The sequence below is a fragment of the Thalassophryne amazonica genome, chromosome 5 (genome assembly GCF_902500255.1).
Source record: "Thalassophryne amazonica chromosome 5, fThaAma1.1, whole genome shotgun sequence".
NCBI lineage: Eukaryota > Metazoa > Chordata > Actinopteri > Batrachoidiformes > Batrachoididae > Thalassophryne > Thalassophryne amazonica.
Window position 1 is genome coordinate 62,844,782 of NC_047107.1, and position 288,358 is coordinate 63,133,139.

The window sequence follows — 288,358 nt, forward strand, 5'->3', positions numbered from 1 at the left end:
TGATGATGGGGGAGGACCAGTGCTCATTCAAAGCCTGCGCACAGGCGAATGACGCAACCGACAGGCGTGAAAAAACTCACGCATGTGCACGAAGGTTCAAGCTTGGCTGATGCAAGCACACATGATTCAAATCCATATAGTTTTTGCAAAAAATAAAAAGGACCGTTACTTTTCTAACAGACCTCGTATATGCCACATTATTCTCATACCACTTTCACTTCAATATCTTGCTTGTTATTTAAACACTCAACCTTTCAGATGACCTCTGTAATAAATGTAGCAAATGTACCATTTAATTGAAAATTATACCCATATTTTCTCCACACAGACAAAAAAGGGAGTTTGACTTGAATAAATTTGTTGCTCTTGGTGTGAAGATTTGCCCCAAACGAATGTAATCTGATACCATCATTCCATGCCAGATACCAAATTTTACCTTCTCACAAGACGGCTGAAACTATTTTGTCTCTCATCTGCTTCATACATACACACACTCACTCAAAGGGGGAAAAAAGAAAATGACAGAGGTTGTGTTTACAGCTGCTGTTTGAAACTCAATTACACAGCCAATTGAGAATGTAGCTGTTTCACAGTTTTGTGCGACGTTTTCCCAACCTAAATAATATCGCTCTTCAAGCCACAACCACTGGACAGACTGATGAGATTGGCAGACAAAGAGAACAGCACGCACATCTGGACCTATGCTTCTCTCATTCATACTTTCAGATTGGTTTTCCTCCGTGGTCCTCAGTGTTACTGCGGCCCTAATGCTCACATGAAGTGAAGTAAGATTTGGAGCTACAGTGTTATGCCATCTGGATATAAATTCACACACACACACAGATTTCCTCTTGTCATAATGCACACTGACTAACACCTGGATTTAGTTACTAGACTCAGTGGGGGAGTCAAATACTGCAAGTACATAGGCTGTGTGCGCATTTGTGAGGTGTATGGGGAATATGAGGCCCGAGGGTTACTCAGTGCTGCCGGCTGCTGATTTTCTTTTCTTTTTTCCTTTTACTTAATCCTTGAAGAAGGGGGCTCATTTCAATCCGTCTCAAAAAATTATATAGTACTTTGCCATAGGAAAAGTACACCCATTCTTTCAAATAAATAAAGCCTTGTGGTGACATATATCTTTTTTATATGAACTGACTAAGTAGCCACTTTTGCGGAACTATCATAATGTTCAAATTTGGTGAAAACATACAACAATCCTTTTAAAGCCTTAACAAAATGGATACATGCCAGACCCATTCTTTTGCTGCTATGTGCACTTACTGAAGGTATATATTAGAAACAAATAATAAAAACTAGAAGCACTCAGAGAGTGCAAACCTCCACCAAGGCCATGGGGTCACTGACGCCGTAACATCTACACGCCGTGGAATCATTGAACCTAAAAAAGTCTAACAATGATGTTTGCTCAGTAGTAAAAAAGGTTTCATCTGCTGTGACTGGATAGCATGTATCCTTAGCGCTTGGCATCACAGTTTATTGCAACTTGCACCTTTCCCAGAAGCTACTGTCATCTGAGCACTGATATTGATATTGCATGTGCTTATAGACAAAAACAAATAAGAGACAAAATTCTATTTATTATTCAACTAAACTACAAATATATGAATTTTTGAACATTTATGAAACACTTCTCTAAACAAGGCCATAGGGTCACTGGACCCCAAAGAGATTCCCTCCTTGGCAGAGTGATCTATTTCTTTTTGTCTCTTTCTCTAAAATTGTATAGAATAATCATTAGATTATTAATATATAAACAAAAATAAATTTAAGAAATATTACAATTTGAAAACAAATGCACCCAAATGTGATGACAGCTGCAACTGCTTAATGATAACTTTTAACATTGAAAATGCCATAGACACGCTAACGTGTTAGCATCGGGATCCGGATCACCACTAAAATTTAATCACTTGTTCCTCTTGTCAATTTCCAACCACTCCACAAAATTTCATCAAAATCCATTCAAAGGTTTTTGAGTTATCCTGCTGACAAACAGACAGACAAACAAACAAACACGACCAAAAACATAACCTCCTTGGCGGAGGTAAAAAAAATATGTGCAGAGACTACATAGTGAGTAGAAACAAGACTACATAGTGAGAAGAAACAATCTGATATCTGAAAGAAATAATGCAGAAGGCAACAATATTTTCTTGTACCCATAAAGAGGACTAGACATTGAACACTGTCTGCCACTGGCCCACAGGGCCAGTACCTTTGAGAAGTTACTGGCCCCACCAAAACTACTACTACTACTACTGGCCCAGGCAGACATGCGCAACAGGAACTACAGTCTCCAAAAAGTTTTAATTTTGATGCAATTTCATGCATTCTGGTGTATTCGAAGGCTGAAATTAATGAACACTAAGACTACACAAAGTTGGAATTAGTTTACTATTTTGCATGTCAGTTTTTGTTTGAACGTGTTTATGTTTGAACTTACTTTGTACATAACTTTTTGTGTTACTTACATGTTATTCATTGTTGAGCATGTCAGTAACACTTGTGCTGAATAACATTAAAAGTGTTCAATTGTTACTATTTAATCTGTTAATTTTGTTTCAAATTTTCATGATTTTTTTAAGTTGGAACTGACCTTGCATGCACTTGCTAATTTAGGTTATTTTACATTTTACTTACCATTTAAGTGTTGTGAATGAACTTTCCACACTGAGAATTTAAAGATGTTAACTGCCGAAGATCAGAAACGGAAAAAGTCAAATGCATGCTCCAGTTCTTCTCCTTTCGAGTTTATTGACAGTTTGCAAACCAACGTGGTGCATTACCGCTACTAACTGTTTGGATGTGGAGCATTAATGGATTCTGACATATGCTATATTCATAAAGAATTGTGGAGATGAGGGAGGGGAGAAAAAAAGTGAGGGAAATTACAAAGACTATATTCTCTGGAGTAATCCTGTTCAACACACGCTCCACGCATGGACAACATACATTTCTTTGACCTGAAATCTCGTTTCCTCAGCGGAACGTGCACGAGACTCTGCAGAAGCGTGTTGTGAGACAAAAACAAAATGTGGCAGCCTCGCTGAAGTTTGATAACATGGAGATGTGAAGAAATTCGACTTTGACGCCGGAATAGAAAAAGGTAAAATAGAATTTTGGGAATATTGGTAGTGGCCCAAGCAGGCCATCATTTTATAAATTGTACTGGCCAGTAGTGGCCTGAAAGTGGGCCAAATCACTGGCAAATGGCAATATCGAGCCCTGATAAAGAAAAATTGTTGCATCAAAATGTAAGTGGAGCAATGAACATTGTTCATTAGCCTGCAATCTCAGTTAAATTTAGGACTGCTGCAACTTTTTTTGTATTTCTTATCCATCATAACTCTTGCGAAGCCCAGTTTCACTTTCATGGTCCCACCAGAAGGTTATGGGTTGAAAGCTTGTCCCAACTTGAAAACCCTTACAGGGTCTGGGAGAGTGTCAGTGTTTAATCATATTCAGTCATTACGCTGTGGTCTTGTTTTAACCATAGAAGAATTCTCAAGAATTTACAAAATGAATTTTTTCAGTTATGAACTTTTGATATATTTTGGTAATCCCTTGTATTTTTGTAGAGCCTGTAACACTGTCATGCAACCTATGAAATCACATGAGGTTTTCTAAAGTTATACTAAAGCTGTGGTTTCATTCTGCGATTTTCAAACTGTAAGGCGCCCCCTGCAAGGAATGGGCATCGAGAACCGGTTCTTTTTGAAAATTGTTAAAGGAGACCTGCATTGAAATAAATGCAGTCAGATCTTTGGACCAAAAAATGACTTACATTTACACATAAGATCCTTCTGAATGTAGTAAAGTAAATCTGGAAGCCCAGATCTGTCATTCAACGGAGAAATCTTCATTTAAAAATGACAAATTTAAAGCTAACATTTAGCCCTCCGCAGAACTGTCCCTCTCATCATGGACGCTGCCGAGACTTCACGGAGAAGACCCTCTCTCCCAGCATGCATTGCGCGCCAACTGTAATTTGTGGATTTACGTCAGTTTGCATCTGCACCTGCACCTTTTTCTTGTCTTATACGGAAGGATCTACTTTTTTTAAAACTTCATATTGTCTTGCGGCATGTTTGGTGAGTACACATTTCTTTTATTTGTGCTTGAAAATTATTTTGGGGGACTTTTTCATACGCCCATTTCATTGAGTGGTGTCGCAATGAAAATCTACTGTCTTTCGCCTCCGGTACCATCACGGGATATGGAGGCGAGACCCGCAAAGAATCCCAGTCATTAAAAATATATAAACCTCTCTCAGCGTCCATGGAGCTCTGGGACTCCGATTGCCGAGATGTGCGGTGCTGTGGATTTTGCCACAAGAAGTCTGTCCTTGCAGCAACAGGTGTACTGGCCGCTTCGCATTAAAACAGCGAGCGTAATCTCAGGACTTGTGCAAGTGTGCTGCAGCTCCATTCAGTAGACAGAGAGGTGATGCCGGTGTTGTGCGGTGAATCTAGCACAACACCGGCTGCAAAGCAGACACGGGCCCGCGTCAGGCGGTTAACGAGCTCGTTAACGAGCCCGCAGACTTAATAAGTGCAGCGGAGGCAGAGAGCGGGAGAGGAAGAACGGCACCCGCTGTCGATGTCGTTGCTGATCTGAGCACGCAGATCTGTATCTCACATTCATTGCAGCTTACTTTTGGATGTTGAAACCAGGACATGTATAAGTAACATTACTAACGCTGCGGCTCTCCCTCCCGAGGACCCTGCGCGTGATAGTGACGTTCCACTGGTCGTTCAACGGTCCCTTCCTCCGTCCCCAGAAGCTTACATAAGCCCTCCAGAACCGTACGGAGGCTGTGTGGAGACATGCGCGGATTTTTTGATGCAGTGTTCGCTCGTCTTCGCACAGCGTCCCGTGATGTACGCGACTGACGCTAGCAAAGTAGCTTATGTAATAAACCTGCTTCGCGGGGAGGCACGCGCTTGGGCTACAGCGCTCTGGGAGCAGAACTCACGGCTCCTTCATACATACGATGGGTTTGTGCGGGAGCTCAGAACGGTGAGACCGCTTCAACCGTGCTACTGTCAATGAGACAGGGGCGTCGGAGAGCAGCTGCCTATGCAGTCGCCTTCCGCATCGCGGCGGCGAGATCCGGCTGGAATAGCACTGCCCTCCGCGCCGCCTTTGTAAACGGACTGTCACTGGTCCTAAAAGAGCACCTGGTGGCGAAGGACGAACCACGGGACTTAGATGGGCTCATCGATCTAGTCATACGACTCGACAACCGGCTAGAAGAACGCCATCGGGAACGAGGCGAAGGGCGTGGCCAGGCACGCGTCGTCCCTCTCCCTTCCGGTTCCGACCAAGCTCCGCCCTCCCCACGCTCCTCTGTTCCTGCGCTCCGTGCGCCTACGGCTCCCCCTGCTGACGAAGCTATGGACACGAGCAGGGCAACATTTAGGGCACCTGGAGCACAAAGGAGGCGGGCCTGCGGAGCTTGTTTTGTTTGTGGCTCGAGCGAGCATCTTGCAAGCGACTGCCCCAAGCGGTTAAACTCCAACACCCGCCCCTAGAGACTGGGCCAGGGGTGGGCCGAGACATTCACGTGGGACACACCCACATTGCCACACGACTCCCAGTCACGATCCTGTATGAGGATTCAACCCTGAATGGTGGACACGGGCTCTGAGGGGAATCTGCTAGACAGTAGATGGGCCAGGGAGATAGGGCTCCCTCTGGTGGCTCTTACCTCGCCTGTACAGGTTCGGGCACTAGATGGCTCCCTACTCCCACCGATCACGCATAAGACACCTCCAGTAACTCTGGTGGTGTCAGGTAACCACCGGGAGGTGATCGAGTTCTTTGTGACTCAGGCCACCTCCCGTGTGGTTCTGGGTTTTCCCTGGATGCTAAAGCACAATCCCCGGATCGATTGGCCGTCCGGGGTAGTGGTACAGTGGAGCGAGACCTGCCATCGGGAGTGTCTAGGTTCCTCGGTTCCTCCCGGCTCCCACGCTAAGGAGGAGGTCCGAGTCCCGCCCAATCTGAAGGCGGTGCCGGCGGAGTACCATGACCTTGCGGACGTGTTCAGCAAGGATCTGGCTCTCACGCTTCCTCCCCACCGCCCGTATGATTGTGCCATTGATTTGGTTCCAGGCAGTGAGTTCCCGTCCAGTAGGCTGTACAACCTCTCACGGCCGGAACGCGAATCAATGGAGACCTACATCCGGGACTCATTAGCTGCCGGGTTGATCCGGAATTCCACCTCTCCGATGGGTGCTGGTTTCTTTTTTGTGGGTAAAAAAGATGGCGGGCTTCGTCCATGCATTGATTACAGGGGGTTGAACGAAATCACGGTTCGCAACTGATACCCGTTGCCCTTGTTGGATTCGGTGTTCACCCCCTTGCATGGAGCCAAAATCTTCACCAAGCTTGATCTTAGGAATGCGTATCATTTGGTTCGGATCCGGAAGGGAGACGAATGGAAGACGGCGTTTAACACCCCGTTAGGTCATTTTGAGTACCTGGTCATGCCGTTCGGTCTCACTAATGCTCCCCCGACTTTCCAAGCGTTGGTAAACGATGTCTTGCGGGACTTCCTGCACCGGTTCGTCTTCGTGTATCTAGACGATATACTCATCTTTTCCCCGGATCCTGAGACTCATGTCCGGCATGTCCGTCAGGTCCTACAGCGGTTGTTGGAGAACCGCCTGTTTGTGAAGGGCGAGAAGTGTGAGTTCCACCGCACTTCTTTGTCCTTCTTGGGGTTCATCATCTCCTCTAATTCCGTCGCCCCTGATCCGGCCAAGGTTGCGGCGGTGAGAGATTGGCCCCAACCCACAAGCCGTAGGAAGCTGCAACAGTTCCTCGGCTTTGCTAATTTCTACAGGAGGTTCATTAAGGGCTACAGTCAGGTAGTTAGCCCCCTGACAGCCCTGACCTCACCAAAAGTCCCCTTCACCTGGTCGGATCGGTGCGAAGCCGCGTTCAAGGAGTTGAAACGGCGCTTCTCGTCTGCACCAGTTCTGGTGCAGCCCGATCCCAGCCGCCAGTTAGTGGTTGAAGTGGACGCCTCGGACTCAGGGATAGGAGCGGTGCTCTCCCAGAGCGGGAAGACCGATAAGGTCCTTCACCCGTGTGCCTATTTTTCCCACAGGTTGACCCCCGCCGAACGGAACTATGACGTCGGCAATCGAGAACTCCTTGCGGTGAAAGAGGCCCTCGAAGAGTGGAGACATCCGTTGGAGGGAACAGCCGTGCCATTCACGGTTTTCACTGACCATCGGAACCTGGAGTACATCAGGACCGCCAAGCGGCTGAACCCCAGGCAAGCCCGCTGGTCACTGTTCTTTGGCCGTTTTGACTTCCGGATTACCTACCGTCCCGGGACCAAGAATCAAAGATCGGATGCATTGTCCCGGGTACACGAAGACGAAGTCAAAACGGAACCGTCGGATCCCCCGGATCCCATCATCCCGGAGTCCGCTATCGTGGCCGCCCTCACCTGGGACGTGGAGAAGACCGTCCGGGAGGCCCTGACCTGTGACCCGGACCCCGGAACCGGACCAAAGAACAGACTCTACGTCCCACCGGAAGCCAGAGCTGCAGTACTGGACTTCTGTCACGGTTCTAAGCTCTCCTGTCACCCTGGGGTGCAAAGGACCGTGGCAGTCGTTTGGCAGCGCTTCTGGTGGGCATCCCTGGAGGCCGACGTCCGGGACTACGTCCAGGCCTGTACCACCTGCGCCAGGGGCAAGGCCGACCACCGAAAGACCTCAGGGTTGCTACAGCCGCTGCCCGTCCCACATCGCCCCTGGTCCCACATCGGCCTGGACTTTGTCACGGGTCTCCCGCCGTCCCAGGGAAACACCGTCGTCTTCACGATAGTGGACCGTTTCTCCAAGGCGGCCCACTTCGTGGCCCTCCCGAAGCTACCAACGGCCCAGGAGACCGCGGACCTCTTGGTCCACCACGTCGTCCGTCTGCATGGGATACCATCAGACATCATCTCCGATCGCGGTCCCCAGTTTACCTTGCACGTTTGGAGGAGCTTCTGCCGGGAACTGGGGGCCACGGTCAGCCTCTCGTCCGGGTATCACCCCCAAACCAACGGGCAGGCAGAGCGGGCCAATCAGGAACTGGAGCAGACACTACACTGTGTGACAGCCGCGCACCCGACGGCCTGGAGTACCCACCTGGCCTGGATCGAGTACGCCCACAACAGTCAAGTGTCGTCAGCCACCGGCCTCTCCCCTTTTGAGGTGTGCTTGGGGTATCAGCCCCCCCTGTTTCCGGTGGTTGAGGGAGAGGTCGGTGTGCCCTCGGTCCAGGCCCACCTACGGAAGTGCCGTCGGGTGTGGCGTGCCGCCCGCTCTGCTTTATTGAAGGCCCGGACGAGGGCGAAGAAACATGCAGACCGGCGGCGGGCCCCGGCTCCCAAGTATCGTCCTGGGCAGGAGGTATGGTTGTCCACCAAAGATATTCCTCTACAAGTGGACTCCCCAAAACTCCAGGAACGATACATCGGACCCTTCAGAATCCTTAAAGTCATCAACCCCGCCGCAGTGAGGCTCCAGCTCCCGGCCTCGCTGCGGATCCATCCAGTATTTCACGTGTCAAGGATCAAGCCCCATCACACCTCACCCCTCTGTACCCCGGGTCCGGCACCACCTCCTGCCCGGATCATCGACGGGGAGCCGGCTTGGACTGTGCGCCGGCTCCTCGACGTCCGTCGAATGGGCCGGGGTTTTCAGTACCTGGTGGACTGGGAGGGGTACGGTCCCGAGGAACGCTCCTGGGTGAAGAAGGGCTTCATCCTGAACCCGGCCCTCCTGGCCGACTTCTACCGTCGCCATCCGGACAAGCCCGGTCGTGCGCCAGGAGGCGCCCGTTGAGGGGGGGGTCCTTTTGTGTGGGCCGCTGAAGAGGAGGTACTGCTGGCCCACCACCACAAGAGGGCGCCCTGCCTGGAGTGCGGGCTCCAGGCACCAGAGGGCGCTGCCGCCTTACGGGAGCAGCCAGGGTGACAGCTGTCACCCATCACTGGACACAGCTGTTCCACTCAGCACGGAGGTGTATCAGCAGGACGGCGTCTCCACCTCAGTGCCGAGATATCGCCTTAAGATAGAGGTAACGTTCTCTGCTGTATTCCTTACGTTATTATATTGTCTTTCTTGTTGAGCATTGCAGGACAGCTGTCTACAAAAAGCCGTTGCTTCGGATAAGTACTCACCTTCCTGCAGTATAGTGACGTGAGGTGGAGGCGGCTTCTCCCCTCTCCGTGTTACTGGGTGTAGCCGCATCCACACCTGTGTGTTTGTTGTTCTCTTGCCAGCAGTACCGGATCCGACGAGCGGAGGCAGTGGCCACCTGGGAATTCGGGACTTGGCGGTTCCAGTACTTCCAGGGTTCGGTGGCAGAGGAAATCTGGGTGGTTCCGGTTCGACTTGGACGGACGTCTCCTACCTTCGAGCCTGCCCACACGACACCAGTGGAATTCGGCTTAACCCCAAATTGTCGATTGTTGTATTGGTTGTGCACGTTTCACAACAGTAAAACCTTGTTATTTACCTTCTCCATTGTCCGTTCATTTGCGCCCCCTGTGGTGGGTCCGTGTTCCTACACTTTCACAACAAGCGTGGAGCAGCGTGAAGGAATCTACCATCACCAATGGGTTCCGAAAGGCTGGACTGCTGCGTGAAGACGGCACCACAGCTTCAGAGCCAGCTTCACCCCGGGATGACAGTGACATGGAGAGCAATACTGATATCGACACAGAAAAGGTATGTGACGAAGCTCTTCTGAGGCTGTTCAACTCCGACACTGAAGAAGATGACTTCAGTGGTTTCAGTGTGGAGGAGGACGATGAATAAACCAATCAGTCATTTTTCTGTTCTGTTTGATCAGCACTTTTATGCTAAAATCACCGTTTGGACAGTAATCAGTTCAGTTATGTTCAGTTAATCTACGTAATCAGTTCAGTAGATATCAGCGGCTTTTAGCCCGGTGCGGCTTATATATGTACATTTCCATTTTTTTTTTAAACTTTGTGGGTGCGGCTTATACTGAGGTGCGCTCTATAGTCCGGAAAATACGGTATTACTGTTGTTGTTGTTACTGTAACCCTCAACCTAAACAAAATGCAAACAATTCTGCACATTAAATGCACAATGCCTGTTGCGCATGGAAATTGATAGGAATGTGCACAAAATAGTGTTAACTTTTTATAGCAGATCATACAAAACACATCAAGAGAATATGTTGCATTATCCAGCACATCGACATATACAATTAAATCAAATCTTTTAATTACATGTAACATTTACATACAGTTTGTTTGTTGAAGGTGCAGAATTACATCATTTTGAGTTACAGTTTTGCACTTTGGAAGTTTATCGAATGCAGCGTTATAGTGCGAGCAGGCTGGTTACTTTTGAACACATCCCACGGTGTAAATCTGGCGAGTTATGTCATCAAATCGCACGTTAGATGATATTCGTGGGCCACTGTGATCGTCACGTGTTTATTTATCTTCACGGTTGGACACAATGACCTTCCACCATGAAGCTCGAAGAAAGCCAGAACACTTTGCTTCATTTTTGTTGTTCTGTGTCCGTCTGTCATTACTGTTTCTAAGTAGACATCTTAAAAGTGATTATTGTTAATGGTAACATTCCAAAAGTTATTCAGTTTTACAGTATCTTACAATTTGCCTTTTTCTGAAATCACGTTCAACAGACATTGTTGTAATATATGAAAATAGTTTCGGTACAGTCACTTGCCCACTTCTGGATCTTGCTGGTTCCGGATCACTGCTGTAGTATTTGCCCCGCCGTTTCTCGTAATCACATTCAGTGCAAATAAGCTAATACTTGGTACCAATGGAAAGACTGATGTTTTGTCTACAAATGACCACAAGCTCGACTGGATCCAGCCATCTTTGTGATCAGCAGAGGAATCAAAACATCCGGTGTCTGCGGTGTGCGCACTTTTTCTCACTCACTCATTCCTGCAAGTTTGAAAGTAACGATCTCTAAAACATAGCAAAGGTGAGTTAGCCGTTCTGTGTCAATGGTTCTAGAGTGGGAAAATACTTACTTGGGTAGAAAATGTCAGTGTGTTATGTCTTGCTGTTTCATTGCTGCACGCATTTATCTCAGACGCGAAAATCTGCCAGTCTGACTTCTGTCTTGACTCTTTTAGAGAAGAATAAACTTTATTCTTCTCTACAAGAGCAAGGAATTTTAGCTGAGGAAGCTTCTGTGATTTGAAGCGAAACGTCCTCACATCAAGCAACCCAGTCCAGTCGAAGATTCAAGCTTCTCTACTATGGAAACCACTTGGACAACTGAGAGCCTACACAGAAACAGTTGTGGATCACTGAAGCAGCAGCCTCCCCCTTGTGTCAGTACTTGTGAGTAGGGATGGGTATCGAGAACCGGTTCCTTTCCGGTATCTTTAAGAAATTATTCAATCCACCGACATCAATAAGATTTGTGCTTAACGATTCTGTTATCGGTCCTTCAGAGTGGCCGTTGTTTTGGGGGGTGTTTGTCAGGAAAATTATAATTTCTCTACACTGATTACAGACCCTGCAGCAGGTCTGTAATCAACTTTTTGCAGCGCGGCTTTGCTTTGAACCATGAACCAATCGAAGCAGTGGTTCACAGATTGAAGCAATGCTTCGATCTATTGCTTCGTTTATTCTTTCTTTCTTTCGCTTAATTCCCCCCCGCTAAAACCCTAAAGAGCATACGTCTGTGAGTATTATTTACCTTTTCTATGTTAAACCGACCTGTTATGGTCTTCTGAACCAGTTGATAGATAATGGGAGTGATGCTAACACGTTAGCATGTCTATGGCATTTTCAATGTTAAAAGTTAGCATTAAGCAGTTGCAGCTCATCACATTCGGGTGCATTTGTTTTCAAATTGTAATATTTCTTATTAATTATTGTAAATTTATTTTTGTTTATATATTAATAATCTAATGATTATTATATACAATTTTAGAGAAAGAGACAAAAAGAACCTGAACAGAAACGCAACAGAAAATATAAAAGCAACTACCAATGAACATAAATAAATAAATAAATACATACAGTTCCTGTGAACACCTAGTGACTCTTACACCTCCATTTCATCCCTGTCTTATTTAAGTTTAATGACTGTTTCGGTCAAACCATATTTTCAATGTGTTAATTTCTTCAGTGATTTCCTCCAAAACTATCTGCCAAACTGGAAAACTGCTGCATCCTAGTAAGAGCAGAATACTACTGGAATGAATTTGAATAAGGAAAGTTGTTTTTTTTTTTTTTCTCACCTAAATGGATGCTGCACTCACTCCAGTTTATCATCTGGAATAGCCCCAGATTGCATTTCAGAGCTTCTAGAATTGAAACATTTTCGTGCGGGTGGTGTTGGGGGGTAATTTTGGGTTTCAGCTTTTTTTGTTTTTCACCACTTTCATCCCTGAATATGTCAATCGTGAGTCACGTTTGTGTGGATTAAAGTTACTAACTGGGACTCCTGTCTTGTTGCGAGAAAGAACGAGAATCGTCCTCCGTTCTGTTCACACAGCTCCAAACGTTGCGCCGCTCTCTGCCGAGTCAAGTTAGAATGATAGAATCCAGTCTGAATTAATAACTTCAAAGTGAAACACCATTTTGTTTATTTTTATTTATGTCCAGAGATCAAGGATACAGTGACTAATTTCATATTTATTTACTTTAAGACTCAATGAAATACATAGAAAACCTGTAAAGCCTACTTTTAGTACAAAATTCACAAGGTATCAATAAGGGAATCGATAAGGAATCGGATCGATAAGCAGAATCGATAATGGCATCGATATCGATAAAATCTTCCATCCATCCATCCATCCATTTTCTTCCGCTTTATCCAGAGTCGGGTCACGGGGGCAGCAGCTCAAGCAAAGCCGCCCAGACCTCCCGATCCACACACACCTCCCCCAGCTCCTCCGGGGGAACCCCAAGGCGTTCCCAAGCCAGCCGAGAGATGTAGTCCCTCCAGCATGTCCTGGGTCTTCCCCGGGGCCTCCTCCCAATGGGACATGCCCGGAACACCTCTCCAGCGAGGCGTCCAGGGGGCATCCGGAAAAGAAGCCCGAGCCACCTCAACTGACTCCTTTCGACGTGAAGGAGCAGTGGCTCAACTCCAAGCTCCTCCCGAGTGACCGAGCTCCTCACCCTATCTCTAAGGGAGTGCCCAGCCACCCTGCAGAGGAAATTCATCTCAGCCGCTTGTACTCGCGATCTCGTTCTTTCGGTCATGAGCCAAATCTCATGACTATAGGTGAGGATCGGAACGTAGATCGATCGGTAAATCGAGAGCATTGCCACCCTACTCAGCTCTCTCTTCACCACGACGGTCCGATACAGTGACCGCATCACTGCAGATGCTGCACCGATCCATCTACCGTCGATCTCACGTTCCATCCGTCCCTCACTCGTGAACAAGATACTTAAACTCCTCCACTTGAGGCAAGGACACTACACCGACCTGAAGAGGGCAAAGCACCTTATCAATACCCATCCCTACTTGTGAGCCATGTGTACTTTGGGGGTCATCTCAACATCACAAATGGGCATGAATGTGGAGGCTTTTACTTTTTAATTTGGTAGAAATCTCACCTCCACACATTTAAAAGCCTCCTTTGCTCTCCATCTCTAACAATATAAGGTGCAAAATGATAGCAAGTTGGGGCATCTTGTTTTATCCTGATCCACTTCATTGAGTTAAAAGCTTAGGTGGAGATGTCAAAATCCAAGAATGTTTATTACCACAGATTTTATTTTATCTTCATTTATTAATGCCATAAATGCCACCCACTTTAAGTAAACACTTCATTTTTTGCTCGTAAAAACGTATAACAGTGCCTTTCAAAACTAAGTAAATTCTCATTTAATAAATATAATTTATATCATTTTGTGTTCAAAACACATTCTCGGGCACAGTGTGTATCATTCTGCATTAGAAGGGCTCCAGCCAGATGCCAGGAATGCCCCCAAAGTGACAGAGTGTCGTGATCCAGAACCGGGCAAAGTGATCCATTTCCAGCAAATATTTGCACCACACATAATGTGGCTTCACACTTTGAGTAGAAGGGCTACCCCATCCAGACTTCTTCAGCTAGATAACATCCAAATACCCAATACAACAAACAATACACAATAAGGGACATTCGGTTGCATTATGGCTCCGTAAAGCGGGACTTTAAAAAAGGTGACCCAGAACTGGGCAACTGTCTGTATCATGTTCAACAGACGTTGTAATAAATGAAAATAGTTTCGGTATTTTCCAGGATATTTATTGGTTGTTGGAAAACGGTTTAGTTATCGAAGGATTACTCATATTTTCTCCGTCCTATATAATAGAAATAAAAGGAAACACAATCTTGCCATGAGAATGAAGTCACTTTTCTCTGCCTGTCAACTGTAAACTCGGACAGAAAACATCAGCGACGAGCTGCATTCAACAAAACACACGTGCGGCACTTCGTCAACACAACCAGCGGGAAAAAAGAAGGCAGTGCCGTCATGCAAAACTGAATGCCGAGGAGGACAAAGCTGCGCATTCACGTTTACTCACCGTGAGTTTTGTGAATGTTGTTATTTGGAGACAAGAATGTATCTTCGCTCTCGCGCCTCCCGCGTAGTGCCGCTCGCGCGCTGTTTCCCGCAGCAGCGGAGTCTGGCAGGCGGCTCACGCGCACACACGGTGAGTGTATGAGGGGTGATTCATGCCTCAAAAAAACGCGCACAGGAACAGCAAATTAAGAGGGGCCAGTCAGGGATCGCCACCAGACAAAAAAGAAAAGATGCGAAGGAAAAAAATATACGTTTCACACCAGATGTCTGCCTGCATTTAGTTGATTCTTAGCTGTACCCATGAAATTATAGATTTTTTTTAAACCAGTTCCACTACATTTTTGCAGGTTACTCAATGGGTGCCCAAGACTACACCAGATCATTTACAACGTCTGCCACGTGCTGGTTGTGGTGCCCATCTTCACATCAGCATCCATACTGTCCAGCATGTCGCTCTCGTTGGAGTAACATCTCTGCTATTTTCCAATCCAGTCCACTTTATTTCTACAGCACATTTTACAAACAGAATGTTACCAAAGTGCTGCACAAAATTCGAGTAAAACAGTGGTCCTCCCATAAAAATAGTACGAATACATTAAAACCATAAATAAATAAATGACTATATCATTATAAAAGTACAAAATCAAACCATAAATAGAATCCATAATAAAATATTATAAAAGTACAAGTTGAAACACTAAAAGATAACAAGAGGACCATACAACTCACACAGAGCTAAAAGCCAAAAAATAAAAATGGGCCTTTAGGGGAGACTTAAAACACTCCACTGTGGGAGCAGTTTGGACAGACAGAGCGTTCCAAAGTCTGGGACCTGCCACAGAAAAGGCTCTGTCCCCCTCCCAAAATGAGACATCCTGCATTCTTATTTTGGTATTTTGGGATACCTCGCCCACAGATTGAGCTCACCAAACTACTTTCGCCACCCTGCTCAGCGTGCCGCTCTCGTTGGAGCACAACACACATTTTAGCATTACCTACAACATATTTTGCTGCTGCTATTAAATTTTTATCAGTTCTATTTACCTACTGGCTGTAGTTGAACTGTAATCTGGCTGGTTTGGTTAACAATAATAAAGTGTCACTTCTGCCTTCGGTAGGCTTGCAGTGTATTTAATGTTGTACCTGCATTACTGATATAATAGCCTGATTGTTGTTTTATTCTGTTGTTTGCTACATTGCATGTGCAATATGTTTTGGTTTTTTAAGTGGTTTTACGGGGGTGTATCGCAAATTTCATGTGCACTGTCACTCCTCAGTGTAATACAGTCATATAAACCGGTATACCCATAGATGGCCTTATTTCTTCGGATGTCGTATGACTGAGGTGAGTCTTGTACCCTGAGGCTTGATTGCAAACAAAGTTGTAACTTAAGTAAAGGTGTAAACACATGACCTTCATTTAGCCGAAACTGCAGTATTTATAAATAAACAATATTGTCAACTGAAAGTATTAGATTCACTTTCATATTAATGAATTACTGGGGGTGATACCTGGTCTTGAGATTTAGACTCTCCTGCATGGGTGAAGCTTAAATTTGGAATGAATTTATTTGATTTTGTTGGGAAAAAAAAAATGAAAACCTCAGTAATGTCTCCATTTTATTGTCCCTTGCTGTGAAGGGGGGTAGATAATGCATTTTGTCAGGTAATCTGTCACAGTTTATTGTACCTACAAAATTGATCAGATTTCCAAATTTGAACTGCACTCTAAAAAATGAACCTGTCTCAATGAGAAAAAGTGATGTAACAATTTGCATAGATTTTTTGAAAGTTATTCCATCTTAACTAAAGTTACTTCAACGTAACTAGAGAAGTCTTGTGGCATTAAAGTTGAAGTTGAAATAACTTTAAAAAACTATGAAAATTGTTGGTCGCAATGTTTCTGTGTAGGCTCTCAGTTGTCCAGGTGGTTTCCATAGTAGAGAAGCTTGAATCTTCGACTGGACTGGGTTGCTTGACGTGAGGACGTTTCGCTTCAAATCACAGAAGCTTCCTCAGCTAAAATTCCTTGCTCTGGTAGTCTGACTTCTGTCTTGACTCTTGTAGAGAAGAAAAAGAAAATGAATTTTAGCTGAGGAAGCTTCTGTGATTTGAAGCGAAACGTCCTCACGTCAAGCAACCCAGTCCAGTCGAAGATTCAAGCTTCTCTACTATGAAAATTGTTATATCACTTTTTCTTGTTGATACAGCAGTTCCTTTTTTTTTAAGAGTGTTGGCATACTAAATGAATATATGCCAGATAAAACCAAATATGAGTGTGTTAAGGCTTCAGGACCACCCAGTTTACTGACAGTCTTGAAAGGTTTCATCATCCTCCTCTGAGCACCATCCACTTTGCTGAACTCAGTATTGATTCTTATGCACCCAGTAACCTGAACAAAAGATATTGGATTTTTATTACACAAGTGTGTCTCAGACTAGTTCAAATCTGAGTATGATCGAGTTCCATCAAGACCCTTTGACACCTCTTAACTGAATAGAGTACAGGTACAGTATCAGCACAAAATACATGCTTCAGTAAATATCTTCTGATTTGTCAACCAAAGCGTCCAAGCCAATCAGTAAGACAACTGAATCCCATGCAGGGCTGTATATAGGAATGTGAAAGGGGGGGGTTCAAATCCTTGAGTTGGGGGTCCAGTGGGCTGCAGGGCCCCCGGTGGGGTCGAGGGGCAACGCCCTCGTGGGGGGCTCAGGGGGGGCAAAGCCCCCCTTAAGCAGAAGCTTTTTGAGGATTTCGAGGGCTAAAAAGCTACAAAAATTTCATTTGAAACCCAAAATGTATCATTTTAGGAAATACATTTTTATATACAAATAGTCCTTGCTTGGGATTGGATCAGTTGGCATAAGAACCACCCAGGAAGAACCAAGATAACATTAATGCAAACTTTATATCTGCCTGTCGGTTGCGAATGACACAACCGACAGGCGTGAAAAAACTCACGCATGCGCATGAAGGTTCAAGCTTGGCTGATGCAAGCGCACATGATTCAAATCCATATAGTTTTTGCAAAAAATAAAAAGGTCGGATATTTATTTATTTATTTACGACATATTCTTACTGTTACAGTGTGAAAACCTCACTGAATATTAAAGGATTATTAACTGACTGCGATGTCTGTATGGAGAAATATCAGACCGAGGCGTAAGTACGGAAAAACACCGAGGTCTGATACAGTGAGGAAAATAAGTATTTGAATACCCTGCGATTTTGCACGTTCTCCTACTTAGAAATCATGGAGGGGTCTGAAATTTTCATTTTAGGTGCATGTCCACAGTGAGAGACATAATCTAAAAAAAAAAAAATCTGGAAACCATAATGTATGATTTTTAATAATTTATTTGTATGTTACTGCTGCAAATGAGTATTTGAACACCTGTGAAAAATCAATGTTAATATTTGGTACAGTAGCCTTTGTTTGCAATTACAGAGGTCAAACATTTCCTGTAGTGTTTCACCAGGTTTTCACACACTGCAGCAGGGATTTTGGTCCAATCCTCCATACAGATCTTCTCTAGATCTTTCAGGTTTGGAGTTTCAACTTCCCCCAAAGATTTTCTATTGAATTCAGGTCTGGAGACTGGCCAGGCCACTCCAGGACCCTGACATGCTTCTTACGGAGCCCCTCCTTAGTTGCCCTGGCTGTGTGTTTGGGGTCATTGTCATGTTGGATGACCCAGCCATGACCCATCTTCAATGCTCTTACTGAGTTAAGGAGGTTGTTTGCAAAACTCTCGCAATACATGACCCCATCCATCCTCCCTTCAATATGGTGCAGTCGTCCTGTCCCCTTTGCAGAAGAGCACCCCCACCGTATGATGTTTCCACCCCCATGCTTCACGGTTGGGATGGTTTTCTTGGGGTTGTTCTCATCCTCTAAACATGGTACGTGGAGTTGATTCCAAAAAGCTCTACTCTGGTCTCATCTGACCACATGACCTTCTCCCATGCCTCCTCTGGATCATCCAGATGTTCACTGGTGAACTTCAAACAGGCCTGGACATGTGCTGGCTTGAGCAGGGGGACCTTGCTGCCCTGCAGGATTTTAAACCATGACAGCATCATGTGTTACTAATGTAATCTTTGTGACTGTGGTCCCAGCTCTCTTCAGGTCATTGATCAGGTCCTCCTGTGTAGTTCTGAGCTTTCTCAGAATCACCCTTACCCCACAAAGTGAGATCTTGCATGGAATCCCAGACCGAGGGAGATTGACAGTCATCTTGTGTTCTTCCACTTTCTAATAAATAATCATAACAGTTGTTGTCTTCTACCAAGCTGCTTGCCTGTTGTCCTGTAGTCCATCCCAGCCTTGTGCAGCTCTACAGTTTTGTCCCTGGTGTCCTTAGACAGGTCTTTGGTCTTGGCTATGGTGGACAGGTTGGAGTGTGATTGATTAAGTGTGTGAACAGGTGTCTTTATACAGGTAACAAGTTCAAACAGGTGCAATTAATACAGGTAAAGAGTGCAGAATAAGAGGGCTTCTTAAAGAAAAATTAACAGGTCTGGGAGAGCCAGAATTCTTGCTGGTTGGTAGGGGATCAAATACTTATTTGCAGCAGTAACATACAAATAAATTATTTAAAAAAATCATACATTGTGATTTCCGGATTTTTTTATTTATTTTTTATTTTTTTAGATTATGTCTCTCACAGTGGACATGCACCTAAGATGACAATTTCAGACCCCTCCATGATTTCTAAGAGGGAGAACTTGCAAAATCGCAGGGTGTTCAAATACTTATTTTCCTCACTGTATTCCCATACAGACCGAGCAAGTGGGGTTAATAATTTGTTTATTATATATATATATATACTCAACAAAAATATAAACACAACACTTTTGGTTTTGCTCCCATTTTGTATGAGATGAACTCAAAGATCTAAAACTTTTTCCACATACACAATATCACCATTTCCCTCAAATATTGTTCACAAACCAGTCTAAATCTGTGATAGTGAGCACTTCTCCTTTGCTGAGATAATCCATCCCACCTCACAGGTGTGCCATACCAAGATGCTGATTAGACACCATGATTAGTGCACAGGTGTGCCTTAGACTGCCCACAATAAAAGGCCACTCTGAAAGGTGCAGTTTTGTTTTATTGGGGGGGGATACCAGTCAGTATCTGGTGTGACCACCATTTGCCTCATGCAGTGCAACACATCTCCTTCGCATCATCCGTGAAGAGAACAACTCTCCAACGTGCCAAACACCAGCAAATGTGAGCATTTGCCCACTCAAGTCGGTTACGACGACGAACTGGAGTCAGGTCGAGACCCCAATGAGGACGACGAGCATGCAGATGAGCTTCCCTGAGACGGTTTCTGACAGTTTGTGCAGAAATTCTTTGGTTATGCAAACCGACTGTTCCAGCAGCTGTCCGAGTGGCTGGTCTCAGACGATCTTGGAGGTGAACATGCTGGATGTGGAGGTCCTGGGCTGGTGTGGTTACACATGGTCTGCGGTTGTGAGGCTGGTTGGATGTACTGCCAAATTCTCTGAAACGCCTTTGGAGATGGCTTATGGTAGAGACATGAACATTCAATACACGAGCAACAGCTCTGGTTGACATTCCTGCTGTCAGCATACCAATTGCACGCTCCCTCAAATCTTGCGACATCTGTGGCATTGTGCTGTGTGATAAAACTGCACCTTTCAGAGTGGCCTTTTATTGTGGGAAGTCTAAGGCACACCTGTGCACTAATCATGGTGTCTAATCAGCATCTTGGTATGGCACACCTGTGAGGTGGGATGGATTATCTCAGCAAAGGAGAAGTGCTCACTATCACAGATTTAGACTGGTTTGTGAACAATATTTGAGGGAAATGGTGATATTGTGTATGTGGAAAAAGTTTTAGATCTTTGAGTTCATCTCATACAAAATGGGAGCCAAACCAAAAGTGTTGCGTTTATATTTTTGTTGAGTATATATATAGGATCATAGTCAGAGCGGAAGCAAAGCCATTTGCTTCAACAGTGGAGGTGAAGTTCACCTCCAAAAAGAAAAAAAACAAAAAAAACAACTTCACCTCCTTTGCTCACTTCAGAGCTCTGAAACCGAGCTGAACAGCAGCTCATCTCAGCTCACCTCCAAGCTGACGGCTGGTGTCCCAACAGAACACTGGAGCAGAGCAGGAACTTGCTAACAGATGGTCCGGTTGTAAGCTGGTAAGCTTTCAGTCTGTGTTTTTTCAGATACTGTTTAGATATTTATGAAGTACGGTCATGTCCCTTCATGTGCATTTTTAGCTTTCTGGTTTCTAAAGAAAATACGCGTTCGGACTGATTGTCGTGGAAACCGGTCCGGATATGGGAAAATATCCGACCAGTAATCAGCCAATCAGAACGCGCGTAGCGTTGCAGCCATATAATGAAATATATTATTTGCCTCACTGCAACACCCACTTCAACTCTCTGTCTTGGTCTTTCTCAAGAAATATGAAGTTAAATGTGAATTCTAATCCAATTACATTTTTCCCACAAATCTGATTCGTTAATTGTGTAAGATTTCAGACCATAAAATATCACGGAAACAGTGGCAAAATATTAAAACAGTTTCACATTTAATGTGTTACTCCCTGCCCTGTCCACACACGCTGCTTGGCAGATGTAAATAATGGTGCTGCCAGCTGAGAACGAGGGAAACTGCCGTAGCAACACCGAAATGGATTAATTTAAGGTACCATACAAAAGTAGTGATGTGGATTCTGCTCACAGAATTTCCAGTTTGGCATGAAGACGCTGTTGCCACGGTAAGCTTTGACAAACAGACCACACCCTTTGTCTATGTAACATTTTTACCAAACAATATTATTATGCGGATTAAGATGTAGCCTTCATTGTTGGACACAGATCCGTGGAAATGTTGGAATTGGATTAGAATGGGAATAACCCCCTTGTGGCTGATGATTGCAGACATTAATGCTGGATTACAGTCATAAATGGCTGTTTTACCGGCTTCGCTATATGCGTCGCCGCTAACACTTAATTTGCACCGTAAAATCCAGCAATAACATCTGCAAATCATCAGACACAACAGGGTTATTGCCTAATTTCATGTTGTCTACCTCAGACTCTTGTATGCCTTTATGTGGTTTCTCCAAAAAACTACCTAAAGGTTACTGCAAGAAGACTAATAGCAAAGTAAGAATAAAAGAAACATACTTGTGTTGAGTTTTTAAAGTATACTTGTTTATTAGCCAACTCAAACGAACAGGGCAAAATGCCTGTAATTGTGAGTGAAAATGTGGGGTTTGGCAATACGGCAATGAAGATGCATATTTAAAATAACAGTTGTACTACAAAGAATATCTAAAGCCACATGTCCTTATAACATTTTTTTCTGTCAGAAAAGCTGAAAAGTGCTTCATCCCAGTGCCTCAGCACTTTCCTAAAAAATATAAAGCACTTCATGTGAGATTTGGTTCTATCAGCTTTCAGGCTCCTCTCCTGTGGAACCAGCTCCCAATTCAGATCAGGGAGACAGGCACCCTCTCTACTTTTAAGATTAGGCTTAAAACTTTCCTTTTTGCTAAAGCTTATAGTTAGGGCTGGATCAGGTGACCCTGAACCATCCCTTAGTTATGCTGCTATAGACGTAGACTGCTGGGGGGTTCCCATGATGCACTGTTTCTTTCTCTTTTTGCTCTGTATGCACCACTCTGCATTTAATCATTAGTGATCGATCTCTGCTCCCCTCCACAGCATGTCTTTTTCCTGGTTCTCTCCCTCAGCCCCAACCAGTCCCAGCAGAAGACTGCCCCTCCCTGAGCCTGGTTCTGCTGGAGGTTTCTTCCTGTTAAAAGGGAGTTTTTCCTTCCCACTGTAGCCAAGTGCTTGCTCACAGGGGGTCGTTTTGACCGTTGGGGTTTTACATAATTATTGTATGGCCTTGCCTTACAATATAAAGCGCCTTGGGGCAACTGTTTGTTGTGATTTGGCGCTATATAAAAAAATTGATTGATTGAAAATTGATTGATTGATATCATAACAATAAACAGCTAACAACTACCTCATAACATATGCAGTGAGATAAAAGCACCCACCTTCAGCAGGAACATAGCATTTGCCAAACTTGCTGTCACGGATGAGGGTTTTTTTCCTATTGTAATATATTTTATGTGACAAACCAGCTTACTGTAGAAAGCGATGGGTATAAAGAAAGTTCTCTTTCTGTGTGGGTGACAAGTTTTGCTCCATGTGATCATTTGCCTGAAAAGGTGTTGCAGTGATGCACAATGCATTTCTGGAGAGTTCAGAAATAATCAACTTAAAATTCTCACAGTGGCTGCGCAAAAAAGTTGAGTGCTCTAAAAAAAGAAGCTGGGTGCACCACTGTCTGTCTTGGCAGCCGCATATAGTCTGTTCTCATTCAGAGCACTGGAAAAAAGATGCTGGAGCTCAGGAGAAAAAACAAAACAAAACAAAACTCTACATGGACATGGGCCCTAAGAATTAATATCATCTCATCCATGCCAAACATCATGTTCATCATCATGAATACTGTGATTTTAGAAGTTCTAGTATTTTTAATTGCATGATAAGTGTCGAGGACTCCTCCAGCAAGATAAAGCCAAGAAGAAACCTACTTTTCACCTGGTTGTCTGACTGAGTGGTTGCCATCCAGGAAACAAGACTATTCTGTTGTGTGGTGGATGTGGCAACATGTGGCACCACTGTATGCTCCCAGACCTGACTATGCGAGCATTACTGTCTGATGCTACACCTGTCATATTTTCTGTTTGGAAAAAAGAGCTCCTATTTACAAAGTATTTGTGGCGGCCATGTAGTTTGTGCGCTTTTTTCCCCAGAGCATAATGTTCTTGGTACAAGTCCACTGCTGCCCATTCTCTATGTAATGTGGAGTTGCTTCAGGAAAGGAATCCAGCATAAAAAGAAAAATGAGGCAATTCAACATGTAGACAGATCCATCTCGGATCTGCTGTGGGAACCCCGAGTGGAAAAAAGGGAAAAGCCGAAGGGACTTACTAATACAAGTATGTGGAGGACGAAATTTTAAAAACTTTCACAAAACAGTACAAAATAAATATAACACATAATGTGCCAAATAAATAAAACATGAATATTGTTTGACAACCTATGTGACACCTCGTTATCAGTATATGTGCTTTAGTTCCACATTAAATTTTCGCAAAATTAAAGAATTTCTTCAATGGCCTATTGTGGAACTTGAATAAGAGGTTTTCAGTAATTTTATTGTTACATTTTAAGATTTGCCATAGACACAATTACCACAGAGGGGCCCTATTGTACGACCGGCACAAAGTAGTGTACAACACAGCACAAGTGGTTTTAACTGATATTTCCCATTTTGGTATCTGGGCTTACACCTAAGGACAGGGTGAGGAGCTTGATTATGCTTGAGGGACTGGGAATGAAATAATTCAAACACTTTGTATTTCATTGGAAAACACAAAGGAAAAAAATATTTACTGCAGAGCTCCAGCCAACAAACAACAACAACAACAAAAAAACACCAAAAGCAAACACGGGCATGAGTTCTTGTTCAATTTAAATTCAGATTCTCAAGTTTTTATTTCTTTGTCTGTCTATATGTGTTGGGTGGGTGGATGTTTTTTGTTTGTTTGTTTGTTTCTGTCGATAACACTGTTTACTGTAAAGAGAAAAGTGCAACGTATGTTTGAATTTCTGAAACCTAAAGAAAAGAGACACTTTAAAAAATAGCATAGTAGTAAATGTGTGACAGAACAAAAACAAATTTCCAGCATCCAATGTAAAACTGACCTACGATGAGGAAAAAAAAGCAAAAAAAAATAAAATAAAATAATAAAAGCAACTCGGACCTTGGTGGCCACCAGGACCCCACAATTAACAACAAGACCTCACAAGCAACATGATAGGCCTATTTGTCTTTATGTTATGTTATGGACATTGTGCATGTTACAAGATTCCAACATGGCCCACATAGAAGGTTCGTTGATCGTCACCTATAGCTACAAGAACCCACAATGTCAGAGCTGAATATGCAGTCATTTTTATGGAATTTTTGCTCAATGACTGCTCACTGCACTGACTGTTAATCACAGCAGAAAATGTCACTGTAATCTTAACAATGGTTCTGAGAAACTCAAGATCAAGCTTTTAAAAAAACGCAATAAATATAACAACTACGTATGATGAACAATATATGCTGGGGTCCCATAAAACAAAAATATTATTTCCTTATTATTATTATCATTACTGATTATTTTGTTTTACAAGAAGTAATTTCTGGTCTTTCCTTTACTGTGCATGACTGAGGACAGAAAATGTACTACTCGTTGAAAATAAAATATACATATTGCATGATGAAAACATGAACTTTTCAGGCTTATTTTTAAGCTCTGACTGTATTTTTACTTAATGTACTGCAGAAACACATCAAGTATGGGCCTGTGTATTCTCTGCAGACACAGAGGAACTCCTGGCATTTTTTTTTAAGAGAGAAAAGTAGTGACACCCCCCCCCCGCAGACACACTTCTGCACTGGGGGTGGGAGCAATATATGAATTTAGCTGTATGATTCCTGCTGTCAAAGCTAAGAACATTTTATTGTAATAGCAGAGGACATTTTATTTGAGTCCACAACTCATATCTTCAAAGTGTACGCATGTTTCTTGCAAAGAGGCTTGTCCTTCTTTGAAAAGAAGGCTTGTCCTTCCAGAGAGTTGCAACACACCTGAAAACAGTAAAAAGAACACAAATAAAGGTCAGTGCAGCTCTATTATAATTGTTATGAATATTATTGGGTGTTGTTATTACTAATACAAGCAGTATTAAAGAAAAAAGTAAGAAAGGTGTTTCATTTAATGAACAAAATGTGGTGGTATTTCAAGGTAAACTGCCGTAGAAGTTGTTCTGAAGACGAAATTTGTTACTTTTATGGCATCACTCAGCTGGTAGTTTAATTATTCTGTCACCATATGACATCATAAAGAATCTGTACAGTTTACTGATGGTGATGGATGTATTCCTGCTCCACTTACAGCACAGACAAAGCAGGTATCATGCCAAGTGTATCCAAGGGCCTCCAAAAACTTGTCTCCAGCCTCAATGGGGAACTCGCAGCCATGGCAAGCAGTACCAAATAAACTGTAGAAGTCTTTTTGTAGATAAAGAAAGATGACATATTACATATTACAAATCACATGACTCATTTACACATCTAATAAACTGATTATTGACAGGAGGGGCCCTATCTTCAACTCAGCACAAAGCAACACATAGCACAGTGCAAGTGTCACTGCTCGTTTGGGACCAACCCAGTTGGCATTGTCATGCCCAGTGCCCGTGTTTTTAAAATGCCACATGTATTTGCAGTCTTCTCTGCAGCCATACACATGTTGGTCTTAAAAAGAGGTGTGTTCAGGTGCACTGCTGGTACATTGTTATCAGAATGCAGCAGGAAGCGATTGTGACATAGACCACCAAAAACCTTGTCTAAACACACAGGATGCTTCACCACATGTGTACTCTCAACATGGACACATGTATGCATATGCAATACATCAAAATACAATGAAGGTGAATGGAAAAAAAAATCAAAACTAAAAATGAGCCTAAAGTAAATTTGAATGGAAAAATACAAAAGTTTTGTATCTCTTCTTTGCACCACATTTTTATGCTGCTTTCTTCCTCCTCAGGTTTGCATGTGAGATGCACCGGGTCAGAGCTGGTCCACAGAGCCAAAGTCTGTGGATTTATGGACATAGATATGATCAGGTAGTTGGATGAGGTTGTAGAGGAGGAGGACGTGTTGCAGAAACCACTCAAATACTTCACCTCGGGGAGCTGTGGTAGATAACTGCTGCTCCCGCACGTGAGCTCTGATGCTTTGCACACAAAATCCTTTTCATGCCACAAAACATCTCACATATGACTTCAACATATCAGTTATTTCAATTTCAATTTAATTTCAATTCATTTTCATTTATATAGTGCTAAATCACAACAAAGTTGCCTCAAGATGCTTACACAGTTACTGGTGCACCTGTCTCTTAAAGGGAATGATGGAAAACAAATGACTGAGTGGTTTATTTCATGGTATGCCCAACACTTGACTAAATAAGTGGCTAAATACAACCTATTGGCACCTTGTGCTGTAGTTTGTGCTCAGATTATGCACCATGTAAATAGCACAGTGTAGCTGGACATGCTCCCGAATGCTGTTGTGCTATGCTGCTCTGTAGACCTTGTGCCATTCACTGGCAAGATAGGGCCCCAGTGACAGTGTAAAATCCTATAGACAAAAGATAATAAAGGCTAGTGTTGGCAAGCAATGTGCCGTGGAGAGTCAAGTCTGCAAGACATTTCATTCCATACAAACAGCTCAAAATTAAGCAAAGTTCTGCTGATCAACTGGTCATGCTAGCATATATGTGCATGCTCATATATAAATAAATAAAAACCTCAACACATGATTACTTTTCAGCTGTGAAGAAGCAGCAATGTGTCATCAGCATCACACACCTTGTTCACAGTATGGTTCCCCATCCTCCAGGTGGAAGGTGTTGTTTCTGATTGGCTGCTGACAGTACGCGCACAGAAAGCAGTAGACATGCCACGTCTGTTTCAGGGCATTTATCACCTCCTAGGGGCAAAAGCAAATACTGTGGTTAGCGGAATACTGCTCCTGAGAAACAGAGATTTGTGTGCGATAGCCAAAGAAGCAACACCCTGCAAATACAGGTTGGATAGAATGATTTTCATATAATAACATAAGGAACATGTGTGTGCTCTGGTACTTTGTATCATGCTGTTCAACTGACTTAGTGGTGTCTCGATCACTTCGTTACATAAATGAGGAGACATTCACAGCAGGGCTCTCTATAATGCAATGGAATAATGGTGCTATACCATCATGCTATGATCCTAGTGCCATCATGCCAAATTTCAAATTTAGGGAGTTCCTCCCTCTTTTCTCTGGTAATTTTGGTGAAATTTATTGAAGTTTGTTGGTTTTCAGCCTCACTGTGTCATTTTCTTTTGCACCACTGTTTTTGTCAAAATATGAGGGGCTAGAAATTTGGTGGTAAAGCACTTTGTTTTCTTTGTGAGGCTTTTTATAGACATACACATGGAGTGGAACAGAGGAGGATTGTCTTAAAAGGAAGATAAATGAAATTTCAGATGCGGTTAGCCAGACGGCACATGAGATAATCAAGCCGAAATTTCATTTTATTCATGTCACACTTAATCATTGGTTTCTGGAGCCACGTGAGCCAGCTTAAAGTAGACGTACACTGCTTTTCCCACCCTTAAACTGTGAGAACAAGACAGGATAGGGACAGGGCTGGTGGGCTTCGGTAAAATGAAGGATTAAGCGAGAGGGAGTGAGAAAAACTGCCTGGTAAGAAGCCGTAAGATGGTTGAAGATGTGTGAGAAGTTGAGGATTGAAAGGGATTGGACTTAAAGAAGTTTAAACATGTGAGGGATGAATGTCAGAGCTGTTTTCTGACCCAAATCACACCTCCTTGACACTCAGGGTTCATGCTGCACCTGCAACATTTAGGTTTCTGAGACTAATTACATATGGTGGACTAACCCCACCAATATACAGAATACATTGAGTTTCAATGGATACCATTAAATAAATGTCCAAAGTATGCAGTTTCCCTGAATTACCACATGGTAATGTTTTCAGTGTTAAATTAACACTGTAGCAAGTGCATTTGGTACCATTTACAGTAGTGTTAAATCAGTTATATTTTAGGGTGAAATCAACTCTACTAGAATATTAAATTAAGTTGATCAACACTAATAACAGAGAACATTTACACTGATTTTGAATGGGACTTGCTGCAGTGTTAATTTAACACTGAAGAATTTACTGCATTCATCTTTGAAATTAGAGAAACCAACAAAGTAGGAGTTAGTAGTGACAGTTACATAATTACACACTGTTCAGTCTCAAAATGGTAACAATCAACAGCAGGATTGGTGGCCACCAGACTTCGGTTTGGGAAACAAACCAACAAACAAAAAAAATGCTCATCCCCTGGCTCCTCCCACTTAACCATGCACACCTGTGTCCAATTAATCTCTATTTCAGTCCAGTCCTGGCCCTTCTCCAGTGCCAGATTCATTTGCCATGACATGAGTCAAGTTATCCATCTGGTGTTAGTATCTTCCTATCTGTTGCCAGTCCTCAGCCTGTTTTTGACCAGTGACCTCACCTCAGCCCAAACCACTGTCTGCCTGTCTGCCATTGCCTCTTTTGGACCAATGCTTTTCCCTCAACCCAACAACCTTTGTAGAACGTCCTGTTGCTGACTCTCTGTCCTTTCTCACTGCTCACAAGCAAACAGTACTGTGCCCATGGGTGCCAACGAACAGGACCCAACAGCAACAAGTAAGACTGATTACCTCTTACACCCTGTTGCTCTCACCTTTCAAATTCACTGTTTCTGTCTCAACCTCAATAAATCACAACATCTCTGTCATTAGATCCCAGATATCCCTCAGAATTCCAACAGGGACCCAGTCCTCGCAGTGATTACAACCTGCTGTCTGATCTGGATGTAATACCCATCCGGGAGTCTGAGATCATCACATGGTAGTCTGCCATAACTATTATTATTATTTTTTTTAATCTTTTTGCACAAAACTGCAAATATCCAGCAAATTTACCTTCACTTTATTGTTGTCATTATTATTATTATTATTATTATTATTATTATTATTATTATTATTATTTTAACTTTGATTTTGTAATTTGAATTTTAAATGGGCCACAATGGAAATAAGTGTTTTCACTTTCTTGTGTCATCCATGTATTTTTTTTAAACATATTTACAATTATATTATGTACTTACATTGAATTTGCTGAATAAAATCACTCATGCTTTTAATAAACAGATTATTTACCGCCCCCTGCTGGAATGGTGTGTGACTCCCGCATGTAAATATCAATGTCCATTGTTCAGGGCTGTTACCTAATATATGTAGCTTCTCTAAAAATATTAGTCCCAGTGGAGGTGCCAAGGGGGGCAATAAGCCCCCCCAATAATGAGCCAAGCCCCCCCCCTCAGCCCCCCCTAATAATTCTGCCAATAATGTGAACAGCGACTGACATTTGTGGATCTCAACTGCAGTTTTGTACTGAGAATGTGTCAATATTGCGTAACTGAGCAAAGTGATGAATGTGTGTATTTGGTGATCCACCAATGCTGAATCACCCTTCACAAACAGAATTTTCCGTTTTGCAAATAAACATTTATTTATAAAAACCCACACACAAGTTACAAATCAGAAATTTGTGTTTGTGGTTCACAAAGCACATGATTCTACTGTAAGTGATGTGTATGCATTGATACCACATTTTAGAGGAGTACGGGTGACTAAAACATATACCTTGGTATTTATAAAGCAATTTACTATATATTGTTCATTTCGACGACGTTTTGTGGAGAAATTCCAACTTTTACCTCAGCCCCCCCAACCGAAATTTCCTGGCACCACCACTGATTAGTCCTGTCAACATTTAGTTTTGGCGGCGTTCATACTTGACTCAAAACACACATACCAAACGGCAAATGTCAGCTCTCCATAGTTTGTGCATGATCAAAATTGCACACATATATGCACAGCTTCTTGTCTTTTCTGCATTCTGCTATAAGCAGGTGCTTTTCATTTTGCATAGACGGTGGTGGAAGACATTAATAGAATTACAATTTTCACTTATGGTACCAGGAGCATGACACTTAAGTCATTCATGGTAACAGAAACATAACACTTAACTAAACTGACTAAACCAATTGAACTACAAAACACAATAAATCAATAACACTAACAACACTGTTGTACTAACATGCACCACAATAACAACATTTAAAACCCCCAAACCTCAAACTCCCATGGTGCATTGCAGCACAATGTCCGTTGTTTACTGTTAGCTAAAATTGCTAATTTCTAAAAAAAAAAAATTGTCCTATCAACTTTCTGTTTTCAGTGTTCATCCTTGACCCAAAATACATAAGCATACCAAATGGCAAATGTCAGCTCTCCCTGGTTTTGCCGTGATCAAAGTCACATGCACGCGCACAGAGGCCACCTGGCTATTATAATATAGATACTTACTGACATAAATACAGGCAGTAAGCTTTAAGCTCAAGTAAGGTGGGTTTTATTATACTACTGTTCTTTACAGGTTCATCATGAGGTCACTTTTAGCCCTTCTGCTGCTCCCGTTTTCACTCGGGGTCACTACAGCAGAACCAAGGTGGATCTGCAGGTTCATTAGGTCATGTATACCAATCAATCAAATATTTTACTGATGAATAAGAGCCTTTGATCAAATCTCTAGTAGCATTTTTAGTGGAGATATTATATTAATGTTACTAATATTATATTATTGGGGTTTTTTTTTGGGGGGGGGGGGGGGGTTAGCAGCATGGTGGCTTAGTGGTTAGCACTGTTGCCTCACAGTGAGAAGGTCGTGGGATCATTTCCTACCTGGGGCCTTTCTGTGCATGTTTTCCCGTGTCTGAGTGGGTTCTCTCTGGGGGCTTGGGCTTCATCCCACATCCAAAAACATGCAGGTTACGTGAACTGGAAACTTTAAATTGACCATTGTAGGTCTGTCTGTATATGGTCCTGCAATAGATTGGTGTCCTGTCCAGGGTGGACTCTGGCTCTAAGACTGCTGACATAGGCTCCAGCCTCAGTGATCCTTAATTGGAGTAATCAGGTATAGAAAATAATGGATGATTTTTTTTTTTTGTGGGGGCGGGGGCTATGTTTTGCTTGACCTTTATCTGCAACCAGTGTGTTCCAACATCACATGGAGACACTAACCCAAGTAATATACCCACCAGGATTTGTCAGACTGTTTTATCTCTCTCTCTCTCACACACACACACACACACACACACACACACACACACACACACACACACACACACACACACACACACACACACACACACACACACACACAGAGAGAGAGAGAGAGGAGTTATTCGCAGCTACAGATATCAGTCTGTAGGACAAATGTTGACACATGTTGGTCTATAATGCTGGCGTAGTTCAGCCTGCAACTATATAAAGGGAGCTACAAATATATCAGTCATAACATGCTGCTCATAGGAATTAAGATATTACATGGGTGGTGCAGCATTTGCCACTCTTGCTTCTTGGCAAGATGGTCCACAGTTTAGAGCCCACTGGTACCAAGTTGTTTCAATTTCAATTTATTTTCATTTATATAGCACCAAATCGCAGCAGAGTTGCCTCAAGTCGCTTCACACAAGTAAGGTCTAACCTTACTAACCCCCAGAGCAGCAATGGTAAGGAAACCTCAAACAGGCCAGACTCAAAGGGGTGACCTTCTGACACTCTGCATGGGCCATGCTACAGACATAAATTACAGAACAATTCACAAAACGAATATATAGGAAATGTTGTAAGCATTTTTTAAAGTTTTTTGGAATCAGCACATCAATGTGGTGATTTAAGTTAAGCACCTTAAAGTAATGGTTCATGATGGATTTAATTGTTCACATGGCTTGAAATATATTTTTAGGGTTCCTGTATGCCACAAGCCCTGAGAGTCTTCCTAATCTAGGGTCCTAACATAGAATTATGACAATCCATGTTATCCACCATATATCAGGGCTGGATCCAGAGTGAAAATCTGACAGATGCATTTTTGCCCAATGATAAAATAAAAATCGTACGCGTCTTGTTATTCAATAATCTTCATTCTTTTATTTGTGTGCAACATACACTGTCACGCTTCTTTTAATATATTTATTATACTTCATGGACCATAGTGAACATTTATTTGTATAAATATGATGTCCTAAAAAAACACTATAACAAAAATTGACTGTAAACAGGATCAAATTTACTGTCAAAATCTTTGTTATACCTGAATCTATACATGATTTTTTTTCAGTTGATAAAATCAATAAAATATGACTGCATATATTCTTAATAATATTGAGATACAGATAGTTCACAGAAGACATTTTCCATTGATACCAATCAAAATTAGAAACACTCCATCATGTAACAATATTCATCATGTCCATGACTAAATATACTAAAACAAATACATCACAATTGTACACATATCACAACTGTGATGTGTACAATTGTGATGTATTTGTTTTAGTATATTTAGATTTTGCTGTGATTTGGCACTTTATAAGTGGATTAAATTGAAATTGAATTGAAATTGAACATTTTATTGAGTCTTAAAGTAAATAAATATGAAATTGTTGTTATGTGTCGGACGCAGCCCGGAGAACCGACCAGCGTTTGAAGGACCCAGTATGAAATAAGCAGAGCACGGTACAAAGGATAACAGAGTTTAATAAACATAACAGTGAAGTGATACGAAAACAACAAAAGAGTGCGCGGTCTGGCGTGGTGGATTGCGGTGCGCTCCCAGCAGCGCTAACAGTCCGGAGCCAGAAAACTGTTCGGACCCAAGGATCCCGCCGACACCCCCCAGGTGGCCGCGACAAACCGAGTCTGTGAAAGAAGAAATCATTATGTGAGTCCACACTCAACACACAGAGAGACCACTCAAAGGTGTACAAACAGCAAACACTTCCTGGCTTAATTGCAAATCAGCTTCCCACCCTGCAGGCATAGAACACCCTGTTCACAAAACTCCACTGCAGTGGAAGCTGATTTAAACGACTAACATACAGCTCAATATAATAAGGTGTGAGGGACACCACATTTACTGACTGTATAAATGTTAGTCACAAAACCAAACGTACCTCAGGAAGTGTGCTGACGAGCGTGAGACCTTACCCCCTCCTCTTTCACAGACCATGCATCAAACCTGGACGTTCTCTGCATCCACTGATGGGAGATGGCTCTAGAGACGACGATCTCACCCGTCTGGTCACAAGGTCGAGTCTCTGGCAAACACACACTGTGCACTCCAGACTTAAATGCCACCATGTTCCAATCCGTGTAGATGCACCACAGCTGTGAGTCCTGACGAGCTACACGTGATCAGCCTCAGGTGATCAGGGTGAGGTCCTGATAAACTCAGCTACACAGCCACTCAGTCCCAAATGCGCACCACCTGGGAGGAAAACCAAAAGACAGAAACAGAAGACACACAAAAGCCAGCCAGGCACGCCAGCCACAACAATTGTCACTGGATCCTTAAACTTTGGACATAATAAACTCTACATGGTGGATCCTTGATCTCTGGACATAAATAGGAATAAACAAAATCTGTAGTTTTTGTCAAAAGCATTTCCTTTCAGACATTATTGGCATGAATGTCTTTCCATCTATCTGAGCTGAACTCTTACAGCTGCTGTGCTTCACTTCAGGATGTAATTTGTAAAGAAATACAGCACGTTTCATTTTTGGGAGGAAAAAAACATTTTAGTCGATTGTAGTTTCTTGTCTGTATTACAACGTTTGGAAAGAGGTGTCATTTTATTTAAAGCGGCAATTCATTTTGAAGTTATTCCGACCGGACTGTCTCACCAGAGAGCCGCTCAGCGTTTTGAGGTGTGACAATGGAACGGAGGACAATTCTCGTTTCTTGACAGCAACAAGACAGGAGTCCCAGTTAGTGACTTGAATACACACAAAAGTGACTCATGATATTTTAATGGCTTTGAGAGGGGTTAAGAAGTGGACTTACCGCTTCTGAAGAGCAGTGAATCAAAGAGCCACGAGTCATTGAATCAAAGCATTGCTGCAATGGTTCACGGTTCAAAGTGGAGTCGTTCTGCAGAGACGGTTGATTACAGACCCGCTGCAGACCAAACCCTGAATATCCGACTTTATTTGTAAGTCCGCATGACTCTGAAACTCGGAAAAATCTGTATAATTTATGGACTATAGGTTGACATGAAAACCAAAGCTGTGTTCACCGCCGGGACACGTTCGGCACTATTTGGGATTATTCAAGATTTTTTTTTTTTACCGATGATGAATGATGTGTAAAAAAAAACTGACCGATGCAACTGCATCAGTCCAAACCGGTCTGGATCCGGGCCTGATATATAACATGTTTACCAATCCTCCTTATGTCTGTGCAATACAGAACATCATGTTTTCATGAGTTTTCATGATGTCAGCGACTCTTAGTGCTTACATTATTCAGTAATTCTTTCAGCTAAAAAATGTTCACAAAAACCAAAATCACAGACATTCCATACCCATCATAATATCAGACATTCACCCCTTCATACAAACACACAATCCCCACGATTTCACCTCCCACTTCTACACAGTCTCACCCCCAGGATTTTGGAGCGGCAGCGACCACATGTTGGAGCAAAGAACTCTTCATAGCAGTGTTCACAATAAACGGATCCCTGCTCCTCCACAAACCCGATGTCTGCCAGAGACGTGTGGCAATGGGCACAGTTAAACTCCTCCTTGTGCCATGATTTTCCCATTGCAACCAAAAATGGACCCCTAAAGGGTAGAGAGAGAGAGAGGGGAAGAGAGAGAAAGCGGGAGATGAAAAAAAAGGCAGGCAGAGATGATATAATTCCACATCAAATCATAATGCTGTATCACAGCCTTTTGGCTTTAGTCTGTGCTCACTGTGGGGAAACTGACTTTTTGTGGAAGCATTTGATTTGACTGTTCAATTTCTCTTCTGTAATGACAGCAGTGAATACACAAGAGACAGAGGCACATTTTAAGTGCAACAGGAGACATGTACACACTAACAGCACAGCTCCACACCGTGATCATGTCACCATGGACATTACTAAAACTACGAGTGCAAATATTTCAATGTGGCAAGAAAATGTGTTATCACTGTAAGGCACATAATATATTGATTTACACTGTAAGGTATATGATATATTGACTGACTGGTGTTGGATAGCAATTACTTTAATATGTAACGAAAACTCTAAAGAGCTTTTCTTGTACCAAGAAAGTACTGCTTCTGGTCGATTTTGGATTTTGGATAATTTATTTGTTCACTCTTGTTTGTGCATTGGTTATTAGGGCCCTGTCCCACTGGTGTTTAGGAGGATTTGCGGATGGAATGCGCACAAAAGTGGCCCACATCCGCCAAACAACCGCAATAACCGTGTAACATTCCTGTATGAGTCGGCCGCCATCCGAACACGTCCATGATCATCCGCAGAGGCACGCATGTCCGCAGCCAGGATTTTTGAGCGGCTCAAAAATCCTGCTGCAGATGAGATCCGCATCACTGCTTGAACACATACTGAAGACATACGCAGGACATACACAACCAACGCGCCGCATATCCCCTGTCATCCGCTGATATTCGCAACCGACGGGTTGGCGCGGCTTGGTGGCGGACCGGGACAGAGTGCAAAACAGATATGACGCGTGCCCAGCACGGCCACATCACTGTCGCAAATAGTATGTCGCGCATGCAGACAGAGTGGGCACGGATGAAGCGAGTGCATCACGGCCGCTGTGCCCCTCATGGGGGTGCCTCTGCGGTCGCCTTCGCTTCTGTTCCCTGTTATATCCACTTTTCTTGCTCATGTATTCGCTGATCCACCCCGGGACATTTGTCATTTCCGCCCACCTTTGTTGCGGACACTCAGCTGTTGTCTCCTCATTTCATGCGCAAATCCTCCTACACGCCAGTGGGACAGGGCCCTTAGATTACACATCTGAAAACGTTATACACAGTAGTGTTCAGAATAATGGTAGTGCTATGTGACTAAAAAGATTAATCCAGGTTTTGAGTATATTTCCTATTGTTACATGGGAAACAAGGTACCAGTAGATTCAGTAGATTCTCACAAATCCAACAAGACCAAGCATTCATGATATGCACACTCTTAAGGCTATGAAATTGGGCTATTAGTAAAAAAAGTAGAAAAGGGGGTGTTCACAATAATAGTAGCATCTGCTGTTGATGCTACAAACTCAAAACTATTATGTTCAAACTGCTTTTTTAGCAATCCTGTGAATCACTAAACTAGTATTTAGTTGTATAACCACAGTTTTTCATGATTTCTTCACATCTGCGAGGCATTAATTTTGTTGGTTTGGAACCAAGATTTTGCTTGTTTACTAGTGTGCTTGGGGTCATTGCCTTGTTGAAACACCCATTTCAAGGGCATGTCCTCTTCAGCATAAGGCAACATGACCTCTTCAAGTATTTTGACATATGCAAACTGATCCATGATACCTGGTATGCGATATATAGGCCCAACACCATAGTAGGAGAAACATGCTCATATCATGATGCTTGCACCACGATGCTTCACTGTCTTCACTGTGAACCGTGTCTTGAATTCAGAGTTTGGGGGTCGTCTCACAAACTGTCTGCGGCCCTTGGACCCAAAAAGAACAATTTTACTATCATCAGTCCACAAAATATTCCTCCAGTTCTCTTTAGGCCAGTTGATGTGTTCTTTGGCAAATTGTAACCTCTTCTGCACGTCTTTTATTTAACAGAGGGACTTTGCGGGGGATTCTTGCAAATAAATTAGCTTCGCACAGGCGTCTTCTAACTTTCACAGCACTTACAGGTAACTCCAGACTGTCTTTGATCATCCTGGAGCTGATCAGTGGGTAACTTTTTAATCAAACTATGCTGTTCTTCTGAACAATGTCTTGAACGTCCCATTTTCCTCAGGCTTTCAAAGAGAAAAGCATGTTCAACAGGTGCTGGCTTCATCCTTAAATAGGGGACACCTGATTCACACCTGTTTGTTCCACAAAATTGACGAACTCACTGACTGAATGCTACACTACTACAACCCCTGGCAAAAATTATGGAATCACCGGCCTCTGAGAAAGTTGCCATTTGAAATGACTTTAGTTTTGTGTCATGTCTGTGATCTGCTTTTTTTCTACAAAATTAACAACTGAATGATGGTGATTCCATAATTTTTGCCAGGGGTTGTATTATTGTGAACACCCCCTTTTCTACTTTTTTTTTTTTTTACTAATAGCCCAATTTCATAGCCTTAAGAGTGTGCATATCATGAATGCTTGGTCTTGTTGGATTTATGAGAATCTACTGAATCTACTGGTACCTTGTTTCCCATGTAACAATAAGAAATATACTCAAAACCTGGATTAATCTTTTTAGTCACATAGCACTACTATTATTCTGAACACTACTGTATACAGGAGTAACTTTGTCTGCTTAAGCATGTAAACGGATTATTCCTAATGATTCAGAAACTGGAATATTGACCTTAACCCGAATATTAATGGCATGTAAATGTAGTCAGTGAAATCGCCTGGTGGAGTGGATGGTTGCAAAGAAAACCTGCACCCTCTCTACCCTTTCTGGAATGAGTTTGAGACCTCTGATGTAGAGCTCTAAAAGTGATCACCATTACTTTAAATTTCAATCTGAACTGTACGGGGAACCACTCAATAGATGACAGACTGGCTGTCACATGAGACCTCTTAGAAGGCCTCATAAAAAGCCTCGCAGCTGCATTCTGCAACATTTGTAAACAATCCAGGGAAGACTTACTAAGGCTCAAGAACAGTGAGTTACAATAATTCAAACATGACAAAATAAAAGCATGGGTAATCATTTCCAGCTCAGCTTGAGACACAATGTATCTAAGGCCCGCATTGTTCCGTAAATGGAAGAAACAAGTTTGCGCAAGACGGCCAACATGCATATCAAACTTGAGAACCTGGTCAAATGTAACACCCAGATTTCTGAACTGTTGAGTGAACTGATGATGACAGAGAGCCAAGGTTCTTAATCACTGCAGGAATAGAGTTGTCTGAGGCACAAATAAGAACTTCAATTTTTGCTGTATTAGGCAACAGATAATTAGCAGCCATCCAGTTCTTTATGACTGACACAGTTTTGAAGGACAGACACATCAGCAACATTCTGAGCTGCAAATGAGATATACAGCTGGATATCATCTGCATAACAATGATATGAGATGTGTGGAGGGACCTAGTGTAAGACACATCAGTCATTGCCTTAGGTTTCTATTTAAGGCAACATATTTTGTGTACACACGCTACACTGGCACATACTCAGAGAGTGTGTGCCAATTACAGGGTCATCACACTACTCAGCCTCCCTGGTAAAGTCTACTCCAGGGTACTGGAAAGGAGGCATCGGCCGATAGTCTAACCTCAGATTGAAAAGGAACAATGCAGGTTCCGTCCTGGACGTGGAACAACCGACCAGCTCTTCACTCTCACAAGCATCCTGGAGGGGGCCTGGGAATATGCCCATCCAGTCTACATGCGTTTCATGAACTTGGAGAAGGCGTATGATCGGGTACCCCGGGAGATACTGTGGAAGGTGTTGCGGGAGTATGGAGTGAGAAGGTCCCTTCTCAGGGCCATCCAATCTTTGTACTTATAAAGTGAGAGCTGTGTTCAGGTGCTCAGCAGTAAGCCAGACTCATTTCTGGTGGGGGTTGGCCTCCGCCAGAGCTGCGCCTTGTCACCAATCCTGTTTGTGATATTCATGGACAGGATACTGAGGCGTAGTGGGGGGAGGAGGGTTTCCAATTTGATGGGCTCTGCTTTTTGCAGATGATGTGGTCCTGTTGGCTTCATTGGCCTGTGACCTCCAACACTCACTGGATCTGTTCACAGCCAAGTGTGAAGCAGCTGGGATGAGGATCGGCACCTCTAAATTTGAGGCCATGGTTCTCACCAGGAAACTGATGGATTTCCTATTCCGGGTAGGGAATGTGGTCTTGCTCTAAGTGAAGGACTTCAAGTACCTTGGGGACTTGTTCACGAGTGACGGGACAATAGAGCGCAAGATTGGCTGGAGAATCAGTGCAGCAGGGGCTGTATTGCATTTGTTCTGCCATACTGTTGTGACAAAAATTTCAACTTTGGACTCCGACAAGGGCGGTAGCATCTCCTCCACTCTCCCTTATCTCTGTTCTCTGCCTTTAACCTTCAAGTCCATATTTCACCAGAGTGTGAATTCCTCAAATCATATTGGATTCTGGATCTATAGGACTACTATTGGATTAACCATGGAATTGATCAGATGGTATCTGAACACTATTGATACCATTTTTTCTACAAGAAGGTCAGGACCGGGGGATCCTACCTGCCCAGATGGAACGTATCCTGCGGGTTATGTCCTCGACTCCTGGGGGTCTTGACGTGTTGCATGCTTGGCGCCTTTCTCTGTTTATTCATTTTTGGTCTCATGGTAGCAGGGCTGGTACTTTTCGTCTTATGTGCTGCCCTGATCTACCGGAAAACTGGCAATACGATCAGGAGGACACACTCAGAAGTCACAAAAATGGACATAGAGCGGACTTGTGACCTTGCCAGAAAGACGTGTCAGCATCAATTAATAGTCTCTGGTCCCCTCCCCTCCCGGGGTACTGATGAGGCGTTTAGTAGGCTGACATCGTTAAATAGGTGGCTGGCGCAGTTTTATAGACAGCAAGGCTTTAGCTTTATTGATAACCTTCGTTTATTGATAGCCTTCGTTCTGGGGCCGCTGTGGCCTGCTGATGCTGGACGGCCTCCATCCTACTGGGGAAGGCGCCGCCATCTTGTCTGCGAACATAGATAGAGCTCTACAGGGAGGGTAACATTAGGAATCTACAGCAGGCCACGGAGCAGGTGATTAGAGACCCTGCAAGGCTTATGACAAATGTGGATGTGGAATCCATTAGCTTAGCGGGGAATTTAGTGCAGAAAATCCACTATGGTGATAGTGCAGTTTATTTGCCAGGGAGGGAATTTCAACAAGTTGAGACTGTGGCCTGCTTCCGTAGTCGTGTCCATAAAAAATCATAGAGGGATATGCTTTCCAAACTTAATACCCATTACTATATGGGATGATGTTGAAATTGAGGATGGCCCAGTGGTTGTTCCAGCAATAGCAAAGATTTCATGTCTGCTACCTACAACGCTCGTGGAATGTCTCAAACCTAAACCTACTTCTAGGCATCTTATATATGCTACTCTGGAACCACCCCTAAACCCAAACAGTTCAACTGTCAACTCCACTAAGGTCCTTAGACTGGGTCTCATTAACATAAGATCACTGTCCTCAAAATCATTGTTGATCAATGATCTAATTATTGATCAACACTTAGATATGATTGGGCTATGTCAGAATCAGAATCAGAAGAAGTTTATTACCATTGCCAGTGAACAGGATTCACAGACTAGGAATTTGCTTCGGTACAATGGTGAAACATTAAGAAGAGATAAAATGCAAGGATAAAATATAACATATGTGTCAAAATAAGATAAAATATAAGATAAAAAAAAGAAATATGAAATATGAAAGGCTGTGTGCAACAGAAAAACAAAGAAACAGAAAAAACAGTGCAGTGGGAGGAGTGCAATTAAAAATCAAAGTACATTGTCTAAAGTGACCCGTGATAAAATGATAAAGTGACAGAGTTAAGCTTAAGGTGACTGAGTTATGAGGTGTTCATGAGTCTAACGGCAGAGGGGAAGAAACTGTTCTTATGGCGGGAGGTTCTGGTCCGGATGGACCGTAGCCTCCTGCCCGAGGGAAGTGGTTTGAATAGACCGTGTGCAGGGTGAGAAGGGTCAGCTGTGATCCGACCTACTCGGCCCAGATTCCTGGAGACGTGCAGGTCGTGGAGAGATGGAAGGCTACAGCCGATCACCTTCTCAGCAGAGGCCACAATGCGCTGCAGTCTGTGTCTGTCCCTGGCTGTGGCCCCGGCGTACCACACCGTGATGGAGGAGCAGAGGATGGACTCGATGATGGCCGTGTAGAACTGCACCATCAGCTGGACAGGCAGCTTGGCCTTCTTCAGCTGCCGCAGGAAGTACATCCTCTGCTGGGCCTTCTTGATGAGGGAGCTGATGGTTGACTCCCACTTGAGGTCCTGGGTGATGGTGGTGCCGAGGAAGCGGTGACAGACCACAGTGGTGATGGGGCTGTTGGTGAGGGCGAGGGAGGGCGGGGGGGCTGTGACTTTCCTGAAGTCCATGATCATCTCCACTGTTTTCTGGGCGTTGAGCTCCAAGTTGTTGCTGCAGCACCAGGTCACCAGCCGGTCCACCTCCCTCCTGTAGGCAGACTCTTCCCCATCCGAAATGAGTCCTGGCTTATGAGTCCTGGTGAAACCTGGCTTAAACCTACAGCTGTCCTCCCCTTAAATGAGGCCTGCCCACCAGCATATACATTTAGTCACGTCCCTCGTGATGCGAAGCCAGGCGGGGGTGTTGCTCTTATTTATAAATCTAGGTTTAGCTTATTAGCTGTTGGGGGTTACAAATATCACTCGTTTGAGCATCTGATTCTCTGCTCTGCTCAGGATATTACACATTGCCAAGGTCAGAAGAATAAAAATCAGTCGTATTACTTTGTCACTGTATATAGGCCTCCTGGCCCATATTCTGAATTCTTAGATGAATTTGGTGCATTCATCTCTAACTTGCCAACTAGTGTAGATAACATTCTGATCATTGGTGACTTTAACATTCATATAAATAAGCCTTCTGATCCCCTCTGCAAATCATTTATGGAAATTGTGGATGCATTAGGATTTCGGCAATGCATTCGGGATTCAACGCACATTAGTTGAAATACGCTGGATCTGGTTCTTGCACATGGTATTGCTGTCACGAATATTGACATCATGCCTCTTACATCAGTGGTGTCTGATCACTCACTTATTAAGTTTACAGTTTCGCTGCCGTGTTTAGTGGAACAACAACCTTATATATCATTACGGCGATGCATCAACTCCTCAACTAAGACTGAACTCAAAGCTAGACTGCCTGATGTCTTAGCTTCACATGTGACAAATACCCAATCAGCAGACAGACTTGTGGATAGTTTAAACTCAGTGCTTAAAACTACACTCGACATGATTGCACCACCTGTGTTAAAACCACGCTCCCCCAAATCACAGTCACCTTGGTTCAATGATTATCTGCGTGACCTCAAGCATAAAGCAAGAGGTCTAGAATGGAAATGGCCTTGTTCAAAATTAGAAGTATTCCACCTTGCGTGGTGTGATGCTATCTTAGACTATAAGCATGCATTATTGGCTACAAAGTGGACTTACTACTCTGATTTGATCAACAAAAACAAGCATAACTCAAAGTTCTTGTTTGACACGGTGGCAACACTTATGCATGGACAACCACCTGTAGTTCGCTCTCCTTTTACAGCACAAGATTTCCTGGATTACTTTGGGAATAAAATAGAAGACATCAGGTTAAACATATCCCGGCATGCCTTAACCCAGCCACTACACCCTGCTATTGAGGTGGGTGCCACTACTGAGGTATTACCTAGATTTACAGAATTTGATAGTATCTCACTAGGCATGCTGACAAAACTCGTAATGTCAACAAAAAGCACAACCTGTTTATTTGATCCTATACCAACAAAACTGTTTAAGGACCTGAGGCCCACTCTTGGGCCACCTGTGCTGGAAATGTTCAATCTTTCTTTAACTTCTGGATCTGTTCCTAAATGTTTCAAATCTGCAGTGATTAAACTATTACTTAAGAATCCTAATCTTGACCCTAGTGTATTGAAAAACTATCGGCCAATATCAAATCTATAATTTTTCTCTAAAATTCTGGAAAAAGTGGTGTCACGGCAGCTCATAGACTATCTTACTGAGAATAGTAGAGAAGCTTGAATCTTCGACTGGACTGGGTTGCTTGACGCGAGGACGTTTCACGTCAAATCACAGAAGCTTCCTCAGCTAAAATTCTTGCTCTGGAAGTCTGACTTCTGTCTGACTCTTGTAGAGACGAATGAACAGAAGCCAACAAAAGCTGGAGTTTTAAACCTAACCAGACCCCTCCTACTGAGAGGCAGACTGCAATAGGCTAGTGACTAAACAATAGCTCTAATTAGCAACTACTGTGCTCTAGTTAGCACTCTCCTAATGACAGGGCAGCTGTCCCTCCTAATGATGGGATGGATGCCTTTCTTGATGGCTCCCTTGATGACTCTCCTGATGACATGAATGACTCATTACCATGAACAAAAGACTGAAACTCCTTTGACCTGAGTACCCCATTGTAAACAGGGGACAAAGCGTGTCTCAGACCCCCTCCCCGGTTAAGACTGGGTTTCAAACATTTCACAAAGAATGCCTCCTTGACCCCTCTCTCAAACCATTTCTTCTCTCTGGCTAATATTTTAACTTCTTTGTCCTCAAACGTGTGGTTAGTGTCTTTAAGGTGGAGATGAACTGTGAGATCAGATTTTAAGGTTCTGCTACTAACCTATAAAATTATTCATGGACTGGCACCTCCCTACCCAGCTGACTTAATTAAACCTTACGTACCGGCCCGGGCTTTAAGTTCTCAGGGTGCAGGACTACTTTGTGTCCCTAGGGTGAATAAGAAGTCTGCGGGTCACAGAGCTTTCTCTTATCGTGCCCCTGTTCTGTGGAATGATCTCCCTGCGTCATCTGTGATTGTATGGGGGTGTGTTAGTGCCCATGGCATGGGCAACGTACACATTTGTGATGACACCATCAATGCTGAAAGGTACATCCAGGTTTTGGAGCAACACATGCTGCCATCCAAGCAACGTCTTTTTCAGGGACGTCCCTGCTTATTTCAACAAGACAATGCCAAGCCACATTCTGCACGTGTTACAACAGTGTGGTTTCTTATTAAAAGAGTGTGGGTACTAGACTGACCTGCTTGCAGTCCAGACCTGTCGCCCATTGAAAATGTGTGGCGCATTATGAAGTGCACAATACGACAACGGAGACCACGGATTGTTGAACAACTGAAGTCGTACATCAAGCAAGAATGGGAAAGAATTCCACCTACAAAGCTTCAACAATTAGTGTCCTCAGTTCCCAAACACTTATTGAGTGTTGTTAGAAGGAAAGGTGATGTAACACAGTGGTAAACATACCACTGTCCCTGATTTTTTGAAACATGTTGCAGGCATCCATTTCAAAATGAGCAAATATTTGCACAAAAACAACAGTTTATTAGTTTGAAAATTAAATATCTTGTCTTTGTGGTCTATTTAATTGAATATCGGTTGAAGAGGATTTGCAAATCATTGTATTGTTTTTATTTAAATTTTCCACAATGTCCCAATTTAATTGTACAGTAGTGTTCAGAATAATAGTAGTGCTATGTGACTAAAAAGATTAATCCAGGTTTTGAGTATATTTCTTATTGTTACATGGGAAACAAGGTACCAGTAGATTCAGTAGATTCTCACAAATCCAACAAGACCAAGCATTCATGACATGCACACTCTTAAGGCTATGAAACTGGGCTATTAAATCAAATCAAATCAATTTTATTTATATAGCGCCAAATCACAACAACAGTTGGGCCAAGGCGCTCTATATTGCAAGGCAAAAGCCATACAATAATTACAGAAAAACCCCAACGGTCAAAACGACCCCCTATGAGCAAGCACTTGGCGACAGTGGGAAGGAAAAACTCCCTTTTAACAGGAAGAAACCTGCAGCAGAACCAGGCTCAGGGAGGGGCAAACGTCTGCTGGGACTGGTTGGGGCTGAGGGGAGAGAATCAGAAAAAGACATGCTGTGGAAGACAGCAGAGATCAATCACTAATGATTAAATGCAGAGTGGTGCATACAGAGCAAAAAGAGAAAGAAACACTCAGTGCATCATGGGAACCCCCCAGCAGTCTAAGTCTATAGCAGCATAACTAAGGGATGGCTCGGGGTCACCTGATCCAGCCCTAACTATAAGCTTTAGCAAAAAGGAAAGTTTTAAGCCTAGTCTTAAAAGTAGAGAGGGTGTCTGTCTCCCTGATCCGAATTGGGAGCTGGTTCCACAGGAGAGGAGCCTGAAAGCTGAAGGCTCTGCCTCCCATTCTACTCTTAAAAACTCTAGGAACTACAAGTAAGCCTGCAGTCTGAGAGCGAAGCACTCTATTGGGGTGATATGGTACTAAGAGGTCCCTAAGATAAGATGGGACCTGATTATTCAAAACCTTATAAGTAAGAAGAAGAATTTTAAATTCTATTCTAGAATTAACAGGAAGCCAATGAAGAGAGGCCAATATGGGTGAGATATGCTCTCTCCTTCTAGTCCCCGTCAGTACTCTAGCTGCAGCATTTTGAATTAACTGAAGGCTTTTCAGGGAACTTTTAGGACAACCTGATAATAATGAATTACAATAGTCCAGCCTAGAGGAAATAAATGCATGAATTAGTTTTTCAGCATCACTCTGAGACAAGACCTTTCTAATTTTAGAGATATTGCGCAAATGTAAAAAGCAGTCCTACATATTTGCTTAATATGCGCATTGAAGGACATATCCTGATCAAAAATGACTCCAAGATTTCTCACAGTATTACTAGAGGTCAGGGTAATGCCATCCAGAGTAAGGATCTGGTTAGATACCATGTTTCTAAGATTTGTGGGGCCAAGTACAGTAACTTCAGTTTTATCTGAATTTAAAAGCAGGAAATTAGAGGTTATCCATGTCTTTATGTCTGCAGTTTAACTAATTGGTGTGTGTCCTCTGGCTTCATGGATAGATAAAGCTGGGTATCATCTGCGTAACAATGAAAATTTAAGCAATACGTTCTAATAATACTGCCTAAGGGAAGCATGTATAAAGTGAATAAAATTGGTCCTAGCACAGAACCTTGTGGAACTCCATAATTAACCCCATTTACACCAACAAATTGTAATCTATTAGATAAATATGATTCAAACCACCGCAGCGCAGTGCCTTTAATACCTATGGCATGCTCTAATCTCTGTAATAAAATTTTATGGTCAACAGTATCAAAAGCAGCACTGAGGTCTAACAGGACAAGCACAGAGATGAGTCCACTGTCTGAGGCCATAAGAAGATCATTTGTAACCTTCACTAATGCGGCTTCTGTACTATGATGAATTCTGAAACCTGACTGAAACTCTTCAAATAGACCATTCCTCTGCAGATGATCAGTTAGCTGTTTTACAACTACCCTTTCAAGAATTTTTGAGAGAAAAGGAAGGTTGGAGATTGGCCTATAATTAGTTAAGATAGCTGGGTCAAGTGATGGCTTTTTAAGTAATGGTTTAATTACTGCCACCTTAAAAGCCTGTGGTACATAGCCAACTAATAAAGATAGATCAATCATATTTAAGATCGAAGCATTAATTAACGGTAGGGCTTCCTTGAGCAGCCTGGTAGGAATGGGGTCTAATAGACATGTTGATGGTTTGGAGGAAGTGACTAATGAAAATAACTCAGACAGAACAATCGGAGAGAAAGAGTCTAACCAAATACCAGCATTACTGAAAGCAGCCAAAGATAACAATATGTCTTTGGGATGGTTATGAGTAATTCTTTCTCAAATAGTTAAAATTTTATTAGCAAAGAAAGTCATGAAGTCATTACTAGTTAAAGTTAAAGGAATACTCGGCTCAATAGAGCTCTGACTCTTTGTCAGCCTGGCTACAGTGCTGAAAAGAAACCTGGGGTTGTTCTTATTTTCTTCAATTAGTTACGAGTAGTAAGATGTCCTAGCTTTACGGAGGGCTTTTTTTTTATAGAGCAACAGACTCTTTTTCCAGGCTAAGTGAAGATCTTCTAAATTAGTGAGACACCATTTCCTCTCCAACTTACGGGTTATCTGCTTTAAGCTGCGAGTTTGTGAGTTATACCATGGAGTCAGGCACTTCTGATTTAAGGCTCTCTTTTTCAGAGGAGCTACAACATCCAAAGTTGTGCTCAATGAGGATGTAAAACTATTGACGAGATAATCTATCTCACTCACAGAGTTTAGGTAGCTACTCTGCACTGTGTTGGTATATGGCATTGGAGAACATTACAAAGGAATCATATCCTTAAACCTAGTTACAGCGCTTTCCGAAAGACTTCTACTGTAATGAAATTTATTCCCCACTGCTGGGTAGTCCATTAAAGTAAATGTAAATGTTATTAAGAAATGATCAGACAGAAGGGGGTTTTCAGGGAATACCGTTAAGTCTTCAATTTCCATACCATAAGTCAAAACAAGATCTAAAGTATGATTAAAGTGGTGGGTGGACTCATTTACATTTTGAGCAAAGCCAACTGAGTCTAATAATAGATTAAATGCAGTGTTGAGGCTGTCATTCTCAGCATCTATGTGGATGTTAAAATTGCCCACTATAATTATCTTATCTGAGCTAAACACTAAGTCAGACAAAAGGTCTGAAAATTCACAGAGAAACTCACAGTAACGACCAGGTGGACGATAGATAACAACAAATAAAACTGGTTTTTGGGACTTCCAATTTGGATGGACAAGACTCAGAGTCAAGCTTTCAAATGAATTAAAGCTCTGTCTGGGTTTTTGATTAATTAATAAACTGGAGTGGAAGATTGCTGCTAGTCCTCCACCTCGGCCCATGCTACGAGCATTCTGACAGTTAGTGTGACTCGGGGGTGTTGACTCATTTAAACTAACATATTCATCCTGCTGTAACCAGGTTTCTGTAAGGCAGAATAAATCAATATGTTGATCAATTATTATATCATTTACTAACAGGGACATAGAAGAGAGAGACCTAATGTTTAATAGACCACATTTAACTGTTTTAGTCTGTGGTGCAGTTGAAGGTGCTATATTATTTTTTCTTTTTGAATTTTTATGCTTAAATATATTTTTACTGGTTGTTGGTGGTCTGGGAGCAGGCACCGTCTCTACGGGGATGGGGTATTGGGGGGATGGCAGGGGGAGAGAAGCTGCAGAGAGGTGTGTAAGACTACAACTCTGCTTCCTGGTCCCAACCCTGGGTAGTCACGGTTTGGAGTGTTTAATAAAATTGGCCAGATTTCTAGAAATGAGAGCTGCTCCATCCTAAGTGGGATGGATGCCGTCTCTCCTAACAAGACCAGGTTTTCCCCAGAAGCTTTGCCAATTATCTATAAAGCCCACCTCATTTTTTGGACACCACTCAGACAGGCAGCAATTCAAGGAGAACATGCGGCTAAACTTGTCACTCCCGGTCCGATTGGGGAGGGGCCCAGAGAAAACTACAGAGTCCGACATTGTTTTTGCAAAGTTACACACCGATTCAATGTTAATTTTAGTGACCTCCGATTGGCGTAACCGGGTGTCATTACTGCCGACGTAATTACAATCTTACCGAATTTACGCTTAGCCTTAGCCAGCAGTTTCAAATTTCCTTCAATGTCGCCTGCTCTGGCCCCCGGAAGACAACTGACTATGGTTGCTGGTGTCGCTAACGTCACATTTCTCAAAACAGAGTCGCCAATAACCAGAGTTTGTTCCTCGGCGGGTGTGTCGCCGAGTGGGGAAAAACGGTTAGAAATGTGAACGGGTTGGTGGTGTACAGGGAGCTTGTGTTTAGGACTACGCTTCCTCCTCACAGTCACCCAGCCGGCCTGCTTTCCCGGCTGCTTGGGATCTGCTGGAGAGCAGCTAACGGCGGCTAAGCTACCTTGGTCCGCACCAACTACAGGGGCCTGGCTAGCTGTAGGAGTTTTGAAGGTGCGGAGCCGAGTCTCCGATTCGCCCAGCCTGGCCTCCAAAGCTACGAATAAGCTACACTTATTACAAGTACCATTACTGCTAAAGGAGGCCGAGGAATAACTAAACATTTCACGCCCAGAGCAGAGAAGTGCGGGAGAGACAGAAGAAGCCGCCATGCTAAACCGGCTAAGAGCTAGTAGCTGCGCTATGCTAGCAGATTCCTAAAAACACACAAAGTGAATAATGTGTAAATAATTTAGAGGTGATTCAGCAGAGGGAGTGCTTTAGTAAAGGTATGTGAAGATTACACTGTGAAACAAATCGTTACCTAGATCAATCTAACTACACAGATTAAACAGCTAACAGATAAGCAAAACACTGCTGTGCTCCGGAATAGGAAGTGATACAATACCGCAGTGAGAGCCAACCACCAGTAGAGGTCACCCTTTATTAGTAAAAAAAGTAGAAAACGGGGCGTTCACAATAACAGTACTGTGGCATTCAGTCAGTGAGTTCGTCAATTTTGTGGAACAAACAGGTGTGAATCAGGTGTCCCCTATGTAAGGATGATCCAGCACCTGTTGAACATGCTTTTCTCTTTGAAAGCCTGAGGAAAATGGGATGTTCAAGACATTGTTCAGAAGAACAGCGTAGTTTGATTAAAAAGTTCATTGGAGAGGGGAAAACTTATACGCAGGTGCAAAAAATTATAGGCTGTTCATCTACAATGATCTTCAATGCTTTAAAATGGACAAAAAAACCAGAGATGCGTGGAAGAAAATGGAAAACAACCATCAAAATGGATAGAAGAATAACCAGAATGGCAAAGGCTCACCCATTGATCAGCTCCAGGATGATCAAAGACAGTGTGGAGTTACCTGTAAGTGCTGTGACAGTTAGAAGACGCCTGTGTGAAGCTAATTTATTTGCAAGAAGTTTGGGTTACAGTTTCCCCATGTGTCACAAAATGAAGCAAAGGGGCTACCCTACTTCTTTCATATTAACGTTCGGTAAAAAAATTAAATCTTTTTTTTTCTGTCAAAATGTGATTAGTTGGGGGGTGAGGATGTGTTGCTCCTTTACCTGATGACTTTGTTGCAGTGGGCACACATGGGGGTCCGCTTCCTAGCCGGGAAGTGTTCTGCCATCTGGACCAAGGAGAGCTCATCTTTAGGGTGCGGTTGAGGTACAGGTCGACCAAAAACAGCAGCCATTGGGCTACTGGTAGCGCTGTTCCCCTTAGTACCAAAAGATGGTGTAATCAAACCAGTCTTTGGATCTGCAGCAGGTTGGAGAGACGTAATTGATAATATAAACTAATAATCATAATTTTACATGGAGGTAGCTCTTTCAAAAAAATGCTACAAAGTTCTTCACAAACTCAATACAATAAAAGCCAATTAACAGCTGGAACATACAAGTAGAATAATAAAATAAAAATAGAGAATACTAATTGACAGAGATGGGGAACTTACATCATCAAGATTACATGATAGAGACATAAAAATTAAATCATATTAAGACAAAACGTTTGCTGTTATTACAACCACTGAAGGAGTTACTGGCTTCTGTAGCTGTGATTAGGCAAACTGTGTATAATGCACCTTTTCCCTATTGCATCACTAGTTATACAACTTCATGGTGGAGTGGAACAAGGGATTTTCTTAAAAAACATTTCAGCTTTAGTTTGCCAGAAGGCACATGGGAGACTCAAGCCTAGATTTGATTTGTTTTCTTATTTGAAAATCAATCTCTGTTCCACTCCACCATGAAGCAGTACCTGGCAATGCAAGGCAAAAGTTGCATGTTGCAGTTGCATCCAAGTCTATAACGCCTTCAGAGCTGTCACTGGTGTCTTGGTGGCGTTCCTCACTTATCTCCTTCTTGCATGGTCACTCAGTTTATGAGAACTGCCAGAGCTATTTACCATATTGTTAGTATTTCTTAATGACTCATGTAAATTAAGTCAAAGACTTATTTAGTGTCTTGAAAATGTTCATGTATCCATCCCCTGACTTATGTACAGAAAACTGGCTGTAGAGAAATGCCGTTCATCTTTCAGCTGCCCCTGTCTATTCAGGGTGGCCACAGCGGATCCAGTACATACGCATCAGCATTTGGCAAAGTTTTATGCCGGATGCCCTTTTTGACACAACTCCAGTTTTACTTGGAAGAACAGACACAGCTCCGCGTCTTCCTAAGAAGTCCTCCATCCAAGTACTGAACCAGGACCCAAATCCGCTTAGCTCCTGAGATCTGACTGGATGAGCCATACACAGAGAAGACTGGATGCTGGCTGTAAAAACAATCATTTGTATTACTAATAACATTATATTTAGTTTGTCCAATTACTTATTAGCCCTGAAAACGAAGGGACTGTGTATAGAAATGGCTGTAATTCATAAATGGTTCATTCAGTATTTGTTTGTTATACCCTTTGAATTAGAGCTGGAAGTCTACAAGCACCTCTTGAGCGTCTCATTTTTACAGAATGTGAACTTCTAACCTTTGAAAGATGGCCCCATTAATCACGCTGCCATTCACTTCATTAGGTCCCACTGTACGCTAAAAGCGAAGCCCCTGAAGGAACGAAGGAGCATCGACGTGGTGGACATGGGTGACTGCAAGAGAGTGTGCTTTCAAATTTTTACACAGTGCCTATATTGTTTTACAATGGGCATTTGGAGCAAGAAGCTGCTGACTGCAGACCTGCATGAATCAGAATGGGTCACAGGGTTACTGTGGCACTATGTGGCTAGTAGTATATTTTCATGAGTCCAGGACTGTGGTGAGTTACATTTATGCTTTTTTTTTTTCTTTTTTTTTTTTAAGAACAGCAGTTACTCCAGGGAGAGAACTGGACATGGCCGATTCCGAATGTTTCAGTAGCATGGTAGATAGTCCAGTGGCATTATCCTGTAATTCTGTTACTGGCCTTGAAAACTTGATACAAAACTCCCAATGAGTGATTTTTATATATATTATCTTTTGTACAGAGTAGAACGGCTGCATGTGAGACCTTGCAAGCCGCCACGAGCAGAGTGAGGCTTGTTTAATGGGTTTCCACTGAGAAGAAAGACGAGAAAAAGAAAGTCAATGACCTATTTCACAACATATGTCATTCTTAAATCACGGAAAATAAGCCTCGTTTTCTTTTTTTTTATGCTAACTGCCTGCAACAACATTCAGTCCAGCCGCAGTAAATCAGTTTTATACTGAGCCAGGTTTTGAAACATTCTAAGAAAAAAGTAGAAAAAAAAACATTCTACCTACAGGGGGTGTCTGTCAAATACCACACATGAAAGATTTATTTCTGAATGAAAGCTTATTTTTAGGAAACTATTTAAGGCAGAACATAAATTTGGGGTCTATGTGCACGGTCTGTGACTCGTGCTAAGTAAACAGTTCAGGCAGCTTAGTCTGATTACATTCCACTTGTTCACTGCAAAACTATCACAGCATGCCTACAGCAACAGTCAGTCACACACAGGCATAATTTTATAATGTAAATATTCCTTAGATTTCTGTAGCAAATGGATCAGTGAACTCAGTATAGACAGCACTGCACAAAAGTTTGTTTCATAAGGACTTTGATAAAAATGTTGCATTTGATGTTTTTGTTTATCATCAATGCATCAGAATGATTTTGAAAATGGACAAAATCTGTTGAAATGTTTTTCAATGGATTTTGTGTAATTTGGGGGCACTGAATCTGGTGTTAATTTTTGCCACACATAATGTTTTTGAGAAATGAAAAGAAATATTTTAAGAAAACATTGATATTTTTTGCAGAAAGTTAAAAAGTTACTTTGAGTCAAACATATGTTTAATAACCACAACATTTCTTAACCTTACTACAGCTATTTTTTTTTTTTAACTTTGTGGCTACTTCTCATATCAAGCATTGAAGCAAAAGCTGCAGTCTCGCACACTTCTTTGGTGTCATAAACGAGATTACAGCTCTTGTTCACATTTCGTCAACCTGGTTTAAAAACTATGCTTTTGAAGCTGCTTTTGTGCATGATTTAGTGGCATCAAACTTGTGAGTGAATGAGCATCTTTTGTGCAATCCATCAATATGGAACATGCAGATTGCAAAAAAACGTGATGTGATAGACGAAATCTGAGCTCAGATTTGGGTTCAGCACACCAAAATGACCTTAAATCAGTTCTCAGTCCATGCAAGGAAAAAAAAAATTGTTGACCAGTGCAATTTAAGGAATACTTATGTTTGTTCTACAGCTGCTCTGCTTTGTGAACTCCTGATCCTGTCACATCTCAGAAGGTGAGGGTAGGTCCTAATTAGTACTTGGATAAAAGACCTCTTAAGATGACCAGGAGTTGTGTGTGTTTCTCCAGGTAAACTTGGGAGTTGCGTCAGGAAGCGTAAACCTTGTGCTAAATCCCAGTGCTGATCTGTACTGGCCTCGCTGTGGTGACCCTGAAGTAGATGGGGCAGCCGAAAGATGAACAACAACTTGTTTGTTTCCATACTCCTCCTTTGTCCAATGGCTGATTTCCACCAGATGTGACATGTGAATAAAGCTGACCCTAGAATTGTCCTTAAAGGATTTGTTTGGGCAAAAGTTAAGATCATTGGAGGCCAAGGTCAAAATTTAGATTTTTTTTTTTCTTCACACTGAGTACACCAAACGTGGCGCAGGTATGGAGATGGGTTCTGGAAATGCCCAGGCAATGTCAAATTCAGTCAAGGCCATGTCTGGGTTCATCACTGATTTCTATCAAATTAGGCATATGTCACTGAAGATCAACAGTAACAAACAATTTTTTTTTTATTTTCAACCCAATTTGGCACACTCTTATTTAGAATACATTACTGCACTGATGATAATCATTTGAGTGAAGGTCAAGGTCACTGGTGTCAAATGTAATATTGCCATAGTCCTTACTGTATTGATACTCACAATTACTATTACATAGAAGTAGTAATAGCAGTAGCAGTAATATTACATGATTAACAAAAATAGATTTTCTTAGAAATTGCAGAACACCTAAAAGATATATTTTTTGAGTTGGAAAATGGTGACTTTTGTCCGCATTTGCTACAAAACTTCCAAACATTTGTTAGCTGTTTGTATGGTCATGACCCCAGTCCAGTATCTTTGACATTTTGCGTGCTTGACTAGGCCATCAAAGTAAGTTTGGCTCATCCTGAAATTGTTTTTGTGAATGTTCAATTAACAAAATCTTCTTGCATATTCTATGTTAGTCTGAGAAGAAATTCTGCTGTCTTTCTTTTAGCTTGCGTTGTTTCAAAGCAGGTTTCACGATTAGGCAACATCCTTTGCCAACAGGAAGTGATGCGCTCCCTTCACATTGTACACATTGCCTTCTTACCTTGGATTACTGCACGCCCTTTGATCATGGTCTTGATAACAGCAGACTCGTGGCTGTTGCGTTTTGGCTCCTCTCCCTCATCACTGTGCAGACATATATACATACATTTGTAAAATCATATGTTTTGGGAATAAATAAATATCTTGAACATAAATCTATGCTGTAAATACTTCTTTTCACAAAAACAAAAAGTGCCTTCCTGCTTTCCATTCATCAAAGTGACTGGTCTCGCAATGGGAGGTGCATTCCGATTTAATCACCAATTAAAAGCATGTATTACAATGTTTTGAAAGTCTCAGACAAAACAGACTGAGGCCCAGTGCATATGAAGCCATAGAAAATCCAGAAGAAGAATGAAAAAAAGGCCTGAACACACTAAGTCTTCGGGTTGCTGTCAAATTCAAAGAAGACATGTAACAGACCACCTACCTGCTGACAGAGAAAAGACAAATATAGCACCAACCAAACACACCAAGCAGCTCCAGCCAAACCCATACAGTATTCAGCTTCATGGTGCACTGTACTTGTGAGTACAGACAAAGCTGCCCATGTGCCCCTTTCACAGCAGGACAGAGTCCAGACCACCTGTGTAATGATGGATGGGGGACACGCAGGCTTGCACAACAATAATATTACAACATGCCCATTCAAAAGCCAGAATATCAATTGAAATGACTCAGTAGAGAGTAACTGACTACAGCACCCAAAAAGTGCTCAGTCCAGACATCCTGTAGACAGTGGCCAGACTACCAGGACTAATGACGGAGAGAGACACGCCTCTCATGGTGCAACAAAGCATGTCAGCACATTCACTGAAATATTTCACAAATACTGTAAAAACAGATAAACCTGGTTGTCGCATCTCTAAATATGTCTTTAGTTGTCTCTTTGTAATGCACAGTTAAACATTCAGAAGGAACAAAACCACAATCCCTGTGTTAATATTGGTAATCTACTCCCATGGGCCCCACGGAGTGTGTGTGTGTGTGTGTGTGTGTGTGTGTGTGTGTGTGTGTGTGTGTGTGTGTGTGTGTGTGTGTGTGTGTGTGTGTGTGTGTGTGTGTGTTGTGGGCATCACATATTGGTCAAGAGCCAAGTAACTATAAGAGACTTTGTAGTGAAGTCAAGCAGCAATAACGTCTGTGGGGTATAGAGCCTTTTCCTACCATGGTCCGGCTCTTTGGAATGATCTACCTGCTGTTATTCGGCAGTCTGACACGGTGGAGATTTTTAAATCAAGACTGAAGACCCACTTTTTTAGACTGTCTCATCATTAATTTTTTAATCTGTTTGTGTTTGCTTTGTAATTTCTTTTTATTCTACTGTGTTTTATCTTTTAACTGTGCTTTTCTTGCTTTTAATTTTGAATTTAGATTAATTTGTGTTGTTGTGAATTATGTGAAGCGCCTTGGTGTGACTTTGTCGTGATTTGGCGCTATATAAATTCATAAATTATAATTATAAATTATAATAACATAAGATGAAGCCAGAGCATTAATTCAAACAATGAAGAAGTGAAAATGAGCTAATGGGACCAGAGTTCTTCTCAGATTTCTTGATGAGACAGAAAGGTTTGGTAGTTGATTGGTTTCACAAGCAAACAATCATGATGAATACAGGGAGATGCATGATAAGTTGAAGAGAAGTGGCAAGAGGAAAGGGCACACAATGAACTGTCCATGAAGTTGAACCCGAAAGAAAAAAACTGACTGGCCCTCAGAGGGACTGAGCTGGAAAGGATGTGGAGCAGGTTAGGGTGATAAAAGATGTAGATAGAAATTTGCTGACAAGTGAGGAGAGTATGCTGAGAAAGTGGAGGGAGTACTTTGAGGATCTCATAGAGAGATAGAGAATGCACATGAGAGAGAGAGAGAGAGAGAGAGAGAGAGAGAGAGAGAGAGAGAGAGAGAGAGAGAGAGAGAGAGAGAGAAAAGGCTGAATGTTGTGTAGAGCGTGTCTGCATCCATCAAGGATGCAATCCCCTCTGCCCTTTCTTGTTTGTAATGGTAAACAACAAGTTCAGGAGATGAAGGCAGATGACATTCTGGACTAATACCTGAATAGGTGAAGGGAGAAGACTGAGGCAAGCCTGGAGAAGTGGAGATACACATGAAAGACACGTTGAATGAAGTTCAGTAATTGGAGCAAGACTGACTACATGAGTGTGAATGAGTAAATGATGGAGGTGATGGTCTAGTGGTTAAGCTTTTGGCTTGAGACCAGAGGATCCTCAGTTCAAATCCCAGCCTGACCGGAAACTGACTAAGGGCCCTTGGTCAAGGTCCTTAATACCCAAGTTGCTCACGGTGTGTAGTGAGCACCTTGTGCTATTGTGAATGGGTTCATGTGAGGCATCATTGTAAAGCGCTTTGAGCGTCTGATGCAGATGAAAAAGTGCTATATAAATGCAGTCCATTTACCATTTAAAATGGCACAGCTGCAAGGAGTGGATGTGGTGATGGTAGAGGAGTGTAAATAGTTGACTCAACTGTTCAAAGTAAAGGAGAGTGTGGTAAAATGGTGAAGACCAGACTGAGGATGGAGTGGGTTAGAAAGAGAGGCAGGAGTAATTTGGGATAGCACGGTATCAGAAAGAGTGAAAAGAAAAAGTTAAAAGCGTACCAGAGACCAGTTATGTTGTATGGTTTACATGTGGTGGCACTGATAAAACAAGATGGAGCTGGAGGTGACAATGCTGAAGATGCTGTGATTTTCCTGGAGAGTGATGAGGATGGACAGGAATGAACATTTCAGAGGGACAACACGGGCCGGGTACGCTGGTTTGGAGACAATTGTTCTTCCAACTATATATACATTCATTTTTCATTCATTCATTTTTTGCCTCTTATGTGGGTCCTGGACAGGGTAGACATAGACCAAACATCTCATTCCACGCTTCTTTATCCTCAGCCAAGTCCTCTAACTCCTCCTGAAGTTCCTAAGACAGCTGGGAAATGTAATCCCTCCAACATGTTCTGGGTCTTCCCCGGGGCCTCCTCCAAGTTGGACATGCCTGGAAAACCTCCCCATGGAGATGACCAGGGGACATCCTCACTCCATGTGCAAACCATCTCAACTGGTTCCTTTTGATGCGAAGAAGCAGCAACTCTAATCCAAGTCTCTCCTCAATAGTTGTCCTTCAGTCTGTCCTGGAATGTAAATCCAGATAACCAACGGAGGCATCTCATTTCCACCACTTGTATCCGGTCGGGTACAGCATCCATAAAATGTCAGATGGAGCCCCAATTCATCTATCGATGACATGCTCAAACTTACTCCACTCAAGCACAAGACCCCAAGATACAAACCCAGCCACTTGGGGCAGGAACCCTCCCCTGATCCATAGGGGACAATCCACCCTTTTCCGACAGAGGACTATGATATCAGATTTGGAGTATGAATCCTCATCGCAATCTCACACTGCCTCAAATCTGCCCAGTGTGCATCGGAGATCACTGTCTGATTAAAAGTGGTCTCAGAACAGATTCCGCCATGTTGGATCAGCAGCCAGAGAGAGACCAGCCAGTGACGTCACAGTGCCTCTCTACTCTAACTGGCTGTCAACGTGTCCTTTCCAGAATCCTGACACCCCACCCCACCCCACCCCACCCCCCAACCCCTGCCCTGAAAAAAGGCAGATTTGCATGAATCATGCTGTCAATTATGTCAAATATGCGCATAAAAATAGGAAACAGAGTATGAACTTTTGACCTCTTAAAATAGGTCATGGTTAGCCATCTCTGAACTTCTCCAAGGTCTGTGTCCCAAGAATGTTCCCTGTGAATTTGAAGACTCTGGCAGTAATAGGTTTAGACTGATACTGAGCACAGACAGACAGACGGACGGATGGACAGACAGATACAAGGCCTTCCCATTACCCGATAGCCATATTTTGGCATCGGGTAAAAACAGGTAGGTTAATCCTTGAACACTGTCTGACATGTTAAAGTGTCCTGGAGAAAAACAGTGCAGTACTCCTTTGTGAGGAACACTGCCTGGCTGGAAGGATCATGGGTCAGTCTAATCACTTTAAATTTGATGAGAGACTATTATGAATTATTGCAATATATTTAAGAATTTTAATTTCCACACATCAAAGAATGTGCTTCAACTTTATTGACCTAACAAAGGTGTTCAACAGCATGTCAGGCTCAGTTCTGTGGAAGATTCTGAGTAAAACTGGCTGTCTGGAGAAGTTCATCAAGATCCTGAAGTTTCTCCAAGATGACATCTGCAACAGTTCTGGTGAATGGCACAGAAACTCAAGCTTTCAATGTTCAGTCAGGAGGAAAGCGGGACTGTGTAATTGCTCCTACACTCTTATTTTCATGGCCATAGTCCTCCATCTGATCAAAGACAAGGCACCACCTTTGGTGTAGGCTTCAACAAGAGAGACCTTTGACATGAGACAAAGTTCCTCATCTATAAAGCTGTGGTCATGCAAACTCGACCGTATGCATCAAATTGATTGGCTCAAGAAAATTAGTTTCCTTAAGATGTGATTTAGGCTAACAAAAGATTTTTACAGTATAAAATAATTACAGCAGAAGTGTATTATATTGTTCCAAAATGTGTTTTTAGTTTATACTTAAGTCATCAGTACTGTGGCACAGGATGACTAGTGTGGTCTGTAACGAAATATAAACACTGCATTGTTTTGGTTCTGGAGTCAAGGTTTAAGAAAGCCACTCTCAGATAGCACTTTTTTTTTTTTTTTTTTGAGGGCAACAAAATCTTATACACGGTTCACACATTCTTATCAGCAGACAAAATATTCTCTCTCAGGACAAAACAATGACCAGCAAGGAAAATACCGCTGAGTGTTATACATCTAATCATTATCTTAAAACGTAGGCGTGAGCAGTCTGGGAGTCTCAGCCCCTCTCAGGTTTGACTGAAAGGTTTTCAGCGCCCCTCTTTTTGAACGTGAGCTTTAGAATTTTCATGAGACAACTGTGAGAAAACAAACAAGACAAGGGAAAATGCTATACATAATTACAGAATAACCCTGTTGTGTCTGATGATTTGCGGATGTTAATGCTGGATTTTACGGTTTCAAATTTCGTTTTACAGGCGACGTGTTAGCAGAGCCGGCAAAATGACTTTGATGAAACTGTTACGCAGACAAAGGGTGTGGTCGGCATGTCAAAGCTTACCATGGCAACAGCGTCTTCATGCCAAACTGAAAATTCTGTGAGCAAAATCCACATCACTACTTTTGTATGGTATCTTAAATTAATCTATTTCGGTGTCGTTGCTCCGGCAGTTTCTCTTGCTCTCAGCGCCATTATTTACATCTACGTAGAAGCGCATGCCGACAGGGAGTATCAAATGTGAAACTCTTTTAATATTTTGCCACTGTCCACATGATATTTTATAGTCTGAAATCTCACACAAATAACCAATCAGATTTGTGGAAAAAATGTAATTGATTAGAACAGATGTTTTGTGTGGTAACAGGTTTCCTTGTTTTACTAACTTGTGGTTGCCTCATTTTCTGCACAGTTGTCAGTGGGGACATATTTTTATGCTTACAGTTCACGGAATATTATGGTTTCTTATTGTTTGTGTTTAATGTGGTTAAAATAAACTTTCACTTCATGATTCAGCAATGGAAACAGAAGATAATTTGAATGATGTAATCGTGTGCATTTTAATATTATACAAAGCACAGAAATCAAGTAAATCAGAAATAAATTAAATCAAATTTTATATTATATTCTTACAAATAATAAGTCATAAGTGTGCAGTTAATATCTACATTAACAAATGACTAAATCTGCATATACAAACATGTTAAGGTTTCTACAGCCACAGTTAGCTACACCAGGTAGCTCAAAATTTGCATGCAGGCTGCTTATTTGCTCTTATTGACAGTCCACACTCTTAGTAAAATGTCAGACACTTCAAGCCTCATAGAATTTCTGAGTGACAAATCCCTCAAATTTGTTGACAAACAAAACAAATGATACTGACAGGATCATTCATCAAAGTTATAGCAAATAATTCCATGTGCTTTTGAGAGAATAGGCCTTTTCCTGGCAGATTAAAACCCAAACTGATCAGAATGACATCCATTATGGGGAAAACCATCATTGTTATGTCATGAAAGCAAGACTGGGGTCATGTGGTTTTGTTTACATTCTGTTGCCAAAGTGAACTCCCCAGAAACCACATGGATATGACAACAAAGCAGTTGCCATTTTTACTTTTGAGCTTCAAAGGAAGAAAAGAAAAGCGAAACAACACAGGAAATGAGCTATAAGCAGGGGAAGGGAAAGTCAAGGATCACCATGCCTGACAGATTGCACTGAAGAAAATTCTTTGATTCTCTATCCTAAACAAAAATTTTCCTGCTGCATGCCATTGATTTAAGGTTGAGGGATCACTTCCCGCCCTTTCCGTGTGGAGTTTACATGTTCTTCTCATGTCTGTGTGGGTTTCCTCTGGGTGCTCCGGCTTCCTCCCACATCCAAAGACGTGCATGCTAATGAATTGGAAACTTGAAATTGACCATAGGTGTGCATGCAGGTGTGAATGTGTTTGTGCCTCTGTATGTGGCACTGCGATAGACTGGCGTCCTGTCCAGGGTGTACCTCACCTCATGCCCTATGATTGCTGGGATAGGCTCGAGCCTCCCGGGGACCCTTAACTGGAAGAAGTGGGTATGGAGTGGCATGGTAATTCACTTCAGCACTTCAGCAATAAACAAACAAGAGTTATTGAAAACATAAGCTAATGGCATGGAATATTCATTACTAATAATCCAGTCACTCACCATTTTCAAATTATAACCATTATTATAACCATATATTGTAACCATTCAAACCCTTTGTGTCAACGTTATCAGGCCAAAGTCACTAGGGTATGTAACCTTTTGATCAGTCATTTGGTTAGTTTCTGTGATGAAACATAGTTGTTTGACAATAAATGACTTCACACAAACACTAACCATGAGTGGAAAAAAAAGTTTGTTTTTATTCATATTCTCTGAAAAATGGTCAACAAATAAATAAAATAAAATAAAATTAATAAATAAAAAATTCTTCCAGGGTAAGAAAACTTTTTAAGAAAATTCTCCTCTATACCGTTTCATCATGAAGCTATATTGGTAAAACAAACTGCAAAGCTTGCACTGTGCACAATTTCTCCAATCACAGCCACATAAAGCCTCAGTCCCACCGAATAATAAGCCATGAAGAGTGAGCCATGAATGGGTGTGTCAGCGATTATTAGAAGAATGATCCACGTTTTAAGCCATCACGTATCTGCTACTAAGGCGCCTCTATGTGCCTCTCTGTACCTCATGTGCCAGGTATCAGCCTCTAGTGAGCCACGACCGACCTGCCATTTGAGCCCCGTCCAGCCTCGAGTGGCTCGTGTCACTGTGTATGATCCACGTCAAGCCACATATGATCCATGTAGCGCCATGTAACGCGATGTTGGTGCATATTTAGGTATGGGCTTGGTCCAAACCTCCAGCCCTCCCACACTTGGTCCCTTTAAAATGTGGGTTTTCAATTCACAGCATCCATTCAAGATGTCACATTTTTTTAAACGCAGCCCAAAAAAAGATGCTGCCCTGAATGAGTGCGCACTCCCACGTCAGGGGATACAAATTCTGACGGGGATAACTACTTTGGCATGACACTGGCCGGTGTACACCGTATGCCAGGCTGCTGTTCACCTGTGTTCCAGTGTCATTAAACGCAGCAGTTCTGCGTGTTCACCCACCTCTCTGTGACCAAAAAAAAAAACACATCACAATGAGGTAGTGATTTTAATCATATACATCCGCAACTGTGTGGATCGATCACCCCCCCCCCGAAAAAAACCCATCCATAACCAGAGAACCACGGGTTCCTGGACAATTGCCTCAGTGCTTCTCGCTGGCTTTATTTCTTCCACGGCTTATGGTCATTTTGACACAGTGACTTAACTTGTTTAACTGTGTTTGTCTGTTAATGTATGCAAAATTGCTCTTTTGTGCGCTGGCGCTCTGCGTGAATGCTCATCTTGAGTGTGAGTCATTGCGTCAGCGTGCAGCGTTCGCCTCATCTGAACAGTTATAACAAGATGTTAAATCTACCATAAACATACTTTTACAGCTGCTTATAAAAGAAGGAATGAACATGCAACTGTTTTATCAAGCTATTAAAACATTGCAAATACTTACCTTTAAGGCTGTTCCAAATATGTTCTCCACCTCAGCGCACGAGACAGTGAAAAAAGCTCCAAATGTCCTCTGAGATTCCAGAAGCGATTAGAGGTGTTTTCAACATCCAAAATCTGACAAAGAATGATTAATCCACTACAAAATAATTATTTTAAATACAGTGTCCGGCACACAAAGCAGGTGGACTTGTAGTCTGAGGGCGAAGCTTGTCCAAAATAGCCTATCCATTCCTCATAGCCACCAGGTGCTTGGATAATGGGCTTTTAACAGCCTCGTCCTTACTACAAACATGCCCCTAAAATCCTTGTTTGTCCTTGTAGTACCCTGTACACAAACTACCCCACGCTGTTGTTGCTAAATTCTGAACTTCTTGAAATTGGCACCATGCTCAGAGATGAGCCTTGTTAGCCATATATTCTGCCTCTAAGAGCCACTATTCTCCCACGATTGTTGAATAACTGGACTCATACCAAAAAAAAAAAACATGCTACGTGGCTCATTATTCATCCTTCATTTTACGGTGGGACCGGGGTTTAAGCCTATAACTTCTTCTGGGTGTCTTGGTGGCTTTCCTCACTCTTCTTGCACAGTCACTCAGTTTTTGAGAACTGTCTACGCCATACAGATTTAGCATAGAGTCCTGTTTCTCTTTCTTCGTAATTGATGTAAATAAAGTCCAAGACATTTTCAGGAGCAGCTTCACCATCAGAGCGCCTCGGGCAATACACAGTATTAAGAACAGGGGTATGTAAACCTTTGATCAGGGTCATTTGAATAGTTTCTGTTGACATTATGACTTAAAAAGAGTAAACACAGTTGTTTGACAATAAATGGCTTCACCCAACCACTAACCATGAGTGAAAAAAAAAGTTTTTGTGTTATCATTCATATTCTCTGAAGAATGGCCAAAAAATAAAATAAAATAAAATAAAAATTCTGTCAGGGTATGTAAACTTTTGATACAGCCTTCTGATACTTTGCAGGCTGTGATGATGAAGGTACACCACAGGTTGTCCTTTACTAATGTCCAGATGTGCGCGGTTTACACTGAAGCTGAAACAAACTGTTACCAGAACTGCAGGTAGTGCCGGTCCCAGCAGAGGACGGTTTGGTGCTTCTGCTTCAAATTCATGCTGTGACAGAAAAGCAATTACTTTAATCTGCATGTCTGTGGAGGAAGTCAGAGCAGCTGGAGGAAACTAAGAAAATGGAGGGTCTGCAAACCACAAAGCCGGGGCGAGTCTGAACCCATGACTTTCCTACACTAAGGTGTTGACATTGCTCCTCTGAAATGCACATGCTATAAAACTCTACTGCACAAGGAAAACCCACTTTTCTTGTTTAACTTGCTGTCTCATAAGCGCTGATACTGCAGACTGACACCAGAAATCCTTCAGCTGTCTCACTGAGATGGACAAAAATATCTCTGCTCTTCTATCAAACTGTCCTCTGCCTTTGAACATGATGTAGAATGAATAACTTCTCTGTGAGAACCACATGTGTGTCCATCGACACCAGCTGAGGAACATGGGTGGGCCAACCATCCCTCCCCACACGCAATACAACCATAATGCATAGCTGCTGGTGATGCCAACTGTTGGATCAGAGCTGTCTTCCCCCTGTGCTTAGCTGTGAGGGGACTCATGGGAGACGAGTGTTATGGCAACTGCAGTCATGGCTACATTGAGTTGTGAATGTATGTTTTGTGTGTATGTGGAAAAAAGTGGAAAGGGAGAGAAAGGGGAGAGATGGGGATAGCCTGAGAGATGGAATGACAGAAAGATAGATTAAAGGCAGAAAGGCACTCGTGAGTGTGCCTTCTTCACCTCTGTAGATACTCTGAACTCACACCACGTCCACAATATCAAGCTGTTCGTATAAACCAGAAGGTCCAGAAAAACACTTCCACCGCTGTGGGAAATCTACTGTGGAGCACAGGTGAGGAAAACAGCGGAAAACTCATCTGCGTCTGACTGATTACACAAAGTATAGAAATGAAGAAATGAGGAAGAAACAGAGGGTAGAGGACTGACAATCTATACTCAAGTAAAAGTATAATTGCTATCACACAAAATGACTCACGTAAAAGAGAAAAATTCCTCTTTGAGAAACAAGTACCCAATAAATAAATTACTCCCTGAGTAGACATTGCTTTCTTCAACCTTAGATCAGGGTTGTCTTGAAAATTCTGAAAGATAGCTAACGATATTATGGCTCTTGTTCACATTTTGTGAACCTGGTTTAAAAGCTATGCTTTTGAAACTGCTTTTGTGCATAATTAGGGGCATCAAACGCGTGAGTGAATGAGCAGCTTTTGCGTAATTTGTTAATACGGAACATGCAGGTTGCAAAAAACTGATGTGATAGAGGAAATCTGAACTCAGATTTGGGTTCAGCACCCTAAAATTACCCTAAATCAGTTCTCAAAGTCCATGTAAGAAAAAAAAAAAAGGTCAGTGCTATAGTTATAATACTACTACTAACAATAATAATCATAACAAGTAGTTGTACTAGTGAAAGCAGTAATGCATGTTGCGATTATTAACCAAAATTTATTGCACTGAAAGTCTTAAAACTACAGAAAACATCAACACCTGACACTTCAGCTTGTACGGTATTTGGTTTGCACATTGGACTGCAACACCAGCAATTTGGATTTGTTTCTCGATCACAGCCAAACTCCCAACTGGCACTTTGACCCAGGCTGCTGAGGAGGTGGAGAGACACCTGCCGTGGACCCTTCTGGAAATAAGCTTTGAGCTGTTGTTGGCTACCCACATTAAATAAACACTTCCTCTTCTTCTTCTTCATTTCCAGTTTAACTGCAGATTGGGTTCAATGGAACTAACTTGAGTTGGAGTGACAAGGTCCACTTCAAGTCTGCAGTGCATATTAAATTAAATGAAAATACCAGTGGGGAACATTTTAGGTGATCACAATGTCAAATGACAGCCACACTCTAAAAAAATGAACCGCTGTCTCAACAAGAAAACGTAATGTAACAATTTGCATAGATTTTTTTAAAAGTTATTTCTACTTAACTACAGAGGTCTTGTGGCATTAACTCAGTTGAAAGTTGAAATTAAGTTGAAATAACTTTAAAAAAAATCTATGAAAATTGTTACATCAGTTTTTCTCATTGAGACAGAAATTCCTTTTTAGAATGTATGATTCTCAGCAATTAGCTGAGATTCTCAGCTATTTGGACCTTTCTTTTTCTTTTTCTAAGCAATAATGAATAAATACTGTGGTCAGATGTGTTGGTGGATTGCTGCAGGCTGCCTTTTCTGTATTGTGTATTTGATTCAAAATTCAGTACAGGTGGTACTTCTTTTCATCTATGCCATGCAGCAGGGCACCTGCAGAGTGACTTAAAGACTTCTAAAGCAGTACTTTGAGAATCAAACATTAAGAATGGGAAATGACATTTTTTTGCATCATGACACCATTCATGCATTTGATTCTAAATTTCTTGATTGATATAAGTTTTACATCTTGCTAGGCCTATTGGTTGTGGAAATGTTCAAAGAAATAGAGGCGGTGTGCTGTTTTTCTTCTTTTTTTTTTTTTTTTTTTTTTGGACAGTCTTGACCTTTGACTGTTTTTCTCCACAAGTGAAAAGTGATCTGGAGACACCTGCCTAAGCCCGTGTCAAGTTTGGTGATTTCTTGTTATTGTGTTCATAGGCTCACTGAGCGATTTCCACTGGCACACAGAGTAACTGCTGACAACATGATGTGCACTCTCATCTAAATCACACTTTGGTACCTGATGTGCCAGCACATGAGATAAAGTGTTATGACAAAAGACGATGATAAATGTAGTCAGCGGATTGTCGTGTCAGCACTGATTCAACATAATCATTTTATATACAGTGCAGTCCCGTTCTAATAGGAGGAAACAGGCTGTCAGACAGCAGAATATTTCTCCTCATTCTCATTACCATCGATCATGTTGGCATCATGTGACTACAGGAGCTGTCAGTGCAGACAGCAACCACTAACAGCTCCACAGCCAGACACAAAACTGAAGGCAGAAGCTGCTGTTACATGACTGCATTTAATCAACATGTCTGCATGTTGTAGATTGAGAATTGTTTTTAAAAGGCCCGGTTGTCTTTTTGGCAGAATATAATTTTCCATGAATTCTGCAGCACATTTAAATGCTGGTAAATTTAAATGACACGCAGTTTCAGGTATCAGATTTGTTCTAATAACTTCCTACATGCAGTACTCTGCAACTGTTTTAGGCACAATTAATACTGTTAAAAATAATGAAAACTTTTAAATATTTCATATTTATAAACATTAAATATTTCTAAATAAATTTAAATAAGTTAAATGTATAGCGTGGTGGCTTAGTGATTAGCACAGATACCTCACAACAAAGCTGTGGGATCGCTTCCCACCTGGTCCTTTCTGTGTGGAGTTTGCATGTTCTCCCTGTGTTCATGTGGGTTCCCTCCTGGTGCTCCCACCTCCTCACACTTACAAAGGAAGGAGGGGTTGGTGTGATTGTATGTCCTGTGCAGTGTTGCCACAGTTACTTTGAAAAAGTAATCCAATTACTGATTACTGATTACTCCTTGAAAAAGTAAGTTAGTTACTTTAATGATTACTCAAATGGAAAAGTAACTAAGTTAGATTACTAGTTACTTTTTTAGTTACTTTCCCCAGCTGCCAACAACAACCCTCTGCCACCTCAACATGACAATGATACTTGTTTTGCCAAAACTCACTTTATAGTCACCCTTTCTTGACTTCAATGAAAATAAATACTTGTTTTATAAAAAGTAAAATAATCTTTCTTGACCTCATATTTAACTGTTGACAGCACTGTAACAGTAAAACTTGCAATTTCTAACCTACATTGTTTAGAAATGTAACTATTAAATACTTGTTGAAATTATTATTATTATAAGTAGTACTAGTAGTTGTCATAAAAAAAAGGCTTCAAAACTGGACCTTTTAATCTAGGGGTGGGGGGGGGGGCACATCCCTGCCCCACGCCCCCATTCCATCTGGATTCACCCCTGCTTTGGTGTTTGAGCACAAAGAATGGATAACATTTATTTATGCAGAAAACATGACCAGATTTATAGGTAAGAAAGTTTTATTGCGTTTTCACATCATGTGGTCCTCAGAAAGAGAGTTTAGGTGCATTTGAGAGGAAAAATAGTTGTTGGTGCATCACGGAGGATCAGCTGATTTTAGCGCACAGATACGGCGCAGATCAGCTCAGAATTCTAAATAAATGAGAAAAAAAACATAAAAATGTGTTTGTAAAGCTCAGTGCAGGGGTGCTGTTGTCACTGCGCTTTAAGAGGTGAGGACGAGTCGTAGCTGCTGCAGAAAACCACGGATGAAAAGCTCACAGCCCGCTTAAAGTGGGCAGTTCAGTCGAACCGCGACCTCCTGCCCACAGAGCAAGTTTAATGCTGCTATCAACCCACAATGCAAAAATAATAGTAACGCACAGTGATTTGGAGAAGTAACTTTAATCTGATTACTGATTTGGAAAGATTAACGCGTTAGATTACTCGTTACTAAAAAAAAGTGGTCAGATTAGAGTAACGCGTTACTAGGTAACGCTTTACCGGCATCACTCGTCCTGTGTGGTGTACCCTGCAACCTGCCTCATACCCCATGACTGTTGGGGTAGGCTCCAGCCCCTGTGACCCTTAATTGGAGAACACAGGTATAGAAAATAAATACTTTTCACTTTTAAAAATGCATCATTTCTATGAGGCGACAGAATTTTTTTTTTTTTTTTTTTTACATGGTCTTCTGCAAGGGTAGCACAGGAGTTTAGTGGTTAGCACTGTTGCCTCACAGTAAGAAGGTCATGGGATCGATTCCCACCTGTGACCTTTCTGTGTGGAGTTTGCATGTTCTCCCTGTGTTTGTGTGAGTTCCCTCTGGGTGCTCCGGCTTACTCCAACATCCACAGACATACAATCAATCAATCAATTTTATTTATATAGTGCCAAATCACAACAAACAGTTGCCCCAAGGCACTTTATATTGTAAGGCAAGGCCATACAATAATTACGTAAAAACCCCAATGGTCAAAACGACCCCCTGTGAGCAAGCACTTGGCGACAGTGGGAAGGAAAAACTCCCTTTTAACAGGAAGAAACCTCCAGCAGAACCAGGCTCAGGGACGGGCAGTCTTCTGCTGGGACTGGTTGGGGCTGAGGGAGAGAACCAGGAAAAAGACATGCTGTGGAGGGGAGCAGAGATCAATCACTAATGATTAAATGCAGAGTGGTGCATACAGAGCAAAAACAGAAAGAAACACTCAGTGCATCATGGGAACCCCCCAGCAGTCTACGTCTATAGCAGCATAACTAAGGGATAGTTCAGGGTCACCCGATCCAGCCCTAACTATAAGCTTTAGCAAAAAGGAAAGTTTTAAGCCTAATCTTAAAAGTAGAGAGGGTGTCTGTCTCCCTGATCCGAATTGGGAGCTGGTTCCACAGGAGAGGAGCCTGAAAGCTGAAGGCTCTGCCTCCCATTCTACTCTTACAAACCCTAGGAACTACAAGTAAGCCTGCAGTCTGAGAGCGAAGCGCTCTATTGGAGTGATATGGTACTATGAGGTCCCTAAGATAAGATGGGACCTGATTATTCAAAACCTTATAAGTAAGAAGAAGAATTTTAAATTCTATTCTAGAATTAACATGAAGCCAATGAAGAGAGGCCAATATGGGTGAGATATGCTCTCTCCTTCTAGTCCCCGTCAGTACTCTAGCTGCAGCATTTTGAATTAACTGAAGGCTTTTCAGGGAACTTTTAGGACAACCTGATAATAACGAATTACAATAGTCCAGCCTAGAGGAAATAAATGCATGAATTAGTTTTTCAGCATCACTCTGAGACAAGACCGTTCTAATTTTAGAGATATTGCGTAAATGCAAAAAAAGCAGTCTTACATATTTGTTTAATATGCGCTTTGAATGACATATCCTGATCAAAAATGACTCCAAGATTTCTCACAGTATTACTAGAGGTCAGGGTAATGCCATCCAGAGTAAGGATCTGGTTAGACACCATGTTTCTAAGATTTGTGGGGCCAAGTACAATAACTTCAGTTTTATCTGAGTTTAAAAGCAGGAAATTAGAGGTCATCCATGTCCTTATGTCTGTAAGACAATCCTGCAGTTTAGCTAATTGGTGTGTGTCCTCTGGCTTCATGGATAGATAAAGCTGGGTATCATCTGCGTAACAATGAAAATTTAAGCAATGCCGTCTAATAATATTGCCTAAGGGAAGCATGTATAAAGTGAATAAAATTGGTCCTAGCACAGAACCTTGTGGAACTCCATAATTAACCATAGTCTGTGAAGAAGAATCCCCATTTACATGAACAAATTGTAATCTATTAGATAAATATGATTCAAACCACCGCAGCGCAGTGCCTTTAATACCTATGGCATGCTCTAATCTCTGTAATAACATTTTATGGTCAACAGTATCAAAAGCAGCACTGAGGTCTAACAGAACAAGCACAGAGATGAGTCCACTGTCTGAGGCCATAAGAAGATCATTTGTAACCTTCACTAATGCTGTTTCTGTACTATGATGAATTCTAAAACCTGACTGAAACTCTTCAAATAGACCATTCCTCTGCAGAAGATCAATTAGCTGTTTTACAACTACCCTTTCAAGAATTTTTGAGAGAAAAGGAAGGTTGGAGATTGGTCTATAATTAGCTAAGATAGCTGGGTCAAGTGATGGCTTTTTAAGTAATGGTTTAATTACTGCCACCTTAAAAGCCTGTGGTACATAGCCAACTAATAAAGATAGATTGATCATATTTAAGATCGAAGCATTAAATAATGGTAGGGCTTCCTTGAGCAGCCTGGTAGGAATGGGGTCTAATAGACATGTTGATGGTTTGGATGAAGTAACTAATGAAAATAACTCAGACAGACCAATCTGAGAGAAACAGTCTAACCAAATACCGGCATCACTGAAAGCAGCCAAAGATAATGACACGTCTTTGGGATGGTTATGAGTAATTTTTTCTCTAATAGTTAAAATTTTATTAGCAAAGAAAGTCATGAAGTCATTACTAGTTAAAGTTAAAGGAATACTCGGCTCAATAGAACTCTGACTCTGTCAGCCTGGCTACAGTGCTGAAAAGAAACCTGGGGTTGTTCTTATTTTCTTCAATTAGTGATGAGTAGTAAGATGTCCTAGCTTTACGGAGGGCTTTTTTATAGAGCAACAGACTCTTTTTCCAGGCTAAGTGAAGATCTTCTAAATTAGTGAGACGCCATTTCCTCTCCAACTTACGGGTTATTTGCTTTAAGCAAATTTGCTTTAAGGAGTCAGGCACTTCTGATTTAAAGCTCTCTTTTTCAGAGGAGCTACAGCATCCAAAGTTGTCTTCAATGAGGATGTAAAACTATTGACGAGATACTCTATCTCACTTACAGAGTTTAGGTAGCTACTCTGCACTGTGTTGGTATATGGCATTAGAGAACATAAAGAAGGAATCATATCCTTAAACCTAGTTACAGCACTTTCTGAAAGACTTCTAGTGTAATGAAACTTATTCCCCACTGCTGGGTAGTCCATCAGAGTAAATGTAAATGTTATTAAGAAATGATCAGACAGAAGGGAGTTTTCAGGGAATACTGTTAAGTCTTCAATTTCCATACCATAAGTCAGAACAAGATCTAAGATATGATTAAAGTGGTGGGTGGACTCATTTACATTTTGAGCAAAGCCAATTGAGTCTAATAATAGATTAAATGCAGTGTCGAGGCTGTCATTCTCAGCATCTGTGTGGATGTTAAAATCGCCCACTATAATTATCTTATCTGAGCTAAGCACTAAGTGAGACAAAAGTTCTGAAAATTCACAGAGAAACTCACAGTAACGACCAGGAGGACGATAGATAACAACAAATAAAACTGGTTTTTGGGACTTCCAATTTGGATGGACAAGACTAAGAGTCAAGCTTTCAAATGAATTAAAGCTCTGTCTGGGTTTTTGATTAATTAATAAGCTGGAATGGAAGATTGCTGCTAATCCTCCGCCTCGGCCCGTGCTACGAGCGTTCTGGCAGTTAGTGTGACTCGGGGGTGTTGACTCATTTAAACTAACATATTCATCCTGCTGTAACCAGGTTTCTGTAAGGCAGAATAAATCAATATGTTGATCAATTATTATATAATTTACTAACAGGGACTTAGAAGAGAGAGACCTAATGTTTAATAGACCACATTTAACTGTTTTAGTCTGTGGTGCAGTTGAAGGTGCTATATTATTTTTTCTTTTTGAATTTTTATGCTTAAATAGATTTTTGCTGGTTATTGGTGGTCTGGGAGCAGGCACCGTCTCTATGGGGATGGGGTAATGAGGGGATGGCAGGGGGAGAGAAGCTGCAGAGAGGTGTGTAAGACTACAACTCTGCTTCCTGGTCCCAACCCTGGATAGTCACGGTTTGGAGGATTTAAGAAAATTGGCCAGATTTCTAGAAATGAGAGCTGCTCCATCCAAAGTGGGATGGATGCCGTCTCTCCTAACAAGACCAGGTTTTCCCCAGAAGCTTTGCCAATTATCGATGAAGCCCACCTCATTTTTTGGACACCACTCAGACAGCCAGCAATTCAAGGAGAACATGCGGCTAAACATGTCACTCCCGGTCCGATTGGGGAGGGGCCCAGAGAAAACTACAGAGTCCGACATTGTTTTTGCAAAGTTACACACCGATTCAATGTTAATTTTAGTGACCTCCGATTGGTGTAACCGGGTGTCATTACTGCCGACGTGAATTACAATCTTACCAAATTTACGCTTAGCCTTAGCCAGCAGTTTCAAATTTCCTTCAATGTCACCTGCTCTGGCCCCCGGAAGACAATTGACTATGTTTGCTGGTGTCGCTAACTTCACATTTCTCAAAACAGAGTCGCCAATAACCAGAGTTTGATCCTCGGCGGGTGTGTCGCCGAGTGGGGAAAAATGGTTAGAAATGTGAACGGGTTGGTGGTGTACACGGGGCTTCTGTTTAGGGCTACGCTTCCTCCTCACAGTCACCCAGTCGGCCTGCTTTCCCGGCTGCTCCGGATCTGCCAGAGGGAAACTAACGGCGGCTAAGCTACCTTGGTCCGCACCGACTACAGGGGCCTGGCTAGCTGTAGAATTTTCCACGGTGCGGAGCCGAGTCTCCAATTCGCCCAGCCTGGCCCCCAAAGCTACGAATAAGCTACACTTATTACAAGTACCATTACTGCTAAAGGAGGCCGAGGAATAACGAAACATTTCACACCCAGAGCAGAAAAGTGCGGGAGAGACAGGAGAAGCCGCCATGCTAAACCGGCTAAGAGCTAGTAGCTGCGCTAAGCTAGCGGATTCCTAAAAACACACAAAGTGAATAATGTGTAAATAATTTAGAGGTGATTCAGCAGAGGGAGTGCTTTAGTTAAGGCACGTGAAGATTACACTGTGAAACAAATCGTCATCTAGTTAACTAGATCAATCTAACTGCGCAGATTAAACAGCTAACAGATACAGAAAAACACCGCTGTGCTCCGGAACAGGAAGTGATACCATACAACAGTGCTAACCACTAATCCATCATGCTGCACACAGACACACATGCACAAACACACAAAAAAACCTTTGATCCGACACTTGATCCAAAACTACACCAAATGAATTTGTCCTTTGTCCATACCACACTCCTCCACCAAGGCTCATTAAACTGGTTTGAAGCATAAGCTCATTGGTATAACTCAAAAATATTTGCCTAAGTTTTATACTAGCTCTGTTATCAGTCAGAAAATGTAAAGCTAATTAGACTCTGCTTTTGGAAAGCATGACTTCAGTTTGTTTAAACAATTTATCTCAGTATCACTTGTTATTGTTTTGCTTTCTGATATTACTTAAGTTACTTATGTTTAAATGTATGTCTGATTTGTTTGTGCTGGCAAGCTTGATTCATCCAGTTAAGTTTTTGATTGATGCTGTTTGACATGTTTTCTTTCATTCACTGCAATCTCATGCCATTTCATGATGGCATCGCAAAAAGTAAATGATACAATCACGAAAATGTGGTGCTTTTTGTGACGGGAGCATGAATTCATTCCATGACAGGAGGCCTGTGGAGGATAGGGTAAGGAAGGGGGTTTGGTTATGGTTAGGATTGCCGGAAGGGTTAGGGTTAGAAATAGTAAAATAAAAAAACCATGTCACAAAAGTGTGACTCATTTCGTGACAGGAGCACGAAAAAAAAGCATGAGACTGGGCTGCAAAATTCTGCATTTCTGTGACGTCTTCTTTGAGAAGCACTGGTTTAGCACAACCAGTAAATTTTACAAGTTTTTATTTTATTTTTATTTTATTATTTATTTGTTAATTTTGTTGCTGCCTTTGAATGTGTTTTCATGTTTTCCTTCAGCTAAACTATAAACATGCTTTAGGGAAACATAGAGCATAATGTGTATGTACATGCGATTAAGCTCATAAGTCAGATAAATATGTGTTTTTATTTTTATTAAACCAAAAGCGAAACATCACTGAGATCAGGCTTAACAGTCATACATTAAAGGTGCCATCTATTCCCACTAAACAGTCAAACAAGCTAACAACAGTTATTCACATTAACCATGTAACTGGCTAACAACAGGTGACAAGTAAGCCAGGAAATGAGATGTTCCTCAGTGTTTCATTCATTATAACCAATTACAGTGCAGCTCGTTAATATTCTCCACAAATCAGGCCAATTATAGAGGAGTCTAATTGGATTTTGAGAGTCTATGATTGGTTGATTAATGAGGACGTATGCTGTGATTCAATAGTAGCCTGTTAGAGCGCTGACCATCTGGACATGGTGTGGCACATGTGAACCTCATTAACAGAGGAGATAATTAAAGAGGATCATCAAAGAAAAAAGGGAGAGAATACATTCATGTTAACATCATTTCTTTTCTGCATTTCTGCTCTTTTTTCCTTTCATTAATTCAACACATGCATAAATGCTGCATCACTCTTCTTATTAATTTCTTTCATCTTCTTCATTTGCCTGAAGTCTATTTTCAGCAGTATAATGACACTTTTTGCTTGCTCATGTTTGGAACTAATGAGAAAAATAGTTTTATTTCCTTAACTTGAACAACCACTGTGGACTTGAACGTTTGTGGGTGATTCTTAGACTACGGGCACTTATTATGTCCTTTGATCATATTGTATGAAAAACAGAAAAAAGGGGAAATTTCACACTTTTATAGTTATCTTTACAATGAAAGTGTGTTAAGAAATTTGTTCTAGTAGTCTATGATGACTTTTTCACCTTTTTTCAGCATCATTATATGCAAATATTGCCGTTTTGTGCTTGTCCCACACCCAGACTTTTGATCTTCAATGATAAAAGTGAATGGTAAAGAAACATTTTTTCTAATGTTTTAAAATATCTCTGAATAAAATATCAGTAAAATAATCAAAACATAATTGGGGTATTCAATGTCATACAATTGTGATTTTTTTTAAACAAAATGTAGTTGTCCCACACTATTGCCGTAATTTCCACCACAACACTGTAATGTCCCTTTAAACAGTTTGTATGAAAGATTGTTTGGGTAGTTTCTATTGAGATAAACAGTGACATCAGAGCACATGTATATAGCGCCAAATCACAACAAACAGTTGCCCCAAGGCGCTTTATATTGTAAGGCAATGGTGTGGTGGAAATTACATTTACAAGGCCAACAGTGCCCATAGTTAAAGAATCACCCTTGTCCTTTGTGAGCATTTTAGTACAAATATTTGTACTATTGTACTTGTTCAGGCCGCAAGATCACACTGGACTTGCTCACGCTCCACCTCTTTATCCATGTATGGGTTGGACAATTAGGTGGAGTCATGTACTGGCATGGTGCCAACATTTGGAACTGCCCAATTTGAGCTTCAAACCAGCTCTTCAGAAAACCTGTGGGTGACATCACAGATCTTTTTTTTTTCCCCAAACACTAACACTGCTTTCACAGCCCATTTCATCCATGCATGTGCATCTATCTCATTTCTCTCTCTCTCTCTCTCTCTCTCACACACACACACACACACACACACACACACACACACACACACACACACACACACACACACACACACACACACACACACACACACACACACACACACACACACACACACACACACACACGCAGTGCCGAGGCGTCCATATGAAACCCACTGAAGCTGTCTGTGATGACTGATGTCTTTGAGATGCTGCCAAGTTGTTCTGCAGTGACCGCAGAATGTCATAGCTGTTTGTCTCAACAGAGACATATGTGCTGTGTCTTTTGGCGCTGACATGTTCTGAGCAAACAGGGCCTTAGCCACTGCTATGAACAGCATGTTCAGTGAATTCAACTCAACCTTTTACACTGCGCATCCAACCAACCTTTTATAAGAAAAACAACAAAACCTGAACTAAAGACCTGAATTAATAAAGTAGTTAACATCTGCACTGAGAGCCAAACAGGTCTGTTTAGATAGATGATGACAGATGAAATTGACAAACAAGGTGTTGATTGTAAAATCAAAAACAAAATTCCAGTTATCTGCCCTTGAAGATTTCAGAGCAAAATTATCTCCTTCATGCACATCTTCATAAGTACCACTGCATGAACTTATACTGTATTACTATGGCAATTCAAGCAACCAATTTGCAACCATTAGAATAGAGTATATGTCAATACTTCTTAGCATAGTCATTTTTCATATAGCATATACTGTTTGAGTGAATATGTTATCAGACATGTAGATTCCACTCTAAAGTACATTTTACAATAGTCATTCTGTCCTCAGGATGTCCCAGAGAGCAGCCTGGTTCAATGAATCTGATACTTTTCCCCGTGAAAGCTGACCTTCATCAGTGATGTGTTCTGGCTCCTCCACTGTTCAGTGTTTGCATTGACTGGATGCTGATTAGGGTTGTGGAAATCAGCAGCTTAGGTGCCTTTGTTGGCAAGGAAAGATTTACTGACCTTGACTTCCCAAACGAAGCTGTGATCTTTGTGGAATCAATGGATACCCCGATTGCAGTACTTGAGAATATGAGCAGCAAACTGGAGTCTTTGGATTTGCAGTTGTCCTGAATTAAATCTAAAATCCAGACTTTAAATGACTTCCTAAAACTGTTGACCTTGTGGAGATATTCACCGATCTCAGCAGTGTCATTCCTGTTTCTGGGTCCTCAGCTTTTCAGATCAAGATATGTTTGAGAAGAATTTATAGTCATGAGGCTGTTGGACAGAGGTGTTTGGTGTTGTAGCCATCTTTGCAAGATAATGAAGGTTCAGATCTTTTTTTTTTATTTAGGTTTATTTGAATAGGGACAAGTATGTTCCATAAGTCATGTTACATACTACAACATTTTAGCAAGCGCTAATTCGCAATGTCCATCCCTAGATGGGTCTTGCATCTTTAGGGTCCTGGTGTCTTGCTATATGATACTATATGGGAGGGATTGTCAAGTGGTTAAACCAGTGTGTAGGCAGCTTGTGAAGCTTGTTTCAAATCCCTGTCAGACCAGAAAATCACTCAGAGCCATTGGGCAAGTTGCTTCCGGTATATAGTGAACACTTTGGATGGCAGCACCCTGATGTTGGTGTGGGTGAATGAGTGAATGTGAGGCATCACTGTGAAACACTTTGATTTTATGTGCTATATAAATACAGTCATTTACTATTTTGTGTGACTTGGAAGCTAACCAGTCACCTAAATCACTTGAATGTCTTTGTTACTTGATCACTTCAGCGGATCCGAGGGTAGTGCTGGAATGACTGTCACTGGAATGGTTACACATGGAGACTCAGAAGAAAAGTATCACTTACATTATCAGGAAGTGTCAGCTACCACATACAGTGGCTGGAGAAGGCCTACGTTTCATCTGGCTGCGGCATATAGATGGTTACTTTTTAGAGGAGGTTGGATCTGTGTCTGCTTCACTGGTTGTCATCCAGGACCCTGGGGTGTGGTGGATGCTGTGATGCAGCAGTGCATGTTCCTAGACTTGGCTTGATTCTTGTCTGGACACACACCTTGGAATCATGTAATTTAAATTGTGTGTAATAACCTAGTTTATTATATGGCTGCGATGCTACGGGCGCTCTGATTGGCTGATTACCAGTTGGATATTTTCCCATGTCGGACCGGTTTCTATGTCAGTCAGAAACACGTATTTTCTTTTCAAACCAGAAGCTAAAAACATGATTAGAAAAAGCAAGTAGGACATGAACATACTCCATAAATATCTAAACAGCATTTGAAAAAACACAGATTTACCAGCTAACGACCCGACCATCTGTTAGCAAGTTCTTCATGGAGGTGAAGCGAACAGGTCTGACTACGAGCCGTCAGCAGCTTTCATATTCAACCGATACCGTAATTTTGTGTGTTTATATATATATATATATATATATATATATATACACACAAGAGCTGGACATCAGCCATTTTCCGGCAGATTTCACTTTTAACAAGAGATTTTGTCATGGAAAGCCGCGCGGAGGCTTCGCGCATCACAACGGAGCTGCTGATGGAGCGAGACAAAGAACACCTCCGTTTTGGAGTGTCAGAGGACAAGTTGTGACATGCCCAGCTCTCCACAATTTCTCTTATACTCACTCGCCGAGATAGGCATTGTGGAGCTCTTGTGACGTCCAGCTCTTGTGATAACCAGAGAAATTGCACATGACGGTCCCGGATTGACACAGCCATCCATTTAGAAATGAAATGGTGGTTTTTGCCTGTCGATCGCAGCTCGGAGCACGGCGCGCCGTGAGCCATTGTGGGCCGTCCTTAAAGCGGTAGTAACACTCCTTAATCTCTGTGAAGCCCATAAAATTTTCACCGAAAGCCATGTGAATTTTCCGAATGGTTTCCAGCTGCCTGTCTCTAACAGTTTATGAAAAAAATTCTGATGGAACAAAGCCCAAATCATTCTGCCATTTTCTCGCAATGAAAAAACGACGAGAGGGGTGGACCAGTGCTCACTCAAAGCCTGCCCACAGGCGAATGACACAACCGACAGGCGTGAAAAAACTCACGCATGCGCATGAAGGTTCAAGCTTGGTTGACATAAAAACATATGAATCAAATCCATATATTTTTTGCATAAAATAAAAAGGTCGGATACTTTTCTCACAGACCTCGTATATATATATATATGATAGATAGATAGATAGATAGATAGATAGATAGATAGATAGATAGATAGATAGATAGATAGATAGATAGATAGATAGATAGATAGATAGATAGATAGATAGATAGATAGATAGATAGATAGATAGATAGATAGTAGCCATATTTTAAAGGAATTATTAATGTCACTTCCTCGGTCTGTACGGGGATATCAGACTGACGTGTTGTCAGTACGGACCTTGCTTCACTCGGTTCGTACTGACAACATAGTGGTATTTATATATATATTTCCCCATACAGACCTCACAATCAGTTAATAAAAAAACCTTTTCAACTCAAGCATTTTCAGAATTTTTCATACATATACCAAAATATAGGTTAGTGCAGATGTGTTCTGTCCTCTTGCCTTTGAGTAGTTGGAGCCACTTCTTCTGCAATTGTATTCCTACAGCATGACTAATAGCATAATGAAGAGAGCATTTAATAAGGACCTGCTGTCTGTGGAGAACAAGGGTTGCTCTGACAAATAGCTCTAGCCAGGTAAGAATCCATTTGGGGGGGTGGGGGGGGGGGGTGTAAACGAGGGACTGCATGAAACTAAGATGTGATTAAAGGTGGGTTATTTTGTAAAACTGCTTTGCGTTTATGTTTTACAGTTAAAAAGTTTTGTGATGGAATGTTACACATGTTCAGTCTTACATTTCTGTGATTATGCATGTAGGAATTTCCCTGCTGTAAACAAAATTAAAGGACATTTGCACTGAAATCTTAACAATTTAGACTTAAGCTGTTATTGAGCATCTGATGATCCAACAGGATTACTTTGTGCACTTCCATGACTGGTTTCAAAGTATACGGCATTCGCAGCAAACAGCTACAGAGACTTCCGAAAACAAAGTACTCATGAGTACGCGAGTGTTTCCAACAGGTGACATCTTTACTAGAAGTGTGTGCTTCAGTGGAATATATCTACTAACATTAAGAACCGAGGCACAGATTAATTCCAAAGTTTACACAAGTGTGATGTTGTGTTAGGACAACTCGTTTTGATGCAGTCACGGTAAAAGCAGCAGCTGTGAGAAGGTTTTTTGCACCTGCGTCAATTAGTCATAAATGCAGCCTGTTAAAAACGGCAATAAGTGTTGTATATAACTGTGAAAAATCTAACATATATATATATATATATATATATATATATATATATATATATATATATATATATATATATCTGTGTTATCACGGAGACATTCCACGTCCATAAAGCAGCAAAAATTAATCTGCATTCTGTTTTAATCTGTATGTCAGCTGTTTAAGGGATTATTCAACATTAATTCTCTTTTAAAAAGTTCCTTATAGAGATTGACAGTTTGAGAGAGTTTACAAGCTTAATACTCATTATATATTGTTCAAATTCAATCTGTCTAAATTGGGGGTTAAAACGGCTACTGCACACACATACCACATCCACAGACTTTCTTAAAGAAAAAAAAAATTACTTTCATTGAAAGCTCCATTGAAAAGAACACAAAGCAAAAGATGAAAAAAAAATGAACATTCCACTCACCACAGTGTAAAGATTTCCAAATGAGTCCACAACAAAAAGATGCCCCTACGCACGTGTCACACCCGCGTGATCACAATTGCGATCGCCAGCCATTGAACGGTCTACTCGTCCTCACTCGGATCCACAGCCAGAGATCATTTTCATGTCCCACTCGACCAGAGAATAATGTCCGGGTCCACTTGCTCTCAGGTTCTGATCGCGCGCACACATAATGTCTGATCGCAGCTCTGCCTTCAACTCAAATTGTGGCACATTAGAGAGTCCATTATCTCCTGAAAATAGTGTCTCTTGAGTTTTTCCAATATGAGACATACATTTGTGTATCCAGGAATGTCCACGGCAATAAATCAGAATCCTGTGACACAAACAGCAGCATCACAACACTAAGTTCCAAAATCTGACAGACTCTGAAAAACTTACGAGTTTCAGCGTGAAGTGTGTCGTGTCCTCTGTAAATCCTAGCCACTATTTTCAGAGAAAAGCTCTGAAGCTTCGTTATCAGACATAACTGCATTTGTTTTGCTCCGTCTGTCTCTGTGTGGGATGTTTGTGTTTTGCTATTAACTACGTCACACGCAGAGAAATGCCGACAATTGCCGAGTGAGACGTTTTACGGAAATGCACCTGTTACCTCGCTTTGGGAGAGGATAAAAAAACATCATAAACCACTAATTATGAGTGCATGTGGCAAGGGAGACTTACAATCATGAGTGCTTTGATGTTGTGTTGCTAACTGGGATGTTAAAAAAAATGCAACATGTCCTTTAAGGCCTAAAATAGTTGTCCAAGGGGCTCAAAAAAACCCCACCCTACATCATGTTTAACAAACTTGACAGCTTGACGATTATTCTTTCAGCAGAAGACACAACAGGTATATTCCAGAAAGAAAGTTTGATAAACTCTGAGCCTAATCAGGAACTCTTAGTTGATAACCCTATTTTCTTTTTTTTTTTTTTTTTGTTCCAGAACAACTGACATGAGTATGCTCAGTCTGAATTGTGTGTGAGAGAGAAGAATGAAAAGCCATCATTAATGGAGCCCTAATACTACTAATCACCAGTGGTGGGCACACTTCCGATAATCCGATAACAGTTAATTATCAAAGATAATGTTTTCATTATCAGATTATCTTTTTAGATAAATTTAAAAACCATCACCGGACTAATTATCTTCCGATGAATTACCGTCCAATAACGTTTAGACCGATAACGTACTAAACTAAGCTGAACAGTGAAAAACATTTTAAAACTGTTAAAGCTGTTGAGACCCACTTGTTAAAAGTTTCCTAATAGGCATGTTGTTCTACCCTCTGCAATCAGAAACCACTTTATCGTCTGTAAGCAAAGGAGAACTGGTGACCAAAAAAAAAGTCATTTCCTTTAACACCATACTAATATAACCGCAATGTCACCAAGTCATCCAGAGACATACATGTTTAACTTTTTTAACCACTCATTTTAGACATGCTATTTAAAATTATTGTCATGTCTGAAGTTTATAAAGTGAAATATCAGATATATGTTTTCGTTTTAAAGTAATGTGCTAATTTTTAAGGTTTTGTGAGCACATGCTGTGCCAGGCAGCAATGCATTATGGGTAGCATAAGGTAATCTCAGACGTTCACGACAGGACAAATGCATTTCACAAACTCTGTTCAGGGTCCACAGATAACAGCATTAAACTCTAGTGCCTAAAACTCTCGTGAATATATTCTCTGGGTTTATAGATGTTTGTTAAATTCCACGCATCTTAAATGTAGCAGACACGGATTATTTGTTTGACATTTTTTCAAGGCTGCTCCTGCCATCTACTGGCCAGGAGTGTTCATGGCAGTATTAAACGTCTGGGTACATGGCTGTTCTCAAAGTGTTGGTATTGTCCATTGTCCAGGCACTTTTTGTGTGCATATATTTGTTAACTTTGTATTCTAAAACTACGGTTAGAAGTAATTCCGACTCCTTATCGGTCCACACGAACGAGGTTGGTGCCATGTTTTTAGTTTTTGTGGAAGTGACGACAAGAGAATAAGGCTCCTGATTGGATAGAATTTTAATCAGTACCGCCACCCAAAGGTTTGGCAGACTAATTACAACACATTTATACGGGTCGATGTGGATGGATTTTTTTTAACGACGTAGTGTGGATGACGTTTTGTCCCCAAACCGAAAGAGTAAGATATTCGGTTTTACAAATACTCGACAACGTGTGTACATGGCCTTATGTCTGTGAAAGGCACTATATAAATAAATTTACTTACTTACTTACTAATATTGAGTGCACATTTTACAACATCATAAAAGTTTTAAAACATGCAATTGCGATGACACTTCCAGGGCTCCGTAAAAATGCCTGTTTTTACAAATAAAAATGGAATATTTTACAAAAGCACATTTATATTTAAACCAACACACGTCACATTAACGTGTTGGTTTACATAATGGATTACTGAACCAATCACTGTTTAGCACTTTTACCCAGAATGCTTTGCGGTCTGTGTTTGTTACAAAACCTCAGAATTAGTGCCTTATTCAACATTAAAAGATATATGTTATATTTTAACTTTGTACAAATGACAGAATTGACATTAATGGAGTTATTCTATCAGTATTTTCAAAAAACCATAAGTTAGTTGACTTTATTTTTCAAGACCTCCGCCTGACCGGAGTGTTGAAATAGATAGGGAGTTGGCCTTATGGCTGTGTTTGGTGCGTCTGTGTGGTAGGAGTGTTGTTGTAAACAAGAGCTTCCAGCAGGGGCAAAATGTTGAAAGAAAAATTATTATGATTAGTAAAGAGTTGACTTTGTGGGTGTTCTCAGGATTTGTCTGTGCTGCTTCCTGCAGGGGGCAGCATGGTCAAACATTCTTGCTTATTCTTTTAGGTCTTTTACTGCTTTTGATGCTTTCAAAAGCGATCATGTTAAAAATCAATTTCAGCTCTTTAGTAACTGCAAATGTCCCATAGACAACACCGGAATTTATTGGTTATCGATTATCTGTAACTTCCGATACATTTTTGGGTGGTTTATCAGTTTATCTTTATCAAAGATAATTTTTCAGTTATCTTATTATCTGTTATTGAAGTTCATTTTTTGGTTATCTGTGCCCACCACTGCTAATCACCATAGCAAGCAGCAAGAAAATGTAATTGTATTTTCAACACTGCAGTTCAAATTTACAATTTGCAATTATGGTGAGTATGTGCACATTTTTCAGGGGGAAAACAAAAAACAAATAGAAACAGGTGCAAAGGCAAAATTACTGCGAGTGAGACTGAACGGGAAGTGTTTCGGATCAGGTTACATCCTCCACTGGTTCCCCACAAGGATGTGTGCTCTCTCCTCACTTGTTCATCTTCTACACCGGGGGTGGGCAACGAGGGCCGAGACACTGCATGTTTTCCTTGCAACCAATCACCTCAGCAGGTGGGTTGCTGATGAGCTTCTCCCTTGAACATAAACACCTGGTTGTCAATGAAATCACCTGCTGAAACACCTGAACATTAATGAAATCACCTGCTGAGATGATTGGTAGCAAGGAAAACCTGCAGTGCTTCGGCCCTTCATGGCACATGATTGCCCACCCCTGTTCTACACAAACATGTGTCGTAGTAGCAGAGAGGACAGAACTATTTTAAAGTATGCAGACATCACAGTTATTGTCAGCATGCTGGAAAACAATGATAGTGTTGTGTGGGCCGCTGAAGAGGAGGTACTGCTGGCCCACCACCACAAGATGGCGCCCTGCTTGAAGTGCGGGCTTCAAGCACGAGAGGGCATCGGAGCGACCGGGAGTGACAGCTGTCACTCATCCTCAGCACCAGCTGTCACTCATCCACTACTCATCACCATCACCATAAAGGCCGGACTGCAACTCCACCTCCCCGCCGAGAAATCAGCTACCATAGAGGTAATTTCTCTGCTGAAGTTAAACTGAGTAAGAGTCTGATCTCTTTTGCAGCCGTTTTTCTGTGGTGGTTTCCTTGTCTGCTGGATTAGCATTTGGTGTGAATTGCGACGGCTTCGCCTCACACCCCAACCAGATAAGTGGTTACACAGGAGCTGCACGAGTGTGTTATTGGAGGTGGAGGTTCTCCCTCCTTAAGGAACACAGACTGAGGGATTACTGAGTGTGCGTACTCACAGTCATATGTACTGTTTCGGTTCTCTGCCAGCAGTACCAGGTCTGACAGATGGAGGCGGTGGCCACCTGGGGACCCAGGACTTGGCGGCTCCGGTGTTCTTCAGATCCGTTGGTGGTGGAAGCCGTGTGGGATCCAGCTCATTTCTGGACGGACGTCTCCTATCCTTGAGCCTGCCCACACGTCACTCAACGTATAATTGACTGTTTTTCCAAACCTGTTATTGTCTGTATTCCGTTGTGTACGTCATAACATTAAATTGTTACTGTTTTGGCTTATCCATTGCCCGTTCATTTAAGCCCCCTGTTGTGGGTCCATGTTCCTACACTTTCACAACAGGATTTCTCGGCCAGCGTCATGGATCCCGAGGGGCGTCAACCATCGCTTGAACAGCCAATGGAAGAGCGAGGTGCACAGGCACCAGCAGGAGGCATGTTAGGTGAGCTGCAGCAAATCTTAACCACTTTTATTGCTCAGTTGGACTTAGTTACCGAACAGAACATTATTCTCAATCGGAGGATGGAGGCTCTCACCGCCCAGGTGGAAGCGCATGCTCAGGGCACTGCTGCAGCACCTCATCCTGCTGACCGAGTACCAGAGACAGACATTCCGCTGGTCGTTCAACGAACCCCCCCACCGTCCCCTGAAGCATACATAAGCCCTCCAGAGCCGTACGGAGGCTGTGTCGAGACGTGCGCGGACTTCTTGATGCAGTGCTCGCTCGTCTTTTCACAGCGTCCCGTCATGTACGCGTCAGACGCTAGCCGGGTGGCTTACGTAATAAATTTGCTTCGAGGAGAGGCACGCGCCTGGGCTACGGCGCTTTGGGAGCAAAATTCACGGCTTCTAACGACATATACTGGGTTTGTGAGGGAGTTCAAACAGGTTTTTGATCACCCCAATAGAGGCGAGACTGCTTCGAATGTGCTGCTGTCAATGAGACAGGGGCGTCGGAGTGCAGCGGAGTATGCAGTCGACTTCTGCATCGCGGCGGCGAGGTCCGACTGGAATAACGTTGCACTCCGCGCCGCCTTCGTAAATGGACTGTCTCCGGTCCTGAAGGAGCACCTGCTGGCTAAGGACGAACCGCAGGATTTTGATGGGCTTGTTGATCTGGTTATACGATTAGATAACCAATTAGAGGAACATTGTCGAGAGCAGGGCGGGGGGCGTGGCCGGGCACGAGCCGTCCCGCTTCCTTCCGGGTCCGAAAGGGTGCTGCCGTCCCCACGCTCCACAGCCAGAGACTCCCGTGTGGCAGCAGCTCCCCCTGCTGACGAAGCTATGGACATGAGCAGGGCCAAAGTCAAATCAAATAACAGACAACGGAGGCTGGCCCGCGGGGAGTGTTTTTTCTGTGGCTTGAGTGAGCACCTACAGAGGAACTGCCCCAAGTGGTTAAACGACAATGCCCGCCCTTAGAAACTGGGCTAAGGGTGGGCCATAACACGCACGCGGGGAAACCCCGTAAATCCGCACGCATCCCAGTTACGATCCTGAGTGGGGATCTGACCCTTCACGCCCCAGCACTGGTAGACACGGGGTCGGAAGGGAATCTGCTGGACAGCAGATGGGCAAGGGAAGTCAGGCTCCCTCTAGTGGCTCTACCTTCACCTTTGAAGGTATGGGCACTAGATGGCACCTTTCTTCCACTAATCACACACCAGACACAGCCCGTGACGTTGGTTGTGTCTGGTAATCACAGGGAGGAAATTGTGTTTTTTGTAACACCGTCCACCTCCCGTGTGATTTTGGGTTATCCTTGGATGATAAAGCACAATCCCCGGATTGATTGGCCGTCTGGGGTTGTGGCTCAGTGGAGCAAAACATGCCACCGGGAATGTCTAGGATCCTCGGTTCCGCCTGGTGTGACAGCTAATGAGGAGGTCAAAGTTTCCCCCCAATCTGACGGCGGTACCGGAGGAGTACCATGATCTTGCTGATGTCTTCAGCAAAGATCTGGCACTCACTCTTCCCCCGCACCGACCGTACAATTGCACCATTGATTTGATCCCGGGCGTTGAGTACCTGTCCAGCAGGCTGTACAACCTCTCATGTCCGGAACGCAAATCAATGGAGACCTACACCCGGGACTCATTAGCTGCCGGGTTGATCCGGAACTCCACCTCCCCGATGGGTGCAGGTTTCTTTTTTGTGGGTAAGAAGGACGGCGGACTTCGTCCATGCATCGATTACAGAGGGCTGAACGGAATAACGGTTCGCAATCGATACCCGTTGCCCCTGTTGGATTCGGTGTTCATGCCCCTGCATGGAGCCCAAATATTCACCAAACTCGATCTTAGGAATGCGTACCACCTGGTTCGGATCCGGAAGGGAGACGAGTGGAAGACGGCATTTAACACCCCGTTAGGTCACTTTGAGTACCTGGTCATGCCGTTCGGCCTCACCAATGCGCCCGCGACTTTCCAGGCCTTGGTTAATGATGTCTTGCGGGACTTCCTGCATCGGTTTGTCTTCGTATATCTAGACGATATACTCATCTTTTCCCCGGATCTTGAGACCCATGTTAAGCATGTACGTCAGGTCCTGCAGCGGTTGTTGGAGAACCGGCTGTTTGTGAAGGGCGAGAAGTGCGAGTTCCACCGCTCTTCTTTGTCCTTCCTGGGGTTCATAATCTCCTCCAACTCCGTCGCCCCTGATCCGGCCAAGGTTGCGGTGGTGAGAGACTGGCCCCAACCAACAAACCGTAGGAAACTGCAACAGTTCCTCAGTTTTGCAGATTTTTACCGGAGGTTCATCAAGGGCTACAGTCAGGTAGTTAGCCCCCTGACAGCCCTGACCTCCACTAAGGTCCCCTTCACCTGGTCGGATCAGTGCGAAGCCGCGTTTAGGGAGTTGAAACGCCGGTTCTCGACTGCACCAGTTCTGGTGCAGCCCGATCCAAAACGCCAGTTTATAGTTGAAGTGGACGCCTCTGACTCAGGGATAGGAGTCGTGCTATCCCAGAGCGGGGAGTCCGACAAGGTTCTCCACCCATGTGCCTACTTTTCCAGCAGGTTGACCCCGGCTGAAAGGAGCTATGACGTCGGCAATCGGGAACTTCTAGCGGTGAAAGAGGCTCTGGAGGAGTGGAGACACCTGTTGGAGGGAGCTTTGGTACCATTTATGGTTTTCACGGACCATCGGAACCTGGAGTACATTCGGACCGCCAAGCGTCTGAACCCCAGGCAAGCCCGCTGGTCACTGTTCTTCGGGCGTTTTGACTTTCAGATCACATACCACCCCGGGACGAAGAACCAACGATCTGATGCTGTGTCCCGGGTGCACGAGGAGGAAGTCAAGACCGAGCTGTCAGACCCAACGGAAACCATCATCCCCAAGTCCACTGTCGTGGCCACCCTTTCCTGGGACATGGAGAAGACCGTCCGGGAGGCCCTGACACGGAACCCGGACCCGGGGACCGGTCCGAAGAACAAGTTGTACGTCCCACCAGAGGCCAGGGCTGCAGTCCTAGACTTCTGTCACGGTTCCAAGCTCTCCTGCCATCCAGGGGTGCGAAGAACCGTGGCAGTGGTCCGGCAGCGCTTCTGGTGGGCAGTCTCTGGAAGCCGACATCCAGGAATACGTCCAGGACGTGGCGCACCACCTGCGCCAGGGGCAAAGCCGACCACCATAAGGCCCAAGGCCTCCTCCAGCCTTTGCCCGTGCCTCATCGCTCCTGGTCTCACATCGGCTTGGACTTTGTCACGGGCCTCCCGCCGTCCCAGGGCATGACCACCATCCTCACGATAGTGAGCCCTCCCGAAGCTCCCGACAGCCCAGGAGACTGCAGGCCTCCTGGTCCACCACGTCGTGCGCCTGCATGGGATTCCATCGGACATCATCTTGGATCGTGGTCCTCAGTTCTCCTCTCAGGTCTGGAGGAGTTTCTGCAGGGAACTGGGGGCAACCGTAAGTCTCTCGTCCGGGTACCATCCCCAGACGAACGGACAGGCAGAGCAGGCGAACCAGGATTTGGAGCAGGCCCTCCGCTGCGTGACCTCCGTGCACCCGACGGCCTGGAGCAACCATCTGGCCTGGCTCGAGTACGCTCACAATAGCCAAGTATCATCTGCTACCGGCCTCTCCCCGTTTGAGGTGTGTTTGGGGTACCAGCCCCCATTGTTCCCGCTAGTGGAGGGAGAGGTCGGGGTGCCCTCGGTCCAGGCCCATCTGAGGAGGTGCCATCGGGTGTGGTGTACCGCCTGCTCTGCCCTACTCAAAGCCCAGACAAGGGCCAAGGTCCATGCAGACCGCCGGCGTGCCCCAGCCCCTACATATCAGCCCGGGCAGGCAGTTTGGCTATCCACAAAGGACATCCCCCTGCAAGTGGAATCCCAAAAGCTCAAGGACAGGTTCATAGGACCTTTCACCATCCTCAAAGTCCTCAGTCCGGCCGCAGTGAAGCTGGCAGCTTCACTGCGCCTCCTGCCTGGATCATCGACGGGGAGCCGGCTTGGACCGTGCGCCGGCTCCTGGATGTCCATTGGAAGGGCCGGGGGTTCCAGTACTTGGTGGACTGGGAGGGATATGGACCTGAAGAACGCTCCTGGGTGAAGAGGAGCTTCATCCTGGACCTGGCCCACCTGGCCGACTTCTACCGACGACACCCGGACAAGCCTGGTCGGGCGCCAGGAGGCGCCCATTGAGGGGGGGGTCCTGTTGTGTGGGCCGCTGAAGAGGAGGTACTGCTGGCCCACCACCACAAGATGGCGCCCTGCTTGAAGTGCGGGCTTCAAGCACGAGAGGGCATCGGAGCGACCGGGAGTGACAGCTGTCACTCATCATCAGCACCAGCTGTCACTCATCCACTACTCATCACCATCACCATAAAGGTCGGACTGCAACTCCATCTCCCCGCCGAGAAATCAGCTACCATAGAGTAATAGTCTGATCTCTTTTGCAGCCGTTTTCCTGTGGTGGTTTCCTTGTCTGCTGGATTGGCCTTTGGTGTAAATTGCGACGGCTTTGCCTCACACCCCAACCAGATAAGTGGTTACACAGGAGCTGCACGAGTGTGTTATTGGAGGTGGAGGTTCTCCCTCCTTAAAGAACACAGACTGAGGGATTACTGAGTGTGCGTACTCACACTCATCTGTACTGTTTCTGTTCTCTGCCAGCAGTACCAGGTCTGACAGCTGTAGACGGTGGCCACCTGGGGACCCAGGGCTTGGTGGCTCCGGTGTTCTTCAGATCTGTTGGTGGTGGAAGCCATGTGGGATCCGGCTCGTTTCTGGACGGACGTCTCCTATCCTTGAGCCTGCCCAAACGTCACTCAACGTATAATTGACTGTTTTTCCAAACCTGTTATTGTCTGTATTCCGTTGTGCACGTCATAACATTAAATTGTTACTCTTTTGGCTTATCCATTGCCCGTTCATTTATGCCCCCTGTTGTGGGTCCGTGTTCCTACACTTTCACAACAGATAGGAGGAGTCACAGCCCAGCTGTTATTGATTTCCTTGACTGGCACAGTAAGTATTTTCTTGAGTTGAATATTTCTAAAACAAAAGACATGATCATTGACTTTTGCAAAAACAGTGCCCCCAATCAAGAGATAACAGTTTTAAAAGGTCAGACATATAAATATCTTGGAACGTCATCGATAACAAACTGAACTTTAGGGCAAACTGCGATGCTGTGTACAAAAAGGGACGTCAGCGCCTGTATTGTCTGAGAAAACTGTCCCCTTTTAACACTGACAGGACCATGCTGACCTTGTTTTATCATGCTTTTATAAAATCAGTTGCCCTTTTGTCTTGTTTCATGGTTTGGAAGCATGTCTCTCAAAAACAAAAATTGTTTAAACCAAATTGTGAAATGGTCGAGCAAGGTGATTGGAGAGACTCAGCTCCATCCAGAATCCCTGTATGTTAAGCAGGTACAGAGACAACTCCCACTCTATTCATGGTGAGTTCCAGATGCTCCCATCAGGTCAGAGGTTTAGGGTACCAGCTTGTAAAACCAAATGTTACAAAAACAGCTTTGTGCCAGCAGCCATCAAGTCTATTAACAAGTAACAGGAACGCCAATATAACTTATGTATTTATTTTTTTGTATAGTTTCTTTTACCTTGTTTTTAATGAACAGCACATTTTTAATCCTTTGGCTTGGTATGATATGTTTTTAGACTTTTTAATCTATTGATGTTTTAACTCATCTTGTTTTTTATTTATCTTGGGGTCATCCTTTGTTGTTCTTTTACCCTTAGCACTGTCATCACTTTGTCTTGTTCTGTGTTGATCTGTGTGTTTACAAAACAAGATGACTCACTCACTGTAAACCAAATTTACCCAAGGGTATAATAAATTGAATCTGAATCTGAACGGTCTGAGTCAATATGCAAGTTTGAATGTATTTTGTATGAAAATTAAAGGGAAACAAATAAGTAAAAATAATCAAAATTGGTTGAATATAAATGTAAAAAAAAAATGTTTGTCATGTCAGGGCAAGCCCTGACATGACAAGTGTACCTAAAAATGAAAAAAATATATATATTGTTCAAACAGGCATATTGTGCTTCGGCCTGTAGGCTGTGATAGCATCTCTATCTGGTTTTAATCATAATTGACATGATATTAAATTAAATATCACTGTGTCCATTTCAGTTTGGCGTTTTGGAGTTGCTTTAATTTAAATAATCTTTTGTTACACATTTTATTTATTAGATAAACATCTGAGTTCTAGTCATTAAACAGAAAGAAGGCGAGTGGAAGACCACATCACCTCTAACCCGTGCAGGACAGCCCTGAGCCGTAACATTAGCCAACCAGCGGGTAAACGTCATCTGTGCCATTCACCCCTTAGTGCTGATATAATGTGTGAATACCAGCACAAAGAATTTACCTTGACTTCTGAGAACATCTGTGATGTGTGAGAAATGGTAACATTGTATTAAATCTTCATCTGGGACACAAAATCATCTCCAGACTTTATACTGTGCAAATTAATTAAGGATAGGAGAGCTCCTTCAGGCTCAGCATAATGTAGGAGTCAGTTACCGTAGTAACTAACCCAGAGTTTGAGTAAGATCTCTTTTGTAGAGCAGAAAGCCCAAGGATTGCCTCATGTCAAGTTTAACAAACTCAAAGGTTTAATGTAACTTTTTTTTTATTGGAATATTGCCAACACACATTCCTGGAACAGTGACATTAAAATAATCAATTTACCTGAAGGATGTCAATACTGAATACTGAACTGGTGATATGTCGCTTATACAAATATGGAGTTGAAATGCACAGGTAGGACTAATTATTTTTAAAAACCCACTAACTGTCACTGAACAGAAATTGCTCTGATACATGTGCATCAAGGTTAAATGTTAACAGTCATATAAATGTATTGCTGGGACCATCATGCCATAGTGAAAGGGTTATTGGCCTCAACCTTTGCTTTGTTTGTGCTGTCCTCTAGTGGTGCCATGGGAAAGCTGCCAGAAAAAGGTTGGTCACCATTTTCAATGTGCTCACAGTCCTAAATGGACCTTTTGTGGGTTGTGCTACAAGCTCATGTTCTACTGAGATCAATGGACCCCTCAGCAGTTGACAGTTGTGTAAATCTGTGAAGCAGCTGCTCTCTGGGTAAGGACAGAATGCAAACACAACAATCCTCTGGTGCTTGTTGCTGGATCATAAATGGATGAGCGCTATGATCATTTAGCGGACACGGGCACCGAGTGTAAAAATGACAATTACATTGGTTGGAAACTCGCAATGACCTTTGCACTGGGCCGTGCACTTCTTTGTGTAGAATGTACAATCAGGCTCTCGAACATTTGGAAAATACAGTATGATGTCATCTTTAGGATGTTGGAGAGGTGAGAATGAGTCATTTGGACTGTGTGGTTGATCCTAAAGACCAGCTGTGGGTGTCATGGCTCCATTATTCAGAAAGAGAAAGTGTTTTTGTGAAACATATTACTTGGTCATGAAATAATGTGTAGAAGATCACAGATTATAGAGTTTATGAGTCTTGACTAAAAAAAGTAAGGCTAGTATGTTTGAATACAGTCAGAAGTGTGACAAAAATATGCAAACACATTTATTCTTAAATTCATGTTGTGAAATTAGTGTCACTGATGTATCTGAAACAGCCAGAGTACATGTGCACATGCTCATGTGTGACAGTTTATATGTGATCTGTTAAATTGGCATTCGTTTTACAGGAGGCTCACTGAAGTCAGCGAGCTGTTTAAACAGTGTAATAGTATAATTAATTATATTTCAATGTGGTTGTATTTCTAAATTTCTCTAAAAACTTGTCCATTCGACAAGTTAATCTGACTTGCTTTGTTACATTAAAGCAACTTGTGTTTTGTTTTTTTGTTTTTTCATGTTGAACTGGAGTTGACTCTGCCAAGTTTAAATTAAATAAAGAACCAGTAAATACTCAGGTCCATCCAAATAATAAATGGCACCAATAGATCCAACGTCCTGTCCATTACTCTCAAAAATCAACAACAGACAACATGCTGTTTAAAAAATGGCTAATGGACATTCAATAAGACAAATGACCCTGAAATTCCCGTAGTCTGTTTATACCCATGGGTGTACCAACTACAGTATAATGCCAAGACTTCTCTATGAAACAAAGATAAGAACTGAGACAAATACAACAAATCAGTTGCAACGATCATGCAGATCATCAAAAGCAAGTCTTGATGGGAGCCCGCATGGTTAAAAGGCTGTATTATCCTTAATTTGCATTGGTGAAACACAGTTGATTTATTCTTGAGGCTTAAAGTAAACACATACTGATAGAGGAAAAACAACTTTTTACAGTCACTGATGATGGAGGGAAGAATTTTTTTTAAACATCATGCCATGATGATTCTGGTAAATATGGCACATCACATCAGCAGACTAAATGTCGCATCCACTCACCTGGGATGTTCATCATGTACAATGGGTAAAGAGTTCAGGCCACTCAAAATTAGCCACAGTCTGTGGTCATAGTCAAAACATTCTCAGGGTTTTTTCTTTGCCACTGTCACCAACATGCTTGCTCTGAGGGGACTGTGAGGTGCCCCTCAGATGAACTGCCACAGGACAAAACACCATCTCTGTGAAGGGTTGTACAAACTGGAACAGCCTTCCAACAAGGATACGAGACAGTCCCACCGAGTGCTTTTAAAAATGAGCTTAAAAAATGCCTCAAAAACAATCAAACTTGTCAACACAGGTGAGATGTATTGTACATAATCTCATGTTTTGTTTTAATTTATTTATTGTAATTATTGTTTGTTGTTGTGTGTCTGAGGACTACAGATGGAAAGTAGCTTTTAGCTAAATCTGGCATATTTACACTAAGGCATGAAAATGTACAAAGTGTTCATTAATGTGCATTGTCCTCATCAAATAAACAATAAAGAAAGAAAGAATAAGGTCTAGTCTAGACGATATTTGTGTATGGCACTTTGAGGTAACATATGTTGTGATTTGGGGCTGTAAAAATAAACTGGATTGAATCATTACAGTTTGCAATGGATGAGGATTTTACAGACTTCATAGATTGTCCAGTAAACGGACAAGAAAAGGCTTGACTCCATCCCTAGAGAGTTTAAAATTCCCACGACCACAAACAACAGAATGACGATGCGTAACAACATCACACAGCTGCTGTGAAAAAAACAAAAAACAAATACATGCCACCCACGGGATTCGAACCTCCAATTTCCAAAAGCTCTGATTACCAGTCAGAAACTTTACAACTGAGCTACCATCACTGTCCTGTAAAAGGTGTGGGAAAATGCCTGATATCAAAAAGGACATGGATGTATTTAAGAAAAAAATAAAACCAACACTATATAAAAACACCGCATCTTATTGAATCCATCTTATCAAGCAGACAATACAAGTATGATCCATCTGTTCCTCTGTAAATGAACCATGGTCACAGACGTACAATCATGAAATGACATGAATGAAGCAGGGCGCTCTTATGTCCACATCTGCTGGCGGCGTGTCCAGCCAGCCCCGTGCACGTGTCCTGCCCGATGCGCGTGTCTTGTGGACGGCGCACTGCGGGACAGACACCGTGTCATGTGGAACAGAGCTCACGTGGGTGGCGTGACATTCAGATCGCCCACTGCGTGTTATGATCTGATGGTCTGTTTCACCCGGGGTAGCCTGTCAACGTGCGTGCTGTGCGCTCTCTGCAGTCCAGCGGATATGCCCCCTGTCAGTTCAGTGCACACACCAATGTGTCACTGTGTCTGTTTGCAAAGACACACTCATGGGGTCACTTAGACAAATTTCACATCAAGCTTGACAGTGATCGTCTGCTGACTGTTGTCGTGTGAATAGTGTGAATGGCCACACATTTTTTAAGTGCCAAGCAAGCGGTGTTAGATGTTCCTGTGTGTCAGCTGGAATTTGGCCGACACCTGCCACGAGAGGGTTCGATCGGCTCTCACAGTGCACACTCTGTCTTTCAGCGCTGGTGTGCTCAAATAGTTGTAGCAACAGGTGTACGAGGCATTGGAGGCAGCTATGATTTTACACGTATTGCATACGATTCCTGCTTCATGTGCACTTCATGCGCAATTCGACCACATTTGTCCTATGTGTGAAGGGGCCCTAAAATTTTACACACAATACCCCATAGTGTTGTTATTCATTTGGCTGCTCCCGTTTTTGTTTTGGGTCACCACAGCGGATACAGCCAGATCCACATTGGTATTTGGCACAAGTTTTATGCCGGATGCCCTTCCTGACGCAACTCCAGTCTTACCTGGAGAAACACGCAGCCACTGGTGTTCCAAAGAGGTCTCCCATCCAAGTACTAACCAGATCCTGCACTGCTTAGCTTCTGAGATCTGACAGAATCAGGCTGACACAGAGCAGACCGGCTCCCCATCCAAGCTTGAGAGGTGCTAGAAAGAGGGATAGGCAAAACTGCTCATATACAAAATAAAGTGGCCTTTTTTTGTGGCCAGCCTAAGGTACACCTGTGCAATAATCATGCTGTCAAATCAGCATCTTGATATGCCACATCTGTGAGGTGGGATGGATTATCTTGAGAAGTGCTCACTAACACAGATTTAGTCAAATTTGTGAACAATATTTGAGAGAAATACGCCTTTTGTGTATGCAGAAAATGTTTTAGATCTTTGAGTTCATCTCATGAAAAATGGGAGCAAAAACAAAACTGTTGCATTTCTATTTTTGTTCAGTTTATATCTATCTAGCTATCTATCTATATATTTCAAATAACACCCCACTAACGTGCTAGTTATTATCCTGAGGGGAAAAATTTTTGCATGGCATAATATCTATGTTATTATTATTATGATTATTATTATTATTAATCAAATAACTGTGTGGCCGACAGCATTGCTGAAGTATCAAATTCAGGTGGTGGTCCCCTCATCTATGGTGTCTGAGCTTCTGCAGCATGGGGGAGGCTGCTGCGGCACACTTCTCGGGGGATCGAGTGTGGGAGACGGCCAGGCGGTCTTACTATTAGCCCTTTACGTTGAGAGACATTAAACGCCGGTGCGAGCAGTGTGAGGCCTGCCAGACCCACCTGTGCCCTGTTCCCAGACCGAGAGCACCTATGGGGGTTCTCAGGTTGCTGCCCACTACAGCGGGTGGCGGCAGACATTCTGGAATTGCCTTTGACCTCCAGGGGAAACAGTTCTAGTTCTAGTGGTGGAGGACTATTTCTCCACATTTGTTAATCTGTACACCCTGCCACATCAGACAGCGCAAACTGTGGCTCAGTGCCTGTTTGAGGATTATGTGCCAGTGCATGGGGTCCCTGAAGTTTTTCACAGTGATCTGGGCCACCAGTTTGAGGCAGAGGTGATTCAGAGCCTGTGTCAGCGACTGGGCATACAACCACCGCATACAACCCCAAGTCTGATGGCATGGTGGAATGTCATAACAGGACTCATAGGCTAAAATGTTGCTGTCTCATGGGGGCGAACGGGACTTGTATGTGAAGCAAGTTGCTTTTGCCTACAACACCTCTAAGCATTCCAGTACCCAGTTCACCCCCTGCTTCCTCATGCACGGGTATGAGGTGCGGGTTCCAGCTGACGTGCATGTGGCGGTGAGTATTCGAGACCACTGGGGTGCGGGGATGCAGGCAGAGTATGTGTCGTCTATGGCAAAGCAGTTGGAGTCATCATTCAGCATGACTAGGCACAATTTGACAAAATTTCATGATCGACAAACTGTACTATGATGACAGTTGCTGTCATTGCACCTATAGTGTGGGTGCACTGGTGTGGTGGAATAATCTCACTGAAAACCGCACCAAGTTGGCACCACACCAGGGAGGCCCTATCGGCTCGCTCAGGTGTTGGCTTCAGGTATGGAAGTTGCACTGACATACCACATTTTTAACCCTCTGGACTCTATGGAACGAGCCCAGGTTGTTCATCATGAAGGCTCAAGCCATACACTCTGCCTTTGCCAATGCATGTGCTGCCTGCTGCTCCTCTTTCCGGCAGTCCCTCTTCGGTTCCTGGTGGGGCTTGGCCAGCCTCCCGGGCACCAGATGTGAAGGTTCAGCCTCAGGCTGTGGGAGAAGATTATGAACTTTGGGGGGATTCGAGAGGATCGATGTGCGCTCAATCTCGTAGGGGGAGAGTGGTGTGATCTCCCTCGCACCTCAAAGACTTTATTAGGTTTTGAGTCCAATTCAGTATATTTTGTTATGGTTTCAGTGTTTGGTGGATGCTATGTTGATCTGGGTATTTGGGAGTCTGTTATGCTGTTTTTATTTATGTATTTTGTTTGCTGTCATACCAGAAATGGGGATGTTTCTTTTTTGGGTGGGGGGGGTGGTAGTGTAACAGACTTTGCGATGTCTTTGCTTTGTTTACTGTGATGCTGTACAGGGTAATTTTGGCACAGTTGTGTTGCAGTAGAACCGGAGGTGTGGGGTGATGTGCCCCTGCACGTGTGAGTGTGCGTGAACATACTATGAAGGAGCCACGCTGTTGCTGCGCTCGATCGATCTGCAGTCGTCCTGTGCTTTTAATATTTAACACTCCTGCCAAGAACCCTCATCCAGATGGCTACAGTAGTTTCTACTTTGATGTCAACTTGGCTTGGTCAATAGTTCCTAATATGGCATTAGCTAAAGATTTTGCTACTTCGTACAGTGTTCAAAATACAGCACCCACCAGATTGGAAGTGGTCAAAGTATAAGAGGTCTGTTAGAAAAGTATCGGACCTTATTCTTTTTTGCAAAAACCTGATGTATTTGAATCAAGCCTGCTTGCATGAGCCAACCTTGAACCTTCGTGCGCATATGTGAATTTTTTCACGCCTGTCGATTGCGTCAGTTGCTGGCAAGCAACGTTTGAGTGAGGACATGTGCAGCACACTGGGCGGATTTTTATTGCAAGGAAAATGACGGAATGAGTGCAGCAGCGCCACATCAAATTTTACCAGAAACTGAGCGACAGCCAGGTGGAAACCATTCGGAAGATTCAGACAGCTTTCAGTGATGATGATATGTGAATCACACAGATTAAGGAGTGGTACAGCCGGTTTAAAGACATCCACACAACGGTGGAGAGCGAGTGGAAATTAAATAAAACAAGTAAGGATAACGCCGTTACCCTTACTTGTTTTATTTAATTTCCACTCTTTCTGTCTATCATGTAAACTACAACAGATGTGACATCAGCCAGCACGGCTGGCTCATTAATTTCTCACTGTGCCGTGCGCGCACAGACGCTGGCCATATCTTGGAACGTCATCGATAACAAACTGAACTTTAGGGCAAACTGCGATGCTGTGTACAAAAAGGGACGTCAGCGCCTGTATTGTCTGAGAAAACTGTCCCCTTTTAACACTGACAGGACCATGCTGACCTTGTTTTATCATGCTTTTATAAAATCAGTTGCCCTTTTGTCTTGTTTCATGGTTTGGAAGCATGTCTCTCAAAAACAAAAATTGTTTAAACCAAATTGTGAAATGGTCGAGCAAGGTGATTGGAGAGACTCAGCTCCATCCAGAATCCCTGTATGTTAAGCAGGTACAGAGACAACTCCCACTCTATTCATGGTGAGTTCCAGATGCTCCCATCAGGTCAGAGGTTTAGGGTACCAGCTTGTAAAACCAAATGTTACAAAAACAGCTTTGTGCCAGCAGCCATCAAGTCTATTAACAAGTAACAGGAACGCCAATATAACTTATGTATTTATTTTTTGTATAGTTTCTTTTACCTTGTTTTTAATGAACAGCACATTTTTAATCCTTTGGCTTGGTATGATATGTTTTTAGACTTTTTAATCTATTGATGTTTTAACTCATCTTGTTTTTTATTTATCTTGGGGTCATCCTTTGTTGTTCTTTTACCCTTAGCACTGTCATCACTTTGTCTTGTTCTGTGTTGATCTGTGTGTTTACAAAACAAGATGACTCACTCACTGTAAACCAAATTTACCCAAGGGTATAATAAATTGAATCTGAATCTGAACGGTCTGAGTCAATATGCAAGTTTGAATGTATTTTGTATGAAAATTAAAGGGAAACAAATAAGTAAAAATAATCAAAATTGGTTGAATATAAATGTAAAAAAAAATGTTTGTCATGTCAGGGCAAGCCCTGACATGACAAGTGTACCTAAAAATGAAAAAAATATATATATTGTTCAAACAGGCATATTGTGCTTCGGCCTGTAGGCTGTGATAGCATCTCTATCTGGTTTTAATCATAATTGACATGATATTAAATTAAATATCACTGTGTCCATTTCAGTTTGGCGTTTTGGAGTTGCTTTAATTTAAATAATCTTTTGTTACACATTTTATTTATTAGATAAACATCTGAGTTCTAGTCATTAAACAGAAAGAAGGCGAGTGGAAGACCACATCACCTCTAACCCGTGCAGGACAGCCCTGAGCCGTAACATTAGCCAACCAGCGGGTAAACGTCATCTGTGCCATTCACCCCTTAGTGCTGATATAATGTGTGAATACCAGCACAAAGAATTTACCTTGACTTCTGAGAACATCTGTGATGTGTGAGAAATGGTAACATTGTATTAAATCTTCATCTGGGACACAAAATCATCTCCAGACTTTATACTGTGCAAATTAATTAAGGATAGGAGAGCTCCTTCAGGCTCAGCATAATGTAGGAGTCAGTTACCGTAGTAACTAACCCAGAGTTTGAGTAAGATCTCTTTTGTAGAGCAGAAAGCCCAAGGATTGCCTCATGTCAAGTTTAACAAACTCAAAGGTTTAATGTAACTTTTTTTTTTATTGGAATATTGCCAACACACATTCCTGGAACAGTGACATTAAAATAATCAATTTACCTGAAGGATGTCAATACTGAATACTGAACTGGTGATATGTCGCTTATACAAATATGGAGTTGAAATGCACAGGTAGGACTAATTATTTTTTAAAAACCCACTAACTGTCACTGAACAGAAATTGCTCTGATACATGTGCATCAAGGTTAAATGTTAACAGTCATATAAATGTATTGCTGGGACCATCATGCCATAGTGAAAGGGTTATTGGCCTCAACCTTTGCTTTGTTTGTGCTGTCCTCTAGTGGTGCCATGGGAAAGCTGCCAGAAAAAGGTTGGTCACCATTTTCAATGTGCTCACAGTCCTAAATGGACCTTTTGTGGGTTGTGCTACAAGCTCATGTTCTACTGAGATCAATGGACCCCTCAGCAGTTGACAGTTGTGTAAATCTGTGAAGCAGCTGCTCTCTGGGTAAGGACAGAATGCAAACACAACAATCCTCTGGTGCTTGTTGCTGGATCATAAATGGATGAGCGCTATGATCATTTAGCGGACACGGGCACCGAGTGTAAAAATGACAATTACATTGGTTGGAAACTCGCAATGACCTTTGCACTGGGCCGTGCACTTCTTTGTGTAGAATGTACAATCAGGCTCTCGAACATTTGGAAAATACAGTATGATGTCATCTTTAGGATGTTGGAGAGGTGAGAATGAGTCATTTGGACTGTGTGGTTGATCCTAAAGACCAGCTGTGGGTGTCATGGCTCCATTATTCAGAAAGAGAAAGTGTTTTTGTGAAACATATTACTTGGTCATGAAATAATGTGTAGAAGATCACAGATTATAGAGTTTATGAGTCTTGACTAAAAAAAGTAAGGCTAGTATGTTTGAATACAGTCAGAAGTGTGACAAAAATATGCAAACACATTTATTCTTAAATTCATGTTGTGAAATTAGTGTCACTGATGTATCTGAAACAGCCAGAGTACATGTGCACATGCTCATGTGTGACAGTTTATATGTGATCTGTTAAATTGGCATTCGTTTTACAGGAGGCTCACTGAAGTCAGCGAGCTGTTTAAACAGTGTAATAGTATAATTAATTATATTTCAATGTGGTTGTATTTCTAAATTTCTCTAAAAACTTGTCCATTCGACAAGTTAATCTGACTTGCTTTGTTACATTAAAGCAACTTGTGTTTTGTTTTTTTGTTTTTTCATGTTGAACTGGAGTTGACTCTGCCAAGTTTAAATTAAATAAAGAACCAGTAAATACTCAGGTCCATCCAAATAATAAATGGCACCAATAGATCCAACGTCCTGTCCATTACTCTCAAAAATCAACAACAGACAACATGCTGTTTAAAAAATGGCTAATGGACATTCAATAAGACAAATGACCCTGAAATTCCCGTAGTCTGTTTATACCCATGGGTGTACCAACTACAGTATAATGCCAAGACTTCTCTATGAAACAAAGATAAGAACTGAGACAAATACAACAAATCAGTTGCAACGATCATGCAGATCATCAAAAGCAAGTCTTGATGGGAGCCCGCATGGTTAAAAGGCTGTATTATCCTTAATTTGCATTGGTGAAACACAGTTGATTTATTCTTGAGGCTTAAAGTAAACACATACTGATAGAGGAAAAACAACTTTTTACAGTCACTGATGATGGAGGGAAGAATTTTTTTTAAACATCATGCCATGATGATTCTGGTAAATATGGCACATCACATCAGCAGACTAAATGTCGCATCCACTCACCTGGGATGTTCATCATGTACAATGGGTAAAGAGTTCAGGCCACTCAAAATTAGCCACAGTCTGTGGTCATAGTCAAAACATTCTCAGGGTTTTTTCTTTGCCACTGTCACCAACATGCTTGCTCTGAGGGGACTGTGAGGTGCCCCTCAGATGAACTGCCACAGGACAAAACACCATCTCTGTGAAGGGTTGTACAAACTGGAACAGCCTTCCAACAAGGATACGAGACAGTCCCACCGAGTGCTTTTAAAAATGAGCTTAAAAAATGCCTCAAAAACAATCAAACTTGTCAACACAGGTGAGATGTATTGTACATAATCTCATGTTTTGTTTTAATTTATTTATTGTAATTATTGTTTGTTGTTGTGTGTCTGAGGACTACAGATGGAAAGTAGCTTTTAGCTAAATCTGGCATATTTACACTAAGGCATGAAAATGTACAAAGTGTTCATTAATGTGCATTGTCCTCATCAAATAAACAATAAAGAAAGAAAGAATAAGGTCTAGTCTAGACGATATTTGTGTATGGCACTTTGAGGTAACATATGTTGTGATTTGGGGCTGTAAAAATAAACTGGATTGAATCATTACAGTTTGCAATGGATGAGGATTTTACAGACTTCATAGATTGTCCAGTAAACGGACAAGAAAAGGCTTGACTCCATCCCTAGAGAGTTTAAAATTCCCACGACCACAAACAACAGAATGACGATGCGTAACAACATCACACAGCTGCTGTGAAAAAAACAAAAAACAAATACATGCCACCCACGGGATTCGAACCTCCAATTTCCAAAAGCTCTGATTACCAGTCAGAAACTTTACAACTGAGCTACCATCACTGTCCTGTAAAAGGTGTGGGAAAATGCCTGATATCAAAAAGGACATGGATGTATTTAAGAAAAAAATAAAACCAACACTATATAAAAACACCGCATCTTATTGAATCCATCTTATCAAGCAGACAATACAAGTATGATCCATCTGTTCCTCTGTAAATGAACCATGGTCACAGACGTACAATCATGAAATGACATGAATGAAGCAGGGCGCTCTTATGTCCACATCTGCTGGCGGCGTGTCCAGCCAGCCCCGTGCACGTGTCCTGCCCGATGCGCGTGTCTTGTGGACGGCGCACTGCGGGACAGACACCGTGTCATGTGGAACAGAGCTCACGTGGGTGGCGTGACATTCAGATCGCCCACTGCGTGTTATGATCTGATGGTCTGTTTCACCCGGGGTAGCCTGTCAACGTGCGTGCTGTGCGCTCTCTGCAGTCCAGCGGATATGCCCCCTGTCAGTTCAGTGCACACACCAATGTGTCACTGTGTCTGTTTGCAAAGACACACTCATGGGGTCACTTAGACAAATTTCACATCAAGCTTGACAGTGATCGTCTGCTGACTGTTGTCGTGTGAATAGTGTGAATGGCCACACATTTTTAAGTGCCAAGCAAGCGGTGTTAGATGTTCCTGTGTGTCAGCTGGAATTTGGCCGACACCTGCCACGAGAGGGTTCGATCGGCTCTCACAGTGCACACTCTGTCTTTCAGCGCTGGTGTGCTCAAATAGTTGTAGCAACAGGTGTACGAGGCATTGGAGGCAGCTATGATTTTACACGTATTGCATACGATTCCTGCTTCATGTGCACTTCATGCGCAATTCGACCACATTTGTCCTATGTGTGAAGGGGCCCTAAAATTTTACACACAATACCCCATAGTGTTGTTATTCATTTGGCTGCTCCCGTTTTTGTTTTGGGTCACCACAGCGGATACAGCCAGATCCACATTGGTATTTGGCACAAGTTTTATGCCGGATGCCCTTCCTGACGCAACTCCAGTCTTACCTGGAGAAACACGCAGCCACTGGTGTTCCAAAGAGGTCTCCCATCCAAGTACTAACCAGATCCTGCACTGCTTAGCTTCTGAGATCTGACAGAATCAGGCTGACACAGAGCAGACCGGCTCCCCATCCAAGCTTGAGAGGTGCTAGAAAGAGGGATAGGCAAAACTGCTCATATACAAAATAAAGTGGCCTTTTTTTGTGGCCAGCCTAAGGTACACCTGTGCAATAATCATGCTGTCAAATCAGCATCTTGATATGCCACATCTGTGAGGTGGGATGGATTATCTTGAGAAGTGCTCACTAACACAGATTTAGTCAAATTTGTGAACAATATTTGAGAGAAATACGCCTTTTGTGTATGCAGAAAATGTTTTAGATCTTTGAGTTCATCTCATGAAAAATGGGAGCAAAAACAAAACTGTTGCATTTCTATTTTTGTTCAGTTTATATCTATCTAGCTATCTATCTATATATTTCAAATAACACCCCACTAACGTGCTAGTTATTATCCTGAGGGGAAAAATTTTTGCATGGCATAATATCTATGTTATTATTATTATGATTATTATTATTATTAATCAAATAACTGTGTGGCCGACAGCATTGCTGAAGTATCAAATTCAGGTGGTGGTCCCCTCATCTATGGTGTCTGAGCTTCTGCAGCATGGGGGAGGCTGCTGCGGCACACTTCTCGGGGGATCGAGTGTGGGAGACGGCCAGGCGGTCTTACTATTAGCCCTTTACGTTGAGAGACATTAAACGCCGGTGCGAGCAGTGTGAGGCCTGCCAGACCCACCTGTGCCCTGTTCCCAGACCGAGAGCACCTATGGGGGTTCTCAGGTTGCTGCCCACTACAGCGGGTGGCGGCAGACATTCTGGAATTGCCTTTGACCTCCAGGGGAAACAGTTCTAGTTCTAGTGGTGGAGGACTATTTCTCCACATTTGTTAATCTGTACACCCTGCCACATCAGACAGCGCAAACTGTGGCTCAGTGCCTGTTTGAGGATTATGTGCCAGTGCATGGGGTCCCTGAAGTTTTTCACAGTGATCTGGGCCACCAGTTTGAGGCAGAGGTGATTCAGAGCCTGTGTCAGCGACTGGGCATACAACCACCGCATACAACCCCAAGTCTGATGGCATGGTGGAATGTCATAACAGGACTCATAGGCTAAAATGTTGCTGTCTCATGGGGGCGAACGGGACTTGTATGTGAAGCAAGTTGCTTTTGCCTACAACACCTCTAAGCATTCCAGTACCCAGTTCACCCCCCTGCTTCCTCATGCACGGGTATGAGGTGCGGGTTCCAGCTGACGTGCATGTGGCGGTGAGTATTCGAGACCACTGGGGTGCGGGGATGCAGGCAGAGTATGTGTCGTCTATGGCAAAGCAGTTGGAGTCATCATTCAGCATGACTAGGCACAATTTGACAAAATTTCATGATCGACAAACTGTACTATGATGACAGTTGCTGTCATTGCACCTATAGTGTGGGTGCACTGGTGTGGTGGAATAATCTCACTGAAAACCGCACCAAGTTGGCACCACACCAGGGAGGCCCTATCGGCTCGCTCAGGTGTTGGCTTCAGGTATGGAAGTTGCACTGACATACCACATTTTTAACCCTCTGGACTCTATGGAACGAGCCCAGGTTGTTCATCATGAAGGCTCAAGCCATACACTCTGCCTTTGCCAATGCATGTGCTGCCTGCTGCTCCTCTTTCCGGCAGTCCCTCTTCGGTTCCTGGTGGGGCTTGGCCAGCCTCCCGGGCACCAGATGTGAAGGTTCAGCCTCAGGCTGTGGGAGAAGATTATGAACTTTGGGGGGATTCGAGAGGATCGATGTGCGCTCAATCTCGTAGGGGGAGAGTGGTGTGATCTCCCTCGCACCTCAAAGACTTTATTAGGTTTTGAGTCCAATTCAGTATATTTTGTTATGGTTTCAGTGTTTGGTGGATGCTATGTTGATCTGGGTATTTGGGAGTCTGTTATGCTGTTTTTTATTTATGTATTTTGTTTGCTGTCATACCAGAAATGGGGATGTTTCTTTTTTTGGGTGGGGGGGTGGTAGTGTAACAGACTTTGCGATGTCTTTGCTTTGTTTACTGTGATGCTGTACAGGGTAATTTTGGCACAGTTGTGTTGCAGTAGAACCGGAGGTGTGGGGTGATGTGCCCCTGCACGTGTGAGTGTGCGTGAACATACTATGAAGGAGCCACGCTGTTGCTGCGCTCGATCGATCTGCAGTCGTCCTGTGCTTTTAATATTTAACACTCCTGCCAAGAACCCTCATCCAGATGGCTACAGTAGTTTCTACTTTGATGTCAACTTGGCTTGGTCAATAGTTCCTAATATGGCATTAGCTAAAGATTTTGCTACTTCGTACAGTGTTCAAAATACAGCACCCACCAGATTGGAAGTGGTCAAAGTATAAGAGGTCTGTTAGAAAAGTATCGGACCTTATTCTTTTTTGCAAAAACCTGATGTATTTGAATCAAGCCTGCTTGCATGAGCCAACCTTGAACCTTCGTGCGCATATGTGAATTTTTTCACGCCTGTCGATTGCGTCAGTTGCTGGCAAGCAACGTTTGAGTGAGGACATGTGCAGCACACTGGGCGGATTTTTATTGCAAGGAAAATGACGGAATGAGTGCAGCAGCGCCACATCAAATTTTACCAGAAACTGAGCGACAGCCAGGTGGAAACCATTCGGAAGATTCAGACAGCTTTCAGTGATGATGATATGTGAATCACACAGATTAAGGAGTGGTACAGCCGGTTTAAAGACATCCACACAACGGTGGAGAGCGAGTGGAAATTAAATAAAACAAGTAAGGATAACGCCGTTACCCTTACTTGTTTTATTTAATTTCCACTCTTTCTGTCTATCATGTAAACTACAACAGATGTGACATCAGCCAGCACGGCTGGCTCATTAATTTCTCACTGTGCCGTGCGCGCACAGACGCTGGCCAGTCATGTTATCAGCTGAGTTGCAGTACACAGTGGTCAGCCCCAATGTTGGAACATGGTGTGTGTGTGGGGGGGGAGCAAACACACTCCACAAGCCATTTGTGTTGGGGGGTGGACATCGAAACTCTTACATGCCATTTGTGTGTGTGGGGGGGGATTCGGCACAGTCACACCCATGGTGTGACTGCGCGAGTGTGCTTGGTGGCACTTAGACATTTTCACAGATAGCTCAAATGTGGTCATCTGCACTCCACTATCATGCCGGGAGTGCAAATAGCCCCGCCTTTTCTAAGTGCCCAGCGAGAGGTGTTGAATGTTCGTGTGTGGCACCTGGAATTTGGCCGACACCAGCAGAGAGGGGGTTAAATGGGCATTTGCAGGGCACTCACTGTCTTTCGGCCGTTGGTGTATGCGAATGGTTGTGGCGACCACTGTATGAGGCATTTGAGGCAGCTCCGATTTTTCATGAGTGGCATGCAATTCCTCCTTTGTGTGCCAGTCGGCTTCAATCGTGTTATGTGTGAAGGGGCCCTATTATACCTCTACTCCCCACTGATTGTCTCAGGTTGCATGAAATTAAACAAGAAAGAAGAAACTAGCCTACAGTAGATGAATATAACAGGAGTACCAGACACAGAGAGAAGGATTCAAGAAAATAAATGACCACTTTATTGGCTGAAATGTCGAATGACTTTTTCATGCTCTCTAGATTCTTAGCTGCTTTACACACAGACAGAGTCTCCAAAGAACACACTATAATCAAATTAGCATAACTGAAGCAATCAAACCTTACAACATAGTTATGAAATAAATGGAAAGGCATAGGATAACTATTTTACATTTCAAGGGCTTTAATGTCTGCATTACAAGCCATTTGTATTATTTATGCTGTCACTTTGCACACTATCAAACAACAACATGCTCACCGAAAAAGACATTCACATGCACCTTACGCCACACGAAATATCATGAAGCACTTCTGTGGCAGTTTGACTCGGAAGCTCTGGGATTATACCGTATATACATATTCAAACATACTGTACTCAAAGAATACAAATTAGGCCAGAAATACATTTTTAAAAGTGTATTCACAACTTTTTTATGTAACCAGAGAGAAAAATGTCTTCACTGATATTCCAGTTTATATAAATCAACACAATAAAGTAACAATTACACACAAACAGGTTGAGGCCATTTGCTATTTTTGATAATTGCTCAAATAGATTTCAGTTCTTCCAGTGCAATCACAAACACATGTAAAAGGCCATGCAGGTGACACAACATGTAGTCACACACTGTACCTGCTGTTTGCAATGCTCAGCCACCTTACCTGGGCTTTTCAATGTATGCTGCATTTCAGGACATTTTAAAGACCGTTTCCTTGCATATTTATAAGTCTGAACATCACCATCATGCCTCATGCAGGACTAAAGATAAGATCTATGTTCTGTCTTTACATGTAATAACTTATCATTTATCTTTTACATTTGTCTTATTTTAGATGTATTCCTAGAAATAGAAATATAATCTACACAATGCTTTGAGCAACTTGTGAGAATGCTTTCAAATAATAATGTCATATATATGATCCATTTATCAATGAACAACATACAAAGTGTGTACATTTGTTTGTTTATTTAAATAAACCAAATGAATGAATGAATTAAAACTGCATCAACTGTCCATGATGATATGACAGGTCCCTGGACAGAGATGTCTGGCAATGCCCATACCTTTGGACCTAACAAAGGTCCAAGGTCTTGGGGTTCTGAGGATACCTTACAGTATGGTTTTCAGGTATGGACTCTAATCAGTGACTTAAGGTGTTGACGGGATGTCTTTGCTACTAAGTCTCTGTGTATGACTCGAAAAACTTTGCGTCAAACAAACAGATATATAGGGAGTCTCCAATGAAAGGTATCACTTGCATTCTGAAAAAACAACTATGACATTTTCCCCATGTGGTGCATTTTGCTGGGCATGATCCAGCACACAGGGGACTCAGTGGTGAGGACCCCAGCAACTGGAAAATGCCAATGTTCGCATATGACCTGGCTGCAGCAGATATATGCCTACTTTCTAAAGGTGGTGATAGAACGGCTGACTGTCAAGGTGGTTGCCACCCAGGACCCCAGGCAGTTCCATCATGTGGTGCTGTGTGATCATGATGAATTATCAGAGTTGCATTTGACACAGTTCATCATTTAACATAGTTATGTTGTGAATTAACCATAGTTATTCTGTTGATTTAGTCTCCGTTGCTTGTGTTTCTTCAATTAATCCCAAACTGATTTGATGTTTTGTTTTTTTAAATCAGGAATACACTCCAGTGGTTGCAGGACTTATTATTCTTTTCACTGATGACAGATCTTGATGTGTTTTGCTGTTTGTTTGGGGTTGTTGAATTTGGAAGAAACCAGGGGCTTTGTCTTAATGGTATTATATGATGAATAAGTGTCTGAAGAGCATTCATTCTGACCAAAATCACAACTCCCTCAGCAGGAATGCTGCTTTAACCTTCAAAGGACCTCCACCATGCTTCACAGCTGCTCAGTGATACCCATCGCTCTGTCACTCTCAAAACATTCAAGTCATTTTATAGCACGAAATCACAACAAAAGGCGCTTCACAAGAAGGAACAATCTGCCTTCAGTTACAGTCTTACATTTCAAATTTGTGACTCATCAGACCTGAGCAACTGATGTCACGTTTGTGCACACTTGATTTATTTGACCTTGTTTTGCTTTTTGGCTGCATGTCTTCCATTAAGACCACTTCTGACCAGGTGCCTTTGGACTATACTGTAGATGGGACAACTACGGTCCCTGTGTTATGCCAAGAGTGAGTTGGTGGTTTTTCTGAAGAGCATCTGATTGTGAAGGGAAGCTTCACTGAGATTTTTTTTTTCCACTGACCAATGCGTCAACAATACAATCCACATCACTGCCAAAGATTCTCACGGGCAAAATTTTTTGGCTATGAGAATTTTTGGCATGGTGTCTTGTTGCTGTGCTCTGTCTTGTGTGTGTGTGTGTGTGTGTGTGTGTGTGTGTGTGTGTGTGTGTGTGTGTGTGTGTGTGTGTGTGTGTGTGTGTGTGTGTGTGTGTGTGTGTGTGTGTGTGTGTGTGTGTGTGTGTGTGTGTGTGTGTGTTTTACATTGAACTGTCTTTGGCAACATCAAATCATTGTTTTTTGCTGTTTTATTCCTCTTCCACAGCTGTTTTTGTTTTAGTTCATGATGGTCTGATCTGTAACTTGAGTACTTACCATATTCTGGATCATACCGTGGCTCATTAGCACTGGTTTGGTAGTACTATTTAACCCTTTAATATCCTCACATTCTTCTATTGAATGTAGTAGATATCATTACACTCTACTGAAGGGTTGAGTCGAACATTAAAGGGTTAAGTAGGTACTGAACTATATACCTACAAAGACCTGGACCATCAAGTGCACTGGGGAGAACTGATGTTTTAAACACAGTGGATGATCACATCTAAAAGTGAACTGATTTTTTTATTTATTTATTTTTTCTGTCTTTGCACTTTGTATATTGCTCATTGATGAATAAAAAATAGTCAAAGCATTCTTTCTGGAAGCACCCTCACTTTGCAAAACCTTCCAATAGTATCTGTATTTCACAAACAATCTGTGGAATTTACATAAAAATAAATCTTTAAACAAACATATTGGCCCAAATATAATGCAGTCCTTTGTTTAAATTACAAATACAGCTGAAAAATTGGAGTCATCTTATATTCACAGAATACACTTTTTGAAGTTACATTCACAATGGCAGGACAAGGCAAATACCTGTGAAATGAATGAGCCTCTCAGCACCATTATATGGCTATTTTGTCATGCTCACAAACAGCACTTCTTGTCCCCGCAAAATTTTATTTCAACAGTGGGCCAATGTTACTTTTGCTGCTGAAACTGCATCAGGAGAGCTTTTATCTTCTTAAAGACACCAGCATAATCACACTGCATCATATGCTTTTTTGTTGTTGTTTGTTTGTTTACTTCCACCTGTTTCTCCCCCTTGGACCAAATTTTCAGGGGAACTGTTGCTCATGCACATTACAAAAAAAAAAAAAAACAGAACAAAACAAAAAACTCATTCTATTTGTTTCTGGCAATTGAAACAGCTGCCAGAAGATATCTGAGGACTTTTCTGCATTTACCCATCTGAAAAGTCCTCAAAGTATGTCACCAAGCTTACATCATTGCTCAAATGGTAAGCCTGTCCAGAACGTTTCACCTATGAAGAATTGACTGATGTATGATGATTTGATGCGTCAAGGTAAGCCAGGCTGCACTGTTTTTATTGTACCCCTTTTTTCTGCATGAGTACTTCATGCAGTCTAGCCAGTTTTCTACTCTTTGTATGCATTCATTAGTATTATTTCAAATAAAACCTTTTTCTTTTTTAAAAATAGACTTGGTCATCAGAAAGTATTTTCACAAAAATATGTCTTGAAATTGGGGGTTGTCTTATAATTAGGGCCATCTTATATTCAGGCCAATTTGGTGTAACCATATCATTGCAGAAGGCTCAATACAGATTAACGTCTGTATAATTTGGGCCTTTGAGATTTAGATTGTTTAATTTAAAAATGTGACATTCTTTGTCTAGTATTGTCTTAAACATCTAATTAAAAGTCTAGGCAAGTGCAATAACTGAAGAATGAGCTCTGACACACATTCAACACATACTGACACTCACTCCAGTTGTCTTTTTCTCACTTTGCTTAATCCCCTCAGTGAATAAATTAAAATAAAATAAATCTGAAAGTGCCTCATGAAGCTGATAAAGTTTTCACATACAACCGGACCCTCACATACACACATTCTGCTGGACATTTAGGGTACGTGCAGACACTCCATGGTGCCAGTCTCTCAGCTCGGTGTACTTAGGGCCAATCACCAACCGAGTGCTGGTCTTGTTCACTCTGCCATTCCAGGACACGCGAGTAAGAAGACAAGAGAAAAGAAAAGAAAAGAAAAGAAAAGAGAGAGATCAAAAGGAAAAGAACGTTTTAAAAGAATTTGCTCCACCCACACTGTGGTGCAGTTTAAGCTGTGACACATGCAATGCTTTGTGGCACGGCACAAGGCGTTCACACACAAATAGATGAATGGAGTTGGGTAGTACTGTATTACATGTAATTGGTATTATGCAATCAGATTCCAAAACATAAGTTATCTATAATCAGACTTGATTACATTGAAAAAAAAATCTGATTATAGTTACATAGTCATTGGTTGTCTGATTACATTTTTATTATTAAAATATGGTAATTTTTAAATTATGAAACTTTTTCAATGATCCAGTGTTATGAACTCAACTAGAAGAGTACTAGAAGCAGCTCTACCATGGAGCCATTAGAGTTCAATCTTGCTGCTGGAACCTCAATTTCCATGAGGGAGTCTTCCTAAGGGATTAATAAACTTCTATCTAATCTAATCTAATCTATCAAATAAAAACAATTTTCAGATCATTTAAAAAGATGTTTTGTGATACTTTGTTTTAATTTAGAATTTAATTCATAATTTATTATGATCTAAAGAGGAAAAAGTATTTATCATTGTGTGCATTTTTTAGTATGAAGTGCAAACATAACTGATTACATTTCAAAGTAATCTGACCTAACTCTGGAGATGGGAATGCACTGGAACTATTTGAATGCAGAGACCACCATAAAAAAGAAAGAAAAAAAAAAGAAGAAAAAACAAACAAAACAAAACTGATCATCAGTAGAGAAAAGAAAGAAATCCATTTTCGGCATCAATCATCCGTTTTATGTGGAAATGCTGCTGATGAATTATAGTTAATAAACCGGCACATCAAAACATACATGCAGAGTTTCGACAAGTTATCACAAATGATCACAGATACACACTGACCAAAAGCCTCACCACACAACACCAACAGAAATGCACAGCCAGTGGCTCACAGCACAGAGTCCCACCACAACCCTGACACAGACACGTTAAACAACATGCAACACTGCAACGTCCACAACAAACACACAAGCAGTCAGCATATAACAAGCTGAGCTACCGATGTCAAAGTATTTTAAATAAATCTTCAGCAGACGGGAGTTTAATTAAAAAAAGAAAAAAAAAAGAAATTGCTTTTGAATTTTTTTGGAGAACCTAATATTCTGTGCAGAGTCCAGAGATCTGGTTTTGAGCTCAGCGGCTCAGGAATGATAAGTTTATTTATGCTTCAGTCACACAGCTGGAGTGAGCATTCCAAATTATGATATTACCTGGAATATACAGTATATCAGACCTCCACACACTGCTGACAGCCACACAGCCACAAAACTAATGATGGCATGATTCATCACAACTACAATGCACAGGATGCAGCATTCTCACTGCTGTGCACTTACTTTGTCTTCTTGGCCTCATCAGCAACCTCATTTTGAACTGCACAGGAGAGAGCATGAGCATCCATCAGTACGTTGTGGAAAATATAACCAATAAGTTTACAGTCTTTTAATTTAGAAAAAAAAGTCTGTGAACAGAATGATGCACATGTGCGCAAATCTGTTCGTTAGACGTACCGTTCTCGGTGCCAGTGATCTGAGCCAGAATCCTGAAGGATCTGGACTGGGTGGTGCCGGTGCGTGGGCGCCAGTCCTCTGTGTCTTCCATGATGCGTTTCCTGCTGGCATCAGCGTGAGTGGGCACGTGGTAAAAATGAATGTCCGTGTCCACCACATGTTTCCTGGGAGGCCTGAGTAAAGTTACAAGACTTATTTAACACATTATGCCTTTACACATGACATATGAAAAGCTACAATCAGCATTTAATAAGTAATTATTTTAACGTGAGCGTGCTGCACTGTATCTCAGTATTATTAATCCCAGCAGTTGAGAAGCAAACCCTTGTTCAGCTCCAGAAGATAACTGCACACAACACATGAAGGTGTTAAGATGAATGAGATTTCATCGATTAGATGTTTAGATGACGGGTTAAATGAGACCTAATGTGGCACCATGTGTTATCAGATGAGGACGAAAGGGGAGAAAACTGACACCACAAGTTACTATCATAGTTTGGATCTGATACCTGGGTGGCTGAGGTTTTCTTTGAAACAATTATGAAAAAAGAAAGAACACAAGAGAAATATGTCAAACTAAATCCAAGAACAAAACAGCATTCTTAAGGAAGCATTCTAGTGATATGAGATGACTTACTTCAAAATATTTTGAGGTCCACTAAAGAGGAGGTGATGCAGAAGAAGAAGAAGAGAATATTAAGATTTTAAAAAAGCAGCACTAACAATAGAAGAAAAGGTTAGTAATAGGAGAGAAGAAAGTGTAGGAATGAAAGCAGAAAACAAATACACAGAATAGAAATACAGTGTAGAGATATTTGATTTAATTCCGTTCCATCGCCAACCACACGGTGGTGCTGCTGATTTGACTAGATTTATTTGGTGAAGGACTGGCTCATGCTATGGAGAATTTAGGAAATAAAATAATGTTGAACAGCGATTTGTCTTGTGTGATTTGTGCATTTATGAATTTTGGTGTACTGGACAGTGGCAAAAAGATAAAATAAATGAGGTAATGGAAGACATTGATACATACACATGAGTGTACTGTGAATAGCTCCATAGCTATAAATACCCACAGAGGAACTCACCTAGCAGACTGATCCTACTGACCTATGACGCCTGTCAACACTGTGATGTGAGCATGACCAACAATACACTCCATATGGCCCTCTGTCATTATCAATACTTACAATTTCGAGTGAAGGTAAAAACAGGCTTCAGATTATGTATTGCATCATGTAGGCTTTGACAGGTTGATTTCATCAGCTACATACATCAGCACATCTCATATAAAATATACAAATTAAATTAAACTATAAAACAAACGCTGCTCTACAACATTTGTTCCTTCTGCCATTAAGCTGCTAAATGCAGAGTAGCCACTTTTTCTAGAACAAATAGGTCTTGCACTATCCTGTGGGGAGGTAATGTTCTAGTGGTTAAGCGTCAGGCTTGAGACCAGGCATTATTGTAAAGCGCTTTGAGCGTCTGATGCAGATTGAAAAGCGCTATATAAATGCAGTCCATTTACCATTTTATCCCCATGACAGGCACAGTTGCAGAATGTAACTGGCTGGTTCAATTACAAGCACATATGCACTTCAGCTTTACTTATTTTCGTATTTAGCCCATTTCTTACTGCTTTTATTCTGGTCTTACTTATTAGACTTTTCTTCTTGAACTCATTTTTAAGTTTCAGTTCTCCCCTTTGCCCATGTGCACTTTATTTATCACATATGCCATACTGCGTCCTCTGATACTTGAGAATTCTTTGACTTTGTGTGAAAGTGTGTGGGTGGCTGGTGGACTGTAGAAACTAATTGACCTTTGGGGATTCATAAAGTTTTCTGAATCTAAATCAGGCAAGTGTTTCCTGCATTACACAATCTGATAGAAATGATGCACGCTGCCTCACTCTCAGCATATAAAAATCACATACGTTCTTGTAATCACCTTGGATTCTGTATAACTATTTTTAGCTACTTGTTGCCTACTCACCTTGCTGATCGCGCTTTTGAAACTGTCGCTCAAAAATGGACAGACTTTGTAATATGCATACTGTAGATAATATAAAAAGATGCCTGAAGACATTTTTTGTTCAGACAGGCATTTTTGAAGTACTTTTTTAAAAATCACTTTTGACCTTTCAGATTTTTTGTCCATTGCACATTCTTGTTGTTTTTGTTTGTTGTTTTGCTTGCTTTGCTTCCCCTGCATGAAGTAAGTTATATTGGTTTTATACTTTTATACTGTATTGCGAAGCACTCTGTGAATGCTTGTGGAAGGTACAACATAAATAAACTTTATTTACTTATTGATGTCTGTATGATTAATGTATTTATGTTAGCAATATGTCTTACCATAGGTGTGTGTGCAGGTGTGACTGCATTTGTTTGTCTATATGTGGCCCTGCGATAGGCATCCTGCTTCAGGGTGTACCCCCGTCTCACACCCTATCACTGCTAGGATAGGCTTCAACCCCATGAAATATTGCTCGTGAACGTGACTGTTTAAAAGCCCATGTAAATTTTCTTTTCATGGGCACTGACAAAAATGTGGGTTTAGTGTTTCTGTGCTCTAAATACATTTGATCTTGATTCACTTTTTCCACATTTTGCTATGTTATAGCCTTATTCCCAAATGGGTGGAATGCTTTTTTCCCCTCAAAATTCTACACACAATACCTCATAATGACTTTTTTTTTTTTTTTTAGATTTTTACAAATTTACTAAAAATAATAATAATTACAAAAAAACAACTAAGGAATCACTTGTAAATAAGTATTCACAGCCTTTGTCATGAAGCTCAAAATTGAACTCACATGCATCCTGTTTCCACTGATCATCCTTGAGATGTTTCTACAGCTTAATTGGAGTCCACCTGGGGTAAATTCAGTTGATTGGACATGATTTTGCAAGGCACACACCTGTCTACAGTGCATCCGGAAAGTATTCACAGTGCTTCACATTGTCCACATTTTTTTAATGTTACTGCCTTATTCCAAAATGGAGCAAATAAATTTTTTTTCCCTCAAAATTCTACTCAGAACCCCATAATGACAACATGAAAAAAGACCTCTGAGACAGCATTGTCTCAAGGCACAAATCTGGGGAAGGGTACAGAAACATTTCTGCTGCTTTGAAGGTCCCAGTGAGCACACTGGCCTCCATCATCTGTAAATGGAAGAAGTTCTGATACACCAGGACTCTTCCTAGAGCTGGCTGCCGTCTAAACTGAGTGACCATGGGAGAAAGGCTTTAGTCAGGGAGGTGACCAAGAACCTGATGGTCACTCTGTCGGAACTCTTTCAGTCAGGATTGAGGAAAAGATGGATGTGGCAATCTACATAGGCATCCTGGATGAAAACCTGCTCCGGAGCGCTCTTGACCTCAGACTGGGGCGACGGTTCATCTTTCAGCGCAACAGTGACTCTAAGCACACAGCCAAGATCCCAAAGGAGTGGTTTCAGGACAACTCTGTGAATGTCCTTGAGTGGCCCAGCCAGAGTCCAGATCTGAATCTGATAGAACATCTCTGGAGAGATCTGAAAATGGCTGCGCACCGACACTCCACTTCCATCCCAATGGAGCTTGAGAGGTGCTGCAAAGAGAAATGGGCAAAACTACCCAAAAATAAATGTGCTAAGGTTCTGGAATCATATTAAAGAAGACTTGAGGCTGTAAGTGCTGCCAAAGGTGCATCAACAAAGTATTGAGCAAAGGCTGTGAGTACTTATGTACATGTGATTTCTTAGTTTTTTATTTTGAATAAATTTGTAAAACATTCACTCACTCAATAGATCTCAGTGGTTACTGAGATCTGTTGAGTGAGTGAATGTTTTAGAGTGCTGAGATATGCCCTGATTTCTGAGACTGATCTGGCATCGGTGAAATCTGTGACAGGTGTGGCTGAGGCTCTTGTTTTCCTCTCTGTCTTCATCTAGCATTCAAAATATACCATTTTTACAACACTGGAATATATATGGTTGCTGAGTTGAAAAATTTCTATGATTGCATGTTTTGACAATTGTGTGTTTTATTTTATTTGTTCGTGTGGTCCATGAGATGATCACCCTGCTGAGTCTGGCCTGCATGACGTTTCTTCCTACAATAATAATAATAATAATAATAATAAAGCATGTGAGGGAGTTTTTCCTTACAATGTCACCAGTGTGGTTGCTGGTGAGTGGGTATTGTTTAAACCCTACTCTTGTTTGTGCTTTGTGGCCACATTTCCTGTGATTTGGTGCTCTATAAATGAACTGAATTCAGATGATAACTCTTAATTTTCTGAAGTGTTCCAGTAGATCCTTCAGAAACTCATAACTCAACTTGAACAGTCATATTTTTACATATTGTCACAGTAAAACATACGCATGTTTTTGGAAGCGCCTTTTCAGTGTGTTGACACCCATCCATGACTATATTGTATGTGACAGAAAATCCCACCGTGATTTAAATTAAACACAGTACAGTATAATGAAAAAGAAAGAATTTTAGGATTAAATCTAATTAGTTTTGTACATGATGGCGGAAACTTCCAATATTTCTGCCAACCATATCCAGATGAATCAGTTCATCTGAATGACTTCACAGCAGCCATCTGGGAGGAGATCCTTTCTTTGTTTTACTTTAAGATGAGTGTATCTCATAAGATATGAGGCTGAAAAGTCAAACAGGCTCACCTGTATTAAAACAAACCCAAAGCTGGACGGCAGTGACACACTTGTGGCAAATAATTTAGATTTATGCACAGGGATATGCAGACAGACACACAGAGCTGATTATAATACCCTAGACATTCCCTCGAGGGCGGAGCGGAGACAACAAGCATGCAGATGTTGCAAAACAGTGGAAACAAGTCCAGAGTAAGGAAGGAGAGAAAAAAAAAAGAAAAAATGGAGAGCAGTCAGACATATTTGTGCACATGCTTCAGAGACTAACTTTGTGACTGGAGGAGATGCTGTTGCCTGCAAAGCAAAAAAGTTGAGAGAAAGACATAGAACACTGTAATCCCACCAAATTACAAATCTGCAGGTGTCACACAAAAATCCCTTCTGAAAGGAAGCAAGACACAGCTCATGAGAAGGCATGCAAATGAGCATGTAAGACACACACACACACACATGCAGAGAAAACTAAAATAAATAAATCATAAACGGACGGCATTACTGTAGAAAAATCTACATGGCGGTAACATCAAAATGTGGAGAATAGTTTACATTTTCAGCAAGATGGTCAGTAAGTTGTCCCCCCCCCCCCCCCGGTATACAGACCATAACAGATGAAGACACATTACCCTTAGAAGACAGTGCCAGGTCTCCAAAATTGTACTACACTGTGGAATGCATTTTCTCCCATTTCTTTTTAATTGGTTTTGATTTATGTTTTTATTTATTCTTTTTTTTTTTTTGTATTTTTATTCTCCTATTCCTCTTTAGTGGCCATTACTCTTTGGTCAAGTGCTTGTTTGATTTGGCTTCATTAAGCATTCTAATTAACTTTTGTTTTTAACTCTTGCTAAGCACTTTGTAACTCTGTAAGGAAAAGTGCTATATAAATAAAGTTTATTATTTATTTTTACAACTAGTAAATTTATAAAAATAATTTTCTGATATAAAATGGCACATTTTGAGGGGAAAAGAAATTACAAAAAAAAAAAAAAAAAAAAGCTACAAAATCTCAGCAATTATCCAAGATGAAATTCATGAATTTCATTTTAAAAATTCTGAAAAATTCTGTTTGTATGTGTGGAAGTAAGCCGCATTGTTTAAGCCTCAGGTAGCAATTGAGTTACTCACCTTATAATAATAGTTTAGACTAAATCATTGTGCATAACAATCAATTACTGGGGTGCAGGAATGGTGGCCAAGCTCTTAAGCGTGCTTGCTTCCAATGTGAAGGTTCCCAGTTCAAGGCCATCCCTGTCCATTCTCCATGTAATGTGGACTTGCATCAGAAAGGGCATCCAGCCTAAAACTTGCGCCAAATCAACATGGGGTCATTCCATGCCAAATCAACCATATTTCAAAATGTGCCCCACATGACCCCCTCAAAATAATTTGAAAAACTTCACACTGGTTCTCCTACCAGAGAAATGGAATTTCCCAAAATTTTAATGATGTAGCTTTAATACTTTAGAAAATACAGCCATTTCAAAATCACACCATTTTTTTATTTGCAATTCAAATTTCTGTGCTTATTGAACAGTATCTAATTACTTTTCGCCATAATCCATGAACGATTTCATGCAAAAAAGCCAAAGACAAAGGGTCTTAGCTTTTCACTTGATTGCACATAACCCAAATATTCTGCCTGTATTCATTCAATAAGAGCCTGTTTTACTCAGCATACTGGAAACAGATTTGTGTGCAGCTGGTGGATGTACAGCTCCCTGTTGCACGCTTCAATAAACTGTAAAGTCTGTATATGTTCACGGCCTCTTCAACATAATGTATTTTATACCTACATGATTTATTTATGTCATTTATTTATATACATTTATAACAGTGACTTATTTTGCTGAGTCTGTGATAAGTCAAACAAACAGTGGCAGAGAAAGAGTATTAAGATTTTCAAAAACCTTTAATGGCTGTCTGATTTGCTATAAGAGCTGAGAAGATGCCACCTAGCTTGAGTTACCAGTGGAGGCTATATATACACAGATTACTCATAACATCAGATCATAATTATACTCACTATGCCCCTGGGGAGGGGGGGGGGGGGAGTTATGACTGAGACAGAAATGGAGAAAGAGAGGGAAACTGATGCTGTGGGGTAATGGTGGGATTAATGCAAAAAGACAGACTTGAAAATACAATTTTGGTGTTTGTTTTTATGTGTGAATCTCAATTTGGACACAAAACAAACACCATATCAATTTTTCAGAAACAAAAATGGTACTGATTTCCTTATATTGTTGTTAGTTTAGTAATAGCAAATCTTTCTGCACTTTACACTTTTTAACATTTACAACTTTAGCAATGTCATGAAAATAATATTTTAGTCTTTATATTATCATTACAGAACCTGATAATGTTTAAACATTGTGAAATTTTAAAAGGTTTTCTGTCAGTTTGCACAAAGTAAATGGCTCCATTGTCATATGTTCAAGAGTAATATGCTTTATTTTGGGGTATGTCATTTAGGTGGAAACTGCTGACAAGCATCCACACGTCATAACAGGTTTAATCAGACTGTTGAATTCAGTGTCTGTATTCTGTAGTTGCCTGTTTTCAAGCTGTCTACCAAAATCCATGAAATCAATTTGACTCAGTCGATTTTACAAAACTAATCAAAAACTGTGGCATAAATACCACATTAAATGGTCCATATTTTACATTCATACTGATGTCAAGGTGTACAACTGCACACCAGGGGCAAGTTTGCAGTTCTAGACCTTACTCAATGTGGCTTTGGTGATAGTAATGGGAGTGAGTCGAGCATTTCTTTTACTTTTCCCACCCACATGTTCCTGTGGGGGAATCGAACAAATGACTTTTAATCACAAGCCCGCTTCTTGAGCCTTTAGGCCACCACTTCCCCAATTACTGCACTGTTAAGGGCCCCTGTACAATTTAAGCATTTTTCACTCCTGTTATAAGACAGTGATTGTAGCACAGTGGTAAAGTTTCTGTCTGGGAATCTGAGCTTTTGTAAATTGCAAGTTCAAATCCTGCGAGTGGCATTTATTATTTTTTTTAATTTAACCACAGGGTTCTGTATTGCATCCCCCTTTATTTATTATTTATCTTAACCTAGTGATATTCACTAATTATACAGCTGGTTTTATTTTATTTTATCCACACCAGCGGTGTGATGTGGTGCAGCTGCTCACACTGTGTTCATGGACGTGCACAATGTACTGTGGTTCCCCATTTCGTGTTTGGTTTGCGGATTTTCTTCCGGTTTCTGCATCTTTTGTGTTATGTATTATGGGGCCCTAAGGTTTGTTTTGTCAAGTCCTCTCTTTTCATCTTGTTTCAAGTAGTGTTAGCCTTGTCTGGTTTAGTTCTACCACAGTTAATTCACAACATGTTTAATCCTGTCTGGTGTTCTCTTGCTCGTTCCACTTCTGAATTTCTGTTCTGCTCTCCCAATAAATGTAGCCATTTCTGAATTTTCAACTTTTTAATTGTTTTACTGTTTGTAATGAGCAAAATAAACTAACTTTTTCCAACTCATCTATCCTGGAGTGTACAGCTGTGCAGTTGAGTGTACAGCTTTGCAGAGACTTGTCCTTAATACTGTGATAAATTAAAAATGGATAAATGTTGTCCTTTGACGTTTGAAAATGTAACTTTGGTTCAGGAAATTTCACTTTGTATTTTAGTGAACAGAGTAACATTTAAAAACAGAGGTCCACAGTCGAGGTTAGATTGTGGAGATTGTAATGCCCCATTTCCATGGGGTGATACATGTTTTCGTACTGAGTGCTAATGTTTCATATGACATTTAATAGCAAGTCATTATAGCACAACAAACAAAACTATTCAGGACAAATGTATAAAATAGCTGCATGGTTAATATAAGCAGCAGTCAAGGTCTGGCATCCCAGTGAACTTAACAGTTTGACAGGGTTCAGAGTTACATAAATTATGTTGGGAAAAACACCCATAATTGATTCATTTGACTGGCTGTATTGACCCATAACTCACCCATTTAAATGCAGTGGCAAGGCTCCACCCTGACTCTCCAACAAGCCTCGCCTCTGCCCCATGGCAACCTCACATGCATTCTCAGTGGAGTAGAGGTTGATTGGCGTGTTATACACTGATGGCTGAGGTGGAAGAAGGACAGGAGGGGAGGAGGAGGAAGAGGATGGGTAAGAGTCAGGAGGAGGAGGTGGAGTGGAATGGGAGGAATATGTGGGAGTGAAGGCAGAAGATGGGGATGGGATGCAGGCAGCAAATGGGAACTGCAATGGAGGAAATTCAGTTTCCGTTTCGCTGACAGCAGCAGGTCGAGATGTTCTGCTGTAAGTGATCGTGGGTGGGCTGGAGGAGTGCGCATGGAGTTGAGGTGGAGGAGAGGGATGAGTGAATGATACTGGTTTTATGATGTCTGATCTGCTGTCCTACTGGCACAAGGAAAGAGCATGCACACACACACACACAAAACACATTGCATCACAACACACAGTATACTGATGCCTTCACTTTACAGAGTCAATGTTCTCAATTTTCATTCCGCTGGAACAAAACAATCAGTTGAGCCATCTGAAATATACAGATTTGTGTTTGAATTGGTTTTACAGAATAGGGAAGCATCAGTATATTTATCAGTCATTGCAAATCACAGCTTTTAAATGCTACAGCTTAGAAGATGAAGATGGTTCGGATGCAACATCACTGCAGGTGCCATCGTTTCAGAAGGGGAGAATAGCTGAAATCTTTAAAGTATGACACACCAGGTGAATGATTTTATTTCATTTTTCTCACAACAAATACTATATTAGCTAAATTATAACTGATTATTCATTTTCACATGCTTTTGATGGAATTATTGAATGCACACATTGAAGAAACATACAACATAGACATTTGAATTTTTATAATGAGACAAAATCTGAATTTTCACTTGGTGTGCATTCAAACATTTTAGCATTTCATATAAAGACTGAACAACAGATTTATTTATTTTTTAGTGAATAGTGCATCACATTACCTTTGGTGCTACAGGAGGAGGCTTTGGAACACTGGAGACCCTGGAAAGAGGGGGGGAAAGAAAAAGATGGAGTTATAATTTTGGTGCAAACACAAATTAGGATTTCATTTTAAATTTTGTCAAATTTTAATTGTTTTTTTTTATATCTGTTTTTGATAGTAGAGAAGCTTGAATCTTCGACTGGACTGGGTTGCTTGACGCAAGGACGTTTCGCTTCAAATCGCAGAAGCTTCCTCAGCTAAAATTCTTGCTCTGGAAGTCTGACTTCTGTCTGACTCTTGTAGAGAAGAACAAAACAGAAGCCAACAAAAGCTGGAGTTTTAAACCTAACCAGTCCCCTCCTACTGAGAGGCAGACTGCTATAGGCTAGTGACTAAACAATAGCTCTAATTAGCAACTATTGTGCTCTAGTTCTGCTTTTAAACTCAGATAAAACTGAAGTTATTGTACTTGGCCCCACAAATCTTAGAAACATGGTGTCTAACCAGATCCTTACTCTGTGTGGCATTACCCTGACCTCTAGTAATACTGTGAGAAATCTTGGAGTCATTTTTGATCAGGATATGTCATTCAATGCGCATATTAAACAAATATGTAGGACTGCTTTTTTGCATTTGCGCAATATCTCTAAAATTAGAAAGGTCTTGTCTCAGAGTGATGCTGAAAAACTAATTCATGCATTTATTTCCTCTAGGCTGGACTATTGTAATTCATTATTATCAGGTTGTCCTAAAAGTTCCCTGAAAAGCCTTCAGTTAATTCAAAATGCTGCAGCTAGAGTACTGACAGGGACTAGAAGGAGAGAGCATATTTCACCCATATTGGCCTCTCTTCATTGGCTTCCTGTTAATTCTAGAATAGAATTTAAAATTCTTCTTCTTACTTATAAGGTTTTGAATAATCAGGTCCCATCTTATCTTAGGGACCTCATAGTACCATATCACCCCAATAGAGCTCTTCGCTCTCAGACTGCAGGCTTACTTGTAGTTCCTAGGGTTTGTAAGAGTAGAATGGGAGGCAGAGCCTTCAGCTTTCAGGCTCCTCTCCTGTGGAACCAGCTCCCAATTAAGATCAGGGAGACAGACACCCTCTCTACTTTTAAGATTAGGCTTAAAACTTTCCTTTTTGCTAAAGCTTATAGTTAGGGCTGGATCAGGTGACCCTGAACCATCCCTTAGTTATGCTGCTATAGACTTAGACTGCTGGGGGGTTCCCCTGATGCACTGAGTGTTTCTTTCTCTTTTTGCTCTGTATGCACCACTCTGCATTTAATCATTAGAGATTGATCTCTGCTCCCCTCCACAGCATGTCTTTTTCCTGGTTCTCTCCCTCAGCCCCAACCAGTCCCAGCAGAAGACTGCCCCTCCCTGAGCCTGGTTCTGCTGGAGGTTTCTTCCTGTTAAAATTGAGTTTTTCCTTCCCACTGTCGCCAAGTGCTTGCTCACAGGGGGTCGTTTTGACCGTTGGGGTTTTTCCGCAATTATTGTATGGCCTTGCCTTACAATATAAAGCGCCTTGGGGCAGCTGTTTGTTGTGATTTGGCGCTATATAAATAAAATTGATTTGATTTGATTTAGTTAGCACACCTAATGACAGGACAGCTGTCCCTCTAATGATGGGATGGATGACTTTCGGATGGCTCCCTTGACGTGAATGACTCATTACCATGAACAAAAGACTGAAACTCCTTTGACCTGAGTACCCCATTGTAAACAGGGGATAAAGTGTGTCTCAGACCCCCTCAATCAATCAATCAATCAATCAACTTTTTTCTTGTATAGCGCCAAATCACAACAAACAGTTGCCCCAAGGCGCTCCACATTGCAAGGCAAGGCCATACAATAATTATGAAACACAGTCTACGTCTAAAGCAACATAACCAAGGGATGGTCCAGGGTCACCCGATCCAGTCCTAACTATAAGCCTTAGCGAAAAGGAAAGTTTTAAGCCTAATCTTAAAAGTAGAGAGGGTATCTGTCTCCCTGATCTGAATTGGGAGCTGGTTCCACAGGAGAGGAGCCTGAAAGCTGAAGGCTCTGCCTCCCATTCTACTCTTACAAACCCTAGGAACTACAAGTAAGCCCGCAGTCTGAGAGCGAAGCGCTCTAATGGGGTAATATGGTACTATGAGGTCCCTAAGATAAGATGGGACCTGATTATTCAAAACCTTATAAGTAAGAAGAAGAATTTTAAATTCTATTCTAGCATTAACAGGAAGCCAATGAAGGGAGGCCAACACGGGTGAGATATGCTCTCTCCTGCTAGTCCCCGTCAGTACTCTAGCTGCAGCATTCTGAACCAACTGAAGGCTTTTTAGGGAACTTTTAGGACAACCTGATAATAATGAATTACAATAGTCCAGCCTAGAGGAAACAAATGCATGAATTAGTTTTTCAGCATCACTCTGAGACAAGACCTTTCTGATTTTAGAGATATTGCGTAAATGCAAAAAGGCAGTCCTACATATTTGTTTAATATGCGCTTTGAATGACATATCCTGATCAAAAATAACTCCAAGATTTCTCACAGTATTACTAGAGATCAGGGAAATGCCATCCAGAGTAACGATCTGGTTAGACACCATGCTTCTAAGATTTGTGGGGCCAAGTACAATAACTTCAGTTTTATCTGAGTTTAAAAGCAGGAAATTAGAGGTCATCCATGTCTTTATGTCTGTAAGACAATCCTGCAGTTTAGCTAATTGGTGCGTATCCTCTGGCTTCATGGATAGATAAAGCTGGGTATCATCTGCGTAACAATGAAAATTTAAGCAATACCGTCTAATAATACTGCCCAAGGGAAGCATGTATAAAGTGAATAAAATTGGTCCTAGCACAGAACCTTGTGGAACTCCATAATTAACTTTAGTCTGTGAAGAAGATTCCCCATTTACATGAACAAACTGTAATCTATTAGACAAATATGATTCAAACCACCGCAGCGCAATGCCTTTAATACCTATGACATGCTCTAATCTCTGTAATAAAATTTTATGGTCAACAGTATCAAAAGCAGCACTGAGGTCCAACAGAACAAGCACAGAGATAAGTCCACTGTCCGAAGCCATAAGAAGATCATTTGTAACCTTCACTAATGCTGTTTCTGTACTATGATGAATTCTAAAAACCAGGTGGTTTTATGCCACAAACAACCATTGAGGTACTTCTTTGTCCCAGGCTGTGCACTGCCCAGAAAAGGCTTTAACAATCAAACGCTTTGGGTTATGAAGGATTTAAGGCATTGCCATGTGATTATGGCCTGTGAATTCTCGCGAAGGAGGCAGGATATGTCTGTAGACCTACACAACCAACAGTTCGAAGTCAAAGCACTCTGACGTGTTTGAGAGTAGCTGTGGGTTTTGCTGGACATACTCTGAACAGTTGAACACAACACCAGCATTTAATCAAACCCGACCTGATCTGAGTGAGGTGATCATCTCATTTGTGCAAGGCTGCAAAAGGTGGTTCATGCGATGCGCAAGAGAAGAGGAGTATCAGGTTGGTGTTTCAACTATGTCACCATCATGCCTGTGTACTGTAGATTGATTACACTGCCGCTATAACTAAGTACTGGCATGGAAATGTGTTAGGGTCAAAAGCTAAGTGGGAGGAAAACAAAAAAGACACTTGGTTGAATGTGGCTGTAAAAGAGAATCAAATCTGATTCAGTTTTTGTTTGTTTCTCTGGGTGAAGGTACAAGAACAGCAACCCACTGCTTTATTAAGATGCTACTTATGTTACTGGGAGTTGACGTGGTTTTGGCAGTACTTGTGACACAAACCAGATTCATTTTCTTGAGACTCAGTCAGCTGTGTCACTGTCAGTGGAGCTTCAGAAAGACCTTCGCATACTTGAACTATGTTATAACCTCAGCAGATAATCAGATTTGGATTTCATTTGCAAATCTGTCAATCAAAAAAGTATAGTGCAATAGTTTGAAGATTTTTTGTGACACTCAGGTTTTATGGTTGGAAGCATATATGCCATATCCTCAAAGTTGCCAATCCTCTTACTACCAAAGAATGGACAATAACTGCTATGCCAGTGGCACACCACCAACTCTCTGGTGCACGGTGCCACGGTCATGTGGGTATAATGTGATGATGTGTGCATTGGGTACAGTATTCTTATTCAACTGGAAAAGAAATATATATATATATATATCACATAATACAACAAAAATCTGGCCTATACTCATAAACCAGCCCTCATGAGACACAAGAAAAAATAGGGCTGATCAATCAGACACTTGTCCTATCAGTTTTACTGCCCTGGAAACTGTGGCAATAAAATCAGGGCGATGCAAATCTTAAAACAGGGCCATACAAAAGAAGACATTGAAAATACCAGGCTTTGTATCGCCCCGCGTTTCTTCTAATCAGGAGCCCCCATTTCTCAACCCCACCAATGACACGCCCCCATTTTGTGTTACCCTGGTGACAAGTGCAGAATCCTGATACAGGATCCAGATCATTTCATTCAACCAAGATGTCTGATCAAGGTGAGAGAGTTTTAGCCTCCCTAGCAGGGAGAATTCTACAACTTGAGTCTCATTCTGAAGTTGTGAGACACCAAGAAGTTAGTGAAGAGAACACTCTTGACTTAATAGAGAGACATAAGAACAAGAACACCACTAGGACAATGGAGAGTGATGTGTACTTGTTCACCGAATGGCTGACTGGAACCAAGAAGGAGAAGAGAGGGCTCCTTGTTCTTTCTCCGGTGGAACTTGACAAATGGGGTTGGTGATAATTATATGGTTCTTGTTCTTTATTTTTGTTGTAATATGTGATGAATATCTTATTACATGTCTGTTTATGTATCATGCCCCGATGAGCCCGAAACTAGAGCACTGCACTCAGAGCGCAAGCCTCCGCCAACACTAGTTTCCAATTCCACAGATTTTGCATTGGAAAAAATTTTCAAGGCTAAAATCTTGTTAGAAGTGGCTTTTCATAAGCTAAAATAGAATACAAAATAGAGCTCAAAGGGGCTTTTCAATGTTAAAAACAATCAAATATCTGCTAAATCCACCATACGGATCAGATGTGGGTCAAACTTAGTCTATTCATTGAGAGTGCCAGTTTGCACCTCATTGTCACAAATGAGAGTGATTGAGGCACTTTTGTTTGAGAATAATGCAAAATGTACATCAAATGTGCTTTTCAATATTAAACTCAAATGTCCACAAAATCCACAATCCGGATCAAACTTTGTCAGGGGACAGTGAGTGACTTTGCCATATGATCTATGACCTTGAAAATTGAATCAGTTCTTGTCTATCAGGATATGAATCTTCAGTACAAATTTCATAACGATATATGAAAAATTGTGGGCTCCAGGTGGTTCACAAACAAACAAACAGGGATGATGACATAACTTCCTCCCACTTTGTTGGTGGAGGTAAAAAATTCCAATGCAAGATCATAATAAGGGTCATGACTCATCAAGTCCAGTCATTTTTCCAAATATATTTCCTGCCACTGACTAATTCAAGAAGTCACTGTGCTTTTGCATAGCCAGTGAATTTCTTAAACAACAAATCACAGTTCATAGATTTCTGAAGTTCATTTTTGATCAGCCCTTTGTTGTGTCTGTTTCGTGGTCTGCTGATTTAATGTTCATCAGAGAGAAAATCCTATTTACAAAGGCATTTGAGGCTGGTGCACCGAAGACAAATGAGGCAATCCTGACTGAGCAAGTCAGCTTTACGCATGTTTTGGAAAATTGAAACCAACAGTAGATTTTGTGGTATCCTGTCCACCCTTCTGTAGTTTATTCTGGCTCGTACAAATGCTGTACAGAATTGGTCCACACTGACTATCTCTATCATCTCTATTTCTGTCTAACATCAAACCACTTTTCAGTGTTTGTAACTGGTCAGAACTTCACAAAGTCCTGTTGCTGTTTGGACCTTTGTGCTGGCAATTGTTTGTCCATCAGCTGCTTGGTGTGGCATCCAATAGACGCGGTTTCCACTAATGCATCTTTATTTTGAACTTCCATTATTTTATTATGAAATAATGCTGAATTCATGGGGAAATGATTGTTGTACAAAAGCTTCAGATATCTGTCGCTGAGATAAATGATGTTGGCAAATTGCTGCTGATGCTGCAAAATGACACATGCGCAGTGAAGGCGGGGGGACCGATTTTTAGGGGGAGACTATTCGGTTGGTGACATCGGCTTCCTTGTTAGCATCGAATGCAGTTTTGCTTCCATCAGCTTTTTTAAGAGTTAAAAATGTCCCTCTCCCCCCATCCCAGTGCTTATTATAACAACACAAGCTTTTGTGTTTGCGCTGCTAAACAGACTAAACAACCCCACATGCAACAGAAAGTGGGGTATTTTTTTCTTCAGCAACTGGTGCATTTTTGTTGCATTTACACTGTGTTGTGCTTACATTAATGTTGCACTTATGTAATATTGCATGTTCAAAAAGGTGTTGCACTGTTGCTAACACACAACAGGGTGTTCCAAGCATAGATGCTCAAAGCATTTTACAATGACATGCCATTTACCCATTCACACCTTGATGTCAGGGTGCTGCCGAGGTTCTCAATTAAGGTACCTTCGTGCCTTTTCTCAGCCTGGTGGGGATTTGAACAAAGGATCCTGTGGCCACAAGCCCACCACTTTCACCTCTTAACCATCACTTCCCATGATGTTTTGTCAATATCCCTTTGGCCTCTTTTCAGTTGTTAGGGTTCTGAGCAAGGAGGCAGCTGTGTGTTGGCTCATGGTCAGGAAAATGCACCATATGGCTGTAGTGTCATAGCTGACAGTTCCTTACAATGCAAGGAATATGTCTAATCTGTCTCCTAAAGTAAGTGTTCCGATGGCACCCAGCCATTCCAGTGTGACGTCAGGATTTTCCAGAGAGACGTAATGCCAATGACATCCAGTTGTTGTCTTTCTCATGGGTTAGAATTCAGGTCTCACAACCATACAGTATAACAGAAAGCATAAAGACTGTGAACACTTGGGTCTTTGTATCCCTGCAAAGGATTTTACATTGCCAAATTCTGTGATCATTCTATAAGTGATTTCATAACTATTTCTCAGCCATTCATAACAAACATTAAATACCTTTCAACCCAGCGTAGCCAGATTAGATGACTTCTTAAATGGAGTGCATTTTGGCCCGGTTTAATTTGTCTCAAAATCAGAACAGTTTGTCCTTGGCTAACCCTCAAAATGCCACAAAGTTTGATCCAAATCAGATCAAAATGCTTAGAGTTATTATGATCACACATCAACAGTTCCATGGGACTGGAAATAATACCCCCCACACCCTCTACCACATGTGTATATAAAAATATGCAAAGCTGACCATATTTCTACAGATGTTTTGTGCCAGTAACATACCAGTGATTGGAAAAGTAGGTTACTGGTGTTATTTTGTTGCTATTTAGAAGGAATGGTAGATTTGTTGGTTGACATTTTGACTCTCATGCACCACCTTCCTCAACTCATATTAAAAAATGTTGCAAACAAAGCAGTTATGTTGTGAAAATGTAGGAACACGGACCCACAACAGGGGGCGCAAATGAACGGACAATGGAGGAAGTCAAATAACAACACTTTACTGTTGTGAATAGGAACAACAAACACAACGGATCACAACAATAGACAAAGAAGTCAATTCACAAGAATGTGTCACGTGGGCAGGCTCGAAGATAAGAGACGTCTGTCCAAAGCAGAACCGGAACCACACGATTTCCTCCGCCACCGAACCCTGGGAATACTGGAGCCGCCAAGTCCCGAACTCCCAGGTGGCCACTGCCTCCGCGTGTCGGATCTGGTACTGCTGGCGAGGAACAAAAACAGTTAAATGTGGGTGCGTTCGCACCCAGCAATCCGTATGGAGAGAAAACCACCTCCACCTCTCGTTGGAAGAATGTCTGCTATTCAACACACAAAAGTAATAAAGGGTTACTGTCAAAAACACAGTCAGCTGAGTACATTACCTTCTAGGTAGAGCGATATCTCGGCAAAGAGGTGGAGATGTCGTCCTGCTGATATACCACTGCAGATCAGATGATTGGTGACAGCTGTTGTAGGTGATAAGTGACAGCTGTCACCCCGGCTGCTCCTGTGAGGCGGCAGCGCCCTCTGGTGCCTGGAGCCCGCACTCCAGACAGGGCGCCCTCTGGTGGTGGTGGGCCAGCAGTACCTCCTCTTCAGCGACCCACACAACAGGACCTCCCCCTCAACGGGCGCCTCCTGGCGGCGGTAGAGATCGGCCAGGAGGGCCGGGTCCAGGATGAAGCTCCTCTTCACCCAGGAGCGTTCTTCGGGTCCGTACCCCTCCCAGTCCACCAAATACTGGAAGCCCCGGCCCATCCTACGGACATCCAAGAGCCGGCGCACAGTCCAAGCCGGCTCGCCATCGATGATCCGGGCAGGAGGCGGTGCCGGACCCGGAGCACAGAGGGGTGAGGTGTGATGCGGTTTTATTCAGGACACATGGAAAACAGGATGGATCCGCAGTGAGGCCGGAAGCTGAAGCCTCACTGCGGCTGGATTGATGACCTTAAGGATTTTGAAGCGGCCGATGTAACGGTCCTGTAGTTTGGGGGAGTCCACTTTCAGGGGAATGTCCTTCGTGGACAACCACACCTCCTGCCCTGGCCGATACGCAGGGGCCGGGGTCCGCCGACGGTCTGCATGGGCTTTTGCCCTCGTCCGGGCCTTTAGCAGAGCAGAACGGGCGGGGCGCCACACCCGACGGCACTTCCGCAGGTGGGCCAGGACCGAGGGCACACCGACCTCTCCCTCAACCACCGGAAACAACAGGGGCTGATACCCCAGACACACCTCAAAAGGGGAGAGGCCGGTGGCTGAAGACACCTGGCTGTTATGGGCATACTCGATCCAGGCCAAATGGGTACTCCAGGCCGCCGGGTGCGCGGCCGTCACGCAGCGCAAGGCCTGTTCCACCTCCTGATTTACCCGTTCTGCTTGCCCATTGGTTTGGGGATGATATCCGGATGAGAGACTCACCGTGGCCCCCAGTTCCCGGCAGAAGCTCCTCCAGACTTGCGAGGAGAACTGGGGACCGCGATCAGAGACGATGTCTGTTGGAATCCCATGCAGCCGGACGACGTGGTGGACCAGGAGGTCTGCTGTCTCCTGGGCAGTCGGGAGCTTCGGGAGGGCCACGAAGTGGGCCGCCTTGGAGAATCGGTCCACTATCGTGAGGATGGTGGTGTTGCCCTGGGACGGCGGGAGGCCTGTGACAAAATCCAGGCCGATGTGGGACCAGGGGCGATGAGGCACAGGCAGCGGCTGGAGTAGTCCCGATGCCCTGCAGTGGTCAGCCTTGCCCCTGGCGCAGGTGGTGCAGGCCTGGATATAATCCCGGACGTCGGCCTCCAGGGACGCCCACCAGAAGCGCTGCCGGACAACTGCCACGGTCCTACGCACCCCTGGATGACAGGAGAACTTGGAGACGTGACAGAAGTCCAGGACTGCAGCCCTGGCCTCTGGTGGGACATAAAGTCTGTTCTTCGGCCCAGTTCCGGGATCCGGGCTCCGTGCCAGGGCCTCCCGGACGGTTTTCTCTACGTCCCAGGTGAGGGTGGCTACGATAGCGGACTCTGGGATGATGGGTTCCGGTGGATCCGACAACTCTGTTTTGACTTCGTCTTCATGCACCCGGGACAAGGCATCCGATCTCTGGTTTTTGGTCCCGGGACGGTAGGTGATCCGGAAGTCAAAACGGCCGAAGAACAGTGACCAGCGGGCTTGCCTGGGGTTCAGCCGCTTGGCGGTCCTGATATACTCCAGGTTCCGGTGGTCAGTGAAAACCGTGAATGGCACGGACGTTCCCTCCAACAGATGTCTCCACTCTTCAAGAGCCTCTTTCACCGCAAGGAGTTCTCGATTGCCGACGTCATAGTTCCGTTCGGCCGGGGTCAACCTGCGGGAAAAATAGGCACACGGGTGAAGGACCTTATCGGCCTTTCCGCTCTGAGATAGCACGGCTCCTATCCCTGAGTCCGAGGCATCCACTTCAACCACAAACTGGCGACTAGGATCGGGCTGCACCAGAACAGGTGCAGACGAGAAGCGCCGTTTCAACTCCTTGAACGCGGCATCGCACCGATCCGAACAGGTGAAGGGGACTTTTGGGGAGGTCAGGGCTGTCAGGGGGCTAACTACCTGACTGTAGCCCTTAATGAACCTCCTGTAGAAATTTGCAAAGCCGAGGAACTGTTGCAGCTTCCTACGGCTGGTGGGTTGGGGCCAGTCTCTCACCGCCGCAACCTTGGCCGGATCAGGAGCGACGGAGTTGGGGGAGATGATAAACCCCAAGAAGGACAAAGAGGTGCGGTGAAACTCACATTTCTCGCCCTTCACAAACAGCCGGTTCTCCAACAACCGCTGCAGGACCTGACATACATGCCGGACATGAGTCTCAGGATCCGGAGAAAAGATGAGTATATCGTCTAGATATACGAAGACGAATCGGTGCAGGAAATCCCGCAAGACATCATTAACTAATGCTTGGAACGTCGCGGGGGCGTTTGTGAGGCCGAACGGCATGACGAGGTACTCAAAGTGACCTAAGGGGGTGTTAAATGCCGTCTTCCACTCGTCTCCCTTCCGGATCCGAACCAGGTGATACGCATTTCTAAGATCTAGCTTAGTGAATATCTGGGCTCCATGCAGGGGCGTGAACACTGAATCCAACAAGGGCAACGGGTATCGATTACGAACCGTGATTTCGTTCAGCCCCCTATAATCAATGCATGGACGAAGTCCGCCGTCTTTTTTACCCACAAAAAAGAAACCTGCACCCATCGGGGAGGTGGAATTCCGGATCAACCCGGCGGCTAAAGAGTCCCGGATGTAGGTCTCCATTGATTCGCGCTCAGGTCGTGAGAGGTTGTACAGCCTGCTGGACAGGAACTCAACGCCTGGAACCAAATCAATGGCACAATCGTACGGACAGTGGGGGGGAAGGGTGAGCGCCAGATCCTTACTGAACACATCCACAAGGTCATGGTACTCCACCGGCACCGTCCCAAGATTGGGCGGGACTCTGACCTCCTCCTTAGCCTGGGAACCGGGAGGAACCGAGGAACCTAAACATACCCGATGGCAGGTCTCGCTCCACTGAACCACTACCCCGGACGGCCAATCGATCCGGGGATTGTGTTTTAACATCCAAGGGAACCCGAGAATCACACGGGAGGTGGCAGGAGTCACAAAAAACTCGATCTCCTCCCGGTGGTTTCCTGACACCACCAGAGTTACTGGTGGTGTCTTATGTGTGATTAGAGGGAGTAGGGAGCCATCTAGTGCCCGCACCTGCACAGGCGAGGTAAGTGCCCCCAGAGGGAGCCCTGCCTCCCTGGCCCATTTGCTGTCTAGCAAATTCCCTTCAGAGCCCGTGTCCACCAGTGCTGGGGCCTTCAGGGTTAAATCCTCATAAAGGATTGTCACTGGGAGTTGTGTGGCAATATGGGTATGTCCCACGTGAATGTTTTGGCCCACCCCTAACCCAGTTTCTAGGGGCGGGCGTTGGTGTTTAACCGCTCGGGGCAGTCCCTCACTTGGTGCTCTATTGAGCCACAAACAAAGCACGCTCCGCGGACCAGCCTCCTCTGTCTATCTGGTGGCCTAAATGTGGCCCTGCTCGTGTCCATAGCTTCATCAGCAGGGGGAGCTGTAACCACACGGAGCGTAGAGGCCGTGGAGCGTGGGGAGGGCGGAACTCGGTGGGAACCGGAAGGGAGAGGGACGGCGCGTGCCCGGCCACGCCCTTCGTCGCGTTCCCGACGGCGTTCTTCTAACCGATTGTCTAATCGTATAACGAGATCAATAAGCCCGTCAATCCCGCGGTTCGTCCTTGGCCACCAGGTGCTCCTTCAGTACCAACGACAGTCCGTTTACGAAGGCGGCACGGAGGGCAGTGCTATTCCAGCCGGACCTCGCAGCCGCGATGCGGAAGTCGACTGCATAAGCAGCTGCGCTCCGGCGCCCCTGTCTCATTGACAGCAGCACGGCTGAAGCGGTCTCTCCTCTATTTGGGTGATCGAACACTGTTCTGAACTCCCTCACAAACCCATCATATGTCAGAAGGAGCCATGAATTTTGCTCCCAGAGCGCTGTAGCCCAAGCGCGTGCCTCGCCGCGAAGCAGATTAATTACATAAGCTATCTTACTAGCATCAGTCGCGTACATGACGGGACGTTGTGCGAAGACGAGTGAACACTGCATAAGAAAGTCCGCGCATGTCTCCACACAACCCCTGTACGGCTCTGGAGGGCTTATGTATGCTTCAGGGGAAGGTGGGAGGGGTCGTTGAACGACCTGTGGAACGTCACTGTTGCGCACAGGATCGACAGGAGGGGGAGCCGCAGCAGCGCCCTGAGGGCGCGCTTCCACCTGCGCGGCGAGAGCCTCCGCCCTGCGGTTAAGGAGGACGTTCTGCTCGGTCATTAGATCCAACCGAGCCGTAAAAGCGGTGAGGATTCGCTGCAACTCACCGATCATTCCTCCTGCAGACGCCTATGCGCCCTGCTCTTCCATTGGCCGTTCAACAGCCGGTTGACGCCCCTCGGGGTCCATGACGTTGGCCGAGATATCCTGTTGTGAAAGTGTAGGAACACGGACCCACAACAGGGGGCGCAAATGAACGGACAATGGAGGAAGTCAAATAACAACACTTTACTGTTGTGAATAGGCACAACAAACACAACGGATCACAACAATAGACAAAGAAGTCAATTCACAAGAATGTGTCACGTGGGCAGGCTCGAAGATAAGAGACGTCTGTCCAAAGCAGAACCGGAACCACACGATTTCCTCCGCCACCGAACCCTGGGAATACTGGAGCCGCCAAGTCCCGAACTCCCAGGTGGCCACTGCCTCCGCGTGTCGGATCTGGTACTGCTGGCGAGGAACAAAAACAGTTAAATGTGGGTGCGTTCGCACCCAGCAATCCGTATGGAGAGAAAACCACCTCCACCTCTCGTTGGAAGAATGTCTGCTATTCAACACACAAAAGTAATAAAGGGTTACTGTCAAAAACACAGTCAGCTGAGTACATTACCTTCTAGGTAGAGCGATATCTCGGCAAAGAGGTGGAGATGTCGTCCTGCTGATATACCACTGCAGATCAGATGATTGGTGACAGCTGTTGTAGGTGATAAGTGACAGCTGTCACCCCGGCTGCTCCTGTGAGGCGGCAGCGCCCTCTGGTGCCTGGAGCCCGCACTCCAGACAGGGCGCCCTCTGGTGGTGGCGGGCCAGCAGTACCTCCTCTTCAGCGGCCCACACAACAAGTTATCAAAGATGAGTAGAACACTCAGGGGCTCGAGTGGCAACAAGGTTTTCATATGACTGCTGTTGCAAAAAAGTTAACTTATTCTTTAAGAACAGATACTTTATCTATTCCCTGCCTTTGGGTTTGTGATGATACAACACAGGTTCCATGATTAAAGTCCCCACATTGAATGAGTTTGGCCATCTTTTGGTGCAAAGAATTAAAAAAAAAAAAAATCTTAAAACAATGATCAGCTGACTTGAGAATTGCGAAAGACTCCACAAATGTTACCACAAATGTACTAGTGTAGCAATTTTGACCCATAAGCTTGCTATATGATGACACAAACCTGACTAATGACCAATAGAACTGTCAGTTACATGTCAGTATTTTGAATGTGCTAGTTGTGTGTGTTCATGACATTTATATTACATCACACAAAGATGGACACATGATGCAGGTTGTATTCTCAACCATAAAATTAAAACAGTGGTGTAAAGTGAACAGTAAAAATTTCTATCAACTGCATGATTTATGACACTCAAAGTAGCCAAAATGGTTTTGTGTTTTCAGTACTCTTTCAAATGTGTGCTGTACCACTGAGCAACATGTGCGCCAGCCAGTCAACTTAAAAATCTCACATGCTATCATGCAACATGACATCAGATCTGGATGTATATTCTTTGCCAATGGATGTTTGGAATCATTTGTCATGATTTCAGGCCTTGGCCTCTGGTTTTATTCAGAAATATCAAAAGTGCACAGCTGAAACTAATGTCTTTCTGTCTGTGATGGCATGAGCATGATGAAAGGAGTCATGGATTTAGTGGGCATTAACTTGTGGTTTCATGAAGAATTGAGCTGATTAGGGGCATTAGAAACACAATCAGTAAGTTACATGATCTAAGACTGTCTGCTAATTGTAACTGGCAAAAAAGTTACTTATAAGTACTGACTTAAACACCCCAATATTCAGCCAGAAGGCATGGATTACATCAGGTTGTGGAATTGCCCAAATTTTGTCATGCCTGAGATGCAGAGTTAGACATCTGGCTTTGTGACAATGACTGGTTCCTGTTCTGGGAGGCTGTTGTGATCTGCTTTCAGATCCATCAGCCACTGGACATCAATGCGATGAGATGCCTTCTTCTTAGGTACGTCCTTCCAGTATTGTGGGATCTCAACACTGGGTGGCTCTGTTCTTGGTCCATTGTTTTCTTGCAGCTGTGAGTAAACTCCAGATGGTTCAGTGAAAAAGAGGCCATTTATCCTCTTGGTCTCTGCCTCCCTGTTGTATCTCTTCAGCCTTGTTCCTGGAGCTGACGGCTTTGTTTGACACTTTCCAGGCCTTACTAATGGGCAACTTGTTGAACTTCTTTTTGAGCCAGAACTTAGTGTTCATCACTCCCCTTTGTAGTTCTGTTAGCTACTTTTTGTGTTTGTGTTCATCCCATATCTTAGCTTCCAGCCTTCTCCATGAGGGTCATGGTCCATGATTTATGACTTTGATATTTTAACTAAGCATTTCCAGGATTACTGTTGTAGTGGCATATATGAGTGCATTGGTTTCTGCAACGGCTGTGGGAATAGCTCTGTTAACAGCATTTCATGTTCATGCTGATGTGTACACGTGCACAATATATGGCAACATTAGTGTGTAACGCCTGTATATATGTGGCATGAATTAATAAGACTTCATCTTCTTTTTTGCCATCATTCCTGCAGAAGCTATTAATGGCACTGAGCCATGGTGCTTTTTGCCAAAGAGGAAAAAAAAAATGTCCATGTCTGTGGCAACAGGTCCATGTCCATACAGGACATGATGTGCAACACACAGAAACAAATGCAGTTTCCACGATGCACCCTGATATATTTGTCTCATTCTCATTGACAAGTGTTATTGTCTGGATGCAAGCAAAATCCAGTTTGTTTGACCAGAGTGACCGCTCCGATGGTGGTTGGAGCCAGGCTACTGGCACATGTATGTCTGACCCGACTTGCAGAGCTGTTTTGCCCAAGTGGGAAATGGTAAAAACAGATGAGCCCAGTGTCCTGCAGGCTTATTCGCTGCTGATTAAAAAAAATATATATTTAGCTTCCTCACTGACAAATTTCCAAAAGGATCTATGTCAGAGAAGCAGAGATGTATAAACAACACAGGACCACTGACCAAAACATCACTGATACATCTGTTTAATGTAATATGATACTGTTTGGATAATAGAGTCTTCATTTAATTCAGCAACATTTGGTTTAAAAACAGGTCTGGCTTCTCAAATTATTGATGTCACATGAATGTCATAAAATGTTTGTGTGGATTCACTCCCAGTCCTCTGGCTTCCTCCTACTTGCAAAGATACGTGGGTAAACTGGAAACTGAATTGACTGCAGGTGTGAGTGGTAGTGTGAATGTGTCTCTTTATATGCCGGCCCTGCAATAGACTGGCGGCCCGTCCAAGGTGTACCCCACCTCTCACCCAGTGACTGCTGGGATAGGCTCTAGCCAGCCCCTCATCACCCTTACTTGGAATAACCGGGTATCATCAGATCATGTTGTCCCTCATTCTGGGTATGCTGATATAGTAAAACTCCATCAATTTCATGTCATCTTGTTTAACCCAGGCCAGTCTTGAAATGCATCACGCGGTCAACCTTCGATCATTAATTTCAATCGTAACCATAACCCCAAAGCCACCCCCAGCCCCAGATTTTGTGATACATTCTGAAATATTTCTGTGACACCATCATGGTTGTATACTCAGTTTTGTGAGGGTATTGCAAACTAATACATGAAATCACTTTTTGTGACGCCATCTTGAACTTGGCATGAGATGGGGCTGGCTTAACCAGCCTGTTTTCCATCAGATAGTCCTGGATCGCCAAAGCCTGACACAGCCCTCGTTAACCTGGCTGATGTCTGAACTTGTATGCTTTAATTTTATCTCACTTATTCATGTTCCAAGGTAGGCCTGCGTAGTATTAGTTTGCCGTACATTTGGTATTACCTCTAGTTTCATTTTTTGGGTGATTTTTGCATTTAGTGTTGATGGGAATGATAATGAAATGAATGTTGGGGTGGGATCTATATTCCAGATATATTACTCCAAAAGAATGGCCCTCATGTCCTCTGTCTCTGTAAATTAAAAACTGCAGGTTTTGCAATTTATTTACAGAAATTTAAAAAAAATGATGTCCCAGGATTATGAATTCCAAAAATCACTCTCGTGTTTTTTCAACCATAACTAATAAAACTGCTTATGTCTTGACCTTCCCAGGTTTCTCTTTATCAGTCTTACTCTACCCATTTTGTTCTTTCATTTTTTTTCTAAATTATCTCTTTTTCCATATTTTTCTTTTTGCTCATGGAATTTGCCTCTTTTTCTTATCCTGAAACTGTCAGACATAGAATTAAAGTAAGTCCTTCTAAAATGTATGCAGTCATCGTCCGGTGGAAGGTGTTATCAAGACTTGCCATCCTTCTCTTTGTGCCATATTAGGAAACAAGGAAAAGAGGTTGTTTTCATTAGAGGTTTTCTTTTTTAGTCTTTCCCTCAACTGAAGTAGACAGACTGTCTCAGCTGTGCAGCTGTCTTCAGTCTTTATTCATCATGTAGCCATAATGCATCTCGATACATACCACACACACACATGCATACGGTTTTGGTCATACGTTTACATACACTCAATTTTTTTTTTTCCTGAAATCAGTACAGGTGGTTTTCAGGGCTATGCCATTAACGGACGTCTGCTTGTCCCACGGAAGCAGAAATTCTCTGGGGACAAGTTAATGATTTGCATCAGTTATCAGTTTGGACAAGTGCTAAACCATATGTACAGGGTCTGACATTATGATTATATCTAAGGATGTCTTGATCTGCTCAAATTCTCTCTGAGTCAGCACAATAAAGGTGTTTTGTGATTGTTCAGTATTGGGTAAACTAAACTCAATTCACTCAGCAAATGCACATTTCCTCTGCTTCATTTGATGCGCTTTGTGTCAGCAGAATGAGTGGGCAGTCTGCATTGGACTCATTGGATTGGATTTCCATCTAATTAATATATGTAGTCCCAAGATAAATTAAATTATCTTGCATGTATGTGCATTATTTGAGTTGGAAATCCTGTACATAATTGAACTGAGTTCATTCAATGAGTCTTTTTTGTATTAATGCAGAACTGCAGTCGGGGCGGAGTTAGCCTATTTTAGGGGTGCTCAAGCACCCCTAAATATATTTTAAGCACCCCTAAATATATATGTGTGTGTGTGTGTGTGTGTATGTATGTACGAGGGCTGTCAATAAAGTATAGGTCTTTTTTATTTTTTTCAAAAACTATATGGATTTCATTCATATGTTTTTACATCAGACATGCTTGAACCCTCGTGCGCATGCGTGGGTTTTTCCACGCCTGTCGGTGACATCGTTCGCCTGTGAGCAGTCCTTGTGGGAGGAGTTGTCCAGCCCCTCGTCAGAATTCCTTTGTCTGAGAAGTTGCTGAGAGACTGGCGCTTTGTTTGATTAAAATTTTTTCTAAACCTGTGAGGCACATCGAAGTGGACACGGTTCGAAAAATTAAGCTGGTTTTCGGTGAAAATTTTAACGGCTGATGAGAGATTTTGAGGTGATACTGTCGCTTTAAGGACTTCCCACGGTGCGGGACGTCACGCAGCGCTCTCAGGCGCCATCGTCAGCCTGTTTCAAACTGAAAACCTCCACATTTCAGGCTCTATTGACCCAGGATGTCGTGAGAGAACAGAGAAGTTTCAGAAGAAGTCGGTTTCAGTATTTTATCTGGATATTCCACTGTTAAAGGAGATTTTTTTAATGAAAGACGTGCGGGCGGATTGCAGCATCGGCTCGCAGCCGGCGCGATGCTCAGCCACAGGAAAAACACCTCTGTTGGAAGCCTTAAGGACAAGTTGGAACATGTCCAGCTGTTAAACAATTTCTCATATACTCACTCCACTGAAAGCCATCAAAAGCACCTAGATTTTACAATTGGTTATCAACACGGAGGTGTTTGTCCTGTGCCGCTGCACCGCGCCGGCTGCGTCCCGACACGCGGACCCGTACGCACGTCTTTCATGAGATTGCCCACTCAACAAACTTCCCCAGCCTTCTGGACATGATGAAGGGACTTGGGCTGTCGTACCTGGCTTTTCCCCTTTGGGTACCCCTAGAATGGCCAATTTTTACCTTGAATTTTCAAAAGCTTCCCCCCTTCCGCAGTAACCCCCCCCCCCCCCCCGGTCGCTTCACTCCCTCGACATTACCACTACGCTAAAATTTTATCCTAGCTAGAACCCTGTATATATATGCTTCTATACTACTATTTTTTTAAACAACCTTTTTCAAGCATTATGCCAAAATATGTATTACAAAAACACAGTAATTTGATCATCTCCCCTTCTTGGGCAAATGGTTCAATCCACGAAGCGCGCCTACATTCATCTCTCTCTCTGCTCTGGCATGTGTTTGTGTCGCGTGGTGCTGCTGCGGGTGGCGCTAACTTAGCAGAGGCACGGTCCTGTGAGCGCTGGTGGTAACCTCGCCCAGCCGTGTTGTCAAGTGATTGCCAGGCGACTGTCACATTTGCGAGGTATTTATTCACAGTTTATGTCTCTGAATGTGAAGAGCAAGTACAACTTTCTGAAAAGTGCTTATTTTGCCTATCGCAAAACACAGTATATTGCTCTACAAATTAGTGTGCGCTGTGCATGGTCAAATGTAAGATTGATACAGTGTTGTCTTTTTTTTTTCAACTAAATCCTCTTGTCAGCTACTAAATGGTCCTGGCCCTTCAATCTGTGTCGCTTCCATTAACAAATCACTCTCCTACATCAAATACCATGGACAGATCTGACCTTAAATGCTTAGTTATGGTCCTTAACTAAGCATTTCAGAATTAAGACAGTAAACTTTACCACAAAGTTTAATGCACAGCATGATAATAAGTGAATAATTTAAATTCCTGCAAAAAAGGCATAAATCATAAAACTCATTTTGTATTTTTATTTGTTGGCAGTAAGTGGCAAACCAAGCCTGCAGTGCAGAGATGGATATCAGAGCATTTTTTTCAAAAGCAAAAAAAGCTTCAGGTGAGGTTTGTGCACTCTGTAGCCCTTATGTGATAGTAGATATGGACACTGAGAATAGCAAAGGATGGAAAGTGAAGCTAAGGGTAAATTGAATATGTGTATCAGACTGTGGAGGTGTCTTACTTGTGTTACTGGTGTTTTGGTATGAATTCTGACTTTTAAGTCACACATTTTTATTTTTCTTACTTTTAAGGACGTCATTAGATCTTGTCTGTCCTTTCTATTCTTTGCTGTTAATTCAATAAATAATTCATATTCATATACGAGGTCTATTAGAAAAGTATCCGACCTTATTATTTTTTCAAAAACCATATGGATTGAATCGTGTGATTGCGTCAGCCAAGCTTGAACCTTTGTGCGCATGCGTGAGTTTTTTCACGCCTGTCGGTTGCGTCATTCGCCTGTGAGCACGCTTTGAGTGAGGAGTGATCCACCCCTCTCATCATTTTTTTCATTGTTTAGGAATGGCTCAGAGACTGCCGCTTTGCTTGATCAAAATTTTTTCAGAAACTGTGAGGGCCATCAAAGTGGACACCATTCGAGAAATTCAGATGGTTTTTGGTGAAAATTTTATGGGCTTCAAAGAGATTACGGCGTGTAACTGTCACTTTAAGGACGGCCCAGAGCAACTGGTGGTGCGCCGCGCTCCGAAGCCGCCATCGACAGGCTGAGCGACCATTTCATTTCTAAACGGATGGCTGTCTGGATCCGTGACCATCGTGTGCAATTTCTCTGGTTATCACAAGAGCTGGACATCAACCATTTTCCGGCAGATTTCACTTTTAACAAGAGATTTTGTCATGGAAAGCCGAGCGGAGGCTTCGCACGTCACGATGGATTCGCTACTGAAGCGAGACAAAACCACGTCCGTTTTGGTCTCACAGGACGGCTTTGAGATGGCGTTGAGACAGCTGTGGGTGGTTTTTCCATCGAGTGATTATCCGAGAAATTGTGGATGTGCCTGGACATGCCAGAACATGTCCTGTGAGGCTTCATCACGGCGTTGCTTTGCACCATGCGGCACTGCGCGGAATTCCTCCGCACATCTGTCTCAATGTGCCGAAAAAGTGCTGATGTCCACGTCTTTTCACAATTCCTGTGCTAGTCAGATGACATCCCGAATAAAACACAGCATCCAGTTTGGAAATGAACGGCACATTCCACTATTACAGGAGTTTTTGTCATGGAAAGAGGAGCGGAGGCTTCGCCCGTCGCGGCGGTGCTGCATGGCGCACAGCAGCGCCGTGATGAAGCCTCATGGGACATGTTCTGGCATGTCCAGGCACATCCACAATTTCTCAGATAATCACTCGATGGAAAAACCACCGACAGCTGTCTGAACACCATCTCAAACCCGTCCTGTGAGACCAAAACGGAGGTGGTTTTGTCTCGCTCCAGTAGCAAATCCATCGTGACACGCGTGAAGTCTTCGCTCGGCTTTCCATGACAAAATCTCTTGTTAAAAGTGAAATCTGCCGGAAAATGGTTGATGTCCAGCTCTTGTGATAACCAGAGAAATTGTACACGATGGTCACGGATCCATACAGCCTTCCGTTTAGAAATGAAATGGTCGCTCAGCCTGTCGATGGCGGCTTCGGAGCGCGGCGCACCACCAGCCGCTCTGGGCCATCCTTAAAGCAACAGTAACACTCCATAATCTCTTTGAAGCCCATAAAATTTTCACCAAAAACCATCTGAATTTCTCGAATGGTGTCCACTTTGATGTCCCTCACAGTTTCTGAAAACATTTTGATCAAGCAAAGCGGCAGTCTCTGAGCCATTCCTAAACAATGAAAAAAACGACAAGAGGGGTGGACCACTCCTCACTCAAAGCCTGCTCACAGGCGAATGACGCAACCGACAGGCGTGAAAAAACTCACGCATGCGCACGAAGGTTCAAGCTTGGCTGACGCAATCAAACGTGATTCAAATCCATATGGTTTTTGAAAAAAATAAGGTCGGATACTTTTCTAATAGACCTTGTATTTCTTATCCTGAACCCATTTATGTGCAGTATACCATCTGTGTTCTCCATCCAGCCTTATAGTGGAGTGCTGCTGTAGCTGTGCTAAACCAGTTCCTCCTGCACACAGCACTAAACCTCACTGATCATAACTACTGTATTTTTATGACTTAGAATGTGGATGTGCGTGCTGCCAGAAAAACCGAGACATCAATCAGTTTGTAGAATAAATAAATGAATAGCCAAAACTAAAACATAATCTAAGTACTGCCTAAAACTGTCTAAATGTAATTGAAAAGTGATACCACGGTGAGTGTTCTGTACTAAGTACTATGACCTAATAATCTGTTAAGATGAAATAAAAAAATCTTCAATAACTATAGGCTCATAAGACTAATAGAAAAACAAGGATAATATACTTTACTCAGCCTCTGAATATTTCAGACCTGCTCCTAAGTTGCAATTAGTATTTGCCCTCACCACATTAGGAGATTAAATTGTTATATAAACTGCACCAGAATGCAGGAATTTTATGTATGGGCTGTTATCCATTGCTAATATGCATTTTTTTTTTTTTTTTTTTTTTTAATCATTTTGACAATGAATGCAGCTTTTACAAGCAATGTTTTCACTCTGAAATCATGGGAAATTGTATTTCTGGACATCTAGATTTTAAAAATTTTAAAAATGTGCTAAGCACCCCTAAAACTGGAAGTCTAAAATCACCTCTGACTGCAGTGCATGTTTTTGTAAAGTACATTAACTCACTCCTACACTTAGATATGCAACAAGTGTATTTTATTCACATAGATCAACAACATGACATCAAGTCACGTATAGGAGCAGGTGCTGGTGCCATGCATCACAGCATCCATGACGCCACAGAACTTCCTTGGGTGTTGAACGGCACCACCCCAGCAGACAACTGGAACAGAAAGGTGAAATATGAGCATCCCCATAGCCTTTTCGATCCACTGAAGTTGAACACTCAGGCACCTGCATGCTGCATCATGCATAGAAAGACACGCCAGAGTGACACTTCCTCACAATGTAAGTGATGCTCCTCATCTTAGTCTACCTACATAACCACTTGTTTGACACAAAATCATTCCAGTGGTACCCAATGATCCTCCAAAGAGGCAGAGCACAAAAGACAGCCGATCGTCACCTCAGCCTTCCATGATTCACAGCCATATAATGAGATTGGCAGCACCAGGACCCTAAAGATGTAAAACTTTTTTCTCCTGCAAAGCTATCAGCATTGCAAACACTTCTGTCCAGCAACCTCATGACTCCTTAAGCTCTTCTCAGGCATCTCTCCTGATCTCAAAGGTCAAAGATTCCGAGACATGAATGTCACTGCTGCGATGGCAATATTACCCCAACTGAGCAAAACACAGGATCCTATCGCAGTTCAAACATACAGACTGCAATAAGATATGCATTTATGTGCAATCCAGCTGGAACATGCTGTCACATTGATGTGTGCAGCCCATGTAGAACCTTTCTTTTGATTTCACTTGTGCAGCATTCCTTTGCTATTTGAAGAAGAATGACTATCTAGATATTAAAATAAAACTGGAAGCTGACCTGCCTGACCTTATCTCCTCTCACAGGCAACATGAGAACACAAATACTTCTCAGTGTGTGTGTGTGTGTGTGTGTTAGAAAGAGAGAGATGGAGCCACCTCATGGCTTATCGTTGACCTCCCACAACTATCTGAACACAGACCTCAACACACTTGCATGACGTAACAGATATACTAAAAGAAACTGATGCTGAACAGACCAAAGTAACGATAAAACTAGAGCAGTTTGACTGCAAAAACATTACCCAGTAAAATTGACTGTGAAACACTTTGCCCTTAGCTTGAAAAGTCGAGACAGATGAAATTTGAACATATGAACTTCAGCATCCAGCTGAAACACTCTCATTCACTGCAACAAACACCATCTGTGGTTATGTGTTATGTGACTTATTTGTTGCAGTATTCAAGTTTCTGTCTTCTGCTACAAATCAATATGTTGATGTCCGAGGATGAGAAATGGTGCATGCAGGTGTTAAAGCTTCTCTTCATTTCTCTTCATTCAAACAAAACAAAGAGAGAGTCAATATAAATGCACAGGGATAAATCCAAAATGACTAAATGTTTTAACCTCAAAGGGCCTCTGCAAACATTACTCACTGAAATGCTGGAAATGTATGTCAATAAGTAACTGGCTGTAGCTGCAATGCTTTCTTTGTTCCATTGTTTCTACCACTGTGCAGTATGCCAACAGATCCTTAAATACAGAATTGCAAGGAATGTTACCAGCTGGACAAAGTGAAACAGAAGATTTAAATGGGTCATATTGTGTACATTTGATTTTAATCTACTCTTTACATTTAATTATCAATGAGGTTTTACATTAGACATCCTCAAAGTCCTGCAATGGTAATCACTATACAACAAGTAACTAACTGCTAAAAAATTAAACATTGGCCGGAAACAACAAGTGCCTTGGTGTTGAGGACCCCAGTAGCTGATGAAAACCAACTGGTCAACCATGTTTCACCTGATTAGTAGTTATTTTCACATAGAACCAGTTGTCTGCCTGGGTGGTTCCTATCTTGCACCCAAAACACTTCCAAAATGTGGTAGATGCTGTGACACATGGCACCAGGATCTACTCATGCTAAACATGTAAGCTGTGGGCGTTCTTATTAAAAATAGTTATTGGAGTTCCACATGTTATATTACTTTTCTCTAATGAAAAATCTGAAAATCCATGAAAATAATGTATTGATTTGTTTACACACCAGTCATACAGTGAAGAAGAAAAGCCTTTTATTGTTATTGTTCATAACATACATACAATAAAATGTGTCCCCCACATTTAAACCATCTTAATTACAGTTAGACACAATCCAACAATAGAAGCATTGAACAGCCACAGTCTGGCCCCCGGGGACCAACTCCAAATGTAGAGCCGCTGCCTTGGTCCAGGGCACAGAAAGGAACAGACCCTAAATAAGCATGTTTTTGATTGTGGTAGAAAACCGACAGACACAGGGAGAACATGCAACTCCATACAAAAAAAAACAACAAAACAAAACAAAAAAACAAACAGGCAGCAAGTGATCCCAGGAACCTAGTGCTAACCACTAAGATACTGGGCTGTCAGTGTGTTTTCTCTCGTCTTTGTAGCTTACCAGAAAATAAACCACTGATTTCATAATATATATTATTATATATTACAAGCAAGAACCAAATTTTGTACAGTAGCTAACTAAGGGATGGGTACACAAGGGGGGTGTTTAAGGACAGTATATTTTCAACTGATCAAGAATGTACCCCAAATCACAATATGACATAAAACCTACATATTTTTTGACAATGACTCATCTAACTTGCATATTATATCTGAATTCAACATCAGAGAGGAGTTGTTATCCATACTTACATATGGGTAATATATATTGAATATATTTAACAACCCATAAGTGGTTTTAATTTCTAGTTTTATGTTTTTCATTTTACATGAAACAGGAATAGAAGTGTCTGGACCACTGGCAGAGTTTATTTGCTTTTTCCCACTGACTGACTCATATCTGGTTTCAAGGGGCCGTAAAACAGTAGATGGGAGGATTGGCGTGTCCTTTGAAATCTAATTTAAACTTTTATAAAGCAGTTTAACAGCAGACTGACCCAAGTAATAGAAACTACACATATAAAACAAGACAAAAGACACACATACATGCATGCATGCACACACACACACGCGCACACACACACACACACACACACACACACACACACACACACACACACACACGCAAATGCACATATAGTGCATGTGATATTAAAAGCACTTAAGTCATTAATCAATGGCTCATGATTTGCTATACCTATGCTCTCTCTTCACAATAACTCCTGTACTGAACACTGACAGCACCGTTTGCAGTGCAACGATACGGAATAATAACTCTCTGGACCATCACTGGAGCAAAGCCAGCTCGTTTCCTCACACTGAAAATCCATTGTGCATGTCACATACAAACATGACACTATAAAAGCCAGCTGTATCTGCAAATGCCTGACAGACAGACACAATGACAGGGGCAGTGCTGGCATTCCAAGTACATCCCAATAAATGTGTTCAAAAATAGGTTGGAATTTCCAAATTTCCAACATCTTGGTGTGTGGTCTGAGTTCATAAAATGAACACTGCACTGATTCAAGTGAGGGTCGTGGGCAGATGTTTTTGGAATACTTATCTTAGGAGAAAATGTGCATCCTGGAGTTCCACACAGGATAATCTGAGTGGGAACACCATGTAATACTAGTAGGACCAAAATTGGTATGATTTACATCACAGATTCCACAGATTTTGTCTCATTTATTTATTCATTACATCTACACTACAGTGTGAAATGGGAGAGGGAATAAAGATTGGATTAATGAAGTGTATAAAATAAATTAGCTTAAATTCTCTGAAAACCAGTTTTGTCAGAATGGGCTGCCTCATAGTTCATAGCTCTTTATTAGTTTGGCAAAAACAGTATTTCAAACAGTAGGAATGAGGAGAGGCTGAAGTTCAATGCTACGTATGTGTTGATAAAGGCTGTCAGACAAATGGATCCACAGCTGGAACAGAAGGTGTTCTCCAAATTCAACATCTGGCTGTGACGGGGTTCAGGATATCAGTGTGCGTCAGTAACAAGACACACAGATATGCAGCATTAACATGTTGAATGTTTGAATATGCCTGTTGTGACAGATGACTGCCATTGATAGAATCCTGGATTAATGAAGTTCCAGAATAAACCAAAGCATTCACAGCAGATGAGTTGGAAGAAGAGAAAAAAAAATTGTAAAAGATGAGTAGATGTTATGGGATTAATTTGGTTCCAGTGTCACTGCCAAAAGAAAGGTTTTGGCTGTTGGACCATCTGTTCAGCATCGAGGGCATGACCATGGGCAAGTAGACCAGCTCAAGCAGGGCTCGCCACAGGTTTCACAGATGAATTTGTTGTTTGGCATGGATCATGTCTCTTACATCTTCTAATATATATACACATTCTATTTCTACCTCATTTTCTTATTTTATTGTATTGTTACAAGTATTATTATTGCTTATCCTTGTACACGCTGTTTGATGCACATTTTCTTCTACTCGCACCCATCCTGTGTGCTTTTCTTAAGAGCTGACATAACGTGAATTTCTCCACTGTGAGATCAATAAAGTCTTATCTTATCTTAATAGACCAGGTCATTTTCAAATTTTTTTGTGCCTTGGTGGAGCACATACCGCCAAGAAGTACGATCATGGGTGAGGTTCTCCCAATCAGCTCTGATGTTGAATAGTTTGAGTTTGCCCTTTCAAACATTGACAAAGAGAAGCTTTGGATGCCCCCTGTTATGTCTGCCATCTGCAAGCTGACCGTACAAAGTTTGGTGGGGGAGATGAGAGTGGACCATGTGGGACACCAGCATAGCCTACATTGTTTCAGGATTGGATACAGGTTTGAGGTGCCACACCTTTTGAGGATCCCCAGGTTTGGAACTTTGTCTATCCAAGTAATCCCACAGATGTTTTTGAGTCATTTTAGGTGGAAGCTGTTGAGTTTCCTTTCAATGTGGACATGAGAAGCCCAGGTCTCTCTGCCACAGAGCAAAGCAGACAGCACTCAAGTTTGATATATGTGCACTTTAATGTGGATTGTAAGATACTTGTTATCCCAAACACAACTTTTCAGGTTCCCAAACAAATTGGCAGCCTGGCCAACGCATGAGTCAACTTCACAGTTTAAATTTCCATTAGATGAGACCGTGGAACCAAGATAATGGAAGTCTTCTCAACAGTGTCAAGCGGGCTATCACTGATGATGATGCAAGGAGGAGGTGCATTGGTTGAGAATCATTTGGCCAAAATTTGTCACAGGTATTACTGAGAACAAAATGTGTAGTCATCAGCAAACATTAGTTTGCATATCAAAACTGTGCTGCTTTTCAACTTTGCCTGGAGGCAAGCAAGACTGAAGAGTTTTCCATCCCTCCTGGTACGGTGCCTTCAGGGTTTGAAAAAGTGATCTGTAGAAAGGTGGATATGAAGATGCCGAACAAAGTTGGCGCCATCACGCATCCCTGTTTAACTCTGCAATTCACTGTGAAGGCTTCTGACAGGTCACCATCAAAATCCACACAAATAGACATTCTGTTGTGAAATGCCTTGAAGATAGCTATGAGTTTCGGTGGCTAGCTTAACTTATGTAGGCCTAGGTACAGGCCTTCATGGTTAACCAAGTCGAAGGCTTTGATTAGGTCAAGGAAGACAGCCAGGAATGGTTTGTTTTGCTCAATGCATTTCTCCTGAAGCAGGCAAAGAGTGAAGACAATGTTGATGGTAGATCGATGCCTTCAGAAGCCCTACTGACATTCAGGATAAATTCTGTATGCAAGGACCTGTAATCTCTTTAGGATTACCAAGGCAAAGAGTTTCCCAACCACACTGAGCAGAGCAATGGCTCTGTAGTTGTCAGACTTGTCGAGATCCCTTGTTCTTGAAGAGGGTCACCAGCTTTGTGTTTTTGAGATCCTGTGGGACATGGCCTTCATGCCACAATCATACCAAACAGGTCGAGCAGATGTTCTTTCAAGACAGGTGCGTCAAGTTTAAGAAGTTCTGCAGGTATACAATCACTCCCAGGCACCTTGCCACTTTTCATGCCCTTTAGGGCACTCTCAGTTTCTTGCAAGGTGGGATCCTCATCAAAGTTTCGTCAGTTCCGCAGTCCAGTGCGGATTCCTCAAAAGGTACAGGGTTGCTGTAGGGACAGCTAAAGTGATCAACCCAACGTTTGAGTTTGTCAGGTTTATGCAACAAGATGTTGCCATGGGAGTCTTTCAAAGGACCAGTCAGTTGAGGTGATGGCCTTAGAACAGACTTCAGGGCTGCATGGACACCTGCTATCATCGCACCTATGAATATTTTCACAAATAATGTTCCAGAACTCCCTCTGAGAATATGTTTTGCACTGGCATGAGCTTTTTTCATGGTTGCTATATTCAAGGGGTTAGGTGTGTTGACATAGGTCAGTCTGGAATTCCTGTTTTCATCGAAAACTGATCTTCTCTAGATTGGCCTGAAACCAATCTGGTGGCTTCCTGATTTGGAGACCGGACGTGTCTTTTTCTACTTGCTGCAAGGTGTCACAAAGCTTTTACCATTTGTTATCCAAAGGTGTTACGTTGTTGGCCGAAGGGGCATAAAGAGCCTCCAACAGGCTGACTTTAAATTGCTCTAAGCAGTCCTGGATCACTCACGTTGTGAGTTTCCATTTTGGGGATGGGGAGCAGCTGGGAGGTATTGATCTTTGGTATTGCTGGCTTGGGGAGACTGACGTTACACTGGACGAGCATGCGATCTGCATCACAGTCAGCACTATGCATTGACGCGGTGCGATGGACACTTTGGAATGACTGTCGACAGGCCAGTACGATATCGAGCTGATGCCAGTGACCTGAACGAGGATGTTGCCAGGACATCTTCTTAATCTTGTGGCCGCTGAAATACATATTGGTCACACATAGGTCTAATTCTGCACATAGCTCCAGCACTCTCTGATCGTTATACAAGTAGTTAGGGATGCACCGTTCCCAATACCAGTATCAAGTATCAGCCTGAACCCATATTCATTTACTCGTAACGTGTAATCATAAAATGTCTCCGATACGCTGTGACCAGATACTCCTTTAGAGCAGCGTGAAGTCAACCTCTCAATGTGGGATTTTCATATACACGCGCCACAATTTCCGGACTATAAGCCACTACTTTTTCATATGTTTTGAACACTGCAGCTTAAACAATGATGCAGCTAATTTATGGATTTTTACAGGCTTTCATGTTATTCCACATTAATCATATGTCCATCAGTGCTGTCCATCATGCCATCCTCATGCGGAGTAAATTCACACACAGTAAATAAAAAGTCTTACCTGTTCGTTTCAGTGAAATTCATCATCATACGATCTTGAAGAAGAATAATCCACACAAAGCCTCCTGAGTTTGGAAAACAACATCTGAAAATACTTTCATTCCTCGTGTGGATGAAAACGTTCCTCCACAAGTTTAGCACTTTGCATCAGTTCCTCCATCAGAACTCAGATCAGGGTTTCAGCGGTGGAGGTTGTCCATCAGGTTGGTGAGTTTCAGCCCTTGGTGTGGGTGTTCAGGCCGATGGGAGACAGGCTCGGTCCGCTACATGTGTAATCCATTTGCAGAATATCCGTGACACTGCATTCGGATCCTCCGCTCCTCCTCCATGAGCCGCACTTTGGGTCAGAAGTTGAGTCACTCCGCTCCTCATTCATTAATGGCTCATTTACCATAGGCAATGGCAATTCTGTCTGAACGCTGGGAAATTATCCCATGATTCACAAAGAAAAAATAAAATAAAATAAAATAATGTTAAAATGACTCCATTTTGCCTCCATGTGCTGCGACGTCACTTGTTCATGCACGCCGTGCACCTCCAAAACATTATGGTTTGTATTTGTGTATGTTACTGGTATAGATTTAAGTTTTGTAAATTGTGTCGGTAGCATGACCCAAGCAGAGGGTCACCCCTTTGAGTCTGGTCTGCTTGAGGTTTCTTCCTCAAATCAGAGGGAGTTTTTCCTTACCACTGTCACCTGTGTGCTTGATCTGGGGGTTGGTAAGGTTAGACCTTACTTGTGTGAAGAGCCCTGAGGCAACTTTGTTGTGATTTGGTGCTATACAAATGAAAATAAATTGAAAAAAATTAATCAAAAGTAATCTGTCTCTCACATTTTCAAAACAGGCTTTTAGTCCTCAAAGACATAAAGTTAGTGATGGACAGTTTCAGTTCAGTTATTGTTGTATATATTGTAGTGCTGAAGTGCACAGGTTACAATTCAGTGAGATGTCTGGCAGCGTCATGTTTGTTAAGAAACACACTGTTAGTGTTAAAGGACAAATTGTTGTAGTCAAAAAGTGATGTTACATGACTTAAGTGAAATGTTTGTAAATAAAAACAAAGCTAATGATATTGGTAGCAGTTACAGTGAAAAACTAAGGAACAACTGATGAGTAAAACATGTTTTCAAAGTCATCTTAAAACTGTAATGGTATCATGAAGTATTCATATCTGTACTTTGTATCGACAAGTACTGAAATGTATGTACTCCTACTAAGTCTGGGAACAAGTGGTATTGATGCATCCCTAGTTACCATTTACGTTTCCTGTGCCATGGTTACCAATCTGACACGGCCAAGAATCCTGATCATTTACAACTCTAGCATTGAAATCCCCGAGCACATACACAGGGTGCTTCCGGGGCAGGTTTACAGGGTGTTTCAGAGAAGGTTGGAGAAGGAATTGTTTACATCAGGGGTTTTCAAAGTGTGGGAGAGTGAGCCGCCCTCAGAGAACAAATGAATAGCTGCCCCCCCCCCCCCCCCCCCAAGCGACACATATACACACAGTTTCAATATCTTTGTGTGTTTCTTTTTATTCTTTTACACGTGTTAAACACATTTTAAAAGTACGAGGTCTGTTAGAAAAGTATCTGACCTTTTTATTTTTTGCAAAAACCATATGGGTTTGAATCACGTGTGATTGCATCAGCCAAGCTTGAACCTTCGTGTGCATGCGTGAGTTTTTTCACGCCTGTCGGTTGCGTCATTCGCCTGTGAGCAGGCTTTGTGTGAGCAGTGGTCCACCCCTCTCGTCGGATTTTTATTGCGAATAAAATGTCTGAATGATTTGGAGCTTTGCTGCATCAAATTTTTCCAAAAACTGTGAGAGACCTCCAGGTGGACACCATTCGGAAAAGTCAGATGGCTTTCAGGGATGATTTTATGGGGATTAGACAGATTAAGGAGTGCTCCAGCCAGTTTAAAGACCGCCCACAGCGGCTCAGAGCGCGGCGCAATCCGAGCGCCAATCGACAGGCTCAAACCCCACTGAAACAACCAGATCATTTCCAACGTGAAGGCTTTGTTGATTCGGGACGTCGTCTGACTTCCACAAAAAAGGCAGAAGATGTGGACATCAGCACTTTTTCGGCACATTCCACTGTTACAGGAGTTTTTTTCATGGAAAAAGAAGTGGACGGATGCGCCATCGTGCCGCTCATGGCGCGGGACAAAACCACCTCCGTGTTGGTCTCACAGGACAGCTTTCAGATGATTTTCAGACGGCTTTCGGTGGCTTTTCAGTCGTGTGACTATCCGAGAAATTGAGCATGAGCTGGACATGCCACAACATGTCCTGTGAGGCTTCATCACGGCGTTACTTTGCACCATGCGGCTCTGCCACGATGCGCGGAATTTCTCCGCACGTCTGTCTCAATGTGCCGAAAAAGTGCTGATATCCACGTCTTCCGCAATTCCTGTGCTAGTCAGATGACATCCCGGATCAACACAGCGTCCAGTTTGGAAATGAACGACACATTCCACTGTTACAGGAGTTTTTGTCATGGAAAGAGGAGCGGAGGAATTCCGCGCGTCACAGCGGAGCCGCATGGCGCAAAGCAACGCCATAATGAAGCCTCACAGGACATGTTGTGGCATGTCCAGCTCATGCACAATTTCTCGGATAGTCACACGACTGAAAAGCCACCGAAAGCCGTCTGAAAGCCATCTGAAAGCTGTCCTGTGAGATCAACATGGAGGTGGTTTTGTGCCGCGCCATGAGCGGCTCCGTGGCGCATCCCTCCGCTTCCCTTTCCATGAAAAAAACTCCTGTAACAGTGGAATGTGCCAAAAAAGTGCTGATGTCCATGTCTTCTGCCTTTTTTGTGGAAGTCAGACGACGTCCCGGATCAACAAAGCCTTCACTTTGGAAATGATCTGGTTGATTCAGCCTGTCGATCGGCACTCAGAGTGCTCCGTGCTCTCAGCAGCTGTGGGCGGTCTTTAAACCGGCTGGAGCACTCCTTAATCTGTGTAATCCCCATAAAATCATCCCTGAAAGCCATCTGAATTTTCCGAATGGTGTCCACCTGGAGGTCTCTCACAGTTTCTGGAAAAATTTGATGCAGCAAAGCTCCAAATCGTTCAGACATTTTATTCGCAATAAAAATCCGACGAGAGGGGTGGACCACTGCTCACACAAAGCCTGCTCACAGGCGAATGACGCAAACGACAGGCGTGAAAAACTCACGCATGCGCACGAAGGTTCAAGCTTGGCTGATGCAATCACACGTAATTCAAATCCATATGGTTTTTGCAAAAAATAAAAAGGTCCGATACTTTTTGGACAGACCTCGTATTTGTGTGTTTTAAGGAACTGTCTATGCATTTACACATTTTACAACCTTTGTAAACATTTTTAATGTTTTTAAAGAACTTTCAATTCTTTCACACATTTTACACTCTTTTCAAACATTTTAAACGTGTTTTTCAAGAACTTTTTATTCTTCTATTTTTATCTTTTGTCATATTTTAAACATGTTTTTTTTAAACATTTAAACATCTGTGTTTTTAAATGTCTTTGGTATAACTAACACATTTTAACATAAATAATAAGGGATAGGTATTGATAAGATTTTATTGATATCAATGCCATTATCGATATTGAGGCCATTATCAATTACACTTATCGATCCAGTTCCTTATCGATTCCCTTATCAATGACCCCTGTGAATTTTCTGTGTACTAAAAGTAGGCTTTTCAGATTTTCTATGTCAATAACATTTATTGAGTCTTAAAATAAATAAATATGAAATTGGTCACTGGATCCTTGATCTCTGAACATAAAAAAAAAAGAAAAAAAATCGGTAGTTTTTCTCAAAAGCAGGGGTGGTGGCCAAGTGGTTAATGCGCTTGGTTTCAGTTCAGAAGGATCCAGGTTCAAATCCCACCCCTGCCACATTTCTCCATGTAATGTGGAGTTGCGTCAGGAAGGGCATCCGTTGTAAAACCTGTGCCAATTCAACATGCAGATCCACCTTGGATTTGCTGTGGTGACCCCGAGTGCAAAACAAGGGAGCAGCCGAATGGACTTTTTTTGTAATTTTTCTCAAAAGCATTTGCTTACAGACATTAATGGCACAAATTTAACACCATACCTTTGAGCTGAGCTCTCACAGCTGACTGCGCTGCAAGTCAACATCAATGTAATTCATAAAGATCTCATTTTGGGAGGAAAAAAACATTTTAGTCTGTTGTCTGTGTTACAACGTATGGAAAGAGGTGTCATTTGATTTAAATGGTGATTCACTTTGAAGTTATTAATTCCAACCAGACTCTGTCTCAGCAGAGAGCGGCACAGTGTTTGGAGCTGTGCAAATGGAACGGAGGATGATTCTCGTTTCTTAAATTCAACAAGAGTCCCAATTTGTGACTAATCAGCACAAAAGTGACGATCGACATTATTAAATGGCTTTGAGAGGGGGCTAAGATTTGTCGCTTCTGAAAAGCAGCGAAGCAATAAACCAATGAAGCAGCGGATTGGAGCACTGCTTCATTGTTTCAAGCTTTAACACAGAGCCCTTACAGAAGCGGTTGATTACAGACCCGCTCCAGGGTCTGTAATGTGTCACAATGGGACATAGACAGTGAGACAAATAATCAATGCCACATGGCATTGAATCCACCAATCTAATGACAAGGATCTATTTACGTGTTATATAAAGTGGTTCATAGTCTGCCTGAGAGGGACATGGTGTGACCTGATCAATTCACAAAATAAAGCACACAATTGTCATTTAAAACCATGTCACACAGTCAGAATTGATAGCCTGATAAATGTTGAGTTTCCAGCTGACACCCATTTGTTGTATTTTACTACATGTTCATGAAACTGAAGGTCTTGTTTTCCCCATCTGCCATTCCAGATGATTCCTCACACTGTCTAATCTGTCACATTCGGGCATCGTTCAGTAATGTTGGCTGGCCTAAAGCTGAGCGTTCTTGGCTTACAGTAAGATATATTTGGCATATAGCACAAAAGAATTAAAAAACAGAGACAGATGAGCTTAACTCAGTGTTGCTGGCATCCACAGACTCCTGCTGTTCCTGGGATTAGTAGTTTCTTTGGCGAAACCACCAGAGGAACAAAAGACAGACAGAGACAGCTGCGTCTCACTGTAGCTGCATTCTCTCTTAATACAGACAAATAATACAAATGCAGCCACAGATGATGGAAATGAGGTTTAGATTATCTTTGGCAAATACTGCAGACTAGTGAAAGGCAGAGACAGGGGAGCTCAGTTGAGTGCTTTTGACTTTAGAACATCTTTGACAAATATCAGTGCAGAGAAACTGACAATAACAGGTGCACAGGCTTTATTAGTACAGAAAATTTACATAGGGCAGGCAGCACGGTTGCTTAGTGATTAGCACTGTTGCCTCACAGCAAGAAGGTCATGGGACTGATTCCCACCTGTGACCTTTCTGTGTGGAGTTTGCATGTTCTTCCCTTGTTTGAGTGGGTTCTCTCCAGGTGCTCCGGCTTCCTCCCACATCCAAAGGTTAGGTGAACTGGAAACTTTAATTCTAATCCAATTACATTTGTTCCACAAATCTGATTGATTAATCGTGTGAGATTTCACACCATAAAATATCGAGTAGACGGTGGCAAAATACTCAACCCTTTCACATTTGATGTAAAACTCCACGCCCTGACCGTGTTGCTGCACAGGTGTCACTAATGGCGCCGTCAGCTGAGAGTGACAAAAACTAGTGCAGCGATGACGAGGCCGAAATGCGTGGATTTAATGGATTTAACTGGATTGATTCAGCCCTTGGTGTGGCTGAATTTAACTCAATGCAGCTGACGAGATGGAGAAATCTGTGGGTCTCCTCACAGAATTTCCAGTTTGGAATGAAGACGCTGTTGTTACACTAAGCTTTGATGAGCCGACGGCACCCTTTCACAACAATTCGCCGATCAAATTACTTACAGAAACAAACAGTGCAAATGATGGAATTGGAATAGAACGCGTCGCCGGTAAAACTTAATTTGCAACCGTAATCCAGCATGAACGTCCGCAAATCATCAGACACAACAGGGCTATTCCCTAAATTGTCTGTAGGTGTAAGTGTGAATGTGTTTGTTTGTCTATATGTGGCCCTGCGACAGACTGGTGTCCTATCCAGAGCATACCCCGCCTCATGCCCTATGACTACTGGGATAGGCTGCAGCCCCCTATGACACTTAACTGGAGTAAGTGTGAATAGAAAATGGATGGCTGGATTTACGTAGGGCTTGACTTTCTGTAGCTGAAGAACACATCTCACAATACAATTAAGTACAATGAGAGTTTTACATTTATCTGCCACATTTTTTTCTTTACATGTAGTTCAAGATGACCAATACAACAATCCTTGTCAGGCTGCATAGTCCGCCTTGTTTGTTTATACTTGTGTTTGTTCACACTATTGCAGACTCACATCTATGCGTGATGCACTGGTTCAGATCAAATTGATCTTTACCACCTCAAAATTGTTGATGGCCCAATAAAATACAGCCCAAGCTTGTTTTCATCGGGTGGCCAGTCACGGAAGTATCAATTCTCGCCTTCTGATTCACCACTTCACCAGAAGAGATGTATACTCATGCCAACCCATATTAGCTGCATTTAATTCAGATGTCAGTCTACTTTTATATCAAACATGACAACTGCATTTTAATTCTGCCAGTTTATAATACAGATCTGTTTGTGTACTTTCACCTCAATAGGAAATGAATTTACAGCTCTGACATATCTGACAGATAATAGCATTAGCTTGGCTTACTTTGCGACCAAAGTCACTGTCCTAGTCTACACTGATTGCCTGCATCGTTAACATTCAAGTCTCACAACCTTACAGTAAAACAGGAAGCACAGGGACACGAAAGACTTGGACTTTCATTCTCCTACAATAAGATTCCAAGTTGGGTGAAAAACATTTATAACTCACTGAATGTATTGGAGTCTGTCTGTCAGTAGAGGCAACAGAGAGGTGTTGAACCCTCTGCAGTATGTAAGCTGATTTTTTTCTTTTTTAAAACATACTGATGTATGAATATGGAAATTGTTTAAATTTTCCCTTCTCTGCTGTGAATTTATGGTATTTTCCCTCTGTTATATAATGTCACAGAACAATTTAAATTAGTATTTCATTTTGCATGTGATTATTCTGAGAACATGCTGTACACAAAATGTAAACTTAGACTCCTCACCCTGCAAAACCTTTCCCCTCATCTGCTCGGCATCAGTACCCAGAGCCAACTTCCACACTCAGAATAACTCATCAGCTGCTTCTCTGTGAGTGCCAGTGTTTGTGTATGAGATAAATTGCAGCTAGTGGCAGTCATTGTCTTGGATTAATGCCACTTCTTACAATTTCTGCCACTTTGTTGAAATTTAGTATTGTCATATGCAGATTGATTTCCTCTCGCATATAATGGTTTTCTACATCAAAGTGTAGGACTGATCTGTTTTAAAGTTAACTTTTTAAAACTTCAGTCATATTAAAACATTGTTATTGTTCAAGCCTCTGCATAGTGTACTCACATTTGATAATCTATATTATATTAGCCAAGTGGCCTCTGTGTGTGTGAGTGCATGCTTATGGCTTCAATCACGCTTAAACCAGGGAGAGATGGCATTTGCCATTTGGTATGCTTAAGTATTTTGGGTAAAGGATGAATCTTGCGAAAATGGAAAGGTGATAGCACTAACATTTTTTGAAGAAATTAGCAATTTCAGCTAACCAGTAAACAATGGACATTGTGCTGTGATGCACCATGGGAGTTCGGAGTTTTTGTGGTTTTAAATGTTATTGTGGTTCATGTTAGTTTAACAGTTTTGTTAGAGTTGCTGATTTATTGTGTTTTTGGAGTTCAATTGGTTTAGTCGGTTTAGTTAAGTGTCATGTTGTCATTACCATGAGTGAAAAGAGTATTGCTTTTGATGTATTCTGCCATCATCTCTGTTTGTGCGTGTAAAAGTAAGAGCATTTGCTTGCAACAGAATGCAGAAAAAACAAAAAGCTCTGCATACGTGCGACCGGGTACAGCTGATAGTTGCAGTCTGGTATGCTTACAGTGGCTTGCAAAAGTACAGTGGGGCCAAAAAGTATTTAGTCAGCCCATGATTGTGCAAGTTCTCCTACTTAGAAAGATGAGAGAGGTCTGTAATTTTCAACATAGGTACACTTCAATTAGGAGAGACAAAATGAGAAAGAAAAATTCAGAAAATCACATTGAAGGACTTTTAAACAAACAAGCAAGATTTCTGGCTCTCACAGACCTGTAACTTCTTTAAGAAGCTCTTCTGTCCTCCACCTGTTACCTGTATTAATGGAACCTGTTGGAAATCATTATCTGTATAAAAGACACCTGTCCACAGCCTCAAACAGTCAGACTCCAAACTCAACCATGGCCAAGACCAAAGAGCTGTTGAAAGACACCAGGAAGAAGATTGTAGATGTGCACCAGGCTGGGAAGAGTGAATCATCAATAGTCAAGCAGGTTGGTGTGAATAAATCAACTGTGGGAGCAACTGTAAGAAAATGGAAGACATACATTGACAATCTCCCTCGATCTGGTGGTCCACGCAAGATCTCATCCCGTGGGGTCAAAATGATCAGGAGAACAGTGAAGAAAAATCCCAGAACTACACGGAGGGACCTGATGAATGACCTGCAGAGAGCTGGGACCAAAGTAACAAAGGCTACACACTACGCACAGAGGGACTCAAATCCTGCAGTGCCAGGTGTGTCCCCCTGCTTAAGCCAGTACATGTCTAGGCCCGTCTGAAGTTTGCCAGAGAGCATATGGATAATCCAGAAGAGGGTTGGGAGAATATCATGTGGTCAGATCAAACCAAAATAGTAAAAACTTTGGTAAAAACTCAACTTGTCGTGTTTGGAGGAAGAAGAATGCTGAGTTGCATTCCAAGGACACCATATCTACTGTGAAGCATGGGATGGAAACATCATGCTTTGGGGCTGTTTTTCTGCAGAGGACAGGGCGACTGATGCATTTTAAGGGAAGAATGAACATGGCCATGTATCGTGAGATTTTAAGCCAAAACCTCCTTCCATCAGTGAGAGCATTGAAGATGCAACGTGGCTGGTTCTTCCAGCATGACAATGATCCCAAACACACCGCTCGGGCAACGAAGGAGTGGTTCCGTAAAAAGCATTTCAAGGTCCTGGAGTGGCCAAGCCAGTCTCCAGACCTCAACCCCATAGAAAATTTGTTGAGGGAGTTGAAAGTCCATGTTGCCCAGCGACAGCCCCAAAACATCACTGCTCTAGAGGAGATCTGCATGGAGGAATGGGCCAAAACACCAGCTACAGTGTGTGCAAACCTGGTGAAGACATACAGGAAACATTTGACCTCTGTCATTGCCAACAAAGATTATGTTAAAAAGAATTGAGTTGAATTTTTGTTATTGACCAAATACTTATTTTCCACCATGGTTTACAATTAAATTCTTTAAAAATCCTACAATGTGATTTCCTGGATTTTTGTTTTCTCATTTTGTCTCTCATAGTTGAAATGCACCTATGATGAAAATTACAGACCTCTCTCATCTTTCTAAGTAGGAGAACTTGCACAATCAGGGACTGACTAAATACTTTTTGGCCCCACTGTATACAGCCCCTTGCTAATTCACGCATTTTCATGTATTTATGCCATTTCAAATACAAAAAGTAAATCAGGCTTCTCAATATAATTTCTAAAATGAGCTTCCTTAAACTCAAAGCAAATCTCTACAACTTAATATAAATTAATCAAAAATATAAAAGCCAAGATGATGGGTTGCATAAGTAATAGGTGCCTTTCGTATAACACCTGTAAATAATCAGTTTAATTGCCAGTTTTCTTCATACAAGTCAAGGGATGGATACATGAACATTTCCAAGCCACTGAATATGTCTTGGACTTTATTTACATCAATCACAAAGAAATGAAAGCAGTATGGTACTCTATGGTATATCTGTGTGGAGTAAACAGTTCTCAAAAACTGAGTTACTGTGCAAGAAGGAGAAGAGTGAGAAACGACACCAGAAACACCCAGATAACCTAGAAGAAGTTACAAGCTTCTGTGGCTGTGATTTGAGAAATTGTGCACAGTGCATAACTGGTGATACAAAATGCAAAACACAGCATTTTGTCTCACCAGTTATTCAGCTTCATGATGAAGTGGTAGAGAGAAGGATTCTCTTTCACCAAAACATCAAATCTAGCTTTGCATCCCAGAAGTACCTTCTGGCAAATTGTAGCTGAACTTTCAACTCTTCTTTTTAAGAAAATCCTCCTCTATACCACTTCATCATCTTGGCTTTTATATTTTTTAATTAATTTATATCAGGTTGTAGAGATTTGCTTTGAGTGTGAGTTTAAGGAAGACAATTTTAGAAATTTTTATATTGAGAAGCCTGATTTACTTTTTGTATTTGAAATGGCATAAATAAATTAAAATGCGTGACGTATCAAGGGGCCAAATACTTTTGGAAGCCACTGTATGTATTTTGGGTCAAGGACGAACTGCACCAAAATGGAACATTGATAGGACTCATTTTTGGAGAAACTATGGATATTTGGCAACGTTACTAATTACATTCTGGACTAAAACACTATTCCAGTAGGTGTGTGTGCGTGATTTTATTTAGTAAGTTCAATGTAAGTAAATAATATAATTGTAAATACCTTAAAAATACATGAATGATACAAGAAAGTGAAACCACTTATTTCCATTGTGGTCCATTTAAAAATCAAATGACAAAATACAAGTAATAATAAAATATAATAATAATAATAATAATAATAATAATAATAATAATAATAATAATAATGTGTATATGTTAACAAAAACCTAAACAGTAAATTAACATTTAAAAAAAATTACACAATTATCAGGAAATAAAAGGTTTGAATTCCTCTCCTAAAAACTGCTGAGGTCTAAGGTTCTAAAAACATTCTGGACTCACACACCATTCCAACTCATTATACAAGCTTTGCTTAATTTATTACCACCCTTGAAAAACGTCAGCTACCTATTTTATAAACACTACCCAATTTAGAGCCTGTGGATCTCCACGGGCAACACGCTAGTTGCGTTATGTGAGAAATTGAGTTTTCCAGAATTTTCGTGTTGGTGGCATGCTGGTGTAACCTGGGTCAAGTCATCTCTCACTGGGTTTGAATCACATTCCCTACGATGGCAGCCAAGCATGCTAACCACGAGGCCAAAAGCCAATGCCTCTAGGATCTGTCACTCCTGCATCTTTTAGCATTGGGGAGTGAGGGTTACTTCACTGCACAGCACCACCTGCTGGCCACCGTTGCACTGGAGTGCTGTTAAGTGGTATAGTCCACCCCCACGAATGGCTGGACTTGGTGCATGCCTAAAGCCAGCAGCTTTGGGATGGCTTCCTGTTGGATCCAGGGTGAGGACCTTGGGCACGAGGGTATAGTGATACTCGAAGGTGTGGTCAACTCTTGCCCCAGTAGGCAGTGCCAAGTAGGGTTTTGCATCTCTATATCTGTGGGGTTTTGGGTTCTGTCTATCATTAGGATTGGGGATCTGTGTCCTATATATTTGCAAAACTGGTTTGGGCCTGCATGCAGGTCTGTTGGTTGTACCTTTTTATTGGGTTGCTGGTCTGCATTCTCTGTGGCCAATCCTTGCCTCCTGCATTGGACCTATCACTGTGCACATTCTCTCACACAGAGGAGGGATGCTCTGCTTGGGGCTATGTGGCAATGATACAACTATTCACGTTATCACATGTCATAACTGTCATACTCTGCATGAGGATTTATAGTGCTCACACAAATGTACATGTACATTCATATTACCTCCTCTGTCAGGATTATTTCTGTTCTTGCAGACAGTTTTTGTCATCGTTTGTCAATGTCACTATCATCGTCTAACTTTGTGTGTGTGTGTGCATTGGTTTTATCCATTTAAAGAGCATACCTTTGGTAAATGAAATGTCAAATGAGCTGTCTATTCAAAATAAATATTATTTTTGGTGTTTTAGTTTTGATGCCATCTGCTGCTTGAAAAGCTCAGAATTTGTAGTCCTCTGGGAATATTGTTTTCTGTGACATCACATGGGGTTCCTCATTCAGACCCATTGGATGGAAGAATTTGTTTACATTTGGAATTAGGTGTTTTTGTGTAGTTTCAGGTGGAATATGTCGATATTTGGAATTAGGTGTTTTTGTGTATTTTCAGGTGGAATATGTCGATATGGTGAACAGCTGTGTTGTGGGGGGTTGCATTCTGTAATTCACAAGAGTGAGAAACTGTAAGCCTGAAAAGTCCACTGTTTACAGCCAGCGCCAAGCAGTGACGTTTGTCATCTAGTTATCAGTCGGAACCCAAGTACCAAAAACAATGACAAATTGTGCATAGCAAAGATAACCAATGTTCTATGAAAATTACGTGAAAAATAATTCAGAAACTTAAAAAGTTAGGAAAAAAACCTGACAACACTACAAAAAAAAAAAAGAAACTTTGATTCAGTTGCATGAACTAAATACGTACTCCTGACATTTGATTACATCTAATTTAGCTTATGAAAAGTCACTTTTAACAGGACTTTGACCTTGAAAATTCTTTTGAAGGTAAAATGTTTGTGGTATTGGAAACTAGCGTTGGTGGAGGTTTGCGCTCTATAACTGCAGTGCTCTAGTTAAAAACGTCTTCTTAATTCTTAATGGTGAGGTGGCTGTGACGCATAGTACAGCGATATACGAGGTCTGTTAGAAAAGTATCCGACCTTATTATTTTTTTTCAAAAACCATATGGATTTGAATCACGTGTGATTACATCAGACATGATTGAACCCTCATGGGCATGCAAGAGTTTTTTCACGCCTGTCGGTTACGTCATTCGCCTGTGGGCAGTCTTTGAGTGAGGAGTCGCCCACCCTCTCGTCGATTTTTTCATTGTTTAGGAATGGCTCAGAGACTGCTGCTTTGTTTGATCAAAATTTTTTCAAAACTGTAAGGCACAACTGAGTGGACACCATTCGATAAATTCAGCTGGTTTTCGGTAAAAATTTTAACGGCTGATGAGAGATTTTGGTCTGGTAGTGTCGCCGTAAGGACGGCCCACGGCGCCTGACGACGATCTGCGCTTCGAGGCGGCAGCGTCTCGCGGTTTCAAGTTGAAAACTTCCACATTTCAGGCTCTGTTGAGCCAGTAAGTCGTCAGAGAACAGAGAACTTTCAGAAGAAGTCGGCATGAGGAGTTTATTCGGACATTCCATTGTTAACGGACATTTTGTAATGAAAGAACGTGCGGGCAGAGTCGCATGTCGGGCTGGACCCGACCGCGGGGGGTCGCGACAGGAAAAACACCTCCGTGTTGGAAACCTTAACGGGCAAGTTTGAACATGCCCAAGCTGTTAAACAATTTCTCAGTTACTCACTTGTTGAAAGCCATCAAAAGCCGCCTGAATTTTACAAATGGTTTTCAACACGGAGGTGTTTTTCCTGTCGCGGCGCACACAGATTTGCCAAGTTGTCACAGAAACGACTCGGTGAATTTGCGCACACGTCTTTCATTACAAAATGTCCTTAAACAGTGGAATGTCCGCATAAAGTCCTCATGCCGGCCTCTTCTGAATCTTCTCTGTTCTCTCACGATGTCCTGGGTGAATTAAGCCTTAAATTAGGATGTTTTCAGGTCGAAACAGGCCGACGACGGCGCCTGGAAGCGAACCACGACGTCCCGCTCCGTGGGAAGTCCTTACACCGACAGAAACACCCCCTAATCTTTCATCAGCCGTTAAACTTTTCACCGAAAACCAGCTTAATTTCTCGAATAGTGTCCACTCGGATATTCCTCACAGGTCCAGAAAAAATTTTGATAAAGCAACGCGCGCCATCTCGAGCAGCGTGTGAAACAAAGGAATTCAGCCGAGAGGGCGGGACCACATCTCACTCAAGGCCTGCCCACAGGGAAATGATGTCACCGACACCCGTGAAAAAACTCACGCATGCGCACAAGGGTTCAAGCATGATTGGTGTAATCGCACGTCATTCAAATCCATATAGTTAAAAAAAAAGGGTCGCCACAGCAAATCCAAGGTGGATCTGCATGTTGAATTGGCACAGGTTTTACGTCGATGCCCTTCCTGACGCAACTCCACATTACATGGAGAAATGTGGCAGGGGTGGGATTTGAACCCGGAACCTTCTGCACTGAAACCAAGCGCATTAACCACTTGGCCAGCACCCCTGCAATTTTTCAAAATAAGTATTTCTCACAAATCACCAAAACTGAGTAAAGCACTCAGGGGCTTGATTGTTAATGTTATCCAGGAACTCAGCACAATGCAGAAAAGAACATTTTTTTGTTTCAGTTTGTATGTCTTAACTTCACACACACACACACACACACACACACACACGCACAGAGACAGACAGAGAGAGGCCTATTAAATACTTAAATTGGTTTCCAACAGACTTTACTGTTGGGAATAAAACAATTAGACACTGGCATGTTGGAACAGTGAAATACAAAGGTGGTTTTGTTGAGGCTTTTAGTGCTGATTGGTTGAAAAGAACAGATGAGTGTACCACTGAAGAGAATAATTATGTTGATGAGGAGCTTGATTAAAGTGTTGAAATACTTTGACTGCACTGAACTAGATGGACTGTTACAGGAAAAAAGATATTAAGCAGAAAAACTTTGTTTTTCCTATTCAAACATCACCTTCCAAACATATTATTTTCCGTTCACTTCTTTGTCTCCAAAATATACCCACTTCTGTTGCATCCCCTTTCCTGAGTTTCTTCATCTCTCTCCTTACTCTCTTATTTTAACCCTCATAGGGTCTTTGTTTTTTGTTACACATGGAGTCCTGCTGGGTCTGGTGGACCCATTGCATTTTGGGGCTTTTAATTCAACATAATCAAACCATTTTTTTAAATACTCAGCAGATGTCTGCTTCAACCCAGTTGAAAGTAATATAAACACCACATATGTTAAATTTGTTCCTTTTACCTTAGTTAAATCATATTCATGAATAGAAATGCAACTCGTTTTTGTTTAGTTTTTAATTAAAATGTTTAAGGAAATGCTTCATAAAACAGGCAAAACTGGAAAATAACTAACAAATACACAAATGAAGCAAGTTTTTCCAAAACCATAGTGTATTATTTATTTGAATTTCATAAGAAATTCAACCTACTCAGGTCAGTTTACATATAACATCTGTCTGAACAACACATTAGCTCCATTGAACTTGACGATTTTCATACCAGACTGCACCACACGAGGGGCAGAGTTTCACTATGTGTGTATTGCATATGTACATCTTCCTCTGCATCATCAAAACCCTCTGTCTCTTCCACACTCAAACTTGCTCAGTGAACATAAAAAAAAAAATTAAAAAATGTAAAGTATTTCCACCCAAGTAAAATGCGTTAACCTAGCCAGAAATAATTTTGTTGAGGGACCTAAGTGTAAATTTGTTGGGTCAACATGATGAATTTGCATTACTGTTACTCAATTACCATAGTTTAGGCCAACTAGGGTAAATGTAACAAAAATAAAAAAGTAAATCCCTTGTTTGCACTTGGGGTCGCCACAGCGAATCTGAGGTGGATCTGCATGTTGAATTGGCACAGGTTTCACTCCAGATGCCCTTCCTGATGCAACTCTACATTAGATGGAGAAATGTGGCAAGGGTGGGGTTTGAACCGTGAACCTTTCGTACTGAAACCAAGTGCACTAACCACTTGGCTACCAGCCCTGCCCTGTAAGTAGTTACAACTACTTTTAAAACAGTACAGTTATATGTCAACTTAACTTTGCTGTGTTGGATTAGCACAATTTATGCAAATCCACCTTGGATTTGCTGTGGCGACCCGAAGCCCAAACAAGCGAGCAGCCAAAGGGACTTACTGATTTTTTTGTTGTTGTTGTTTTTGGGTTTTTTTGTTGTTGTTGTTACATTTACCCTTACAAATCTAGCTGGCCTGACCCATGGTAATTAAGTAACAGTGACGCAAATTCATCATGCTGACCCCCAACGTTAACGCATTTTACTTGGGTGGATAAACTTTCCATAATTTTATTATGTTCACTGAGCAAGTTAAATTTTAAGTTGTTGCATGTTATGTTAAAACTACATGATTTAAATGTGTTCACCCATAAAACTTGATTCTGTATCAAAGAAGCTACATGTTAGACTTACGTTCATGTAACATAAAAACCAACAGCACACATGTTGATTTTTTTCTTTGCAGTATCAACTGTAAGGCAGTCTGAACAAAGTCAAAGTGTCTTTATTAGTCTCCCTAGGGAGAAATTTGTCTTGGGCAGAGGGTTCACTTTGCCATCTTGATCAGTTGTGATATGGAACCATTCTGACAGTGCTATTTATTGTGTCCCCAAGATTGGTTCCTGCTCTCTCTCCCAGAAAGCAGAAAGGGAAAAATGAGGGTGCACAGGACGTATGATTAGTCACTAGCCCCGGGGGGTATACAGGGGGTGCATCATTGAAAGTGTTTTCTGATTTATGTTCCTCACAGAAATTGACAAAAGGCCAGTGGATCTCAGTTTGAAAAAAATAAAATCACTTTTTGTATCATTTATCTTAAGCTAAAAACTGAAAATGGGTCCCACAGACCCAAAGACCTTATAAGGGTTAATACATCATCTGGAAACAGTGGTGGCGCCAAGGGGGGGCTTGGGGGGACTTAAGCCCCCCCAATAATGAGCCAAGCCCCCCCCAATAATTCTACCAATAATTTGAATAGCGACTGACATATTTGTGGATCTCAACCTCAGTTTTGCTCTGAGAATGTCTCAATATTGCATAACTGAGCAAAGTGATGTGTGTGTTCGGTGATCTACCAATGCTGAATCACCCTTCACAAACAGAATTTTCAGTTTTGCAAATAAACATTATTTGTAAAACCCCACACACAAGTTACAAATCAGAAATTTGTGTTTATGAATCACAAAGCATGTGTACAAATCAAAGGATATTTGTAAATCACCCTCTGTGCATTTGCAAGTATTAATGAGACAAATTTAACTCCATACTCCAAAAATTTAGGTTTCCTAAATATTTATTATGGCCACTCTTAAAACTTCACTCATCTTTATAATTTTATTACTGGTAAATTTTAGAATTGATTTAGATGAGCTATACTTATTATCTCACAGGAATATATCACAATTATCTGCGAACTACTTTTTGCGCAGGAATTCATCAAGCATGTCGGCCGCAGCCGCGCACGAACACAAAATATACAGAAGCTGTATATTGTTGTTTGGCCAAAAGGAGCGTCCACTTCCTGAGCTCGTGGTGAGCTCAGGAAGTGGACTCATCCCACCTGCTCTTAAGTGATGTTAATCAGTGAAATCACCTGCTGAAGTCAGTAGCTGCAAAGAAAACCTGCACCCTCTCGGCCCTTTCTGGAATAGTTTGGAGACCACTGACTTAGAGCAACTCAATTAAATATTTTACACATGGAACACTTTTTATATGCATGTGTAATTTTCATTTTGAGTCTGCCCTTTGTATTGCAATATACCAGACACTAGTGCACTTGTGTCATAAAGTCGATGACAGATGACAATCTGATTCACTCCCATGATTAATTTGTTTATTTCCCAAAATCACCACTAGACTCTTGTTTCCTATAGTCCATAGTTCCTATGGCCTCAGACACCACTACAGTTTTGGTGCTGTTAGAGCTTAGCACTGCTTTTGACACAGTGGATCATCATATTCTACTTGATAGTCTGGAGAATCATTTTGGGATTACTGGGAACGTCCTTGCATGGTTGACATGTTACCTAATCAGTCACTCTCATTGTGTCCTGAACAACACTACCGCTAACCTTGGTGACATGAAATATGGGATTCCACAGGGCTCCGTCTTGGGCCCCCAGCTTTTCTAACCCCTCGGGCACATACAGCGGTGTTAAGGTGTCCAATTAAGCGGTGTCCAATTAATGCAAGTGTCAAGGTGCCTTTAGAGTTGAGTGCCAAATTTGGTGGAACTGCGCCACTAGATGACACTGTAAAGCATGTTTTCTTTTGATCAAAAGTTCATGTAGATTTTCCCTGAGATTCCCATAAGGTGCTGTTTTTTACTTTCAAATATGTTCCTCTGTTTGCAAGTTTTTTACTTTCAGTTGGACCTTGTGCACAGCTATTTCAGTTATGTTGGGTTTTCTCATTATCTGGATAATTGAATGGCATCAAATTTGGCAGGTGTATGGATGGCTTCTGTTCGATCCACAGTGTTAACTTTGGTGGAACTGTGGCAATAGATGGTGCTGCAACACATATTTTTGAATTTCAGAGCTCTGACATGCTCCAAAATTCATTTAGATCTTGCCTGAGAGTCTTACAAGGCATCTCTATGTGGAGTTTGCATGTTCTCCCTGTTTGCGAGGGTTTCCTCCAGGTGCTCCAGTTTCCTCCCACATTTAAAAACATGCAGGTTAAGTGAACTGGAAACTTGATAATTGCCCAGGTCTCCCTTGCAAAAGAGATCTCGATCTCAGTGGGACAAACCTGGTTGAATAAAGATTAAATAAATCTCTGTGTTCCCTGCTTGGGACAGGCATGCATCCGCAGTGGTGCAGGGGGTGCTTGGACCCTTAATATGTGCTTGCAAATCTAGTTTGATTTTGATACTGTTCTTATTTTGGCAAGTTATCCTGAGGGTATACCCGCAATTTAATATGAATAATTGTTAAGACTAGACTTTATACATTTTCCTAAAGGTCTGATAAACAGTGACAGATTACAATTGAAATATTTCATGTTCAGCTATATCATTAAAGTCATACAGCACAAATGTGTGTTTCTGTCTGTCAACATTCTATATCCAAAGATTCTTCTCTTTTTGCCCTTTTCACATCTGCTGTCCAGCTCTTCTCCACATTTCTGCTTCTAAATCATGGTTTTATTTGGAAACTTGCAAACAAACCGTACTCTCTCAAAGGATACACACACACACACCACAGGCATTGTTAGCATTTCTTTTTTTCCCCTAGTGAAGCAGTTCCTCTTGCTATCTGAGCTGGTGCCAAACTGAATCAAAATGTTGAACGGAAAGAGGTGCAGGTGATGCCTATAAAAACACACACACACACAAAAAAACAAAAGTATGTTTCTTTCCATAATGTATGTTTCTTTCCATTCCACATCTATGTCCATTAAAGTCCAGATGTTAACTAGGCCTGATGATCATTGAACACTCAGCTGTGTTTGTAGTGACAAGGATTGACAAACAGCATGGAACCCTGTCATCTTTTCTTTATGGAAATTAATTCTGAGGAATTTGCAGGTATTTGTATTTGCATTTTTTTTTCAGAGTGCCGATGTCCTAGACAAATAGAAACTGCAGCTAAAAGAAGCTTCAAATGAACTTTAGCTTAGATTTGTTTTATTGCATGTAGCAATATCGATGTGTATTGTCCCAGTTAAAATAAAGTGTTCTTAAAGTGACTCACACCTGTTGGGCTAAAATAATAATGATGCAAGCTGCTTTACGTGTTTTTCAGTGGTGACTGAATCCTTCTTGCAGAGAATAATACACAACATAACTATTGTCTGCAAGTGATCCCTGAAACAAGCGCATCTGTACACAACAGCTGTTCAGTAACAAAAGCATTCTGGCTGCCTTATTTAAGTCACTGAAAACAAATCCTGCAATGTTAAAGAAACAGTAGAATGAGAAAAGGAACCATTTTGAAGCAGATTTAGAAAACCACAGGAATTTCTTTAAAGATCTAGTATATATTCTATAAGTCAAGTGGTCCCTGTGTGTGTGTGTATGCGTGCATGTGTATGGCTTCAATCACGGAGGAACTTGGAATTGCTGACATTTGGTTTTTGGTATGGTTATGTATGTTGGTTCAAGGATGAACAATCCAAAAACAGAAAGTTGATAGGACTAATATTTTTGAAGAAATTGGCGATATTAGCTAACAACAGTGAACAATGGACACTGTGCTGCAATGCACCATGGGAGTTCTGGTTTGGGGTTTTAAATGTTGTTGTTGTGGTTCATGTTAGTTTAATAGTGTTGTAGTGTTATTGACTTGTGTTTTTGTAGTTCAATTGGGTTAGTCAGTTTAGTTAGGTGTCATGTTACCATTACCATGAGTGAGAAGTGTACTGTAGTGTATTCATTTATTTATATTAATAGCAGCAGGAAATGAATGCAGTATTCACAACTACTTGTTCAGTAGTGTATAATTTACCTGCTATAACAAATTGATGTGTTTTCTTAAGTGTATAATGAGCCTTTCATATGTACACAGGAGCTGGCCCCCTCATGGAGGTCACCATTACACACTGCCATGTTGATACAGTTGGCCAGAAGGATCATACTTACTCCATCTTTTGCATTTTGTAGCATAACGAGCAAAAGGAAGAAAATATTAAGAGGAATCAGCAGTTGCTCTCCTCTACACTGTCTGCTGGTTGTTAGTGTAGGCTAACAAGTTTAAGGACCCTCTTTAAGAGAAAATGCAGGATCATACATATTGTTTATCTCATGAGAACGCAAAGTAGCATGAATCCCTGCTGCCAGTGAAGCAAAAACGTAAAGGGAAACAAATTGTGGCCGGCAATGGCATAATGCAATCTGTAACCTTACCACTATATGACACGAAATCTTACACACTGCAGCTTTACTTTGAGGACAAATTCACATTTTAAAAACCTTTTGACACATTAAAAGATAGTCATCAGTCAAGCCTTTGATTGTTCCACTCACCTGTGTCGTACTCAAAAACAAAATTCCCTGTTCCAACAAATTGTTGAAAAGAAAGCAAATGAGTGTCAAGAGCATTGCTGGTAGAACTCTAAATGAACTCCAAACACATTAAAATTTACATTGTGTAGTCATTAACATATTCTTGCACTTTTTACTTACTCACAACATACTTGTATATTGCTGCTGATATTAAGTTAACATCAGAACAATTCACCATTTGGTATATCATAAAGAAGTGAATGGTCTGCAAAGACTGGGGTAGAGCTAATATGAGCCATTATAATTAGAAGAAATACACTGAACTGGCCATATTTCTTTAGATGTTTTCAATAGCACATTGACAATTCAAAAAAGTTGATTTTTTTTTTAGCATTTTTTTGTTGTTATTTTAAGCATAAGATTTTTGCAAATCTGGTGTCAGCTGTCCAGTTCACTGTCATTTTTACAAAAAAAAAAAAAAAAAGATTTCTCAAATTACAACAACAGCTCTGCTACTACTACTGGCATAAACCAGTTTAAACATTTTTTTCCCCAGTACATATATTCTATTTTATCAAACAATGTGTGTGGCAACCCACAGAGCCATAATGATGCTCTCCTGTGTCCTGGTCAATTTTTCCTCATAGCTCTATTAATAAATCATGTCTTTACACAGTGACCTAGACAAATGTGTGTTTCAAATTCAGAAAGCTGAGACTGTTCTGAACATTTTGATATAAAACACACCAGAAATATAATCAAAGGAAGTACCCAAAATTAGCTTTATACTAAACACAGATAGTAGAGAAGCTTGAATCTTCGACTGGACTGGGTTGCTTGACGTGAGGACGTTTCGCTTCAAATCACAGAAGCTTCCTTAGCTAAAATTCTTGCTCAGGTAGTCTGACTACTGTCTTGACTCTTGTAGAGAAGAATAAACCAGAAGCCAACAAAAGCTGGAGTTTTTAACCTAACCAGACCCCTCCTACCGAGAGGCCGACTGCTATAGGCTAGTGACTAAACAATAGCTCTAATTAGCACCTATTGTGCTCTAGTTAGCACCCTCCTAATGATGGGATGGAAGCCTCCCCTGATGGCTCCCTTGACGACTCTCCTGATGACGTGAATGACTCATTACCATGAACAAAGGACTGAAACTGCTTTGACCTGAGTACCCCATTGTAAACAGGGGACAAAGCGTGTCTGAGACCCGCCCCCCGGTTAAGGCTTGGTTTCAACTGTTTTACAAAGAATGCTTCCTTGACACCTCTCTCAAACCATTTCTTCTCTCTGGCTAAGATTTTAACTTCCTTGTCCTCAAATGTGTGGTTAGTGTCTTTCAGGTGGAGATGAACTGCAGACTGAGGTCCACTGGCGACCTCTCTGTGGTGCTGGTATAGCCTCTTGTTTAAAGGTTGCTTAGTCTCACCTATGTAGTGTTCATTACAGTTTTCCTGACATCTGATATAATACACTACATTGCTCTGTTTGTAACTAGGCATCCTGTCCTTAGGGTGAACTAATTTCTGTCTCAAGGTGTTAACCGGTTTAAAGTAAACTGGGATTTTGTGCTGTCTGAAGATCCTCTGTAGTTTCCCCCTACTCCTGCTAAATAAGGGAGAGACACTCCTCTTCTTCTTGTCTCCGTCTCCTGTCTATCTGGTCTCTTTGTTTTCTGGGACTTCTGCACTTTGTCCAGGGACCATCATGGGTACCTACATACTGTGAGGGCTTTCCGTACAAGTTGTTGTTCTTTAGGCCTTCCCTCTGCAGTTGTGGGCACCTGTAGGGTGTTGTGTTGAAGAGTCCTGATCACCCTGAGCTTGTGTTCAAGGGGGTGGTTTGAGCCAAAGAGCAGATGTTGGTCAGTGTGAGTGGGTTTTCTGTAAACCTCTGTCTGGAGCTGCCTGTTCTCTCCAATCGTAACATCACAGTCCAAGAAGGCTAAATGGTTGTTTCTGGCATCCTCACGTGTGAACTTGATATTGGAATCCACCGAATTGATGTGTTCACATCAATTCACATCAACACATCAATTCGGTGGATTCCAATATCAAGTTCACATGTGAGGATGCCAGAAACAACCATTTAGCCTTCTTGGACTCTGATGTTACGATTGGAGAGAACAGGCAGCTCCAGACAGAGGTTTACAGAAAACCCACTCACACTGACCAATATCTGCTCTTTGGCTCAAACCACACCCTTGAACACAAGCTCGGGGTGATCAGGACTCTTCAACACAGAGCCCTACAGGTGCCCACAACTGCAGAGGGAAGGGCTAAAGAACAACAACTTGTACGGAAAGCCCTCATAGTATGTGGGTACCCACGATGGTCCCTGGACAAAGTGCAGAAGTCCCAGAAAACAAAGAGACCAGATAGACAGGAGATGGAGACAAGAAGAAGAGTGTCTCTCCCTTATTTAGCAGGAGCAGGGGAAAAAACTACAGAGGATCTTCAGACAGCACAAAATACCAGTTTACTTTAAACCGGTTAACACCTTGAGACAGAAATTAGTTCACCCTAAGGACAGGATGCCTAGTTACAAACAGAGCAATGTAGTGTATTATATCAGATGTCAGGAAAACTGTAATGAACACTACATAGGTAAGACTAAGCAACCTTTAAACAAGAGGCTATACCAGCACTGCAGAGAGGTCGCCAGTGGACCTCAGTCTGCAGTTCATCTCCACCTGAAAGACACTAACCACACGTTTGAGGACAAGGAAGTTAAAATCTTAGCCAGAGAGAAGAAATGGTTTTCAGAGAGGTGTCAAGGAAGTATTCTTTGTAAAACAGTTGAAACCAAGCCTTAACCGGGGGGCGGGTCTCAGACACGCTTTGTCCCCTGTTTACAATGGGGTACTCAGGTCAAAGCAGTTTCGGTCCTTTGTTCATGGTAATGAGTCATTCACGTCATCAGGAGAGTCGTCAAGGGAGCCATCAGGGGAGGCTTCCATCCCATCATTAGGAGAGTGCTAACTAGAGCACAACAGGTGCTAATTAGAGCTATTGTTTAGCCACTAGCCTATAGCAGTCGGCCTCTCGGTAGGAGGGGTCTGGTTAGGTTAAAAACTCCAGCTTTTGTTGGCTTCTGGTTTATTCTTCTCTACAAGAGTCAAGACAGAAGTCAGACTACCTGAGCAAGAATTTTAGCTAAGGAAGCTTCTGTGATTTGAAGCGAAATGTCCTCACATCAAGCAACCCAGTCCAGTCGAAGATTCAAGCTTCTCTACTATGGAAACCACCTGGACAACTGAGAGCCTACACAGAAACTAAACACAGATGCTACATCAACAATTGTTGTCAACAACGCAAAATGTGGGCAGCTAAATTTTAGAAGAAAAGAAAGTCTTGGATATAATCCAAGATCTGGACAAGCCTGTAACTGCCATCACAAGCAAACAATTACTGTGTTCACCACACTGTGAGATGACAGTCAGCTGTCAGTCAGATAGCTGACGTTGTTGGAGTCACCTGTGAGAGAGTTGAGAACAATCTGCTTAAAGGTTTTGAAATAAAGGTTTTTGGTGGGTGGGTGTTCCATACTGATATTATGTCATGGGAGAAATGGGAGGGGTTTTAAGTGATTCCAGTTTATTTTAATCAAATGTTTCCTTATCCAGTATTGAGTGTGTATTACTTTGAATCAGAGACAGAGACCATGCAATGGAAACGCTGCACTTGATTCTGTCCAGAGAAGGTGATGTGCCTCATTTTTGCCAGATACAAAAAGCATTGTGTTCACAGAAAACTTTCCACAGGACCAAATCATAAATGCTTGTTTCCACTGCAGGATCTTGAGGGCCATTTTAGAGTGTCCAACAGATTTGTGTATATTTTTACCGCAGGACTACCCCTGAAAACTGATTTTGTGTAACCTTATTCATGACCAGGCAAGTCCTTGCTACTGGGTATGTACAACCTCAATTCCAATGAAGTTGGGACATTGTGTAAAATGTAAATAAAAACAGAATACAATGATTTGCAAATCCTCTTCAACCTATATTCAACTGAATACACCACAAAGAAAATATTTAATGTTCAAACTGATAATGTTTATTGTTTTTGTGCAAAAATTGGCTCATTTTGAAATGGATGCCTGCAACGCATTTCAAAAAAGCTGGGACAGTGGTATATTTACCACTGTGTTACATCACCTTTCCTTCTAACAACACTCAATAAGCATTCCTTTTTATTTAGATTTCACACAATGTCCCAACTTCATTGGAATTGGGGTTGCACTTGCGTTTTAAGTGTCAGTGATTGGTACTACTACCGTGACGGACTGTAAGTCACAATGCCCACTGGACTCTGTAATTACCTTGTTGCTTTTTTACGTCAACTCTGTTCTGCAGGTTTGACAATTTCTTACCTTTCATTGTACTTGTTACAATAACAATAAAGAACCTTTATCTGTATTTTTTATTGTCATTTGTTTATTTGATCTTTTTGATTGGTAGTATGGCCAAAGCAGATAGTCACCCCTCTAAATCTGGTCTGCTTGAGGTTTCTTCCAATCAAAAAAAGCTCAAGGGACTTTTTTTCTTACCACTGTTGCATCAGTACTTTAGGATTAGGAATGAATATATCAGAGGGACAACTCAGGTGGGAGGGTTTGGAGACAAATTCAGGCAAGACTGAGTTGTTTGGACATGTGTAGAGGAGGGACCCAGAGTATATAGGGAGAAGGATGCTGAGGATGGATATACCAGACAGAAGGAGAAGAGGGAGGGCAAAGAGGAGGTTTAAGATTGTGGTGAGGGAAGACATGCAGGTGGTGTGATGGAAATGATTGATCTGCTGTGGTGACCCCTAACTGGAGCAACCGAAGGCAGAAGTAGTAGACTGTTGCATCAGTACTTGCTCAGTGGGGTGCGTAAGACTTTCTCCTTGTGATGCACTTATTTTATTTTTATAATTTAATTTTATTGAATTATTTATTTCAGCCATAGAGTCAGCTTAGCTTCAGGATTGACTCTGCATTATCATGCTTTGTTTTTGTAACTGCTTGTAACTTTAGAACTGTTAGAATGGCCTAAGCAGTGGGTCACCCCTCTGGGTTTTGTCTGCTTGAGGTTTCTTCCTCAAGAATGCCAGAGGGAGTTTTCCTTACCACTGTCGCCTGTGTGCTCAAGGGGGTGGGTAAGGTTAGACCTTACCTGTGTGACGCACCTTGGGGCAGCTTTGTTGTGACTTAACGCTATATAAATAAAATTAATTGAATTGAGTGGCGTTTCCAGTGTACCCTGCTTATTGACTAATGACTGCTGAAATAGCCTCAAGCTCCCCCATGACCCGTAACTGGAATAAGAGGGTACAGAAAATGAATGAATGAATTAATGAAACTGAATCTACTTCTGATCATCCCTAAAATGCTGCTAGGTGGGGATCAATGCTGACTGGTTGAACTCTAGTACAAGAAGGTGACAACATCACACCTCTCTATGGCTGATTATATGGCAGGCTTTTTCACAAACATGGCAATTTGCAGAATATCAGCAGTTTTTCTTTTGTTAAGTTGCTTGTTTCATACCTTTATGAAATAATTTTGAAATTTCCAATTGAACAGATGGCTAATAACGATTTTAACATTTCAGTAATAGGGGTGAGCCAAACAAGTAACAAAATGACTGCAAAGATCAATGATGTGATGATAAACGCACAGAGCGTGAGGACATAGATGACGTAGACAGACTGGAACACATGATCACGTGATAGACGCCTGTATTATGCAGTGTGTGAGTACCCAGTAAAGAGATACCAGCGAACTCCATAAACGTCTCAGCCTGAGTTGTTTAATACACACGACTGTGGAAGCTGCAGTCATTACAAATGAGTGGACAAATGTTTTGAGATTGTCACTTTTTCCTGACCAACTGCACCATGCATTGAAATGAAGGTATAAAAAAGCCACTGCATGGTTAAAATCACCTGCAAAATCAATTTTAGTTTCTGTCTAGAGCTGCTTGTCCACATCACTTCCAGGAAAACATCTTGACATTATGGAGGGCAAAAACTTCCAATGGAATATGAACTCGCACTTTGACAAATAAATCATTCATTCATGACCTTTCAACAAACGTTATTCTAAGACCTGCTTCCCTCATTAGAGTGCACTCAATGATCTCTATTTCAGTGAGAAAACATACATACACTCACATAAATGAAATAAAATCAAATCAAACTAGAAGCACTCAGAGAGTGCAAACCTCCGCCAAGGCCATGGGGTCACTGACGCCATAACATCTACACGCCATGGAATCATTGAACCTTAAAAAGTCTAACAATGATGTTTGCAAAAAAAGTTTCATCTGCTGTGACTGGATAGCATGTATCCTTAGCGCTTGGCATCACAGTTTATTGCAACTTGCACCTTTTCTAGAAGCTAGTGTCATCTGAGCACTGATATTGATATTGCATGCGCTTATAGACAAAATAAGAGACAAAATTGAATTTATTATTCAACTAAACTGCAAATATATGAATTTTTTAACATTTATGAAACACTTCTCTAAATAAATAACAGTAAATTCTGAAATATAACTATTTTTTAAGTGTTGCATGTGCTACACAAGGCCATAGGGTCACTGACCCTAAAGAGATTCCCTCCTTGGCACAGTGATCTATTCAACAATTCAGTGTTACAACCAAAACTATGATACATACACTTTTCTTTCCTTTATATTTGACACCCTTGACCATGAAAACATACCACTAGAACTTGGAATCACTTTTATGTCTTTATTAGTTCAAAAGTTATTGTATAAAAACGATTTTTCGGTAATGGCGGTTTTCTTCTGGATCTAGCTCCATAACATTTGAAGCTACATCAAATCTGATGACACCTTACTGAATCAGTACAGATTCAGCTACAATTTGGTGTTAGTTGTGCATCTCTAGCTTCATTTGTCACCTCACACTGACACATTTTCTATTTTCCCTATATTTTTGCATATTCTGGATCACCAGATCTGGAATCCGGATCCGATCATCACCAATCTTTGTTGTTTGAGAGAACATTTGACTATGTTACACCCTAATTTTTTTCAAGCCTTTCTGCCTTGTTTTTGTGGAGTTAGAAACTAATGACAAAATTCCCCCTATCCCGCAATGATGAAGAATCCTTAAAAAAATTCCTGGATCCGGATCGTGATCCGGATCACCACTAAAATTTAATCACTTGTTCCTCTTGTCATTTCCAACCACTCCACAAAATGTCATCAAAATCCATTCAAAACTTTTTGAGTTATCCTGCTGACAAACAGACAGACAAGCAAACAAACAAACAAACTCGACCGAAAACACAACCTCCTTGGTGGAGGTAATAAAAAACCACTGGCCTTTAGTTACTACAAGCCCTGTGGTATTAATATACTTGATGTTTTCCATCACTTAACCAAATTCAAAATATTTTGCACTCATCATCTGGACAGAAATTTAAGAACGTATTCAGTTAGCCTCAATGAGGGAAGAGGTGAAAGAAGTTGAAAAGAGATTGAGGAAGAACAGAATGTGAAATCCAGACATTAACAGAATAAGAGACATAGAATTAACAGAAACTGTGACTAAGATGCTCAGTTTGATTACTTTTAAAATGTGAACCTCATACAAGTGTTGTAAAATAATTTAGTGAATGCTGGTTGATATTTGGATTGAAAATTTGGTAGACATCTACCCATCAGGCAGATTGCACATTGCTTTTTATAACACTATGTCTGAATTTTGTGCAGTGAAGTATGGGGTACCTCAGGCCTCAGGGGTCAGTTACTGGTCCACTGCTGTACCACTTAATCAGATTTTACATACCCATGACATCAATAACTGTTATTATGCTGATGACATTTCTTGAATGTGTGAAGTTTTAACTCACCGGGTCCCATGTTAAGAAATGTTGGTTCCTCAGAACGCAAAAGATGGGGAACCTTTTTCTGGGTCAGGCTCAAAACCTTTCAATTGCCCTTTCAACCTATTTGTGCAGTTGAAGTGTTTTCTGGAGGCCTGCTTAGATGCAGTGAAGAGTTGGAGTTACTTCATTTTCTACTTTCAATTTCTGACAAAACTGAACTGATTTCCATTAGTTTATCCAGTCATTTAATCAATTATTTCACACCCTTACTTAGTGACTGCATGATTCAACACAGATTTGGAGTAAAAACATTTGCTGTGATTTTTGACTGGCTTTTGTCTTTTGGTTTACATATTGGAGAGGTATTTTTGTTTTTACTTTGTCACTGGCTGATACAGAAACATTGGTTTATGCTTTTGTTTCTTTAAGGTTTTATTCTTGTAATGTTTTTGTTTTGTTTTTCCTTATGCCACCACATAGTAACATTAAAAGTCTGCAGATGATCCAGAACAAGGCCAATAAAGTTCTGTCGAGGATGAAGGCATTTAATCACGAAACTCCAGTGCTAACTGCTCTGCAAAAGCTTCCTGTCTATGTGAAGGCTGATTTCAAGGTTTTGTTTGTGATATAATACTGAGTGGTTGTGCTTCTCATTATCTTGGTAAACTGACAAGCTTTACGTAGCAGCACATGCCCTACATTCTCAAAACCCAGGCTTGCTGTGTGTTCCCAGGACAAAATAAGAAGTTGGCAGGTTGTAGCGCTTTTGCTCCAACTCCAATTGAATAGTTCACCAGCAGAAACCAGACAGGCAAACTGTTGAAGTTTTCAAATCGATGCTTTTATTACATGGCTACGACAGTACACACGCTCTGATTGGCTGATTTCCAGTCTGATATTTTCTCATATCAGACCATTACCATGACAATCGGTCCAGATCGCTTAACACATTTGCAGCTTTGTTTACAATTTTCACAGCACAAAAAAACAAAACAAAAAGCAAACAAAGAAATTATGAGCGACGAAGACGACCATTCTCCGAGTTTGAATTACAGGAATTAACAGCAAATGAGCCCGAAGTGTAAATGCAGAAATGAAAGGTTTGCATAATATGTTTCAGTTTTTCAGCCACTCTAATGCTGCCCAGAAGCATTTACTGAAAATAAAGTGTGAAGTATGTAAAATGAAATGAAGACTTTACCAGGCATGTGAGACACAAAGAAAAATGCTTCAAATGGTGGGGGGTTATGAGGGCCGTACTAGGGGGCTCTGGAGGGGATTCACTCTCCAGGAGCTGAAGGTTTTTAGCTATGCTAATGCTCCCCAGAAGCATTTACAGAAAAGTTCTGAAGGACCTAAATGACATGGTGAGATACTGAGGAGCTTTGCTCGTTCATGTCTGCGACATATACATATTAATTTAATGTAAATTCTGTTTTAATTCTAAAGCAGTCTGGATACAAGTGATTTATAAATAAATGTGATTTGATCCAAGAAGCGATTGCAACATATTTAAAGTGGTAAATGAAATGTCAGATGTGCTGACTATTCTAAATAAAGAATTATGAAAATATTGATGTATTATGATTTTTGGTATCATATACCCTGAGAAATGAAGTCATAAACATGGGTATATTCCCTTGATTTCATCTGCTACTGATAAATGCTCAGAAATGTTAGCCTGTGAGAAATGTTTATTTCGGTGGCATCATCTTTGGAGCTGCCCCCTCAGAGCCACTTGCCATTTTCATTGAAACAAACTGGAAAACCAGATGTTTTTGCAGCTCAAAATCTGTTTTTTTGTGGACCTTGACAGTGAATACATTGAAACAGTGAAGAGCTGTGATTTGGGAGGGTCCATCATAACCAGTCATGGTATTTATTAGTTGTACAGTTTTCCCACGGATAAAATTTTTGAGGGAGAAGTTGGACTAATCACCCATGTGCCTGACCTATTGCCTGTTTTTAACCAAGCCTGTTAGCCTGTTCTTCAAGACAGTAATATTTCTACCTGCTGGACACTTTCATCTCGTCACTCATCTTCAACCACTTTTCCGGGTTCGGGTAGCAGGGGCAACAGCTCTATCAGGGGACCCCAGAGTTCCCTTTCCCGTGCCACATTGACCACCTCTGACTGGGGTATCCCGATGCATTCCTAGGCCAGTGTGGAGATATAATCTCTCCACCTAGTCCTGGGTCTTCCCCGCTGTCTCCTCCAGGTGGACGTGCCTGGAACACCTCCCTAGGGAGGTGCCCAGGAGGCATCCTTACCAGATGCCCGAACCACCTCAGCTGGCTCCTTTCAATGCGAAGGAGCAGGGACTCTACTCTGAGCTCCCCATGGATGACTGAACTTTTCACACTCTCTCTAAGGGAGACACCAGCCACCCTCCTGGGGAAGCCCATTTTGGCGGCTTGTACTCACGATCTAGTTCTTTCAGTCATGACCCAACCCTCATGACCATAGGTGAGAGTAGGAACAAAGATTGACCAGTAGATCGAGAGCTTCAACTTTTGCCTGAGCTCCCTTTTGTCACAACAGTCCTGTAGAGCGAATGCAATACTGCCCCCGCTGCACCAATTCTCCAGCCAATCTCATGCTCCATTGTCCCATCACTCGTTAAAAAGACCCTGAGGTACTTGAACTCCTTCACTTGGGGCAAGGCGGTATTCCCTACCCGGAGTAGGCAATCCATCAGTTTCCTGTTGAGAACCATGGCCTCAGATTTAGAGGTGCTGATCCTCATCCCAGCCACTTCACACTCTGCAGTGAACCGATCCAGTGAATGTTGGAGGTCACAGGCCGATGAAGCCAACAGGACCACATCATCTGCAAAAAGCAGTGATGAGACCTTGAGCCCACCAAACCGGAAACCCTCCTCCCTCGACTATGCCTCAATATCCTGTCCATGAATATCACAAACAGGATTGGTAATAAGGCGCAGCAATGGCGGAGGCCAAACTCCACCGGAAACTAGTCCAACTTAGTGACTACTGGTAAAAACAGGTTTATTGTCCAGTAGTTAAGTAAGTAAGCCTGCTGGACAATAAACCTGTTTTTACCTTCCATAGTTATGGTTCTCTCATTTGGGGTTATATAGCATTAAATCACAACATAAGTTGCCCCAAGGCATTATACAAAGGCAAAGTCTAAATTTATCCATCCACCTGAGCAAGTACACGGTCAGGAAAAACACTGCCATTTTTTTTAAAGGAGGAAACCTCAAGCAGACCAGACTCAGATGGGTGACCAACTGCATTGGCCATCCGAACAATAATAAAGATCAAATCAACAAAGTACAAAAAACTTGCAAAACAGTGAAAATGGAAGTACAACCCCAATTCCAATGAAGTTGGGATGTTGTGTAAAATGCAAATAAAAACAGAAATCCTCATCAACCTATATTCAACTGAATACACCACAAAGACAAGATATTTAATGTTCAAACTGATAAACTTTTTTTTTTTTGTGCAAATAATCACCTTTCCTTCTAACAACACTCAATAAGGACACTAATTGTTGAAGCTTTGTAGGTGGAATTCTTTCCCATTCTTGCTTGATGTATGACTTCAGTTGTTCAACAGTCTGGGGTCTCCGTTGTTGTATTTTGCGCTTCATAATGCGCCACACATTTTCAACGGGCGACAGATCTGGACTGCAGGCAGTCTAGGACCCGCACTCTTTTACTATGAAGTCACGCTGTTGTAACACGTGCAGAATGTGGCTTGGCATTGTCTTGCTGAAATAAGCAGGGACGTCCCTGAAAAAGATGTTGCTTGGATGGCAGCATCCAAATCCTGGATGTACTTTTCAGCATTGATGGTGCCATCACATATGTGTAAGTTGCCCATGCCATGGGCACTAACACACTCCCATACCATCACAAGATGCTGGCTGTTGAACTTTGCGCTGGTAACAATCTAGATGGTCTTTTTCCTCTTTTGTCCAGAGGACACAATGTCCATGATTTCCAAAAACAATTTGAAACATGGACTCATCAGATCACAGCACACTTTTCCACTTTGCGTCTGTCCATTTCAAATGAGCTTGGGCCCAGAGAAGGCGGCAGTGTTTCTGGATGTTGTGATGTATGGCTTTCGCTTTACATGTTAGAGTTTTAACTTGCACTTGTCGATGTAGCGATCAACTGTGTTAACTGATAATGGTTTTCTGAAGTGTTCCTGAGCCCACATGGTAAGATCCTTTACACAGTGATGTCAGTTTTTAATGCAGTGCCGTCTGAGGCATTGAAGGTCACGGGCATTCAATGTTGGTTTTCGGCCTTGCCGCTTATGTGTAGAAAGTTCTCCAGATTCTCTGAATCTTCTAATTATATTATGGACTGTAGATGATGGAATCCCTAAATTCCTTGCAATTGAACATTGAGAAACATTGTTCTTAAACTGCTGGACTATTTTTTTCACGCACTTGTTCACGAAGTGGTGATCCTTGACCCGTCTTTGCTTGTGAACGGCTGAGCCTTTTGGGGATGCTCCTTTTATACCCAATCATGACACTCACCTGTTTCTAATTAACCTGTTCACCTGTGGAGTGTTCCAAACAGGTGTTCTTTGAGCATTCTTCAACTTTCCCAGTCTTTTGTCGCCACTGACCCAACTTTTTTGAAACGTGTTGCAGACATCCATTTCAAAATGGGCAAATATTATCACAAAAACATCTGTCAGTTTGAACATTAAATATCTTGTCTTTGTGGTGTATTCAATTGAATATAGATTAAAGAGGATTTGCAAATCATTGTATTCTATTTTAATTTACATTTCACACAACATTCCAACTTCATTGGAACTGGGGTTGTAAGTGCCCAGATATCATGTATCATTTATAATGGTGAAACTTTATGGACAAGTGCAGCAACCCTTAAAATCTCAGTGTTTAAATAAACACACACACACACACACACACACACACACACACACACACACACACACACACACACACACACACACACACACACACACACACACACACACACACACACACACACACACACACCTCCAAATGCTGCCAAGGTTTCAGACAATTCAAACCATATGAGGGCCAGTATGAAGCCAAACTCACAAAGACACAACTGCGCACTCCAACACAACTGCTTGTGATAAATCAGCTCCAGTGTACAACAGGATTCCAACAAACAATGAGGAGTGAGCTGTGGGGAGCAGACAGGAGCCACATGTTGATGCTCTCTCAGTGATTTCAGTTATTCCTCATTTCATTAGGGAATACAGTAAGAGATCAGGCAGAATGAACGGTGTTGTTGTGCTAAGATTAATTCTTGAAATAACAGCTAACATCTGCTCATATGTAAATTGTCTGTGGGGTCGAACATTAAGTTTGCTGCATTTGTTTGAAAGGGTGGTCGGGCACAGATCCTGATAAATGGCAATGCTCTCGCTGCAGGGATCCTCCTTCACACGGTAAATCATTGTAACATTAAGTCACAGCTGCATATTTTGTTTTAGAAATGGATTACGTGTGCATGTGTGCACGCTACCTATGCGCACATCCCGAATGAGCTCATAGCTTACTTTTGCAGAGTGAGGTTAAGGTTGCCGGTGCAGTTCTTGATCTTGTTTTGGGCCTCCAGGTGGTTCATGCCCTCGGTGGCAATGCCGTCAATGGAAAGGACCATGTCTCCAACTGCGATTCCACCTTTGGATGCCTTCCCCCCTTCTGTCAGCTGCAGGAACACAATAACCACAAAAATTGTAATTGCCTCTGTCACCAGCAACATTAATAAACAGGGTGGGCTGAGGTGCTATAGTAGTATTAAGTCTGTATTTTATGTAGGATTTATGAATGTTTTTTATTCGAGAAGTGCTTACTCAAACCTAATGACAGACCAGATTTTTTTGACCACATCATAGAGAGTCGACTATTTTTACTGAGGCATGTCTAATAGCCTCTTTGAGTTATCTTGGGTCTTCTCTCAGATCTGATGCCATGTGCTTACAGCTTGTTTGAGAGAAGACAAAACGTCTATTTAGTCACAGTATGTACATGGATATAACGCAATCCCTCCGTCCACATTCCCCACATCACATAGTCACTGCAGTTTTCCTTTTTCATGAAAATTCTCACAAGCCAAACTGATTTTGCTTCAGTCTTGATTTCAAAACTATATATATATATATACACACACTGTGGTGGGCACAGTTCCGATAATCCGATAACAGATAATTATCGAAGAATGTTTTCATTATCGGATTATCTTTTTAGATAACTTTAAAAACCATTATTGGACTAATTACCTTCCGATACATTTTTGTCCAATAACTTTTAGACTGATAACATAATAAACAAAGATGAACAGTGACAAACAGTTTTAAAATTTAAAATCTGTTGAGCACCTACCTGTTAAAAGTTTCCTAACAGATGCATAGTTCTACTCTGCAAACAAAAGAGAGCGGTTTACAGAAGAAACCACTCTATCCTCTACAGGCAAAAGAGAACTGGTCTTACAAAAAATATATATAATTTCCTTTAACACCATACCGATATGCTGGCAATAAGTCATCCAGAGGCATACATTTTTAATTTATGGTTCAAATTTTAACCAAACTAATTTTGGACAAGTTATTTAAAATTACTGTCATGTCTGACGTTTTATAAAGTGAAAATATCAGATATATATGTTTTAGTTTTAAAGTAATGTGCTAATTTTAAGGTTTTAGTGAGCACATGCTGTGCCCAGCAGTGCATTATGGGTGATAGGGTAATCTCAGTACGTTCACAACAGGACAAATGCATTTCAGACACTCTGTTCAGGCTCCACGGACAACAGCATTAAACTCTAGTGCTTAAAACTCTCGTGAATATATTCTCTGGGTTTATAGACATTGTTGCATTTGCGTTTGTTAAGTTCCACGCATCTTAATTGTAGCAGACACGGATTATCTGGGATTTAGTTTTGGCAAGTTTTTCAAGTCTCTACTGCCATCTACTGGCCACTAGTGTTCATGGCAGTATTCGCCCTAAGTACTAAGCGTCTGGGCACCAGTAGATGGCAGTGTTCTATTTATTTTGACCCTGGTTATATCATATGGTTGTCAAATCAACTTTTTGGCTTTGCAAATGTCTTTTTTTTTTTTTCTTTTTTTTTTTTTTTTACAAATTAAGTTTAAAAACAAAACAACAACAACAAAAAAACATTACAAGACAGCTCTGCGGTGTTTGCACATGCACAGTACGCGCAGTTGGATGCTTGTAGCCCCTCAGCAGCAGGATAACCTCACGATGGCCGACCAGGATAATATCAAACAGGTTTGATTTTCATTTGAACATATGATCTGCGATCAGGAGGTGGTCGTGAGATGTTAAACGCAGCTTGTTACTCCATGTACACTACACGATGCAGGACGCGCGATTAACCTGAAACTCGGTCCAAAAAAATTCCTGCACAAATGAAAAATCATCTGAAAAAGGGCCAAAACTCGCACAGTGTAAAACACGTTTTACAACATCATCAAACGTGCGCATGGCACTAATAAAATGAGCGCACATTCTAACCACATGCAAAACATTTTGCAATGACACTTCCAGGGCTCTGTAAAAATGCCTGTTTTTACAAATAAAAAATGGAATATTTTACAAAAGCACATTTATCTGTAAACACCAACACACGACAGACATCACATTAACGTGTTGGTTTACATAATGAATGACTGAACCAATCAGTGTTTAGCAGAGGCACTTTTACCCAGAATCCTTTGTGATCTGTCTGTGTTTGTTACAAAACCTCAGAATTAGTGCATTATTCAACATTAAAAGATATGAGGTCTGTGAGAAAAGTAACAGACCTTTTTATTTTTTTCAAAAACTATATGGATTTGATTCATATGTTTTTACTTCAGCCAAGCTTGAACCTTCGTGCACATGCTTGAGTTTTCCACGCCTGTCGGAGGCTTCGAGCGTCATGACCGATTCGCTGATGAGCGAGACAAAGGAACACCTCCGTTTCGGAGTGTTAGAGGACAAGTTGGGACAAGCCTATCTCGGCTTTCAGTGCTTACCAGTCAAGGGGGTATAAGAGAAATTGTGGAGAGCTGGAAATGTCCCAACTTGTCTTCTAACACTCCGAAACGGAGGTGTTCCTTTGTCTTGCTTCATCAGCGAATCGGTCGTGATGCGCGAAGCCTCCGCGCGGTTTTCCATGACAAAATCTCTTGTTAAAAGTGAAATCTGCCGGAAAATGGCTGATGTCCAGCTCTTGTGATAACCAGAGAAATTGCACACGATGGTCCCGGCTCCACACAGCCATCCGTTTAGAAATGATGTGGTGGTTTCTGCCTCTCGATGGTGGCTTGGAGCGCGGAGCGCCGTGCGCCATTGTGGGGCGTCCTTAAAGCTGTAGTAACACTCCTTATTCTCTGTGAAGCCCGTAAAATTTTCACCGAAAGCCAGATACATTTTTCGAATGGTTTCCAACTGCCTGTCTCTAACAGTTTCTGAAAAAATTCTGATGGAAAAAAAGCCCAAATCATTCCACCATTTCCTCGCAATGAAACAACGACGAGAGGGGTGGAGCAGTGCTCACTCAAAGCCTGCCCACAGGCAAATGACGCAACTGACAGGCGTGGAAAAACTCACGCATGCGCACGAAGGTTCAAGCTTGGCTGATGTAAAAACATATGAATCAAATCCATATATTTTTTGAAAAAAACAAAAAGGTCCGTTACTTTTCTCACAGACCTCGTATATGTTATATTTTAACTTTGTACAAATGACAGAATTGACATTAATGGAGTTATTCTATCAGTATTAATGTTATTTATAAATCAAAACCATAAGTCAGCATGACTTTATTTTCCAAGACCTCCGCCTGACCGGAGCATTGTGATTGATAGAGAGCTGGTTTTATGGCTGCTCTCAGGGTGTCTCTGTGCTGGAAGCTGTGTAGTAAACAAGAGGTTCCAGCAGGGAAAGGATGTTCAATGACAAAAGTGTGGTCTCATTGTTTGGGTCTGTTGTTACTTTTAATATTACTAGAAACTACTGTGGTGTTAAAACTCAAATTCAGTTTATTAGTAGTTGCAAATGTACCAGAGACAATATTGGAATTTATCTGTTATCGGTTATGTGTAACTTCCAATACATTTTTGGGTGGTTTATTGTTTTATCTTTATCAAAGATAACTTTTCAGTTTTCTGATTATCTGTTATCAAAGTTAATTTTTTGCTTATCTGTGCATTTCAACTAGGTCTTCCTCAGTGTCGAAACGCGTCTGTGCTCCTGATCCTGTGCCTTGCTGTGAGACATTAAAACCTTTATTAAGAAGGACACTTCAGTGTTGCAGGCTTTATCTCTATATTTACATTGTTTCTGAGCCGTGCACCTCCACTTCTGGTCCTTGTGAGTGCTCGTTTTTCCTCTGCTTACATTCTCACACTTAGCCATTCCACTAAAGGAATGGACAATATAAGTTCAAAGATGTTTAAAGCAATAGGCACAGAAACAGGCTGCTTCTTAAAGAAGCAAATGTTTATTTATCAAAGTGTCACAACATGTTTATCAAGTGTATGTAAGACAAATATTGACCTGTATCAACATGCTGAGAAGATGTACAGTATGACCTTTTTAAAGTAATTTCCTTTCAAATCAAATACAATAGATGCCAAAATTTCAGTCTCTATACAGCACTCAACCTTTGAATGTTTTCATCTTATAAATGTGTAATTGCTTTGTTACACTACTCCACGGAAAAAGACTTAATGTCAAAGTGAAAATGATGGTTATTTGTATGATATCCAGATGTGCATAGTTGTAGAGACCCAACAAGTTGACTAAAAATTGTAGTTGGCACTAAGGGGGTAAGTAATGAACAGAGTTGAAATAAATGCAAACAGCTTTGGTGCAAACTACTGAGCAGGTGACAAAGAAGTAAATCTTAATGGAATCATAAAACTTTGGAATTCCAGTATTTAACATTATTAAACACAGGGATGTTAAAACTTACCCTGTCATCCTGCAGAGATTACAGTAGTGTCCAGAATAATAATAGTGCTTTGTGACTAAAAAGATTAATCCAGGTTTTGAGTATATTTCTTATTGTTACATGGGAAACAAGGTACCAGTAGATACAGTAGATTCTCACAAATCCAACAAGACCAAGCATTCATGATATGCACACTCTTAAGGCTATGAAATTGGGCTATTAGTAAAAAAAAAGTAGAAAAGGGGGTGTTCACAAAAATAGTAGTTTGGCATTCAGTCAGTGAGTTCGTCAATTTTGTGGAACAAACAGGTGTGAATCAGGTGTCCCCTATGTAAGGATGATCCAGCACCTGTTGAACATGCTTTTCTCTTTGAAAGCCTGAGGAAAATGGGACGTTCAAGACATTGTTCAGAAGAACAGCGTAGTTTGATTAAAAAGTTGATTGGAGAGGGGAAAACTTATACACAGGTGCAAAAAATTATAGGCTGTTCATCTACAATGATCTCCAATGCTTTAAAATGGACAAAAAAAACAACAACAAAAAAAACAGACGCGTGGAAGAAAACGTGTGATCAATTGTCTACTTGTGTTTTTAGAGAAGCCCCAAAGGGATGAAAACAAGATGAAATTATGGGGCGAAAGGTCACTGAATGAAATAAGAGTTGAATAAATTTTGGCATTCTTAAGCTAAATTTCTCCATTCATCTTTTTTCCCCCAATTTAAAATAGTTTTCCTTTTACTTTCCTTATGAAATCACAAAGATCTGAGATGATTAAAGTCAAAATTGTACCTGCTCTCCTGTTTGTTCAGTGGGGTAATATGTTTACCTATTGGGATGAGAATGGAATCTATGAGTTCCCCTTTTAGTTCTTGCGTTTTATTTAATAAAAATACATGTATACATACACAGTAAAATCACCAGTGTTAAATTAACACTGACAGTGAACATATGGTCCCACTCTGGCCAGACTAGGACCACATGCACTGGCAGTGTTAATTTAGCACTGTCAGTGTTAGTTTTACACTGGTGATTTTACTGTGTAAAATATGTTGCTACGTAAATCTCAACATTAATCTTACCTTGACAGATACATTGTTGGGATCATAAAAAAATCAGGTTAATTGAATCTATTCTCAGTAAAAACAAAAAACAAAACAAAAAAAAAACAAGCAATTATACAATTATTATTCTCATTACAAAATGCATTTAAAAAGGTAGCAAATAGCTAACAAACCCCTACATAGTGTCAACAAATACCAGATTTATGGCATTTGAGGAAGCAACAATTAAAAGCCAGACAGCTTTTATTTTGCATGCATCATAAAGTACACCTATACCCATTTTCAGTGTCTTCTGCAACTTTTTTGATATGTTCCAAATCTCATCTTCTAAATAACATTGACTCGCAAGTTGGCACGTCAACTCTGAGGAAAGCTGGTTAATTTGAAGCAGATGGAAGTCACACAAAAGGAGCCATTACGCATTAATGCTGAATATTTAATCTGAATTATATCTACCATTTGGAAAATAGTCATCTCCGCAGAACAAAAGTTATTTTCCACTCCTGCAAATGAGTCTTGTTTTTCATATGTTTGGGAGCAACGCTAAGCACTTATTGTAAACTTATCGGTGAACAGTTGCGATGGAACAAAACTTTTACTGGGCACACGTTAGCCATGACAAAACAACACAGGATTAGATCGAACGGGTATTTATGTTCTTTCTTTGTGAATCTTACGCAACATGAGGTCCTTATTTCTGTAAACTAAATTTTCTAAAGCAAAGCAAACATATGAGGTTCAGTTGTACATGTTGTCACTATATGTAATACAAGGCATAGCCATTTCCTTCAGTTGGCTGATAGAGGGCAGTAACACTAGTAAGATGGTAGTAAGTCCCTTTGTCAGCATCCTTGTTATCACTCGATGCCACAGTAAATCAGAGGTGGATCTGCATGTTGATTTGACAAGTTTTATGCTGGATGTGCAGATCTGGCCGGCGAATGGGCAGGGTTGGGGTTTGAACTGGGAACCTTCCGCCCTGGTCCCCCGCCCAACACTATCAAGATGCTAATTTCCAGAATTGACGATGGCAACAATTATGAAAATCTGGACATTATGCTGTATCTCAACAAACATTGCCTGTATGGCTCTAATTTTGGTGTGGATTATTTACAAGAACCAAATTTCTTCAGACCTTCATGGAATACTTTTTCAGTAACTGAATTGTTACAATGATAAAAACAACATTCACCCATTTACTCAGATCTCCACTCAGACACGAGAGCAGATTTTAGGCTTAGTAAATTACTCAGAGACCTAAAGTGTTCGACACTATTTAATGCTTTATGTTATTTGCCCTCAATGAAATGGGCCCACTGTGTATCTCAGTAATGAATTAGGTTATGGAGGAGATTCTAGGATAAAATAAATAAATAAATAGCTAAATTATGGAACTCTTCATGGACCCCAAGTTTGTATTACATGTCCTGTCTTGTCCTTTGACCTCAATGAAATTGGCTCTCTGTGCATCTCATCAACTAATGGGTTACGGAAGAGATTCTGGCCTTAAATTACTCAGTAGTTCATCCAGTTAATGTTTTCCTGAAAATACTAGGACGTTCCTGTTTTGACATATGACCCCAATGAAATTACCCTGTACTCTATTTCAGTAACAAGGTAAAGTTAAGTAACAGTTGATTGTCATTTCAATTCATGCTGATGTAATGTGAAATACAATGCATGTTTGGATGGTATATTAAAGAAGTTATAAAGAAAATAAACATATTGTTACTAAAACAACCCAGTCTCGTGGATTGTCGTGATTCAGCAGCATGAAATATACATTAATCTGTTGGTTCGTCATACTGTCATGAAAAGTGCAAAATCTTTGTTATGGCAGCATCACTCTAAGAAATAAAATGTTGAATTTAATTGATAAAGTTAAGGTAACTTTTTCCACATAACATTGCCATTTAAGTGCAAAACAATATTGTAGTTGAAATTAATTAAATCAAATGAAACATTATTACTTAAATCCCTAAAATTAACAATTGCAAGTATATTGAAAATAATAGTATTAATTACATTTAAAACCCCTATGTTTCATTTCTTAGAGTGACAAATTCATTCTAATTCATTCCGTGATGGCTGCACGTAATTAAAAGTGCAGTAGGGGGGGTCGGGGTGGTTATGGTTAGGGTTGGGGGAAGGAGTAGGGTTAGGTTATGGTTAAGGTTAGGGGTAGGAGTAGGGTTAGTAATAGTGAGTTAAAACACAAGAATTTTAATCATTTTGTATCGGGAGGATGAAAAAAACATGAGACTGGACTGCACTAAAAAGGCAGCAGGAAAATTTTAAAGCTATCTTATGGTACAGTCAAGCCCATAGGTTTTTGGACAGTGACACAATGATTGTTATTGTACAGCTGCACACCACCAAAATGTCTCATCTCATCTTCAACCACTTATCAGAGACTGGGTTGCGGGGGCAACAGCTCCAGCAGGGGACCCCAAACTTCCTTTTCCAGGCCTCTGACTGGAGGATAACAAGTCATTCCCAGGCCAGTTTGGAAATATAACCTCTCCACCTTTTTCTGGGTCTTCTGGTGTTTCCTCCCAGCTGGACATGCCTGGAACACCTCCCTAGGGAGGTGCCCAGGAGGCATCCTTACCAGATGCCCAAACCACCTCAGCTGGCTCCTTATAAACGCAAAGGAGCAGAGGCTCTACTCCGTGCTCCCAACAGATGACCGAGTTTCTCACCTTATCTTTAAGGGAGACACCAGCCATGAGGAAACCCATTTTGGCCACTTGTTCCCGCAATTTACTTCTTTTGGTCATCACCAAACCCTCATGACCGTAGGTGAGAGTAGGAACAAAGATTGACCAGTAGATCGAGAGCTTCGCCTTTTGCCTCAGCTCACTTTTCATCAACACATTATGGTAGAACGAATGCAATACCATCCCTGCTGCGCCAATTCTATGGCCAATCTGACACCCCATTGTCCCCTCACTCATAAACAAAACCCCATGGTACTGGAACTCCTTTACCATAATGTAGTTGAATTTAAACAATCCAGATGTGCTTGTAGTGTCGAGTGTAAACATTCATTCATTTTCTGTACCCGCAATGAAGGCTGTCAGTCTTTCGCAGGGCCATTTGTAAACAGTGCCTCCATTTTCAGAGCAGAAAAATAACTGAGTAAACTAAATATAAGGGTTGTTTTATTTTAAGACAGAACAATTTTTGCAATTAGTTTTCTCCAGGCCAGACCAGTTTTCTCCTTTATATTAATAAATATAAAGCTGTTATACAGCTTCATGGTGGAGTGGCAAAAACTAGGATTTTCTTACAAACAAGAAGCAAATTTTCAGCTATAGTTTGACAGAGGCAGGGTTGTTGCCGACAAACTTAGTCAGTCCAATGTAAAAACAAAACAAAATATAAAACAAAAACAGCCCGATACCAGACCTCAAACAGACAGAAAAAGTTGAAAACTCTCACAGGAAATGGAATAATTTGCATACAAAATAGCTCTGCCCAACCCACTGACAATTTCAGAGTATCCCATGTGTGTGTATGTGGGGAGGGAGGCTTGATAATGGTTCAGCTTAATGCTAAAGCTGCGTTTACACATAAGAGGCATTACGAATGTCATTTTTCTGTCATTCGTGACACATTCCTGACATTCTTAACGTGACTTAATGCATCTGAATAGGTTTTGCAATAGTGCGTGTTGGTGCGTGATATTCTTGATATTCGTGGAGCATGTTTTTGGCTGTCAAAAAAAAAATCTTCCACGAATGTCACACACCACCCTCATTTCGCCTCACGTCGTAGAGGTCACAACTGAGCATGTTGATCCGTCTTGATGAGTACTGATCCTTAATAGAACGTGACAACGTTCGTAGTGGTTCCTGTGATGGTTCTTGTAGCCCAAACTGTCACGCGTTATTACGAAGTGACACGGAAACTGTCAAGTTTTGACACAACTTGTAACGCAGCGTCACATTTCACTCCGCGCCACGACGAATCAGTTTTCTGTCACGTGCGCACAATTAAACTCAGCTCCACAGTGTTCAGTTTGATGCAGTATGCCGAAGAGGAACAGTGACGCGAAGTTGGCCAAGTGTCGTTCTACGGTTCCTGCTGAAGCTCCTCAGGATGCTTCTGTAGTTGTTCCACCTGCTGTTGTAACTGATGAGTGGGAGAACGAGTCTGAGCCAGAGGAACCAGAAGAGCGAGAGGAGACTCACGTGCTGCCAGACATCCCTGCACCTCCTCCAGTCCGGCAGAGGAAGAAGTGTGCGCACAATTAAACCGTGCTGCATTGCATTCAGTTTGATTACTGACACCAAGTCGGCTAAAAGTCTCATTTCAGTGCTCTTCAGCGCGCTCCTGCAGGTGCTGCATGTGCCTGATGTTTGGGAAAACGCGCGAGACGAGAGCCGCATGAAGCCACACATCTGGCTCTGTCCATCTCCTCCTCCTCCTTTGTTAGCAACGGTTGGATGAATATGGGTGTGTGTGTGTGGAGACAATTCACCTCGTTCACAACGTGACAGAACTTGATGCGCTGTTACGTGCAATAGCGTGCAACAACGCGGAATATTATTCTTGACCGTGCGTAATGGTTCCTGATGATTCTCCAGCAGCACGTGCCATTAATTGTAATGTGTGGTAACAGGTTGCAACAGTTCCTGAGGACACCTGACGCCTCTGCCCCAAATCATCACATTCGTGATCAGCGGCCAAGAATGTATACTTCGTGGCATTCGTGACTTGTCGTCGTTATGTGTTAACTTTAACATTGAAAATGCCATAGACATGCTAATGTGTTAGCATCGGCCCCGTTTTTAAATTATAAAATATGTCTATCAACTGTTTCAGACCATAACAGGTCAGTTTGACATAAAAAAAGGTAAATATTACTCACAGACATATGCTCTTTAGGGTTTTAACGGGGGAAAATTAAGATAAAGCAAAATAAAACAAAGAACCAACGAGGCAGCAGATCGAAGATCAAAGCACTGCTTCATTGGTTCAAGGGTCAAAGCAAAGCCGCACTGCAGAAACGGTTGATTATACAGAGCCGCTGCAGGGTCTGTAAACAATGTAGAGAAATGATCATTTTCCTGAAAAACACCCCCAAAAACAACAGCCACTCTGAAGGACTGAAAAGGGAAACATTAAGCAAAAAGGCTATTGATGTCGATGGATCGAATCATTTCTTAAGGATACTCAAAAAGAACCAGTTCCCGACACACAACCCTAACAACAATAACACACTTTTAAAAAAAATAAAACTCACATTAAAGACTCACGACTATCTTTATCTTAGTTAAACACCTAAATACATATTTTAGTTGAACTCACTTCCATAATGATGCAATGTTGCAAACAAGTTGCTGCAAACGCTTGTTTACACCGACAACAAAATCTCGGCCTTCCCAGCAAGAACGTGATTACACGCGAGATTTGACACATAAAGGCGTCAATAGACAAATAATTTTACCCACAGCAACACTTCAAAAGTAAATCTGTGGGAAAACTGCGGACCACACAACACTCGCCAAAAGGCACATGGGAGACTCTAGAGTAGTTTTGTTGTTCTTGTGTAAAAGTCATTTTGTGTCAATCCAATCATACAGCTTGGGACGCCGGCGAGGGTGGCCGCATCTCCTCTATCTCTGCTCCATCCTTCAAAGTCCCTACTTCACCAGACTGTGAATTCTTCAAACTATATTGGATTAACCATTGAATTGATCAGCTGATCTCTGAATGCTATTGACACCATTTTTTCTACAAGAAGATCAGGGCTGGGGGACCCAGCATGCCCATATGGAACCTACCCTGCGGGCTATGTTCTTGATGCCTGGGAGTCATAGCATGTCACATTCTTTGCGCCATTCTCTGTGGAGGATGTCGAGGATTTTTTTATATTTGGTTTCATAGTAGGAGGGCTGGTACTTATTGGCTTGACCTGACCTACTGGAAAATTGGCAAGACGGCTGCCGCCAAAACCACGACCCCTCGCTTGTCCATCATGATTAATGAGTTGGGCAAGGTGATGCATTCTCAGACTGCGTTAACCCTTGAACTTAGACGCAAATTGGATAACATCTCGGAGCAAATGTGCACCTTGCAGGAGAAGATTGCAGAGACTGGGGAATATTCATAATTTGGGATCTGGTTTGTTCATGTGAAGCTGGAAAAGTGTTTTTCACTGCTCAACCACAAACACGGAATGCTTATCAGCCTTTCAAGGATAAAATGCCCCATTGTTTTCCTCCAGAAGAATCTCTACGGCCTTAGAGAATATTGGCTGCCTCCTTATCTCTCTAACTCCAGTACAAGGACAGTAACTGGACAAAGACTGAAGCATGCTCCACTTCCCCCCTGCCTCTCCTCCTGCCCCCATCACACACCCCATCCCGGGCCACCGCTCACGCCACCCCTTCTCCTCTCCGGGGGCTGCACAATTTTAGCTGCTGCAGGTCCCCGTTCCCCCCAAGCTGACGGCGGCGCGACTCCTGTTGCAGCGGCTCCCCCCACACTCACAGCCTCAATTCGGAAAACGAACTGTTTCAAGTTTAGTGCACATAAACAATGTCAAATGTTTACAGTATGTGTTGTCTTAATTCTGATGTGTGCCATTATTATGGTAAACAAGTAATAATTGTGGATTAATTGCTGTATCTTGTCTGTGGCCATTAGAGTGTGGACGTAATCTCGTTGCACTTGTAATGACAATAATAAAGCTCATTCATCCAATCCACCACTAAGATATTACTGATGGTACAACAGACAAAAGCTGAACTATGCACAGCTTCAATTCCATCCACAGAGACCTAGTGTTTCATTAGTTGTCTGGCTGTTTTGGTTGCTTCCCTCACAGGGTTCATTCTTGTAAAGTCAGTCTAAACTGCAAGCACATCACTTGATTGTTTCATTTAAACTCTATTGTGGTGGTGCACAGAGGCAAAACTACAAAAACTGTGCACTGTCCAAATACTTAGCTGGATCAGTTGTCCAAATGTACACTCACACTGTTAATAAAAAATACATCTTATTTACAGCCTTAGAACAGAGAAATGTGTTGCACTGCTAAGCTTCAGCTCTGTCCATTATCGGTCACATAAGGTCCCCATCTTTCCAAAAAGGCACTGAGATCATTTGTTTGGTTGACAATATGAAAAGCGAGTGCACAGAACTTCCACCTGCACACAGACTGCTTTTGAACTTGTTCAGACTATGAAGTGTTTTGTTTTGGGGTTTTGTTGGGGGGGGGGGGGGGGGCACTTTTAGCTCACCAACATATTTCAGGTCAAGCACAGTGATTGAATTTGTGCAACTATGAAGAAAAAAGAACTTGCAGCTGGAAGCGGTGTTCCGTGTCCTCCTGCATGTGGTTCTCTTCCTGTGCCTCTATCTTTGTCTCTCACTTTCATTACATACCCCCTTCACTCACGCACCCCTACAACAGACATTAGCAAGGCTAATAAAAGAGTCTGTGCACCCGGATTAGGTTTAAGGCGCTGTGACCTCAACCTTTTATAGTCATATTAGTCCAACACACGCAACATCATTCACCACCGTTCGCAACCACAGTGGGCAGGAAGCGAGTAATGAGGGATGAATGCGACGCTGATCGGAAAGGGGTGGATGGAAAGAGTGAAAGAGAAGCAGAGAAAAGCAACCCTTTCTATTTAATTTTATTTGTTAATTTAATCATATATGTACATTTTGATCATCATCTGATCTTGGCAGCTGAGCCTTTTTTGGGAACCTCGCTGTTTAAGCTACAACATATTAAATTCAGCTCTTTAGGTCTGTTTTAAAATTCATATAAATTTTAGTGTTTAGTAGTTATCACTGTTAAGGTTTCAGCTAGCAGATATCAAAGCAAACTTTTATGTTAGCTGTGTCCACTAATGCAAGTAATGCACATATAAAAGCAACCACTTTCTGCTGAGACACTCTGCCATCATTAGTCACATTTTTACCTAGAAGTATGCAGAAGAAAGAGAGAGGTATTGAGGAAGGCAGCGTGCTGTCATTGTCGCGTAATTGTCATGGCAACAGCAGTGCCATTTTATGTTAAGTGAAAGTGTGCATCCATGGTCAGAGAGTTGGCAAATTTCAACAGAAATGGAGACTTTTCACTTGTAAAATAAGCTACCAGTACCAGGTTAGTTTCGGTGGTGAGGAGTTAGCAAATGACGCGTCGTCTTGATCACGTTACTGTTGTTTTCTCATAGTAAGAGAGTTTGTATTTATAGGTACGGTCGGACATCCGGGTCCCTGATGCGCGCGCACATAGCAACACACATAGTAACCAGTGAGCCGCTGAAAACAAACCGCTGTCACGCTCATTTCCTACTTGACGTCCATCACACTTGCAGCATTCTGCCGCGGCTTTTTGTACTTAATATACACCAGTTTTCACAGAGAATGCCAGGATCGTGTGTTGCAGTTGGCTGTACCAACCATGATACGTTAAAAGATCAAAAAGTGTGTTTTTTTTTTTGAGCTCCCAAAGTGCCACATTCTGCTTCTCTCCTCATTCTGCTCGGCTCGCAGGAACGCATTCTGTCTTCATCTGTGAGTTCTCCGCTCTCAGGCGTTCCAACTCTTCCTTTTAGGACACCTGTTCCATGTTAACGTAATCATGTGACGTTGGACAAGGCGAGTCCTCATGGTCACTCAGGACAGCTGGAGGCAGGAACTCTCTGGGTGAGGTTACTGCTGTAGCAGGTTCACCAAGAGAGGCAGCTGCAGGAGGTGAGCCGAAATGTAGCTTCGACTTCGCCCTCATTGGCCTGGGGCGTGGCTGGTCGAGACGCTTCACATTTCTGCTTTGGCCACAGCTGTAGCGTTCAGTGGCCTTTGAAGCACTAGTACTGCCGCACACGACTGTCGCATTCCTTGTGAAAACAGGTGTATATTAAGTAGAAAAAATGTGGCAGAACGATGCGAGCGTGATTAATGTCAAGTAGGAAATAAACGTGACAGCAGGTTGTTTTCAGCGGCTCGCTGGTTACTATGCATGTCGCTATGTGTGCGCACATCAGGGACCCGGATGTCCAACCGTACCTACACCATTTGGCATGACCAATTCGGCAGGCCTTTGCGAATAAACAGCAGTAAAGATGACTATATCAACAATGGTTGTGAATGCGCGTACAGTTTGTTTTCAGAGGCGACCCAAAATGGCGGCCGTAACTACGCAGAAGTGACGTAGGCCCAACTGGAACTATAAGTGATTTTCTATGGCAAGTGGGCTTCAAACATGTTCCAGCAGACAGCCAGAAGCAAGCAAACACTTGGACATTTGGAACCGGGCCGAAAGAGCAGCAGGAGCGAGTCCAGCGGAGAGGGAAAGGTTTTTTTTTTCTTTTTAATCAGTCGGATCTGTGGCCTGAGGACAGACACACAGTCGGTAACAGATGTTAACAGACGGTGGCAGCGGCAAAGAACAAGTCACTTGGAAGAAAAGTGCTTAATCAGTGAAGTTCCACAAAAAACACACACTAAGGATATATGTTTATTTTCTCTTTCGTTTTTACACAAGGGGCCATAACTTCAGCTTGTGGGTGAGCCGACATGACACGTAACACCGGCAGCATTTGAAGAAATGAGTCAAGTCCCACAAAATAGAGGACATTATTTTTAACTTCAGCTGATGAACTGTCGAAGTGGCAGATATTAATGGTCCAGTCCACGCCTGAGAGTTGGCTCCCCTACAAGAAAGGCAAGTTAATGAGGAACGAATAAAAAGTCCGGTTTGACATGGCGGATGAGTCTTGTTTCTTGCCCGCACCAAGAGTCCCAGTTAGCGACTTTAATCCGCAAAAACGTGAGTCACGATTGATATCTTTACATGGCTTTGACAAAGTTTAACTTGTGGTACGCTACGTTTGTTTTACAAGTGACAGCATTTTACTGAATAAATGTGAATGGAGTTTTCAAAACTGGTGGCAGTGTTACTTTGTGCTCAGCAGAAAAATGTTGTCAATTGCTTTAGGCTCTAACTTTGTATTTAATTGACTGTACAGCCAGCAACACAGCACCCTTTTGGCATATTTACCGGATCAGAACTGCTCGAAATACTACAGAAGACAAAAAGAAGTTCGCTTCGTTTTCACTTACTTTAAAATGGTGATGACATTGTGACCAATGTCCCGGATGTCAGTCTTCCTCAATCCAGAGAATAAATTTGTTCTTCAAATTTAGCACACTAATAGTACTGACAGTTTCACTTGAAGAGAAGAAAGTGCTGTGAGCAGGACACAATTTAAAATTTTCCCTACAAATATTTAATGTTTCTTTCAATTATGAAGAGCCTGTATATGCAGGAAATATTTGTAAAAATTGAACATTTGTTTTCAATAATTGTGATTACAACGCTTTCAAACTACAGTATTTTCATATTAAAGACAAGCACCAAAATGATTGAGGAAAATCATAAACAGATATCAAAATAATCCATCTGTGCATAGAGGTGAGCATGATGAGTTGCCCAGTACATTTGATTTATGGCTCTGTTATGCACAATTGCTAAAATTCAGCCAGAGGGTAATATGCAGAAGACACATACGCAGTGTTTGTCCGTTCATCCTGCTTTATAGCCTCAGCTGGGTTCTAAACGTGCACACACATCAGTTTATACTGGACCTCATCTTCTATAATAACCCTCCAGGAATAAGACCTTTGATGAAGCAGCAAAACAACCATCTCAGAAAACTGCAAAAAATCAGATGATTTATTGTTCTGTCTGTGAGTAAGAATGGAAACTTTGCATCAACTCTATTCAGTGGTTTGGACATGTCAGAGTTAGGGCAAGTGAAAGATTATCCACAGTGGCTTTGTGATCCTCATGCAAAAATGTGTCCTGGGAGCAGACAGACCAGCTGAGTTAAAGCTACAGTGTGTAGGGCTTAAACTGGGCTTACACTGTGCGAGTTTTGACGCTTTTTCAGCCAATTTTTCACTCGTGTGAGAATTTTTTGGATCGCTCCGAGTTTCAGCTTAATCGTGCGTCCTGCATCATGTAGTATACATGGAATAATGAGCTGCATTTAACCTCTCAGGACCACCTTCCGATCGGCAATCGTTTGGTCGGATGAAAATCAAACCTGTTTGATATTCTAGTCGGCCCTCGTGAGGGTATCGCGCTGTTGAAGCAGCGCTACAAGCGTCTACGTGCTGATTATCTCTCGCACTGTGCATGTGCAAACACCGGAGAGAGCATAAACAGTGATCATCTCTTTGGGAGAGCAGCTTCTGTTTCTTTTTCCCCCTTTATTGATGCATTTTCTTCATGTAAGGTTCCTGTGCCCTCATTTGTCAAACTGCATTGAAAAGGTTCGAAATGCTGTTATACAACCAAGATTCAGTACATTTGTATGTACAAAAAAAAAAATTGCATTTATCCAACAGGTGCATGGCGTTCATACATGCATCAGTAAGTATCAGCTGTTGATAAATCCCACATGTTCTAATGCACATCCTTGTACAAGTTCATGGTCATCTACATTCTGAAACTCACTCAATTAACCATGTAAGGTAACAGTACATCTGTTTGTTGCTTGTGTTCATCACCGAAATAACAGCTAAGAGAGGAAAGAGAATCAGCTTTTGTGAGATCGAAGTGCTTGTGTGTGGTCACAACAGAGGTGAAACATAAAAAAATAGGTTCAAAAGAACCTGAAGAAAAATACTGACAAAATATGGAGAAAGCAGCATTAAGTAAGTATTTTGTATGTATTTGTCAGAAAGTGTTTACCCTTCTTGGGGGGGGGGGCAGAACACAGGGATTCAGTTGGAAAGCCCAACTTGCCATAACCAGAAAGTCACCCATGGAATGTCTGCACTAATTTCCAAAAATTTACATGAACACGTTTTCTGTCATACATCGAAGAGTGTGAAAATAGATTTTTTTGCCCTTGCTGGGGGCCCACAGGGCTTTAGTGAGAATGTCCAACTTACAGTTGCATGTAAAAGTTTGGGCACCCCTGATGAGTTCCATGATTTTCTTTTATAAATCTTTGGTTGTTTTGATCAGTAATTTCAGTTAAATATATCATATAGCAGACAAACACAGTGATATTTGAACTTTAGGCCTTCACTAGTACTGTGCCTGTGGTCTTCCATTTCCTCACTATGTTCCTCACAGTGGAAACTGACAGCTGAAATCTCAGATAGCTTTTTGTATCCTTCCCCTAAACCATGATGTTGAACAATCTTTGTTTTTAGGTCATTTGAGAGGTGTTTAGAGGCTCCCATGTTGCCACTGAGATTTTTCTTGGCCTGCCACTTCAGGCCTTAACTAGTACTGTGCCTGTGGTCTTCCATTTCCTCAATTTTAACAAGGTTTTAAGAAGCTTTAACATGCACACTGCAACAACCAGCATGAAACTTTCCAATTGACAGAACAAGCAGACAATTATTTGTCAAAATAGTTGTCTCAGAATCCTTTGCATTTGTGTGACATTAGGGTTGGGTTAGGATGCTTTCTTAATTTTAAAATATGGTCTCTTCAAATGAAATCTGAACAGTGAAAATAACATGGGCCCATTTTGAATATAAAATTTCCAGAGGGAAACAATTTGATTCATGTCTTGCAGTATCAAGCAAAGAGCAAGGTGCTTACTGCTGAGGTCAAAAGCTGCTGTTTAGTTCACACAGGTGTCTTTTGTAGGTTTTGACACCATTGAGGCTACATGTTTGTTTCTAACTAGACATATTTGCTAATTGTGTGTTTATTAATTCAAGGAAATTAAAAACGTTTGTGAATGAGATTGCATAATCTGGCATCAACAATGCTTTCAACTTGCAGTTTCTCTGTTCTATCACTAGATGCTGTGCTTATGCATGTCAGAGCTGTATGTATATTTATACCAGTGGCGGCTGGCCCATAGGGGGCGCTCGGGCACTGCCCTCCTAGATGTGGAGGGGAAAAGTCATAATATATGTATATATATATTTAAAAAGTATTATCAATGTCAGTTTTACTTAATAGTATTTGCCTACATGTAATATGAATGATTAAAACAACACTTCCTCCAACTGACTCTCATTCAACAGTGCATTTCCACTGACAGAAGCAGAGAACGTATCATTCCTCGTCTTGGGCGATCATTCAAAGCGCCCTTGAAGTGCAGCGAAATAACCAATTGTATGTAGTTGCTAGGGAAAATTAATAAATATTTGGCAAATCAACATTGCCAAAATTAATGGCTTTGGGGCGCCGGAATTTTAGCCCTTGCTACAAAAATGCGGGAACATTAGATTGCTACAGTCAGTGATATACGTGACACTGCAGTCACGCAGGAAGAGATGATGGTGACGACGACGTTTGGGTTATATTTATTTATTTTTATTTTGTCTTGTGTGTTTTGCTGGAGTAAGTTGAAGAACTCTTCGGAGGTTTAAAATGGGACAAAACTAATCAAATCAATGACACCAAAGTTTCACGGGGATCCTTTTGGAGGCACATGGAGGTGCGCACATCAGATCGTTCTCGTGGTTTAATGACAATTGCACATCCCGGTTGGATGAGAGACGTTTGTCTGACTCGTAATAAACCGTGTCAGGCTTCATTCACACTGTCAGCGCGCACATGTCACGGAGGCTGCTGATCTGCGCTCGTTACTGCGGGGTGGAAAGGAGCGCATCCACCTCTGCCAGCTACGGACTGACTCCTCTGGATCCACTTCAGCTCAGGTGAGCTGACGAGCTGCTCGGATTTATTCCCGAATGTTGCTCCTGGTGTGGAAACGAGGATGAAAATTTAAGATAAAACGAATGAGTGATTTTTTTTTTGTTTGTTTTAGGGGGTCAAAGCTGTGATCTTTTTTGGGACAGCAGACCAGTTATAATGGTAATAGGGGAGGCCGGGGCTGTTTGTAACAGTGTTCAAAGCTGCATCCATGCTGGTATTTTGATTTCACTTTACACTTATGAGGATCAGTTCACAGAAGTGAAATATTCTTTGGAGTATTCCACACTCTAAAACAAATTATTTGCTCAGTTTAAAAACAAAACCCTAAAACAGCAATTTGCATGTTTTTGTAAAGAAATTCTAATTCAGCCACTGAGTACACACAAGACACTTATAGTAAGACAAACCCAAGTTTAGCAATGCATTTAATTAAGTAGTTTTGTATACTTAATTTGCTTTGTCCTCTACACTGTTAATTAATTTTAACCAATTTAATTTAAAGGTTTTGGTGTTATTAGTTAGTCAAGTTATTTAAGTTTTTCAAGCTTCTTTAGTTTGCCTCCATTCCACTCAGTAATGTTCATGCAAAATATTACCTTCATTCTCTCTCTCTCTCTCTCTCTCTCTCTCTCTCTCTCTCTCTCTCTCTCTCTCTCTGAAGGTGGTGTGAACATTGTAGTATGTACATAATGTTCTTTTGTCAATTGAAGAATTTTTCCATATTTTAAAAGAGTGTAAATTTGCTGATATTTTCTATTTTGTTAACGGGGTGTCATTGTGAACCCCAGGATCTGTTTGTCTGAAGATAATGGCAGTGCAGTATAGTTTGGTGTACTATGTGTGTAATTGGTGTCAAATGGTGAAATGTTCTTTGCTCAAGAACTTGAGTGTTGTATTTGATCCTGTTCCTTTCCAAAGTAGAAATGGGAACTAATATAGCTGTAAATGGTTAACTTTATCTGTAAAACTGCTGATTTTGAGAAGGACATGAAATGATTATTGTCGAATTGTAGTAATTTTCTGACTGTTCACTTGAATGCCTGTACTGGACAAGGCAAGGGAATCTATTGGCACAGCAGCCCCACCAAGACTGTTTTTCACCAGCCGCAACTGATTTATACACATTTCTAAGTCTAAGTGCAAGTTGGTAAATGCCATACTTTGTGTAGAAACAGCCATACGTATTGGTTTATAGAGAAATCTGTGCATATGAAAGGTTGGTTAGTGAGGGCCCTGGTCTTAAACCATACACACCGGCGTGAATACTGGCATAACCGTTATGAAGCATTTGTGAAATTTCATACTGTCTTCTTAAGTTAACTATTTCAACAGTTCTTTCTGTTACAGTTCAGACAGTAGGGGGCGTAAGTTCCCCCTGCTGTCTGGCCAAATCAAGAAGTAGCAACCTATAAGACACGTCACTTCCCCATCTTGTGACGCTTCTGAGGAAGGCTGCAGGAAGTAGCCGAAACATGTAAAGCAAGTAAAACAATTTTTCCTGTCTGACTAAAAGAACTGTTGAAATCGTTATGAAGCATGTTAATGCTTTTACATTTGAACTTGCCATAAAGTCTCCAGCAGCATCACTTTTCAACACATATGCTGTTTGATTTTCATGCTTTGAGTTTTTTGGAAACAGTTTCAGTGCATACGTGCTGCAACATTACATGGTTTCAACATAGACTCACTCATCTGAGTGCTTTGAACAATGCCTGCTTTCAGCACAAGGAGTGACAGAGATGACAGGCAGATGGTTCACATCACAGTATGATTGAAACACAGAGAGCAAGAAACACAAACACCAAGATTATCCACTGTGAGCCAAATGTCTACAAATGGCAATTCCATGTGTGAACATGGAGTTAAATGCCAAAAATGGGGCAGTCATCTTTTAAAATAAAATACTTTTTTTTTTAATCATACACCTTGTGTTTAAATTTGTCATAAAGTGTAAAAATCAGGCTTTTTCTATCATTCTATAAAATTATAAAATTTTCTGAAACCTTGGAAAGAAATGGCAGATGAGAGAGGGGCCCACAAATTGGACAAAACTAATGACTTGAGGTGAGGTTTGTTTTTAAAAAGGGACCTAACCACAGCATATTTAAAAGCAGCTGGAACACACCCTGAATTAAGACAAGTGTTGACAAAAGTAAGAACACCCAACCCAACAGTATTTAAAACCTGAAGGGTCTGAAAACAAATTTAGCAGTTGGGTTCAAGTATGAACGAATGACTGATATTTCAATTTACTGTAGAAGCTGTAAACAGCAGGGGTGAGGGTGAAAATCAGCTACGAGAACAGAGCCATCAGCAACACATCATGAGCTGTCAAATTTCATTGTAAATTTATGTTCTGGAAAGAGTAAAGACTACATTCATTTTAGTCAGCAGTATGATAAACGTACCTGAAACAGGACAGACTATTCATCTGTCAGCTGAGTGTGTTACACTGCTCTGCTGCTGGCAAACTGTATTAGCTTCATGGTTAAACCCCAAGATCTGCAAGTCATTTAAAAGGTATAGCCCCCCCGTCCATTTAAGTCATACTTTTCCCCCCTCAACTAGTATAATTCTACTGCATGGTATTCAAAGAAAGGATTCACAATCTTATACTCTCAATAGTATCAAAATTCACCTTGTCTGGAAACAGGTTAGGATTTTGACCCATATGGATTATACACAAAGATAAGATGACACGACACACTGCCTGTGGTACTAATCACTAATGATGGAGGCTTTTCTGATCCTCAAATGGCAAATTGGGTTTGTGGAACAGAAGAAACATTGTAGACTTTTAATTGTGATTGAAAGTAAAAAAAAAAAAAAAAAAGACATAAAAGCAAAAAGATAGAGATGGACGCACCAAGTAAAGACAGGTAACCAGAGATCCTGATGGGAAGAACTCAGGATAAAACTTTCACAGACATTTTGCTGCATATCAGCTGGAAAGGTCAGACAACACTAACACAGATCTACTGTGTCAGTTGAAGCTACCATATCAATACTAACGAGAGTTGCAGTTCCGACATTTTTACTCCCAGATCCCATCAAATGCAGCATAAACAGTGAACTTGCTACTGGACCATTGGACACCTAACCACCCTCCAGGTTTGGCTGGCCTGATGGACGCTGCAGTGGAATAGTAGTTCAAATTAACTTAAAAATGTTGGGACTTTCTTGGAAGTAGATCTGTTTCAGACTCTACTTTTTTTTTTTTTTTTTTTTTTCTCTTTTCTGCATTGTATTTTGTTTTAACCAATTCTGTGTTATTGTTAGAATGGTCGAAGCAGTGGGCAGTGGTGGGCACAGTTCAGCTAATCTGCTAACTATCGAAGCTAATGTTTTCATTATCGGATTATCTTTTCAGATAACTTTGAAAACCATTATCGGATCAATTATCTTCCAATAAATTTTGGTAAGATCATTTTTAGACCGTTAACATGTTATTGCAAGCTTAGTGAATAAAGCTTTAACAGTCAAACATTTTTTAAAGTCTGATATCAAAGATTTTAGAGCCTACCTGTTAAATGTTTGTAGCAGACATGCAGTTCTATCCTCTAGAGCAGTGATTTTCAACCTTTTTTGAGCCGCGGCACCCTTTTTGTATTTACAAAATCCTGCGGCACACCACCAACCAAAATAATATTATAATGCTATTATCTCTGGTTTTGCGCAGAACCCAATTATCGCAATAGAAAATCGATACAGAAAACACCGCATTTCGAAAATCCTCAAGCATTTTGCGCTCTGACCTCAAGTAGGGCTGTCACGATTACGAATTTCTGGAGACGATTAATTGTCAGACAAATAATTGCGATTGACGAATATATTGTCTATTTTTTTCTTTTTTTTCGCTTCTTTATATTCTACTATTGTAGTATAATTACACAACTCTGGAAGAACGTTTGGCTTCTGTGAGTGGAGAAACTGGGAATGGTGCAACATTTTTATTTTTATCTTCATTTTACATACAGTCCCAACTTTTTCTGATTTGTGGTTGTTTCTGCTGCATTTCTGAAATTGTTTCTCCTCAGTCACATTTTGTGCTTAAACACTGCATTAAGCTCAAGATTGAACAAATAAATACCTTTGGAAAATAACAGCTGTTAAAGTTCAGAGTTCTCACCTGCTTTTTGTGATCTCTGCGTCTGAACATTGTTTTGTTTTTTGTTTTTTTTTGTGGCTCAGTTCATTCATATATTCTCATTTTTTAAATATGTTTTTAAAGATATTTGACCATTTATTTAATCTCATGATCTCATAAATTCAGCATACGACGCGCACATGGTGTGAACAGGATGGTAATGGCAGAATCACACCTTTAGAGAAAGTTCAGAGAGAAGTAAAGGCAGCTTCATGTTTCCGTTTTGTTAACGTTCACTTGGGTTAAAATCCTCTCTCTGCTCCGTGCTCGCTGCGCACTGAACGTGTCGTGCCTGCATTCAGGAATCTCCCTCACCCACCCCCTCCCTCGCAGTCTGCAGCTTGTTAACTCCGCGCGCGCGCACACACAGGCACTGACACACACACCAACAGCTCCGCATTTTAGACGGCTTTTGAAGAAGACGGCACTGTTTTAATCGGCCGTCAGCCTCCTTGTTATTGTCCCGCCTTAAAACGAGAGCGAGGCTGCAGCACGCGAGGCTGAGTCGTTTTATGCTTTATGGATAAAATAAATAATTCATGGTAATCGCGAATATGAAAAATACCCACGGCACCCCTGACGATCGATCACGGCACCCTAGGGTGCTGCGGCACCCCGGTTGAGAATCACTGCTCTAGAGCAGGGGTGGCCAAGTTCAGTCCTCAAGAGCCACCTTCCTGACACTCTTAGTTGTCTCCCTGCTCCAACAAACCTGAATCCAATGAAAGACTTGTTAGCAGACTTTTAATGAGCCTTTCATTGGATTCAGGTGTGTTGGAGCAGGGAGACATCTAAGAGTGTCAGGAAGGTGGCTCTCGAGGACCAAACTTGGCCATCCCTGCTCTAGAGACAGAGGAGAGCTGGTTTCGGGAGAAACCACTCTATCCTCTGCAATCAGAGGAGAACTGGTCACAGAAGAGAACCAAAAGAGCCAAAAAAAAAAGTCATCAGCTGCCAATATCACCCAAGTCATCCAGAGGCATACAGTTTTAACTTATGGTTAAAATTTTAACTGAACTAATTTTGGACAAGTTATTTAAATTAACATCATGTCTGAAGTTTTATAAAGTGAAAATATCAGCTTTATGTTTTAGTTTTAAAGTATTGCACTAATTTAAAGGTTTAGTGCGGAGATGCTGTGCCCAGTGCATTATGGGTAGAGTAATCTCAGTACATTCACGACAGAAGAAATGCATTTGAGACACTCTGATCAGGCTCCACACGGACAACAGCATTAAACTCTTTGTATATTGTGCTTAAAACTCAAGTGAATATATTCTCTGGGTTTATAGACATTGTTATTGTGTTTGCGTTTATTAAATTCCACGCATCTTAAATGTAGCAGACACGGATTATCTGGAATTTTGTTTTGGCAAGTTTTCACGGTCTCTACTGCCATCTACTGGCCAGCAGTGTTCATGGCAGTATTCACCCTAAAGCTGGGCAGACACTGTATATTTTCAATCACTGTACTCGGTTCCAGCTCAAACTGTACCACAGAACCGCACGGTGTAAAAGTTCAGAGCACCCAATTTATGTTCTCACACACATTGTACGTTCAAAAACCACACATCGGACCTGTGTTTCCAGAAGCAAAACGTAAACAGAAGCTTTTTTTTTTTAAATCAGCTGAAAAAGGGCCAAAACTCGCACAGTGTAAACCCAGCTGAAGTACTGAACATCTGGCACCAGTATATCATGGTAGTGTTCTATTTATTTTGACACTGGTTATATCAGACGGTTATCTAATTACAACTTGGCTTTTTTTTTTTTTTAAATGTCTTTTTACAAATGAAAAAATGGCATATTTTACAAAAGCACATTTATCTGTAAACACCAACACATGACACACCTTACATTAACATGTTGGTTTACATAGAATGAATGAGTCAACCAATCAGTGTTAGCGGAGGCACATTTTACCCAGAATCCTTTGCCATCTGTCTGTGTTTGTTACAAAACTTCAGAATTTGTGCATTATTCAACATTAAAAGATATGTTATATTTTAACTTTGTACAAATGACAGAATTGACATTAATGGAGTTATTCTATCAGTATTAATTTTATTTATACACCAAACCATAAGTCAGCACTGCTTTATTTTCCAAGACCTCCCCCTGATGGGAGTGCTGTTATTGAATAGAGAGTTGAGCTTCATTGCTTGTCTCAGCTGCTTCTGTGCTGGAAGCCATGTAGTAAACAGGAGCTTCCAGCAGGGGGGAGGGCACACAAAGACAGAAGTGCTGACTTATTGTTTCGGTCTGTTGTCGCCTTTGATGCTTCCAGAAGCGATCGTGGTGTTTAAAACTCAAATCAGCTTGTTAATAGTTGCAAGTGTACCAGAGACAATACTGGAATTTATCGGTTATCTGTAGCTTCCGATAACTTTTTGGGTGGTTTATCAGTTTAGCTTTATAAAAGATAACTTGAGGATTCCAGAAACAACCATTTAGCCTTCTTGGACTGTGATGTTACGATTGGAGAGAACAGGCAGCTCCAGACAGGGGTTTACAGAAAACCTACTCACACTGACCAATATCTGCTCTTTGGCTCAAACTACCCCTTTGAACACTTTTCAACACAGAGCCCTACAGGCGCCCACAACTGCAGAGGGAAGGGCTAAAGAACAACAACTTGTCCGGAAAGCCCTCACAGTATGTGAGTACCCACGATGGTCCCTGGACAAGGTGCAGAAGTCCCAGAGAACAAAGAGACCAGATAGACAGGAGATGGAGACAAGAAGAACAGGAGTGTCTCTCGCTTATTTAGCAGGAGTAGGGGAAAAACTACAGAGGATCTTCAGACAGCACAAAATCCCAGTTTACTTTAAACTGGTTAACACCTTGAGACAGAAATTAGTTCACCCGAAGGACAGGAAACCTAGTTACAAACAGAGCAATGTAGTGTATTCTATCAGATGTCAGGAAAACTGTAACAAACACTACATGGGTGAGACTAAGCAACCTTTACACAAAAGGCTATACCAGCACCGCAGAGAGGGTGCCAGTGGACCTCAGTCTGCAGTTCATCTCCACCTTAAAGACACTAACCACACGTTTGAGGACAAGGAAGTTAAAATCTTAGCCAGAGAGAAGAAAATGGTTTGAGAGAGGGGTTAAGGAGGCATTCTATGTGAAACACTTAACCGGGGAGGGGGTGTGAGACACGCTTTGTCCCCTGTTTACAATGGGGTACTCAGGTCAAAGCAGTTTCAGTCTTTTGTTCATGGTAATGAGTCATTCACGTCATCAGGAGAGTCGCCAAGGGAGCCATCAGGAGAGGCGTCCGTCCCATCATTAGGAGGGACAGCTGCCCTGTCATTAGGAGGGTGCTAACTAGAGCACAATAGGTGCTAATTAGAGCTACTGTTTAGTCACTAACCTATAGCAGTCTGCCTCTCGGTAGGAGGGGTCTGGTTAGGTTTAAAACTCCAGCTTTTGTGGCTTCTGTTTTATTCTTCTCTACAAGAGTCAAGACAGAAGTCAGACTACCAGAGCAAGAATTTTAGCTGAGGAAGCTTCTGCAATTTGAAGCGAACGTCCTCGCGTCAAGCAACCCAGTCCAGTCAAAGATTCAAGCTTCTCTACTAAACAAATTCAGCACCTTTAGCCAGCACCGGAGATCCTCGTCTTTCAATGGAGGGAAAAAGTTAAATGCTGGTCATAGCACTCAGATCTCTCCTTTCCATGTTCAAAACATCATTCTGAAAGTGATACTTCCTCCTCTTCCAGTTGTTGTTGCACCCACCAACCTGAACAATTAATGTTGCTCATGTCTGGACATTTTCTGGCATACTGTGTTTCCCACGTAGCTACTCATCGACTCAGTGGCAAACCCGGAAGTTGTTTGACAAAATGGAGCCACCCACACTGACTTCCTGAATAAGGTGAATAGGCTTTCCCAGGGAGGCTGAGAAGTGTAAATCTTCTATAATTAGAACATACTCTTCAGCCCCCTTTTTTAATGATGGGGACCATGATCCCAGTTTGCCAATCCAGAGGACCTATCCTTGACTTCCTGGAACACTGTATAGGTGTGTCAGTCATTGATATGCCAACAACATCCAGAGACGTCAGCCTGGAGAAAATACCCCCAAGAAAATTAGCAGTAATTCTGCAACATACCACAGAAATAAAGGTCATTTATAATATTTGGACTTCACCACAAATTTGGTCAATTTTTTTTCGAAACTCAAAGGGATAGTACACGCATGAGCAAACTGAAGTGGAAGTAAATATTTAATATGGACAATGGAAATTATATTCTTCATAATTATGCTTTATCTCAGGTCAGTCAGCCTTAATCAATCAATGCACACATGCTGACAGATGTCCAGCAACCCACATCCCGAAAGAATCCACCTATGTGCTGCAGCCAGGTGAAACGTAGGTCCCTTCTCGGCCTTATGCAGCCATTGGGGTCCTTAACACTGATGCAGCTGTGTGCTGGATCATGCACAGAGAAATGTTCAACTTGACCAAAATATCTTAGCTGACATTCCCTCATATTACACATGTAACATTAATACGACAGTGTATTGTGGCCACTGGAAGGCAAAAAGGAAAACAAAACAAAAAAAAAAAACAGGGCAGGAAGAGGCAGAAAAATTACTCCTATTTTACAAGAGCTATCTCTGTCTCTCCCTCAGAGACAAGCAACATTATATGTGTAAAATAAGTAAAGTTAATTGAAAACAATAGTGAAATAAGAGTAAATGCTCATGCCAAAACAACAACAAAAAAAACATCACTTTTATGTTTCATCTCAGGTAGCTTTGGCAGCTAATGTTCAAGTGCCTGGCTTTTCAGCAGCTTGCTTATGAAATAGCAAAGTGCAATCAAACACTGCCCAAATGGATTTACCACATCTACACAGCTTTTTTCCCCATCTGTCATTAAAATAGGGCCTGGCCTGTTGAAATAATGACATTCTTTTGTTGATGTACTTGTCAGTATTCTTATATTTATGTCTGCACACTCACATAAACACTATCAAATGAATACAATATTCCAACAATAACTGTATTGCTCCTTTATCTGAAGTTGTGGACTAGACCCTCATCACTTCTGGCTCTTTCTCAAAGTTCACTGCTTTTGCTGCCAAGTAAGCGGTTTGTGCACACAGTTAAATGCTGACAGGTATTCTGCCAACTTTACTAGTTACAAGCATTTTCAAATAAATCAACACAGGTGTACCTTATTTCATGATTTAGCTTTGCCTGCATTCTACAAATCTGTTTTATTCTCGATGAAAGTCAAACAATTCCCTGTGGATATAAAGCAAATGAAAAGCATATCATCTGCCACCTATCAGAGTCTGGCTTGTGGTAGTAGTAGGCCAAGCAGCTCATCCCACACTTCCCTATTCTTGGCCAAGTCCTCTAACTCTTCCAAGGGGATCCCAAGGTATTCCCAAACAAGGTGGGAAATATTTGCTGTAAGATGTAATTTTGAATTGTAAATAGTGAACATCAGAAAGAGAATCACTGCCAAAAATACAGAGAAGCAATTATTTAATTTTATATAATTAAAGTGGATCCTTGTCATTTGATTAGTGCTTTGTATATCACATGACATGGATTAATTCATCCCATTTGTGTTGCATTGCATTCAGAGTGCGGCTTGGTTCCCATTTAGAGTGCAAATTTGGTTCCATACGTTTGGTACCATTGCACTCTCACGTGCACGCACACCACACACACGCAAGCGCGTATGCCCTCGTGCACACGCGATCACGCACGTGGATATCAAATGACAATGATCTATTTTAGCCGTTATATAAAACAAATAATGAATGTTTTTACATTCGTTCAGTGGTACAAATATTTCATGAGGTGAAATATTCGTACCATTGAACTCATAAACATTCATTATTTGTATAATATTCTTATGAAGGTTATGTAAGTTATAATTTTCTCTCCATTGAGAAGGTTCTCACGTGTTGGGTTTTTCTTGATTGTTAGCAGTATCAATCAAAAACAAAGCAGAACTAAAGGTGATTTAAACAGCGCAAACCCCCACCATGTCCCAACAGTTTATCCATGAGGAGGTTACATTATGCCTTTTATAATGCCTATAACTGATGTAGCCCACTGGCTGGTTCAGCAAAATATTCAAATGTTCTGTGTCTGCTACCTTCAGCCCATGTGGAACATCATAAAGCTAAACCCTAATCAAAGACATCTTACATACTTTACACCGGAACCACCCCAAGTCCCAACAGTAAGATGCCAACCCTATGAGGTCCTTAGTTTAGATCTCATTGGTATAAAGGTCACTGTCCTCAAAAGCACCGTTGATAAATTATTTGATTGAAGAACACCATCCAAACATGATTGCTTCATGTGAAACCTGGCTGAATCCTGTCATCCTACTACCTTCAAACACTCAAATGCCTTATACAGCAGTCACCACATCCATTCGGGCAAGGCACATACACTCTATATTTGCGTGTCACTCGTGCCAGAAACCCCATTCGAATGGCAGGCAAGATGAGGTCACACTGTCATCTGATCATGTTTGCAGCATTCACATGGCATGTCATGGCTGAGGAGCTGCACGAAATAATCGGCCAGGTCGAACCGTGGCCGAATGGCGCGATTGAGGCAGCCTTCACACCAGTGGCCAAAAGAGGGCGAATGCCCATTCAACCCACTCTCGGCCAGAGTCCAGGTGCCACCCATAAACATCCAGCACCACTTGCAGGGCACTTAGAAAAGTCGGGGCCAACAAGACGCCACCGCGAGGTGTGTGCATCGGTGGGCTCTCCTCACATTGTAACAAATAAAACCACATATCACCCTTGCAACTCGGTCACCAGTGCCTCAGTGTGCACTGGACAGAGGGACACGCGGAGCCGGCTCATGTGATCATGATGAGTGCATCAGGTCATTCATGTAAAAAATAAACGGAAGAAAAAGTCATCCATATCAGTTCATTACTTCCTTGTGTAGATCTAGGAGAAGGATAGTTCTTGTATTGTCTGCTCTTTGTAACACGAATTAAATATTAAAAAGTGCGGTTGTGGGTTTTTTGTGTGTTTTTACAGTGAGAACAGAATCATGGCCAGTGACATGATTGTCTAACATTTAAACAGTACATCACTGTTCTTATGATGTTCTGTGCACTCACATTATTTTGTGCTTTCACATTTATGTTGATTTATGCACAGCATAAATAATACATCTAGCATGTAACGACTGCTGTCTGAGCGCGATGTACATGCATGCGCACACGAGCGTGCACTAAACTATCACCACGGGATCATTCACGCCTGTACGACAGTGTGTCCCTCCTGACAGCAGGTGAATTTTTCGCTGTAGCTCCATTTTTTGCTGTTTTCAGCTTCTTTCACCCAACTTCGTGTTATCTGTGAAGTTACTTTGCTGAGTACTCAGTCTTAAAAATAAACAAGTTAGATTATTAGTTAGTTACACTCAGCAGCTGTTCAATTGACAACTTTTGTCAATTGCAGCCCATGAAAAAGTTCATGCAGGCCTTCGTGCTGGCGCCTGAGGGTACCGTTGCTAACAATTGAACAGGGGAGACTCAGCCCTGTTCAGGATGCCACATATAGTCAAGATCAGCAGAATAAAACACATACATGTTATTTTGTTGCCGTATATTGGACCCTGGGCCCAAATTCTGAATTCTTAGATGAATTTCATGAGTTTTTCCTCTAATTTGGCAAATTGTGCAGATAATATTGTGATTATTGATGACTTCAACATTCATGTAAACAAGCTTTCTGACCCATTCTGCAAATCATTCATGGACATTATAGATAAATTAGGATTCCAGCAATGCATTCAGGATTCAACTCACATTAGTGGAAACACACTGAATTTTGTCCTCACACGTGGCATTACCTCTTCAAATATCGACATTATGCCTCTTATGTTAGTGGTTTCAGATCACTCACTAATTAAATTTACAGTCTCATTGCCTTGTCCACTGGGATGAGATACTTATTTATCATCACGGCATCACACCATTCTTCCAATGGATGATTTTCAAGTTACAACAGAGCAGCGCCTACACCACACCTGGGTATTCTATGGCCTGCGGGCTGTATCCGGCCTGCAGGCTGACTCAGACCAGCCCGCAAATACCTGGAAATTAAAGAATAAAATCAGATGTTTTCATCATGATGTTTTAGCGGGAGACAGTGGGAATCTAACGGAGCCAAACCCGCTTTTGCGGAAAATTTCGCATAAACAACTTCAGCTCTTTATTTTATCCTGTTTACATTCAGATGACAAACCATGACAAAATGCAAGCATTACATGAAGCCAGATGATCAGAGGATGAGCTTTGCATTTTTTGTTTCGTTTTGGTGGGACCACAGCCTGCCGTCTGGAGTGGAGACACACCGGCACCAAGCGTCACGGAGCCCGGTGCACAGCCGACTCGATCAGCGCTGTCTGCCACAGGAAGAACGATGCTGCAGCCTCTGTGAAAAGGGAGGCTTTTATGAAGAAAACAGCAGAACGGAATTTGAAATTATTCAGGTACCAAGACACACTGAGATTTTGGGGCTGATAGCAGCATGGATTATTTCCATTCTTTTATGTTTTATATGACATGTCGCACTGAAATCAGAACATTTCTGAGTGTTTCCAACAGTGCTTCTTAGAGGAAAACATCCCAGCATGCACTTAAATGCTGCTAACGTTAAAAATGGAACTACAAATTAATTAGTTTACGTAACTGTGATGTCGTGTGATGGCTCATTTTATAAAGTGATAACTGTTCATTTTGATGCAGTCACGGTAAAAGGAGCCGCTTTCCACTGTGCACTTAGTGCACGTGCCCATTGCGTGAGTGCAGTGCGTGCTGCTCCATTACAGAACAGTCTCACATCACGACACACTCAGTGTAAAATAAAAATAAACCCTACCAGCTCCACTGAGAAGAAGAAGAAGAAGAAGAAGAAGAAGAAAAAACCTGAACAGTCATCCACTTGTGAGGTCCAAAGTCCGCCCCCCGCCCAAAAAAAAAACCCACGCACACTCACGATGGGGCTAAAATAAAAACCCACGCACGCTCACGATGGGGCCTAAAATAGTGTCCTGCGACAATCCGACACTGAGAAAATTAAGATTTTTGAGATGAAGTGTGTCACCTCCTGTCTTTCTGCAGCTTCTGTAAATCCGAACCTTCACTTTCGAATGGAAGCTCAGAAGCTTCGTTGTCGGACAAAGCAGTGTTTGTTTTACTGTCTGTCAGCCAGTGGGATGTTTCTGCTTTTCTGAAAATGTGCACGTAAAATGCAGAATAAGACATTTCCAGAAATGCACCTGCTGACGCGGGGAGAAAAGCTGGAGCTTTTGTTTTTCTATTTTTATTTTATTTTTTGACAATATGGAGGGGTGTCAAAATCTGAATCAAAAGGACAAGCTGAGATTTTCACAGTGAATGCCCCCAGCCTGGGGATATTGTGACTTGGGAATTCAAACTTTTCAAATTGAAAATTATACAGGGAAATGTATAAAAAAAAAGTCTGGAATGTCCCACATTTTAAATTGTTTTTCTGTACATTCTTTTTTCTTTCAAATAAGTTTATTGCACATTCGTAACATACAGTGTGTCAATGGAACACAAACATTTTCGATAAATTTAACTAATCAACAATTCAGCACAGGAACAGACCAGAAACAGTACAAAAAGATTTCCATTTTTGTCTAAGGACTTCAGGACACACCTTCGGCTAGGACTCCGGGTGGAAGTGTTGCACGTGGTGATAGTTCCCAATAGCACCACTATACTAAACATTTCTAATCAGAACATCAAATAATTTGCCAAAACAATGATATTTACTTTTTTTTTTACATAGGAATAAAATTATTATTGTGCAAACTTAAGTTTAGCCTTTGGGCCTGGCCCTCCACAATATTTTCTGTTCCCTACACCTATGCGTGATGACGTCACAATTCTGTCTGGTTAGGGAGACACGGTTTTGTTCAACAACAAGAACTGTCAAGAAACTTTCTCATCACTGTTTGGAGTTGTGTTGGAGGTAGGAATAGCCTTTTGAATGCTTGAATAACGAAGTCAGTCACACAAAGAAGTCAATAGTGAAAACATGTTCATTGCGCCCAGAATGTTGATATTTTGGTCGTTGAACTTTCCAAGCAATGAATGTAAAGCCCCAGTCACACGGCACTAATGAAGGACACCAAAGCCAAAACGAAACAAGAAATCTTGACTTATGTTGACTTTTGAAGACATCGTTTACCTGGTGTCCAGCTTCGACCGGTCAGCTGCTCCGTGAAGCATCATAATATCTGACCGGTCAACTGATTAGCCACTCCGTGATACATCATGACAAAGGATCGGTTAGCCGCCCCGTGAGGTGTCATAACAACCGGCAGTGATTACTGACCTGGCGGCTTGGCACCCACAGTCGAAGTTTGCTATTTGCCCGGCTGCTGTCTCTCTCTGGCCGTTGTGAAGGCTTCAGCACTCCCCTCACAGCGGGACCACACTGACGAACAGTCTCTGAAAGAAGCACTTGTCAGCAGAAGTCCGTCACTCTTCTGTTTTTTGCTCAGACTCGCAGACCGAGTGTTTGACTTTTTAGGAGAACACACAATGCTTCACAAACACGGTAACTGGCCCATAACAACCGATCGGTTAGCCGAAAGGCGTCATAACAAGGTGTTGTTTCTAATGATGCCAAACATGCGAGCAAGATGCTCACTAACCGGAAGTCTTGGCAGCGCAACTTGAAAATTGTCCATTCAAATGGGAAAGTTTCCTACTATGAATTTGTCAATCTATTTGTCCTGCATATGATTAGAGTCTTGCAAGGATCGGCTGATCAGTGTGGCAAGTATAATCCAAACTTGCGCGGGGTCACTTATGACCCCAGGGTTTCATGTTAAACTTTCTTAAACCTCAAACGACTGAGTGGGGTCATTTATGATCCCAGGCACATATGTTTGTGCACCATTTGTCCAAGTCAAATGGGAAAAGGTTTCCTACCATGCATTTGTCAATCTATTTGTCCTGCATGTGCTCACAGAATTTTTCAAGGATTGGCCGTTCTGTGTGGCAACTATAATCCAAACTTACTACATTAGACGATGGACAACTATATTAGGGAGTGTACTAAATATAAAGACCCCTAATCATTATACAATCATTATATAGACATATTCCAATATAAAGTCAAATTAGTCAAATAATAGTTGCTAAAATAGCTTGGTCGCTTGAGGGTTAAAGTTCCACAGATGTGTGAGGGCCTATCTTAAATCTTACTTTGACACAGAAGCAAGTCATTTCCTACTTAATTTTTTGAGATCTGAACAACAATTCTAATATTTAGTTTGGGAACTATTGGCCTATTCAGTTTGGGAACTATTGGCCTATTTATACATTCTACAAGTGAACAAAACATGATCATTCAGTAAGAATTTGGATAAATATTCACAACAACAGCTACTCATTTGAACACAAAATGCCCAAAAAGGCTTTAACAGAGTAAATATTTGTTCCACATTCATTTTAATCCCTTTTTGTAGTCTCCAAATATTACAAGTAAAAATTACACCAGCCATGAGGCCTGTATTCTGACTCACACATGGCAGAAATACTAGACACTGTGGAAAATGCATTATAGCTGTATTAAACAATAGGTTATTCAGTGCACTCACTGCAGGGAGTGTTACAATCTGACTGAACTGCCAGAGTTATAAAAGCTTTCTGGTGTGAAATAATTTTGTTTGCCAATTTCATAACAAAAATACAGAAACAAACACAAGGAATGACAGACGTAAAACATTAACAGCTATCAGACCATTTACGATTATCATCCTGAACCCTTCAACCCAGTGAGACATGACTAAATGAAGTCCTCATGCTAAAGTTTGGTCACCATTTGGCATGAATCACTGATGAAGCACTTCAATCGCTTTAACCTTTATAACGAACTAAATTGGTTCCTAACCTTTTGTCTTAACCCTTTAAAACAAACAATGTCAGTTTGCGGTCCATCTTAAAATGTTGCACGTCTCTTGGCTGTGAACAGTTAGCCAGGGAGCAATTATGCCTTCTCTGATTGATTTATTTGAATAATTTGCCTGAGGAGGCAAAAGTAGTTCACAAGTAGGAAAAAAAAAAGCTAAGGACTCAAGCTACATCTGAAACAATAAACAGTGTTTCATCCAGGCAGCAAGCTTTGACAGTCTGAAATAAGGCATAACCGGAACAAGAAAAAGTAGCAGTTTCTTGACTGGCCACAGAAAGGAACAGGTTCCCACAAAAGGGCATTTTTAAATGTCCAACTGTCAAGCAGAAATAAACATGTTTACAGCTTGGTATCGCCCCCCCCAAAAATGGTTTTGGTCTCTATAGCTAGTTTAACTCCCTATGACAACTGTAAGGGCAATGAAAATGATATACGAGGTCTGTGATTAAAAAAAAGCGGTCCTTTTTATTTTTTTCAAAAAATGAATGGATTTGATTCATATGTTTTTACGTCAGACAAGCTTGAACCCTCGTGCACATGCGTGAGTTTTGTCATGCCTGTCGGTGACGTCATTCGCCTGTGGGCAGGCTTTGAGTGAGGTGTGGACTCCCCCTCCCATCGGAATCTCTTTGTCTGAGACGCTGCAGGGAAACGGCGCGCGTTGCTTTATCAAATTTTTTCAGGACCGGTGAGGGATATCTGTGTGGACACTAGTCGAGAAATTCAGCTGGTTTTCGGTGTAAAGTTTAACGGCTGATGAGAGATTGTGGAGTTTCTTTCACTTTAAGCACAGCCCACAAAGCGGATCGGCGCGGCGCGGACGGAGGTGGCGTCCGTCTGGCTGTTTCGAGCTGAAAACATCCTAATTTAAAGCTCTGTTCACCCAGGACATCGTCAGAGAACAGAGAAGTTTCAGAAGAAGCCAGCATCAGGAGTTTACCCGGACATTCCACTGTTAAAGGAGATTTTGTAATGAAAGAACGTGCGGATGAATTTGCCGAGTCGGATCCGTGACGACGTGGCAAATCCATCTGCGCCGCGACATGAAAAACACCTCCGTGTTGAAAACCATTTGTAAAATTCAGGCGGCTTTTGATGGCTTTCAACAAGTGAGTATCTGAGAAATTGTTTAACAGCTGGGCATGTTCCAACTTGTCCGTTAAGGCTTCCAACGGAGGTGTTTTTCCTGTGGCGACCCCCCGCGGTCGGGTCCGGCCCGACATGCGAATCTGCCCGCATGTTCTTTCATTACAAAATCTCCTTTAACAGTGGAATGTCTGGATAAACTCCTGATCCTGAATTCTTCTGAAAGTTCTCTGTTATCTCACGACGTCTTGGGTCCACAGAGCCTGAAATTAGGAAGTTTTCAGCTTGAAACAGCGAGACGATGCCGCCTCGGAGCGCAGATCGCCGTCAGGCGCCGTGGACCGTCCTTACGGCGACAGTAAAACTCCAAAATCTCTTATCAGCCGTTAAAATTTTCACCGAAAACCAGCTGAATTTATCGAATGGTGTCCACTCAGTTGTGCCTTACAGGTTTTGAAAAATTTTTTATCAAACAAAGCAGCAGTCTCAGCCATTCCTAAACAATGAAAAAAAAAAAAAATCGACGAAAGGGTGGGCCACTCCTCACTCAAAGACTGCCACAGGCAAATGACGTAACCGACAGGCGTGAAAAACCTTTCGCATGCCCACGAGGGTTCAAGCATGTCTGATGTAATCACACGTGATTCAAATCCATATAGTTTTTGAAAAAAAAAATAATAGGGTCGGTTACTTTTCTCACAGACCTCGTATTTATTATATGGCTGCAATGCTACGCACGCTCCCAGTGGTTGATTTCCACCATTTTCCCAGATCCGGCTGGTTACCATGACTGCCTGTCCAAAATGCGTATCGCATTTGTTACAAACCAGAAAGCTAAAAAACGATTAGAAAAGCCAAACTGGACGTGAACATAATCCATAAATATCTGAACAGCATTAGAAAAAACACACAGATTCAAAGCTTACCAGCTAACGACCCGACCGTCTGTTAGCAAGTTCTTCATGGAGGTGAAGTGAACAGGTCTCACTACAAGTCCAAAACCGTGGCAATACCGTAAGTTCATGTGTTCATATATATATATATATAATAGCCTAATAATTATTAACCTTGCTTGCTCAGTCTGTACGGGAATATCAAACATCTGTGTTATTCGCATGGACCTCACTAACAGTCAGTCTGTACATATACCTTGGTCTGATATTTTTCCATACATACACACACTTAATATAACTTTTTAGTTTAAGATGTTTTAAACCATAAAGTTCTGCACAATTAGGGGCATGGCTGCTTTGAGAGACCACTTGTGTGTTATTGCTGAGCTGAGTCCAGAGCCTCCGTAGCACGGTGTGGCTGCTAGCCATTTGGCGGACTGTGCCTGATCATTTCTGAGCACTTTATTACAAATATCTGCTGTAATATGGCTTGTTGTGTGGTTAGTTCTCCAAACTGTTCATCTAAGACCTTTGTGCACCATTATATCAGTGAAATGAAATTATCATGTGATTTAATTGTGGATGCTAACAGCGTTACCATTTTTAGCAGTTATCGGTAGCTTGAAGACATTCTTCACCTCATAGGTGATTGGCTTGGTTTGAAGCTTGAAAAGCTTTGTATAAGAATTTTGTGAAATGTCAATGGAGAAAATCAGAACTGAAGTCCATAAAAAAGTTGGTGGTCACTGTTGAGCTCTATAGAAAACCTATGGATGACATCACGCACAATTTGTTCAGTGTATGTACAGTCGTTGATTACACCCACCCGCTTTCTGTTCTGTTAATTATCTGACAACCCCTCATGCAGTTTTAAACCCACAAGTTGGAGAGTATAGAAACTAGCAGTCACCATTACTAGAACAAACATCCCCGTATAAAACAAAAACCTGAGTGCATGCTGAAAGTATTCAAGATATGAGGTTTGTTTCAGCATGGTTTCTGTATTGCCATGCATGACAGTTTAAAGGCGTTGACAGTGGGTTAGACAATCCATTACCGGTGCTGACAGGAATGCCTTGATGATATCAGAGCAATGTCAACATGTAGTACAGAGACGTGGCTCCACAAGAAACAGGATGAAAGATCCTCAAATTCCCATCACTTCATTTAGGTAACTGCAGTAAACTCACAAAGTTTCATTCTATTGGGGACGTGATGGTCTAGTGGATAAAGCGTTGGGCTTCAGACCAGAGGATCCTCGGTTCAAACACCAGCCTGACTGGAAAATCACTAAGGGCCCTTGGGCAAGGTCCTTAATCCCAAAGTTGCTCCCGGTGTGCGGTGAGTGCCTTGCATGGCAGCACCCTGACATTGGTGTGTGAGTGCATCTGTGTGAATGTGAGGCATAATAGTAAAACACTTTGAGCATCTGATGCAGATGGAAAAGCGCTATACAACACGTCTACTTCAACACACAAGCATCCTGATTGATTGAGAGTGAAAATAATAAGTTGTTGATTCTGGCATTGGGTTTGTTTCTCTTAGACAGAGGAGAAGTATGACAATTATCTGATTAAGATATATTTAAGGAAGTCACATGAAAGATTGGACAATTTACTTTTGTGCTCTCTTGATGGGTTTTAATGCACTATCACTGATTGGAGACTTGGTGAAAGACAAATTGTGTGTATGCTTGTGTGAAACTGATGGTAAGTAAAAGAAAAGTGTTAGAGGAAGAGTGAGGCAGAGAGACTATATATAGAACTGAAACAGACCCATCACCCTGGTCAGTTGTTATCATTGGCTACTGAGAAGCAGCTCTGGGTATTCTGGGAGAGGTCGTCAATGGTGCAGTTCTCGGAACAGCATTGTTCCATGGAAGGTTTGAATATACATTAGCGAGCTGTCTATAGCTAGATAGATCAATAGATCTCACTGTCTATCATATAGATAGATATAGATACAGTGCATCTGGAAAGTATTCACGATCCTCCACGTTTTCCAAATTTTGTTGTTACAACCAGATTCCAAAATGGAGTAAATAAATTTTTTAATTTATTAATTTTTTTTTGCAAATTTATAAAAATAAAAAAAACTAAGAAATCACATGTACATACGTATTCACACCCTTTGCTCAATACTTTGTTGATGCACCTTTGGCCTCAAATCTTCTTGAATATGATGCCACAAGCTTGGTGCACCTATCTTAGGGCAGTTTTGCTCATTCCTCTTTGCAGCACCTCACAAGCGCCATCGGGTTGGATGGGGAGTGTTGGTGCACAACCATTTTCAAATCTCAAGAGATGTTCAATCAGATTTCGGTCTGGGCTCTGGCTGGGCCACTCAAGGACATTCAAAGAGTTGTTCTGAAGTCACTCCTTTGATATCTTGGCTGTGTGCTTAGGGTCATTGTCCTGCTGAAAGATGAAGTGAGGTCAAGAGCGCTCTGGAGCAGGTTTTCATCCAGGATGTCTCTGTACACTGTTGCATTCATCTTTCCCTCAATCCTGACTAGTCTCCCAGTTCCTGCTGCTGAAAAAACATCCCCACAACATGATGTGTCACCACCATGCTTCGCTGTAGGGATGGTGCCTGGTTTCATCCAAACATGACGCCTGGCATTCAAGCCAGAAATTTGAATCTTTGTCTCATCAAACCAAACAATTTTCTTTCTCATGGTTTCAGAGTCCTTCAGGTGCCTTTTTGGCAAACTCCAGGTAGGCTGCCATGTGTCTTTTACTTAGTCTGGACACTCAACCATAAAGGCCTGATTGGTGGATTGCTGCAGAGATGGTTGTCTTTCTGGAAGGTTCTCCTCCCCACAGTGGAATGCTAGAGCTCTAACAGAGTGACCATCAGGTTCTTTGTCACCTCCCAGACTAAGGCACTTCTCCCGTGATTGTTCAGTTTAGGCAGGCGGCCAGCTTTAGGAAAAGTCCTGATGGATACAAATTTCTTCCATTTACAGAAGATCAAGGTCAGTGTGCTCATTGGGACCTTCAAAGCAGCAGAAATGTTTCTGTACACTTCCCCAGATTTGTGCCTTGAGACAATCCTGTCTCAAGGCACAGAATTTACCACAGACGGACTCTAATTAGGCTGTATAAATATCTCCAGGATGATCAGTGGAAACAGGATGCACCTGAGCTCAATTTTGAGCTTTGTGGCAAAAGCTGTGAATACTTAAGTACATGTGATTTCTTAGAGTTTTGTTTTTATAGATTTGCAAAACTTAAAAAAAGTTCTTCATGTTGTCATTATGGGGTATCATAAGTCAAATTGAGGGAAGAATTAATTTTCTCCATTTTGGAATAAGGCTGTAACAAAACAAAATGTGGATAACGTCAATCGTTGTGAATACTTTTCACCGTACAGATAGATACATACACCTTCAACTGCTTATCCGGGATAGAGTTGTGGGGCCAACAGCTCCAGCAGGGGACCCCAAACTTCCCTTTCCCACCTCTGACTGGGGAATCCCAAAGTTTTCCCAGGCCAGTGTGGAGATATAATTTCTCCACCTAGTCCTGGGTCTTCCCTGGGCTCTCCTCCCAGCTGGGCATGCATGGAACACCTCCCTAGGGAGGTGCCCAGGAGGTATCCTTACCAGATGCCCGAACCACCTCAGCTGGCTCCCTTGAACATGAAGAAGTAGCGGCTCTACTCTGAGCTCCTCACAAATGACTGAGCTTCTCCCTATATCTCTAAGGGAAACACCAGCCACCCTCCTGAGGAAACCCATTTCGGTTGCTTGCATCCACAATCTAGTTCTTTCAGTCATGACCCAACCCTCATGACCACAGGCAAGAGTAGGAACAAAGATTGACCAGTAGATCGAGCGCTTTGCCTTTTGGCTCAACTCCCTTTCGTCACAACAGTACAGTCAAGCGAATGCAATACCACCCCTGCTGCCCAGATTCCCTGGCCAATCTCACACTCCATGGTCCCTCACTCATGAACAAGACCCCCGGGTACTTGAACTCCTTTAAGACCTCATTCCCTACACAGAATAGGCAATCCATTGATTTCCTGTTGAGAAACATGGCCTCAGATTTAGAGGTTCTATCCTCATCCCAGCTGCTCCACACTTGGCCCAACAAACTGAAGAGCCTCCTCTCCCCAACTACACCTTGATATCCTGTCAATGAATATTACAAATAATATTTGTGACAAGGCGGAAACGTGTCCGACTTACCTCAGAGAACCCAAACACAGCTCTCTCTTTTTGAGTACAGAGATTGGATGGCCCTGAGAAGGGACCCCTCACTCCATACTCCTGCAGCACCTCCAACAGTATCTCCTGGGGTACCCAATCATATGCCTTCTCCAAAACAAAACACATTTAGTCTGGATGGGCATATTCCCAGGCCCCCTCTAGGATCCTTGTGAGAGTGAAGAGCTGGTCGGTTTTTCCACGGCCAGGACAGAACCCCCATTGTTCCTCTTCAATGTGAGGTTCAACTATGGTCCGAACCCTCCTTTCCAGCACCCTGGAGTATCTGTTACCAGGAAGGCTGAGTAGTATGATGCCCCTGTAATTGGCACACTCTCTAGTCCCCCTTTTTAAGTATGGGGACACCAACTCCAGTTTGCCACTCCTTAGGCACTGTCCTAGACCTCCATGCAATGCTGAAGAGACATCTCATCCAAGACAATCCGTACACACGCAGAGCCTTCAGTATTTCTGGATGAATCTCATCAAGCCCTGGGTCATTCCCATTGTGGAGATGAATGACTACCTCAGTGACTTCCACCAGGAAAATTGATGATGATTGCTCATCAGTTCCCAGCTGTGCCTCTAGGACAGAGGCTGCTCCAGTGTGATGCAAGAAGTCCTCCAAGTGCGCCTTCCACACACACATACATACATACATACATACGTGTGTGTGTGTGTGTGTGTGTGTGTGTGTGCGTGCGTGCGTGCGTGCGTGCGTGCGTGCAGGGTGAGCACAAAGACACTCCTTGATTTCAAGTACCTATAATATCAGAACTTAGTGGAATTTCTTGATAAACATTGTGATCGTAGATATGCTGCAGAGAGTCTGGACTGAGCTAGATGATCATATTGATGTGCTTTTCCATCTGCATCAGAAGCTCAAATTACTTTACAATTATGCTTCACATTCACACACCTATGTCAGGGTGCTGCCATCAAGGCGCTCACTACACACTTGGAGCAATGAGGGGATTAAGGACCTTGCTGAAGAACCCTTAGTGATTTTCTGGCCTGGCTGGGTTTTGAACAGAGGATCCTCTGGTCTGAAACCCATGCTTAACCACTAGACCATCACCTCCCCACATGAAACCATCGCCATCACTGATACCACATGAAACTTTATGAGATCATGCAACTGTAGCCACCAAAATAAGAAGAATATTCTAAACATCAATGTATTCTGGGTAAATGTTTTATGGTCAAATGATACAAAGATTGAGCTATTTGGCCACAATGACAAGAAGTATGTTTGGAGGAGTAAAGGTGAGGCTTTCAAACCTAAGAACACTGTACGAACTGTCAAGCATGGTGGTCGTAGCATCACGCACTGGGGCTGTTTTGCTGCCAGTGTTACTGGTGTATTGTACAAGTGGATAGAATAATGAAGAAGAAGCCTGTCTCCCAGTTCTTCAACATCACCTCGTATCAACAGCTAGACAGTTGAAACATGGCCACACTTGGGTGTTCCAACAGGATAATGATCCAAAACACACATCAAATGGTTGTGGGTTGGATAAAGCAGGCTGACATTAAGCCTCTGGAATGGCCTTCCCAAAACCCCAACCTCAACCTTATTGAAAATTTGTGGACTGCACTTTAAAGCTGGATTTCTCCCAGGAAACCAACCAATTTAAATGAACTGTACCAATTCTGCCAAGAAGAGTGGTCAAATATCCACCCAGAATGATGCCAGAAGATTGTTGATGGCTACCAAAAGCCTCTGTTTGAGGTGCAGCTTGCTAAGGGAGATTAAACCAAATATTACTGGGGGTGTATGTAATATTTCAGCCTGTGTGTATAATTTGAACTCTGTGTGGATTAGAAAAGAATCAAAATAAAGACATTAATGATGTATGCTGTACAGTCATTCCACCCTGGCAAAAGAACTTTTCAAATACTTCATTAAAAAGCCCAAATTACCATGACATTCATGCCCACAATAAGTGTATGTAAGCATCAGACCACAAATGTATATAATTGATATGCTTGCAATCAGTAAATAATAATTTTTGCAATATTATTGTTAATTAGACGCCAAATGTATTTTCATCCCTGCAAGATATTTGGCATTTATTCACTGAGTGTAACAGGCTGCATCATCAAATGTAGTGTGTGTAGTTTTTAGTCCAGGAGGTCTTAAAACATCTGAACATATTTTCATCTCCTGAGTCAGTGCAGGCTATGGTAGAACTGACAACTAGTGCAGCTTTTCCAAAGAGCTTAATGTACCTACTCCCTTGGGCTGCCATACACTATATTTCTTTTTAGCAATGTGCCTTGTAAATAGCCCTGAGAAAGGTTCAAATATTGATTCACTGTGTTGTAAATTTATCTGTAAATAATTGGGACTGCAGAGACGATAAATCTTCTGACCTTGAAAGCGCTTTTATTGGGAAAACAGGTTAATGGATTCTACAATAAGAGGTTTTCTGAGTATAGTCAGTTACTGGACTTTAAATAATTCTTTATGTGCAACTGGTTGTGGCATTAAAAAGACACCATAGGGATAATGGTTCAACTAAAAAAAAAAAAAAAAAAAATTTATAACACTTATTTTGGCAATAAAGTCACAAAGAAGTAATACATAAATATATATCCCAGTATTTTTTTTTTTTTTTTTTTTTTTTTTTGGTGGAATGGCAAAATTCAATACATTCTAGTGTTTTATATGAAATGGGCTAAATATACAGTCAGACAGACTGACGTGACGGAATGTCAATATGCAGTGAGTTGGGTACCTCCTTCGCATCAGTAATGTGGCTAATCCTAAATCCGGCTTCCTGCATACTACATTAGCATTGTGTCAATTACATTTTTGTTCTGTCCTACAGACGTGTTTGTTGCAGTGCATTTGGGGAATCAGTGGACAAGAGAAAGCGAGAGCGAGAGCTAGAAAGAGGACTTACCTTAAATGTATCAGGGAGTGTGTGCTGAATCAATCAACAATCCAATCAATCCACATCAATCAATCAATGTCGTTTATTTCAGCATGCACACAAAACATGCTTAACAAAGAATTGCCCATTTACAAAACAAAAAGAACAATTATTAACAATTAACAATTATTCCAAATTTCAATCTGGACGACAATTATACCAGAACATCAACATGTTAAAAAAAAACAAAAAACAAAACCAACCAACAAACAGATGTTAAATCATCTCCCTTTTAGATATCAAACTAGAATTATTTTCCTTTTTTGACATTTGCATACGATTGTCATTTACAGGCAGGCTGACAGATGGCTGGACAAATGGAAGGGTGATTCCTATACCTCTCAATCTTTTGTTTGCAGTGGATATAACTATATAACACTTCCCAACCACTGGACACTGCATACATCTACATATAGAATTAGTGAGGAAATCCTGCTGATAACAAGATGTAAGGAGCCATAGGCTACCAATAAAAATACTTGAAGAAGGCTGAGGAAGTGTCTGTTCCACGGTGCCTGCTTTTACTGAAAGCCTTCCCATTCTTCAAATATCTCCTTTTATGGACTACATAAAACTGGGATGCCATGGAATTCACAGTAAAACATTTCACTGGCACTTTGAGAAGCTACCAAACTTGAGTTGTAAAACTGTTTTACACCATAAAAGGTAGATTAAAATAGGAAAAGAAGTTGTGAGGACAGTTCAGGACAACGGCTATCCCACAGCACAGCACTGTCAACACTACGCTGCAGCTAGTGTCGTATGCTATATGTACGTATGGAGCTTAGCAACAGCAGCTGTGAGGATAAGTGTGGTTTGGCAACAGCTCGCCACTCTCCAATAAGCTCCACTGTGCAGTTTCTTCTCTGACTGCACGCTTAAACTGGCAGACAGACATCCATGTATTTCTGATGCGTATGCAGATGTGTGTGAGGAAATGTGCGTAGATGTGTGAGTGATCAGTGGTCAGGAGCTGTGCCCTTTGTCACCACAAATGGGATTTAATGGGTCGGATAAGATTAGTTTGTGATTTGGCTTGATTTTTGTATAGAGACTGAAAACAATATTGTTGGTGAGGACTGAGCCAGATCTTATGTAAGATCTGAGAGAGAGAGAGAGAGAGAGAGAAAACAAAAGGTACATATGTGGAACAAGGCATGATGAGTATGAAAGAGACAAACAGAAAGAGCGAGAGAGATGATCTGTGGAGTAAAACTATATGGTTGTGTTGCAGATGAGCTGTCATCAGTCCTCACTCACCTTTCATATGAGGTACTTTCATTTCTATGAGGCACGCTGCACATCAGTATCATCTTACATTCAGTTATGTGCAGCTACCATCCATATTCTCCCTTTCCATTTTCACCTGATCACTTTCTGAACTTTTTTGCCCCTTAACAAGATGTTTTGTATGCTACCATTAAAAAAAAAGGGGGGGGGGGGGTTAGTTCAAATTTGTAATGAAATGTAAGACTCAGTAAAGTCTGAGGTGGATCTGCATGTTCAACTGGCACAAGTTTTACCCCGGATGCCCTTCCTGATGTAACTCCGCATTTCATGGAGAAATGTGGCAGGGGTGGGGTTTGAACCGGGAACCTTCCACACTGAAACCAAGTGCACTAACCACTTGGCCCGACCCATGATTGTCATTATTATATAATTATGAGGTGGTTATTTCAAAGTTCTTAAATATGAGGGTTTTGTTTGAATTTATATTTAGTATTATTTAAAAATGTGACAAAGGCAGAAATAATTGAAAAATCCTGTGTTTCCCAATTAAGCACACTGGCATACAACATGTAGTACAGGTAAGAGAATACAAAACATGCAATATGTCAGTTTTGCTATTGGATTAGTGTATAAGCTCCAACATGAACAGATGTATGATTTTTAGTGTTTACAAATGTTTGACTGTTAAACTTTATTCAAAAAATTTTAGCTGACTTGGCTAGCAAAAATACTAACCTGCGAATGAAAACGTTCGCTTCACTAATAAGCCGTTAGATTACCACTGGAGTGTATCAAGATCAAACACTCAGAAGGCTGATGCTGCAGGTTCTGTTTGATCAGGACAAGACCCCAACTCATAATTTAACAGCTGGCACAGCTGGCTGACCAGAGATCTCTCTTGAATTGGCATCTGACTTCCATCTGTTTGCAAACATAACAAAATATCAGTGAGATTATGATGTCATATTGGCCTTTGAGGACTTTTTTGAACATCAGAAGAAGAAATCAAAGGAAGCCCCTTCGGGTGCACCCTTGCTTTTTTCCCCACACTCGGGGTCACCATAACAGATCTGAGGTGGAGCTGCAAGTTTTATGCCAGATGCCTTTCCTGATGCAACTTCACGTTACATGGAGGAACTGGCAGGTGTGGGGTGGGATTTGATCAGGGAGCCTTCTGCACTGAAACCAAGCAAACTATCTACTTGGCCACCACACCCTGGAAGAAGAAATCAAAGACAACTTGTTTTTAAAATAACCAAAATATGGTCTCATCCCACAAGGGCATCATAGTCCATGGGGTTTTTAGTTGATCTCGTACTTTGCTTATGATTCCACCTCTAAACAGGGTTTTTTTTTTTCAGTGTTGTATAGCAACGAAGTAAAAATACTTCACTACTGTACTTCAGTACGTTTTGGGAGACTTTGTACTTTACTTGAGGTTTTTTAAATTCAGCTTACTTTCACTTTTACTTCACTACATTTCTGACCTTAATTGCATAGTTCTACTCTGATACATTTTCTATGCGCCATGCCATTACTCATTAAAAAAAAGACACACACACATGCACACACGAAAAAAGTCATGTTTTCACCCAGAGACACCACTGATTACTAGTGAGTGCAACGAAGTCAGGCCGATTTGTCATGAGGCATGTCCGGTAGGCTTTTTTGTAGTTGCACACTTGAGGGGTGTTTGTCAGGAAAATGATCATTTCTCTACATTGATTACAGACCTGCAGCGGGTCTGTAATCAACTTTTCTGCAGCGCGGCTTTGCTTTGCGTCGATCTACGATTTGTGGATTTTATTTTGCTTTATCCTAATTTTTCCCTGATAAAACCCCGAAGAGCATATGTCTATGAGGAATATTTAATATTTTTATGTTAAACCGACCTGTTATGGTCTTCTGAAACAGCTGATAGATGTATTTTATAACTTAAAAACGGGACCAATGCTAACGCGTTAGCATGTCTATGGCGTTTTCAATGTTAAAGGTAGCATTAAGATGTTCGCATCAGCACGTTTGTGTTGATTTGTGTTCGTTGTCGTAAAAGAGTCAAATTGTAATTTTTTAAATTTATTTTTATTCATATATTATAGCAACAACAACAATAGTCTACATAATAAACAATAATAGTCAATAATAATAATAGACTAATGATGTTACAATACAATTTTAGAGAAAGAGACAAAAAGAACCTAATGAAACAAAACAACAGAAAAGATAAAACCATGTAACAATGAAAATAATTACATATAGAAATAAATAACTGTTTTCTGTGAACACCTAGTGAGTAGCCTACTCTCGTTTAGGTTTTGAAACCTTGTTTCTGTAGTGTTTTTGTGTGATGTGCACAATTTTTTAGTATTTTGACTAATACTACCAGTCATTTACAAGCCTAGATAAACTTTTATAAAAAAAAAAATCCGTTTTTGATTATTAACATTTACTTGTACTTTTACTTTCAATACTTGAGTACATTTAGTTGTACATTACTTGTCATACTTAAGTACAATAAATACTAGATACTTTAAGACTTTTACTTGAGTAGCATTTCAATCGGTTACTTGAACTTCTACCAAAGTCATTTTTTTTAATGGGTATCTGTACTTTTACTTAAGTGTGATTTTCCGGTACTTTATACAACACTGGGTTTTTTGTTTTTTTTTTCTTTACATTTCCTGCTGATCACCAGGAGACATCTAGTTATGATCAGACTCATGAAGAGGAGCAGACCATTTCATTTAATCCTGGTCTTAACTGGAATTCTGGATTTTCTTTTCTTTGTTTAACATGGTAGAATATGCAATTTTCAATCCTTAAATGCACATTATAATAGCATATTTATTCATATATCCACCATGTTGTCCTGTTCTGTTTCTAAACTACTGCTGGGAACTGAAGAAGGCATAGCTCCATCAAGATTCAACAGTCCTTTGCTTATCTAAGTGAACTGAAATCAAGTGGAAGTGTTGTTTCACCAAAGTATAGTCCACAAGGAAATCAAAATCTATCCAACTTTCTGACCAAAAATGCATTTCTCTAATATATAAATAAATTAATCTTAGAAGTCTTTCATGTGTTTTTGAGGTGCCCTGCTAATACATAAGCACACTGGTTCCCCTACGATTTCGAGCCAAAGAACCACTTTTAGTGTTATTTGGCACCATTTTTGTTTTTAAATGTTTCATGACATTAAACACACAAACGTGTCTCAAGGGGGCACATACATTTTCACAGCACAGCAAGCTGAAAACCTTTAGTGTTCAATGTCATCTGTAATTGTCATTTATTATAATAGCATTTGTTCACTTTGCTTGCTGTAACTTTAACGTGATTAAAAAGAGTTAAGGAATTTGCCTTTAATTTGAAATATTTTCTGTTTTTCCCCCTCATATGTTCTTCTCTATTTCTGTTTTCTATCACCATTCTCTCATTTTGTAACATTGCATCTTTTTGAGTTTATGCCCACACACACAGACACACACACACCACTGCAGCGAGACTTCACATGGCTTCAGTTAGTGGGAAAAGTCTCACATCCAAAGTAATAACACAAACATGGCAACCAAAGCTGGCCCCAAGGGGGATTGGCACAGGACTTGGCAAGCCATTCATCTAGACTCTTACATTGCCACAAATCTGTGCAGTGCCACATTTAGTGTTAGCGTGTGCTAATGCACGTTTGTTTGTGCATGTGTACTGCAATGTGTTCTGCATGTATGCATGTGTGTGTTTTCTTCAAGATATTCTCTGTGTGAGAGCTGGTGACTGTTTTATGCGTGCATGCAGCAGTGAAATTTTGTTGACTTACATCTGCCAATGTACCCAAATGAAGCTAAGCCGACTCGGAAAAACAGAAGCTGCAGCATACTACTCAAAGAATTATCATATTTCAAGGTTATGCTGAGGGAAAGTTGTTTCTTGAAGTTGTGTGATTGAATGGCAGATGGGGAGGGCCACAAGAGGTAACGTTAGTGCAGACCGTGGATAACACAGAAACCAAAGGACCATCAAATTACATGTCCAAGCAGAGGGTTTCAAGCCAAATTTGGTGAGCCCGAACTTTGACTGGGGCACATTTACTATAGGCGCACAAAGTAAAGTGGAATGCATGGAAACAGAAGCTTTTCTCGTGTGGTCAATACATGACAGACGATATATGACTCAGTTGTGCTAACATGCTGGCGGCGGGGGCTAACATACGGGTGGCAGGGTGGAGTCAGGATGCGGGGAGGGGGCTTATGAAGCGAGTTGAGAAACATGAGACAGATGAAAATCAATTATTTCTTCAATCAGTTATCAGGGAATGCTTATGTGTGTACGTGCAGTGTGCATGTAGTTACACTGTAGGTACAGAAAACAGAGGTGTGAGGTGAAGGGCATTTTCAGCACCCATTTCAGTCTTACCCTGGAAATGGTGAGTGGCATGTTGAAATCCTTCCCTCCCTGCAGCCTGAAGCCCCAGGGAGCAGGACCTAAGAGTGTGACGCTGTAGTTGCTGCTCATAGTCTCCGTGCTGATGTCAGACGCACTCACAGATTACGTCACTATAGTCAGACGAAGGCAGATATGTTGCAGATCGGTGGTGCTGCGGTCCGATTACTTTTCAGGTGATCTTCCAAGGCCTGAAAGTATGAAAATGTATCGTTTGTTTATGGTTATGTAAGACAAAGGACATACAACAGAGAGAGGATAGAAAGGCAAACTTCTTTCAGCTGTACTTATTAAACAGCAGGTAATCCAGTTTTCTCACTTGGTGATTCTGATACAATCAAATTATCAGCCAATATTAAAACTATAAAAACTGCTTGCAATATCTGTATGATTATTGTTTCTTCTTCTTCTTATTATTATTATTTTTTTGTATAAAAAAATTCTTAATGCAAATAAATGTTGATAAAGAGAAAATCTCAAAGTTAATGTCACAGCTGATAAATAACCGATTCACAAAGTAGCAACAGTATCAAAAAATGTACAGAAAAAGACAATATTATAATGTTCAAATTATTACCCTGCATTTAAAAAAAAACTTTAAGTAAAATGCTCTACAGGAAAGCTCACAAAGTTAACAGGGGCATACTGTATCCCACTATTTAGTTTTATCATGATGTGAAAAAGCGTTACCTCTTTAATGGAAATTCCAGAGAAAAAGAATCCCCTTGCAAGCAGGTAGATGATATATGGACTGCTGGACTGGTTCCTACTCAGTAAACACACTGTGTGTGTTTGTGTGTGACAGAGGTGGAGGAAGATGCAATGGTCTTATATACAAGCTAATGACAGAGGGGAGGGAAAAGGTGGAGGAGGGGGGAGGAAGCATGGACAGAGATTAGAATGGGAGGAGAGAGGGAGGAGACAGAGAAAAGAGGAGTCACCCATTGGTGGAGTGACTGGAACATAGAAGAGGAGAAAAGGGGGAGATGACCTGGGGAGGGGGTTGAGTAAAGAGAGTGGGAGCACTGTCTGTGCACAGAGAACATGACCAGGGGAGGGTGGGAGGGCATGGCAGAGTGAAAGACAGGCAAAGAGGGCACGGTTTATCTTTCATCGCGATATTTTGGGAACATGTACTCAGTGTTTCTGGCCACTTTATTTAAGGTGGAACCAAGCGTAACTAGATCATGACCCAAGTACAGATCCCAGAACACCGAATAGAAAGAGTTCCCAAAGCGCACCTTTAACAGACAAATTAGACTTATATCATTCTTCATGAACATCTTTTCTAATACCCCGTCACACTAGCTGAATAAGCCCAAATGCCATCAGATCGAAAGTTTGACCTACATTCCGGCACAGTCGAGGTACATTCAAAAACCTCCGACAGCATTCTGAGTGCACACCAAACAGTCACATTCACACAGCCAGCCCAAATGTAGAGCACATGCTCACCTCTTTCTAGGTGCAGTCGAGGTGTAAAAATATTGTATGGCAGTCGAGGTGGCTTCTAACAGCATTCTAAATATTCTCATGGTATTTGAAACAGTCTGATCACATTCAAGGGAAATTCACCATGGGCAGACATATCAAATCCTGCTGGCATGTCCTGGACTGCACTTCCACTGCATCCCATTCGGAGTGCGCAAAGGAAATATTCTAACGTGCAAAGTCTGTGGCACACATTCATTTTGTGAAGTACATGTGAACATTGTGCAATCAAACCAAAAGTACTATGTGTCACTGCAAGTCAACACGTCACACAGCCGCGTGCACATCTGAATGGGGTGTTGCATCCATAATAAACATAATATCACAGATACATTGTCATTCCCTCTTATGGGTTAGATAATAAATCTGTAATATTATGGTCATCATAGCTGTAACACCATGCACAGAAGCGTTGTGCCGCTGCACTACAGCGGCACAGCACAGCACGTTTGAGTGGGGTGTCACAGCTGTAATAAACATATTATGACAGCTACACCATCTAACTCATTAAAAGGAATGACGATGCAACTGCTATACCAACCCATTATAGTATGAATAATATCAATAATCACCTTTGGAACAGCTCCATATGCAGCTTCCACCGTTCAGCGCACACCAGCCAGGCTACAGCCTGTGATATAATCCATGTGATCCTGGAAGTGACATCAGCCAAGTTACGAGAGAAAATGTGCCATCCACTAAAACATAAATATTCCATATGACATAGCGTCCAGCAGTGCACCGTGTGTCATCCAGCCAGACGGCCCACTGCGCGTACTGCACGTAACACCTGATCACAATGTTCAGAGAGACCATTATGTGTAACATTAAGTGATTGCCAGGATACATACGCAAACCACAATATGATCACTTCATGGAGCTACGATCATGGAGAGAGGAAGGGTGTGAAGGGGAGCGAGGGGGCGAACAACAGAGGGAGAGAGCACGTGAGTAAGACGGGGTGGCCGGCCAGCCGCTGTGTAATGCTGTAATATCAACACCTGCCTTGACACTTTTCTGGATTACATATGATATATGGCTTGATACATGTAATCCAGGTTCTCCTGAATATGGGTTTTCTGTGATGCATCACAGGTTGTTGGCTATAACTGCCGTACCGGTAATAATGAGTGTGCGCGTCAGTGATCTGTTGGCCATAATCTGATCACATGCTTTTACACACATTACAGTGATGTGATTGTCAGTGGACATGTGGTTACATGTCATCGGATCATAGGTTGGATAGCATTCTGAATCCAGCAAAGAGACACGGCAGGTCTTCAAAAGATTGCAGACCACTGCACTCACTCTGCCACACCCCTCCCCTTTCTTGCCTTCCACCCAGTTTTCGGGTGGCAATCAAACTGCACCTGTACAGCAATCGATGTACAACCCCTGGCAAAAATTATGGAATCACCGGCCTCGGAGGATGTTCATTCAGTTGTTTAATTTTGTAGAAAAAAAGCAGATCACAGACATGACACAAAACTAAAGTCATTTCAAATGGCAACTTTCTGGCTTTAAGAAACACTATAAGAAATCAAGAAAAAAAGATTGTGGCAGTCAGTAACGGTTACTTTTTTAGACCAAGCAGAGGAAAAAAATATGGAATCACTCAATTCTGAGGAAAAAATTATGGAATCACCCTGTAAATTTTCATCCCCAAAACTAACACCTGCATCATATCAGATCTGCTCGTTAGTCTGCATCTAAAAAGGAGTGCACACACCTTGGAGAGCTGTTGCACCAAGTGGACTGACATGAATCATGGCTCCAACACGAGAGATGTCAATTGAAACAAAGGAGAGGATTATCAAACTCTTAAAAGAGAGTAAATCATCATGCAGTGTTGCAAAAGATGTTGGTTGTTCACAGTCAGCTGTGTCTAAAGTCTGGACCAAATACAAACAACATGGGAAGGTTGTTAAAGGCAAACATACTGGTAGACCAAGGAAGACATCAAAGCGTCAAGACAGAAAACTTAAAGCAATATGTCTCAAAAATCGAAAAATGTACAACAAAACAAATGAAGAACGAATGGGAGGAAACTGGAGTCAACGTCTGTGACCGAACTGTAAGAAACCGCCTAAAGGAAATGGGATTTACATACAGAAAAGCTAAACGAAAGGCATCATTAACACCTAAACAGAAAAAAAACAAGGTTACAATGGGCTAAGGAAAAGCAATTGTGGACTGTGGATGACTGGATGAAAGTCATATTCAGTGATGAATCTCGAATCTGCATTGGACAAGGTGATGATGCTGGAACTTTTGTTTGGTGCCGTTCCAATGAGATTTATAAAGATGACTGACTGAAGAGAACATGTAAATTTCCACAGTCATTGATGATATGGGGCTGCATGTCAGGTAAAGGTACTGGGGAGATGGCTGTCATTACATCATCAATAAATGCACAAGTTTATGTTGATATTTTGGACAATTGAAAGGATGTTTGGGGATGATGAAATCATTTTTCAAGATGATAATGCATCTTGCCATAGAGCAAAAACTGCAAAAACATTCCTTGCAAAAAGACACATAGGGTCAATGTCATGGCATAGGGTCAGTGTCAATGAGCAGATCTGATTGGATGCAGGTGTTAATTTGGGGGATGAAAATTTACAGGGTGATTCCATAATTTTTTCCTCAGAATTGAGTGATTCCATATTTTTTTCCTCTGCTTGGTCTAAAAAAGTAACCGTTACTGACTGCCACAATCTTTTTTTCTTGATTTCTTATAGTGTTTCTTAAAGCCAGAAAGTTGCCATTTGAAATGACTTTAGTTTTGTGTCATGTCTGTGATCTGCTTTTTTCTACAAAATTAAACAACTGAATGAACATCCTCTGAGGCCGGTGATTCCATAATTTTTGCCAGGGGTTGTAAATGGACTGCATTTATATAGCGTTTTTCCATCTGCATCAGATGCTCAAAGCGCTTTGCACATCAAATGCCTCACATTCACCCCGATGTCAGGCTGCTGCCATGCAAGGCGCCCACTACACACCGGGAGCAACTACGGGATTAAGTACCTTGCCCGAGGGCCCTTAGTGATTTTAGTGGGATTTGAACCAAGGATCCTCTGGTCTCAAGCCCAACATTTTAACCACTGGACCATCACCTTCCCAAGATATGCAGTCTTCTTATTCTTACTGCAATCTGACAGCAGTCTAAGTATTCACACTGTGTTCAAACTACATTTGGACTGCATTTGTAGCCATGCACACGGCATATGCATGAATCAGCTGAGGCGGGTTACACCCACATTCTAAGAATTCGAACGGCATTCATACACCTCTGTTGGAATATCTGTCCCTCCCAACTGTGTCTCGAAGTTTGGCTTTTTTCCCCATTCCGGCTGATTCTGCTTGACTCCTGCTCATTCTTTCTAAGTATGCCAAGATCCTAACCCATGTTGATGTTATGCTACAGATGTTTGCCCACTGAGATAAGTCAGTCTGATTGTGTGGACTCATTTCAATACTGGTTAAAGACTTGTTTCTTTTTCTCTTTCTTCGAACTGACACAGATTTAGTTGTGTTGATTTGTTAATTTTCACTTTGTTTTAATTATTTGATTTTTATTGTTACTACTGTTATTGTTACTACTATTCAGCAGTCTACATTTTTATTTAAAACCATGTTTAAAGTTCCTACATGCTGTGACAAATGAAATCACCCAAATAAAAACCAGCAAACTAGTTAGCTGTTTAACTGAAGTTTTTTTTAAACCAGTGAGATGTTAATTTTTGTCAACTGTATTTTAAAGATAGATTTTATTATATTTAACAGTAAATGATTATTACATTTTCGAAAAAACATAGTATGGTTAAAAAATTTAACATTTGATTCTCTTTTTTTGCAGGCCATATTGATTCATAGGTGTTTTGTTACTGAAACTCAGGGAATATTGTACAACCCTGCTTATCTTTTTTCCCCAACTTCCATGCATTCAAGCTTAAACAACCTTGATAGATTTAAAGTAGATGCTTCTTTTTCTCCAGTACTGAAAATGAAAACACACTCAGATTGTTTAAACTATATTGAGGTTCAACCAACATAACAGGCAAAAAGCTACATTAGCTACCATTAACAGGGGCAGAAATTTGCGAATGAGTAAGGCATGACTTAGGTGCCATTTTGGCGCATATTTTTTTAACCACAAAATACACCACAGAGAAAAGAAACATTACAACATGTTTTTTTGTTTTTTGTTTTTTTCATTTGAAATTGTATTGTACAAGCTTGACTGTGATGCTATGATGACAGTAACAGTGAACATTTGAAATGTCTGTCACTAAAAAGAGTCACACCTTTCTTATACCTTGCTGAATCATGGGCTGGTATAAATGTATCTATGAGACACTTGTTGCTGAATACAGGGGTAAGAGAACAGCATTCATCAGGGATTTTTTATTTTTTGGTCCATAAAAGGGGAGCTGTGCTGCCCATGACCCCCCCGCCCCCATACACAGGATCTGCCCCGGTTAACTACATGGGTGACATATGTGTATGCCGTCTGAGTGTATGCTGTAAGAAGAATGAAACTTTAATTTAAGAATGAGTAAGTGTTATTTGAAAATCCTGAAACAGACATTATTTTGAACCTGTGGTTTACAAATATGAAAAATACAATAGTAACTCCAAATTGATCCTCCTTAATTAATGAATATGTTGACCGCTCTCTCACCTCCAGCACCTAAATATCTGTGTCAGTCGCATGGTTCTTTGGTGGTAAACAAAGTATATTAATTGATAGAACAGCCAAAATGTTTCTTTATTTCATATGCCTCTAAAAATTATAGAAATTGTGTAATCAATCAAGTGATTAAGTGAACGCTTTTAATCACTTGTCTCTAGAAACCAGCTGTTTGTTACAGCAACATAATTTCATAACTTCTTTGGCAGATGGTCAGAAATTCTCCTTCTGCACTGGCTTCTGTCCATTCATTTTCTTTTTTCTGAGCTCAGACAAATCAACATTGACTGGTATGGTGTTTGCTCAGTGTAACATTCACCCTAATTCTTCTTGAACACAGTGTAAACCATGCCAAAGCACAGCTCTGTGTTCAATGGGCCAATTAAAGCACATCAGCCAACATTTAAAAGAAGATTTTTACTCTGAGAAAGAAGTGGAGTGAGGAAGTGAGTTACAGTCAGATCCATAAGTAAGCAAAAGTGACAATTTTTACATTTTTGTCTCTGTACATAACCACAGTGGAGTGGAAATGAGACAATCAACATGTACTTATAGTGCAGACCTGTAGCTTTTATTCAAGGCTTTTAACAGAAGGCATTGGGCATGTGTAGTGACCAACCGGGTTAGTGTCCTTGCTTCCAAAGCAAAAGGTTCCCCATTCAAAGCCACCCATGCCTATTCTCCATGTACTGTGGAGTAGCAGACTGTCATGGAAAACCATGTGACAGCACAATTCCTTTTTCAGGATCAACAAACTTTCCCCACCCAATGGAGCAAATTGAATTTTTTTTGTGAGTAACTTTCTACTTTTCATTCACGTTATGATCATTTCTGGATAGACTTAAAACAGAACACAGCTAGTTGGAACAGGTGAATGATTTTATTGAGATTATTTTCATTAAGATTTATTATTAAGGGGTACTATTTAGCATTCCTAGTGGTTGGAGATGCTCACTGCACATTTTTTTGCAATTTATTCATACATGGTTTGAAAAGCTTTTTCATGTATTACACACTTTTCGTGACCTAAAGACTTTGGTAAACCCAATTCTAGCACCAAAACACTCCATTCTGATGAATAAATGTATATTTTACTTATGAGTTGAAGAATTGTCTTAGAATTTATTAAATTTTTTTCAGGTTTAGATGCAATGCTCTAGACACATACATATGTGTCACATATTCAGAAAGCAGAGATTCTTCTAAACGTTTGATATCCAACACATGGGCATTATACATCGAGCATTTGGTAAATGCAGACTGACAACATACTCAGGAAAAAAAATGAAATTACATATTTTCATTTTGGACATTTATTATACACTATCTACAATTTTCTTCATATATTACACTACTTTTGTGAGCCAAAGACTTTGGAGAATCCATTTTAGCACCAAAACCGTTCATCTACTCTTTATGAATAAGAGTGTATTTTCCACCAACCCCATCTCACGCCAGTTCGTGATGGCATCACAAAAACTGAATTAATCTGTTTGTGCTTCTGCACCACATTTTTGTGACATATCGTGAAATGCGGAATGAAAACCATGTGATAAAATGTGTCACATTTTCATGATGGGAGCACTAAAAAAAAAAAAAAGCATGAGACTGGGCTGATTTTCACTGAAGAGCTGAAAGTTTTTTCTAAAACATGCTTCTTTTTTCCTCATGTAGAGCCATTATTTCTACATACAGCATTTCAGACAAATTTTTGTGACAGATATTATGAAAGCTGCAATTGTTGTGAACACGTGGATATTCAACACACAGACATTATCCTAATAAAAAGCACCTTCAAATGGGAATTACTAAAAGTAGAGTAAAATCGAGAAAATACCCCCTAATTTATGTGATGTATTGTTAAACCTCTTGAATTAAAGTTTAAAATATACACTACAAGCACATTTTAATTTTCGTTTCAATTCCACTGTAGTGGAGTAAAAAGAAAACTACAAAAATTACTTGCTGTATATTACTTACCAACTACTCACCAAAACAATACTACAGGAGCACCAGACAATCAGCTAAATGAAGAGAAACTAATGGCGATATGAGTATATTTATATTTAAGGTAAAGCAAGGCATCATACAAACAAGCTTAGGCATTGCACCACAATACTGTGGAGCTCAGCTTTGTGGTGAATGTTTTTGCGCCACTGTTACACACACTGAGCTGACTTCAAACAAAAGGAAAAACGACACTTATACAAAGGATGCTCTTCATTAGTCCCCTAATCAATGTTCCCATGACTTTTACAATGCCAAAGCAAATCCTTGGGGGAGTGTTGAAGGAAAAGTCATGGACCGCTGTCTCAATTGTAAACCTTTGAGAGATCTGCCATGGCTGCAACAGTCTAAAATATTATGGCTAAAACTGTATTTATTGAAGCAAGCACACATGGTTTCTCATGCCTGTCAGCACACAGAATTAAAAAGATTTCAGTAGCGCTGAAAGGGTCATAGTAAATTTGGTAGAAACCAGTAGTATTCTGGTCACTGTGCCTGATACAATACACGTTGTTACATTCTCAAAGAGCATGCTCAGTAGGCACCTTGACACTTGCACAAATTTAATCCCCGCACTGCTGCATAATTCGTTGTGCCAATGCATCCCACTTAACACCACGCTTTGTCCCACTTAACGCTATGTTATATAAAATAATCATTTCGTAGGTGATGACGCATTTGCTGTCAGAACTTGGCTGATGAAACCATTCTCTCATTGCTCCCAGAATTACAAAGAAATTATCAACAGCTGCAGATTGTCTCATGCACGTTGTGTGGTGGAGAATGCATTTGAAATCTTGTCTCAAAGGTAATTAGTGGGGCCAAAAGCCAAAAAGTATTTAGTCAGTCCCTGATTGTGTAAGTTCTCCTACTTAGAAAGATGAGAGAGGTCTGTACACTTCAACTATGAGAGACAAAATGAGAAAAAAAAAAAATTCAGAAAATCACATTGTAAGATTTTTAAAATAATTTATTTGTAAATTATGGTGGAAAATAAGTATTTGGTCACCCACAAACAAGCAAGATTTCTGGCTCTCACAGACCTGTAACTTCTTCTTTAAGAAGCTCTTCTGTCCTCCACCTGTTACCTGTATTAATGGCATCTGTTGGAACCTATCCACAGCCTCAAACAGTCAGACTCCAGACTCAACCATGGCCAAGACCAAAGAGCTGTCGAAGGACACCAGGAAGAAAATTGTAGATGTGCACCAGGCTGGGAAGAGTGAATCTACAATAGTCAAGCAGAGTGGTGTGAATAAATCAACTGTAGGAGCAATTGTAAGAAAATAGAAGACATACAAGCCGCAGCTAGAGTACTGACGGGGACTAGCAGGAGAGAGCATATCTCACCCGTGTTGGCCTCTCTTCATTGGCTTCCTGTTAATTCTAGAATAGAATTTAAAATTCTTCTTCTTACTTATAAGGTTTTGAATAATCAGGTCCCATCTTATCTTAGGGACCTCGTAGTACCATATTACCCCATTAGAGCGCTTCGCTCTCAGACTGCGGGCTTACTTGTAGTTCCTAGGGTTTGTAAGAGTAGAATGGGAGGCAGAGCCTTCAGCTTTCAGGCTCCTCTCCTGTGGAACCAGCTCCCAATTCAGATCAGGGAGACAGATGCCCTCTCTACTTTTAAGATTAGGCTTAAAACTTTCCTTTTCGCTAAGGCTTATAGTTAGGGCTGGATCGGGTGACCCTGGACCATCCCTTGGTTATGTTGCTTTAGACGTAGACTGTGGGGGGGTTCCCATGATGCACTGTTTCTTTCTCTTTTTGCTCCGAATGCATCACTCTGCATTTAATCATTAGTGATCGATCTCTGCCCCCCTTCTCGGCATGTCTTTTTCCTGGTTCTTTCCCTCAGCCCCAACCAGTCTCAGCAGAAGACTGCCCCTCCCTGAGCCTGGTTCTGCTGGAGGTTTCTTCCTGTTAAAAGGGAGTTTTCCTTCCCACTGTGGCCAAGTGCTTGCTCATAGGGGGTCGTTTTGACCGTTGGGGTTTTTCATAATTATTGTATGGCCTTGCCTTACAATATGGAGCGCCTTGGGGCAACTGTTTGTTGTGATTTGGCGCTATATAAGAAAAAAAGTTGAAAGTTGAGTTGGTTGATTGATATACCAAATGAAATGCCTAAAAGTTTAACTGTTATTTTACCGCAACAAATTAGCATTTGGTTAAATTATATTTTGGAATATCCTTAATTTTTTTGGTAAACTTCATTCAGAATATTTGGAAAGGCTGCGACAGACTGGCGTCCTGTCCAGGGTGTACCCCACCTCATACCCTTTGCCTGCTGGAATAGGCTCCAGCCCCTGGTGACCCTTAATTGAGTTTATTTGGAAAGCACTATTTATACTGATCATTTTACTTTAATTTAACAGATCATTAAGTAATTTAATTTTCAATTTATTTTCCTTTATATAGCGCCAAATCACAACAGAGTTGCCTCAAGGCACACAGGTAAGGTCTAACCTTACCAACCCCCAGAGCAACAGTGGTAAGGAAAAACTCCCTCTGAGGATGAAACCTTAAGCAGACCAGACTCAAAGGGTGACCCTCTGCTTGGGCCATGCTACAAAGATAAATTGCAGAAATAATTCACAGAACAATTCACGGACGAATATACAAGAATTGCTGTTGGTGCACAGGACAGGAGGGTCGCCAACACAAACACAACTCCCATCTCTGGATGGAGCTGCACCTTAAACAGAGAAAAAAAACACAGAATCAGGCATCAGAAAGACAAAATACTGTATAATTTGCCAGCATTAATCAACAAGAAAAACAGAAGAAATACTAAGGTGATCGCCGGCCGCTAGCCCTAAGCTTCACTAAAAGACCCAGAATTTAGGTGAAGTTGAGGCCGCAGCCCGCTCCAATTACTAATAACATGAATTAAAATAGTAAAAAGCGTAAAACAAAACTGTACCAGTATGCTAGCCATATGAAAGGGAAAATAAGTCCGTCTTAAGTCTGGACTTGAAAGTCTCCACAGAATCTGATTGTTTTATTGACACAGGGAGATCATTCCACAGAACAGGGGCACGATAAGAGAAAGCTCTGTGACCCGCAGACTTCTTATTCACCCTAGGGACACAAAGTAGTCCTGCTCCCTGAGAACGTAAAGCCCGGGTCGGTACGTAAGGTTTAATTAGGTCAGCGAGGTAGGGAGGTGCCAGTCCATGAATAATTTTATAGGTTAGTAGCAAAACCTTAAAATCTGATCTCACTGGGACAGGAAGCCAGTGAAGAGATGCCAAAATGGGTGTAATGTGGTCGAACTTTCTGCTTCATGTCAAAAGTCTGGCTGCAGCATTTTGAGCCAATTGGAGAGCCCTAATGCTAGACTGCGGTAAACCAGAAAATAGAACATTGCAGTAGTCCAATCTAGAAGAGATAAATGCATGGATCAGGGTCTCAGCATCAGCCATAGACAGGATGGGATGAATCTTCGCTATATTTCGCAGGTGGAAGAAAGCAGTCCTAGTAATATTTCTAATATGGAGGCCAAAGCACAACGAAGGATAAAAATTACCCAAGGTTCCTCACTTTGTCAGTGTGATGTATGACACACGAGCCTAGGCTGAGTGTTAACTGGTCAAACTGATGCCGATGTCTCACTGGACCAAGAACCATCATTTCAGTCTTTTCAGAGTTTAAAAGTAGGAAGTTTCTAGACATCCAACTTCTCACTGTTGCAAGGCAATCTTCTAAGGATTTTATGTGAATGAGATTACCAGCAGTTATCGGGATATATATATAACTGAATATCATCTGCATAGCAGTGAAAGGTAATCCAAAACACCGCAATATGTGCCCAAGGGGTGCTATATAAAAGGAGAAAAGCAGGGGACCTAAGACAGACCCCTGAGGAAACCCAAATTTCATGTAACTAAGGTTAGAGGTAGTGTTATTGTACAAAACACAGTGAGAACGACTGGTCAAATATGACATCAGCCATGCAAGGGCACTCCCAGTAATCCCCAAATGATTTTCCAGCCTATCAAGTAGAATATGATGATCCACTGTATCAATGGAGGCACTGAGATCTAACAGCAGCAGAACCGTAGTGGTGTCCGAGTCCATTGTAAGCAGAAGATCATTCCCACTTTAGTGACAGCTGTCTCTGTGGAATGATATTTTCTAAAAGCAGACTGCAGTGGCTCAAAGAGATTATTCCTCAGTAAGATAGTCTACGAGCTGTCGTGACACCACTTTTTTCCAGAATTTTAGAGCAAAATGATAGATTTGATATCGGCCGATAGGTTTTCAGGGTCAAGATTAGGTTTCTTAAGTAATGGTTTAATCACTGCAGATTTTTAAACATTTAGGAACAGATCCAGAAGTTAAAGAAATCGGCCCAAGAGTGGGCCACAGGTCCTTAAACAGTTTTGTTGGTATAGGATCAAATAAACAGGTTGTGCTTTTGTCGACGTTACTAGTTTCGTCACCACCTTGATGCACACAGGTCACAGCGTTAACAGCAAGCTGTACTTCTGGTTTTTGCCACCAGGCGGTGCCATCTGATAACAAAGCTGAAATTCCGGTGGGTTTGCCACCAGGTGGTTTTGCCACCAGGTGGTTTTCTTTTATTTCTCCGAAATTTGTAAAGTTTGACCCAGTTATCAATGTAAATATCATTGAAACACTCAAAAATAAATAAATAAATAAATAGATAGCTTGTAGACAGGACCAGTCTACATGATTTGACCAATTTCAAGTCAATCAGAAGAAAAAATACTCCAAAATTAAGCCCCCGTCACAAATAAGAATGTGCAGGAAACCAGGCTGAAACAACAAATATTACCATAATCGGATACAGTCGGGAGGGAAAGACGCATAGTCAGCAGTGTCAGAACCAGGGCTGGACTGGGGAAATTTTTCAGGCTGGGCATTTTTAACCAAGACCAGGCCCACCACCAGATATCGAAGGGGAAAAAAATTAAGCCTGCTGTGACAGCGTGGTTTTTTTTTTTTTGGTCCCTTAACCGATCAATGTGCACCAGGAGACACATTTAACACTATAGAAGCATTAATGAAAAGTTCTCCCGAAATACAGTTATCATAGGCTTATCAAAGTACGATCTAGTAGGTCACATTACTTTTTAGACATAATAAGCCGTCATTTCATTCAGCCTTGTTACTTAAAATTTAGAAATACGAGGTCTGTCCAAAAAGTAACGGACCTTTTATTTTTTTCAAAAACTATATGGGATTGAATCACGTGTGATTGCATCAGCCAAGCTTGAACCTTCGTGCGCATGCGTGAGTTTTTCACACCTGTCGGTTGCATCATTCGCCTGTGGGCAGGCTTTGAGTGAGCACTGGTCCACCCCCCTCGTCGGATTTTTATTGTCAGTGAAATGGCAGAGTGACTGCCGCTTTGCTCCATGAAATTTTTTCAGAAACTGTTAGACACAGCCAGTTGGAAACCATTCGAAAGATTCAGATGGATTTCGGTGAAGATTCTGTCGGCGTCACACGGATTAAAGTGTTAAAACCTTTTTAAAGACGGCCCACAGCGGCGGAGGGCGCGCTGTGCACCGAGTGGCCATCGACAGGCTGGAACGACCAGATCATTTCTAAACTGAACGCTGTGTTGATCCGGGGCATCATGTGACTACCACAGAAATGGCAAGAGAGCTGGACATAGCACTTTGCGGCACATTCCACTGTTACAGGAGATTTTGTAATGAAAGACGTGCGGAGGATTTCGCGCGTCGGCACGGAGCCGCTCATTGCGCGCAGCAAAAAAACACCTCCGTGTTGGAAGTCTCACAGGACATGTTGTGGCATGTCCAGCTGTTACACAATTTCTCGGATACTCACTCGACTGCAAAGCCATCGAAAGCCGTTTGAATCTTCTGAATGGTTTCCAACAAGGACGTGTTTTTTTTTTTGTTGCACAAGCAAATGCACTACCAGACTAGAAAGATTTTTTTTTTTTTTTCTGTGAAGGGACACAAACGTGTTAATTAGCAGACTAGAAAGAGTCAAATTCAACCTCGAGGTCGCTGTCGTCATCCGATGCCACGGCCACTTGTGCAGATTTTGTTGAACACAGAAAAAATGTTGACACTCCATAAGGAACTTGAACTTTTTTTTATTTTTCTTGTATATCTCTTTGCTCTTGTGTTTTGTTCGTTTGTTATTGCATTTATTGAAATAAAGTTTCGAAAAAAAAAAAGATGTTGGTTGGGGAATCTCCTGTCACGGCAGAGATTGGATGGGAACTCATTACTTTGTATGGAGAGGGGGCAGGCTTCAAATGACTTTGTCCCGGTCGCCCAAAGCCAGCAGCAGCCCTGTTGTGGTGTGTCTTTGATGCCGTCTGAGTGCAACGCCTGCAAAATGATTCTTGGGTGTCAGAGAGAGATGCGTGTTTGGGCAACCAACTGAAATTATCGTACATATTGGATTTTTTCCCATTATTGATCGTACATCGTACAGAGGGCAAAACTATCGAACAAATACAATAATTATCATACATCTGGCAACATTGCACCGGAGCCCCCATCCTCTGCGCTCCGGGACCTCCCACTTTACAAATGAAGCACTGCCACGAGATGCACTTTGTTTACGTCCATGTGAGAAGAACGTGAGCCAATGAATTGCAACATGGGTAACCCTGTCACTCTGGCACCTCGAAAACACAAAACGTGACGACTAAAATTATAGTATCGAGTTCTCAAAAAAATAGTGAATGATTTTGTTGTATAAAAAAATGCTAAATATTGGTGGGGACTATTTTGCCATCCCAAAATAGGTGTGACTTGTCCCTATGGTCCATATGCAAACCTACACCCCTGATTCACAAATAAGAAGTTCAACAGTTAGACAGCACTTTACTTTGGACCAGAAGATCAGAATGTCTCTTTCACACACAGATGTCGGATTTATGAACAAGTTAGGTTGCTGTTCATCATTAATAGCTGAAGTTAACCTTCACTTACCGTCATGGTCCCCCCGCCTCGTCCACCTGTTGAACTTCTTCTCCGCCACTTGCTGAGGCTGCCGCAGATGTGGATGTTTCGCGTCCACGCGAAGCAAACATGTCTGTTATTTTAAGACATGTTGCAGCATCTGCCTGAAGGGCTACTCTCTTCTGATCCCTGGCTCTTTCAGCGCCACCTTTCCTCTTCTTGCTACCATCCATATCGCTCGTTATCAGTCTGTCTGGCATTGGCGCACTGTGTAGCCCAACCGAGGCCCGAGATGGAGGGGGAATTGGCCTTCCCCTCACCTCATTGGTCCAGGCCACAATGAGCCATGACTAAAGGGCCGATCTACCAGTTTATGCACCAATAGGAGGGTTTATATACCGGTATCCACCTATAGCGTTATGTTTTAAGTTATTATATTATATTATACTTTGTAAAAAGAAATAAATAAATAAATAAATAAATAAAAATCCGCAGGCCAGTAGGCCATCAGGCAAATGCCGGTGTGCAATACTATCAGTCCAGCGGTGGTCAGAACGCAACCACATTACCTCATCCATACCAGCATGATGGCATTCAAAGCACATGTAGACAATAGGTAGATGACACAGACTGCCGTCAGGTGGCCATAAAAGGCACTGAAGACTGCCCGAAGTCCAAATGTCTGGATGGCAAACACAAGGCCCGAGTGGGAGGGAGCGCTGTGTTCCTCATGCGCACAGCATGTGTGTGCGGGCGCACACTCGTGGGGCTGAAATTATCACTCAACTGTGTCTGTGTTCAGTTTTTAGTTAGTTTTAGTTTTTAGTGTTCAGTAGTTTTCTCTGGGCCCCTCCCCAATCGGACCGGGAGTGACATGTTTAGCCGCATGTTCTCCTTGAATTGCTGGCTGTCTGAGTGGTGTCCAAAAAATGAGGTGGGCTTCATAGATATTGGCAAAGCTTCTGGGAAAACCTGGTCTTGTTAGGAGAGCGGCATCCATCCCACTTTGGATGGAGCAGCTCTCATTTCTAGAAATCTGGCCAATTTTCTTAAATCCTCCAAACCGTGACTATCCAGGGTTGGGACCAGGAAGCAGAGTTGTTCTTACACACCTCTCTGCAGCTTCTCTCCCCCGCCATCCCCTCATTACCCCATCCCCATAGAGACGGTGCCTGCTCCCAGACCACCAATAACCAGCAAAAATCTATTTAAGCATAAAATTCAAAAAGAAAAAATAATATAGCACCTTCAACTGCACCACAGACTAAAACAGTTAATGTGGTCTATTAAACATTAGGTCTCTCTGTTCTAAGTCCCTGTTAGTAAATGATATAATAATTGATCAACATATTGATTTATTCTGCCTTACAGAAACCTGGTTACAGCAGGATGAATATGTTAGTTTAAATGAGTCAACACCCCCGAGTCACACTAACTGCCAGAACGCTCGTAGCACGGGCGGAGCGGAGGATTAGCAGCAATCTTCCATTCCAGCTTATTAATTATCAAAACCCAGACAGAGCTTTAATTCATTGAAAGCTTGACTCTTAGTCTTGTCCATCCAAATTGGAAGTCCCAAAAACCAGTTTTATTGTTATTATCTATCGTCCACCTGGTCGTTACTGTGAGTTTCTCTGTGAATTTTCAGACCTTTTGTCTGACTTAGTGCTTAGCTCAGATAAGATAATTAGTGGGCGATTTTAACATCCACACAGATGCTGAGAATGACAGCCTCAACACTGCATTTAATCCATTATTGGACTCAATTGGCTTTGCTCAAAATGTAAATGAGTCCACCCACCACTTTAATCATATCTTAGATCTTGTTCCGACTTATGGTGTGGAAATTGAAGACTTAACAGTATTCCCTGAAAACCCCCTTCTGTCTGATCATTTCTTAATAACATTTACTCTGATGGACTACCCAGCAGTGGTGAATAAGTTTCATTACCTAGAAGTCTTTCAGAAAGCGCTGTAACTAGGTTTAAGGATATGATTCCTTCTTTATGTTCTCTAATGCCATATACCAGCACAGTGCAGAGTAGCTACCTAAACTCTGTAAGTGAGATAGAGTATCTCGTCAATAGTTTTACATCCTCATTGAAGACAACTCTGGATGCTGTAGCTCCTCTGAAAAAGAGAGCTTTAAATCAGAAGTGCCTGACTCCGTGGTATAACTCACAAACTCGCAGCTTAAAGCAGATAGCCCGTAAGTTGGAGAGGAAATGGCGTCTCACTAATTTAGAAGATCTTCACTTAGCCTGGAAAAAGAGTCTGTTGCTCTATAAAAAAGCCCTCCGTAAAGCTAGGACATCTTACTACTCATCACTAATTGAAGAAAATAAGAACAACCCCAGGTTTCTTTTCAGCACTGTAGCCAGCTGACAAAGTCAGAGCTCTATTGAGCCGAGTATTCCTTTAACTTTAACTAGTAATGACTTCATGACTTTCTTTGCTAATAAAATTTTAACTATTAGAGAAAAAATTACTCATAACCATCCCAAAGACGTATCGTTATCTTTGGCTGCTTTCAGTGATGCCGGTATTTGGTTAGACTCGTTCTCTCCGATTGTTCTGAGTTATTTTCATTAGTTACTTCATCCAAACCATCAACATGTCTATTAGACCCCATTCCTACCAGGCTGCTCAAGGAAGCCCTACCATTATTTAATGCTTCGATCTTAAATAGATCAATCTATCTTTATTAGTTGGCTATGTACCACAGGCTTTTAAGGTGGCAGTAATTAAACCATTACTTAAAAAGCCATCACTTGACCCAGCTATCTTAGCTAATTATAGGCCAATCTCCAACCTTCCTTTTCTCTCAAAGTTCTTGAAAGGATAGTTGTAAAACAGCTAACTGATCATCTGCAGAGGAATGGTCTATTTGAAGAGTTTCAGTCAGGTTTTAGAATTCATCATAGTACAGAAACAGCATTAGTGAAGGTTACAAATGATCTTCTTATGGCCTCAGACAGTGGACTCATCTCTGTGCTTGTTCTGTTAGACCTCAGTGCTGCTTTTGATACTGTTGACCATAAAATTTTATTACAGAGATTAGAGCATGCCATAGGTATTAAAGGCACTGTACTGCGGTGGTTTGAATCATATTTATCTAATAGATTACAATTTGTTCATGTAAATGGGGAATCTTCTTCACAGACTAAGGTTAATTATGGAGTTCCACAAGGTTCTGTGCTAGGACCAATTTTATTCACTTTATACATGCTTCCCTTAGGCAGTATTATTAGACGGCAGTGCTTAAATTTTCATTGTTACGGAGATGATACCCAGCTTTATCGATCCATGAAGCCAGACACACACCAATTAGCTAAACTGCAGGATTGTCTTACAGACATAAAGACATGGATGACCTCTAATTTCCTGCTTTTAAACTCAGATAAAACTGAAGTTATTGTACTTGGCCCCACAAATCTTAGAAACATGGTGTCTAACCAGATCCTTACTCTGGATGGCATTACCCTGACCTCTAGTAATACTGTGAGAAATCTTGGAGTCATTTTTGATCAGGATATGTCATTCAATGCGCATATTAAACAAATATGTAGGACTGCTTTTTTGCATTTACGCAATATCTCTAAAATTAGAAAGGTCTTGTCTCAGAGTGATGCTGAAAAACTAATTCATGCATTTATTTCCTCTAGGCTGGACTATTGTAATTCATTATTATCAGGTTGTCCTAAAAGTTCCCTGAAAAGCCTTCAGTTAATTCAAAATGCTGCAGCTAGAGTACTGACAGGGACGAGAAGGAGAGAGCATATCTCACCCATATTGGCCTCTCTTCATTGGCTTCCTGTTAATTCTAGAATAGAATTTAAAATTCTTCTTCTTACTTATAAGGTTTTGAATAATCAGGTCCCATCTTATCTTAGGGACCTCGTAGTACCATATCACCCCAATAGAGCGCTTCGCTCTCAGACTGCAGGCTTACTTGTAGTTCCTAGGGTTTGTAAGAGTAGAATGGGAGGCAGAGCCTTCAGCTTTCAGTCTCCTCCGTGGAACCAGCTCCCAATTCAGATCAGGGAGACAGACACCCTCTACTTTTAAGATTAGGCTTAAAACTTTCCTTTTTGCTAAAGCTTATAGTTAGGGCTGGATCAGGTGACCCTGAACCATCCCTTAGTTATGCTGCTATAGACTTAGACTGCTGGGGTTCCCATGATGCACTGAGTGTTTCTTTCTCTTTTTGCTCTGTATGCACCACTCTGCATTTAATCATTAGTGATTGATCTCTGCTCCCCTCCACAGCATGTCTTTTTCCTGGTTCTCTCCCTCAGCCCCAACCAGTCCCAGCAGAAGACTGCCCCTCCCTGAGCCTGGTTCTGCTGGAGGTTTCTTCCTGTTAAAAGGGAGTTTTTTCCTTCCCACTGTCGCCAAGTGCTTGCTCACAGGGGGTCGTTTTGACCGTTGGGGTTTTTACGTAATTATTGTATGGCCTTGCCTTACAATATAAAGCACCTTGGGCAACTGTTTGTTGTGATTTGGCTCTATATAAATAAAATTGATTGATTGAGTGATTGATAATGGCTGCATGAGCCACTAATCGTGCGCGCAGGGTGCATGTGCCACTGGACACCTTTGCTGAAAGTTTGCAGGCGTGGGCAAGCTTTCACACCATGCGTCAGACGCAGCCTTTGCTTTCTTTTTTGCCCACTTCAGGATCACAATGCAACTCTGTAAACTGTGATGTCAGTTGGATTATCACAGGGGATTTAATTGTTTCCGTGATTATTTGCAGCACACAGCAGCCAGGTGAGAGGCTTTTCACTGCAGGCTGTGGTTTGCATCCTGTGCACTCTGCACCATCCTGGAGGTGGGTTTCATGTTTAATAATGTTGTCATGGTGATGCATTTTCACGTCACACCACCTACAGAGTTTAGATGGTGATCAAGTAATAATATGTATATTACAGCGGTGAGATCCGTTCAGCTCTGACACGTGCAATGATGCATTACTGCGCATGAGACCACAGAGTGGCATAGTGCCACACGGTGCTTTTGTTTTGATTGCGTGCTGTTCACATCCACTGTACATGATGAATGTGTGCCACATATATTATTACATAAACATTTCCTTTGCCCTCCCTGGCCGGGGTCCAGTGGAGGTGGACATCCGTGGCATAACATCCCGAGACTTTGCTGTGACCGATCGATCTCAGAGCTCAATCAACCACGATCAGGTCATTTCAGATGCTGTCAGAATATGTAGACTGCGATCAGATGATGCAAAAACTGCATACAGACCGCCGTCAGATGCGCCTCCCATCTCGATGGAGCCAAGAGTGTTTTGAACATGTGCAACACTCAGCTGAGCGAATGGGACCAAATATGTAGACTGCCGACCACACCTCAATGCTTCCTGATTGTAGCCAGATGGGTCATTCTAATGGCATTTGGCTTCAGTCGGTATGTGTGATGGGGGTATTAAGGTGAACAAACGGACAGACCAACAGTCATATCAAAGTAATTTGACAAGACTAACAAACAGGGACAATAACATAACCTCCTCCAACTTTATTGGCAGAGGTAAAAATCACAGGAAGCAAAGATTTTTCATTTAATTCAACATATTTTACATTATTAAATTAGAGTGACAAAACAAAAAATATATCTTACGTAAACCATTAATTACTTCAGTAAGCCTTGTCAATTTTTCCTGCGATTAGCAATTTTCCCTGTGATTGTCCGTGAGGGAGTAAGTTGTCTGCATAATTTCAGTAAGACAATGAAAACTACAACATATTCAGCTCTGGCAAATTTGGGTTCTTGTCGACATGAGGCCCAGCAAACCTTCAGTTTTGAGCCATGATGGCATCTTTCAAACATGCAAAATAAAGAAAGACACACATACCTATCAAGTTCCTTTTGAAGCTTTGTTGCTAGCTGCAGGGTCCTGGGTGGCCACGAAGGGCCTCTGCTACTTATTAAAGAAATAAAGCACTAAAGCCACCTTGACACCTTCACAAATTTATTTACCAGCACTGTGTGCCAGTAAACTCAGCTTAAACTGGCATTGGAAAATCAGAAATCCCTGGCAATGCTCCTGCTCATGCCCAAAATAATGGATTCATGCCCCAAATAATGGGTTCTTTGTCTGAGGCATCACCCTTTCACCATGGTTCATAAAAATTTGTTTGAGTTATTATGACACACCTGCCAGCACACCAACCAACCAAAATTCATGACTGAAAACATGATCTCCTTGGCAGATGAAGAAAGAGTGCAGATGGGTCATTCTTTAAAGCCCAGCAAATCCCTGTGTGTTTCCAGTCCCATGAAGATACGCTTTCTAAACTGTGGGCCATCCTATGCCCTCAGTCTATTTCAGATGTGATTAATTACTGTTGTCAAAAATGGCCAGTGGCTACAAATCTGCAGCAAAGCGCACAAAGGAGATATGTGGAGTTTGGGATAATTATATCAAACTCAACAATAGGCAAAACCTCAGACACCCTGCAGGTTCTTTGTTCTGTCAAGTGGCCCAGTCCCCATATGCTCACCTCTCCACATGCTTAATGATCACAGCTTAGCAGCCCCCAGCCACATGCACACAAAAGCTCACCCATTAAACAGTATGTTAATCTGTCTGTATAAGTGACATTTAATGCATCATCCACACGAATAAAAGAGGACAAACGCCCACTGCAGCTGCTGACCAACACACAAAATTTCATGTATAAATTATTTATCTTGGGTCAAATCTAAAGGCAACAGCTGTGAGCTAGCTATAAATCCTTTTCTGTATTTTAATTAAATAATGAAATGCATTTGAAATATACCAGGAAAAAAAGAAAGTGGTTACAATTCTCTCTATTGCACAGAAAAAAAAACACACACGACCAAGAATGCATTACTTCGTTGAGATCCTGGAGGGGTTCCCCCCCCCCCCCGAGTCAGCTGAATTTTACATTGTTCACCATGATTGACATCCACATTTTATTTTTATGTGTGTCTACGAGAAAGCTGCACAGGTTTATCCGATTTTGCAAGTGTGACCGTAAAGGCTTGGAGCAGTTGGGTTAAGTGTCAGTCACGCTACGTACTCAATGCTTCGAGTGGACAGAAAGCTTTCCCAGCGGTTGCACTTTTATTTGCTGTGTTGTTCTATACTTGTCTGTCACTTCTGTGATACTCATGCGTTCATATGCGGTGGTTGTCTGATACTTCTGAAAGGCCAAAGCTAAGGCATAGGGTGTGAATTACAGAGGACAGTTCCTGACACAGCAACATGCAGCATGGCTGTTCATTTAGCCAAGATTCAGACAACGCGGCAGTGTGCGTATATCTGGACGTCAGAGCGCACCAGGTGAAACCTTCTGGCGAGAAGGTGCTGCAGAGAAAGAAGGTTACTTACTGTCCTTGCTGTTGCAGCCACAGTGAACGCCAGCTGTCAGGACACAAACAGTGAGCAGTATGACGTCATGATCTCTGAGCCAGTCAGATTTGCATTCAGACTTTGGTGAATCCTGCTCAAATCTGGCTCCCTCCAGCGTGCATAGATCTTGAAACTGGAAAATTCATTCTGCTGACTGCAGCTCTTTCTGATACCAGTGGAAATGTAATGTCATTCATCAGATCCCCAAATCCACCAGAGGCCGATGGGTTAAGCAAAATGTGTCACCGGACAAATTTCAATCAGGTAACTCAATCGTCACCTTTAGCGAGGACTTTGAAGCGGTTAGCACTGCTACCTTTTAACAAAGTCTATGCTTACTGACTAATTCTTTCATTTGTCCAGCCATAAAGGACAAAAGGTCATCTTGACTTCTCAGTTCTTTTTATTCTGTCCCAACTAAGGCCCGTAAACAAGCCATTTCTCAGGTTCAGTTTGTTCAAATTTTAAACATTTTATAGAAAGCCATCGTAGGAGTTACAATGGGAGGACTTTATTCTCACAATTCCTGACCTTATTGGCTTCCCGTAGGCAGAGGGGGAAGCCCTCCCCATGCTTGAAGCCCGCACGTGCACGACGCATGCTTAAACCTGACTCCCTGTGTGCTGGACAAAATGCATGTTTAAACAGATAGCGAGAACTCAAAATATGACCATTTAAGTAAAGCACATACTTGATACCAGAACAGTCTAACAGTCGCAATGGCAATTAAATGTTTAATGATCATCATGTTGAACTTGTGGGAATTTGAAATACCAAACCATAACCAAGCCTGGTGAAGTAAGAAGCTTCAGACACCAGGACGATATTCGCGTGACTGTTGTGTCGAGCTTAAGGGGAAGTTAAATCAGTGTGTGATTGTGTTGCAAGATATGCATTTATTATTGTTACTTAGTTTGTTCATTCTGGTTTATTAATGGATGCATTTTTTAACAATAGCTGCATTAGTTAGAGCACAACTGGAAAAATGGCTGGCTGTAAATCTCTTCAAAATAAGGCAAATAATAATAATAACGCTCCACCAGCACGTCCCCATGCAACTATATGTGGTAGGGAGAACTGGATGAGGCAGTTCTCTTTGCAGCACAAAACAAAACCAAAGTATAGGCTGATATAAATAACTGACTTCAAAGACCTTGACAAGGCAACTTTGTTTAGTGGAAAATACAAGAGAGGAAATTATAGGCATTTTGTTGTCTCCTTTAGTTAGAGTGAATTAAGAGGAAATGGGCAGCATGCTACCCTAAATGCAGGAGGCACAAAAGCACTGGCAGAACAAATGCTCCATACATTTAGAAAAGAAAAAAAAAAAAAAAAAGGTGCAGACACACACAGGTAGATAAACAGCTGTTCCAATTGGTGGTTAGTTTTTGTCTGCATGCCATTTTAAAATCATTCTGAGCCCTGCAGACTGGCATAATCTCATCTAATCTGTTAACCCATCTCTGCTCTAGGCTGGGATTAAATTATCTAATAATACAACCACCCTGCAGTAATTCCTCCCATCATTTACATGTCGTTCAATAGCAACAACTAATTCTGCAATTTCTGCTAGAATTTTGTAGTACACCACCCCGGCCTCTCCCTCCAGGTTTGTGGGGCCCACCTGTCTCCCTTTTGCTCCTCTGCTGCGCCTGCCGCTCCGGGTCTCATCCTGGACCTTCCCTGGTTCGGGGACCTCCGGGCGAGGTGGCCCATCCATCTGTGGCTCCCTGGCCCCCTGTTGGTTTGCTCCTCCCTGGCCTCCGGTGCTCCTCCGGGGCTGCCCGCCTCCCCCTGTCCCGTGGTTTCCCTGGCACCTCCACCGGATCTGGGGTTGGGCTGGGGGCCCGGCCTCCTCCCCTTGCCGCGCCTCTCCCTCCACCTGCTGCTTGGGGTTGGGCCTCACGTGTCACACCCTTTTAATGCCTTCACCAGGTTAGCACCTGCATGCACATCGTATTGGGTTGTAAATAGCACATTGTAGGATTCACATGATTTGCGATAGGGTGTTGGGATGGGTTTGCAGGGCAGTCTGTGGCGCAGCTGTGTGCTGCAGCCTTCCACTGCGATCTCCATCTGCCACCCCTGCCTTGCAATTTTAATGCACACCTTACTTCTAGACGTTTAGTAAACGCCTTCACCAATTTAGAGTCGGGGTCACTAGGCGGTGGTGGGTTTGCAGGGCTGGCTGTGGCACAGTGGTGTGCCATGGCCACCCACGGCAGTCTACCACCTGCCGTCTCTTGCCCTGCTTTTAATGCAACACTTTATCTTTGCACACTTAGGGGGTCGTACACAGCAAGGGAGATTAATTTGGCACTGGGGGGTCGGCACCTGCAGGGGGATGGGGGGGTCGTGGTCTCCACGGGATGATCTCGCTCGGGCGGTCTCCTGGTCATGGGCTTTGGTGGCTGGGGTGGGTTCCGGGGTGGGGGATAGGTTGAGTGGTGGGGGCTTGGGGGCCTGGCTGTCGGGGGGCCTTGTGCTTTTCCTGGCCCCAGGGTTGGGCATCACCTCTTTGTCTGGGGGCTGGGCCAGGCCCTCATGTGGCTCCGTGGTCCCTACCTTGTGCTTTGGATTCGGTTACGGTGGCTCCTTTGCTCTCCGTGCTTGCCCCCCGCTTGCTCCCGCCCTCGGTGTCTCACTCACAGTTATTGTCTTCACTTGTCTCTCGTTCTTGTCTGTCTTTGTCTTGTTTTGGTGGTCAGCCCTTCCTGATAGAAGCTGTCGGTTGGCTTTGAGTAGGATGTTTAGGCTGATCGGGAAGGGCGGATGGGGGTCACTATTTCAAAGTTCTTAAATATGAGGGTTTTGTTTGAATTTATATTTAGTATTATTTAAAAATGTGACAAAGGCAGAAATAATTGAAAAATCCTGTGTTTCCCAATTAAGCACACTGGCATACAACATGTAGTACAGGTAAGAGAATACAAAACATGCAATATGTCAGTTTTGCTATTGGATTAGTGTATAAGCTCCAACATGAACAGATGTATGATTTTAGTGTTTACAAATGTTTGACTGTTAAACTTTATTCAAAAAATTTTAGCTGACTTGGCTAGCAAAAATACTAACCTGCGAATGAAAACGTTCGCTTCACTAATAAGCCGTTAGATTACCACTGGAGTGTATCAAGATCAAACACTCAGAAGGCTGATGCTGCAGGTTCTGTTTGATCAGGACAAGACCCAACTCATAATTTAACAGCTGGCACAGCTGGCTGACCAGAGATCTCTCTTGAATTGGCATCTGACTTCCATCTGTTTGCAAACATAACAAAATATCAGTGAGATTATGATGTCATATGGCCTTTGAGGACTTTTTTGAACATCAGAAGAAGAAATCAAAGGAAGCCCCTTCGGGTGCACCCTTGCTTTTTTCCCCACACTCGGGGTCACCATAACAGATCTGAGGTGGAGCTGCAAGTTTTATGCCAGATGCCTTTCCTGATGCAACTTCACGTTACATGGAGGAACTGGCAGGTGTGGGGTGGGATTTGATCAGGGAGCCTTCTGCACTGAAACCAAGCAAACTATCTACTTGGCCACCACACCCTGGAAGAAGAAATCAAAGACAACTTGTTTTTAAAATAACCAAAATATGGTCTCATCCCACAAGGGCATCATAGTCCATGGGGTTTTTAGTTGATCTCGTACTTTGCTTATGATTCCACCTCTAAACAGGGTTTTTTTTTTCAGTGTTGTATAGCAACGAAGTAAAAATACTTCACTACTGTACTTCAGTACGTTTTGGGAGACTTTGTACTTTACTTGAGGTTTTTTAAATTCAGCTTACTTTCACTTTTACTTCACTACATTTCTGACCTTAATTGCATAGTTCTACTCTGATACATTTTCTATGCGCCATGCCATTACTCGTTAAAAAAAAGACACACACACATGCACACACGAAAAAAGTCATGTTTTCACCCAGAGACACCACTGATTACTAGTGAGTGCAACGAAGTCAGGCCGATTTGTCATGAGGCATGTCCGGTAGGCTTTTTTGTAGTTGCACACTTGAGGGGTGTTTGTCAGGAAAATGATCATTTCTCTACATTGATTACAGACCTGCAGCGGGTCTGTAATCAACTTTTCTGCAGCGCGGCTTTGCTTTGCGTCGATCTACGATTTGTGGATTTTATTTGCTTTATCCTAATTTTTCCCTGATAAAACCCCGAAGAGCATATGTCTATGAGGAATATTTAATATTTTTATGTTAAACCGACCTGTTATGGTCTTCTGAAACAGCTGATAGATGTATTTTATAACTTAAAACGGGACCGATGCTAACGCGTTAGCATGTCTATGGCGTTTTCAATGTTAAAGGTAGCATTAAGATGTTCGCATCAGCACGTTTGTGTTGATTTGTGTTCGTTGTCGTAAAAGAGTCAAATTGTAATTTTTTTAATTTATTTTATTCATATATTATAGCAACAACAACAATAGTCTACATAATAAACAATATAGTCAATAATAATAGACTAATGATGTTACAATACAATTTTAGAGAAAGAGACAAAAAGAACCTAATGAAACAAAACAACAGAAAAGATAAAACCATGTAACAATGAAAATAATTACATATAGAAATAAATAACTGTTTTCTGTGAACACCTAGTGAGTAGCCTACTCTCGTTTAGGTTTTGAAACCTTGTTTCTGTAGTGTTTTGTGTGATGTGCACAATTTTAGTATTTTGACTAATACTACCAGTCATTTACAAGCCTAGATAAACTTTTATTAAAAAAAATCCGTTTTTGATTATTAACATTTACTTGTACTTTTACTTTCAATACTTGAGTACATTTAGTTGTACATTACTTGTCATACTTAAGTACAATAAATACTAGATACTTTAAGACTTTTACTTGAGTAGCATTTCAATCGGTTACTTGAACTTCTACCAAAGTCTTTTTTTAATGGGTATCTGTACTTTTACTTAAGTGTGATTTTCCGGTACTTTATACAACACTGGGTTTTTTGTTTTTTTTTCTTTACATTTCCTGCTGATCACCAGGAGACATCTAGTTATGATCAGTCTCATGAAGAGGAGCAGACCATTTCATTTAATCCTGGTCTTAACTGGAATTCTGGATTTTCTTTTCTTTGTTTAACATGGTAGAATATGCAATTTTCAATCCTTAAATGCACATTATAATAGCATATTTATTCATATATCCACCATGTTGTCCTGTTCTGTTTCTAAACTACTGCTGGGAACTGAAGAAGGCATAGCTCCATCAAGATTCAACAGTCCTTTGCTTATCTAAGTGAACTGAAATCAAGTGGAAGTTGTTTCACCAAAGTATAGTCCACAAGGAAATCAAAATCTATCCAACTTTCTGACCAAAAATGCATTTCTCTAAATATATAAATAAATTAATCTTAGAAGTCTTTCATGTGTTTTTGAGGTGCCCTGCTAATACATAAGCACACTGGTTCCCCTACGATTTCGAGCCAAAGAACCACTTTTAGTGTTATTTGGCACCATTTTGTTTTTAAATGTTTCATGCATTAAACACACAAACGTGTCTCAAGGGGCACATACATTTTCACAGCACAGCAAGCTGAAAACCTTTAGTGTTCAATGTCATCTGTAATTGTCATTTATTATAATAGCATTTGTTCACTTTGCTTGCTGTAACTTTAACGTGATTAAAAAGAGTTAAGGAATTTGCCTTTAATTTGAAATATTTTCTGTTTTTCCCCCTCATATGTTCTTCTCTATTTCTGTTTTCTATCACCATTCTCTCATTTTGTAACATTGCATCTTTTTGAGTTTATGCCCACACACACAGACACACACACACCACTGCAGCGAGACTTCACATGGCTTCAGTTAGTGGGAAAAGTCTCACATCCAAAGTAATAACACAAACATGGCAACCAAAGCTGGCCCCAAGGGGGATTGGCACAGGACTTGGCAAGCCATTCATCTAGACTCTTACATTGCCACAAATCTGTGCAGTGCCACATTTAGTGTTAGGGTGTGCTAATGCACGTTTGTTTGTGCATGTGTACTGCAATGTGTTCTGCATGTATGCATGTGTGTGTTTTCTTCAAGATATTCTCTGTGTGAGAGCTGGTGACTGTTTTATGCGTGCATGCAGCAGTGAAATTTTGTTGACTTACATCTGCCAATGTACCCAAATGAAGCTAAGCCGACTCGGAAAAACAGAAGCTGCAGCATACTACTCAAAGAATTATCATATTTCAAGGTTATGCTGAGGGAAAGTTGTTTCTTGAAGTTGTGTGATTGAATGGCAGATGGGGAGGGCCACAAGAGGTAACGTTAGTGCAGACCGTGGATAACACAGAAACAAGACCATCAAATTACATGTCCAAGCAGAGGGTTTCAAGCCAAATTTGGTGAGCCCGAACTTTGACTGGGGCACATTTACTATAGGCGCACAAAGTAAAGTGGAATGCATGGAAACAGAAGCTTTTCTCGTGTGGTCATACATGACAGACGATATATGACTCAGTTGTGCTAACATGCTGGCGGCGGGGGCTAACATACGGGTGGCAGGGTGGAGTCAGGATGCGGGGAGGGGGCTTATGAAGCGAGTTGAGAAACATGAGACAGATGAAAATCAATTATTTCTTCAATCAGTTATCAGGGAATGCTTATGTGTGTACGTGCAGTGTGCATGTAGTTACACTGTAGGTACAGAAAACAGAGGTGTGAGGTGAAGGGCATTTTCAGCACCCATTTCAGTCTTACCCTGGAAATGGTGAGTGGCATGTTGAAATCCTTCCCTCCCTGCAGCCTGAAGCCCCAGGGAGCAGGACCTAAGAGTGTGACGCTGTAGTTGCTGCTCATAGTCTCCGTGCTGATGTCAGACGCACTCACAGATTACGTCACTATAGTCAGACGAAGGCAGATATGTTGCAGATCGGTGGTGCTGCGGTCCGATTACTTTTCAGGTGATCTTCCAAGGCCTGAAAGTATGAAAATGTATCGTTTGTTTATGGTTATGTAAGACAAAGGACATACAACAGAGAGAGGATAGAAAGGCAAACTTCTTTCAGCTGTACTTATTAAACAGCAGGTAATCCAGTTTTCTCACTTGGTGATTCTGATACAATCAAATTATCAGCCAATATTAAAACTATAAAAACTGCTTGCAATATCTGTATGAGATTGTTTCTTCTTCTTATTATTATTATTTTTTTGTATAAAAAAATTCTTAATGCAAATAAATGTTGATAAAGAGAAAATCTCAAAGTTAATGTCACAGCTGATAAATAACCGATTCACAAAGTAGCAACAGTATCAAAAAATGTACAAAAAGACAATATTATAATGTTCAAATTATTACCCTGCATTTAAAAAAAAACTTTAAGTAAAATGCTCTACAGGAAAGCTCACAAAGTTAACAGGGGCATACTGTATCCCACTATTTAGTTTTATCATGATGTGAAAAAGCGTTACCTCTTTAATGGAAATTCCAGAAAAAGAATCCCCTTGCAAGCAGGTAGATGATATATGGACTGCTGGACTGGTTCCTACTCAGTAAACACACTGTGTGTGTTTGTGTGTGACAGAGGTGGAGGAAGATGCAATGGTCTTATATACAAGCTAATGACAGAGGGGAGGGAAAAGGTGGAGGAGGGGGGAGGAAGCATGGACAGAGATTAGAATGGGAGGAGAGAGGGAGGAGACAGAGAAAAGAGGAGTCACCCATTGGTGGAGTGACTGGAACATAGAAGAGGAGAAAAGGGGGAGATGACCTGGGGGGGGGTTGAGTAAAGAGAGTGGGAGCACTGTCTGTGCACAGAGAACATGACCAGGGGAGGGGGGGAGGGCATGGCAGAGTGAAAGACAGGCAAAGAGGGCACGTTTATCTTTCATCGCGATATTTTGGGAAACATGTACTCAGTGTTTCTGGCCACTTTATTTAAGGTGGAACCAAGCGTAACTAGATCATGACCCAAGTACAGATCCCAGAACACCGAATAGAAAGAGTTCCCAAAGCGCACCTTTAACAGAACAAATTAGACTTATATCATTCTTCATGAACATCTTTTCTAATACCCCGTCACACTAGCTGAATAAGCCCCAAATGCCATCAGATCGAAAGTTTGACCTACATTCCGGCACAGCGAGGTACATTCAAAAACCTCCGACAGCATTCTGAGTGCACACCAAACAGTCACATTCACACAGCCAGCCCAAATGTAGAGCACATGCTCACCTCTTTCTAGGTGCAGTCGAGGTGTAAAAATATTGTATGGCAGTCGAGGTGGCTTCTAACAGCATTCTAATATTCTCATGGTATTTGAAAAGTCTGATCACATTCAAGGGGAAATTCACCATGGGCAGACATACAAATCCTGCTGGCATGTCCTGGACTGCACTTCCACTGCATCCATTCGGGAGTGCGCAAAGGAAATATTCTAACGTGCAAAGTCTGTGGCACACATTCATTTTGTGAAGTACATGTGAACATGTGCAATCAAACCAAAAGTACTATGTGTCACTGCAAGTCAACACGTCACACAGCCGCTGTGCACATCTGAATGGGGTGTTGCATCCATAATAAACATAATATCACAGATACATTGTCATTTCCCTCTTATGGGTTAGATAATAAATCTGTAATATTATGGTCATCATAGCTGTAACAACCATGCACAGAAGCGTTGTGGCCGCTGCACTACAGCGGCACAGCACAGCACGTTTGAGTGGGGTGTCACAGCTGTAATAAACATATTATGAAGCTACACCATCTAACTCATTAAAAGGAATGACGATGCAACTGCTATACCAACCCATGTATAGTATGAATAATATCAATAATCACCTTTGGAACAGCTCCATATGCAGCTTCCACCGTTCAGCGCACACCAGCCAGGCTACAGCCTGTGATATAATCCATGTGATCCTGGAAGTGACATCAGCCAAGTTACGAGAGAAAATGTGCCATCCACTAAAACATAAATATTCCATATGACATAGCGTCCAGCAGTGCACCGTGTGTCATCCAGCCAGACGGCCCACTGCGCGTACTGCCGTAACACCTGATCACAATGTTCAGAGAGACCATTATGTGTAACATTAAGTGATTGCCAGGATACATACGCAAACCACAATATGATCACTTCATGGAGCTACGATCATGGAGAGAGGAAGGGTGTGAAGGGGAGCGAGGGGGGCGAACAACAGAGGGAGAGAGCACGTGAGTAAGACGGGGTGGCCGGCCAGCCGCTGTGTAATGCTGTAATATCAACACCTGCCTTGACACTTTTCCTGGATTACATATGATATAGGCTTGATACATGTAATCCAGGTTCTCCTGAATATGGGTTTTCTGTGATGCATCACAGGTTGTTGGCTATAACTGCCGTACCGGTAATAATGAGTGTGCGCGTCAGTGATCTGTTGGCCATAATCTGATCACATGCTTTTACACACATTACAGTGATGTGATTGTCAGTGGACATGTGGTTACATGTCATCGGATCATAGGTTGGATAGCATTCTGAATCCAGCAAAGAGACACGGCAGGTCTTCAAAAGATGCAGACCACTGCACTCACTCTGCCACACCCTCCCCTTTCTTGCCTTCCACCCAGTTTTCGGGTGGCAATCAAACTGCACCTGTACAGCAATCGATGTACAGACCCCTGGCAAAATTATGGAATCACCGGCCTCGGAGGGATGTTTCATTCAGTTGTTAATTTTGTAGAAAAAAGCAGATCACAGACATGACACAAACTAAAGTCATTTCAAATGGCAACTTTCTGGCTTTAAGAAACACTATAAGAAATCAAGAAAAAAAGATTGTGGCAGTCAGTAACGGTACTTTTTTAGACCAAGCAGAGGAAAAAAATATGGAATCACTCAATTCTGAGGAAAAATTATGGAATCACCCTGTAAATTTTCATCCCCAAAACTAACACCTGCATCATATCAGATCTGCTCGTTAGTCTGCATCTAAAAGGGAATGCACACACCTTGGAGAGCTGTTGCACCAAGTGGACTGACATGAATCATGGCTCCAACACGAGAGATGTCAATTGAAAACAAAGGAGAGGATTATCAAACTCTTAAAAGAGAGTAATCATCATGCAGTGTTGCAAAAGATGTTGGTTGTTCACAGTCAGCTGTGTCTAAGTCTGGACCAAATACAAACAACATGGGAAGGTTGTTAAAGGCAAACAATACTGGTAGACCAAGGAAGACATCAAAGCGTCAAGACAGAAACTTAAAGCAATATGTCTCAAAAATCGAAAAATGTACAACAAAACAAATGAAGAACGAATGGAGCGGAAACTGGAGTCAACGTCTGTGACCGAACTGTAAGAAACCGCCTAAAGGAAATGGGATTTACATACAGAAAAGCTAAACGAAAGGCATCATTAACACCTAAACAGAAAAAAACAAGGTTACAATGGGCTAAGGAAAAGCAATTGTGGACTGTGGATGACTGATGAAAGTCATATTCAGTGATGAATCTCGAATCTGCATTGGACAAGGTGATGATGCTGGAACTTTTGTTTGGTGCCGTTCCAATGAGATTTATAAAGATGACTGACTGAAGAGAACATGTAAATTTCCACAGTCATTGATGATATGGGGCTGCATGTCAGGTAAAGGTACTGGGGAGATGGCTGTCATTACATCATCAATAAATGCACAAGTTTATGTTGATATTTTGGACAATTGAAAGGATGTTTGGGGATGATGAAATCATTTTTCAAGATGATAATGCATCTTGCCATAGAGCAAAAACTGCAAAAACATTCCTTGCAAAAAGACACATAGGGTCAATGTCATGGCATAGGGTCAGTGTCAATGAGCAGATCTGATTGGATGCAGGTGTTAATTTGGGGGATGAAAATTTACAGGGTGATTCCCATAATTTTTTCCTCAGAATTGAGTGATTCCATATTTTTTTCCTCTGCTTGGTCTAAAAAGTAACCGTTATGACTGCCACAATCTTTTTTTCTTGATTTCTTATAGTGTTTCTTAAAGCCAGAAAGTTGCCATTTGAAATGACTTTAGTTTTGTGTCATGTCTGTGATCTGCTTTTTTCTACAAAATTAAACAACTGAATGAACATCCTCTGAGGCCGGTGATTCCATAATTTTTGCCAGGGGTTGTAAATGGACTGCATTTATATAGCGTTTTTCCATCTGCATCAGATGCTCAAGCGCTTTGCACATCAAATGCCTCACATTCACCCCGATGTCAGGCTGCTGCCATGCAAGGCGCCCACTACACACCGGGAGCAACTACGGATTAAGTACCTTGCCCGAGGGCCCTTAGTGATTTTAGTGGGATTTGAACCAAGGATCCTCTGGTCTCAAGCCCAACATTTTAACCACTGGACCATCACCTTCCAAGATATGCAGTCTTCTTATTCTTACTGCAATCTGACAGCAGTCTAAGTATCACACTGTGTTCAAACTACATTTGGACTGCATTGTAGCCATGCACACGGCATATGCATGAATCAGCTGAGGCGGGTTACACCCACATTCTAAGAATTCGAACGGCATTCATACACCTCTGTTGGAATATCTGTCCCTCCCAAACTGTGTCTCGAAGTTTGGCTTTTTTCCCCATTCCGGCTGATTCTGCTTGACTCCTGCTCATTCTTTCTAAGTATGCCAAGATCCTAACCCATGTTGATGTTATGCTACAGATGTTTGCCCACTGAGATAAGTCAGTCTGATTGTGTGGACTCATTTCAATACTGGTTAAAGACTTGTTTCTTTTTCTCTTTCTTCGAACTGGATCACAGATTTAGTTTGTGTTGATTTGTTAATTTTCACTTTGTTTAATTATTTGATTTTTATTGTTACTACTGTTATTGTTACTACTATTCAGCAGTCTACATTTTTATTTAAAACCATGTTAAGTTCCTACATGCTGTGACAAATGAAATCACCCAAATAAAAACCAGCAAATAGTTAGCTGTTTAACTGAAGTTTTTTTTAAACCCGTGAGATGTTAATTTTTGTCAACTGTATTTTAAAGATAGATTTTATTATATTTAACAGTAATGATTATTACATTTTCGAAAAAACATAGTATGGTTAAAAATTTAACATTTGATTCTCTTTTTTTGCAGGCCATATTGATTATAGGTGTTTTGTTACTGAAACTCAGGGAATATTGTACAACCCTGCTTATCTTTTTTCCCCCAACTTCCATGCATTCAAGCTTAAACAACCTTGATAGATTTAAAGTAGATGCTTCTTTTTCTCCAGTACTGAAAATGAAAACACACTCAGATTGTTTAAACTATATTGAGGTTCAACCAACATAACAGGCAAAAAGCTACATTAGCTACCATTAACAGGGGCAGAAATTTGCGAATGAGTAAGGCATGACTTAGGTGCCATTTTGGCGCATATTTTTTTAACCACAAAATACACCACAGAGAAAAGAAACATTACAACATGTTTTTTTGTTTTTTGTTTTTTTCATTTGAAATTGTATTGTACAAGCTTGACTGTGATGCTATGATGACAGTAACAGTGAACATTTGAAATGTCTGTCACTAAAAGAGTCACACCTTTCTTATACCTTGCTGAATCATGGGCTGGTATAAATGTATCTATGAGACACTTGTTGCTGAATACAGGGGTAAGAGAACAGCATTCATCAGGGATTTTTTATTTTTTGGTCCATAAAAGGGGAGCTGTGCTGCCCATGACCCCCCCCCCCCCCCATACACAGGATCTGCCCCGGTTAACTACATGGGTGACATATGTGTATGCCGTCTGAGTGTATGCTGTAAGAAGAATGAAACTTTAATTTAAGAATGAGTAAGTGTTATTTGAAAATCCTGAAACAGACATTATTTTGAACCTGTGGTTTACAAATATGAAAAATACAATAGTAACTCCAAATTGATCCTCCTTAATTAATGAATATGTTGACCGCTCTCTCACCTCCAGCACCTAAATATCTGTGTCAGTCGCATGGTTCTTTGGTGGTAAACAAAGTATATTAATTGATAGAACAGCCAAAATGTTTCTTTATTTCATATGCCTCTAAAAATTATAGAAATTGTGTAATCAATCAAGTGATTAAGTGAACGCTTTTAATCACTTGTCTCTAGAAACCAGCTGTTTGTTACAGCAACATAATTTCATAACTTCTTTGGCAGATGGTCAGAAATTCTCCTTCTGCACTGGCTTCTGTCCATTCATTTTCTTTTTTCTGAGCTCAGACAAATCAACATTGACTGGTATGGTGTTTGCTCAGTGTAACATTCACCCTAATTCTTCTTGAACACAGTGTAAACCATGCCAAAGCACAGCTCTGTGTTCAATGGGCCAATTAAAGCACATCAGCCAACATTTAAAAGAAGATTTTTACTCTGAGAAAGAAGTGGAGTGAGGAAGTGAGTTACAGTCAGATCCATAAGTAAGCAAAAAGTGACAATTTTTACATTTTTGTCTCTGTACATAACCACAGTGGAGTGGAAATGAGACAATCAACATGTACTTATAGTGCAGACCTGTAGCTTTTATTCAAGGCTTTTAACAGAAGGCATTGGGCATGTGTAGTGACCAACCGGGTTAGTGTCCTTGCTTCCAAAGCAAAAGGTTCCCCATTCAAAGCCACCCATGCCTATTCTCCATGTACTGTGGAGTAGCAGACTGTCATGGAAAACCATGTGACAGCACAATTCCTTTTTCAGGATCAACAAACTTTCCCCACCCATTGGAGCAAATTGAATTTTTTTTGTGAGTAACTTTCTACTTTTCATTCACGTTATGATCATTTCTGGATAGACTTAAAACAGAACACAGGTAGTTGGAACAGGTGAATGATTTTATTGAGATTATTTTCATTAAGATTTATTATTAAGGGGTACTATTTAGCATTCCTAGTGGTTGGAGATGCTCACTGCACATTTTTTTGCAATTTATTCATACATGGTTTGAAAAGCTTTTTCATGTATTACACACTTTTCGTGACCTAAAGACTTTGGTAAACCCAATTCTAGCACCAAAACACTCCATTCTGATGAATAAATGTATATTTTTACTTATGAGTTGAAGAATTGTCTTAGAATTTATTAAATTTTTTTCAGGTTTAGATGCAATGCTCTAGACACATACATATGTGTCACATATTCAGAAAGCAGAGATTCTTCTAAACGTTTTGATATCCAACACATGGGCATTATACATCGAGCATTTGGTAAATGCAGACTGACAACATACTCAGGAAAAAAAAATGAAATTACATATTTTCATTTTGGACATTTATTATACACTATCTACAATTTTCTTCATATATTACACTACTTTTGTGAGCCAAAGACTTTGGAGAATCCATTTTAGCACCAAAACCGTTCATCTACTCTTTATGAATAAGAGTGTATTTTCCACCAACCCCATCTCACGCCAGTTCGTGATGGCATCACAAAAACTGAATTAATCTGTTTGTGCTTCTGCACCACATTTTTGTGACATATCGTGAAATGCGGAATGAAAACCATGTGATAAAATGTGTCACATTTTCATGATGGGAGCACTAAAAAAAAAAAAAGCATGAGACTGGGCTGATTTTCACTGAAGAGCTGAAAGTTTTTTCTAAAACATGCTTCTTTTTTCCTCATGTAGAGCCATTATTTCTACATACAGCATTTCAGACAAATTTTTGTGACAGATATTATGAAAGCTGCAATTGTTGTGAACACGTGGATATTCAACACACAGACATTATCCTAATAAAAAGCACCTTCAAATGGGAATTACTAAAAGTAGAGTAAAATCGAGAAAATACCCCCTAATTTATGTGATGTATTGTTAAACCTCTTGAATTAAAGTTTAAAATATACACTACAAGCACATTTTAATTTTCGTTTCAATTCCACTGTAGTGGAGTAAAAAGAAAACTACAAAAATTACTTGCTGTATATTACTTACCAACTACTCACCAAAACAATACTACAGGAGCACCAGACAATCAGCTAAATGAAGAGAAACTAATGGCGATATGAGTATATTTATATTTAAGGTAAAGCAAGGCATCATACAAACAAGCTTAGGCATTGCACCACAATACTGTGGAGCTCAGCTTTGTGGTGAATGTTTTTGCGCCACTGTTACACACACTGAGCTGACTTCAAACAAAAGGAAAAACGACACTTATACAAAGGATGCTCTTCATTAGTCCCCTAATCAATGTTCCCATGACTTTTACAATGCCAAAGCAAATCCTTGGGGGAGTGTTGAAGGAAAAGTCATGGACCGCTGTCTCAATTGTAACCTTTGAGAGATCTGCCATGGCTGCAACAGTCTAAAATATTATGGCTAAAACTGTATTTATTGAAGCAAGCACACATGGTTTCTCATGCCTGTCAGCACACAGAATTAAAAAGATTTCAGTAGCGCTGAAAGGGTCATAGTAAATTTGGTAGAAACCAGTAGTATTCTGGTCACTGTGCCTGATACAATACACGTTGTTACATTCTCAAAGAGCATGCTCAGTAGGCACCTTGACACTTGCACAAATTTAATCCCCGCACTGCTGCATAATTCGTTGTGCCAATGCATCCCACTTAACACCACGCTTTGTCCCACTTAACGCTATGTTATATAAAATAATCATTTCGTAGGTGATGACGCATTTGCTGTCAGAACTTGGCTGATGAAACCATTCTCTCATTGCTCCCAGAATTACAAAGAAATTATCAACAGCTGCAGATTGTCTCATGCACGTTGTGTGGTGGAGAATGCATTTGAAATCTTGTCTCAAAGGTAATTAGTGGGGCCAAAAGCCAAAAAGTATTTAGTCAGTCCCTGATTGTGTAAGTTCTCCTACTTAGAAAGATGAGAGAGGTCTGTACACTTCAACTATGAGAGACAAAATGAGAAAAAAAAAAAATTCAGAAATCACATTGTAAGATTTTTAAAATAATTTATTTGTAAATTATGGTGGAAATAAGTATTTGGTCACCCACAAACAAGCAAGATTTCTGGCTCTCACAGACCTGTAACTTCTTCTTTAAGAAGCTCTTCTGTCCTCCACCTGTTACCTGTATTAATGGCATCTGTTGGAACCTATCCACAGCCTCAAACAGTCAGACTCCAGACTCAACCATGGCCAAGACCAAAGAGCTGTCGAAGGACACCAGGAAGAAAATTGTAGATGTGCACCAGGCTGGGAAGAGTGAATCTACAATAGTCAAGCAGAGTGGTGTGAATAAATCAACTGTAGGAGCAATTGTAAGAAAATAGAAGACATACAAGCCGCAGCTAGAGTACTGACGGGGACTAGCAGGAGAGAGCATATCTCACCCTATTGGCCTCTCTTCATTGGCTTCCTGTTAATTCTAGAATAGAATTTAAAATTCTTCTTCTTACTTATAAGGTTTTGAATAATCAGGTCCCATCTTATCTTAGGGACCTCGTAGTACCATATTACCCCATTAGAGCGCTTCGCTCTCAGACTGCGGGCTTACTTGTAGTTCCTAGGGTTTGTAAGAGTAGAATGGGAGGCAGAGCCTTCAGCTTTCAGGCTCCTCTCCTGTGGAACCAGCTCCCAATTCAGATCAGGGAGACAGATGCCCTCTCTACTTTTAAGATTAGGCTTAAAACTTTCCTTTTCGCTAAGGCTTATAGTTAGGGCTGGATCGGGTGACCCTGGACCATCCCTTGGTTATGTTGCTTTAGACGTAGACTGTGGGGGGGTTCCCATGATGCACTGTTTCTTTCTCTTTTTGCTCCGAATGCATCACTCTGCATTTAATCATTAGTGATCGATCTCTGCCCCCCTTCTCGGCATGTCTTTTTCCTGGTTCTTTCCCTCAGCCCCAACCAGTCTCAGCAGAAGACTGCCCCTCCCTGAGCCTGGTTCTGCTGGAGGTTTCTTCCTGTTAAAAGGGAGTTTTTCCTTCCCACTGTGGCCAAGTGCTTGCTCATAGGGGGTCGTTTTGACCGTTGGGGTTTTTCATAATTATTGTATGGCCTTGCCTTACAATATGGAGCGCCTTGGGGCAACTGTTTGTTGTGATTTGGCGCTATATAAGAAAAAAAGTTGAAAGTTGAGTTGGTTGATTGATATACCAAATGAAATGCCTAAAAGTTTAACTGTTAATTTTACCGCAACAAATTAGCATTTGGTTAAATTATATTTTGGAATATCCTTAATTTTTTTGGTAAACTTCATTCAGAATATTTGGAAAGGCTGCGACAGACTGGCGTCCTGTCCAGGGTGTACCCCACCTCATACCCTTTGCCTGCTGGAATAGGCTCCAGCCCCTGGTGACCCTTAATTGAGTTTATTTGGAAAGCACTATTTATACTGATCATTTTTACTTTAATTTAACAAGATCATTAAGTAATTTAATTTTCAATTTATTTTCCTTTATATAGCGCCAAATCACAACAGAGTTGCCTCAAGGCACACAGGTAAGGTCTAACCTTACCAACCCCCAGAGCAACAGTGGTAAGGAAAAACTCCCTCTGAGGATGAAACCTTAAGCAGACCAGACTCAAAGGGTGACCCTCTGCTTGGGCCATGCTACAAAGATAAATTGCAGAAATAATTCACAGAACAATTCACGGACGAATATACAAGAATTGCTGTTGGTGCACAGGACAGGAGGGTCGCCAACACAAACACAACTCCCATCTCTGGATGGAGCTGCACCTTAAACAGAGAAAAAAAACACAGAATCAGGCATCAGAAAGACAAAATACTGTATAATTTGCCAGCATTAATCAACAAGAAAAACAGAAGAAATACTAAGGTGATCGCCGGCCGCTAGCCCTAAGCTTCACTAAAAGACCCAGAATTTAGGTGAAGTTGAGGCCGCAGCCCGCTCCAATTACTAATAACATGAATTAAAATAGTAAAAAGCGTAAAACAAAACTGTACCAGTATGCTAGCCATATGAAAGGGAAAATAAGTCCGTCTTAAGTCTGGACTTGAAAGTCTCCACAGAATCTGATTGTTTTATTGACACAGGGAGATCATTCCACAGAACAGGGGCACGATAAGAGAAAGCTCTGTGACCCGCAGACTTCTTATTCACCCTAGGGACACAAAGTAGTCCTGCTCCCTGAGAACGTAAAGCCCGGGTCGGTACGTAAGGTTTAATTAGGTCAGCGAGGTAGGGAGGTGCCAGTCCATGAATAATTTTATAGGTTAGTAGCAAAACCTTAAAATCTGATCTCACTGGGACAGGAAGCCAGTGAAGAGATGCCAAAATGGGTGTAATGTGGTCGAACTTTCTGCTTCATGTCAAAAGTCTGGCTGCAGCATTTTGAGCCAATTGGAGAGCCCTAATGCTAGACTGCGGTAAACCAGAAAATAGAACATTGCAGTAGTCCAATCTAGAAGAGATAAATGCATGGATCAGGGTCTCAGCATCAGCCATAGACAGGATGGGATGAATCTTCGCTATATTTCGCAGGTGGAAGAAAGCAGTCCTAGTAATATTTCTAATATGGAGGCCAAAGCACAACGAAGGATAAAAAATTACCCCAAGGTTCCTCACTTTGTCAGTGTGATGTATGACACACGAGCCTAGGCTGAGTGTTAACTGGTCAAACTGATGCCGATGTCTCACTGGACCAAGAACCATCATTTCAGTCTTTTCAGAGTTTAAAAGTAGGAAGTTTCTAGACATCCAACTTCTCACTGTTGCAAGGCAATCTTCTAAGGATTTTATGTGAATGAGATTACCAGCAGTTATCGGGATATATATATAACTGAATATCATCTGCATAGCAGTGAAAGGTAATCCCAAAACACCGCAATATGTGCCCAAGGGGTGCTATATAAAAGGAGAAAAGCAGGGGACCTAAGACAGACCCCTGAGGAAACCCAAATTTCATGTAACTAAGGTTAGAGGTAGTGTTATTGTACAAAACACAGTGAGAACGACTGGTCAAATATGACATCAGCCATGCAAGGGCACTCCCAGTAATCCCCAAATGATTTTCCAGCCTATCAAGTAGAATATGATGATCCACTGTATCAAATGGAGCACTGAGATCTAACAGCAGCAGAACCGTAGTGGTGTCCGAGTCCATTGTAAGCAGAAGATCATTCACCACTTTAGTGACAGCTGTCTCTGTGGAATGATATTTTCTAAAAGCAGACTGCAGTGGCTCAAAGAGATTATTCTCAGTAAGATAGTCTACGAGCTGTCGTGACACCACTTTTTCCAGAATTTTAGAGCAAAATGATAGATTTGATATCGGCCGATAGTTTTTCAGGGTCAAGATTAGGTTTCTTAAGTAATGGTTTAATCACTGCAGATTTTTAAACATTTAGGAACAGATCCAGAAGTTAAAGAAATCGGCCCAAGAGTGGGCCACAGGTCCTTAAACAGTTTTGTTGGTATAGGATCAAATAAACAGGTTGTGCTTTTTGTCGACGTTACTAGTTTCGTCACCACCTTGATGCACACAGGTCACAGCGTTAACAGCAAGCTGTACTTCTGGTTTTTGCCACCAGGCGGTGCCATCTGATAACAAAGCTGAAATTCCGGTGGGTTTGCCACCAGGTGGTTTTGCCACCAGGTGGTTTTCTTTTATTTCTCCGAAATTTGTAAAGTTTGACCCAGTTATCAATGTAAATATCATTGAAACCACTCAAAAATAAATAAATAAATAAATAGATAGGCTTGTAGACAGGACCAGTCTACATGATTTGACCAAATTTCAAGTCAATCAGAAGAAAAAATACTCCAAAATTAAGCCCCCGTCACAAATAAGAATGTGCAGGAACCAGGCTGAAACAACAAATATTACCATAATCGGATACAGTCGGGAGGGAAAGACGCATAGTCAGCAGTGTCAGAACCAGGGCTGGACTGGGGAAATTTTTCAGGCTGGGCATTTTTAACCAAGACCAGGCCCACCACCAGATATCGAAGGGGAAAAAAATTAAGCCTGCTGTGACAGCGTGGTTTTTTTTTTTTTGGTCCCTTAACCGATCAATGTGCACCAGGAGACACATTTTAACACTATAAGAAGCATTATGAAAAGTTCTCCCGAAATACAGTTATCATAGGCTTATCAAAAGTACGATCTAGTAGGTCACATTACTTTTTAGACATAATAAGCCGTCATTTCATTCAGCCTTGTTACTTAAATTTAGAAATACGAGGTCTGTCCAAAAAGTAACGGACCTTTTTATTTTTTTCAAAAACTATATGGATTTGAATCACGTGTGATTGCATCAGCCAAGCTTGAACCTTCGTGCGCATGCGTGAGTTTTTCACACCTGTCGGTTGCATCATTCGCCTGTGGGCAGGCTTTGAGTGAGCACTGGTCCACCCCCCTCGTCGGATTTTTATTGTCAGTGAAATGGCAGAGTGACTGCCGCTTTGCTCCATGAAATTTTTTCAGAAACTGTTAGACACAGCCAGTTGGAAACCATTCGAAAGATTCAGATGGATTTCGGTGAAGATTCTGTCGGCGTCACACGGATTAAGGAGTGTTAAAACCTTTTTAAAGACGGCCCACAGCGGCGGAGGGCGCGCTGTGCACCGAGTGGCCATCGACAGGCTGGAACGACCAGATCATTTCTAAACTGAACGCTGTGTTGATCCGGGGCATCATGTGACTACCACAGAAATGGCAAGAGAGCTGGACATAGCACTTTTGCGGCACATTCCACTGTTACAGGAGATTTTGTAATGAAAGACGTGCGGAGGATTTCGCGCGTCGGCACGGAGCCGCTCATTGCGCGCAGCAAAAAAACACCTCCGTGTTGGAAGTCTCACAGGACATGTTGTGGCATGTCCAGCTGTTACACAATTTCTCGGATACTCACTCGACTGCAAAGCCATCGAAAGCCGTTTGAATCTTCTGAATGGTTTCCAACAAGGACGTGTTTTTTTTTGTTGCACAAGCAAATGCACTACCAGACTAGAAAGATTTTTTTTTTTTTTTTTCTGTGAAGGGACACAAACGTGTTAATTAGCAGACTAGAAAGAGTCAAATTCAACCTCGAGGTCGCTGTCGTCATCCGATGCCACGGCCACTTGTGCAGATTTTGTTGAACACAGAAAAAATGTTGACACCTCCATAAGGAACTTGAACTTTTTTTTATTTTTCTTGTATATCTCTTTGCTCTTGTGTTTTGTTCGTTTGTTATTGCATTTATTGAAATAAAGTTTCGAAAAAAAAAAAGATGTTGTTGGTTGGGGAATCTTCCTGTCACGGCAGAGATTGGATGGGAACTCATTACTTTGTATGGAGAGGGGGCAGGCTTTCAAATGACTTTGTCCCGGTCGCCCAAAGCCAGCAGCAGCCCTGTGTGTGGTGTGTCTTTGATGCCGTCTGAGTGCAACGCCTGCAAAATGATTCTTGGGTGTCAGAGAGAGATGCGTGTTTGGGCAACCAACTGAAATTATCGTACATATTGGATTTTTTCCCATTATTGATCGTACATCGTACAGAGGGCAAAACTATCGAACAAATACAATAATTATCATACATCTGGCAACATTGCACCGGAGCCACCCATCCTCTGCGCTCCGGGACCTCCCACTTTACAAATGAAGCACTGCCTGCCACGAGATGCACTTTGTTTACGTCCATGTGAGAAGAACGTGAGCCAATGAAATTGCAACATGGGTAACCCTGTCACTCTGGCACCTCGAAAACACAAAACGTGACGACTAAAATTATAGTATCGAGTTCTCAAAAAAATAGTGAATGATTTTGTTGTATAAAAAAAATGCTAAATATTGGTGGGGACTATTTTGCCATCCCAAAATATAGGTTGTGACTTGTCCCTATGGTCCATATGCAAACCTACACCCCTGATTCACATAATAATAGAAGTTCAACAGTTAGACAGCACTTTACTTTGGACCAGAAGATCAGAATGTCTCTTTCACACACAGATGTCGGATTTATGAACAAGTTAGGTTGCTGTTCATCAATTAATAGCTGAAGTTAACCTTCACTTACCGTCATGGTCCCCCCGCCTCGTCCACCTGTTGAACTTCTTCTCCGCCACTTGCTGAGGCTGCCGCAGATGTGGATGTTTCGCGTCCACGCGAAGCAAACATGTCTGTTATTTTAAGACATGTTGCAGCATCTGCCTGAAGGGCTACTCTCTTCTGATCCCTGGCTCTTTCAGCGCCACCTTTCCTCTTCTTGCTACCATCCATATCGCTCGTTATCAGTCTGTCTGGCATTGGCGCACTGTGTAGCCCAACCGAGGCCCGAGATGGAGGGGGAATTGGCCTTCCCCTCACCTCATTGGTCCAGGCCACAATGAGCCATGACTAAAGGGCCGATCTACCAGTTTATGCACCAATAGGAGGGTTTATATACCGGTATCCACCTATAGCGTTATGTTTTAAGTTATTATATTATATATTATACTTCGTAAAAAGAAATAAATAAATAAATAAATAAATAAAAATCCGCAGGCCAGTAGGCCATCAGGCAAATGCCGGTGTGCAATACTATCAGTCCAGCGGTGGTCAGAACGCAACCACATTACCTCATCCATACCAGCATGATGGCATTCAAAGCACATGTAGACAATAGGTAGATGACACAGACTGCCGTCAGGTGGCCATAAAAGGCACTGAAGACTGCCCGAAGTCCAAATGTCTGGATGGCAAACACAAGGCCCGAGTGGGAGGGAGCGCTGTGTTCCTCATGCGCACAGCATGTGTGTGCGGGGCGCACACTCGTGGGGCTGAAATTATCACTCAACTGTGTGTCTGTGTTCAGTTTTTAGTTAGTTTTAGTTTTTAGTGTTCAGTAGTTTTCTCTGGGCCCCTCCCCAATCGGACCGGGAGTGACATGTTTAGCCGCATGTTCTCCTTGAATTGCTGGCTGTCTGAGTGGTGTCCAAAAAATGAGGTGGGCTTCATAGATAATTGGCAAAGCTTCTGGGGAAAACCTGGTCTTGTTAGGAGAGACGGCATCCATCCCACTTTGGATGGAGCAGCTCTCATTTCTAGAAATCTGGCCAATTTTCTTAAATCCTCCAAACCGTGACTATCCAGGGTTGGGACCAGGAAGCAGAGTTGTAGTCTTACACACCTCTCTGCAGCTTCTCTCCCCCTGCCATCCCCTCATTACCCCATCCCCATAGAGACGGTGCCTGCTCCCAGACCACCAATAACCAGCAAAAATCTATTTAAGCATAAAAATTCAAAAAGAAAAAATAATATAGCACCTTCAACTGCACCACAGACTAAAACAGTTAAATGTGGTCTATTAAACATTAGGTCTCTCTGTTCTAAGTCCCTGTTAGTAAATGATATAATAATTGATCAACATATTGATTTATTCTGCCTTACAGAAACCTGGTTACAGCAGGATGAATATGTTAGTTTAAATGAGTCAACACCCCCGAGTCACACTAACTGCCAGAACGCTCGTAGCACGGGCGGAGGCGGAGGATTAGCAGCAATCTTCCATTCCAGCTTATTAATTAATCAAAAACCCAGACAGAGCTTTAATTCATTTGAAAGCTTGACTCTTAGTCTTGTCCATCCAAATTGGAAGTCCCAAAAACCAGTTTTATTTGTTATTATCTATCGTCCACCTGGTCGTTACTGTGAGTTTCTCTGTGAATTTTCAGACCTTTTGTCTGACTTAGTGCTTAGCTCAGATAAGATAATTATAGTGGGCGATTTTAACATCCACACAGATGCTGAGAATGACAGCCTCAACACTGCATTTAATCTATTATTGGACTCAATTGGCTTTGCTCAAAATGTAAATGAGTCCACCCACCACTTTAATCATATCTTAGATCTTGTTCCGACTTATGGTGTGGAAATTGAAGACTTAACAGTATTCCCTGAAAACCCCCTTCTGTCTGATCATTTCTTAATAACATTTACTCTGATGGACTACCCAGCAGTGGTGAATAAGTTTCATTACACTAGAAGTCTTTCAGAAAGCGCTGTAACTAGGTTTAAGGATATGATTCCTTCTTTATGTTCTCTAATGCCATATACCAGCACAGTGCAGAGTAGCTACCTAAACTCTGTAAGTGAGATAGAGTATCTCGTCAATAGTTTTACATCCTCATTGAAGACAACTCTGGATGCTGTAGCTCCTCTGAAAAAGAGAGCTTTAAATCAGAAGTGCCTGACTCCGTGGTATAACTCACAAACTCGCAGCTTAAAGCAGATAGCCCGTAAGTTGGAGAGGAAATGGCGTCTCACTAATTTAGAAGATCTTCACTTAGCCTGGAAAAAGAGTCTGTTGCTCTATAAAAAAGCCCTCCGTAAAGCTAGGACATCTTACTACTCATCACTAATTGAAGAAAATAAGAACAACCCCAGGTTTCTTTTCAGCACTGTAGCCAGGCTGACAAAGAGTCAGAGCTCTATTGAGCCGAGTATTCCTTTAACTTTAACTAGTAATGACTTCATGACTTTCTTTGCTAATAAAATTTTAACTATTAGAGAAAAAATTACTCATAACCATCCCAAAGACGTATCGTTATCTTTGGCTGCTTTCAGTGATGCCGGTATTTGGTTAGACTCGTTCTCTCCGATTGTTCTGAGTTATTTTCATTAGTTACTTCATCCAAACCATCAACATGTCTATTAGACCCCATTCCTACCAGGCTGCTCAAGGAAGCCCTACCATTATTTAATGCTTCGATCTTAAATATGATCAATCTATCTTTATTAGTTGGCTATGTACCACAGGCTTTTAAGGTGGCAGTAATTAAACCATTACTTAAAAAGCCATCACTTGACCCAGCTATCTTAGCTAATTATAGGCCAATCTCCAACCTTCCTTTTCTCTCAAAAGTTCTTGAAAGGATAGTTGTAAAACAGCTAACTGATCATCTGCAGAGGAATGGTCTATTTGAAGAGTTTCAGTCAGGTTTTAGAATTCATCATAGTACAGAAACAGCATTAGTGAAGGTTACAAATGATCTTCTTATGGCCTCAGACAGTGGACTCATCTCTGTGCTTGTTCTGTTAGACCTCAGTGCTGCTTTTGATACTGTTGACCATAAAATTTTATTACAGAGATTAGAGCATGCCATAGGTATTAAAGGCACTGTACTGCGGTGGTTTGAATCATATTTATCTAATAGATTACAATTTGTTCATGTAAATGGGGAATCTTCTTCACAGACTAAGGTTAATTATGGAGTTCCACAAGGTTCTGTGCTAGGACCAATTTTATTCACTTTATACATGCTTCCCTTAGGCAGTATTATTAGACGGCAGTGCTTAAATTTTCATTGTTACGGAGATGATACCCAGCTTTATCGATCCATGAAGCCAGAGGACACACACCAATTAGCTAAACTGCAGGATTGTCTTACAGACATAAAGACATGGATGACCTCTAATTTCCTGCTTTTAAACTCAGATAAAACTGAAGTTATTGTACTTGGCCCCACAAATCTTAGAAACATGGTGTCTAACCAGATCCTTACTCTGGATGGCATTACCCTGACCTCTAGTAATACTGTGAGAAATCTTGGAGTCATTTTTGATCAGGATATGTCATTCAATGCGCATATTAAACAAATATGTAGGACTGCTTTTTTGCATTTACGCAATATCTCTAAAATTAGAAAGGTCTTGTCTCAGAGTGATGCTGAAAAACTAATTCATGCATTTATTTCCTCTAGGCTGGACTATTGTAATTCATTATTATCAGGTTGTCCTAAAAGTTCCCTGAAAAGCCTTCAGTTAATTCAAAATGCTGCAGCTAGAGTACTGACAGGGACTAGAAGGAGAGAGCATATCTCACCCATATTGGCCTCTCTTCATTGGCTTCCTGTTAATTCTAGAATAGAATTTAAAATTCTTCTTCTTACTTATAAGGTTTTGAATAATCAGGTCCCATCTTATCTTAGGGACCTCGTAGTACCATATCACCCCAATAGAGCGCTTCGCTCTCAGACTGCAGGCTTACTTGTAGTTCCTAGGGTTTGTAAGAGTAGAATGGGAGGCAGAGCCTTCAGCTTTCAGTCTCCTCTCCTGTGGAACCAGCTCCCAATTCAGATCAGGGAGACAGACACCCTCTCTACTTTTAAGATTAGGCTTAAAACTTTCCTTTTTGCTAAAGCTTATAGTTAGGGCTGGATCAGGTGACCCTGAACCATCCCTTAGTTATGCTGCTATAGACTTAGACTGCTGGGGGTTCCCATGATGCACTGAGTGTTTCTTTCTCTTTTTGCTCTGTATGCACCACTCTGCATTTAATCATTAGTGATTGATCTCTGCTCCCCTCCACAGCATGTCTTTTTCCTGGTTCTCTCCCTCAGCCCCAACCAGTCCCAGCAGAAGACTGCCCCTCCCTGAGCCTGGTTCTGCTGGAGGTTTCTTCCTGTTAAAAGGGAGTTTTTCCTTCCCACTGTCGCCAAGTGCTTGCTCACAGGGGGTCGTTTTGACCGTTGGGGTTTTTACGTAATTATTGTATGGCCTTGCCTTACAATATAAAGCACCTTGGGCAACTGTTTGTTGTGATTTGGCTCTATATAAATAAAATTGATTGATTGAGTGATTGATAATGGCTGCATGAGCCACTAATCGTGCGCGCAGGGTGCATGTGCCACTGGACACCTTTGCTGAAAGTTTGCAGGCGTGGGCAAGCTTTCACACCATGCGTCAGACGCAGCCTTTGCTTTCTTTTTTGCCCACTTCAGGATCACAATGCAACTCTGTAAACTGTGATGTCAGTTGGATTATCACAGGGGATTTAATTGTTTCCGTGATTATTTGCAGCACACAGCAGCCAGGTGAGAGGCTTTTCACTGCAGGCTGTGGTTTGCATCCTGTGCACTCTGCACCATCCTGGAGGTGGGTTTCATGTTTAATAATGTTGTCATGGTGATGCATTTTCACGTCACACCACCTACAGAGTTTAGATGGTGATCAAGTAATAATATGTATATTACAGCGGTGAGATCCGTTCAGCTCTGACACGTGCAATGATGCATTACTGCGCATGAGACCACAGAGTGGCATAGTGCCACACGGTGCTTTTGTTTTGATTGCGTGCTGTTCACATCCACTGTACATGATGAATGTGTGCCACATATATTATTACATAAACATTTCCTTTGCCCTCCCTGGCCGGGGTCCAGTGGAGGTGGACATCCGTGGCATAACATCCCGGGAGACTTTGCTGTGACCGATCGATCTCAGAGCTCAATCAACCACGATCAGGTCATTTCAGATGCTGTCAGAATATGTAGACTGCGATCAGATGATGCAAAAACTGCATACAGACCGCCGTCAGATGCGCCTCCCATCTCGATGGAGCCAAGAGTGTTTTGAACATGTGCAACACACTCAGCTGAGCGAATGGGACCAAATATGTAGACTGCCGACCACACCTCAATGCTTCCTGATTGTAGCCAGATGGGTCATTCTAATGGCATTTGGCTTCAGTCGGTGTATGTGTGATGGGGGTATTAAGGTGAACAAACGGACAGACCAACAGTCATATCAAAGTAATTTGACAAGACTAACAAACAGGGACAATAACATAACCTCCTCCAACTTTATTGGCAGAGGTAAAAATCACAGGAAGCAAAGATTTTTCATTTAATTCAACATATTTTACATTATTAAATTAGAGTGACAAAACAAAAAATATATATCTTACGTAAACCATTAATTACTTCAGTAAGCCTTGTCAATTTTTCCTGCGATTAGCAATTTTCCCTGTGATTGTCCGTGAGGGAGTAAGTTGTCTGCATAATTTCAGTAAGACAATGAAAACTACAACATATTCAGCTCTGGCAAATTTGGGTTCTTGTCGACATGAGGCCCAGCAAACCTTCAGTTTTGAGCCATGATGGCATCTTTCAAACATGCAAAATAAAAGAAAGACACACATACCTATCAAGTTCCTTTTGAAGCTTTGTTGCTAGCTGCAGGGTCCTGGGTGGCCACGAAGGGCCTCTGCTACTTATTAAAAGAAATAAAGCACTAAAGCCACCTTGACACCTTCACAAATTTATTTACCAGCACTGTGTGCCAGTAAACTCAGCTTAAACTGGCATTGGAAAATCAGAAATCCCTGGCAATGCTCCTGCTCATGCCCAAAATAATGGATTCATGCCCCAAATAATGGGTTCTTTGTCTGAGGCATCACCCTTTCACCATGGTTCATAAAAATTTGTTTGAGTTATTATGACACACCTGCCAGCACACCAACCAACCAAAATTCATGACTGAAAACATGATCTCCTTGGCAGATGAAGAAAGAGTGCAGATGGGTCATTCTTTAAAGCCCAGCAAATCCCTGTGTGTTTCCAGTCCCATGAAGATACGCTTTCTAAACTGTGGGCCATCCTATGCCCTCAGTCTATTTCAGATGTGATTAATTACTGTTGTCAAAAATGGCCAGTGGCTACAAATCTGCAGCAAAGCGCACAAAGGAGATATGTGGAGTTTGGGATAATTATATCAAACTCAACAATAGGCAAAACCTCAGACACCCTGCAGGTTCTTTGTTCTGTCAAGTGGCCCAGTCCCCATATGCTCACCTCTCCACATGCTTAATGATCACAGCTTAGCAGCCCCCAGCCACATGCACACAAAAGCTCACCCATTAAACAGTATGTTAATCTGTCTGTATAAGTGACATTTAATGCATCATCCACACGAATAAAAGAGGACAAACGCCCACTGCAGCTGCTGACCAACACACAAAATTTCATGTATAAATTATTTATCTTGGGTCAAATCTAAAGGCAACAGCTGTGAGCTAGCTATAAATCCTTTTCTGTATTTTAATTAAATAATGAAATGCATTTGAAATATACCAGGAAAAAAAGAAAGTGGTTACAATTCTCTCTATTGCACAGAAAAAAAAAACACACACGACCAAGAATGCATTACTTCGTTGAGATCCTGGAGGGGTTCCCCCCCCCCCCCCGAGTCAGCTGAATTTTACATTGTTCACCATGATTGACATCCACATTTTATTTTTATGTGTGTCTACGAGAAAGCTGCACAGGTTTATCCGATTTTGCAAGTGTGACCGTAAAGGCTTGGAGCAGTTGGGTTAAGTGTCAGTCACGCTACGTACTCAATGCTTCGAGTGGACAGAAAGCTTTCCCAGCGGTTGCACTTTTATTTGCTGTGTTGTTCTATACTTGTCTGTCACTTCTGTGATACTCATGCGTTCATATGCGGTGGTTGTCTGATACTTCTGAAAGGCCAAAGCTAAGGCATAGGGTGTGAATTACAGAGGACAGTTCCTGACACAGCAACATGCAGCATGGCTGTTCATTTAGCCAAGATTCAGACAACGCGGCAGTGTGCGTATATATCTGGACGTCAGAGCGCACCAGGTGAAACCTTCTGGCGAGAAGGTGCTGCAGAGAAAGAAGGTTACTTACTGTCCTTGCTGTTGCAGCCACAGTGAACGCCAGCTGTCAGGACACAAACAGTGAGCAGTATGACGTCATGATCTCTGAGCCAGTCAGATTTGCATTCAGACTTTGGTGAATCCTGCTCAAATCTGGCTCCCTCCAGCGTGCATAGATCTTGAAACTGGAAAATTCATTCTGCTGACTGCAGCTCTTTCTGATACCAGTGGAAATGTAATGTCATTCATCAGATCCCCAAATCCACCAGAGGCCGATGGGTTAAGCAAAATGTGTCACCGGACAAATTTCAATCAGGTAACTCAATCGTCACCTTTAGCGAGGACTTTGAAGCGGTTAGCACTGCTACCTTTTAACAAAGTCTATGCTTACTGACTAATTCTTTCATTTGTCCAGCCATAAAGGACAAAAGGTCATCTTGACTTCTCAGTTCTTTTTATTCTGTCCCAACTAAGGCCCGTAAACAAGCCATTTCTCAGGTTCAGTTTGTTCAAATTTTAAACATTTTATAGAAAGCCATCGTAGGAGTTACAATGGGAGGACTTTATTCTCACAATTCCTGACCTTATTGGCTTCCCGTAGGCAGAGGGGGAAGCCCTCCCCATGCTTGAAGCCCGCACGTGCACGACGCATGCTTA

At 41.7% G+C, this 288,358-nt stretch overlaps 1 protein-coding gene and 2 long non-coding RNA genes across 10 annotated transcripts; 1 reads left to right on the plus strand and 2 right to left on the minus strand.

The window, feature by feature from the left end:
* Positions 1–22,597: 22,597 nt before the first annotated feature.
* pdlim5a (PDZ and LIM domain 5a) lies at positions 22,598–236,735 on the minus strand. Of its 8 annotated transcripts, none has more exons than XM_034170422.1 (15): positions 236,606–236,735; positions 235,889–236,106; positions 185,865–186,016; positions 122,429–122,468; positions 117,707–117,729; positions 113,401–113,421; positions 113,273–113,290; positions 112,764–112,936; positions 112,590–112,626; positions 54,336–54,418; positions 50,061–50,256; positions 34,860–35,040; positions 27,105–27,225; positions 25,622–25,737; positions 22,598–25,314 (listed from the first exon to the last, which is right to left on the minus strand). In XM_034170422.1, exons 2-15 carry the CDS (start codon positions 235,985–235,987, stop codon positions 25,225–25,227), a joined length of 1,350 nt encoding a protein of 449 aa, XP_034026313.1. In that variant the 5' UTR covers positions 235,988–236,106; positions 236,606–236,735; the 3' UTR covers positions 22,598–25,224. The 8 variants fall into 8 exon arrangements, with proteins under 8 accessions (XP_034026313.1, XP_034026314.1, XP_034026312.1 ...); XM_034170423.1 differs by having other exon boundaries at positions 112,764–112,927; positions 117,707–117,732; XM_034170421.1 differs by having other exon boundaries at positions 117,707–117,732.
* A 7,928-nt stretch (positions 236,736–244,663) lies between these two features.
* Positions 244,664–263,275, plus strand: LOC117509801. The gene is made up of 4 exons (XR_004560530.1): positions 244,664–244,917; positions 256,427–256,430; positions 261,080–261,084; positions 263,264–263,275. It is a non-coding gene; the product is annotated as an uncharacterized LOC117509801 (long non-coding RNA).
* LOC117509800 lies at positions 252,908–265,891 on the minus strand. The gene is made up of 4 exons (XR_004560529.1): positions 265,864–265,891; positions 265,153–265,370; positions 255,056–255,058; positions 252,908–252,918 (listed from the first exon to the last, which is right to left on the minus strand). It is a non-coding gene; the product is annotated as an uncharacterized LOC117509800 (long non-coding RNA).
* Positions 265,892–288,358: the final 22,467 nt, after the last annotated feature.

Bases quoted from the DNA above. Each gene is read 5' to 3' on its own strand.
- pdlim5a (XM_034170419.1), bottom strand. From the start codon at position 235,987: ATGAGCAGCAACTACAGCGTCACACTCTTAGGTCCTGCTCCCTGGGGC. The intron at 112,937-121,419 runs GTGAGTTATGGG...AACTTTACTCAG, and splicing joins TTGCCACTGCATTTAAATGG to GCCTCCCAGGAAACATGTGG. The intron at 25,738-27,104 runs GTGTGTGATGCT...ATCTACAAAAAG, and splicing joins GGAACCATACTGTGAACAAG to ACTTCTACAGTTTATTTGGT.